At 42.5% G+C, this 288,358-nt stretch overlaps 1 protein-coding gene across 1 annotated transcript; it reads right to left on the bottom strand.

Moving 5' to 3' along the window:
- Window positions 1–56,825: 56,825 nt before the first annotated feature.
- On the bottom strand, window positions 56,826–210,126 carry LOC126267054 (hematopoietically-expressed homeobox protein HHEX). Its single transcript, XM_049971893.1, has 4 exons — window positions 209,677–210,126; window positions 93,615–93,841; window positions 78,215–78,265; window positions 56,826–57,835 (listed from the first exon to the last, which is right to left on the bottom strand). The coding sequence occupies exons 1-4, from the start codon at window positions 210,119–210,121 to the stop codon at window positions 57,713–57,715; spliced, it is 846 nt and encodes a 281-aa protein (XP_049827850.1). The 5' UTR covers window positions 210,122–210,126; the 3' UTR covers window positions 56,826–57,712.
- Between the last annotated feature and the right edge of the window lie 78,232 nt (window positions 210,127–288,358).

Here is a 288,358-nt window from a genome sequence, read left to right on the forward strand (position 1 = left end):
GACAAAGAAATACGACAGTGTAATACTGGCCTCAACATAGGAATCACTACTGCTGAGTGCTAACTGCCTTTGAGGAATGACCATATTTGTGCTACCAAGGACACCCGTTACCCTATGTTACTAGGGATTGGGTAGTACATGATAACCATGTAGTAAATTATGCTAAGGACAAACACACACACACATCCATGCACGAGGGAGGACTCGAACCTCCACCGGGAGCAGCCGCACAGCCCATGACTGCAGCGCCTTCAGACCGCGCGGTAACCATATAGTACTGACGGAGCAGTTTGCCAAGGTTACATCATGTCTGCCACTCAGCTGTGAACTTACAAATCTTTATTGGTTATCATTTTGGTTTAAGACCCATTAGAGTTCTGCGAGGGGCAAGCTCCCACTACCTAGCTCCACCGTCAGTTATAGGTTAGGGCTCCGGTAAACTCCCCATTACGGAGGGCTGGGAGGGATGGGGGAGGAGATCTTCGAAGGAAAAGTACACACTGTCACTGGTTGAAGCTGTGCCCACAGTCCGTGGTGTCCCTAGTAGCATTTGTGCTCCTCAGCTGAATCATTTAGCCCCATCGTCTGTACTGTGGGTAACGATACTGCGGTCCCATAGACAGCTGCGATGTATTAGGCAGCCACCCCTATTATAGAAGGGTCTCCGCTGTCGAACCCAGGTACTTCCAGGCTCACCAGAGTTTTCCCGTCTGCACCTGAGTTAACCACGTGGTTCTTAGCCACTGACCGAGTCCCAGACGGTTTATACTTCAAATGCGTACTACTCGTGTCAGTGTATTTGGAGTCACCATGTGTAAAGACTGCCCATCTAGGATGTTTAGCAGCAACCTCTGAAACTCAACTTACACTCTGAGAAAACCCGTTACCCTAAACGAGGATAGGGCAGTTTCAGGTACTTTTATGGGTAATCACCATGTATTCTGACTAGCTGCTGCATCTTATCCCTCAAAGAGAACTCAAATAATAGTTATTTCCAAGCTTGGTGCAACACCTCAGACGACTTCTCCAGCAGCTGTACCAAATTTCCCTTCCAAGGAGGAGGGTACACGCGTTGGCAAGATTTGTTTCTTCACCTTTACTGGTCACTGTCAGTGATGCTTCCATATGACTGTACCACACCTCTTGCCGTGTATCGTGGAGTGCCCTTCGTCCAAACCTCTGAGATCGGGTAGTTTTTGATGGTTTTCTTGGTAAACAACGTGAAACATGCCAAGGAATTCGTCATGACGACTAAAATGGTCACAGATATAAATGATTCTACGCCATCGTAAGATATAGAGCTTCAAACGACTGTCCCAATATCACCCCCTTTTCGTATTGTCCCTCGTCATAATAGTACTCGTGTTTGCTAGATTTTTAACAATGTTTTACGGTTAACCACCAATGATTCTTTGGCAACCATCCTCAGACCCTCATACGATGATGGTAGGCGATGGATGTGAATGGAGCGAGTGTTGCGTCTCGACGAACGTCACCTGCTTAAGTGGAGTCACAGCAGCCTCTCCATTTTCCGCCACCACCTGCCACCATGGTACGAGGGTCTGAAGATGGTAAAATATCGACCAAAACCGGTTGCCATCGAAATAAGTGTTTTTGAGATCGAGACTGTTTTTTATTCACTTTTAAATCACTTTTCACCATGCCGCTGTTTCTCCACAAGAAATGTTCTCCAAAATTACTAAACCGATCATCATCGAGCAGAGCCTCCGTTTTCTTTTCCATTCTTTTATATAGTATTCTTGTCAGCAGGTTGAATGCATGAGCTGTTCTGTTGATTGTACGATAATTTTGGCAATTATCTGCCTCGATAGTTTTGCAAAAGTCTGATGGCACATCACCAGTCTCTTAGTTTCGACATATCAACTTGAAAATTCGCTTGGTTGCAACTTCCCCCAAAGATTTTAGAAATTCCAATGGAATGTTGTCTATCCCTTCTGCCCTGTTTGATCTCAAATCTTCGAGACCTTCTCCAAATTCTGACTCTAATGCTGGATCCCCAATATCATTCATACTGACTCCAATTTCTTCCTCAATCAGATCACCAGACAAGTCCCCTCCCTCATAGAGGCCTTCAGTACACTGTTTCCACCTATTCGCTCTCCCTTTTGCGTTTAACAGTGGCTTGCCCAACACACTCTTAATGTTACCACCCTTGCTTTCAGGTTCATCAAGGTAGTTTTGACTTTTTTATATAATGAGTCAGACTTCCTGATCATCATTTCTTTCACTTCTTTTTTTATTTCTACACTTCTTTCCTGCAAACCTGTCACCTTGGCTGCCCTGTACCCGCTATTTATTTCATTCCTAAGTGATTTATGTTGCTATATTTCCGTCTTTCCCTTCTTTCATCGATCAGCTGATTTTTGATCATATTTACGTAGCGTCTGCTCATTCAGTAGTATACCGCTATCACAAGGTGGCCGTAGTCCCAGTCCACGATGTTTATTCTATATATTTTCACAGCCCCAGATTACGGGAGCACTTAGTACGGAATCAGTCGTTTTGACGACAGCACTCTATTACAGAGAGCCTCGGAAAGGACCGCGAACTCGCTTACTCAGGACATTAAGTAGCAGCTCTCTATCACGGGGGCTCTTTTTGGCTGGAAGAGTCTGTGCAGTTTTATTCGGCAGCCAGTTCGTGTTATGGAGGGCCTTCCTTATCAGCCTCCTGGGGATCTGCTCGGCGACACAGTGCTAGTCCCCTGGTACCGACTCGTAAGTAGTTTCTCCAGAGGCTAGGATCTTACAGTCACGAGGTCGGCCACACAGGAGTGAGAGCCTCTCGGACAGTGCAACGAGGTCTGGAGCACCACAGAGACAGGCTGTCAGCGTGGCAACAACTGCCGCAGCTACGCTTGATGCGGTGAAGCGGCACCATAGGGAGGCGGCCGCAGTGGTGCGCCCAGCCAACACTGAACATAGAAGTGGCACGACGGTCACTTCTCACAAGAGTCCGACTCCTCTGCACAGCCTTACGACGGTCGTCTACTGCGCATGGGGGGGGGGGGGGGGGGGGGCTCCGAGGAGAACAAACGTTGACAGGTTGCATTTGACATTGTAATAAGCGTCCGCCATCTGGCGTATTGGGTACACGACACTCTCATCTGGTTTGCCAAGCCGGAAATTTGGACGCAGGCATTGCACTTCTGATTGGTTGAGGGCAGTGCCTGTGACGTATCTTCGAGGTGTAAGTGAAGTTATTTTACAAGATTAGACTGCGTGTTGCCTTTGTTGTCACGATCTACTTCAATACAGCTGGTGATCAACTGGTGTCCTGACCAGAATGTTCTTCTCTTTCACTGACTGAAAATACCTGATCGTGGGTTACTGAGAGATTGGCACTATCCACTACGAGTGATGAAATCTGGCAGAACTGCAGGCGCGTGTAATGGAATATATGTATATGTCCAATTCAGGTCATTAGTGCTGTCAGAAGTCGCCGCTTCATCTACCAAATTTCACACCGACAAACACCATAGAACTGTAATAATGTGTTTTTACTGCTGTATCGATTAAGAAAAATTTTATTTTCATTCCGTTCTGTTTTCTCCTTTTTGTTGGTCAATGGCGTACCTTCACAAATGAGCCATCAACTTAACATGATCGATGGGAAACTACTTGCAAATGTTCCGGTTGTTTAGAGTAATAACTAATGCCCAGGATTATGACTCTAAGGTAATTATTAATGCAATAGACATTTTATTGTTCCAGTTTTAGCTTAGTGTGTGCCAGAAAAATGTTGATTGCCTCCTCATGCCATACAATGGCAACACAACACACAGCATAATTCGACACAGTGATCTATTTGTTTTAAAATTACATTTCAATGATTCTCTCAGTAGTCTGCCACTATAGAGTGTTTCTGAAAGAAAAGGAAAGAAGAAAGAACAGTGTTCACCATCCGGTCAACAGTTAGGTCATTAAAGACGGAGGATAAGCTGGGATTAGAGAAAAAAAGTCACGGGAACCACCCCGGAATTTGATTTACGGAAATCACAGGTAACCTATATCTAAATGGCTCGGTAGTGATTTGAACTGAACTGTCGTCCTTCCGAATGCGAGGCCAGTGTGCCAACAACTGTGCCACCATGCTCGGTAAGGGGCGTTTCAAGACCTCTATGACAAATTTTAAGGAAAGATACATCACAGCCAAAGGATCAGCTTATACCATCAGTTTTCGTTAACATTATAGTTAACCTTTTCTGTGAAAGTAAACACTTTGAACAACTTACGCAAAACACTGTTGAATTTGCAGTTGGATCTAAACTTAATCCTAACAAGCACAGTTGTTTCGTAGTAAGAAAGCCAGAGAAATAAAACGATTTATTAGTTAATTTTAAGCTATTAAATATCAAAAAACTATGAGGTACAATTTCACAGTCATCAGTTTTAGCATTTCTGTGTTCACAAACACAGGAGGAGACAGAACGTCAAAAATCTCGCGCGGCGTGCTTGCGTTTTATATTAGGTGGCTTTTTATACCAGTTTGAGGCTGTTTCCTTGCTTGAATGATCTCAGGTATCTTAAATTTAACTGTTTGTCACGATTACTCCTAAACCACTGTGGTACGTTGTAAACAGTCATCTTTTACGCCCTGTGTATAAGACGGCTATTAATTTTGAAGTCCAGACGTAAACCACTGTGAAAATCAAAAGTGTTATATTTGCAACAAATTTCCTAGATGTTAGCTACTTCTCTATACAGTCACAGCTCCACTTTGACATTTGTCGTCGCTTTACGATAGTCTCCTCACAGAAGACGGCAGCCTGTGCTTTTTCGCCAATTTCCTACGCTGGTCTGCAGCTCAGTATCTGTGCCGAAACTCTGAGCCTCCATGTGACCAAAGAGATGAAAAACAGACGGAGCCAAGTCCGAGCTGTGTGGTAGGTGGGCAAACGCTTCCCGTCGGAAACGATGCAAAATTGTTGTCGTTGCCCCGGCAGTGCGCAGCCGAGAGTTGTTATCAAGAAGGAAACGCATGACACTTATGGTATGTGCGCAGCACGAAATCAGGGGAAGCCCTTCAGCAGGACTTCGTCGTGGTGAGACTATGTTCCTGTCATCTCAACGTAGTAACAATGAGCGCTCAAACTGGAAAGTGCGACGTGGCGTCATCGACGGGCATACTAAAGGTGCTGCACAGCACATCTGCACAAAGCCTGATTCGATTTTCATTGTGATCTGACAAAAATGTCCCGTACATATGGGTTCTAAAATACATCCCTTAAGAGCTACGATCACTTCTTCATATCTGTTTTAATGAAAGACGTCTCTTCGATTGGAAGCTCTTTGCTACTACGAATGGCCTACAGAATGCAGTAAACAAATTTGGATACTTTCCTCTTATATTGATCATGGATACTGAAACGGTAGGCAGCTAAGATATGGGAGTGGTAGGGTGCAGAGCATAAAGTAAAGAATTTTTAAACATCTTTAAATTACAATGAAAAGCAATAGTTATTCGCCACACACGCCAAGTTAAAGGTAATACATACGAACCATTAAACTCAGGAGAATGCCCCAAACAAACTAGCAAAAATTTGCGTAACGGTTTGTATAACAGAGTATAATTACTTTTTTAAATCAAACCCAAACAAATTCTATAAACTTTATGAACAATGGAAAACTGCCCCAGACACATTTACCGAATTAAGCACCTGTTTTACAAGAGACTCAAAATAATAGAATTTATAATTTCTAAAATTACGAATGGGAACTTTGACAATTCATCAAGAATTATAACCGAGCGAGGTGGCGCAGTGGTTAGCACACTGGACTCGCATTCGGGAGGACGACGGTTCAATCCCGTCTCCGGCCATCCTGATTTAGGTTTTCCGTGATTTCCCTAAATCGTTTCAGGCAAATGCCGGGATGGTTCCTTTGAAAGGGCACGGCCGATTTCCTTCCCAATCCTTCCCTAACCCGAGCTTGCGCTGCGTCTCTAATGACCTCATTGTCGACGGGACGTTAAACACTAACCACCACCACCACCACCACCAAGAATTATACATTACTTATAGGACCAACAAGGTTCAAGGCAAGTACAGGGACTGAAGCACATGAATGAGGCAAAACACGGTAACTGGCTCGAGCTCTTCCGGAGCCCCAGACAGATGCTGGATTCAGTACAGGTTCTAAAACATATGCACAGAAAAATACATTAAATTTACATTACACGCATGGTAAATACCACACGGGCCCCAAACATCACAGAGGAAGTGAGGGCAGGCAGCTGTGTCCGTTTACCCACATGTACATGTGGTTAACAGAGCACAATAAATAAGGCACGATCAAAAAGTTTCCGCTTGAGGACGTTGCAGAAGTGTATATGCAGAGTAGCGCAACTCCGATGCAGGAATATAAGCATTGACATATAGGCAATGGATTATAGAGGCATTTGTCATTCCGACCTGGTTGCGGTAAAGGCGGAAACGTGAAGTACGGCAGTGTTACCAGCAAATGCGTCCAAACACGACGAGCGTAGTGTTATTCTTTTCTTCGCTGCCGAAGCACAAACAACGGTAGACATCAATCAGAGAACGCTGAAAATGTGCAGTTAAGTCCGCGAAAACTGCGACAAGGGGTGCTGCTGCTTCGTGATAACACACACTCCCATATCTCAAATTTCGTAATGCAGAATTTACGCCAGTTGAAGTGCGAGGCATTCGAGCACCCGCCCTATAGTCCTGATCTCTCCCCATGCGATGATCACCCCTTCGGTCCCTTAAGAAAAAGGCCTTGAACGGTCGACGATGTCCAGCAAGCAGCTGCGGACTTCTTCATGCAGCAGGACACGAAGTTTTACCAAACGGGTATCTACAACCTGGTGCGTAGGTGGAATGATTGCCTCACATCTCACGCCGATTTTGCCTGATTCGAATACCGATTATAGACAGCACAGTCTTAGAGCGTAAACTTTTTGATCGCCTCGTGTACATAATGACAAAAATTACAGCACAAATATGGACCTTTTTGACCTTAACTGGCGATGAAAAGTGCGAAAAAAAACTTAGACCTGAAGTGCAGGCACCAGCATTTCAGGTAAACATGAAGGTTAACAGGCCACAGAAAAATTGAGAAAAACTGAAAGCTAGGAAACAAAAGCACCCGCAGTGCTCGTAAACATCAGAGGTATTGGAAACAGAACACGGTAAAATGAAACCTCTCTTACAATTGACTAAATCGAGCACGTCCTTATTAACCATTTGTTATGCTAAGGGTTTCGAATGAACAAGGGCTGGCAGTGCAAGTCAAATCAGCACACGGCAAGAATACAAACGAAATTCAATAGCAAAGCAAAGAGTTTTTCAAAAACCGTGGCATACACGGTGCTCACCGTTGTTCCTGCGTCGGGCCCAAGAGAATAAAGGACGATGAATGTGGCGACGTTCACCAACTAAGGCAGTAGGAAACAGGGCTAATTGAACTTCAGCGCCGCGCAGACTGAGGGATGCAGCAACTCTCCAGTAGACGCAGACACGCTATCGAAAGTAAACAAAGCACCAAGCAAATCGAACAAGTGAACCTCTACGGGTAACATGGTGCGCTTGTCATCCAACAAGGCTCCTTCAGAGTTGTTTAACCCCTAGCAGACAGACCACTGTGAGCTGCACGCGCTCTTAAATCCTGCTCGGGGTGCCGCAAGGTGCCACCTGACGATGTGACATAGAAAACGCAGCTGAGCAACGAAACCAAAGAGATTCCACAAGCACAGGTATTCACATGAGTGCGTGCACTGCTCAGTTAAAATGTGCTAGTTTTTAAAACTGTATTCACAATTCTGCCCAAGTGCAGCGCAATCTTTTGTTCTAATGGAACTAGTGTGGGTTATCATGTTTTTTGAGGTGCTTTCACATTGCAGTTTTGTCTTTGCACTTACCAGCAGAAATGGAAGCCTATTACTCCAAATGGGAAATGACAGACAAAATCTTTTGCTGTGATCTGGGAAATGGTTGCAACCAGAACGCAGGGTAGCAAATGCACAATTATTTAGCCACCTTTTCCAGGACTAACAGAGTGTTGCTCTGTAGTTCCATCAAAGGCAGATGGTAGCAAGCATTGCACCATTCATTCTCTTGTTGTGGAGGAGTGAGTTTTCCAACAAATGGAAGGCGGCCCTGGAAGAAGTGTACATAGAATTTTAGCATCTATTGAGGACAGTCAACGTCGAATGTGAGCGATGCTGCATGGACAGTTGCAATACCTTACCACATACAGTGCGATAAAGCCCTTCGGTAGCAAGATCATCCTGCCAGAATGCAATTCTGCTAATGCCTGTTGCTAAGTTGGGGTGAAGATCCTCTTTTGACAACGAGGTGAGGTTGGTTGCACGCGAGATGGGCTGATGAAAATCCACCAGTTGGACTAGCAAGGGTAAATTTCCTTTACGTACCTCTATGGTCGCAAATTTTTGGTCATCAGACAACCGGTTTCTGTCTATAATGACCATCTTCAGATCTATTTTATACAAATATGGCCTCATATGCTGGAGCCATAGTGCATACTACCAAATAGGTTGGCGGGTGCAAGGTACCGACAGTTTCTATCCAATGGCTTGCCTGTCCGGCTAGAGGAGGTACCATCCCGACAACGAGGGGAGATGTGGTTCGTACATTGAGGAGCAGCAGCTCATATTCTCCGGAATGTCCGAGAACACTTCACACAGACATTTAATGAGTAATGGTTTGGTCAACCCGTTTACCCGATCTTAGTCCCCTGGATTTTTTGCTGTGGGGACATTGAAATCTTTGTGTATATAAGCCCCAGTAATGGTGTACAAACTTCAGAGGAACGCTTCTTCTGTACAAGCCGGGTCATCTGTGACCAACCTGGAGTTCATCAGAGTCGGCGTGATACACTAAGACGCCGGAGAGAAACATCTCTCGCTATGAATGGACATTATGTTGTGAATATGGAAGTTAATAGGAACATAAAAAAAGGGAAGGCGGTTTATCTGTTTAGCAAGAGTAATAGAAGGCAGATGTCAGAGTACCTAACAGATCAAAACGAAAATTTCTGTTCCGACACTGACAATGTTGAGTGCTTATGGAAAAAGTTTAAGGCAATTGTAAAATGCGTTTTAGACAGGTACTTGCCGAGTAAAACTGTGGGGGACGGGAAAAACCCACCGTGGTACAACAACAAAGTTAGGAAACTACTGCGAAAGCAAAGAGAGCTTCACCCCAAGTTTAAACGCAACCAAAACCTCTCATACAAACAGTACCTAAACAATGTCAAAGTTAGCGTAAGGAGGGCTATGCGTGAAGCGTTCAGTGAATTCGAAAGTAAAATTCTATGTACCGACTTGACAGAAAATCCTAGGAAGTTCTGGTCTTACGTTTAATCAGTGAGTGGCTCGAAACAGCATATCCAGACATTCCGGGATGATGATGGCATTGAAACAGAGGATGACACGCGTAAAGCTGAAACACTAAACACCTTTTTCCAAAGCTGTTTCACAGAGGATGACCGCACTGCAGTTCCTTCTCTAAATCCTCTCACAAACGAAAAAATTGCTGACATAGAAATAAGTGTCCAAGGAATAGAAAAGCAACTGGAATCACTCAACAGAGGAAAGTCCACTGGACCTGACGGAATACCAATTCGATTCTACACAGAGTACGCGAAAGAACTTGCCCCCCTTCTAACAGCCGTGTACCGCAAGTCTCTAGAGGAACGGAAGCTTCCAAAAGATTGGAAAAGAGCACAGGTAGTCCCAGTCTTCAAGAAGGGTCGTCGAGCAAATGCGCAAAACTATAGACCTATATTTCTGACGTCGATCTGCTGTAGAATTTTAGAACATGTTTTTTGCTCGAGTATCATGTCGTTTTTGGAGACCCAGAATCTACTCTGTGGGAATCAACATGGATTCCGGAAACAGCGATCGTGTGAGACCCAATTCGCTTTATTTGTTCATAAGACCCAGAAAATATTAGATACAGGCTCCCAGGTAGATGCCATTTTCCTTGACTTCCGGAAGGCGTTCGATACAGTTCCGCACTGTCGCCTGATAAACAAAGTAAGAGCCTACGGAATATCAGACCAGCTGTGTGGCTGGATTGAAGAGTTTTCAGTAAACAGAACACAGCATGTTGTTATCAACGGAGAGACGTCTACAGACGTTAAAGTAACCTCTGGCGTGCCACAGGGGAGTGTTATGGGACCATTGCTTTTCACAATATATATAAATGACCTAGTAGATAGTGTCCGAAGTTCCATGTGGTTTTTCGCGGATGATGCTGTAGTATACGGAGAAGTTGCAGCATTAGAAAATTATAGCGAAATGCAGGAAGATCTGCAGCGGATAGGCACTTGGTGCAGGCAGTGGCAACGGACCTTTAACATAGACAAATGTAATGTATTGCGAATACATAGAAAGAAGGATCCTTTATTGTATGATTATATGAAAGCGGAACAAACACTGGTAGCAGTTACTTCTGTAAAATATCTGGGAGTATGCGTGCGAACTATTTGAAGTGGAATGATCATATAAAATTAATTGTTGGTAAGGCGGGTACCAGGTTGAGATTCATTGGGAGAGTCCTTAGAAAATGTAGTCCATCAACAAAGAAGGTGGCTTTCAAAACACTCGTTCGACCTATACTTGAGTATTGCTCATCAGTGTGGGATCCGTACCAGATCGGGTTGACGGAGGAAATAGAGAAGATCCAAAGAAGGGCGGCGCGTTTCGTCACAGGGTTATTTGGTAACCGTGATAGCGTTACGGAGATGTATAGCAAACTCAACTGGCAGACTCTGCAAGAGAGGCGCTCTGCATCGCGGTGTAGCTTGCTCGCCAGGTTTCGAGAGGGTGCGTTTCTGGATAAGGTATCGAATATATTGCTTCCCCCTACATATACCTCCCGAGGAGATCACGAATGTAAAATTAGAGAGATTAGAGCGCGCACGGAGGCTTTCAGACAGTCTTTCTTCCCGCGAACCATACGCGACTGGAACAGGAAGGGGAGGTAATGACAGTGGCTCGTAAAGTGCCTCCGCCACACACGTTGGGTGGCTTGTGGAGTATAAATGTAGATGTAGATGTAGATGTACCAGTAGCTCAGTAGTTCAGGTCTTATGTAATAACAAGCGGATTATATTAGAGGCTCTGCTATTCATAATAACAGAACAGTATCTTCTTATTTGTTCAGTCATTTATTTACTGCATTCTGTAGGTAGTTCGTTACAGCAAAGAGATTCCAGTACAAGAGATGTATTTCACAGTAGCTTTCAAAATATGGAATGCTTTTTTAACACCATATACACATAGCGGATGTCTCTCCTAAGAGTCGTCATATGTATTGCTTTATCTGCAGTTATTATCAATTTTGTTTTCGTAATGTGTAGCTGGAGTCAGCCAAAAGCTTATCAGGAAATTAGAACTATATTAATACAGTCAGCTGCGCACGGGCGTTAATATAGATCAACGGGGACAGGTGAAAATGTGTGCCCCGACCGGGACTCGAACCCCGGATCTCCTGCTTACATGGCAGACGCTCTATCCAGCTCAGCCACCGAGAGTACAGATAATAGTGAGACTGCAGGGACTATCTCGCGCACGCCTCCCGCAAGACTCACATTCTCACCTTGTATATCCACACACTACATTCCTAGTGTCCCACCCCAACACACTCATTACTTGTGGAAATCATTCTTACTAAGCCCCGTAAGAGTTCTGGGAATATGTGTGCTTCCACACACAAGAAGGTCATGGCTGGTATCGCCAGAACTAAATACTTATATGGATATGGTGTCTGTTCTTTCGGACATGTCCGAAAGAACAGGCACCATATCCATATAAGTATAAAAGCTTACCAGGTCGTTCATCCGACCCCCAGTACCAACGGAAAGCGTCGGTTTGTGTCCCGTTAGATTTCTCAAGCGAAATCTGTGTCCATTCTATAGAGTGGTCCCGGGATAGTCTAGTGCAATTTGGTGTCTGTGGTAATACAAGCTGAGAAAGGAATACCGTATTAGACTAAACTGGGACCGCTCTATCGACTGCGAACGTAAAATTCCGCTTCGTTTCTAACGGAAAACAAACCGAAGATTTAGGTTGACAATTTATGTCGCATGAAACATGTGAGGAGCAGTATTTGTTTCGGATGACTGCATCTACACACTGCGAAAACTAAATTGCAAATATCTGCCAGATACACAAGTGGAAATGTGGCTGAATGGTCTTCGGAGAGACATCAAGATGCTTATTACCGCAGGCATTTTATTTGTTGTTGGATTAGTATAGGGAGCACATGCCCGTCATCAGCGACAAATATAGTGATTTCATAGCACATACCAAAGACGTTTGCTGAAAAGATTCACATAATAATCTTATCACACGGCAGTGATGTTTTGTGGATCAGTTCTATTAGGTATCCTTCTTGTAAATGGATGTGTAATTTGCTTCCATTAGCACTTGCAACAGTCTTTGTCTCAGTAATTTGAAGTATATTGTGGTTCAAAGGAAGGGGGGGGGGGGACTAAATCAGATGCAAAATCTGTGTAACATCTGACGTGACTGAATCTTGAATATTTTTTTGAGGCAGTTGTTAACAGCGCAAAATTAATAACAGAAATGTATATTTCTTCATTTTATTGTTCTACCGTGTTTGGTTATAAACCATCATCTGGTACGAAACACGAACAAAAACTCCTACGTATTACGAAAATGGAAACATAGGAATGCAGCTACTGACACATTCATTGACAAAAATACGTAAGTCGAGTTGAAGTTGGAAGGCAGCACCACGGGATATTACAAACCGTCAAGAAGAGCTGCATACTTATAGGTGAAAACAAACAGGTCGACTGCACAGCAGTGTGATTGGATTTGTCAACACAACATGTGACGTTTCTTGGAAACTCTTATAAAAATGAAACTAAACTTATACCAGATGTGTAAATGTGAAGTGTAAAGGAAGTACAGAACTGAGTTTATTTCTGTCGATGAAAACCATAATTAATACGACAGTTAATTACAAAACCTACAACTAGTTAATACGAAATTTTTGTGTTGAAAGTGTTAATGAAATATGTATTTTAGTATCAAAGAATAACTATACAACCGAGCGAGGTGGCGCAGTGGTTAGCACACTCGACTCGCATTCGGGAGGACGACGGTTCAATCCCGTCTCCAGCCATCCTGATTTAGCTTTTCCGTGATTTCCCTAAATCGTTTCAGGCAAATGCCGGGATGGTTCCTTTGAAAGGGCACGGCCGATTTCCTTTCCCATCCTTCCCTAACCCGAGCTTGTGCTCCGTCTCTAATGACCTCGTTGTCGACGGGACGTTAAAAAAAACACTAACCACTAACTAACTATACAATGTAAAGAAATTCTGTGTAACCATGGAAATCCTATCTCATTACCGTTAAAACCACTTGGTTCAAAAATCTAATACTACTTTTGTCTCTGCATTTTAAGAATTAAGTTTCTTAGCTGTTCTTAAGCACTAAGTATTTGAGTTACGTATTTTATTTTACAATATATGGTAAAAAGGGAATTTCTTCTCTTCGTGTTCAAAATATCTCCTTCCCTGTGAAAAGAATTAGGCAAAAATAATTATTTAAAGTGAGTTTTTTAGAGTATTTCCCATCTGGTTATCTTTTGTCGTTATGGCGCGTCGGTGGCAATTACGTGGAGTGTAATTATAATGTTAAATACTGGGCTTCACCCTCAAGTTAACGTAATAAATATTTTCAATGTTGATACTAATTTTCAAGCATTGATATTCGAAAAGTTAATTTTATCTGAATTTTTACGGAATTGCAGTAGGCAATAGACAATGAGATTTAGGTTTGCTTTGCGATATCTTTGAGTTTGCAATTGAATTTATTTCTGTCAAGTAAACTTTAACCAAACTGAAGCTAGTGATATAAATGAAATTATTTATCGTGAATACAAATCCTTTAGGTGGTTATATCGCCTCTCTCTTCGCAACGCAACAATTAATTTAGCAGGCAATAACAATAAAAGTTTCGTGCTACTTTGCTACTTCTTATTATCTTTGAATTAGCCGCGAGTTCGGATATCGTCATTAAACCATTGCAAGCAAAACTGTACCCATTTTTACTAATATTTTTGCCTGCTTAACAACTTTAATTATTGTTAGCTTATATGTAAGCCGCATTTACGAGCGTGCAGAATATACGTGACGCCAACAGTACACTAAATAACCTTAAGTTTTTTCCAAACAATCCCGACAATATACATACATATATATATATAAAAACGTCACATGTTGTATTGACAAATACAATCACACTACTGTGCAGTCGACCTGTTTGTTTTCACACACACAGATATATATATACTCCTGGAAATTGAAATAAGAACACCGTGAATTCATTGTCCCAGGAAGGGGAAACTTTATTGACACATTCCTGGGGTCAGATACATCACATGATCACATTGACAGAACCACAGGCACATAGACACAGGCAACAGAGCATGCACAATGTCGGCACTAGTACAGTGTATATCCACCTTTCGCGGCAATGCAGGCTGCTATTCTCCCATGGAGACGATCGTAGAGATGCTGGATGTAGTCCTGTAGACCGCGTGAGACGACGCTTCATCCAGTCCCAAACATGCTCAATGGGGGACAGATCCGGTGATCTTGCTGGCAAGGGTAGTTGACTTACACCTTCTAGAGCACGTTGGGTGGCACGGGATACATGCGGACGTGCATTGTCCTGTTGGAACAGCAAGTTCCCTTGCCGGTCCAGGAATGGTAGAACGATGGGTTCGATGACGGTTTGGATGTACCGTGCGCTATTCAGTGTCCCCTCGACGATCACCAGAGGTGTACGGCCAGTGTAGGAGATCGCTCCCCACACCATGATGCCGGGTGTTGGCCATGTGTGCCTCGGTCGTATGCAGTCCTGATTGTGGCGCTCACCTGCACGGCGCCAAACACGCATACGACTATCATTGGCACCAAGGCAGAAGCGACCTCATCGCTGAAGACGACACGTCTCCATTCGTCCCTCCATTCACGCCTGTCGCGACACCACTGGAGGCGGGCTGCACGATGTTGGGGCGTGAGCGGAAGACGGCCTAACGGTGTGCGGGACCGTAGCCCAGCTTCATGGAGACGGTTGTGAATGGTCCTCGCCGATACCCCAGGATCAACAGTGTCCCTAATTTGCTGGGAAGTGGCAGTGCGGTCCCCTACGGCACTGCGTAGCATCCTACGGTCTTGGCGTGCATCCGTGTGTCGCTGCGGTCCGGTCCCCAGGTCGACGGGCACGTGCACCTTCCGCCGACCACTGGCGACAACATCGATGTACTGTGGAGACCTCACGCCCCACGTGTTGAGCAATTCGGCGGTACGTCCACCCGTTCTCCCGCATGCCCACTATACGCCCTCGCTCAAAGTCCGTCAACTGCACTTACGGTTCATGTCCACGCTGTCGCGGCATGCTACCAGTGTTGAAGACTGCGATGGAGCTCCGTATGCGACGGCAAACTGACTGACACTGACGGCGGCGGTGCACAAATGCTGCGCAGCTAGCGCCATTCGACTGCCAACACCGCGGTTCCTGGTGTGTCCACTGTGCCGTGCTTGTGATCATTGCTTGTACAGCTCTCTCGCAGTGTCCGGAGCAAGTATGGTGGGTCTGACACACCGGTGTCATTGTGTTCTTTTTTCCATTTCCAGGAGTGTAGATATATAGGTGAAAACAAACAGGTAACACACACACACACACACACACACATACACACACATATATATATCAAACAGGTCGACTGCAGAGCAGTGTGATTGTATTATATATATAAACCTTTATTTTATTGAATTGTATTTTTCTTGAATGTGTAATTAATTGATGAATGTGTCTTTCCACATCTTTGTCACTTGTGCTTCATTGAATAATTAAAATCACAAAACCATCCTTGCATTGAGAGAAATTAATACTGACAAGGAATTCTATACCTGGAGAAGGATACATAACATACAAAGTGGGTCTATCGCTGAATGTAACTAATGTAAGGACACTAATGTATGTTTTCTTTGTTTTTGTGTGCTAAGCATTTTGATACCCCATTGTACATTCGGGTCATTTTCTTGTTGTGTGTTAGGTATTATTTTGTACATGTGTGCCTATATTACAGAAAGACGCCGTATTTGTGTGGGGTTTTAGTTAAGATTTTACTGCATTTAGGGGCGAGTAACGCTCACAGCCGAAATAACAGCTGGGTCAACAACTGACTATTGAGTTGCCAGAAACAGCTAGCACGAAAAGGTCTACAGTTATGTATACTATGCGTCGTGCCACAACTACGTAGACAGCAACCGAGAAAGGAATCACATTCCAATTCTCTTGATTAATATAAAGAACCACATGGTGTAAGTGATCAGTTAACTGAACCCTATCACAAGAAACCATGATAGGATCAGAATCGGAGTAAGTGATACCCAGTGAATCCGATATGAATACCTTGGCTGACGATAATAAATCAGCATCATCGACCTCTGTAGAGGCAATGTCAAACTTTACAGTAATGAAACCATCACCGACAGGAATGCCCAGTAATCATGTCTTTATAATGTTCTTTCAGAAGTTATATGAAAAAGAGAAAGAACGTGATAAATCTATGCTCGAGCAGTTTAATGAACTACTTGAGACCAAAGAAAAAGAGAACGAAAAACAGTTAGCCCGTAAAAAAAAGAAAGCGGACAGTTGGCACTCAAAGAGAAAGAATGGGTGGAGTGACTAGTTCTCAAAGAAAAGTAACATGAAGAGGGTGAAGAGGCCAGAGGGAAAGGATGGGATGAGAACATCACCCGTCAAATAAGTGAAATTCTAACAAAGTATGACGAAGCTCTGTTAACAAACCTAGACGAACAGCTAGAAACTATATACATCTAAATCTACTTGATTACTCTACTATTCACAATAAAGCGCCTGGCAGAGGGTTCAATGAACCACCTTCAAGTTGTCTCTCTACCGTTCCCCTCGGAACGGCGCGCGGGAAAAATGAGCACTTAATTTTTTCTGTGCGAGCTCTGATTTATCTCATTTTATCGTGATGATCATTTCTCCCATATAGGTGGGTGCCAACAGAATGTTTTCCCAATCGGAGGAGAAAACTGGTGATTGAAATTTCATGACAAGATCCCGTGGCAACGAAGAAAGCCTTTGTTTTAATGATTGTCACTCCAATTCACGTATCATGTCTGTGGCACTATTTGCCCTATACAGCGATAATACAAAACGAGCTGCCATTCTTTGAACTTTTTCGATGTCATCCGTCAGTCCCACCTGACACCTATCGCACACTGCACAGCAATACTCCAGAACAGGGCGGACAAGCGTAGTGCAAGCAGTCTCTTTAGTAGACATGTTGCACCTTCTAAGTGTTCTGCCAACGAATCGCAGTCTTTGGTTTGCTGTAGCCCCAACTTTATCTACGTGATCGTTCGAATTTAGGTTATTTATAATTGTAATATCTAAGTACGTAGTTGGATCTACAGCCTTCAGATTTGCGTAATCGAAATTTAGTGGATTTCTGTTAGCACTCATGTGAATAACTACACACTTTTCTTTATTCGGGGTCAATTACCACTTTCGCAGCATACAAAAGTGGTTCAAACGGGCCGGCCGCGGTGGTCTAGCGGTTCAGGCGCTCAGTCCGGAACCGCGCGATTGCTACGGTCGCTGGTTCGAATCTTGCCTCGGGCATGGATGTGTGTGATGTCCTTAGGTTAGTTAGGTTTAATTAGTTCTAAGTTCTAGGGGACTGATGACCACAGATGTTAAGTTCCATAGTGCTCAGAGCCATTTGAACCATTTTTTTTTTTTTGGTTCAAATGGCTCTGAGCACTATGGGACTTATCTTCTCAGGTCAACAGTCCCCTAGAACATAGATCTACTGAAACCTAACTAACTTAAGGACATCTTACACATCCATGCCCGAGGCAGGATTCGAACCTGCGACCGTAGCAGTCGCGCGGTTCCAGACTGTAGCGCCTAGAACCGCTCGGCCACTCCGGCCGGCCGCACCATACAGATATCTTATCTTAATCGTTCTGCAATTCGTTTTGGTCATCTGAGGACTTTACAAGACGGTAAATGACAGCACCTGCAAACCATCTAAGACGGCCGTTCAGATTGTCTCCTATGTCTTTCAAGTAGATCAAGAACAAAAGATGGGCTATAACATTTCCTTGGGGAGCGCCGGATATTACTTCTGTTTTACTCTATGACTTACCGTCTATTACTACGAACTGTGAGCTTTCTGACAGGAAATCACGAAACCAGTCGCACAAAGGAGGCAACGTTCCATAGGCATGCAGTTTGGTTAGAAGACGCTTGTGAGCAACGGTGTCGAAAGCGTTATGGAAATCTAAAAATGTAGAATCAATTTGACATTCCCTGCAGATGGCAGTCATTACTTCAGGAGCATAAAGAGCTAGTTGTGTTTCACAAGAACGAGATTTTGCTGAATCCGTGCTGACTATGTGTCAATAAATCGTTTTCTTCGTGGTACTTCATGATGTTCTAAAACACTGCTGCAAATCGACGTTAGTGATATGGGCCTGTAATTCAGCGGATTACCCCAACTTCCCTGTTTGGGTATTGGTGTGACTTGAGCAATTTTCCATTCTTTAGGTACGGATCTTTCTATGAGTGAGCGGTTGCATATAATTGCTAAATATGGAGCTATTGTATCAATATACTCTGAAAGGAACCTGACTGGCATATAATCTGGACCAGAGGCCTTGTCTTTATTAAGTGATTTAAGCTGCTTTGCGACACCGAGGACATCTACTTCCAGGTTTCTCATCTTGGCAGTTGTTCTTGATTGGAATTCAGGAATATTTACTTCGTCTCCTTTGGTGCAGGAGTTTCGGAAAACCGTGTTAAATAACTCTGCTTTACTGGCACTGTCATCAGTGACTTCACCGTTTTTATCGTACAGTGAAGGTACTGATCGCGTCTTGCCACTGGTGTGTTTTATGTATGACCAGAATTTTTTGGGGTTTTCTGCCAGTTTGCGAGACAGTGTCTACATCTACATGACTACTCTGCAATTCACATTTAAGTGCTTGGCAGAGGGTTCATCGAACCACAATCATACTATCTCTCTACTATTCCACTCCCGAACAGCGAGCGGGAAAAACGAACACCTAAACCTTTCTGTTCGGGCTCTGATTTCTCTTATTTTATTTTGATGATCATTCCTACCTATGTAGGTTGGGCTCAACAAAATATTTTCGCATTCGGAAGAGAAAGTTGGTGACTGAAATTTCGTAAAAAGGTCTCGCCGCGACGAAAAACGTCTATGCTGTAATGACTTCCATCCCAACTCGTGTATCATATCTGCCGCACTCTCTCCCCTATAACGCGATAATACAAAACGAGCTGCCCTTCTTTGCACCCTCTCGATGTCCTCCGTCAATCCCACCTGGTAAGGATCCCACACCGCGCAGCAATATTCTAACAGAGGACGAACGAGTGTAGTGTAAGCAGTCTCTTTAGTGGACTTGTTGCATCTTCTAAGTGTCCTGCCAATGAAACGCAACCTTTGGCTCGCCTTCCCGACAATATTATCTATGTGGTACTTCCAACTGAAGTTGTTCGTAATTTTAACACCCAGGTACTTAGTTGAATTGACAGCCTTGAGAATTGTACTATTTATCGAGTAATCGAATTCCAACGGATTTCTTTTGGAACTCATGTGGATCATCTCACACTTTTCGTTATTTAGCGTCAACTGCCACCTGACACACCATACAGCAATCTTTTCTAAATCGCTTTGCAGCTGATACTGGTCTTCGGATGACCTTACTAGACGGTAAATTACAGCATCATCTGCGAACAGTCTAAGAGAACTGCTCAGATTGTCACCCAGGTCATTTATATAGATCAGGAACAGTAGAGGTCCCAGGACGCTTCCCTGGGGAACACCTGATATCACTTCAGTTTTACTCGATGATTTGCCGTCTATTACTACGAACTGCGACCTTCCTGACAGGAAATCACGAATCCAGTCGCACAACTGAGACGATACCCCATAGCTCCGCAGCTTGATTAGAAGTCGCTTGTGAGGAACGGTGTCAAAAGCTTTCCGGAAATCTAGAAATACGTAATCAACTTGAGATCCCCTGTCGATAGCGGCCATTACTTCGTGCGAATATAGAGCTAGCTGCGTTGCACAAGAGCGGTGTTTTCTGAAGCCATGCTGATTACGTGTCAATAGATCGTTCCCTTCGAGGTGATTCATAATGTTTGAATACAGTATATGCTCCAAAACCCTACTGCAAACCGACGTCAATGATATAGGTCTGTAGTTAAATGGATTACTCCTACTACCCTTCTTGAACACTGGTGCGACCTGCGCAATTTTCCAATCTGTAGGTACAGATCTATCGGTGAGCGAGCGGTTGTATATGAGTGCTAAGTAGGGAGCTATAGTATCAGCGTAATCTGAAAGGAACCTAATCGGTATACAATCTGGACCTGAAGACTTGCCCGTATCAAGCGATTTGAGTTGCTTCGCAACCCCTAAGGTATCTACTTCTAAGAAACTCATGCTAGCAGATGTTCGTGTTTCAAATTCTGGAATATTCCATTCGTCTTCCCTGGTGAAGGAATTTCGGAAAACTGCGTTCAATAACTCCGCTTTAGCGGCACAGTCGTCGATAACAGTACCATCGGCACTGCGCAGCGAAGGTATTGACTGCGTCTTGCCGCTTGTGTACTTTACATACGACCAGAATTTCTTCGGATTTTCTACCAAATTTCGAGACAATGTTTCGTTGTGGAACCTGTTAAAGGCATCTCGCATCGAAGTACGTGCCAAATTTCGCGCGTCTGTAAATTTTAGCCCATCTTCGGGATTTCGCGTTCTTCTGAACTTCGCATGCTTTTTCCGTTGCCTCTGCAACAGCGTTCGGACCTTTTTTGTGTACCACGGGGGATCCGTTCCATCTCTTACCAATTTATGAGGTATGAATATCTCAATTGCTGTTGCTACTATATCTTTGAATTTGAGCCACATCTCGTCTACAATTCGCATAGTCAGTTCGGAAGGAATGGAAATTGTCTTTTAGGAAGGCTTCTAGTGGCACTTTATCCGCTTTTCGAAATTATAAAAAGCATCTCGCATTGAAGTACGATCTACATTTCGAACTTCTGCAAAACTTTGCCAGTCTTGGGGATTTTGGGTTCTTTTAAATTTGGCATGCTTTTTTCGTTGCTTGTGCAACAACGATCTGACACTTTATGTCTACCATGGGGGATCAGTACGATCACTTTTTAGTATATGTGGTATATATCTCTCAATTACCGTCGATAGTATCTGTCTGAAACTATTCCACATCTTTTCTACGCTTACATGATGAGTTTGAAGGAGTGAAGATTATCTCTTAAAAAGGCGTTAAGAACATTTTTATCGGCTTTTTTAAATAGATATACTTTGCGTTTCTTTTTGATGGTTGTAGGTGTTACGGTATTGAGCCTAGCAGCAACTGCCTTGTGGTCGCTAATTCCTGTTTTCGTCATGATACTCACTATTTGTCCACCATCGATTGGGCTTATGAACAGATTGTTCAAGATAAGTTTCTGAGAAAGTGTTCAGTAAAATTTCGGATGACGTTTTATGCCTGCCGCCGTCTTGAAACGTATAATTTTTACAGCATATCAAGGGTAGATTGAAGTCGCCGCCGACTATAATCGTATAAGTGGGGTACCTATTTGAAATGAGACTGTAAGTTTTCTTTGAACTGTTCAGCAACTATATCTTCTGAGTCGGGGGTCGGTAACACGATCCAGTTAATAGCTTAGTCCGATTGTCAAGTATAACCTCTCCCATACTATTTCACAGGAACTATCTACTTCAATTTCACTATAAGGTAAACTACTTCTGACCACACTAAATACTCCACCACCAACTGTATTTAATCTATCCTTTCTGAACACTGTTAAATCGTTTGAAAAAATTTCGGCTGAAGTTACTTCTGGCGTGGCCAGCGTTCTGTATCTATAACTATTTGAGGTTCAGTCCTTTCTGTTAATGCCGAAATCCCTGTTATGAAAGAAGTATACAGTGGCTTACCTGAAGCAATATCTGAGATTACAAATGTTTTAAGAAGTGCCAGAATGCATAAAACGCCCTGGGCACCAAAGTAACGGAAATGACAAAAATAACAGACCTGCTTTCATTAGAATTAACTGAGCAGGTCGAAGAGCACTTGAAGACGCAATCGGAAAATACTGAAACCGAAATAAATCAGTGGATGGAGCAAAGGGATGTCGAGATTAAGAAATACGTGACCACCGGGCTGCAAAATCTGGTACAAAAAGTCACAAACGAAGCCGCATTAGGTAGTGGCGAACGCGCAAATAAACCGCGAAACTTACTAAGCCAGATTCAACAAACCTTGGTGGGGAAACATTCTTAGTGGCAAAGAGAAATGCACGATAGAACTGCACTGCTAGAACTTAGTGAGTCTAGCGTGCAAGATACAGAGCGGAATCTGAATCAAGATCGTAGGCGTCACGGAAATGAAAGTTGTAATCGGTCAACAACTTTCCCTGATCGAAATGTTTACAGTCTTGCTCCAAAGAGGATAGCAGCGGTAACTGACGAACTAAAGCCGGCTTGGCTGAGATTAAACTGCAAGAAAGCCTCATAAGACACAGGCACTTTCAAACATTTTCTGCAGAGAAGAAGACCATTCATCTCTTCATTTTCATTAAAAGATTTAGAGACTCTCTTCCCAACGTTTGGACCTAGTAACAAAAAATAAAGTTTGTGACTTCACATATTACAAGTGAGGCCGCACTATGAGCAACAGAGGCAGCGGACAGCTGCCAAACGTTCGAAGAATTCAATTCGAGACAACTTTCATAGCAGAATACTCTAGCTGTATCCAAGAACGTCATAGGCACGAGGTGTACAATTCTACCACGCACCACCTGAAGTTAGGTAGCATGAGAAAATACTTAGAGAATTATATTTGTAAAATTCATTACTTGGACGAACCCATGGCAACGAGACAGGTGTTAACAATATTAAAACCGAATTTACCTATTCTAGTCAGAGAGCAGTTAGTTAACGGCTCTGAAGATAACTTGGAAATACTTCTAGCCATCTTAGATTCACTAGATTTGATCCACGAAGATAGAAGAAGGGTTAGCCCCAGTAACGATAGCTCCCTCCGCAGGACGACGGAAATAATAATACTAAAAACGGCAGTGGTAACGGAAACAGAAAAAGAAATGATTAATATAACAACAGTGACCATAATAATTGCGGTTATAGGCAACCATAACAGAAAGAGACGTACACGAACTTAAATTGAAGAGGGTACGTCAATAATCCGCAAGGAAATAATACTAAGACAAGCAGAGTGGTTATGGGACACATCATCCCAACTCCCAACAGCCTACAACTAGTCGACAGGTGGGCTAACAATTCGGCGGCTCACCCGAGTCAGAATTGGGGACCACCTGACGTAAACATTCAATACAGAAGTAATGTGCAGGAACAAAACAGTCGTATGATGCAGCAGCATCAAGACCAACGAGTTGTGACAGGAGAGGCTGTGGACGAAAGCCAGCCTGGCCCTTCCATGCCTTTAAACTAAAGTCGACCACTCCATGCCTTCGCATAGTGCTGAAGGAGAAACGTGAAGGCACCTCAACACTCTGTAAACATGTTACGCTACAATGACGGTAGGATATGCGTAGAGAAATATAACATTGACCATCTAGCTTTCTTTTGTCGTAATGACACACAGATGGCCAATAAGTGGACTTAAAATAAAATATTAAATATTGGACTTCACCCTCAAGTTAACGTAACAAATACTTTGAATACTGATAATAATATTCAAGCATTAATGTCTGCAGAGTTCATTTCATCAGAATTTTTACGGAATTGCAATAGGTAGTAGGCAACAAGGCTTAAGCTTGTTTCGCGATATCTTTGAGTTTGCAATTAAATTTATTTCCGTCAAGTAAACCTTAACAAAACTGGAACCAGTAATCTAAATGAAATTATTTATCGTGAGTAAAAATCCTTAAGCTACGTAGGTGGTTATATCGCCTCTTTCTTCGCAACGCAACAATTAATTTACCAGGCAATAACAATAATGGTTTGTGCTATTTCTGATTATCTTTGAGCTATCCGCGAGTTCGGATAATTTCAGTAACCCGTTGTATCAAAACTGTACCCTTTTTACTAATATTTTTGCCTGCGTAGCAACTTTGACTATCGTCAGCTTATATGTAAGCAGCAGTTACGAGCGTGCAGGATATACACGACGCCAACAGTATATTAAATAACCTTAACTTTTTTCAAACAATCCGGACTACATCTTAGATTAATATCAAAACGCTTTAATATCAAAGAAGAGAGAGAGAGAGAGAGAGAGAGAGAGAGAGAGAGAAACGATGTAAAAACTAATATCTACTTCATGTAGTGATGCGTGAATTGAATTGGTTCAGAACTTCTGCATCCTCCTTTGTAAAATCATACGTCAAAACGCAGAGAAATATTTGTGCTTTTTTCATTCGTAATATTTGATGAAAGCTTATTTGGATTTAGTGAGGCGATGTCGGTAAGATTCAGGTGCTGCAGTCGTTGAGCACTTCATGCGTTTTTCTTTCGACAGTCAAACGCTTTTCATTTATACTAAAGCGCCAATGAAGCTGGTATAGGCACGCGTATATAAGAACAGAGATACGAAACAGGCAGCGTACTGCGCTGCGGTCGCCAATGCCTGTGTAAAGCCTAGTTTACACGACGACATTGGGTTGTGCCACTCGATGTGTGGAATGAGTTGCACGCAAGTGGTTTCATATGACTGTAGACACGGTGACAGCAGTGTACTCTTCAGTTTCGTCATTTTGTTGGCCCCTGAGTTGTGTCTGAAATGAAAGTTTTGGCAGCTGCACGTCGCACGAGTTGTAATGGAGTTAAAGCTTATTGTGTGGAATCACTGCATAAGAAAAAAATAAGAAACGTGTTTCGATTCGTGACTGGATGAAGAAAAGACGTCAGCTCGACTGCTCAGCATCCTTGCTGAAATAATTTATAACGTAAGGTCCAAGAAGTTCTTTTAATTGTCTAAGGATCTCACCAGAACTGTTCACGTTTCTTCTAAATAGATTTAAGTATGGAATAAGGAATTAAGGTACTGTAATGCACGAAGCGCTGTTGCCAGAACTGAAATTACATATCATATTGCGTGCATTACAATCGAGAACACTCGGCATGCTATATGATACGGTTTTAGTTGGTGATGGCGCTTTTTCGTTTACACCAATAATTATTAACATTAACAGTAATAATTATTAACATTAGCAACAATAGTTATTCGAAGCAGGCCGCATTAAGAACAGAATGGTTGCAGACTACTCTCCTGAAGAAGGACCTGTACAGTGGCAACATTTCAAAATTCTGACGTATGTGAATGGGGAGTACTGCAGCGACGTTTTAAATAGATGAATATTGAATAAAGAATGCAGCTTCTTCAATCTGTATAGCCTTCCCTCCTGTCAACAATATTCACTAACAGAGAGTTGGTCAAATTGTAGTCTTGTAGACGAGAGCATGGCCACAGGTAGAATTACACTTGCTTGTATTTTTCTTAATTCATTTGTGTATGTGCTCCTAACTCAATAAATTTTGCCCTGCAGCTCAGGTATTGTCAAACCATGTATGTTATGATCGCACATGATGGTCTTAGTGGCAGCAATATGTTGCTTATTTTTGTAGTCAGGATCACTGAAATCCCACAAACACCTATGCAAAGCATAGATATCAAAAAATGGTGCAAATGGCTCCGAGCACTGTGGGACTTAACATCTTAGGTCATCAGTCCCCTAGAACTTGGAACTACTAACCTACCGACATTACACACATCCATGCCCGAGGCAGAATTCGAACCTGCGACCGTAGCAGCCACGCGGTCCGAGACTGTAGCGCCTAGAACCACTCGGCCACACCGGCCGGCCATAGATATCCAAAAAGCTAATATTATTCTCCGTTCCCCACATCATATTTCAGTTTGTCTACTCTCTACGAACACACATAACCTCAAAACTCATGCAACTAGTGTCACCAAAGTTGGAACACGCCGAAAGTGTTTCGTTTGACAAACGAGATGTGCAAAAGGGCGGCGGGCATGCGCAGCGGCCAGTAGCGCAGTTGCCTGCAACCTAGTGTCGTCGGGTAAACTAGGCCCAAGGCAACTGTCTGGCGCAATTGTTAGATCGGTTGCTGGTGCTAAAATGGCAGGTTGTCAAGATTGAAGTGAGTTTGAACGTGATGTTGTTGTCGGCGCATGATCGGTGGGACACAGCACCTCCGTGGTAGCAATGAAGTGGGGATTTTCCCGTACGACCACCTCACGAGTGTATCGCGAATATCAGGAATCCAGTAAAACATCAAATCTCCAAGATCGCTGCGGACAGAAAAAGATCCTGCAAGACCGGGACCAACGACGACTGAATAGAATCGTTAAACGTGGCGGAAGTGCAGCCTTTCTGCAACTTGCTGCAGATTTCAGTGGTGGGAAATCAAAAAATTTCATCGTGCGAACTATTCAACGAATCATCATCGATATGGGCTTTCGGAACCGAATGCCCACACATGTACTCTTGATGACTGCACGACACAAAGCTTTACGCCTCGCTTGGGCCAGTCAACACCGACAGTGGACTGTTGATGACTGGAAACTTGTTGCCTGGTCGGACGAGCCTCCTTTCAAATTGTATCGAGTGGATGGAGACAACGTCATGAATCCATGGACCCTGCATGTCAGCAGGGGACTTTTCAAGCTGTTGGAGGCTCTGTAATTGTGTGACCGAGCGAGGTGGCGCAGTGGTTAGCACACTGGACTTGCATTCGGGAGGACGACGGTTCAATCCCGTCTCCGGTCATCCTGATTTAGGTTTTCCGTGATTTCCCTAAATCGCTTCAGGCAAATGCTGGGATGGTCCCTTTGAAAGGGCACGGCCGATTTCCTCCCCCGTCCTTCCCTCACCCGAGCTTGCGCTCCGTCTGTAATGACCTCGTTGTCGACGGGACGTTAAACATCAATCTCCTCCTCCTCCTCCTCCTCCTGTAAAGGTGTGGGCCGTATGCACTTAGTTATATGGGACCCTGATACTTCTAGATACGACTCTGACAGGTGACACGTGTGTAAGCATCCTTTCTGATCACCTGCATCATTCATGTCCATTGTGTATTCCGATGGAATTCCAGCAGGCCAATGCGACATCCCACACGTCCATAACTACTACAAAATGGCTCCAGGAACACTCTTCTGAGTTTATACACATCCGCTAGCCACCATCTCAATCATACATAAACATTATTGAGTATATCTGGGATGCCTTGCAAGGTGCTGTTTAGAAGAGTTTTCCAACCCCTCGTACCCTAACGGATTTATGGACAGTCCTGCAGGATCCATGGTGTCAGTTCTCTCCAGCACAACTTTATACATTAGTAGAGAGTCCACTGTACTTTGTGTTGCGGCACTTCTGCGTGCTCGCCGGGGCCCTCCAACATATTAGGCGGGTGTATGCCTTTTCTTGGCTCTTCAGTGTAAAATTATGTATCTGTAGGTCTTTGATTTACATCTTTCGTGCAGGAGTCATCGTTTCTTCAGAACTTACTTCCCACAGAGTGTATTACAAGGAGGGTTCTTAGCAGTTGTGAACTTTCCGGGTTCGTATCTATCAAACGCTTGACCAATTGTTCTTCTAAACTTCTTCTAAACATCTACAAGACCCTGTTGCGATCTGAAAGTTTCTAGTTCAAATGGTTCAAATGGCTCTGAGCACTATGGGACTTAACATCTGAGGTCATCAGTCCCCTAGAACTTAGAACTACTTAAACCTAACTAACCTAAGGACATCACACACATCCATGCCCGAGGCAGGATTCGAACCTGCGACCGTAGCGGTTGCGCGGTTCCAGACTGAAGCGCCTAGAACCGCTTGGCCACACCGGCCAGCACCCAAATTGTCAACAAGGCACTGTGCAAGCCGGTGATGGGTCGATAATGGTGTGGGCTATGTTTATGTGGAATGCACTGGGTCCTCTGATCCAAATAAACCGATCATTGTCTGGAAATGTTTCTGTACGGCTTCTTGGAGACCATTTGCAGCCATTCATGGACTTAATTTGTATAGATGACAATACGCCATGTCGCCAGGCCACAATTGTTCGCGATTGGTTTGGAAAGCATTCTGGACAGCTCGAGTGAATGTTTTGGCCATCCAGATTGCCTGACATGAATCCCATCGGACATTTATGGGACATAATCGAGAGGTCAGTTTGTGCACAAAATCCTGCACCGCTATTACTTCCGTAATTATGGACGGCTGGAAAGACTCAGTGTTTCTGCAGGGATCTTCCAACGACTTGTTGAGGCCACACCACACTACGGCGGGCAAAAAGAAGTCTGAAACGACATTAGGAGGTATCCCATGACTTTTGTCATTTCAGTGTACATCGCAGATAACAAATGAACAGATTGATCTTGAGTTATCTTATCAGTCACATATACTTTAGTTTGTGGGAGATTGTAAAGATCTAATGTATTGCTGTTTGCTGAAAATAATTACGCTATCAGTTACACATAGAAGCGTTTAATTATTTCCAAACTTTTTACCTACTTTATTTCCTGAATGTAATTTTATTTTAATTTTTTCGTATCGTACGTTTGATGTATAAGAGAAGCATTATTCGGTTTTCTTGTTAATTTTTCGTTAATTGAAGACAGAACTCCACTGAGATTAACTAAGCGACTTCTTTCTTAATCTTGTTTATTATTTTTATTTTTTATTTTTTGGGGTAAGAATTGAACAATGACATCACCCAACATGCTCACTGGCCTGATACGGCTCCACTTTCTTTTCCATTCATGATAGCATATGCGAAAGTTAATGAATCCAAATTTACAAATTATCAACTTATTTACGTGAAACAGATCGCCTGGAAAAGGAATTTTTTGTCATCGACATTGAGATGTGCATTCTTTTCGAGATAGTTAATTTACGCGGACTTTCGTATCATTGACAATATTTTGCGTCGTCGCTTATTGAGACACGTTTCACTGAGGTATCTCAGTATACAAGGCCCGTTTCACGTTGTCGACACTTGCTTGGGTGGAGCACATACAAATGAGAAATCATTCTAGCCGTGATTGGACCGAGGGACAATGGAAAGGCGTCACCGCGTCGGAGGAATCGCGTTTCTTGTTACAGCAGGTTGATAAGCCGTCATCCAAACAAATTATTTCATAAAACAGGTACCGCAGTAAGGCCGGAGGCTGGCGGGTTCAGTATTATGCTGTTGACAATATTCACTGGACTTCCATGGAATCTTTCGTAGTAATCAAAAGCCTCATGCCGGTTCTGGAATACGTGAAAATTTTTGTGGCCTTCCTGGATCCTTGCCTGTAGATACCTGGTGCCACACACCCTGGAAACGTACCAAAGACTTGTCGAATCCATGGCAATCTTTTGGCACTCTAAAGGTGGATCATAATACTATGAAACAGATAGTCATAAACGTATTCTCTCGTCAGTGTAAATAGCAAAAATTTCCAAAGAAAATAATGGGAGATTCTCATTGTAGTATAGATGTGTGGTTTCGTTCACAACGACACAGTTTTCTATGAGGTGGTAACTAAAATTTCCCGAAATATGAATTTTGCGTACAGATGATTACCAGTACACTAAAGTACCGCGACGATTCTTCTCTTACGTCTTTCTCAAATCAGCAGTGAAAATGCTGCTATCTGAGTGATTTGGTTAGTTTTTAAGGAGCATATTTCTGTTGCAGTCTTTGCGTAAGTTTGTGGTTTTGTGATGGCTGACAGGAAACAGCTGTCTGTCCGGATACGATTTTGTTTGAAACTTTTGAATAACGCTGCAGAAACACACCAAACGTTGAAACAAAGTTTTAGAGGCAGTGCTTTACGTCAGGCACAGACGGTTGGCGCAAACGTTTCAAAACTGAGCTAACGTCAACTGATGGTGTCTACCGTTAAGGTCCGCCGTCAATTGGGATTACGCTAGAAAGTGATCAGAACGTGAGGGATCTGATCATGCGACTTCATATACAGAAAAAAGGAAGACATTTGCAACGTGTTTCGACATAAAAATTCAACATCAGAAGAGTACGGCAGTGTTTTTCCCACGACTGCTTCGATGCGATCTGTAGTACAATCTTCTGGAAGACCGCAAGAAACTTAAGTGACTGCTTCAAGACGATCCAAACTTTCTTGTGGTAAAATGTCGATACCAAAAGCATGAAGCAAAATACAGGCTTATACATGGTCTGTAACCTGGCAGGAACATGAGCTAACTTCTTTCTTGACCATTAAAAAATAAGCTTTTCAAAGAACAACCAACGTCAGTTGGCAAGTTAACATATTATAGACATGTTGTACAAGACCCAGTTATTATGTTCACTGGGCAAAAGATGATGTATCCACACTTCATCAGAAATTCTGTGAGCTTCACGTAAGCGTACTGTTCAATTTTGAGAACAAAAAAAGAAAAGCGGTAAACTCTACCCACATTGGAAATGGGACTAATTCATTTAATGTTTTCCGAAAACCAATCACGTCTAATGAGATAATCCACAAGACTTAATATCGTCCCAGGACACATTACGTACAAAGATGGGGTGCTATTCCAGTGTCGGAGAGCGTCGGAAATACTGACGAGTTAAGAAGAGGAAAATCAAGGTGGGCTGAGGTGTGAATTGAAGTTTGTGTTTGGGGGGGGGGGGGGAGGGGGGTATTGGACTATGGTAATACGGTAATACGCTCAGCTGCGTTAGCCACAATGCCAGGGTGAAGTAATGGATATGATATATGTCTAGTACGCAGGAGACACAGGTCCAGCGGCCGGCCTTGCCACAAATTTTAATTCATTACTTCAGCTCCCTTCTTTCTCAAACATAAAATAGCCTTTTTTATGCTTTGGCAGAAAGAATAACACGCTTACTGCTATTTGATAAGAACACTGAAATATAGCTAAATGCATTTGGCCATATAACAACCATACAAATTGATATAATTAGTTACTATAATCAACAGAGACAAGAAGAAGAAGAAGTATAAGATAAGTAGCAGAGAAAGAAACGTAATATACTAAGAGAAAAAACAGAAACCAAAAGATGAAGTCTTACCACACATCGCACAAATATCTGTCAAAATTAACTACATGTTTCACAAAATTGGAATAAAAATTGGTTTTCGACCTGGTAATACAATCTGAACCGATAGCCCACTACCAACAAGACATATATAAAATACAGTATGATTATTTCAATATCTTTACTTAAGACGAACCAAGAAAAATATATTCAGATATAAAGAACATTGTAGCTCTGATAAAAGCAATCTATTGACGTTTGCTACACATTCAAAGGATGAAAAACATGTAGGAGACAAAATTGAAAACAATGTTACTGTTCTACACAAAGCAGAGAAAGACAGAAATGTGGGTCTCATGGAAAAGATAGATATTTTTCACATTGCACTAAAGAGCCAATTTCATTCGGTATGAACGACTCGAAGTGAAAAACGGAAAAAGTAGCACTCAAAATTGTAGTGACATTTTATTACAAAGATAATACTGGTCGTGATAGCAACTCTGTGCCGTCTTATTTTAGATATTCTTTGGATAGCTGTGTAAACGACACTGCATGCATCTACCTTTCCTATACAAAACATTATTTATATTACATTATATTTCGACATTTGTTTTATGATCTATACATATAACATCTCATGTTAGCAAACAATTGCAAATATTCCTTGTATTTTATTGTAACTTTCAAACCATTTCTGCACGAACATTCTGCTGTATCGTTAACGTTGTACAACATATTACAGTATATCATTTATAAGATATATCGAAGCTGTGGAACACAATCAACAAACCGTATTGTGGTATATAAACGTTTTCTCATAGAGTGTTTGATGGTGAAAGTTAGGTTTATGGCTGTGACCCTGAAACTAAGCAGCAATTATCGTTATGGAAGAATCCTTCTTCACTTCGGCTAAATACAAGCTCGATAACTCATGGGTAACATTAAATCTTTGTTAATATTTTTTTTTATATTGAGTGTTCATAAGAGGTTGTCCCCACAGGCCAGACTGTAACTGAAGAATTCCGTCTCGACACTCTAAGACGGATTCGGAAGGACACCAAGAGAAAACGGTCGCAGAATAGGCGCACGAACGACTGGGTACTCCAGCAAGACAATACACATAGAGAGAGGTGGTGCAGTAGTTAATACACTGGACTCGCATTCGGGAGTACGACGATTCACACCCGCGTCCCGCCATCCGGATTTACGTTTCCCGTGATTTCTCTAAATCACTCCAGGGAAATACCGGGATGGTTCTTCTGAAAAGGCACGGACGACTTCGTTCCCCAACCTTGGCATAACAAGAGCTTGTGCTCCGTCTCTAATGACCTCGACGTCGACAGGACTGTAAACCCAATCTTTCTTCCTTCTTCCTTACTTGACAGTACACGACATCGTGAAGCAGACTTTGTTCAGTAACTTATGACTAAAAACGAGATGACATTTGATCCCAACGGGCCTTACATAGCTACACGTAACTTATTCTTCGTCCCCAAGATGAAAATGTAATTAATGGGACAAGATTCGTTACAGTGTGTGATGGCACATTTAGTTACTCACGTAAAGATACATTTAAGACAGACACTTTCAAAATATAAAGACATAGCATAATTTTTGTTGATATTTTTGTTCACTTCAGTTGATGATTGAGCCTGAGGTATTCTGATGTATGCGCCGATGTTCCGCAAACGTTACAAATAAGGCCACCTATAAGCAGCGTAGAGAATTATTTGCACACATGTTGTCATTTTTCAGACTGAATACACTTGTAATTGTAGATACTTTTATTTGTGTAGTCCACTGTTGAAAAGTTAAACAGTCAGAAGTAACTAATTAAAACCTTGAATACACAGTGTTAATGTTAAACGATAATATTTATTTTGTAGTTCGTTATGTGAAGAGAGAATTGACAGCAAACAATCTTTGTACAGCTATAAACTCTCGTTGATGTTATGTGCACTATCTGTTTACTATTATGTTATCTCTAAGAAGCCGAAATCAGGTTCGTAGCGGAAAAAAGTAAAGTTTGTCCGATGCACTACCTCTAAACGTTTTTTTATGCATAGAAGAAATAGCACAGTATGTGGCTTGGTTTATTGAAGCGAAGTCAGACACCCACGTTCAGAGAAATTTCAGAAGGCGATACGGGAAACCACAATCCTCTGAGCCATCCATAAGAAAATGGCACAGGAAAGTCACGGAAACAGTGTGGATTTGAAGGACCATCGTGACTGCTACGGTCGCAGGTTCGAATCCTGCCTCGGGCATGGATGTGTGTGATGTCCTTAGGCTAGTTAGGTTTAAATAGTTCTAAGTTCTACGCGACTGATGACCTCAGATGTTAAGTCCCATAGTGCTCAGAGCCATTTGAACCATTTTTTGAAGGATCATGCAGGTAGGCCAAGGAGAAGTGACGAAGATACTACAAGAGGCGACTGTTGGGAAGGTGTAGGTAGAGTTGGTTCTGTGTCAGGAGGCACTGTCCAAGTACGCTCCTGGTCCGTTTCCCTCGGAATGATGGCAGTGACCTATGCTTACTGGTACGCCCAGTCAAATACGATTCAAAATTAGTTATTTATTTCCATAAAAATACAGGTAGCGTGCTGACCCGTGGTTGGAATCATCTGTCAATGCTAAGGAATCGTGTCGTAAGGTACCTTCAGCCCGCTCGACGCAGGGTGACGTCAGCACAGGTCATTCCGGCCTGCCGCTGCACTGGCGACTCGCCGCTTGCGGTGGTCCGGCTCTATCTGTACCGTGACATTGCGGCAGTGAGTGACGACGACGCACGTATTGAACTTAACACACATCGACTTGTCAGGTGCTCTGTTCCTTCTTCCCTCCGCTCACCAACGTTCTTCGTCGTCCAACGTATCGCGATGACAGTTGCCGTGCAGCCGTGCAGTTCGACGATACTGGCCAGCTATCCAGGTAGCCCCTATTCATTCCGCCGGAATAGCAGGAACGCTGGTGTCCTGATCCTGGTGGGAAGGAAATACCTCCAGCTCCTCCCATCAGAGACAGAGATAGACTGCGGTGTTGAACTCTGCGACTGGTGCGTATGGCGAGTAGCCATCCCTCCCAGTAGTGGCCGTTGTCTGTTGCGTGCAGGAAATCTACAAGAGACTTGCGCGACACGTTACTTCGCTGCAAACAGGGAATCAAGTGCGAACGTCATGCACGGAATCGATCCGTCTGACCGACTGCCTTACGAGCAAAACTGCTTGGGTATTTAGCCGGCCGGTGTGGCCGAGCGGTTCTAGGCGCTTCAGTCTGGAACCGGGGACCGCTACGGTCGCAGACTCGAATCCTGACTCGGGCATGGATGTTTGTCATGTCCTCAGGTTAGTTATGTTTAAGTAGTTCTAAGTTCTAGGGGACTGATGACCTCAGATGTTAAGTCCCATAGTGCTCAGAGCCATTTGAACCATTTTTTGCTAGGGTATTTATGGAGCGAAGTAGTGGCTAATGTTTGCTCTGCGTCATTCATCATGACCGCGTAGGGCTTGCTATTACGAAGGTTTCAGCGGTTTTTCGTCTGTTGTGCTGTTGCGAAGCATAGAACTGGTTCGTAGGAGCTCCTGGTATAGTTTACTGCATTCGCCTTAGCCTTTTTTTCGTCACATAACGAAGGTGACGCGACGCTGTTTGGCTACTCCGACCCACTACATTCTACTGAAGTCTGCTGCCTGGTTCGCCATAAGTGCCAAAGTTGTGTTTTGCCCTGACCCAGTCTCGGTGGCGAAATGTTTTCATTGCGGCCGCCTTGCGTCGACATTGCCGTAATGTAGAGAGTTAGCTTCGCTCTCGCACTTTGCAAATTTTACCCGTTTTACTGCCCTATAGAAGGTTGACATGCAACAATACGGAGAGTATTCAGAAGGTTTGCCAGCGTTCACCACAAAAGTCTGGTCGTAAGGCGGCAAAAGAACTACGAATCCCTCGTACGACAGCGCAGGGTACTCCGAAAGCGTCTTCATCTGTTTCTCTGAACTTCAGTGTATGACATCGTTTTAATAAACCAAGCCATACACTGTGTCTTTTTCCTGTGCAGACTACATTTTTCGATTCAGTTATGGTGCTCCGGGCACCGTGCAACAACAAAGAAAAAATTTTTTCAGTTACATTGCTTTTGTCACCTGGAAACGCAAAACATTTGTTCACTATCTTATAGAAAAAAATTTGGTTTAGTGCATCGGACAAACTTTGCATTTTTCTCTAAGTTAATTACAAGTTGATTTTGTGACACTGAAGTTGTAGCGTCCATTTTGGAGCACCCTGAACATAGTTTGAAGTGCAGTAGAGTGAAAACGTTTTTTCTGGAAGAAAAGCATGGCTTGTTATAATTACAGAGGAGATATATTAAAGAGGTAAGAAGAGATTTTTTGCCTAGATGACGAGGTATAAAGACGTCATGGAAATGCCCTTAAAAACGCAACGTCCGCATCGACACTTCAGCTAAGTTCGACATTTTTTTGTAAAATGTAGCTTCTCGATGGCTTCTTTTCTTTGTGTTTTGAACCTTGAAAACTAGTACAGTGAAAAGAACTTGCTTCTTTTATTGACTGCGTTATAATACATCATCAGCAAGTTATACTGGTTATCAGTTGAAGCTTTTTACTAAAATGTAAAATCGCTTCAGAAACATTCACAGTATCACTTGGATTAATTTCAGTGCTGTTTAGTGTATGATTAGTAGTGTAGTTGCGTGAATGGGTATGAATGATTTTTTCATTGTTATTATTATTATTATTATTATTATTATTGTTGTTGTTGTTGTTATGTCATAATATTGTATGATTCAATGCTGCAGTGTATCACATCATTAGACCTATGTCAAGCCTGTATTACATCATTAGACCTACGTCAAGCCCCCAAATATCGTCAATGTTTTCTTTCTTTCTATTTTCAAGTTTTCAGTAAGTTTCACGTAAAAGTAAAATATTATTATCGCGTCTACTGAAAATTTTCTATATAGCGCTGCGTTGGGTAGTCCTATGCATTCATGGTAACTTTTCTTAACAATGCAGAATAATTAAATAATGAATCCTAACGGCTGAGTTATAAGAGGAGGAGATTCATGCATCCTAACAAAGAAATACTTCCAGGATGCATTGCAAAAGCGGTTGAATGGCCAGGACAGGTGTATTCGCTCCCAACGGGACTACATTGATAGTTATGGTGCAGAACAATACCTGTGCAAGAAGCAAAATTTTAATTAATACATTTCGGGAACTTCTGGATACTGCCGAAACAGCTTTTTTAGAATCGACCCTACAGGCGACCATTCACCGATTTAGCAGACTTTAAAAAGGACGCCGCTTTTTAATAAGTAGAAGCACCTGCCGAATAGTCGGGAAGACACAATAGCTTTAATACCGCGCTCGTCTGTCTGAAAGCGGCTCCATAAGAGGCCTGCGTCCCTGAAAACAATTAATCGGGCGCACAAAGAGAGGCAATTGTCTTAGGAGCTTCCTGTCGGCCAGTTCTGGCAGCCATTCAGCGCTCGCTGCGGCGGCTGTTGACTTCTGGGAAGCACGGTACTCGGAGGAGGTCGCGCATGATGGCTCTGGCGAGTGCCTCCGCTGATATGGGTTTAGCGACCTCTCCAGAGGTCGGCCTCTCCCTGCACCCTTTGTGTTGCCCCGCTGCAATACTTGCGCGCTCTCCTCCTATCTCCTAGATACTGCGACTAGGCACGCGCTCGTTCCTCAACGCTTGCGGAAGCTTTTTATTAGTCTGCCGCCAAGGTTCGTTTTACGAGACTAGATTAAGTGGGATAGCGGTGAGTGTTTCTCGATAACTTTACGAATCAGGGTCGGCTGCAGAATAATCTCTCTGAGTGTCGCATCTATGTGGGATGTTTCGAGTGCAGCTTCATAGTTGCGAAGACGGTGTCACAATGCACCACCTAAACTTTGTTAGCTTGGCTCACTTTTTCGTCAGAGGGATCGGTCCTGTATTGTCGCTTTTAAGCCCAAGAATATGACAGAAATAGTCCTCAACAAATTAACTAGTAAATACAAAAATGAATGAGAACTGCATATTTATATATACATATATACACTGACGGAGAAAAAGTCGCAACACTAAAAAATAATATAGAGAAATGAATTTTCGGAAATACATTTTCTTAGGTAAAATATTTAAGTGATTAACACTGCAAGACCACAGGTTAGTGTTGTGAGCGTGTGGGTGCTATTCTGTCATTCTGCGCGACGGATTAATCTGAGATGTACCCTTTACCCTATGGCTCCTGCAAGATGCAATTTCCACCCCCACACTACTACAGAAGTCAGACAGACGCTCCTAACGTTCTAAAGAGAAATGCCTGAAAAACTTTCTGGAGTCGTCCGCTGTAAGGAAATGACACAAAAATTCACAAAATTTCTTACGTAACTAGTGGGATAGTTGGGTACTGGAGTAGTGCTAGTTAGTGTAAGAAAAACATGAAACTAACGAAAATTATTTTTTTTTTGCAAAAATTCTGAGAAATCACATTGGCACTTTTAATTATGAACTGACCAAGTTATTTCTGGGTTCTTTTCGGAATGTGAAGTTACCTCTCAAGGATAGGATTCGCTAATGAAATTTATATACATAGTTTAAGATTGTTATTGACTTGTCAGAATGGCTGAGAGCCGCTCCTACTCAACTTGGATAATTATCTGTTAGAATGTTGCTAGGTACGATCGAGGCTGTCACGTGTGAAATGCAGTGAAGTGTACTGTTGTGGGGGAAATATGGGGCTCGTAAGAGCTGTAGCACACAGCTTACATACCGTAAGCTGCAATGACTGCTCGCTGCTGACAAATAAGATAACTCTCGTTCTATCTGGATTGACCTTCGCCAATCAAACTCTCCCTATGCCTTGAAGAAGTCAAGGGCTCCTATTCACCCCTAGTCTAATTATTGGCGTGTTACACCGGTCATATAACCAGTCCACCGCGAACCCACTCAAACATTCGCTCACAGGCGTTTAACTATAACTCTGTCCGTTCACACCGCACAATAAGTGTGGCGGCCAGCACAGTGAACAATGCTTAATTGCAAGGACTCAATATAGAGTCGCACTCCGATTGGCTCTCGACAGAGGTGCTCTCCCAGTGAAGTACTGACGAGAGACTTGTTCCTCGCTCTTTGAGTACAGGTACAAGCACACATGCACTCGTTACGTGTTCTCGCTCCAAGAGCGACAACGGAATGGCCCCTCACCATGCCAGACGTGAAGCGGTATATTTTTCGGTCTCTTCCATTACTCCTTCAGCTCAAGGCGTCAGGAATATCGTCTGCCAATCAGCATTGCTCCTCTAAAACAGGAGAATGACGTTTCATTTAAGGCGACCAATCCGGAAACCTGTAGTATCGGCGTTTGGCGTTTCCTGTCTCCCTGTGGAAACCTCTGAAACTGTGTGCTATGCTTGTAAAGAATGTATATGATGGACGCTCCCACACAATGTAGCAGAATTTGCTTTTAAGCCAAACACGGGGTCGTTCTCTCTTTCACTCGGGCAAACGCTGTCTGCTCTACAGGCGGTCGCCGGCCGAAGTAGATAGGTTGACTCGTCCTCTGAGTGGACCGGCCTCCTGGTGTCCAGTTTGCCTCTACCGAACTAAAAGCTTTTTTTGACCGTCATGTCTTGAATGTGTGTGTGTGTGTGTGTGTGTGTGTGTGTGTGTGTAGGCCACCCTCGAGTATTTCAATCTCGGTGCGCACTTGCGATTTACTTGTTATTGGCATATCGTTTACATGAATTCATACAACACTGACTTTATCTTATCGATTTTGGATTCGAATGAAGCGCCTTGATGTGCAGAATATGATTGTGAGGGCGGAATGTGTAAACAATGAAGGACAGGAGACCACGACGTCTTACAATGTAAGTGTGAGATAAGCCATTGCAAATGTAAAATGCTGGTACATTAATAATCGGTGTAAAAGCCAGAATGTTAGATGCAAGTATGCAAACGTGGATGCATTGTGTTATATGGGCGCCAGATGTCATTCGTGCGATGGAGTTCATGCCTGTTGTATTTGGTCGGTCAATACAGGGACGGTTAGTTCTTTTCATGGATGATGCTGTAGTTGTGGTCCAATGACGTCCCATATGTGGTCGACTGGAGAGTGGTCTGGTGATCGAGCACGCCAATGCAGCAATTCGACACTCTGTAGAGCATGTTGGTTTATAGTACCGGTACGTGGGCGGGAGTTATCCCATTAGAAAACACCCCCTGGAATGCTGTTCAAAAATGGCAGTATAATAGGTAGAATAACCAGATTGGCGTACAAATTTGCAATCAGGGTGCGTGGGACAACCTCGAGAGTGCTTCAGCTGTCATATGAAATCACGTCCCAGACCGTAACTCCACGTACAGGTCCAGTGTGTGTAGCACACTGACAGGTTGGTTGCAGATCATCAACTGGCCTCCTTTTGACCAACACCCTGCCATCACTGGCACCGACGTAGATCCAACGTTCATCAGAAAACACGTCAGACCTCCACCGTGCTCTCCAGTGATCTCCCCCTTAGTACCAGTGAAGTCGCAAATGGCGGAGGTCTGGGGTCAGTTTAATGCACGCTACAGGGCGTCTGGCTCGGAGATATCCTTGAAGCAATCGATTTGAACAGTTCGTTGTGACACTATGGTGCCAACTGCTGCCCAAATTGCAGTGGCAGATGCAGTGCGATGCCCCAGAGCCATACGCCAAACGCGATGGTCTTTGTTATCAGTAGTGCCAAGTGGCCTTCCGGAACCCTCTCTTCTCGCGAGCGTACGTTCTGATGACCACTGCTACCAGCACTCACGTAGAGTGGCTACATTCCTCCCAAGTATTTCTGCAACATCGCAGAAGGAACATTCAGCTTCTCGGATCCCTATTACACGAGCTCACTCAAACTCAGGGAGGTGTTGATAATTGAGTCTTTGTCGCCTTAAAAGTATTCTTGATTAACATTAACTCACCAGGCCAATCTCAACGTTAACCAACACTGGGGTCCGTTGCAGTGTGTTTTTAAAGCAAACCTGATTTTCATCATAGAAGTGGCGCTACAGGCTTCACTCTTATGCGAATGGATGGAAATTTGACCAGAGATCATCTTTCAGATGTAGAAACACACATACCAACTTTCGTTTATGTCGCGCAGCTCCTTCTTGGTGTTACGATTTTTTTTCCGGGGTAAAGTCCCTCAGAGTAAACTAGACAGCTGTAGCTCGAATCAAAGAATGTTTATTGAATAGAGTTTGGAGAAATATGTGCTGGTGGCCTACGGAATATTTGCTATTTCAAATGAAAAGAAATCATTTAAGCAATAATAAACTATGCAGTGTAAATTATGTAGTTGTGTAGTGCGACCGGAATGTTGAACACCGTACCATGCGCAAATACAGGTCATATAATAGCAAAGTAAACCTCGAAGTTAGCAATGCATACTCAAAGTTCGATAGCACCGTTACCAACTTACAATCGCTATGTAAAGTACGTTGTTCTCAGTAGCTGCAGCGAAAATATCCAACAGGTTCCTCAAGCACGAATTTAAATGATAACTGCAGCGAAAATCACGGATTACAACTGCCTTAAAGCCCGTAAAACAATTTAAAGATCGAGTCGCCACAAAAAAAAAAAAAAAAAAAAAAAAAATGCTGGAACTCACACAAATAGTTCTAAGTCCCATAAGAAAGTCTGGAATCACCGCTCACTAAATTATTACAACTCGTGTGAAATTTTAAAATATCCAGCTTGCACGAGTGTGCATGCTCGCTGTTTTAAAATTTTTCAAAGTCCAAAGAACGATAATCTAAGCCAAGAGGTAGCTTGGCCGCACAGTTCACCCACCTATCCAAGCTAAGTATTTAAAGAATCACCACCATTGGCAATTACTGTTAAGTACACATACATACAATTCACTGGAACTGGTACTGGAACGTAAAGAAAATTCTTAAGGTCAGTATGCGGCCTCTTATTTAAATGTCAACTCACAAGGAGACAACTTTGTAACTTTTTATATTTATGGTATGTGAAGTTCAGAGCTCAAATGTACCTCTCCCAAAACAGTTAGATGCAGCTCCCAAAAATACGCGAAAATTGACTTTTTAGTTTTCCTACCATTTTTAATATGCTAAACTAAGGCGGTGCTTTTCACACGTAGCGTGGCCATGTGAATAGTGTACAGATGGGGAACCTGGGTTCGAATTCTGGTGGAATCAAAGTTTTAAACAACGTGCATGTTTTATAAGCATTTACGGGAAGCATAAAACACGAAAGATAGAAAAAAAATATTTTGTAAATTTTTAGAATTATGTGGTCTTGATTAACAATCTTTTGTAAACGATCGATTGTTAACTATTTTTGTATACAATAAAAACCGGATTTTTTATGAAATTCTTAATTAGAAATAAGAATTTTCATGTATTTGATGTATTTTATATTTAAATGACGTAAATATTCCAAATAGACGGAAAACGAAAAAATAATTGAATTGGAGTCAATCTAGCGATTACCGCTTGATGTGCTCTACGCCAGAGTATTTGATTCCTAATGCAACTGTACCACGCGCCCCACACTGCAAGCGACCACTGTACCACACAGCCACACTGTTCGTCCAGAAATATGAACCTTACTTTAGAATACCAAACATGTTGAGAAAGCTTAAAAGTCGATTTTCTCAAGAATTTTTGAGAGTTGCATCAACCCCTTTATGAGACATATATTTGAGTTCTGAATGTCACGTACCATAAATAAAAACAATCACAAAAATCCTATTGCCATGTGGTCCCCTTGTTAGTATTAAATACACTATGAATAAAGTTCATCCCTGCGTCATGCCCTGAAAAGTCTTCTGAAAACTCAACTTAAAAATACAACTACGTCTTAAATAACAAGATTATGGCTGCTCAGCCACACAGTATATTAGATGATGATCTGAGACACTCATGCTGCTTTCATGTTACGTATATCAGTGAAGAACTTGCAGTACTTGTACAGTTTGCATATTAATTTATCAAAATTGTTAATAAACTTCTGATTCTAAGAGTATCACGCTGTTTTGTTTACTGAATGTCGTCAGCTATCATATGTTGCATCATACCCACATGTTTCATCGTCTCATTTGTTTTAAATTTTAATAACTATTATAATTGAAACAATTATAATTTTCAAAACACTTTATCTCTCATCGCTGCGATTTCTCTGCTGTATTTAGCTTTTCTTTCGTAGCATGTTTGTATGGTATGTTACACATTTGTTGTGTCCTGGAGGAGAGCAGAGACTCTTTTCTGCCGTCTGGGAAATTTCTACGAATCCGCCGCTTATGACCACCGACCACCCTCGTCTTCGCGCCTCGCTCTGGCCAGCCCTGCCTAGCTTGCTTGCCTTTCTGGGATGCGACTCTACCAGATGTCAAATGCACACCACAGCCTTCCGCTCCTTGAACCAGCCTCTCCTCATGTCGTAATAGGCTTGGCAGTCGTGTTGCTTATCACAGGGCGATGCAGCCGGAAATTAGTGCGGCGTCTTGCAATGACTGCGGGTTGCAGTGACTGCTATCTGCTTCAGAAAATGGAAAGCGGAGGCTTTGACCAACTCCCGCACTTGTCATCGAATTATTTGCTGTAAGAAAATGGTCCGTAGGGGCAGTAAATATTCATTTCTGATAATTCTACGTAAAATACAGGGCGATTATAATTAACATTTCGCTACTTGAGCTAGTGTAGATAGAAAACTATTTACCGTGTGAGTACCCAACTTTGTAGGAATTATGTTCCGACTGTGTGCTGCTGGATTTACGTTGCTAGTAATATATCATGACTTGCCGTTAGGCAACGTACGAGGAACGCTGACCTGAAGGAGCAAGGACACGCAGTGTGAAAGACACACATTTCTGTAATCTGCTTCGCCAACATGTGATTCTTGCTCTACAGGAGAGAGGTGCTTTGGTCTCAGCTGTTTTAATGCACGATGGAGCTCCACCTCACGCTGCTCGTGAGATCACTTGCTTATTGCGTAAAAGATTTGGAGAAACCTGAGTAACGGGGAGATCGTTCCAAACTGCGTTGCTGTCAAGATCTCCAGATTTAAACCCTTGTGATTTCTGGCCGTTTTGTTACCTGTAGGAGAGGGTTTATCCACGGGACAATAACACACGTCGGAAGTTGAAGATGGGCATAGCAAAGGAAATAGCCAATATCCCACATGAGGTGCTTTGGGCAGCAGTAAAACAATCTCCAGTGCGCTTCGAGATTATCGTGGATGCATATGTGCAACGACTGCAACCGGAAACGTGAACATGGTACGCAGTAAAAAAAAAAAATGTTACTCTCTAATGTACAGTAGAAATTAAAATGCGTTTCTTTTACTGGTTTTATTCGTTATTTCTCTTCTGCGTGTACTTACAAATCTTTTCACAAAGTTTCTTTATCCTGCGATCACTCGTTTTTCATGGAAGTCCTCGCGAATAGCAAAAATTTAGCTATAACAACCCTGTATAAGGGTGGCCACAGCTGAAAGTTTGGTTTGAACATCAGAGTGATTTACTAGGCGTGATCCTATTGGGGGCGGTATGGCAGTGCCTTCCTCTCGGCCCTGAATGACCTAACCATATACAGGGGACTCTGAACCATAGTGCTGCTTTGCATTTTTTTTACAAATACAAATCATTTCCAGGTTTTGGCGTTATTAGGGTATGACAGGAGGGGCTGGAGCCCTGGTCACCTTTTCCTTGGGTGTACAGTCTTGGGAAGGCGGAAAAAGTGAGAAATGACAAACGAAAAGAGGAAGAGCGAGGGAGTAGTAAGAGGGGAACAAGAAGGAAAAGTGTAAGGGAATGGATTGGAGGATACTAAAATGGGAAGGAGGCGAAGATACATAAAGAAGGTCTTGAGGAGATTCAGATTGGACTGGGCTTAACAACAATTTCCTAACATCTTCCTCCCTGGTACAGAGGCGCTTGTTTTCAGCTATTAGGTGGAGCCACTCTCGTTATGCTAAATCAGGTAACGAAACGGAGGTGTAACGGAGGTAGACTACGTTTGTTGTTTCATTTGCTACGGCGTTGCGTTGATCGGGAATTGTATCATACAAATAAAATTCTTCTAACATGTATCTTTTACCTCGTTGATTCCTAACTGGGGACTGATCCTCGAGTGTTTAGACAAGAAGACTGGCACTCGCACATCACGTGAGATGCGGTTATGTGACTTGAGTAGAAAAAGGAACGATGAAGTTGTATTATTATCTGAGTAGAAGGTCAGAGAAAATTCACTAGAGTCAGTCAAAATGGTTAGATGTTAAACGGCACCCGATCGAAGAGACCTGCGATTGAACGAACACAGAAATACAATTACTGGGAAAGGAAATATATTCTCTAGAAGAATTCTGAGGCGCTACTAATTTACGAAACGTGTTGCATACCTGTGTCTCATTTTTTGCATTAATGAATCGTGTTCTTATGTTCAGAATCCTTCCCAAGTTGGAATGCGAAGGTTCAAAGAATAGCTGAATCAACCCTTATGGAATCTTTGATTCAGTACAAGGGCGTTACATGCATTTCCACTAAAATCCCGTGGGAGACGTTACAAGAACGTGTATTAGTTCCTATAAAATAGTAACAAATTACAAATACGTGAATAACTTGAGGAGTTGAAACAACCAACTTGAAAGTTGAATAAGATGTTGCAAATGTACTGGTACACGAAATATCACGCGTAAAAGATCGTGTCTACAGTTAGGTTATGTCATCTTGTGAGACTACAGCGCAGTATGTGACGCCATTATGCGCCATTACTGTTGAAATATTTAATTTTATTCTTTTCACGAAAGTGTTATTTTTTATTTTTTGTTACGTATCATCATTTTCACTTATTTGTAAACGTAATGAACTGAACTTGAGAAATGAATTTGCTGTAGATGGATTATCATCTGAAACCGTTCAAAACAATTTCGTAACGTACAATTTCGTAACATCTGTACAGTAGACATACTGGTAATGTCAGGAACTTTAAATTATGTCATGTCACTGAAAATGTATGATTGGAGTACAAACTGTCCCTGACACAGCATCAGCAGATGGTAATAGGGCTCCCTGTAGCTTAGAGTGAGAAACGACCCAAGTGTGAGAGGATCCCAGCGCAGCGAATTTGTGTGCAGCAGTTTCTTGAGGTTGCGAGAGGCCTTGTAATCTCCAAGGCCCACAGTGTATTAGTGGCTTAAAATTATATTTCAACAGTAAAAAAAGGAAGAGTAATGTTTGGCTACGGTACGTATATGGAATATTATTTTGTATCTGGAGATGAGACACTATCGTTGCCGCTCAGTTCCTACTTTGCACCTGATCGAATCAATTCAGACTTTCCAGTATTGTGAGTGATTTGGGAAATATATTTTTGTATGAATGTAATTACAGTTCAATAGTCGTCACTGCCCCAGCTGATTGTTTCCTGGAACAGGATTCACATCCTTTTATTCTATGTTCTAAGTGTCACATTGTGAATGATTATTTGTTTAATCTGGGGGACAATAACTTACTAGAAAGTAAAACTAAATTTTTCTTGAGTTGAAAGTTCATATGGTTGCTAATTAATGACATGAATTATGTAACATTACCCACAATAACGACAAACTTTTGAGGTTAATAGAGCGTTTTAAAGTAATGTTGAAACCATTGAATCTGGAAGATAACAGTAAATTTCAATTCTAACTTAGCTATACTAATTAATTTCATGTGCTTTAGGTAATTTTATGTATCGATTTCTTGGATGTCGTATTCTGGCATTATCTTCGTCTTTTACTACTGCTTTGAAATAACTAACGTTCAATGGAAGTAATGTTGAGTGAATTTTAAGTATGTCTAAAAATTTGTCTACCAAAATTCGTTAAGTAAAGATTTTAGTAAGGATACACCTCATCATTGTTATCACACATCACATTGCTTACTTCTGTAATCCATGGAGAAGACGGCTGTAACTGTTTTATGGTTTAAATAACGATAGTCATAACAAAACTTGTATGTTTTTCTGCCATTTGAAGATTTATTTGAAAAAATGATGCTGGATGCGGAAAAGTTTTCATTTTGCCTATCATTATTTTAAGTAATCTGTAAGTTCTAAGTATGAATTTTGAGTTACCTATATATTTTTAACTTACGTACACATTTTTTGATCTCCTGAATTTGAGAATTTACTTCCATGCAAGTAATGTTCAAAGTCATCCCTACATCTGTTATTGATCGTTACGCGAACTAAAGTCTGATAATAACCGTTTGTTTTCAGAAATAAATTGTACGCTTTAGGACTAGAAACTAAAACATCTTGCTGCATGATTAAAATTTCACAGAAAATACAAGTTTTAATTAATGACCGATGCGATTACCAATATAAACTGAACAGTGGAAATAAATTGCTCCATATATTGATGATAGCATTTCTTCATAGTTGAATAATTTTTTCTGCCATACTGAGTGAGCTGCCTCATTGGATAAGCTGACAGATGTTCTTGCCTGTTTACTCCTTGGCTTCAGATGTACCACAAGATAAAATTATTAGCATTACATGATAGTATATATTGCTTTCAGTAATCCACAAAAGCGAGAACTCGACTAGATGTCAACAAGTTTTCGAGATTTCCAAGTTTCATAGTCTGGCGATTATTGAAACTTAAGTCCTTTTTTCACTAACTGTGTGGGGGTTATTGCATTTTTTCCGAATTGGGAATAAATTTTCCGTAAAAATTAGCTATGCCTAGATATGGTTAAACTTCCTTTTCTGTAGTGGTCGTCAGAAATTTTTTTGCAGCGTCAGAAGGTCGCAGATTGGTGCATATACCATTCAAGCAGATAGTATGATCGAAGTAACGAACTTCCTGCGACACTGAAATTCTCCAAGCTGTGGGTAAATGCATTATATGATCCTGGATATTCTTGGAGAACAGACTGACATTGCCTAGATAGACCATGCACTGCTCCAGTTTTAATCATCGCAGTGCACCATCTAACAGGTATTAGAAAGTTTCTGGTACGTATTTTAACTCAAAAGGTATGTAATGATACGTTTAACGACTAGACAGAATTGAATTTTTTTTTGGGTGATCTTCAGGCGCTCTAATTGGTGGTACCAAGTTCATAAGTCTGAATTTGTAAAATAAAGACAACGGCCTAGATTATCTAAGGTCTCCCTGTCATATTAGGCGTATGACAGGCGGCTGTAATGGTTTTCTGGTTTAAATAACGGAAGTCATTACAAAACAGCTGTAGTTTACAGTCATCTGAGGATTTATTTGAAAAACTGATGATGAGTGCGGGCCAAGTGCCGTTACTCAGATCTGTAAACTGTTCCTTGAATCATAAGTTTCTTATGGAAAGGTTACTAATTCCCAGTGGGAATAAGATATTTGGCTGGTGACAGGAAGGCAGTTGCCCAGGAGGATCAAATAAGGTAGTATATTCTTCCAACAATCTTTCGACGTCCTCTTTATTCTGTCTCTCTAGATGTTTGACTTTCCTCTTCAATGCAGGTAAACTGACTGACTGTCCAGCGCTGCGCAGACCAGAGTGCCATTCCTATCTATGTCATCCTTGCCAGTACTTCCAAGCTCTCTACCAGAATACCACGTGCTACCTTTACCTGTTTGGAACTGAAGTTATCAGTGCTGACAGGCATAAATCTGCTTCCATCAACTTTCTGTATGTAGGACAAACTGCATTCTATAAGGCATTTTTTTTCTAATTCTTCATTCCCAGACATAGGCTCAATACTACACGAATGGTTAAATGGCTGATCAGCTCCTATGTCAACCCATATTAATTTTCCAGAACCTTTCGGTATGATGTCTCAGGAGCTGCCTTTAAGGGACTTGGAACGCAGTTTGGTGGCTACCTCAGGTCTAGGGCAATCCTTGTGGCAGTAATGATTTTCTGCCCATAAAATTGAAATGAGACCGTGTTCTATCAAGGTCTCTTGTATTCTGTTCCTAGGCAATTTGTGTAGGATGCGCAACCGGGATGTCTAAGCCGAGTATGACTTCCTAGCCACTGCCAAGCTTAGAGAGAAGTTCTGCGCTAATACGTAATTTACTTCCCCCACTCAGAATCCTACCTCCGCTGAACCGAGTGAATCAGCCTGAGCCCCGCCTATGCTGCTAAATCTACAGAATGGCAGATCCATTTCTAGTTTACACAGTATATTTCTGTTTGCCATAGATACTTGAGTCTACCACAGATTTCACGTAGAGCTGACAGATTTCAGCCTTCGCTGGGAGCATTGTACATTGGATATGTTATAGTGGAAGGGGAAGATAGGGAAGGTAACCTTCCCTAGTTGATGCACACCATCATTAAAATGATTAGTGAGAGATTAAATACTATGTGTATGATGAAGAATTGTATGATATTCTGCATGATACTCATGTGATGACTGGACGCGATCGAATGATGAAATGGTTGAAGTCAAAGTTCTGTGATATAACATATAGAGATATCCAAATGTATCTTAGCTTGTGTGAGCCTTGTTTACAAATGCAAAAACGTCCGAAAAAAGTAATAGTAGTGAAGCCAATGCTGTTCAAGGAGCTAAATTCCAGATGTGAAGCTGATCTCATCGACTTCCAAGCACAGTCAGATGGAGATTACAAATTCGTAGTGGTTTACGAGGACCATCACACTAAATTTGTTGTTCTAAGGCCACTGGCGTTCAAAACAGCTGAAGAGGTATGAGCTACCACTACTGATATTTTTACGTTCTTAGGGGCTCCACCAGTATTGCTGTCTAACAATGGCAGAGAGTTCGTTAGCAAACCAATGAGCAGCTTAACTGAACTATGACCCAATTTTAAAATTGTCCACGGTAAACCTAGACACAGTCAGAGCCAAGGCAGCGTAGAGTGAGCAAATCCAGACACAGAGAATGTGCTAACTACATGGATGCAGGAGCACTGCACCGTGGAGTGGAGCCGTGCATTAAGATTTGTGCAGTTAATGAAGAACAGCGCTGTACATTTTGGAATTAAAAGATCTCCGTACGAAGCGATGTTTGGCTGCCCTCCTAAACATGGTTTGCCTTTAACAAGTTTACCTCTTGAGGCATTGATGAATGTTCACTCTGTGGACGACTTTGAAAATACACTCCTGGAAATGGAAAAAAGAACACATTGACACCGGTGTTTCAGACCCACCATACTTGCTCCGGACACTGCGAGAGGGCTGTACAAGCAATGATCACACGCACGGCACAGCGGACACACCAGGAACCGCGGTGTTGGCCGTCGAATGGCGCTAGCTGCGCAACATTTGTGCACCGCCGCCGTCAGTGTCAGCCAGTTTGCGGTGGCATACGGAGCTCCATCGCAGTCTTTAACACTGGTAGCATACCGCGACAGCGTGGACGTGAACCGTATGTGCAGCTGACGGACTTTGAGCGAGGGCTTATAGTGGGCATGCGGGAGGCCGGGTGGACGTACCGCCGAATTGCTCAACACGTGGGGCGTGAGGTCTCCACAGTACATCGATGTTGTCGCCAGTGGTCGGCGGAAGGTGCACGTGCCCGTCGACCTGGGACCGGACTGCAGCGACGCACAGATGCACGCCAAGACCGTAGGATCCTACGCAGTGCCGTAGGGGACCGCACCGCCACTTCCCAGCAAATTAGGGACATTGTTGCTCCTGGGGTATCGGCGAGGACCATTCGCAAGCGTCTCCATGGAGCTGGGCTACGGTCCCGCACACCGTTAGGCCGTTTTCCGCTCACGCCCCAACATCGTGCAGCCCGCCTCCAGTGGTGTCGCGACAGGCGTGAATGGAGGGACGAATGGAGACATGTCGTCTTCAGCGATGAGAGTCGCTTCTGCCTTGGTGCCAATGATGGTCGTATGCGTGTTTGGCGCCGTGCAGGTGAGCGCCACAATCAGGACTGCATACGACCGAGGCACACAGGGCCAACACCCAGCATCATGGTGTGGGGAGCGATCTCCTACACTGGCCGTACACCTCTGGTGATCGTCGAGGGGACACTGAATAGTGCACGGTACATCCAAACCGTCATCGAACCCATCGTTCTACCATTCCTGGACCGGCAAGAAACAATGCACGTCCGCATGTATCCCGTGCCACCCAACGTGCTCTAGAAGGTGTAAGTCAACTACCCTTGCCAGCAAGATCACCGGATCTGTCCCCCATTGAGCATGTTTGGGACTGGATGAAGCGTCGTCTCACGCGGTCTGCACGTCCAGCACGAACGCTGGTCCAACTGAGGCGCCAGGTGTAAATGGCATGGCAAGCCGTTCCACAGGACTACATCCAGCATCTCTACGATCGTCTCCATGGGAGAATAGCAGCCTGCATTGCTGCGAAAGGTGGATATACACTGTACTACTGCCGACATTGTGCATGCTCTGTTGCCTGTGTCTATGTGCCTGTGGTTCTGTCAGTGTGATCATGTGATGTATCTGACCCCAGGAATGTGTCAATAAAGTTTCTCGTTCCTGCGACAATGAATTCACGGTGTTCTTATTTCAATTTCCATGAGTGTATAATTAATGAAGTAAGTGTTAGCAGTGAGACAGGGACTGAAACGTTGCACGATAATGATTGCGGCAAATCTCCATTGCTAGAGGATAACATTCCTACAGGAATAGAGGTTGAGAACAGAGAGAAAGAAAGTATTCCTGACAATGGCTACTGTCTGGCTGTTTTATACAAGTCAACTCGTGCTATTATAAACACAGAACTGAAGCGTACGAGTGCTTAGAAGAACAAGCGCAAAGAATTAGGCAGTGTTCAGATCGCTGCTTTCCAACAGTGGAAAAGGTCTGTAATGTGAGAGTTCCAGTTCCCGACTTCGATAGAGAAAGAGGAGATGCTAGGTTGATCTTGGGTGCCGTCCACGAGACAACGGCCGGTGGCTTCTACCGAATCAGGACGAGAGATGGTGTGCTGAGCCAACTATATGTACGGTAATAAATTGTTTGTTTTTAAATAATTATCGAAGGGACGATATGATATGCCTCTGCGGCTACAACTGCAACATTTTGTTTCAGGTCCCAGTTCAGTACTTGCCCTCTAAGAAATAATCTCAGAGGAGGAAGTTACAGTCGATGGCAAGCGGCCAGGGATTCTTCAAACGCAATTGCCAGCAAAAATGTCACTCTGAGACGCTTTTGCAAAAACAAAAATGTGTTGTGTAGCTCAAAGTGGCATAGTGCAAGTTCTTGCTGCAGTAAATGGGTTTTATATAATATGAGTATGTTTCCAAACTACAGGTGATAAATGCATCATTTGATGTGTGACTGTTTCGTTATTTCAGTCATGGTTCACATTCCTTACCTCTTGGTCATGAACATATACATTCACTAGTGATGTTTACTATCCTTAGTCAATGTGTATTATTTGACAGAACTGGAATTGGCAATCCACTATCACTAAACAGGCCAGTGAAGGTGCACTATCACCAGTGATGGTATATTTTCCCTGAAACTTCGACTTCCACTATTACAGATACACCGGCGGCTTTCGCGATCCATTCTGTGGTCACCTTCCCTGTCTGAGAATTTTTGTTCATACAGTTCCGCTCAGAACGTTCTAAGCGTTCACATGCCTGATACTGTTCTTCCCTACAATTACGCTTCATATGACCTATACAGCCCTCTCAAACACATTTAATATCTATATTAAACAACGATTTCTTTTTCCATGGCTAGGAGACCACACCAATTACAGCTAGTGCTGCCTCTATGTCAACTGCTTCATTCAGAGACTTTAGTAAAGCCACACGAAACCCTTGTGACATTTCTGGCGGCAAACGCTGTACAAACGCATCAAGCGTAGTTTCTGTTCATTTTCTTGTAATTCGGCCTTGTAACATTATAATAATCAGTGAGGTCATGTGTATTGGAATTAATTTTGTGGATACGTCTGCAAAATTCTCTGGCCGTGTTTCTGAAACATACCTTCAAACCTCTCACGGTAACAAGTCGTTTTTTTAAGTGTTGGTAAGAACGAACAATAGACGAAACAATGTTGCTCAAGAATGCGTTCGTCTATGCTAAAAATAACTTGATAGTTCATCTGCTTATTGTAATTGTCATGTCATTTACTACTCCTAACGTTTACCTGACATTATTCGCGCATTCCAAGCTGACACGCGGTGTGTTGGTTGGTGGGAGTGATAGTAAATGGGAGATGCTTTAAGGTCGCTCGCACTAGCCACAGTGCATTCAGCTTGCAGTGTTCTACCAATAATTGTACTGAACCAAAAGTATCGATGTTTTGTATCGATGTTTTATCAAACATTATGTCCATTTGTGAAATATCGATATACTTGTGTTGATTTCTTAGATTAGTTTTTGAAACTAAAGGAAAATATTAAAGTGCACTCCCCACTCTTTCAGGGAATGTAGAAAGATTTTGTAATTATAAGCACGATTTGCCTGACAACAGACGTTCTTTCATTTTCGGGAACGTCTGCATGCTGACTGATACACTGCAATAGCTCACAGGCGCTTATAATACAATTTTCGTACGTCTTCAAAGATGAGATTACTTAAAGAAAAACAATTCTTTTCAGTTAACTATCGTTTCTGTAATCTCAGTACCAAATTCCTATAAAATATTTCACTAGACTACTTCATTTCTAACTCAGTTTATGTATGTTCTATACAATTTTCTATCGATATTTTCATGTTATTTTAGTGGCAATTCTCCAGGTATTTCAGGTAATAAGATCTAGGCTCTGCGGTTATAGGTCTTTTCGTATTCTTAAACTAAATGAATTCTCACTATAGTTGAAAAAAGCGTCTTCTATGCGAATAGATGTGTAAGATAGTTCTTATTTATTGTACCACCTCAGTTGCACACTTTTTTAATTCGATTAAATGTTTTGATCACTCCGGATCATTTTCAGTTCTGAGTAACTGCATCAGCAACCCGTCTTTTTTTCTACTCAGAACAACATATCATAGTTCTGCGACAGTACTCTAACAAGTTGTTTCGAGTCAACAAGACGGGTATCGTTCCTAAGTGACAGTTCTGTAGTCCTGAATTTTCTTGAACACTTTCATTTCTTCAACGTTTGTAGTCTTTTCGTCCTCAGTTGCTTCTAATGTTACAGTAATTTGATAATTTTTACTTTTGGGCAGTCTAATTACAATGAACGGAACAAAAGTTTCGTGCAATACGCGTTTCGCCTTTATTCGCTGCAAGGAATGTTCAGTGGCCTGGAATATGTATAATTTTACTATTTATTTTACATTTTGTGGCAATTTATCTTTAGGTTATAAATAGGTCTGGTGGTTCGTTTCTTCCTATGACGTAGTAATGTTTTAAATTCTGCTTAAAGGTTGCGTGGACGATATTCTCCCATGTTATGTTTCTCTTCCATTTTTGGTTCTGTTCCTCTTTAATACTTGCTACTTGGGGTTTTGTTTTCCACATATCACAGCACTAGGAACTGAACACTTGTTCTGATGCAATGTGTTGGTTTGTGTTGCAGACTGTCAGATGTTATCGCCAAAGAACGTTTTTCTGAGATATCTTTGATCTGTTCATATATATATATATATATATATATATTATATATATATATATATAGAGAGAGAGAGAGAGAGAGAGGGTGGAATAGAGAGAGAAATATATGTATGTGCTTATTTATTTATTTATGTTTTGTGGTTGCATGTGAGAGACGGATGATTATTTTATCATGTCTTTTATTAAGTGTAGTGGGGAATATGTACTAATGTGTGTCAGCTCATTTTTCGCACGCTTGTTTTCAGAGATGGTTTTTGGATGTGGAAGTTTTCTTGCATTTGTGTAAGGTATTTGTCGTGGTTGTTTATTGTGTTTCATTCAGTTGTAGTTACATGGTTCAAAAGTAAAAATTACCAATATACCGGAATTTTTTACTTCTTTCTTTTGTCGATAACGTGAAGCCTTTCTTTTGTTACACAAGGTTTATTCGCAGTTCCCTGTACCTATGTTTGACTGTCCAGCTTCTGTGACAGCCCTTTTTAGAGATGTCCATTTCTCTTCAACTAAACTGCCTACTGTGATATTCACTATTGCAATATTTATAGCTTCAAACGCATCTCATCATTCCTCAGTACTTCAGTACCCTCCATTCTTTTCAATTTGATTCTTTGGAATCATTTTCTTAAACTTCAGTCAGCTCTTCGCCATTACTTAATTGTGAACTCCTTCTCCAAGTGTACCTCCTCATCTTCTGATTTTCGAACAATATATTCGCTATTAATAGTTGAAATTTATTGCAGAACTCAATGAGTCTTTTTTCCTCTCTCATTCCTACAACCATGCCCATATTCTCCCGTAACTCTTTCCTCTTTTCTTTCCCTCGCTATTGGTTCTGAATCCCTCATTGTTATTAGCTTATCAGACTACTGGATGTCCACTAATAAGTTATCCATTATCCACTTGCTGATGCTATTAACTAATTCACAGTACCAAAATAATGCATGTACACAATGATACTTGTACGGTCTGTTAAGAGAAAATGTTTGTACTCATCTGTAACGTTTGCTGGCATACCATTGATATACATCAGCAAAACCAATAGATCCGAAACAGAACCCTGTTACAAACCCTCAAAACTCCAATGTTTTCATATCTGTTGACACTGGAGGACAACCCCCTGTTTCCTACTTTCCATAAGTGAAGGGAACCATTGTTCAACATTTCTATAATCCCTTAGTGTCCCTACTTGCGCAAACATGTCGCACAATATTACTATTGACGTCCAGAGCATAGCTCTTGTTCTGCCTAAACGTTTCGGATTGGCTTTTGTTGTCAGATGAATTACTGACAACTATGTAGGTAAAAGCAATACTCTAGTCTTCATTTCCATTAAGTGATTTTGAGTCTCATGTATGGGTTAAATTCTTCACTTAAGAAAATATTATTGAAAAAGAATATAGAAATTTTATTTTTGGGTTTGCATACATAGGTTTTCTCAGTCTTTCAATGTTTGCCAACGTTATCAGTTTCAGAATAAATGTACTATTTGATGAAAATTATTGTCATCAGTCCGTTCCAGTTTGTGAATGGTAGTCAATTCTACGAAAATAGTACTAGATCAAAATTCAAATTTAATGGACTCTGTATAATGACAATATTATTAATAACATTCAAAATGCTCACTTGTTGAGAACATTATCCTTCAAAATTGACTGATCTAAATCATCAGTTGGTCATATTATACAATATGCAAGTCAGAAGACTCAAGTTGTTAACCCTCAAACCAAGAGCTCCTTTACCAAATGAAACATAACTTGCCATGAGCTCTATTTTATTGTCAGTTAAGATATATTCTCAGCTTAAGACTGTTGTTTACACTTGTAAAAATAACAAAAAGATTATATACCAGTAAGGTCACTGAGAGTGAACTATTGAAAATCATCTCATGTAATTATATTTTTCTGGAGAGATACTGAGTCTCAATTTTGTCTTAAATGAAGATAGAGAAGCTGAAGCAATGAATTAAAACTTTTACACAGGCCAGAACTTGAACCCAGGTCTTCTGCTTACTATGCCTACGGTACAGACAAGATTTACCCATTGTGTATGAAGCTAAGGTGCTACTCCAACATCAGGGAGCGACACTGATACTATTTAAGATGGAGAAAATAAAGATGTGTTGAGATGTGAACTAAATTTTATGTTATGGAGGACATTGAAGTAGAGTGTTCCATGCAGCTGTGTTAGTCACAGTGCCAGGGTGTTGTAGATGACAGCACATCTGCCTAGTTACCAGGAGACCTGGGTTCAAGTCCAAGCCTTTGCGTAAATTTTAATTCATTGCTTCAGCTTCTATGCTGATCAAAGTATTTAAAATGCATTGTAAACATATAAAGTAATTGTGTAGTTTGTAAGCACATCAAAGAATTATGTAGATGGTTGAATATCTTGGATGTTAGAGGTCATGTAAGAAACAGTAATGTCACTAATAGGAAATATGATTTATACTGTCAGCTAGTGAATGTAAGTTTCAGCTAAAAACGTCTCAAGAACACAATGTAACTGAATATGGGTGCGAATTAAAGTTGTTTTTCGAAGGGAGCTCCATTCCTGACCAGGAATCGGGAGTCATATCCTTATTCTTAAATTATCATAGTTCAGCCACGTAGGCTTCAGTTTAATAGAAATATGTAGCTGTAATATGAAGACAAATTACTCACTGCACAAAATTACTTGCTTCATGTGTTCCACTTATGGCTCAGATAGTTAATTTACAGGTACTGTACCCAACTCCTCTTGTATATAAATCTACTACTTAGCTCAGGAAGGGCTTACAACGCTACAACTAAATCATAGTCTGTCACTCATACCTAGAATAATGTCGCATAAATTCTTATGTTTTCAATAAATAATTTTTTCTTGTTTCACAAGGTTGAGGTGATAAGTATACATAAAAAAGTAGCAATTAATTTTCTTTGGAGACCAGTTACTTTCTGGCTACTTTATGATAGTACAATATCGTTTTAAATTCAATATCTAGTTCATTTATTCTTTATTTAAAAATTTACAAAAAAGAGAGAAGTTGAAGTGATTAGTACTCACATTATTTTTTCAGTATCTGACCTATATCTATTTAGTTCTCACCAGTTCTGACACTGATGAGGTATCACAGGGCTTTAATCATGCAACCAATGAAGAATAAATAAATAACTCATAAACACTATCTTAAAACTTTTTATATTTACAAATGAATGAGACATTGAAATTTAAGCTCTCATATGTATACATACTGCATGCTCAGTTGGTCTTAATTAGTAGTGCACCTATAGATGCTGTAGTTGTAAGAGCAATGTGGTGACAACATACTGTGAATGGTGAAGATATAGATGTGAGGCTTACATGAAACTTAATGATAACACATAAACTGTTCTAAACCAACAAACTGTATTAAAGTACCAAAAATATGAATAACATATATTACAACATTTATTACTGTATTTTATTTTTCATTTACATTGTTCGAGTAGTTTCAGTCTTTCTAATGTCACTTAGAAAACAGCAATCTTATTTTTTTTTATGAGTGTATTCCCACAATGCACATTATCAACAGTTCATGGGGCTGTAACAGCACCCAATTTGCATGCTACTACACTGTCCCAGATCATGTAAGACAAGTTCTCACTTTGTGAAATATCTATGTTTAGGAGAATACAGTAGTTGTTGAAAGACAGCAACAGTAGTCTCCATGGTATACAAAACACAAAAAGTAAACACACATAAAGGCACATGAGGATCCTCAAAAATTCAATGTAGTATGATGTATGTGTATGTACATTTAGGAGAGTTAACTCCATGGACGGAAAAGAACTTAATAATGTCATGGTATTCCATCAAACGTTTCAGAGGAAGTCTGTGCACAAATTATCCACTGTCCATGTGCAGTTTCTTTATCTCAGCTGAGGAGTTGGTGGGGTCTCCTAGAAGTGATCAGTCAGGGAGGATAACAGACACAGCATGTGACTGCAACCACATCCACTAGCAGATGGCTGTGCCCCCAGCTGAACACCCAAACTGAGGAGTTATTCATCACCAAGGCTGGAAGGAGAACTCACGTCCTGATGCTGGCCATGGTGCTGCCAGCAGGCACAGTTGCTGGCTTTGAGTCTTCTGGAAGTCCAGGTGACATATTGCTCTTTGCTCCACTTGTCGCTGCTCCATTGCAGTCCGAGGCCTGCAGCCAGAGAAAACTGACTTTAATATAATGCAAAATGAACTTTCGGAAAGTACAGGCCCAGTGGCGAAAAGTAGTTTAATTTGCGCCACAAAGTCGTCTAGGAATCCGTAACGACTCTAACAATACTGAGCTCATCTTCATCGCCACTTTATGGCCACTATAACAACAGTTCCCTTGTTATTGAAACTTTATTTGTTTATGTGTTTTGGGCATAGTGCATCATTATAATATCAGATAAATGAACTTGATACAGAGTACAGTTTCCAGTAGTTTCAGTTCTAACATCGGTCCTGAAATGAGTAAATAAATTAAGTGTTAACAATAAGTGAACTGTTGTTATTGGCAGCTGAAAAGCTGTGATGTCGAAATTCTTATTGGCAGATTTCTATCATGAAGTCAGATGATAGAAATCTGCCAAGGACAGTACTTCTACTTATGACATGTATTGGTCAGAAAAATACACCGATGATGACATAGTTGAAATCGATTTGCAAGTTCCATAAATTATGTTTCTGTGACTGGTTGCTAAAGTCTTTATAATTTTACATCAAAAATAGCATATCAGCATCTGTACACAAATAAAAGACTTGGTTACAATTTTGTTTATTGTTCTATGTTTTATCTCTACTTTTACATGTACTTATAAATGAAAACCACGGTATTGTGTATGTTCTGCAGAATTAATTTTGTTTATTAACAGATTTTGACTCATTACAAGGAATTAGGCAAACCTGATTTCCACTTGTTTGTTAAAACGATGTCTTCTTGATAATTTATGAGGTCTGGCCTGCCCCCTGACTTTTAAAGAGTCACAATAATTTGCATGCAAAAAAGATATCATAATAATTAGTCTACTAATTATGGATTGGAATGAATGACTTAATGACAAATCAGCTATCCATTAATAAATTCTAGAGTTTTACTTTTGAATCAGTAGGCTTAAAATTTTCTATAGGAGGTGGAAATCCTATTGTTAAATTGACAATAAATACTATTGTTAAATTAAGATCCTCACAATATGCATGAAAAGTAGTGTTAATGTATTTCATCTGAATATTAGAGGATTCAGTAGTAAGGTAGAAGAGCCTATTATCGGTTTGGAAACTTTAGAAGCTCTGAAGAGGACATTTTGTTCCATTCTGAGCACCATATTACTATAGGGTTAGATAAGTTAAATATAAAAGGTGAAACTATACCATCTTACTCTCTAGAGGTAGTAAGAAAAAAGGAGTGGTAACATACGCTAAGAGAGAAAACAAGTTCAAAAACATTGAGACAATACTAAAGTAGTGATCAGTAAACAGAAGTGCATGATTGTGAGTTAATACTGAAAAATATTTCACTTTTAATATAAAATCCCAATGAGAAATTTAGATATGTTTATGAGGAATTTCAGTTCCATACTATGCAATCTGCCAAACAGCAGCAAACAGTTAAACAGTCTGTGGTGATATCATTGCAGATTTTCTAAATAATTCTGATAGGAAAAATGATCTGGAAACCTTATTTGGACCCTTCAATTTAATCTCAGTAATTAACTTTCCAACATGAATGGATAAAGACAGTGTACCCTAATTGTTTTCTTTGATGAAGCTTAATGGACGGAAATGACTACATACTCAATAATAAACGAGCTCTCTGAAATTTATGCACTACTAGCTAGGATAAATAAGATAGTGCCTTATAATACTGATACCCCTCAGTGGAAATCATTTAGAATAATTCATGATGCTAGAACAAATGTTTTTAAGAATAGTGTATTATCTAGGATAAAATTTATAATTAACCAAATGCTGACATAAAATTTAATCTTTTCCATGCCAAAATCTTTTCATTGCTTGAAAATATCTTTCTGAATAAGCTAATCAGAAAAGTGATCAATTAGCCACGTAAAAAAACCACAGATGCCTAGACTGATTCAAGTATTTTGTGAAAGGAAAAGAGAAATATACCTGCTGGCAAGAAAAAATAGAGATCCTGCAGTAGCTGCACACCTCAAAAACTACTCAAAATTACTAAGATTAGCTATTAAAATATCAAGGGAAATGCTCATTATATCAGAAATCGGTCATCCTAATGAAAGATTTAAGGTTATAAAGAATTAAGTGAAATAAAGGACCGGACAGCTGGCCAAAGAACAAGATAACATCACAATTGAATTCAATGGAAGGAAAGTAAATGATAAGCCATAGGTAGCAAAGGTGTTTGGTAATCATTATTTAAATATTGAAGGGAAATATAGGGAAAACAGTTTAAGATTAAACACAACAATATGTTCAAAAAGAAACTCAAATAAAATTGTAGCTTATGAATGTATCACCAACCACTCACTCTGAGATTAAGAGCTGGCCAAAGTGGCTGAGCAGTTCTAGGTGCTACAGTTTGGACCCGCGCGACCACTATGGTCAAAGGTTCGAATCCTGCCTCGGGCATGGATGTGAGTGATGTCCTTAGGTTAGTTAGGTTTAAGTAGTTCTAAGTTCTAGGGGACTCATGACCACAGCAGTTAAGTCCCATAGTGGTCAGAGCCATTTCAACCATTTTTTCTGAGATCAAGCAAATGATCTGTTCTCTCAAAAATAGAAGCTTATCTGGATTTTATGGTATTTGCCATAGAGTATTACAGATTTGTTCTCATGTAACGAGTCTTGTCTTATCTGAAAGCTGTAATGTATCCCTAACTTAAGGGATTTCTCCAGGGAGACTGATATCACACTATAATAAAACTGATAGGAACGATCTCTATAATAATCCAGCCTATTTCACTACTGACATTACTTTCGAAAATTTTTGATAAGGTGATGTATTCTAGAATAGTATCGAATGGCTCTGAGCACTATGGGACTTAACATCTGAGGTCATCAGTCCCCTAGAAATAGGGTCGTCATTATCCTCAGAAAACCACAGTTTTGATTTCTGACCAGCTACTCTATTCAGAATGCCAGTTACATGTTCATTCAACAAATTTTACAAGTATTCAATAACGAAATCACAAGATTCTTCTAGACAAAATGCTGTTTTTATGGAATTGATGTTATAGACAACAATGTATAGTGTCATATCTAACCAAAAGAATGCAGATAGTTGTACTTAGTGATTCAACCAATGTAATCACTGGAGATGCTTCTGACTGGGGAGAAATGGTATATGGGTTCACTGAGGCTCAATCTTAGGTATGTTTTGTATTCTCATAAATGTAACTATTTCTGTGTAATATACAACAGCATAATTAGTTCCTTTTGTTGGAAACACTAGTACAGTAATTAGTCTAAGCATACATACAGCTACAGAAGAAATGATAATAATGTTCTTATATGATTGACAAGTTTTCTGTGAATGGCCTCATGTTCAGTTTCAAAAAGATACAACATATCCACTTCTGTACATCTGTATGACCAGTGACAGGTGCAACACATGGTGGGGGAAAAACGAATTGGGTGGAAACTTCAAAAATTTTAGATGACCATATTAATGAGAATCTAAACTGGGAAAATCATGTTTTGGAACTTCCAAACAATTTAGTTTAGCCACTTTTGCACTTAGAATCCCTTCAGATCTTGGGGAAGAGTAATTAATAAGTTGAAATGCTTTGAATATGTTCATTAATGTCATATGGAATAATTTTCTGGCAGAAATCATGTTGAAAAATGAAAATCTGTATTACTCAAAAACATGCTATAAGCATAATATGTGGTGCTCAGTAACAGTTACCTTGTAAATATCTATTTAAGGTGTTGGACATTTTGATTACTTTTCACATTATATTTATCCGCTCATGAAGTTTGAAGCAAATAATTTATTGAAATTCAATGGGAACAATGATGTACATAATTACAATACTGAAAGAAAAAGAGATTCATTACTTCACATTAATGGTGTCTATAGCATGAAAAGTGGTGCAAAATGTTGCAGCTAAAACGTTTGATTACTTACACAGTGCTATAAGGTGTGTGGCAGTCAGCAAAGGTAAATTTGAAATCAAAGTGACAAAGTTATTCCTCGATATCTCCTATCCTGCAGAAGAATTTCTATTATTGTAATATGTAAAAGCTCTGAATCAATAACTCACATCTGTATATTAAAAAAATACGTTTGTAATGCTCAGCATGTAGCCATATTTACATAAGTGATATGTACATAAAAGACTCATTCCACATCAGTAGAATTTATCATGCCAATAATCCATGTGACACAAAGCTAACTAAAAGTATCGCTAGAGCTTTAAATTTAATTTTTATATTTTTTGGTAGTCTTTCTGCACATAAATGATAATGTTTTGTTGGGTGGCGTGAATAATACATGAAATACATTAATGAATGATTAATTTATGTTCATCATGAGCCATAAATTATGATCATATAAGTATGTTATCCTAAGTATAACAGCTTCAATATTTTTGAGAAATATTGACAAAGCAGACAGTGACCTCGATATTAAATTAAAAAATGTTAGGCGCCAGTGTCCAGTATCTGTTTTTGACTTTTAAATTCTTACATGATCTGAGTTCAGCCTGGAGTGAGCGAAGTCAGTTTCTGTCCTATGTTGTATGCACTGACATCAGTAGGAAAGCATCATTGGTAAAATAATTTTTACATTGTTGACTAGAATTAAGTAATTACTATTCTGACAGAGCAATATTTTGAATTTAGAATTAATTTATGTAGATTTTTATGCAGCTTGAATTGATTCTTTGTCATTACATACATTTATTTAACATTTTCTTATTTGTATTTTAACTACTGTAACTTTTTAAAATTTGCTAGCGTCAAAGCTCATAAATTAAATTCAAATTGCAAGACACCTAATAGTGAAGGTTTTGTTGGCGTCCCTCAAACTTCCGTGATGCAATTTGTAAGAGGTCCATGATTAAGGAATTTGCTGCTAGTGCACTCGAGCAGATGGTTTCCTCAATTTGGTTTTTATACAGTAATAATTTCTGGTTGGTAACTAAATTCAGACTGTTTTTTATTATATTCTTTATGCTCTGTTGCAGAAACTATTTCATATGAAGTTAGAATGGCTTTAAAACCAGCTAATACAATAAATTAATTCGTTCGAACATACACAATATTATGCTTTTCATTTATAATTGCAGTTCCCTGCCAATGGGCTATGGTAGAATCAGTTAACAAGCTCTACATTTGTACACTGTGTACAATGTGTGGCAGAGGGTTTGTAGCATTGTTCCGCATGTTAGGGTTCCTTCCTGTTCTGACATCACAGGTACCATAGAAAGAATGATAGCAAAAATGCCCATGTGTCAGCTGTAATTAATCTGATCTTGTCTTTGGGTACGTATGGGAAAGTTTTTATGGAGGTGTCATTTATTCCATTAAGTGGTATAAATATAGGGGGTGCCATTTATCCCTTATAGAACCTATGTTGAAATGTCTGCCAGTTCAGGTTTTGTAGCATTTCCATGATGCCCTTCTGTGGGTCAAAATGACCTGTGACAATTTGCGCTGTCCTCATTGTATACATTCAATGTACTGTTAGCTGCATCTGGTATAGCTCGCATAAACTACAGCAGTATTCTAGGATTGGTAGCATGAGGGTTTTGTAAGCTGTCTCCTTTTTTAAAACTGATTAAATATCACCACTAGCTTGCCAATAAACCGAAATCTGTGACCTTCCTTACTTACAAGTCAGCTTATTTTGTGAAGTGCAAAATTCTACTTTCTCTCCTCATGTAAAGCAAGCTCTCGGCCTTTGCAACACATTGGCATCTTATGTAGATCTGACTGAATATCAGGTTGGGGGGAGGGGGGATGTATGGGTGACTGAATATCACTGCAGTTTTCTTTCAGACAGTTCTTATTTACAGATAAATATATTATCTGTGAAAATCCTTAGGTTACTATAAACCTTCAGGTCTGTACTGTAACACGTGAACAGTAAGAATCTCATCACAATTCCCTAGGGTATGCCCGAGGCTACTTTTACATCTGTAACTGACTCTCCATCTGAGATAACATGCTGTCTCCTGCCTAACAACAAATGCTTAATTTAGCCAGAAATTTTTTTGATATCCCTATATGATGGGGAAAAAAATAAGGCTGTATATTTGGCCGTGAATCAGGTACTTGACGTGAAGAGCTGAACACTAGGACCATATAGAGGAACAGTTATATGTGTGTATAAACTGCAGGTCCTACATGAAAACAGAACATCGAAGCACTGGTATATTCCTTACAAGGCAATCTGTTTGACTCCACTGTAGTTTGAGTCCCCTACTCATCCGACAAAGACAGGTAGCGGCAAAGATAGTAACACATTAAACGCATTCAGTTGACACACTGACTTCCTCCAATGAATTCATGGTAGTAGGCTCTAGAGAACAAAATCTCCAATACAATATAACGACATTTTGGTGGAGTTGAGGGAATTAGAAAATGAGATTGCGGTTGTGGTCTTCAGTCGGAAGACTGGTTTGGTGCAACTCTCCACTTGCAATGCCAACACTTCCGTTAAGAGTATCATCTGAAAGTACTGTAACGAATCACGTTTATTACATTACTCTTCCCAACACAAATTTCGGAAGATTATACCTCCATCATCAGGTACATTTATGTGAATTAATAAGGTATGGATGTCGTTTACGTATGAGGTTTGGAAAATCTGTGGCAGCTACCAATAGTCGCAGGCTCCTTTGATAGCCTATCTGTGTTACGTACTGTACACTGAACTTAGAGTTTCTATATTTCTACCAAATTTTCGCAGTAACACTCAATAAACCTAAAACGGAAACAATCAATAAAGATACTAATTCAGACGTATTATCATCGTTGTCTTAGGTCAACTGTAATCTGAGTGGAGATACTTTATCGTCCTTCTCAGTGAAATGTATTTTTCAAGGTACTGATGTACTCAAAACAGCTAGAAACCTTTCCTATTCATTGTTACATGTGGCATTGTGTTCTGTTTTAGAAGGTATGCCGACAGCATTTGTGTTACGTAACTTAGAAAGTGTATTGTAGGCAATAGAAGTCGTCTGTACATTTCGGGGTTTTAACTTGGAAATTTCAGTCGAGATAAGTGCACAGCGCCATCTTCGAGGAAGGAAGAGACGGAGCCCACTGATAGAAAGGGCGTGGTATTCTCTGATAGGAGGTAATAGCTTTCGACAACTGCAAAGCAGCAGACAGGGCAACTATCTTATCTTTTGTGGCAAAAGGACGTTTTATCTTTCCTGTAGAGAGTCGAATGACTTGTTTCCTAGCTCACATGTCGTGAAAAATATATTTTTGCATGGAGACGATACGAACATGTTCGCAGAGCAGTATATTGCTACATGTTTGATCAGAGGAAACAGTAAACATTCCACAAACAGTTGAGGCAACTGAAATGCACAATCACTAACACAAACCAGAATATTATGGGCAGATTTTCCTAGTCCTCAGTTCAAGACGTATTAATTTCGATAAATTGTGTATTATTGTGAGGGATGTCTTTGTTGGGCATTTACACTATAGTTACCATCGCTGAAACTGGAAGTAATCCAGAGAACTACTCATTTACGGCAACTGTAAAGAGCACTATTGGTTACCTCAGAGTACCCTGTAACTGTAAGTACTCGAGGTAACTAAATTTTGTTTAAACAGTTGTAAAGAGCAGTCTTGATTGTCCTAGCGTAGAGATTCGTGAATTTGCTTTTGAATTATTTCTTCCTCTTGTTCTTCTTGTTTACTACGTTATATGGACAGATTCGATGGTAGTTACAAGTAATTGCCAAATTCTCGATTTTCTGATGCCACACGGTGTGTCCTGTCTTCAGATTACCTTTATTAATCAGCGGGAGTCATCGATTTCGTTTCTCCCCAGTTCCATCCATTACCTTGTTATTAGCTGTCAAATATACTCACTGACGTTTTTCAAAAATGGTTCAAATGGCTCTGAGCAATAACTTAACTACTGTGGTCATCAGTCCCCTAGAACTTAGAACTACTTAAACCTAACCAACCTAAGGACATCACACACATCCATGCCTGAGGCAGAATTCGAACCTGAGACCGTAGCAGTCGCACAGTTCCGGACTGCGCGCCTAGAACCGCGAGACCACCGCGGCCGGCTGACGTTTTTCACAGCCTTTTCAATCTATTGGGTGCTTTATATATGCACTTGTAGGGCAAAGGCAAATAGTGTCAAAATTCTATGTGGACTAAAATTGAACATAATATTTTAAATCAGTAGTCGCATGTGAGTTGTCTGTGCAGCATATAAATACATCCATTCATTTTATTGAAAGTGGATACGATTGTATATCGGTTATAAAACGAAAAGCATTGTGATGCTACTGTAAGAATTTTTTAACTTGTTGAAAAATGCATCGGTCTGTTTACAATGGCTCACAGGGAAGGCAGTCATGTAACTTGATTTCTGTCGACATCTAACAAATGTTGACCCGTGAGTTGCGTGCTCTATCTGTTATGAAGTATTGACTACCATTTGACTGTTTTTGACAATATGTTGCGTAAAGTTGGCAACTTCTTTCTCGGACACTAAGAGAGGGCACGTATTATGCAATGCTGAGCTCCCTGTCCGCCCCCCCCTCGTCCCAGCTCCCCCCTCCAATTCCTCGCCCCCACTCCCCGCCCACACATACGCACACAGCAATATCAGTATGAGTAATGGCTTACACTATCTTTTTTGGACGGCAGTTTTCACGTGTCATATAAGGTAAAATTTTGTGCCAAGAAGGACAAGGAACATCTGGATTTCCGCACAAAACAACTGATGGAAGAAATCTCTCATTAAGCTTGTATTGGAACAAATACCAAGGAGGTAAGGGAAGGTGTTAGGGAGATATTAATTAATTATTACTCTGTGGGTAGGATACAAAGCGTCGTGGTCCAAAACAGATTAATGAAAATGTGAAATGTAAAATTATGTTGCTGTGGGGGCATTGATGATGATTGTCCAATAAATTAAAACAAAACAGAGTCGAAACCCAACAGATGTACCCTGGTTAAAAGATTTTTTTTTCCTTTTTTGTACAGCGAAAAGCACTGTTGCTTGATTCGCGACGTGCAACTGATTTCCTTCAGTCTGAGCACTCAATGGTACAACAAAGGGTCAGTTCGCAACATGTCATTTCGTGATGAGGAGGGGAGCAACTGTCGTAATTATGCGATGCTGAGCTTTCAGATTACATCACAAGTGATTCTCAGTGTATTTCGTCTAGTTAGCTTCCATTACGTGTTTTGGCTTTCTTCAAACTGATAATGAATTGATACCGTCTACGTGTTTGGCGTAATTTGATTTTGAACTGCCAAGGCTATTTTCTTTCCTTTTCCATGGTGCGTGAGGGGGTCGGGGGGGGGGGGGGGGAGCCAAAAGAGGGGGAGGTGCCATCTCTTCTCATCGCCCTGGGTACGCCCGTCAGTTTGGCTCAAATGGCTCTGAGCACTATGGGACTCAACTGCTGTGGTCATTAGTCCCCTAGAACTTAAAATTACTTAAACCTAACTAACCTAAGGACATCACACACATCCATGCCCGAGGCAGGATTCGAACCTGCGACCGTAGCAGTCGCACGGTTCCGGACTGCGCGCCTAGAACCGCGAGAGCACCGCGGCCGGCCCGTCAGTTTGCAATGTCGATTAACGCGTTGTATTATGTGCAGTCATAAAGCATCGACTGCGCACCGCCTCGCGCACCGCAGCGAAACGACATCAAGAAGGCCCCGACCCGCTCGCCAATGGAAGGAGCGGGCGCCGCAACACTTCCAGGAAGACAGAGTTCAGCGTCCCCTGTTAACGCTGATTAACCAGCCGCCCATCGCTGGTCGGTTCACTTCGGCAGCACACTTACAGAGCATCAGTACTGCTTAATAGGAAGACCGCACTGCGTGTAGTAATAGTGGATAAATGTACTTGCATGTGGGAGGCACAGGAAGCAAGTAAAGCTATGTTTTTCTTTTCAGAAATAAAGTGTCCTGTTAATTAAAAAGTTTAATGTACAGATCATTCTGAGTCCCAGCCACCGGCCATCGCAACTTCCCTCCTTCCTTGCTTGTGTCGGTGCTGACTCCCTCAGTAGCCAACATAACATACTACATATCTGTTTCGCTTCCAACGATGTGTGGCTCTGAGCATTATTGGTCATCAGCCCCCTAGAACTTAGAACTAATAAACCTAACTAACCTAACGACGTCACACACATCCATGCCCGAGGCAGGATTCGAACCTGCGACCGTAGCGGTCGCGCGGTTCCAGACTGAAGCGCCTAGAACCGCTCGGCCACGCCGGCCGTCAACGATGTGTGAACGCAAACTATTTTAGAGCAGTGTACCCCCTTGCGCCTCGTTCTGAAGAATCTCAGTTTCAAACACATTTCAGGCGATAAAGTGCTGGTATGAAATGAAATGTGTGACGAGAGCCTCCCGTCGGGTAGACCGCTCGCCTGGTGCAAGTCTTTCGATTTGACGTCACTTCGGTGACTTGCGCGTCGATGGGGATGAAATGATGATGATTAGGACAACACAGCACCCAGTCCCTGAGAATCGAACCCGGGCCCTTAGGATTGACAGTCTGTCGCGCTGACCACTCAGCTACCGGAGTTCTTCCTACTAGGAGTGAAAGACGATAATTTCGAGGATATAATCTCTGTTAAACATATTGCGGGCCTATAGTCAGCACGGGACACACGAGATCACTCGTAACTTAATTTCCGTCCTCATAGTGACCGTGAATAATAGTTCAGCAGTAGATTACGCAGACTGCTGACTGCAGATTCCTCGTATCATTGTACATCACGATGTTATGTTTAGGCTATGACCTGGGTTTATCTCAGTGAGATCAATATTAACGTTTCCGTAAGGTGAGGTTCAAAAGCCCTAAAGTATTTTTTAAAAAGCGTTTTAACAGTCAGTTGGTTATTTGTCCCATTAGTTATCTACCGATTTCGGTTATCAACCATCATCCAGGACATGGGGTACAACAGAATAGTTAAGAGCATCCCATATTATTTTCGAGATTGGTCAGCTTAAAAAGAATGTGGGATGCTTTTAACTGATCTGTAGTACCCTACATTCTGGATAATGGTTAATAACCGAAACCGGTACAAATAAATAGCTGACGGTTAAAATGCGTTTTATGAAAAGATCGATATTAAGCTGGAAGGATTGCTCACAGGTATCTCTGCCGGGAAAACGGTGACGGTTAGGGGTACTTCTAAGATGTCAGCAGTGCTTCTGACTTTCTAGTGACACTTTCTTATGTAGTTGAAACCGAATGGTCAAGGGTGGGGTATCAAACGGATGCAGTAATGAATAGATGAAGGAAGCGGCGTTCGGTTGCACAATTTACTTGTACACGCTGTGTTACTGACAGAAAACGACGAGTGGAAAACACAAATATGTGAAAAATCTTTATAGATTTCCTGAGTCGCGGCGCCAGAATTTCTCAAGAAATGAATAGAGACTGTCCGCAGTGAACATTTGGCACTGGTGAAATGTAGTGTCATTTGTCGCCATCATTTTGCAAAGGACTCCACTAGTTGTAGATACACCGTTACTGAAAGGCGACAGGGCACTAAGTTTATCCATATTTGTTAACCGTTTATAATATAAAATCAGTCACACAAGCTCATTAAATTTACCAGTGTTTCGCATGTTTTGTAAATAGTCAAGTATTGCAATGAAACAAAAATGTAAATACAGAAAGAAAATGTGTTATAGGTTATGTTACAGATTCTAAAGTGACATTTTTTCCGAACATTCTCGTCTGTGAACTGTTAACGCAATTTTCCCGTAAAGTGAAGCGTCGCAATGATGAAAATTGTTTTCTATTTTTGTATGTTATTTGTATTTATATTGATAGTGACGGATAAAGGAAGCAATTGGTGAAAACGTTTGTGGCCTTATGACATCTACAGTTACACCCCTTCCCCCGTTACGTATGGAGAGACAAATGTTTCCATCAAATGTAACTAGCAGGATCCAAATGTGGCTACGTAAAAACTGGTTTATTGCCTGAATGGTCACTATACATCTGGTGAAATATATAAAAATAAGTTAAAATTTCTTCCATTCCATCGCTGCGGCTGGTACAATAACCAGTGTAAGATCTTAGATATAAATAAGTTTTCACGTCAATTCTGGGTCGACACATGGTCTCATCTATCAGTTCGTTAGATAAATGAAATGAAAACATAACATCTGTTGTACAGAAATTACATTTTTAAGAAGTTTGATTTCGGTAGATCTTTTGCGACGACATATAAATTTCATATGTAAATAGACAGGATAGTTGCTACGTGTAGTATCAGTGAGCAGTAATTGCGTTTATACAGTCAAGCAGAAGAATCTGAGGATTTGCCCTGACTATCGTGATGTCATGCGCCACAGCTGACTTCACTGTGTGCAGTGTCTGTATTTTAGTAAGGTAAATGTTACTGAACATGTTGTTCGTTTGCTACTCATTCATTGGTTACTTAAAACCACCTACCGAAACAGTTGTTGCTTCCAGAATGAGATTTTCACTCTCCAGCGGAGTGTGCGCTGATATGAAACTTCCTGGCAGATTAAAACTGTGTGCCGGACCGAGACTCGAACTCGGGACCTTTGCCTTTCGCGAGCAAGTGTTCTACCAACTGAGCTACCCAAGTACTATCACACCCGGTCTTCACAACCTTACTTCTGCCAGTACGTCGTCTCCTACATTCCAAACTTTACAGAAGCTCTCCTGCGGACCTTGCAGAAGGAAGGTAGCAGACGAGGTACTGGCAGAAGTAAAGCTGTGAGGACGGGGCGTGAGTCGTGCTTGGATAGCTCAGTTGGTAGAGCACTTTCCCGGTGAAAGGCAAAGGTCCCGAGTTCGGGTCTCGGTCCGGCACACTGTTTTAATCTGCCAGGAATTTCAGTACGTTGCTTTCCCATCACACCTCACGGCGTATGGATCAAACATTGCTCCAGGGAACACGAAAGTAACTCACATAAGCGAGTAATAGCCGACAGGGGATGTAGCAGCACTGAAGCGTCACATGACAGAGTTAGTTACAGTCGGACGGAGTGGCCGAGCGGTTCTAGGCGCTTTAGTCTGGAACCGCGCGACCGATACTGTGACAGGTTCGAATTTTGGCTCGGGCATGGATGTGTGTGATGTCCTTAGGTTAGTTAGGTTTATGTAGTTCTAAGTTCTAGGGAACTGATGACCTCAGATGTTAAGTCTCATAGTGCTCAGAGCCACTTGAACCATTTTTGAACTTAGTTACAAATTTACTTACGAATTAATTTAAGACAGGCCCAGTAGCACAGTAATTCGTACGAACAACAAATTTTAGTATAGATAAAATACACATTCTTGGCCATACATACTTAGCTAGCGTACTGTTATCAGGCTGCCTGCTTCATATTCTCGGAAGCTTGAGATTGCATAGGTATGGCAGTGTGAATGAGATCGGGCGCGTTAGCCAATGGGTGTGCAAGGATGTGGGCAGGCAAGCAGGCGGAGGATACAGCGGCTTCCTGGCCTCGAGGTTACGAAACGGGGCATCGGAAAACGGAGCCCAGCTCGCTGCGATAACTGCCCGCTAAGCTCTTTAGCCATCAATTGCGGCCGTGTCGCAAGCAGCGCCCTTCCTGCGCAGTTCCTCCTATTACTTCCTCTGCCTTTCGCAAGACGACGAACAATTTGGGTAGTGAATACAGAGCAATGTCCTAGACTCTGAAATTCAAGCTCTACCAAAAAGTTAAAATTATTTTTAGTGAACTTGCAGGTGATTGGATCTCGTCTCTTTCAAAGTACTTCGGCAGCCTATTTATCCTTTTGTCCTAGGGTTATTTCCGCTCCGTCAGGCCGGCATGGAAAGCTTAATTTGGAATGCCCTTCATTGACTGTGTGTGGTTGTCCATAAAGTCATCAGTAGTGTCATTAGTGCATCCTTTCAGAAGAGGATTTAATTTTGATAGCAATAAAAAGTCACATGGAAGAAGACAGGGAATACCTTAAATTCTGGTCAGCCAGTGAGACATACTGCGACAGCGTGCCTGGAAGAGCAACGTCCGAGGTATCACACATCTGGATGTGAATTCTGATCCATTACGTGGTTTAAACTAGCCACAAACGTTAGTCGGAGCGTGTAGTACAGTGAAGTTTTCGAATTTGGCATATTAGTACATTGTAAAAGTTTTACCTGACGCACACAGTAACGGCACATCAAAAACCGCCAACTATTTCCATCTTCCTGTTCTCTCTCTCTCTTTTTTATTGCTGAATCGCATTACAGGAAATTGGTGAGAAAATGGAAAGGAATTAGTAAGACTTCAAATGTCGCTTCGGTTAAATTGACCTAAAGCACGTAACTAATAATAAACGATGTGTATTACAATAAAACATTTAAAAAGATGTAACACACGAGCGATAGTCACAAGGATTAAATTGTCAGAACAAAAAAATAATTTACAGAATGAGATTTTCAATCTGCAGCGGAGTGTGCGCTGATATGAAACTTCCTGGCAGATTAAAACTGTGTGCCCGACCGAGACTCGAACTCGGGGCCTTTGCCTTTCGCGGGCAAGTGCTCTACCATCTTTTTTTTTTTTTTTAATCTCATTTTGTTCGTTGTAATTGTTCGTAGCGGACGTCCCCTGACGGCCGTTGAAGTTTATTATTGATCCAGTCACTCAGTTTTTTTTTATTACAGAAGGCAGTTAACCCTCTGACCGAACACGCTGAGCTACCGTGCCTTTGCCTTTCGCGAAAGGCAAAGGTCCCGAGTTCGAGTCTCGGTCGGGCACACAGTTTAAATCTGCCAGGAAGTTTCATATGAGCGCACACTCCGCTGCAGAGTGAAAATCTCATTCTGGAAACATCCCCCAGGCTGTGGCTAAGCCATGTCTCCGCAATATCCTTTCTTTCAGGAGTGCTAGTTCTGCATGTTTCGCAGGAGAGCTTCTGTAAAGTTTGGAAGGTAGGAGACGGATACTGGCAGAAGTAAAGCTGTGAGTACCGGGCGTGAGTCGTGCTTCGGTAGCTCAGATGGAAGAGCACTTGCCCGCGAAAGGCAAAGGTCACGAGTTCGAGTCTCGGTCGGGCACACAGTTTTAATCTGCCAGGAAATTTCAACAAAAATTTAGTTACTTAAACATTTTTTGTTTGTTTGTAGGTACACGGTGGCAATTCTGCTAGGCGAGAACCGGGTATTGTGGCCGTAGCGGGCAAAGTGGTGGTTTTCGTGGTTGAACATTTCCTAAGCATTTCCTGAACAGCTAAAATCCTGACTTCCGCAGATAAGGTAGTCGAAAAATCATCCAATATTGGGAAAATATGTCGTACTGAAGAACTACAATGGGGGGACAGCTAATACCATCACCACATTACCGGGTGAAAGTACGATTTTTTTCGAGTTGATAATTAAAACTTCATCTGTACGCTTCGTAAAGATAGGTGAAAGGAAACTAAATTAATGTAATCTAATTGTCTTCCAGTAAGTAATTTGTTACTACAGATAATTAATAGCACTCCGTGTTCAGGCCACAAGTGGCCCATCGGGACCATTCGACCGCCGTGTCATCCTCAGATGAGTATGCGGATAGGAGGGGCGTGTGGTCAGCATACCGCTCTCCCGGTCGTTATGATGGTTTTCTGTGGCCGGAGCCGCTGCTATTCGGTCGAGTAGCTCCTCAATTCGCATCACGAGGCTCAGTGCACCCCGAAAAATGGCAACAGCCATGCGGTCCGGACAGTCGCCCATCCCAGTGCCAGCCACGCCCAACAGCGCTTAACTTCGGTGAGCTGACGGGAACCGGTGTATCTACTGCGGCAAGGCCATTGCCCTATTAGAAATAATTAGCAAGAGTATTCCATTATGATTAAGCTATCGGAAATATAGGCTGTGGCCAAGCTTAGGAGGTTGTTGTTAATACTGAGAGCGTATTTGTTATTAGTGGTGTGCGCATAAATTAAACTCTTAACGCATAAAAAAGAAGACATTGGTCCACAGACGGTGTGATCCAGTTGAGTGAAACACTTTCCTCTCTACAAATTGCCAATTTCAAGCTCATGATCTTTAGCAAGAGGTTGAAATTTTGATAAATAAAATATTTCATTAAAATACGAGGGCGTGCTGAAAAGTAATGCCTCCGAATTTGTATGTAAAATATCCTATAGCTTTTTAAATAAAACAAACGTTATTAACATTCTACATTTTTATTCTTCATGTCTGCATATTTTTTTCTCAACTTGCTGACTCTGGTGATGAACAAATTTCTCCTAACGAGATATCAGTTTGTTGATACCGTCACTGTAGAATGATTTGCGCAACATCTCTGCTTGCACCGCTTCATCGTTATCCAAGGGAAGTCCTCGAAGGTGTCCTTTAAGTTTTGGAAGCAGGTGAAAATCAGATGGGGACAACTCGGGACTGAAAATCTGATCTATGAAGGATGATCAATGACAGTGAACTCTTTGAATTCTAAACTCGATATCTGCACACTGTTCCTCACGCACCGACTAGTTCCCCTACACACATCCAAGTTACACATTACTATTCGGACCCTTCCAGCGGGAGGGGGCTGCAAATACATAGAAATGAAGAATAAAGATGCAGGACGTTAACAAGATTTGTTTTAAGACTTCTCACATAAAAAATTCACAGCCATTACTTTCCAGTACGCCTTCATATAACACAGCGTCTGTGGAACCAAATTTTCTTTTAATTGGTGTCTGGCGGCTGTGGTGTTGAGCATAAGAAAAACGGTCTCAGAATGTACTAGCGAAATGTCATCTCGGAAGAACAGATCGAGCAAATTAACAGATTCAGACCTGCGAAGTGCACCAAAACCTAATCAGATGTAGCTGGCCGCTGTGGCCGAGCGGTTCTAGGAGCTTCAGTCCGGAACAGCGCTGCTGCTGCGGTCGCAGGTTCGAATCCTGCCTCGGGCATGGATGTGTGTGATGTCCTTAGGTTAGTTAGGTTTAAATAGTTGTAAGTCTAGGGGAATGGTGACCTCAGATATTAAGTCTCATAGTGGTCAGAGCCATTTGAACCAAGGTGGGGTAAACAAAAGTAACCCCGAAAACAGATTTCTGGGATACATAGAAACACAGCAGAGGGAAAGAAATATAGCACTAACCTGACTGTAGCAGATGTTGAAAGTGACCGCCATTCATCTCTTGGCATTTTTGGGCCCTGTTCAGTAAGTTGCTGAAGGCGGATCGAAGCTGGACTGCTGGAATTATATATAAATTTAAGGTGGAGAGGGGAAGACAGGAAATGAAATAAAAGGGAAAGAAAACTGCTGGAATTACTGCAGTCTCATCCTAAATGTTCTGCTGCAGTTCTTGGAGACTGTAAGGGTTGTTGCGATACGCTTCAGTTTCGAGGGCTGCCCACACAAAGTAACAGACAGATCAGGTGGCCTGTGTGGCCAGCAGGACCGTGACCAGACTGACTGCTAACAATTCTGACAGACGTGAAGACTGTGTAAATGTGCTCCAAAGAACAGGTGTAGATCACATGGCAGGCGTACACATGGGGTGCGCGTCACGGGGTGTGGATATATGCATACATTCACGTTCAGTCGTATTCACCTGTCCGGGCCACTTTTATTTGACGCATCCTGTACTATCGCAATATTGGCATTCGACTGTTAGATGACAGTGCTTAACTGACTGTATATCAGATAATTATCATTGTCATACATGGGATCTTGCCTATTACCAATGACGGATCAGATTAACAAATGTTTCCCGAAGTGAAAATAGTCTGTACAAACACTGCATTTATTGTATTGACAGTTCAAGTCAATAGCAATACTGTCTCTAATGGTCTGAACGTTGATGGGACGTTAAATCTTAATCATTTTCCTTTCTGCAACAGCAGTTGTTTATAACACTCTAACTGTTTAATTTTTATCACAGTTCTCCTTTCATTCTGGTATAAGCCACGTCACTATATAGTAATTTCCAAATTATAAGTCAGGTTCTAGTCCCCCTCTCATGACTCTTAGCAAGTAACTATTTATCGTCTGTAACCTAGGCCAATAACTAAATGTCCTAGTTTGCTCACACGTGCGGTATATCAGACATACTATTTTCCATCATTCACAACTCCTATCATTTACATCTCTGGACCCTCAGGCATTAATCTTCATTGCAATGTATGACTAAATACAATATTTCGCAAATATGTCGGTCAATACATTTCTTTGCTCCCATATACTCCATAAACGACGCTCCACGACAGTCGATGGCAGGTAACACCATGCGTTGTAGAAAGCATTCTACAGTGTCCTGTTTAAGAAGGACACGTAACCCACCGAAGATCCTCCCAGGAATGTACAACACTAAACAAGCCAACCTACCCAGCATAAAGTAATAATCGTTTGACTATGTATGTGACTCTTTCAACACTTGCAATGGATTGACAGTGTAGTATATAATATAGATCATTGAGTATCTATGGCTTCAGTCAGAAACCGCGCGACCGCTACGGTCGCAGGTTCGAATCCTGCCTCAGGCATGGGTGTATGTGATGTCCTTAGGTTAGTTAGGTTTAAGTAGTTCTAAGTTCTAGGGGACTGATGACCTCAGAAGTTAAGTCCACTAGTGCTCAGAACCATTGGAACCATTTTGAGTATCTATGCTTTGTTAAGTGTCTAAGTATTGTCACAGGCGAGCGTCATTTACTAGTTAGAAAAATACTTAAAACCAATCCCGAATCCAAATTTCTTTAGTTCTAACAATCTGCGTAACTGCGTAACTGGGTAATTTGATGTGAGACAGGAAGGTAAGCTAGATCTAGATCGAATCTGTGCGACAAATTCATGACCATTTGCGCATTTTAGAGGGTTATCCACGTCCATTTAAGCTGATCGTGAATCTCCATGCAGCTACAATATTATAGCAAATACGACAAAATTTATCCGACTCACAGGCAGATGGAGCACACGATTTACCATACTTGACTGGCTACTGTGATGACAGGATATACATCCGGCATCAGTGTCAAAATGAAAATAATAAATTCGCCTAATTACCTTAACGCTGGGCCCCGTCCGACTGGAAAACACTAGGAAAAACAGAGAGGGATTAAAAAATTCTCAGAGAAAAATTTCTTAGGCTCTTCTTAAATACATGGGAGTTATATGAATACCTGGCCGTCGAAAGCTTTCCTGACATGACCGTTTTTATTGTATTAATACGAAGGCACTGTGTGAAAGGTGGAATTTATTGTCTATACGTGTGATTCGTGGCCTTTGTATTAAGAAATGAGAGTCTAAAGGAATACAGTAATACATGTTCCACCAGTTCACAGATTTGCTGTGGAGTAGTCTTCTGTTCCCCGAACGAATCTTTCTCTCTGCAGCGGAGTGCACGCAGTTTTGCAACTTCCTGTCGGATTAAAGCTTCTTGCCAAATCTCGAGCAACCTCGAGCCGAACGGCAAGGTTCCGGGTTCTTGTCACGACCGGGCACACAGTTCAAATCTGCCAGGATGTTTCTGCACGGTGTGTGTCTGCTATGAGGGGCATTCAAATGAAAACCCGCCACAACGTGGCCATGTAATAGTTCGTTCAAAAGTAATCATCAAATGGGTTAGGATATTTATCCCACTGGGAGACGACATGATCAATTCCTGTTTCGCAGAAAGTGCTCGGCCGCTGGTGGACTCATTCTTGCATTTCCTCGTCCAGCAGAATCCGATGCCTATGCATGTTCTTATGCAGGTCGCCAAAGTTGTGATAATCACACGGTGAAAGATCCAGGCATTACAAAGGATGATGCCATGTTAGGCTGTTCACGCAAGTTCCGACAAGGTTATGACAACCTTCATCTGCAGGGGCCCTCTCTGGTCAAGTTCCTAGAAGGTGGAACCATAATCATTGTGCAGTGCTATAAAGACACGCTGCAGAAAGTGCATCGCACCATAAAGTCAAAAGATGCAGGAGTGGTGTCGGACAGAATCATCCTGTTGCACGGTAACGTCCACCTCCACAGTGCCATCGCTGCTTCAGTGATTGTGTTTCGAAACACTGTAACATCCTCCTTAGAGCCCTGATCTTTCGCCGTGTGATTTTCATACCTCTGACGACCTGAAGAAAGACATCGTAGACGTCGGTTTCAGTAGGACAAGGAAATGCAAGAGTGTGTCTAAACAGGTATTGATCGTCTCGTCTCACATTGGGATGAAAGTCTTACAACCTGTGGGGATTACTTTTCAACGGAACCGTTTCATGGTCTTGTTGTGTGTGCCCTTTATAAATCAGCAATAACTCAATGAAAATCAAGATATTAGGCTAGTATATCCGTCCTAATGATTTCTAATTTTACTTTGAAGTAAAATAGAATATAAAATGTTAATACTACTAGAGTACTATACTTCTCAATTTGTATAGTTGCAAATGTTGGACTAATGACTTAAATACTATACTTACTTGGCTTGCTCTCCTCCATTTCGCCCTCCTATTCTGGAACCATGTCTTCACCTGAAACGAAATAACTACAATTAATCTATGGAGTTGATATTGTCGTACAGAAGTAGCTTATGGTTTCCCAAGTATATCAATGGCATTTTGCACGCTCAGTGTGGAAATAAACTGTATCCCTTTTCTGTGTGGAACAGAAGTATGGCTCCTTATCACTTGTGAAACGTTTTAGTCTCCATCCTTTGCTTTTTTCTTCGATTATGATCAATAGTTATGTTCTTTTCCGTGTCGTGGAAAGTTGTGGATAAAGAAGCCGCAGTCGTTGCTATTTCACTGAACTAGATTTAAACACAGAAAGACAGATGCAATCGTGGCGGAGTAACGTGGTATGGAGTACGGTGATTCCGCTTGAGATGATCGCTGGGAGCCAGTAACGGGTTAGTGGAACGTGTTCTCTGTTTGACTGCCAGAACAGAAAATTGGATAACGATATTAGACCACGGAGACGGCGAAATAGTAGACGAAAATTAGACAAACTGAATAGGTACTCTACTATCTTGGAAACAATATAACATTTGGTGGACGAAGCAAGAACGACATAAAAAGAAGACTAGTATAGGCGAAGAGAGAATTTCTGACCAAAAGGATTCTACTGCTATCAAACATTGGCCTTAATCTGAGGTACGAATTTTTGAAAATGTACTTTTGCAGCACATCAATGTATTGAAGTGTACCATGGACTGTAGCAAACATTGAAAGAAGGAAATCGAAGCGTTTGGTATATGGTGCTACAGAGAGATGCAGAATATCAGGTAAACTGATGTGGTAAGAAATGAAGTTCTCCACAGAATTGGTGAGGAGAGGCTCATTTGTATAACATTGATAAGAAAACTGGATTGGCTAATACTGTGTGTGCTATCAAGGAATATTTTGCATGATATTAAAAGTATAATTAAAATCGTAGAATGTTTATAGGACATGAGACGAAACAAATTTTTATGTAACAAAAATGTCAGAGAAGCACCCTTTCTCCGCTAAGGTTTCAAGAAAATTGTGGCGCTAATGATGTTCAGAGGCGGTGTTCAAACAGCCCTCTGACGAATATTGCTTTAGAGATTCTGTGGGAACTGTCTGTTTGGATTAATGAACAACTAGTATCTGCGTGCTAACGATTGTCTATGACGCTGAGAACGACCAGCTGTTTCACCAACAATGACTGCAACTTCAGCCAGACGGGCAACCTGTTCTTCGGCATCTCGTATACAAACGTTCACCTCCAGAAGAAATCCATTGGAGTTCAGCAGCATCTCTAATACAATATCCATCACTTTTTTTTTTTTTTTTTTGCACCCTATTCATCCAAGATGTAACTGAGAACATTGGGTATAACTGATGCGCTGAAATGAAGAGATTTTCACATTGAACCTGTGACAAATGTTGTGGGGAAGGCGAACCAAAGACTGCTTTTATTGGCAGAACACTTACAAGATACAACAAGTCTACTAAAGGGACTGTCTTCACTACGCCGGTCCTTCTCCTTTTGGAGTAATGCTGAGCCGCATGGGATCCTTACCAGATAGGGTTAGCGGAGTACATCGACAAAGTTCAAAGAATTGCAGCACGTTTTGTACTATCGAGAAATATGGGAGAGAGTTTCACATACATGGTACACGAAATGGGGTGGAAATCAATAAAACAAAGGCGTTTTTCGTTGCGGCGGGATCTCCTCACGAAATTTCAATCACCAACTTTCTCCTCCGAATACGAAAATATTTTTCTGTCATCGATCTGGATAAGCAGAAACGAACATCATAATAACATGAGGGAAATAAAAGCTCACATGCGGGTTTCTCGCGCACTGTTCCGAGATTGAAATAACAGAATTATTGTGAATGTGGTTCGATGAACCCTCTGCCAAGCACTTAAGTGTGATTTGCAGAGTATCCATGTAGGCGTAGAACTAGAAGTAGGCGAAGTCAAGAAAATTTGTACGAATTGCATTCAAGATGACAACACGTTTGACTGCCTCGATATACATATATGAATTAACAGATCCCTTATTATTGTTCAAAAGTACTGCACTACACCATAATATTCATCTCGTTCCCCACATGCAAATAAAGCTGTTTTCACACAATGAGCACTAAATCTGCGAGAGATAACAAACGAAGTGGTACATACGTTCCCGAGGCCACATCAACCCCTCCTCAGGATTAAGTACACCTAAGTACCGGGTGGTTTCAATTAAAGTTCAGTAACTCACGGACGTCAAATGTTGGCTGTAAGCATCGTATGGCAGCGGAACATGGTAGATATTCTATGCATTAACGCGAAACCGATTTGCGCTAGAAAAAAATTAGTTTCAGTTTCGGCTACGAGCTGGAAATCTGGCGCTGTACACTGTATGTATGACATTGTCACATACACGTTGTCATGGCGAAAACCATAACATCAATGAACAGTATGGCTGTCTAGAAGGGAGACTATGTGCTGTTAGTGAAACTGTTTTATGTGAACGGCTGCAGTTACAGTACTGGACTGAGAGAATATCACCGACTGAAAGGTCGGAGGAGAAGGCCATTGTCATTAAATGGTTTCAAGAACATGATAACGGTATTCAAAAACACGGGAGAGCTTGGTGTCGCACTTGGAAGTTATTGACGAAATTGCTGTTGCTGTAACTGACCATGATGCATATGCCCCAGGCAGTGCTTGTGCTAGGGGCCAGGGATTCTCTCTGCCTCGTGATGACTGCGTGTTGTGTGCTGTCCTTAGGTTCTACATCTACATGACTACTCTGCAATTCACATTTAAGTGCTTGGCAGAGGGTTCATCGAACCACAATCATACTATCTCTCTACTATTCCACTCCCGAACAGCGAGCGGGAAAAACGAACACCTAAACCTTTCTGTTCGAGCTCTGATTTCTCTTATTTTATTTTGATGATCATTCCTACCTATGTAGGTTGGGCTCAACAAAATATTTTCGCATTCGGAAGAGAAAGTTGGTGACTGAAATTTCGTAAAAAGGTCTCGCCGCGACGAAAAACGTCTATGCTGTAATGACTTCCATCCCAACTCGTGTATCATATCTGCCACACTCTCTCCCCTATAACGCGATAATACAAAACGAGCCGCCCTTCTTTGCACCCTCTCGATGTCCTCCGTCAATCCCACCTGGTAAGGATCCCACACCGCGCAGCAATATTCTAACAGAGGACGAACGAGTGTAGTGTAAGCTGTCTCTTTAGTGGACTTGTTGCATCTTGTTTAGGTTTAGGGGACTGATGACCATAGATGACCATAGATGTTAAGTCCCATAGTGCTCAGAGCCATCTGAACCATTAGTGCCAGTGCTCGGGCAGTGTCACGAGAATGGTTCATCCCATGGTCAACAGTACGAAAAATTTTGTGGTCTGTACAAGATAAAGGCGGTGCAACAACTGAAATATTTTGATCCCCAGAAGCGTTCTAAATTTGCCCTTCGGTTTCTGCTACAGATAGAAATTAGTGACATGTGACAGGTCAGTACTTTATTGGGGAGTGACGAGGTTCGTTTTCGCTACAGGGTGCACTGAATACACGGAACTGCCGAATTTAGGGTAATGTTAAACCGTGTGTTGTGCACGAAGAGCCACCATATTCGCCAAGTCTGATTGTGTGATGTGGGTTCACAAGCACCTTTACTGTCGGCCCATTCCTCTTTGAAGAGAGTGTGAGAGGTTCCATGCCCTCTTTTGCATGTCTCCTCTAATTTTCATCAATTTTATTAATGTCCTATGTCATTGAAATGTTCAAGTGTGTGTGAAGTCTTATGGCACTTAAATGCTAAGGTCATGAGTCCCTAAGCTTACACACTACTTAACCTAAATTAACCTGAGGACAAACACACACACCCATGCCCGAGGGAGGACTCGAACCTCCACCGGGACCAGCCGCACAGTCCACGACTGCAGCGCCTAAGTCCGCTCGGCTAATCCCGCGCGGCTAATTCTATGTCATTGCACGGTATTAACAGACCGAATGAGGTTATTGTAATGAGAGTATTTGTACTGAGAGCTCAAAAACTAGTTTTCACTTGATTCCCATGCATGTTGTTTTAGTTCCTTGGGTAGCCTGTGCGAGGCAAGCATCGGAGGACGCGACACACTGCGTTGCCGGTTGGGGGCTGCACTTCCCTGGATTCTGTGGGGATCGTACAATAGGCTTAAGCCCCTGGCGGAACGACTGACGTTGGTCGAGTTTTGCCTGTTGTATGCAGGGCGAAGCGACCTGCGAGACGTCTGAGTGTTGCCGCATTTGATGTGTTTGCCGTTCCAGCGCGTCCGGAACGAAGATTCCTGGCACCCATTGACTGCATTTTGCTCTTGATTCTGAAAATGCTTGACGACTGTGCCCTGCTGGGTGTGACTGTCTGGTGCAGGGTGGCAGGTGGTCTAGGCAGGTTGTTTTCGTAGCCGGTCAAATGGAAAGTTCAGTGCCCTCAGCTGAATAGCAGAGACATGACTGGTCAACTTAAATTGAGGCTAGTTGACGTAATAAAAGCCCAGTTCGAAATTGGGGGGAACGGTTGGTATTGGAGCGAATGGTGCTCTGACAGAGTGTGGGGGAAATTTTGAATCAGAACTGAATGCTGATTCGCAGTTTTCGAGGAGAGTAAGAAGTTGATCTGTGCTGGCTTCGCTGCTTTCATCGCATCACAAAGGGGATTCGGGATATGATCATCCTCAGAGTCGGACAGTCTTGCGACTTGGTCGCTCGTTTTCGGAAGAACTTAGAATTCTCGGACAGCCTTCGCGGCCAGGGGTTGACAGAATTACTGCACGGTAGAAGTCGGTGCCTACATCATCAGGACGCTGCCTACCGACGACGTGCTGCAGATTTCAGTACTGGCACAGTATTTTGCGGCTCCGGCATTGTAGGACCTTACCTATTTTATACTAAATCCTTCAGCAGCACGTGCGCTCGCTTTGCTACAAGTCCACCTTGCTAGTTTCTCCATTTGATCCCATTTGAGCTCTCACTACTAATTGCGATACTGCTATATAGTCGGGAGATTAATATTTGATTCATTAGGACCTCCAGTCACTATCGTGAATCTCCTGCACCACAGAGAGTAGGAGCCCTCTGTTCTCGAGTCAGCTCTTATTCTCATAATATTTCAGTATACCCTATCCTTTAACCTACTGTGTGTGTTGACAATCATATGCATTTATGTTCTGATATATAATAAATCTCATTGTAATATTTAATCCACATATCATTTCGTAGATATAGGCAGAATCCCATTTCCTGTTGTTTATTATGATAAAGTTCTCTTTTTTGAGTAGATTACGATTTTTATTAAATTATTGTGAGTGCACACTCCTTATTTTACCAACTAGCAGTGTCCACCATCATTCCCTTCCGTTACCGTTGTGCATATAATTAATTAGCTGGTAGATAAGGAGGGGGTCGAGTGTATGTCTCGTTCTCGTGCGAGATTCGTCTGAATTAAAGAGGTACAAACTCCTCTCCACCCCGGCACCTCGCAAGCGCACTCATGGGTCCTGTCAGGCGTACCGTGGCGTCTGCGCGCTATCGACACGACCTCCTTGTACTCTATGTGATTCCTGCTTTGGATGAGCGCAGCAGTGTAGGAACTACTGTTTTTATTAAATATGGGCAACACGTCTTGTCATCCACCCAGTGAAAAATCTGCTTAATGCAACCTTCCACGAACGTATGATCTCCGGAATTTTTCTAAATACATGGGCTGCAGAATCACCTAATCTGAATCCACGTGACTTTTGGCTCTTTGGAATATCTTAAGGAATGTGTTTACCATGGACACGTTCGGTCTCTATCTGACCTGAAGGCCAGTATACAGGAAAGCGTTGCTCGGATTTCACCAGAGCTGCTGCGTCCTTTCAAGGATGCACCATCTCGTCGGCGCCGCCGGTGGCCATGCTGAACAACTTGTGTGAGCAGTGGTTAATAATAAAAACAACATTATGCCTTTCTCACTCGTCTAACCTTTTCTGCCCACGTCCCGTTCTTAATCCATTACACGCGAAAACATTTCTGTACGTTCCTCTTGCATTCACAATGCCAGATTTGCACGAGGTCACCAAAACTGGAACAAATTTTTTCCCAGCGTAAATTATTCTCGCATTAATGCATTAGAGAAACTACCAATTGCCGGCAGCGGTGGTCTCGCGATTAAGTCGCTCAGTCCGGAACCGCGTGACTGCTACGGTCGCAGGTTCGAATCCTGCCTCGGGCATGGATGTGTGTGATGTCCTTAGGTTAGTTAGGTTTAAGTAGTTCTAAGTTTAGGGGACTTATGACCACAGCAGTTGAGTCCCATAGTGCTCAGAGCCATTTGAACCATTTTTTTGAACTACCAATTTTCGATGTCATACGATAGTAACACCACATACTGGACCTCTGTGAGTAGCTGTACTTCATGTGTGGCGCATTGAGCACAAAAATTCTACGATTTCGTCACTACAGCCTACAGGTAAAGTGGTAGATTGTTACATAACCGACAAATAGAAATAATCCGTAGCACAGCTTTTAAGAACGTAAACTAAAAGTATGAATCTCCAAGCAAGCCGCCCGCAGCTAGTCGTCTAGTGGTTAGCGTTGCTGCCTCAGGATCACGGGGTCTTGGGTTCGATTGCCGATCGGGTCGGAGATTTTCACCGCTCGGCAACTGGGTTCTTGTGTTGTCCTCATCATTTCATTGTCATCTAGGAATGTGGCGAGACGGGACACTGAAAAGATTAGGAATGTGTAGAGACGCTGATAACCACGCAGTTGAGCGCCCCAAAAACCAAATGTCATCATCTTCATACAAGCAAGTCGCTCGAGAGTACTCCCCTACTTTTCCCAAGAGCTATGCTTACCTAATGCTTGGTCGATAGATTCTCTGTCAGCAGTTCGGAGAACAAATGGTTCCCTCGGGACATAGGCCACAATTACTTGAATAAATTACATGGTATTAGGAATGTTTTGAAATTGCCAAAATTGTACTACCTGTCTTCTTCGTTAACTGGCTCTTCCATATGCATCATGACAATGAGAGAAGCCCAAAATGTTAAATAAGCCAGTGCTGGTCTACGTGCTCATCAGTATAAAGAAAATATCGTCCAGTCAAAATGTTGAAGCGTTTCAAAAGTGAGCCTGAGGATGACTTGATCGGCTTTAAGCTACCGCATTAAACGGGATTACATAAGGTGGCAGTTGTTTAATTCCTGTGAATCAACTGAGCATGTGAAGGTTATTTAGGCCCCTGTGCCCCTCCTACGCGTCTTATCGATGGGCGCTGCTTGGAAGCCGTGCCCAAAAAACCTGATTGCTTCACGCTGGCTGTTTATCTTAATCCGTAGTACGGTCGGAACGAGGGAATAACATCTCTGACAATGACGCCAAGATTTACGGCCGGGGCTTCACAAAGGCTGCCGATCAACGTTATCTGCTCGACCATCGCCGCAATAACACAACGACGAAAGAGCCAGAGAGATCGCCTTAATTGCGCTTGTCAACATAATCCCTGGTCTGAAGGGTGTCTCAGCGGCGGCGCCGCCGCAGCGAGTGTTGCGGTCGCGTGATTCGGACTACACAGCTGATTCTCAGAACGCGTAGTAACGCGAAGGATGGCTGTGTCAACGATTGTACTGACAATACTCACGATACGCAACTTTTGTGATCTGACGTGTACGTGATATTGAAATACTTCACCAGGAAACACTGTATGTCAGAGTATGAGGAGGTATGATGCAATATGACTGGGTCGTTGCACGTATTCGATACTTCAAGCAATAGTCAATGCTGCACCATACACTGCTGAGTTGGTGGTGTGGGCGTAGATGGAACACCTGGTGATTAAAGGAAGAAAGTAAAAAATTATATCTCTAACGATGACGGATGGGCCATGCCCGATTAATGGTTTTCTTGATTCTCCGAACACTTGGCACTTACTAGCCTGATCTCTTATTATACCTACCTAGAACATCTTTGTTACAAAGAATGTGAATGCTGTTCTTTACTAGGTCATGGGTGCTTACTTCTGAAGTGAAACCGGTTTTTGTAACACGTTAGCCTCTATTAGAATCCTTCAGAACGCTGCACGTAGCTTACTAGCCGACAAACACGACATAGTATCCATTTTGACATTTTTCTATTAGGAACGAAAACAAAAACTGAACTGTGTTTGAATACAGTTTAATATCGAAAAAATTCATTTTCACGTCTTCGTGAAAATACCTCTGAACTTATGAAACAGTCGTACTAAGAAATAGGCGTAATGTGCAAATGTATAAGTGCAGTATCCAAATTAAGAAACACAGCATGCAAAATACAAATGCTCTGTAATGATTATTTCTGTATGCAGAGCGTAGCTGCTTCACGTGTCTACAACACGATTTTGTAAGCATCTCTGTAGCGACTTTAGGAGTGTCTTAGTAGTAAAGAATAAATGTATCAAAACTTCATGCACGATGCAGAATTTTTTCACGCATCTCACTGTTTATGACGTCATATCTTTTGAAATGAATGTCGTACAATGATTGAAGTACATTCAGATGCATGAAAATCTGTCACTTCAATTTATTTCTTGTTTGCTACTAACTTTATTCGCAACATATTTTGAAGACGGTAATAAATTTTAACGCCATACATGTGACAGATTTACATGCATCTCAGTCTTTATGATGTCATATCCAGATATTTGTGTCATACAATGGTATAAATTCGTAGATACATTCAGCGGCGTATGTGGATACTGGGTGCAAAATATGTTACGAACGGAATTAGTAACAAAGAAGTAATAAGTTTTAACGTCTTGCACAAGGCGAAAGTTTTTCACGGATCTCAGTGTTTATGATCTACTGAATGATATGTGATAACACGATATAATTTTGTGGTGGCATTTAGCGGCATATATGGATATTGTCTGAGAAATTTATTTCGAATAGAGTGAGTAGCAGAAAAGTAATAAATTTAGATGTCATCGATAATGCCCTAGTTCTTCACGCATATATTTGGTTTTGACCCCATATCGTCTGAACTATGATAGGCAGGTGGTTCTTAACCCTCAGCGATTGTTGCCTGAGAGTAAGTGAGATGTGTGCTGCGCTTGGTAGAAATCTTTCCAGTACATAAATCCATTTTCACTATTTGTATGGATTCTCATGTGGTTTAACTTAAATATTCTGCAGATTTAATTGTTGAAAATAATCAAATCATGTGCAGTTTAGAAACCTACCTCGAGGAAATAAAGGTTGTTTGACTGCTCTACCTCGTATCATTGTTTGAATGTGTAGAATAGTGTTGTGGTTGTATTGCTTGCGTACCAGCGATAAAAAAAGAAAAAAATAGTTGTAAAGAAGCTCTATGAACTGTTTTGGATGTAAGTTAGCGAACAGGACAAGAATTATCTCCCAAGAGATGTTGTAAGCCACGTGCTACACTCCTAAAATGACTGGCTAAAAGGATCAAGTCTCATGACCTTCCCCGTTCCCATGATCCCGGACCACTCAATAGACAGTTATTTTCGTCTGTGAAACATAGCTGTAATAATGTCGAAAACAAGTAAAACTTACCATCTCCTATAAGCCCTGCGTGTCACAGTGTCACAGTGAAGAATTACTCATGGCAGTGCCTCTTGAGATAGTGACAATGAGTGAAAACGAATGGAGTGACGAACACAGAAAAGCAAGTGAAGCTTGTACTCATGCCGTCCTAACATTTCGTTGACACTCTGAATCAAATGAGCCAGACTTTTGGTCTCTAGTGGATCTCAAGCATTTCGGTTCGTGATTCGAATTTCCCGAAACAGCAGCCTCAACTTTAGCCTTCGCAGTTAAATGAATGAAAAAGTTCTTCTACGCAGTGACCGTTCATCGTGACCAACATGGTATTTTTTTCTGAACATTTCTCCAACGAGCGCAACATGTATTTTTGTCCTGAAATAGTCTATTATGTAGACTCTTGATTTTTATTTCAGTATTCACAGGTTCTAGCAAAGGTAGTCTGAGGGCAGTACTTCTCCGCAATTGGAAGAAATATCCTTCTGTGTTATTTGATCACGTAGTTAATCTGAAGGAAGCCAACAAGAATTTCAAATTGCTGTTCATGCTTACACAGTACGAGAAATACATATGGTGTAGCTGTTGTGATCTCAGAGTACTTGCAGCTTTTCTGGTACGTAGCTCGGGCACACGAAACACTCCTACATTCTGTGAGAGTAAAACAGTAGGGTCGGAAGAAAACGCCACAGCTTGGACAAAACATTGTGGGGAACACCACTTCTATTGATCCCAAAAATGTGTATCCATCTCCGCTGCACATCAAACTGGGTTCTCTTCAAACACTTTGTGAAAGTCATAATTCATGTACTTGCGACAGAAATTTCCAACGATCAGTGAACTAAAAATTGAGGGGTATTTTTAGCTCCGCAAATTACGGAATTAATATGTGATGCAAATGATTTGCTCAGCGACGTCGCAAGAACTGTATGACTACCTTTCATTGCTGTCTTCAAGAACATTTTAAGCAACTATCACGCTATAGGACAAGAATTACTGACGTCATACCGCCTTACGCGAGATAAAATGTCACTTAAACTACATTTCTTGAACGATCACTTCGACTTGTTCCATGATAACCCTGGCAACGTTAGTGACGAACGAGGACAATGGTTTCCTCTCGTTATCTGTGAAACTGAAGAGAGTTATGAAACGAGAACGCGTACGGCAGTCTTGTCCGACTATAGTTCGTCCTCACAAAGTGACATTATGAGACAAAATATCGCAGGAATTTGCAAAGGAAATATTTTTCGGTACGATTCTTTACTTTTATTTACTCTTATGTTACTCACTCCTTTGATTCTTGTATACCCTGACAGATTTTTTTTTTTCCCGGTTGTTCCAAGAGCATGTCATTTTGCCAGATACATGTAATTCGTAGGCTGCCTTAAGCATTTATGAAAATCGTCATTCAATGAAACTTACGTCAGGTACATAAATTCTGAAATTTTACCTATATTCGAGAGGGAATTATCTTCCAGAAACAGTTAAATTCTTCTCGTAACGGAAAAAAATTTTGTTTATCAAAATTCACAGAGTTAAGGTACCGATCGCGTTCCTGCAAGCTAGGGCAATTTGCATTTACGTGTTAGTACATTTACTAACTGTTAAGTGTTGTATTCTCGAAAATGAATTTCATAAACAACTAACCTATGCAGTCCTGTGCATGTTAGAAGTATTTTTTTCTAATGCTTGTTCATGGCTTCATATTTTTCTTCAGTTTCCTGCCAGATGTTATAACCATGTTGACATAATTCATTGCTAGACATTAGAATTGCAGAACCATAAAAACTACATGAAGTAAGCGTCATATTCGTATGAAGTGTATTTACCTGTTTGGATATGCTGATTATTAATAGTTCAACGCAACAGCACAAAATATGAGGACAGCCAAATGAAAGCTGAGCACCCGCCATAATGGGACCATGGAACGGTTCTAATTAAAGTAATCACCGCGCTCATTACGGTATTTATCCCACTAGGAGACGAGACAATCAGTTCCTTGTTTCGTAGAACGCTATCGGCTGCTGAGATTCACAACCGCATCCGTGCTTGCACTTCATAGTTCGATTGAAAAGGTCACCAAAAATGAGAAAATCACACAGTGGAGGACCCGGGCTGTACGGAGGATGTTGCAATGTTTCCCAGCCAAATAGCTGAAGCATACTCTTCATCCAGTTGGCCGTGTGGAGGTGGGTATTATCGTGCAAGAGGAAGATTCCGTCGGATGGCATTCCTGGATGTTTTAACTTTTGGTGTGTCACAGTTCACTTATTCCATTGTCCCGTTGAAGCGGGTTTCCGGTTTTCATTCGGCCAATCGTTACCTTTAGGACTCGGAGGAATTCCATCTACATTGTTTTTTGTGGAGATCGCAATACGCTGAGAGTAAGAAGGAGAAACGCTTACCGCCATATGTTCGACATCGTGTAGAGACTGATTTATCGTTGCTCGCGTTGGTTGGGTTTGCCATACAAATATGGAATCGGTAAGTTCAGGTCGGCCACACTGAACTGAAGGCAGGATTCCAGCGGCTGCACACAGCTTGTGCGTCTGGATCACTACGAGCTCTAGGCTCGGTGATTGCTGGTATGGATTCCCGTGACGTGGCAGCAAAGAGATGCGTCGCAACAATGGTGAGCCCAAACAACGACACTGGATACAAGAGTGACAGTACGTCGTCTTTTGAGACGAGTCGATCATCGCAGTACGCGGAGACTTCGAAGAAAACGAACGCTGCCAGACTGCAGTTGCCATCGCCATAATGGGCCTAGCATCTGGTGTAATAATAAGGAATGGTATCCGATAAGGAACACAGTCATCAACGATTCGTATACCCATCATTTTTGACGAATTAAGGTAGGTGGTTGCACGCTACCTTCGAGGTCCCCTCAATGTTATGTTTCAACTAACAATAAGTAATGGAAGGACACGCGCTGCCCTTATGAACCTTGTTACTGAGAGTGTTCGACTTGCGAGAGCGTTCTCCAGATGTTTCACGTTTTGAAAACATCTGGTCATGGCTTTCCGAGACATTAGCTGCCACCATTCGCCAGCCACCAGAATTAATGAAATCTGGCACAAAAGTGAAGTGCCGGGTGGTTATAATTAAAGTGCAGTTAGTCCAGTATGGGCTGTAACTATCGTATGACAGCGAAACTTGGTAGATATTGTAATGCGCTAACGCTGAACTGATTTACACTGAAAGAAGAATTAGTACCAGTTATGGCCACCAGGTCCAAATCTGCCGCTGTGCACTCTTTGTATGACGGTGTGACATCTACACTGTCATCTGGCAAACCGAACCGTGAATGAACACTACGGCTATCCAGAAGAGAGACTGTGCGGTGATAATGAAACTTTTTATGTGAACAACAGCAATTACAGCTCTGCATTGAGACAGAACTGCCAACAGAAAAGTCTGTGGCGAGGCCTGATATCATTAAATGGCTTAAAGAAGATGGTTATGAAATTGGAAAATACTGCTAAGCTTGGTGTGGCACCTGGAAGAGGAAGGGGTTCTGTCCCGATGAAAGCTATTGACGAGGTTGTTGTTGTAACCGACCACATAGCATGAACCCTGGGAAGCGCTAGTGCTCATCCATTGTCAACACTAAAGGAAGTTTTGCGGATTATTTTACACCGGTACCTCTATAAGATCCAGAAGTTGCAGCAACTGAAACCTCATAATCTGCAGCAACGTTCTGAATTCGGTCTTCGGTTTCTGGGGTGGGTCGAACTTGATGACATGTGACTGGTCAATATTCTATAGAGAGATAAGGCACGTTTTACGCTACAGGGTTCAGTGAATACACAGCACTTCCGAATTTGGAGTTGTGCTAAATTGCGTGTTGTGCACGAAGAGCCACTGCACTCGCTGCATGAGAGTGTGTGGTGTGGATTCACAAGCACCTTTATTCTCTGTTCGTTCTTCTTTGAAGAGAATACACCCAGAGGGCCCGACAGGTGACCCTTGACGCCTGCTCCTCGCTGTACACCATGGGATTCCTGCTATCGAAGAGCGTAACTGTGTCGAAACTACTGTGTTCCTGAAAAATTGGGAAATACCTGCCGTCTCTCACCCAATGATAGATCTGCTCAGTGCAATATTCCACAGACGCATTACCTCCAGAGGTTTTCTTGATACATGGCTTGTACGAGGGTTGCCCAGAAAGTAATGCGCAACAATTTTTTCTTCAACAATTCTTTATTGAACATAATGAGAATTACACACACGAAAGAATGGTTATTTATCTACATTCTCTATTTTTCCATGTAATCTCCATCCCATTCTATGGCCTTCCTCCAGCGCGAAAGAAGGGTGTGTACGCCCTATCGGTACCAATCGTTGTCCTGGTGACCAGGGCTTCATTGCGTAAACTTCGTTTGCTGTTAGACAGATGCAGCACCAATTGCCGAGTAGTAATGCGTCTGTCCTCGCGAATAACATCAGCTCGCTGCAATGTGTCTGGTGTGAGAGCCGTGGACGGTCTCTCTGACCGCTGCAAATCGTGGAGCTCCGCTGAACTGCCTTCTGATGATCTCACCCTCGGTGCCCACCAACTAGCAGTACTTCTCGACAGATGTTCCTTAGACTTTACATAAGCGGTTGTTAATATTCCCCACAGTTTCTTTCTTTGCAGTGAGAAATTCAATGACGGCAAGTTGCTTGTAACGTACTTCGCCTACAGCCACCTTTTTGAAACTGTCCTGCAGCTACGCTATCTGTTGAAAGTGACGGAAACTTGGCGCGTTCACTCAGGAGACTTCAAATCACACATACGCAAAGATTCGCATTCGTAGCATTGTTTTCGACCGAAATAAAAAATGCGGTGCATTACTTCTGGGCAACCCTCGTAGGGTCAATTTATCTGAATGCGTTAGTTTTGGTTCCGGGGATGTCTAGAAGAACGCGTTTACCAGGAACGCATTCCATCTCTACCGTACACAGGAGTACGTTGCTCAGACTCCACCAGAGCTGCTGCGAGCAACAGTTGATCACGTCTTTTCACGGCTGCAGCATCTAGTCGAGGTCTCCGGTGGTCATATAGAACGAACTGTGTAAGCGGCGGTTTGTAATAAAATCAAAAATATGCCTTTCGTACTTGTTTGAGCTTTTCTGCCCACGTCCTGTTCCTCGTCCATTACATATGGGAATATTTCTTTACGTCTTTCTTGCATTCACAGCGCCAGATTTGTTCGTGGTGACCAAAATTGGAACTAATTATTTTCAAGAGTAGGCAACGGCCTTGCCGCAGTGGCTACACCGGTTCCCGTGAGATCACCGAAGTTAAGCGGTCGGCATGGATGGGTGACCATCCAGGCCGCCATGCGCTGTTGCCATTTTTCGGGGTGCACTCGACCTCGTGATGCCAACTGAGGAGCTACTCGACCGAATAGTAGCGGCTTGGCTCCAGAATACCTTCATAACGACCGGGAGAGCGGTTTGCTGACCCCATACCCCTCCTATCCGCATCCTCCTCGGAGGATGACACGGCGGTCGGATGGTCCCGATGGGCCACTTGTGGCCTGTAGACGTAGTTGTGTTTTTCCCAGAGTAAATCGGTTCCGCATTAACGCATTAGAGTTTTTGATGCCATATAACTACATCCCGCATTGGACATCTGCGAGTATCTGCACTTTAATTATAACCACCCAGTAGCATGGAACGACTTACCGGTGGCTGTCATCCAAGCTGAGTTCGACTCTGCCCTTATATAACTCCAGATAACTTACAGATTTAACTGAGTGTTTCCCATTGTAACGTATCCGCACAATAAATAAAAGTTCTCTGCCACCCTTGCTCGCTGGTGCTGCCAGCTGTGCGGGTGAGCTGACCTGCCTGTCGGAGAGGCTGAGCTGCGCCGCGAGCACCCGCCGCTCCTCGGGACTGAGGTACTTGTGCCCGCAGAACCTGCGCTCCAGCGCCGCCGTCTGCTCCGTGGTGAAGCGCACCTGGCCGCCCTTGCGCTTGGCGTTCACGTGCTGGTGGTGGTGGTGCCTGGACAGCAGCCCGCCCAGGTGGCAGCTGGCGCCCACTGGGCTCCAGAAGCGGCCGCCGGCGTCTGCAACAGGCGTCCACACTCAGGCGCTACGCTGCATCACTACGTCTACAGTTACGAAGGTGATTTGGTAAGTCTGACACTTTACGCCAAAGAACGCAAAATTGAACCTTCATGGTTGGTAAGCTTGTTCCTATGAAGAATTTTAACAATGCACTGCGCGCAACTCGTTGTTGACAGCCATCTGTATTAGTGTGTCAACTGCGACTGCAAATGGAGAGACGGCCGCAGTGGCCGAGCCGTTCTAGGCGCTACAGTCTGGAACCGCGTGACCGCTACGGTCGCAGGTTCCAATCCTGCCTCGATCATGGATGTGTGTGAAGTCCTTAGGTTAGTTAGGTTTATCTAGTTTCAAATTATAGGGGACCGATGACCTCAGTAGTTCAGTCCCATAGTGCTCAGACCCATTTGAACCATTTTGCAAATGGAGAAAACAGAGTTTCCTACTATTATGAACCATTTTTATTTGAAGGGGTGGTCTGCCACCCAAATCAAAACGGAGCTGTATGAAGTTAACACGGACTCTGCAACATCATTGAGGACCATTTACTTTCGGATTAATAAATTTTAACGTGGTCGGGCAAGTACCGATGACGAAGCGCGCTCCGGCCGTCCCAGTGAAGTCACTACAAAGGAAAATACTGACAAAATCCCTGATACCCTAATGCAAGATCGTCGAATTAAAATTCGTGGATTGATGAGGCGGTAGACATCTCAGCTGAATGAGTGCAGAATATCCGGCATGCAGAGCAGCCTATGAATAAGCTGTGTGTGAGGTACTGCTTACAGCCGATCAAAACCACGCAGCACAACATTTCAAAACAATGTTTACCGTGTTTAATCGCAGCACATAATACTTTCTGCGGCGATTTGTGACTGTTGATGAAAACTGGATCCATCATTACATACCAGAGTGAAAACAGCACTGAAAACTATGGATAAAGGTTGGTGAAAAACACCGAGAAGGCAAAGATCATTTTGTCAGTTGGTAAGATGGTGGGCACTATTCTCCGGATTCCCATAGAATATTTCTCATAGATTATCTGGAAAAACGCGGAATCATAACTGGACCCTACTATGCGTCATTGTTGGATGATTTGAAACTTGGGTTGGCTGAAAAAAAACGCTAAAGTTGGCATGGAAAAAGTGTTCTTTCTCCAGGATAATGCACCAAGCCGCGCATCAGCGACAATAATGGCGAAAGTGCATGAATTAAACTTTGGATTGGTTCCTGTCTACCTTACTCACCAGACATAGCCCAAAGCGACTTCTTCCTGTTCCCTAATTTGAAACTTTGGCCTGTTGGAAAAAAATTTCATCAAATTAGAAACTGATAGTAGCCAATGATCTCCGGAAAAGAAAATCACGATAACAGTTCATCGTAAACAGGAAAAAAGACAGGCACAAAAACACCACACTCAAATTCCCACTGAAGCAATTCTAGTTTGTCACTAAGTTCGCTTGCTTTGTTGAACCTACCTCTAGCTAACTGTTGGATGCATGATCTGATAAAAGGCCTCTTTCTGCCTAAGTCCGACGTGCACACTTACTAAATCGCCCCACTCGCCCAGAAAGTCGGAAGAGCCTCGATCAGAATTCCAATTTGGTTGGTCAATAACTATGACTGAATACCCACTTCTAAAGCACACTTGGAGACACCGTCTCCACCCGAGATGGAAGAAGACCAGCCTACTACAACTGACGAGCACTGTTGACCAACTACTTGACTCGTGAGCAAACAAGTACTCACTGCGTAAACAACGTATATTTAGTTATCACTACCCGAAGATGCAAGTGGTGCACAGTACTGGGGCACTGGTTACAGGAGGTGAGGGTTGGGGGCAACGCTGAGTAGGCGACCTATCATTAAGCTAATGATATCTGCAAGTATGGCAATAAGTGAAGATTTTACGAAATGAAACTTTTTGCAAACCCTGAAACAAAATGAACATCCCAATGAAGTTTTGAAGAGCAGGACGGTTTGGCTAGTCACCCTAATTTCAACATCAATTGGGGGCAAAAAAGTACCGCTCCCACCCAGAAGATGGATAGATGTACACTCTTGAAAATGGAAAAAAGAACACATTGACACTGGTGCGTCAGACCCACCATACTTGCTCCGGACACTGCGAGAGGGCTGTACAAGCAATGATCACATGCACGGCACAGCGGACACACCAGGAACCGCGGTGTTGGCCGTCGAATGGCGCTAGCTGCGCAGCATTTGTGCACCGCCGCCGTCAGTGTCAGCCAGTTTGCCGTGCCATACGGAGCTCCATCGCAGTCTTTAACACTGGTAGCATGCCGCGACAGCGTGGACGTGAACCGTATGTGCAGTTGACGGACTTTGAGCGAGGGCGTATAGTGGGCATGCGGGAGGCCGGGTGGACGTACCGCCGAATTGCTCAACACGTGGGGCGTGAGATCTCCACAGTACATCGATGTTGTCGCCAGTGGTCGGCGGAAGGTGCACGTGCCCGTCGACCTGGGACCGGACCGCATCGACGCACGGATGCACGCCAAGACCGTAGGATCCTACGCAGTGCCGTAGGAGACCGGACCGCCACTTCCCAGCTAATTAGGGACACTGTTGCTCCTGGGGTATCGGCGAGGACCATTCGCAACGGTCTCCATGAAACTGGGCTACGGTCCCGCACACCGTTAGGCCGTCTTCCACTCACGCCCCGACATCGTGCAGCCCGCCTCCAGTGGTGTCGCGACAGGCGTGAATGGAGGGACGAATGGAGACGTGTCGTCTTCAGCGATGAGAGTCGCTTCTGCCTTGGTGCCAATGATGGTCGTATGCGTGTTTGGCGCCGTGCAGGTGAGCGCCACAATCAGGACTGCATACGACCGAGGCACACAGGGCCAACACCCGGCATCATGGTGTGGGGAGCGATCTCCTACACTGGCCGTACACCTCTGGTGATCGTCGAGGGGACACTGAATAGTGCACGGTACATCCAAACCGTCATCGAACCCATCGTTCTACCATTCCTAGACCGGCAAGGGAACTTGCTGTTCCAACAGGACAATGCACGTCCGCATGTATCCCGTGCCACCTAACGTGCTCTAGAAGGTGTAAGTCAACTACCCTGGCCAGCAAGATCTCCGGATCTGTCCCCCATTGAGCATGTTTGGGACTGGATGAAGCGTCGTCTCACGCATTCTGCACGTCCAGCACGATCGCTGGTCCAACTGAGGCGCCAGGTGGAAATGGCATGGCAAGCCGTTCCACAGGACTACATCCAGCATCTCTACGATCGTCTCCATGGGTGAATAGCAGCCTGCATTGCTGCGAAAGGTGGACATACACTGTACTAGTGCCGACATTGTGCATGCTCTGTTGCCTGTGTCTATGTGCCTGTGGTTCTGTCAGTGTGATCATGTGATGTATCTGACCCCAGGAATGTGTCAATAAAGTGTCAATGAATTCACGGTGTTCTTATTTCAATTTCCAGGAGTGCATATCATATTCGATGTTAACATATTTCTTAGAGGAATTGTGATTTTCTGCTCTTCGCTCTTGTAATAGTTTTACAGGGGGAGATGACGCAGTGTTTCAGCCATTGAACTTGCAATTGGAAGGAGCAGATCTCAAGACCCCGTCGCTCCATCTAGATTTAGGTGAAGTCATTCACATGTTACCGGTGGATCTTGTTGTGATGATCGTCTCCGCAGTGCACGGTAACTGCTCCCTGACTGACACACATTTTTTTCCGTTCCTTCAACCGCATCAGGTCGTGGTGCCAGTCCCGTTTGTCACTAAAGTCACCCTAATGTCACGCCACGTGACGTCCAACTCTCTATGCAGGACTGGGAGACCTCTGGCAACGTCCTCTCGCACTTTCATTATTTCCACCAAGTACTTAACATGTTATGCTATTTTATCTGGCTCGTCCTGTAAGTTTTGCAGAGTAGTGTATATATAGAAGATACAGCCCTGGCTGCCCAGTTCTAAGAGGATTCCGAAACCGTTGCCATAGTGCGCGCAAAATGTCGTGGCTGCTGGGTGTGCAGTCGGTTGGGGAAGGGTGGGCGGAGCGACTGTGGTTGGGGGATCGCTCAAAGCGCTGTAGGGGAAACGCCGGGCTCTGGTGGGCAAAGCGCCGTTCTAAATTAAAGCCTACGCTCACATTTTTTGTGAAGATTAAGTGGGACCCCTCCACTCTCACACTTGCGTGGTGATCATTCAAAAATACCTACTGTCACCACTGCTTTCGCTGTTAACCAAAAAGAATTCGGCCAAAAATGCAGTTGTTTGTTTTCGCCTGGTCTGTTAACCATTTGAAACGTACAGAGAAGCATCATGAGTGGCGAAGTTTTAGTAAAGCCTACTCATTTCTCTGGTTGCCATGTCAAAATTTGCTTCTTTTGCCAAAATACAGGGGAGTTTACACTTTTCTCACCTCACTAGTATGTTGTGCAGACACAGTTGATAGATAATTCTGAAAACAGTGGTTTATTAAGTTCGTTAAGTGAGAAATTGAGAAAATGTGAAGTCAGTAGCTTATGAAAAAGCACATCCTCGGTGCAAAAAAACTTGTACGTTGTTCCAAAACCCATAGCATTTCTCCTTTCACCAGCTATAATTGGTCCTTAAAAATTATATTCTTTCACCGAAAAAGTCTGTAGTTATTGGAATAACACGGTAGAAAACGAAATTTTACATAATAACGATATGGTAAAATACTTTCCTCTTTGCGTGCTATCATTTGCCAAAATCTCGTTTCGATCTCTGAAATTGCTTATGAAATATGAGAAATGTCGTGGGTATTTCACTCTGGCTTTATCGCTGCCGCTGCGCAATCGCAAATGAATGTACTATAAAAATGGCTCTGAGCACTATGGGACTTAACATCTGTGGTCATCAGTCCCCTAGAACTTAGAACTAATTAAACCTAACTAACCTAAGGACATCACACACATCCATGCCCGAGGCAGGATTCGAACCTGCGACCGTAGCAGTCGCACGGTTCCCGACTGACCGCCTAGAACCGCGAGACCACCGCGGCCGGCAATGAATGTACTACATCAGATCAGTTTTCTCGAGACTGGTGACAGATAGATACCTCTACCCAAGTCTAAAGAAAAATTCAATATGTTAGCAACATTTCATACACAGCAACATATTATGTAATATGCACCAAAAGCAAAATCATAGCGACATCTATTTTTCATTGTACACTTTTCCGAGGTTCTCGCAGTGTCTTACTTTAACGTAAATAACTATGACCTTTAATGAAATGATGAGCACATCATCCTGAACCTGACGTATACCGGGTGGTCCATTGATACTGACCGGGCCAAATATCTCACGAAATAAGCATCAAACGAAAAAACTACAAAGAACGAAACTCATCTAGCTTTAAAAAAAATAGGAACCAGCATTTTTATTACTTATTCGTGTAGTACTTAAAGAAATATGAATGTTTTAGATGGACTACTATTTTCGCTTTGTGATAGATGACGCTGTAACAGTCACAAACGTATAAGTACGTGGTATCACGTAACATTCCGCCAGTGTGGACGGTATTTGTTTCGTGATACATACCCGTGTAAAAATGGACCGTTTACCAATTTCGGAAAAGGTCGATATCGTGTGGAGGCATGGCTATTGTGATCAAAATGCCTAGCGGGCGTGTGCTGTGTATGCTGCTCGGTATCCTGGACGATATCATCCAAGTGTCCGGACCGTTCGCCGGATAGTTACGTTATTTAAGGAAACAGGAAGTGTTCAGCCACATGCGAAACGTCAACCACGACCTGGAACAAATTATGATGCCCAAGTAGGTGTTTTAGCTGCTGTCGCGGCTAATCTGCACATCAGCAGCAGACAAAATGCGCGAGAATCGGGAATCTCAAAAACGTAGGTGTTGAGAATGCTACATCGACATCGATTGCACCCGTACCATATTGCTATGCACCAGGAATTGCATGGCGACGAGTTTGAACGTCGTGTACAGTTCTGCCACTGGGCGCAAAAGAAATGACGGGACGATGACAGATTTTTTGCACTCGTTCTATTTAGCGACGAAGCGTCATTCACCAACAGCGGTAACGTAAACCGGCATAATACGCACTATTGGGCAACGGAAAATCCACGATGGCTGCGACAAGTGGAACATCAGCGACCTTGGCGGGTTAATGTATGGTGCGGCATTATGGGAGGAAGGATAATTGGCCCCCATTTTATCGATGGCAATCTAACTTGTGGAATGTATGCTGATTTCCTATTAATGTTCTACCGATGTTACTACAAGATGTTTCACTGCACGACAGAATGGCGATGTAGTTCCAACATGATGGATGTCCGGCACAAAGCTCGCGTGCGGTTGAAACGGTATTGAATAGCGTATTTCATGACAGGTGGATTGGTCGTCGAAGCTTCATACCATTGCACGCACGTTCACCGGATCTGATGTCCCAGAATTTCTTTGTGTAGGAAAAGTTGAAGGATATTTGCTATCGTGATCCACCGACAACGCTTGACAACATGCGTCAGCGCATTGTCAATGCATGTGCGAACATTACGGAAGGCGAACTACTCGCTGTTGAGAGGAATGTCGTTACACGTATTGCCAAATGCACTGAGGTTGACGGACATCATTCTGAGCATTTATTGCATTATTGTGGTATTTACAGGTAATCACGCTGTAACAGCAGGGGTTCTCAGAAATGATAAGTTTACAAAGGTACGTGTATCACGTTGGGACAACCGAAATAAAATGTTCAAACGTACCTACGTTCTGTATTTTAATTTAAAAAGCTACCTGTTACCAGCTGTTCGTCTAAAATTGTGAGCCATATGTTTGAGACTATCACAAAGCGAAAAGAGTGATCCAAGTAAAATATTCATATTTCTTTACGTACTACACGAATATGTAATAAAAAATGGGGGTTCCTATTTAAAGAAGGCAGTTGATATCCGTTTGAGGTATAGCAGCGCCATCTAGGGGGCCAACCATCAGTTTTCCTCCTTCCAACTAGACAAGTTTCGCTCTTTGTAGTTTTTTCGTTTCACGCTTATTTCGTGAGATATTTGGCCCGATCACCATCAATAAACTACCCAGTATAGCTATAAGTAAAACAAAAATGATTTTTTTTTTCCGAATAGTTTCTGTAAAATCGTTTGAGAAAGACTGCAGACGCACGCCTCGATTCTGTCATCGCTGTCCGGCCGAAAGGTGGAAAACACATTTGGGCTCTCCTTCCGAACAAATGAATGAACTCGCCCAGCGCTTTGGACGAAAACTGGCCATCGCTTTTTGACCATTGAATCCTGCGCGAGCTATACCTCCCTATTTTCTGGTGTTATTAATACATGAATTGTTAATTTTAGTCGTTAGTTAAGTATTTTTAAGATTCTTGGGTTTTAAATATGACAACTTTGTTAAAACTTCGTTACAATATTGAGAAACCAAGTAAGCTTAATTTTATGTGCAGTGTAATATTGTGAAAGTAAAACCTGTCTTAGTCACTAGGTGCGATGTCACATGTAAATGGCTCCCAAAGACAGTGCGTGCGGTGGTCCCTCGGCAGGTTGCAGTGTACAGGCAAACGCGTCTCGAGAGAGTGTCTGCTTAAACACGGGCGCGCGCAGACCCGGCCGGGCAGGAAGCGAGTCCACTGCTTGTGAGCGCCGCCGCAATTGCTTCCTGCGTCCGCCCCTCCAAACCGCCGGCCACCGTTTGCGCAAGTGTACTGTCGAGCTGGGGATGGGAAGCGAGTGAGCGGTGACAGGACTGCGAATGACACAGTTTGCATCCACATCTGTGCAGTGCGAACCCTAAGTCCACCCATAAAATTTCGGAGGTTGTCCAGGGATATTTTCCTAATAGTATGATAAAAGGAACCCGGGGTCTTTGGTGCCTCGTTACAAGGGACCTGCATTTCGTTTGATTTCTTACCCCCCTCCCCCCTTTTCTCACTGTATCCATACTGCACTGACGAAAGTAGTGCAACATTGCAAATGTCGATGGTATGCTCCGTGCGTCTTATTTGAAAACAGGCTTGTTCCTTTCAACAGATGCTGCTTGCTGCTGAAAACAGTAATGGCGAATTTATTCTTCACTCTCATTCAGGTATTCAGTTCTCCAAGGTTCTGTCTTGGATTTGTTTTTCTGGCAGTGTTACCTGTACATTAACAATGATAAACAATGATAGCAGTAAGGATATGGCCGTGCGGTATGGCTGCGCGGTTTGAGGCGCCATGTCACGGATCGCGCGTCCCTTCCCGCTGGAGAGTCGAGTCCTCCCTCGGACATGGATGAGTGTGTTGTTCGTAGCATAATGTAGTTTAAGTACTGTGTAAGTCTAGGAACAGATGACCTCAGCAGTTTGGTCCCTGAGGAATTCACGCACATTTGAACATTTTTTTCCAGTTTATTTGTGATGTGTTGGCTGATATTCACCTCATGTACGGATTCACTGAAATTGACGCTAGAGCACTAAAGGGGGGAGGGTGGTTCAAATGGTTCAAATGGCTCTGAGCACTATGGAACTCAACTGCTATGGTCATCAGTCCCCTAGAACTTAGAACTACTTAAACCTAAATAACTTAAGGACATCTAAACCATTGTAAATTTCACTACTCAAAAGTTTGTTCAAAGGAAGTTATAATTTATAGGTTGCGCACGAGTAAATTACAATCATTATTAGAATTTGAGGGCTACGTTACATACAAAATGAGTATATAATGTCCTGTTTTATTCTTAGTAATGTCAATTTCAAAGCATAAAATTTTATGGGAAAACAACTCATTTATGCTATGCAATAGCTCCAAATTATTATAGTTATTATGACTCCGAGACTAATTCACGCAAAAAATCAGTGGAGAGTTTTCTGCTTCTCTCCACGATCACCCTCAGATTCTTGATCCGATTCATTTCCTGCTTCAACGTGTTCGTTTACATTACTTTTTTCTGTGTACGCGACATGAAAATCTCCCTCTTCATCAAATTCTCCACTGTCTGTGTTTCAATCAATTTCTTGAGATAAATCACGCAGTATGTTAGTGTTAAAATCAAACTCAGGACCACCCAATATGACGGTAATTTCAGCTGCAGAAGACGAGATTTCTATTGAAGAAGGGCAATGAGGTACAAGCTAACTCTCTTCCAACTGTTACTGCTTACGATACCACAATGAGAAATTCTGAGCTATAAAACAGCTATGCCGATTATTAGAAAAAAGGCACAGAATCACTAACATTCCTAATATTTACGTAAAACTCTGCTTTTCATTAGAATTTTCTAGTTTTGACACTTACCTACAACCGCTTATTTTCTATTTATTTGCTTTCAGAGTCCAACGATATTTTACAAATGACAACAGAACCATCCATGAATTGCCCAATAGAGCTTGGGACGTTGTTCACTGGATCATTTGTGTACAATGCGAACAGCAATGGCTCTACAGGGGGTTTCAGAAACAGTCTGAAAATCTTGCAAGAATGTTGCAAGGTAGGCTGTGCTGGGAAATAGTTGTTAAGAATAAAAATTTGTTTTTCCCCATAAAGATAGTCATAAAATTACATGAAGCACTAGGGATACTAAATCTGTAACAGATTATTTTATTACAAATGGGAAGGACATTCCATTAATAGAGGACACCATAGTCTACAGAGGATATGATGTTAGCACTGACCATTTTCTTGTAACATGAAAACTAGAATCCCACGGTATATCAGTAAAAACACTAAAAAGCAAACATAAATAGAAGTTTATAAAACAAACGCTTTTAGATGAAATACTAAAAGACGTACAACTAAAACAAAACATTAATGAACAGTGGAATGTAATACAAGAATAATACAAAAAGCTGCTGATGTACCTTTAAGGAAAATAATGAAATATAAAAAATAAAGGACACTCCGTACCTGGAATATGGAATTAGCAGCCATCACAAAATATAAGAAAAAAAGCATATCTGAAACATCTGCACTCAAGCAAACAATAAGACTACAACCAGCCTTAGCGGCACACAGCAGCGCTCAGAGGAGAGACCAAGCAGGGAAACTTCTCTGAGTGTAATGGAGCATCATATATAAGGACAACAAACTAAAGCCTACAAGTTGTTGAAACAATTTAATAAAGACGAAAATGATTGGTTAGATCTTTTCCGATGTTTATTTGAAGGTGATGATTGAAATCTGGAAATTAAAGCTAGTGATGAGAATGTTGTTGCTGTTGTCTTCAGTCCTGACACTGGTTTGATGCAGCTCTCCATGCTACTCTATCCTGTGCAAAGTTCTTCATCTCCCAGTACTTACTGAAACCTACATCCTTCTGAATCTGCTTAGTGTATTCGTCTCTTGGTCTCCCTCTACGATTTTTTCCCTCCACCGCTGCTCTCCAATGCTAAATTTGTGATTCCTTAATGCCTCATAACATGTCCTACCAACCGGTACCTTCTTCTTGTCAAGTTGTGCCACAAACTATTCTTTTCCCCAATCCTATTCAATACCTCCTCATTAGTTATGTGATGTACCCATCTATTCTACAGCATTCTTCTGTAGCACCACATTTCGAAAGCTTCTATTTTCTTCTTGTCCAAACTATTTATCGTCCATGTTTCACTTCCATACGTGGCTATACTCCATACAAATACTTTCAGAAACGACTTCCTCACACTTAAATCTATACTCGATGTTAACACATTTCTCTTATTCAGAAACGCTTTCCTTGCCATTGCCAGTCTACATTTTATATCCTCTCTACTTCGACCATCATCAGTTATTTTGCTCCCTATTTTGCTCCCCAAATAGCAAAACTCCTTTACTACTTTAAGTTTCTCATTTTCTAATCTAATTCCCTCGGCATCACCCGACTTAACTCGACTACATTCCATTATCCTCGTTTTACTTTTGTTGATGTTCATCTTATATCCTCCTTCCAAGACACTGTCCATTCCGTTCAACAGCTCTTCTAAGTCCTTTGATGTCTCTGACAGAATTACAATATCATCGGCGAACCTCAACATTTTTATTTCTTCTCCATGGACTTTAATACCTACTCCGAATTTTTCTTTTGTTTCCTTTACTGCTTGCTCAATATACAGATTGAATAACATCGGGGTCAGGCGACAACCCTGTCTCACTCCCTTCCCAACCGCTGCTTCCCTTCCATGCCCCTCGACTCTTATAACTGCCATCTGGTTTCTGTACAAATTGTAAATAGCCTTTCGCTCCCTGTATTTTACGCCTGCCACCTTTAGAATTTGAAAGAGAGTATTCCAGTCAACATTGTCAAAAGCTTTCCCTAAGTCTACAACTGCTAGAAATGTAAGTTTGCCTTTCTTTAATCTTTCTAAGATAAGTCGTAAAGTCAGTATTGCCTCACGTGTTCCAACATTTCTGCGGAATCCAAACTGATCTTCGCCGAGGTCGGTTTCTACCAGTTTTTCCGTTCGTCTGTAAAGAATTCGCGTTAGTATTTTGCAGCTGTGACTTATTAAACTGATAGTTCGGTAATTTTCACATCTGTCAATACCTGTTTTCTTTGGGATTGGAATGATTATATTCGTCTTGAAGTCTGAGGCATTTCGCCTGTCTCATACGTCTTGCTCACCAGATGGTAGAGTTCTGTCAGGACTGGCTCTCCCAAGGCCGTCAGTAGTTCTAATGGAATGTTGTCTACTCCTGGGGCCTTGTTTCGACTCAGGTCTTTCAGTGCTCTATCAAACTCTTCACGCAGTATCGTATCTCCCATTTCATCTTCATCTACATCCTCTTCCATTTCCATAATATTGTCCTCAAGTACAATGCCCTCAAGTACAAGACCATCTATATACTCCTTCCACCTTTCTGCTTTCCCTTCTTTGCTTAGAACTGGGTTTCCATCTGAGCTCTTGATATTTGTACAAGTGGTTCTCCTTTCTCCAAAGATCTCTTTAATTTTCCTGTAGGCAGTATCTATCTTGCCCCTAGTGAGATAAGCCTCTACATCCGTACATTTGTCCTCTAACCATCCCTGCTCAGTCATTTCGCTCTTCTTGTCGATCTCATTTTTGAGACGTCTGTATTCTTTTTTGCCTGCTTCATTTACTGCATTTTTATATTTTCTCCTCTCATCAATTAAATTCAATATATCCTCTGTTATCCAAGTATTTCTACTAGCTCTCGTCTTTTTACCTACTTGATTCTCTTCTGCCTTTACTACTTCATCCCTCAGAGCTACCCATTCCTCTTCTACTGTATTTCTTTTCCCCATTCCTGTCAATTGTTCACTTATGCTCTCCCCGAAACTCTGTACAACCTCTGGTTTAGTCAGTTTATCCCGGTCCCATCTCCTTAAATTCCCACCTTGTTGCAGTTTCTTCAGTTTTAATCTACAGGTCATAACCAATAGATTTTGGTCAGAGTCCACATCTGCCGCTGGAAATGTCTTATAATTTAAAACCTGGTTCCTAAATCTCTGTCTTACCATTATATAATCTATCTGACACCTTCTAGTATCTCCAGAATTCTTCCATGTATACAACCTACTTTTATGATTCTTGAACCAAGTGTTAACTATGATTCAGTTATGCTCTATGCAAAATTCTACCAGACGGCTTCCTCTTTCATTTCTCTCCCCCAATCCATATTCACCCACTATGTTTTCTTCTCTCCCTTTTCCTACTGTCGAATTCCAGTCACCCATGACTATTAAATTTTCGTCCCCCTTCACTACCTAAATAATTTCTTTTGTCTCATCATACATTTCATCAATTTCTTCATCGTCGGCAGAGCTAGTTGGCATATAAACTTGTACTACTGTAGTAGGTATGGGTTTCTTGTCTATCTTGGCCACAATAATGCGTTTACTACGCTATTTGTAGTAGCTTACCCGCGCTCCTATTTTTTTATTCATTATTAAACCTACTCCTGCATTACCCCTGTTTGATTTGGTATTTATAACCCTGACATTCCACGTTCCGATCCGCAGAATGCCAGTTTTATTTCGCCTGATAACGACGTCGTCTTGAGTAGTCCCCGCCCGAAGATCCGAATGGGGGACTATTTTACCTCCGGAATATTGTACCCAAGAGGACGCCATCATCATTTCACCATACAGTAAAGCTGCATGCCCTCGGGAAAAATGAGTATGTTGGTCTTACATTAATGGAATATTTAAAAGTTATGTTGAAGACATTCGAAACAGAATATCCCCAGGGAAAGACAGTCTCACTGTGGAATTATTAAAATAAGCTTTTGGCTCATTACTCTTAAACCTATTAAATTTTGTGAATACTTCTTGGAAATACAGTACCAGAAGATTGGCAAACTACATTTATTATCCAATTATTTGTTAAAGGGAACCGCATAATGTGTGACAATTATCAAGATATTAATCCTTTGAAGACTGTATGTAAAATACATGCGAAACTAATAACAACTAGACTAAAGATACTTTCAGAAATATTTCTTACAGAACAAAAGAATGTGTTTTGCATGGGAAGATCTTGCTTAGTTTAGTGTTTTTTCAATCCATCAAATAATTTAAAAACACAGAGAATATAATCTTCCCACATACACAGCCTTTATTTCCTATAAGAAAGCTTTTGATAAAGATAACAGACTTGAATTACTAGAAATTTTAGAAAAGTAGGCTATACCTCAGTATCTAAGAAGTGTATTTCAAAATATACAGGAACAGCAAAATCCCACTACAACAAGGAAGTCAGTTTGCGAAAACCACCCCTCAAGGAGTGAGATACAGGTATCCTTACTCACCTATATTATGTAATATGTACAAAAACGACGTCGTAAATACTTGGCAGAAAAAGAAGTGTACCATAGGTTAAGAATAAAGTTATATGTACACTCTTCTCTGCAGATGATCAAATAATCTTAGCGAACTCTGAAGATAAATTACGGAGACCAATTTCTTCCTTGCAAAGGTAGCATATAATTGAAATGTGACACTATCTAACGATAGACCTATGAGTGGCATTGCATAGGAAGGAGGCTTTAAGAGCAAAGATCATAACTAACGATAAATCGTTACCTGGGAAGTAATATTATACACAATGATCAAGAATACAAATTGCAAAAAATTAATATTTTGAAGGCACCGTAAGTAACTTTCTCATCACAGTTAGGAAAGAGACAGTAGTAAAATTTTATGTAATGGCAGTAGCAGTTCTAACGTATGGGTCAGAGACTTGTACTCTCGCCACTAGTCGACGATGAAGGATTGAAACTGCAGAGATGAGGCTCGTAAGACCATTCACTGATTCCAGTGCCTTGGATCAGATAAAGAACAGTGAAATCAGAAATGAACTGGACGTCAAAAACATACTTCAGAAACTAGAGGAGTACAGAAAGAAATGGCATGTACACATACAAAGGAGGTCAGATGCATGAATACCTAAATTAGTGTAAGAATGTACAACTCAGGGCAAAGAAATGTCTGAAAGATTTCTATCTGAAATTGGAACAGGCAAGAACGCTTAAACCAAAACTAGATATGATGATGACTGTACATAATGATGTCTATCTTAGTCGAAAGAACGGTTAATCACTGGTAGATTACAGATTTACAGGATATGTTTCTGACACAGTTGCGCACATGCAGCAGTAATACCTTCCTTTCTACTGACTCACAAGTTCTGTTGCTGATGCATTCATTATTACTTCTGCAGTGTGAGTCGCTAACTGTTGTCACCTAGAACAGGTCCGAGAAGTTTGTGGGCAAATGTTGCATGGGACAACGGGGCCATAACACGACGTTGATTTTCTATTGCTAGGTGGGGTAGCGTCAGACATATGAAGGTCAGCTTGGTTTTTTTTAATGGGGTGCTATAGTTTGGTACTTATTATCTGATAGCGGCTATCGAGACGACTCCAATGATGTGTAACAGTAAGGTCTTTGAAGGTCAACGAAAGTCAAAACGGTGGCATGAACGTCCATTTGCAAAAGGTGTTCGAAGTGATGACCATTGGTATCACTGCAGTGCTGCAATCTTCTTATCATGGATTGAGTGGTATTCCTTATCACTTCGGCACATATCGGAGCACATGCTCTGTCAATTCTCTCTCGTATATCGTACAAATAGTAAATATTCCCAGAATACGGAGTATCCATCTGACGTACCACTGACATGTAAACAGCATTCGACGGTTAGGCAATACAACACAATAGGAACGCTAAGACTAGTATCGTCGAATCAAGCGAATGTGAATGATGTACTCCTTCGAAGAACCACATTGCAACATTGACTTGGCTTCAAGTAGAGCAGTACATGACCTCAGTTCATGCCTTGTAGAAAATAAACTCACGTTAAATCACAGTAAGACTCAGTTTTTACAGTTCCTAACACACAATTCAACAAAACATGACGTTTTAATCTCACAGAACGGGCATATGATTAGTGAAACTGAACAGTTCAAATTCCTAGGTGTTCAGATAGATACTAAGCTGTCGTGGAAAGCCCACGTTCAGGATTTTGTTCGAAGACTTAATACTGCCATTTTCACTATTCGAACGGTATCGAAAGTGAGTGATATTTCGACACGTAAATTAGTCTACTTTGCTTATTTTCATTCTCTTATGTCGAATGGTGTTTTGTTTTGGGGTAACTCTTCCCATTCTAGAAGGAAATTTTTGGCTCAGAAACAGGCGGTTCGGGCAATAAGTGGTGTGAGTTCACGAACCTCTTGTCGACCTATTTTCACGAGTCTGGGTATTTTGACATTGGCCTCTCAATATGTATATTCCTTAATGTCGTTTCTTGTTACCAATATTAGTTTATTTCCAACAATAATCAGCTTTCACTCGGTTAATACTCGGCAGAAACCAAACCTCCATTTGGATCGGACTTCCTTAACTCTTGTGCAAAAAGGTGTGCAGTATACTGCTGCACCCATTTTCAATAAGCTGCCACTAGAATTCAAAAATCTTAGCAGTAATCCACGTTCTTTCAAATTGAAACAGAAGAGTTTCCTCATGGGTCACTCCTTCTATTCTGTCGAGGAGTTCCTTGAAAAATTAAGATGTTTCTCATTTTATTGCTGATAGCGTTTGCTTAAACTTATGGACTGATTTTCTTTCAGGTTCATGAACATTTATTTTTATCTGTTATTATTTTTTATGTTGTAAGTTCATGTACTGACACGTTCCATGACCTGGAGATTTGCTACTCAATTTGGTCCTACGGAACTAGACATTTAAATAAATAAAACAAATCGATATGCTTCTCATTTACGGAGAATTCCAACGAAATTCAGTAAGAGCTAGAGACCTATACGCTGAAAGATATCGTCAACGTACTTACCCTAAATGTCGTACATTTAAATATGTCTACGATAAATTGAGAACAGCTGGACCTTTAACGCATCGGAAACATATCAGGAAAAGGCAAGTTACTAACGAGGAAACGGAAATTGTTACTCTTACCTCTGTGTTTCGAGATGCTTGTGTTAGTTCGCATCAAATATCAAGGGAATCTAGCATGAGTCAGAGTAGTGTTGGTTTTGTTTTGCGTCGCCATAAATATCATCCTTACCATATCAGTATCAACCAAACATTAACTGGTGCGGTTCGGATGCGCCGCATGGAATTCTGCCGATGGGCTCGACTTCAGATTCAGAGGGATGACACATTTATTAATTTGATTTTATTTACGACGAGCCTACATTCACGAACTATGGAAATGTTGATTTGCATAACGTGCATTATTTGGCAACTGAAAATCCATGTTGGCTGCGGCCAGTTGCACACCAAAAACAGTTGTCGGTGAATGTATGGTGTTGGATTCTGTAGGACAGATTTATATGCCCCTACTTCATAGAAGGAAATCTTAATGGTAGGAAGGACACCACATTCCTGCAAGAAACATTAGGTCTGTTATTGGGAGAAATACATTTAGGAACAAGGAACAGAATGTGGAATGAACACGATGAGTGTACGGCACATTTTTCGCTGAAGGCTAGAAATGAGTTGCAGAGACAATTCCCAAATCGTACGAACGACTGATGTGGATAGGTTTGACAGTGTCTAGCAAGAAAATTAGGATTGTGTCAGTATATTCGCATTGTGAAGGGACAGATCAAGATAAGATGGATAGTTTTTATGAGGCACTCAGTGATGTACTTGTTAGAGTAAAGGATAAGGATAGTGTTCTGCTCATGGGTGATTTTAATGCCAGGATTGGAAATCGAACAGAAGGTTATGAAAAGGTTATGGGTAAATTTGGAGAGGATATGGAGGCCAACAGGAACGGGAAACTACTCTTGGATTTCTGTGCCACTATGGGCTTAGTAATCACAAACTCCTTTTTTAAACATAAGAACATTCACCGGTATACTTGGGAAGGCAGGGGAACCAGATCTGTCATTGACTATATAATAACAGATAAGGAATTCAGGAAGGCTGTGAAGGACACACGTGTATTCAGGGGATTCTTTGATGACACTGATCATTATTTAATCTGCAGTGAAATTGGGATTGTGAGGCCGAAAGTGCTGGAGGTCAGGTCCATATGTAGGAGGATAAGAGTGGAGAAACTTCAGGATAAGGAAATCAGGCACAAGTACATAACAGCGATCTCAGAAAGGTACCAGTTAGTTGAATGTAGTCAATTACAGTCATTGGAAAAGGAATGGACAAGGTACAGGGACACAGTACTAGAAATGGCTAAAGAATGTCTTGGAACGGTAGTGTGTAAAAGTAGGATGAAGCAAACAGCTTGGTGGAATGACACAGTCAAGGCAGTCTGTAAAAAGAAAAAGAAGGCGAATCAAAAATGGCTAGATACTAGACCTCAGGTAGACAGAGAAAGTTATGTTGAAGAAAGAAACCCAAGCAAATAAATAATTGCAGCATCCAAGAAGAAATCTTGGGAAGACTTTGGAAACAGGTTGGAGACTATGGGTCAAGCTGCTGGAAAACCATTCTGGATTGTAATTAGCAGTCTTCGAAAGGGAGGTAAGAAGGAAATGACAAGTATTTTGGACAGGTCAGGAAAAGTGCTGGTGAATCCTGTGGATGCCTTGGGCAGATGGAGGGAATATTTTGAAGAGTTGCTCAATGTAGGTGAAAATACGATCAGCAATGTTTCATATTTCGAGGTAGAATGGGATAGGAATGATGATGGAAATAGGATCACATTTGAGGAAGTGGAGAAAATGGTCAATAGATAGCAGTGCAATAAAGCAGCGGGGGTGGATGAAATTAAGTCGGAACTCATCAAGTACAGTGGAATGACGGGTCTTAAATGGTTACACAGGATAACTGAAATGGCCTGGGAGTCGGGTCAGGTTCCATCAGACTGGACAAAAGCAGTAATCCCACCAATCTTTAAACACGGAAACAGAAAAGATTGTAACAACTCCAGAGGTATCTCTTTAATCAACGTTGTGGGTAAAATCTTCTCAAGTATTGTTGAAAGGAAAGTGCGAGTATTAGTTGAGGACCAATTGGATGTAAATCAGTTTGGGTTTAGGCCTCTTACAGGTTGTCAGGACCAGATCTTTAGCTTGTGGTAAATAATGGAGAAGTGTTATGAGTGGAACAGGGAATTGTATCTATGCTTTATAGATCTAGAAAAGGCATATGACCGGGTTCCTAGGAGGAAGTTATTGTCTGTTCTACGAGATTATGGAATAGGAGGCAAAATTCTGCAAGCAATTAAAGGTCTTTACATGGATAGTCAGGCAGCAGTTAGAGTTGACGGTAAATTGAGTTCATGGTTCAGAGTAGTTTCAGGGGTAAGACAAGGCTGCAACCAGTCTCCACTGTTGTTCATATTATTTATGGATCATATGTTGAAAACAATAGACTGGCTGGGTGAGATTATTATATGTGAACACAAAATAACCAGTCTTGCATATGCCGATGACTTAGTTGTGGTGGCAGATTCCATTGAAAGTTTGCAAAGTAATATTTCAGAGCTAGATCAGAAATGTAAGGACTATGGTATGAAGATTAGCATCTCCAAAACAAAAGTAATGTCAGTGGGAAAGAAATATAAACGGATTGAGTGCCAAATAGGACGAACAAAGTTAGAACAGGTGGACAGTTTCAAGTACATAGGATACATATTTTCACAGGATGGCAACATAGTGAAAGAACTGGAAGCGAGGTGTAGCAAAGCTAATGCAGTGAGCGCTCAGCTACGATCTACTCTCTTCTGCAAGAAGGAAGTCAGTACCAAGACTAAGCTATCTGTGCACCGTTCAATCTTTCGACCAACTTTGTTGTATGGGAGCGAAAGCTGGGTGGATTCAGGTTACCTTATAAACAAGGTTGACGTTACGGATATGAAAGTAGCTAGGATGATTGCAGGTATTAGTAGATGGGAACAATGGCAGGAGGGTGTCCACAATGAGGAAATCAAAGAAAAACTGGGAATGAACTCTATAGATGTAGCAGTCAGGGCGAACAGGCTTAGATGGTGGGGTCATGTTACACGCATGGGAGAAGTGTGGTTACCCAAGAGACTCATGGGTTCAGCAGTAAAGGGTAGGAGGAGTCGGGGCAGACGAAGGAGAAGGTACCTGGATTCGATAAAGAATGATTTTGAAGTAATAGGTTTAACATCAGAAGAGGCACCAATGTTAGCACTGAATAGGGGATCTTGGAGGAATATTATAAGGGGGCTATGCTCCAGACTGAACGCTGAAAGGCATAATCAGTCTTAAATGATGATGATGATGATGGTGTTGTTTGATTGAGCTTTTCATTTTAGGTATTTAGTGAACGCATTGCTTACATTTGAAAATTAACTGTTATTTGGCGGAGAGTAAAATATAAAACATGAGAACGTGGTTGAGAAAAGTGCCAAATAGTTACAAATGCAGATCGACTGCTCGACCTACAAACCTGTTTCTCTCGCGTCACGCACCAAGATCAGCTATAAAATGGATTATGTCTCTGGTTTGGTTATTGGAAGTAGGTTTATTCTCTCGAGAGAGCTTGTAAGCGGCGTAGTTCTGTAGGTAATGTCTGCTGCGTCAACACAGGTGCTTCCGCCATGGACTTGTTTCGACGCAGATACACACTATCGAAACGACAAACAAATCAGTCTGGCATCAAGTGCAGGATTTAAAACTGGATAACCTTTTCTTCGGAAAGTATGCGTCAAACATACTGTGGTGATAAGGTGCATTCCTACCCTCTCGGTGCAAGATTGATGGAGCAGTGTAATCCCGATAAAATGAAGCATCTGCTTGCATTCCGTCAAAATCCGCATGATGGACGAGCTTCGTGCGCGCAGAAGTCACGTACACACAGGGCAAGCACTCGCTCTATTTTTAGCGCTTAGTATTCAGGCTATTTGTGGATAGTGAAGGGTGACACAGGGCTTCTGAACTCTCGTTTACCCTTGCTCTTTTCCTCCGGGTAGTTGTGAGTTTAGAAATTAATTTTGAAAGTGTCATTTTATATGTATACGTCTTTTGTTAATCTCACAACAGTTTTCTTCAGGACCTTCATATTTCTGCCGTCAACAATTCTCAAACAATTTGCCTCTCTTTTTGACCACATGACCTACGGCGGGCTGCCTTAGTTCACCTCACACCAACCTCCCCATTTGGTGCTATCCTACATCGTGTTTTAGTGTGGTTAAGACTAATCCAACGGTATTGACTAATTACCAATATACTGAAATTTATCACTACAGTTATTTGGTCTTCATGCGCATGTTTTGACATACACATCTGCTCATTTTTGTTTGGCGTTCATTTCCCTCGTATTTTGAAGCGAATTTTTCGATTACTATCCTGATCATATCAGTTCATCCTGTACATAAAAGTTACTTTCATAATATTACTGCGGTGGCGTAGCGAAAGACATATTTTCCCCTCATTTAATTTGACTCTAATTTTAACCAATTTTTCACTCGTTACAGATTCTTTGGTTTCTGTCCGTACGTTAATTTGTATTTACAAAATTTAACGTTGCTAGTAGAAAACATGTCTCTCTAGAATTTAAATTGGCATTTACCTGAAATGTGCTCTGTTATGTTTTGTATTTTCCTACTGAAGATAATAGATGATCATTACAGAGACAATAGATGATTATTAAGACTGTGGGACACTTTCCCACCCCGAAACTTGGGCAGAACGAAGGTTGGTGTATTCTGCGACAACTGCAAAGGTGTAAGTGCAAAAATAATTATGCAAGCAATGCAATAAACTGCAGTACCTTGGCCGTATCCTTGCTGATTGTTTTATTCCGACAATCATATACTTCTTTCTCTCCTCTCTTATTTCTCCCTACTACTCATCTGTTCATACGCAAATTTTAATTACCGTTAATTTGTTGCGCACACGATCACTAAGGGTGTTCGTAGTTGAAATTATGTTTCACAAACGACAAATGCAAGTGTAAAAATCATAAATCCGTCTATGTCTGATTTGCTATTGTTTAGGAAGAAAACAGCAACTCTGAACTGGAGAAATCACTGAAATATTAACATTAACGCAAGGAAAAGAGAGAGAAAAATTTTTGAGGGGAGGGTTTTGTCTTTTTGTAGGTACAACTGTTTAAGTTCATTGCCTTTGTGACTCTGATGGATAATGGATAACAAAGTATTTATGAAAAACCTTTATATTTGTCTACTGGCCACAAAGAGGCTGGTGTATTTTTTCTGGTCAGCGAACAGTCACTTCTCAGTGAACGAAGACCATATCGACCTCTAAACATCCCTCGCAACTTAGAAACCTCCTTACTGAGTGCTCCTGTATTCCATACTTTCGGTGTTTCCTTTCTCTGTTGATAGCATTATCTCAGAATTACAGAAATATTGCAATAGATTCGCAGATAGTGAACGTGAAAAGGGACAATGTTAAAATGTCTTACGGTATGAGACGTTTGTTTATTGTCATATAGGGCCTCCACAACAGTTACTCATTTCTAGACGCTGCAGACAGGACACAGCAGATAATATTTTACCTTCTCTGGAAACGATGCGTTAGAATGCTTCACTGAAACGAAATTGATTATTCCCTACTGTTGAACTAATGTTCACATTTCTTAAGTACTGCGGAAACATGTCTGTGACACAAATGGAACATGCTCAGTAAGGTGTAACGCAATGCGTCAAAAAAATCTGCTGGACTGAAATTTGCGTGTACGTAACAACACGAACAAGTTGAAACTTTATGACGACACGCTTTATAGCTTATTGATCCTTGTTTGGAATGAAAGGCACCAGCGACTCTGCGTGGCGTGGATTCGATGTGTTCTTGATAGGTTTCCGGATGTATGTGGCACCAGACGTTTATCGTCAAGTCAAGCAGTTCGTTAGATCACGGACCAGTGGCGCCCGATAGCGTCTCAGATGTGTTACATCGGGTTCAGCGCGATTCTAACCTTTTAATACGGACAGCTATCCTTTTCGAAGATGCCATCGTCGTCGGGGAAGACATTGAGCAATAAAGGGACGCAGGTGGTTTGCAGGAGTATTGACTTGCACCACCAGATGTCATAGTGCTTTCGATACAAGGTCCAACGGAAGCCCACGTGAATGTCGCTCCTAGTACAATACGTTTTCCACTGATCTGTGTCCGTGGCGTGTTGAATGCTTCGAGCAGACGTTCTCTTGGATGACGGCGTAAATGACCACGACCATAAACACGGTCTAACAAGAAATATAATTCATCGGACCCGGCGATACGTTTTCAATGGTGTACGGTCCAATCTCGATGACACGGTGGCCATTGCTATCGCAACTGACGATGCTGTCGGGTCAGCAGGAGAACACATACGGATCGTCAGCTGCGAAGCAACCGAGCGAGATGGCACAGTGGTTAGCACATTGGATCCGCATTCGGAAGGACGACGGTTCAAAGCTGCGTCCGGCCATTCTGATTGAGGTATTCCATGATTTCCCTAAGTCGGTTAAGGCAAATGCAGGGACGTTTCCTTTCAGAGGGTATGACCGATTTCCTTCTCGTATTTAATGACCTCGTTCTCGACTGGACATTAAACACTAATCTCCTCCCCTTGCAGCTGCGAAGCGTTATTTCAACAATATTCTGTGAAGGGTGTGCTCCACACACTTGAGGCTGTACCAGTATTGCACCCTGTCGTCAGATCTGCCACAGACCGTCGCCTAGCCTTCAACAAAATCTTTTCGGTATGCAAATCGCGTCATATCGAACACTCGAGCTTTCGATGGCTGTCTCCACCGTCGCCATCAGGAGTTGAATCAGTGATTTCAATTGCTGATGACGATGACGGAGACAGCTATCGAAATGAAACAACTTATAAACCGAGAAAATTTTATTGAAGCATGCCATCACGAAAGACTCCGAGGACATGTCACCTATTCTGCGTAACAAGCCTCCAAACTTGAGGTTTTGCGATGAGGCCTGAAGACACCTTGTCACGTACTTGTGGTTTGACCGATCTTCAGCCACTTTCCATAGATGCTCTCGACAGTAGTACGATAACAACAGACGAGCTTCGTCGTTTCGGAGATGGTCGTTCGCAGATGCCGACCGTAACGATTTGACCTTTGTCAGTGTTGGTTATGACGGTGTATGTATTTCTCCATTTCTGCCGGTATTATCGGTAGAACTTCGTCATTAGTCCCTACTTCACTTATACAATTGGCATAAATGAGGATATTTCTGTCGGTGACAGAGGACGGTGTACTAAACAACATTACATCAGTATTTACCTTTTTTCAGACTAATAACTACAGCTTTTAGGAGTAGTGTGTTTTTAGGTTTGTCACTGCCTCCAAGAATATGTAGCCAGAGCAAGTCATTAACGCTTATTTTCCCTGGGCAGCAGATCAGGTGGTAAAATGTGGACGCAAAGCGACTAGTCTACACAGACAGGAGTAGTCCACCTAGTATTGCAATTACGACCGTGCAGAAAACCTGAGAAGTAAATTACGTGACTTGTTCGTAGGAAGACTGTTCAACGCAGAAAAAGACACTGAGGTGGCTACATATTGAGATACCACATATAAAAGTATCTGCACTTACATCCATTACAGCCAGCATTCTTTCTTTATCGTGACATATGCTCACAACGCCAGCAGGAGACTTTCAGTGCAGTGGTCGAGACTGTTCTCAATATTTTGGCTTACCAGTTACTGCTCGGGAGTATCGGAGGAATTCGATGTAGCCATTTTCGTCTCACTGTGTTTTAATACTGGGCGACAGAAAAAAAATGACGATCTCAGTTCGTCGACTAACGTCTCCAAACTCACTAATCGAGGCATACGACGATAACAGGGAAACAATCTCACATTCCCCGAATACCAGTTCATATAACGGGATTTGGTGACGAGAACCACTTCTCTTTCCACCAAAGGTTCCCATTCAAGTTTCCGTGGCATCACTGTTATAGTTTGTTCAAATGTGTGCGAAATCTTATGCTATGATCATCAGTCCCTAAGCTTATGCACTACTTAACTTAAATTATCCTAAGGACAAACACACACACCCATGCCCGTGGGAGGACTCGAACCTCCGCCGGGACCAGTCACACAGTCCATGACTGCAGCGCCTAAGACCGCTCGGCTAATCCCGCGCGGCTGTTGTAGTTTCAGAAGGGCTACAACGTGCTGCGACAGTAATCCTAGCAGCGCGTCTATGAATGCTGCCTCTGTTGCCTACTTCATATGAACTCCAGACGCTGGAAAAATGCTGTATAATTGGTCGCACTACTGCTATAAGACGCACTTCACCTTCGCAGAAGCCTTCCAAGAAATTTGTCTTCAATTCGCCTTACCTACACTAATTTATTATTACTGTCCATTTTCATATGGTCTCTTAATATTAACCACAAGTAAGGATGTGAAGTATCTGGTAATCGGATGCTCCTGTATTCTTCCTATTCGTTATGTACAGTTTTTGCCTTATGCACATTTAAAGAGAGCTGCCATTCATTGCACTAAGAGGAAATTTCTTCCACCTGTTTCTGCATTTCGCTACTATTGTCAGAAGATGATACATTCTTGTAGGCAACCGCATTGCCAACGAGCTATCTCCTGCTGCTTCTGACAATATATAATAAATAGTTTATGTATATTGACCATACTGGGGATCCTGTTCGCTTCTTTGCGGCAAACCTGATGCTACTTTGGTTCCGATGAACTACCGCCGTCCAGTATAACGCACTGTTTTCTGACTAAAACTGAGCGAGACAGTTTCATACAAAAGAATTACGAAGTGAATCGTATATCAAAAATCCATCGAGCCAACCGCATTTGTGTAAAGATATTCCCTGCGAGCATACCTTTGGTTGTTATTTGACTACTTTCTCAAGTGCAGCAAATGTATTTCCAACGTGAAATCTTAAGGAGTGAACTACATAATCCTTGGCAGCCAAAGATATTGTCTGTCTCGACCTATCCAATTGCCCCGAAAGTGGCGTCAAGGTGTTTCCGGAGGGAAATTGCAAAACGATCAGCCACGCCGTCGTGTGAGACATTACGTGGCATCGGGTGATCGTATCAAGCTAGCTTTCGGTGTAGACAGCCCGTCATACAGGAAAACTAGGTGAGGTTCATGAACATTAGCTCGAGAGATAAAGATATGGCTCGATACTGTTTTCCTTGTACCGAGAAAATGAATCTTTTCTAACGTATGTTTATGTGTCAAATTTTATCTTGTAAAACCTTCTACAATCGCTATCTGGTTGTCTGCGGTTTTCCTCTCAACTGGATGGATTGGGGTGGGGGAATAATAATGACAGCTGAAATAAGAAATGCAATCAGGAATGTTCCTTAAAATCATCTACCATTCGTCACCACAAAATTTGTACACTCACTGTATATACTGCCTAGAAGAGATACAACTACCGTGGGTGAACACCACATATTACTCGTACTATTCGCTTTTGCGCAGCTAGTACTTTCTTTCTAAGTGATGAGTTATCCAGAAAATTATTCCAGAAGATTTTATTGAATGGAAATATGCCAAACATGCCACGAAATTGAGTCGAGTTTCGAAGATCAGATACGAAGGGCAAAATTACGTGAACGTATTGGTTTGAAAAGCTCAGTGATATGCTACTTCCTGTCCAACTTTTCATCGATATGTACACCCAAAATTTTAGAGCATTCCCATTTAATGAAATGTGCTCATGTGCTACATCAATAGTTCTGTTGCACAGAACTGAATATAGTGGTTTTTTTTCAAAATTTAGGGAGAGTGTATGTCCTGAGACTCATTTTATAATTCTTTGAAAATATAATTTACCGTCTCTTCTATTACCTTCTCTCTAGTAGGATTTATTATGCCACTAGTATCTTCTGCAAAAGTCCACACATTTTCTGTGTCAAACCATTAGTCTCGTGTACCCCCAGTGTATGTATACATGGTGTTCCGAAACTATTCGTTCAAATTAATACGGGAGGTAGAGAACATCGAAATAAATATATTTCGAGAAGGAGCACACAGTCGCTGAAGTCGGCTTATAATGTTAGGGAACATTTTGTTAGTGGCGCTGACGTAAGCTGTTGCGTCTGTGTCGCTGACTGGGAATGTGTACTGACATTTAAATGTACTCTGTGTATGGATTACTGGCTGTACTGGGTGGAGGTACCTCTCAATGCCGAACAGCACATGTACTTCCAGATGGATGGGGCGCCAGTCCATTTCAGAATTGATGTGAGTAATCATCTGAGAGCCGCCTTCTGGAATCGATGGATCGGCCGAGGTACCCCTGTGACGTGGCCACTCCGGTCACCTGACCTCATGTGTCTAGGTTCCTGTCTCTGGGGCACATGAAACAGCTGGTATCTGAAGCCGTTGTGGAAATAGAAGAAGATACGTCGTTAGAATTGCCGTTTCTGTTGGTTGTACCATTTCGGACATCCAGAAATCTTCGAACGGACACAACAATCAATTGACGATGTACTTTATGCATAAGTTACAGGCCAAAGGTCGCGCATTCGATCAGTTCCTGTGAAAGCTATTGCTGTAGTTAGCATGTAAAACTACTTTCTGTGCAAATCGTCCCTAGCAGCAGAAACTACCGTCAGAGACCATATGTCCTTTAACTAAATATATTTATTTTGACGTTCTCTACCTCCTGTATTAATTTGACCGAATAGTTTCGGAACAACCTGTATACACAAGCACGTTGTAGGTAATACAGCAAATGCATCACAATCATTGGTGTTTACGGCTTCTGCGATATCAATAAGGCAGATGATATTTATCAGTAGCTAGGAAACTGAGATTTTTGTAAATTCAGTTGCCTTCGGAGGTGTTAATGGGACTTAAAATAGATTGTACTGACGAGTTTTTTTACACTTTCCTCGAGAGGTATGGGGGGGGGGGGGGGGAGGGGCTTTGCGACTGCAGCAGACTCACAACAGGGTTCTGGAGGAATTATTGGTGTTCTGTAAAGGCACGTTTTCGATCCTTTAACTGCTTTTGTGTGCATGGGTGATGAGTGGTAGAGGTAGAAGGAAGAACTTTTATTACGAATGTAAATACTTATAACATCGGGTCCCTCTAGAAGTAAGAATCCATTCTCTCCTTTCTTGTAGAAACTATGCCTCAGGTGAGTGAGTATAGAGGTCAAGAGGAAAGTGGTGTTTTGGCAGGTATCTGCAGTTTACTAGGACACCCCTTCGGCAGTAAACGTGGCTGTGTACGCTGACGGACCGTAGGTGGAATGTCTGGCTATGTTGATTGTTACTCAGTGATTGCGACTGAGTGTCACGATCGCTAGTGGAGGTGAAGGAGCTAGTTGTTACAAAGAAAGGCTTTGACCCCTGTGAATGTGATGCTCTGATGGACGACGTTTCCCCTCTACAACTCCTCAAAGTTCATAGCAACATTTCTGAAACACCCTGTATAATGATCTGTAATATAACACCTAACTGATGGTAACAGTTTAGCAAACCTATAAAACCTTTCTGTGGTTTATTTCAGCGATCTGACGGAGCGACATGGCGCAGCTGGGAGAAAATGGACTCATGTTCCGGAGGACGACGGTTCGAATCCTTCGCATCCCAATCTGATAATCCACATTCATGTTTCCCTAAATCGCTTAAGGTGAGTAGTAGGGCGGTTCCTTCGAAAAATTCACCTCCGCTTTTCTTCTACCTCCTTCCCCTTCTTCCCAACTTGCCATGAAATCTATAGCGGAGCGAGTTCTGACTGCAGTAGGTAACAACAGTTAAGAGTCCGTTATTGACAGCGTTACTAACAGTTAGTGCCTGAATGTAATATTAATAGTGGAAATTCAAATCAAAATCCAAAATTGCACTTATAACTCTTGCTGGGAGAGGAATAAGGGATTTTCAGCTAAGGTACTGTTAATGCAAGAAAAATATTGTCCACTACGCCATTAATTTAAGTGAATTACTTGCACGTGACATAAATCAGTGGGTCTAAAGTATGCATACAGGAAAAAATAGGGTTTTTTCTGGAGGAAAGCTTTCGAATTGGGATCGACGACCTGAGATTCATCACTAACATCCACAAAATCTTGTGAAGGGTTACTGGAATTTAATGTTGGTGTATACTACACACTTTATTGAGTGCTAGTTAAGGATTAGCTTGATCTCTCCGACTTCTATTGAGTGGACTCTTCCGTTATCGCTTAAAAACATTTGCGTTTCAACAACAGCTCTCGTACGCGAGTGACTGTACTGTGGTGCCGATGTAGAAAACTCAACTTTATTGAATACTGCCACGTGAATTTCGGATACATCGCTACTGGGCTAAAGGCATTCTTTGTTACTGAACTGAGCCGACCAAGCGAGGTGGCGGAATGGTTAGCACAGTGGGCTTGCATTCGCCGCGGACGACGGTTCAAACCCGTTTCCGGCCAACCTGATTTAGGTTTTCCGTGATTTCCCTAAATCGCATAGTGCCACGATGGTTCCTTTGAAAGGACATGACTGATTTCCTTCACCATCCTTCCCTAATCCGAGCTTGTGCTCCGTCTCTAAGGACATCGTTGTCGATGGAACATTAAGACTAATCTCTTCCCCCTCCTCCCCCCCTCCTTCCTCCTCCTCCTTTTCCTCCTGAATCTAGCCACCCAAAATAGTGTCCCATGTGACATAAAGGGATGCAAATACACCGTACGAAATGAACAAGTTTCAGGATATACACTATGAACAATTTTCTAATGATCAAGAAAATTCCTTAGCATTTCTGAAGGGTTATGAAATGTATTCAGGAATTGCGAATGCGAGTGTACAGTGGCTATACGATTTACTAGTAACATATGAAAAATAGCATGCATGTCCGAAGGAACATTGAATCGAACAGTACAGATACTGTATAAAGTACAGACAGTGTTGAATACAGACACTGTAAAATACAGGCACTTTTCTACTGTACATCTGAAGGAGTTTGTGAATATGTGCCATCTACGAGAGGTCATTATCTATACTCACACCCACAAATGTGATGCCTTCTGTCTTGTGTAATTGTGTGGCCATTGTGCCAATGTTGAGTGTCAATGAGACCAGAATAATCTAGAGTCAGAGACTGGATGTGCTGACATTCACTGCAATCAAGAATGACTTTATTAGATGTCATTCAAGTGTTGCTACTCTGCAGGACACATTCTGCTACATTATCAGTTCTTGATCTCAGTCTGTAAACGTCCGCCCCCGGTAGCTGAGTGGTCAGCGCGACAGAATGTCAATCCTAAGTGCCCGGGCTCGGTTCCCGGCTGGGTCGGAGACTTTCTCCGCTCAGGGACTGGCTGTTCTGTTGTCCTAATCATCATCATTTCATCCCCATCGACGAGCAAGTCACCGAAGTGGTGTCAAATCGAAGGACTTGCACCCGGCGAACGGTCTACCCGACGGGAGGCGCTAGTCACACGACATTTGCATTTAGTCTGTAAAGGGCATGTATCCATTATCCGCAAACGAAAGAGACTTAGTTGTATGCTGTAAACGAAGGAAAGTTGTTGATGTGCGATGTAAATTCAGATATTCACTTTCTTTGGTTTTGTAAATCCAGTTGACATGAGGTTTCTCGTTGTGCCGCAAGTGATGATGGAGTTGCTACTGTTGGGCAAGGCGAAGAGGTACAAAAATACGTCATTTCTGATTCTGCTGGAGGGCAAATGTAGATAAAATTGCAATATTCTTGTCTTGGCGTCGGCAAGAGAGTGCAAAGAATAGGATAATGATGGAAGCTATATTAAATATAGAGCCGTGTTTACCGAAGTTAAAGAGGAATGGCATATGAAGACGACATTGTGATTTTACTGGTAAAGGAAAAACGTGGGTGTCGTTATTATGGTTAAGGATACAAAAAGAGTAGGAAGGAAGTCAATAAGGCGAATTTAATCTTTCGATACAAAACAAAAGAAGCTGCTCTCATTACTCAGAACGAATTTGTCGAGGATACTGATTGTGTGGCTGTTTTACGACCTTATTAATTGGGTCCCTCTCTTTTTTTCTTTTCTTTTTAACGTAGACGAATGGAGAATCATTCTAGCGACGATACGGGAAACTAATGGGGAAATCCAGTGACATATGTGACGTTGACAAAGGGTGGATTGCTATGGTTTGGCGCCTCCGAACGAACGTTCCCGAAATGCCGAGACTTGGTTTCCTGTCCACCTGTGCTCTCCTCATCATCTTTGAAAAGCGACGGATGAACAGTGAAACCACAAGTGGGCGATAATGTGATGCACGCCCACGCTGCGTCACAAAATGTGGTGGTCGGAGGCTTGCCCACTTTGAGGTCTTCCCAAAAGTTGATAAGTGTTTGTGAAGTAATTGTTGCAACAATATCGTTTCTGAAGTCGGGTAGATCAGCTGGTAGCGGAGACGCATGACCATGAGCCTTTATAAGTCTCCAGAATTAACGTGGAAATGATCCAAAACAAGTTTTGTCATTTGTCCCCTTGCTGCCAGTACACCGGTCGGAAACATCGTCGTTTAACCTATAGAATCCTGAACTATGCCAGGGAGGTGGCGCATCAGTTTCCTTCCAAAAAAAAATTTGTGGTTCAGCTTCTTCCAGTTGAGAACAGAGCCATAGTTGTAGCAAATCGAGATAAGAAACACCAGTTACTGTTGCTTCGCCAAAAAGGACCCGTACACTTTCCGGTGGGATATGGCACAAAAACATTCAACTTATGGGAGTCTCACTACAGCTGCCCCATGTTGAGGGGGATTTGCTGCCCTCCCAGATGGGGATATTGTGTGTTCGGATTTCCATTTAGGTGAAATGTCGTTCATCACTGAAAACGATACGATCCAGAAAAATCTTCATTGTCATGAAGCAACATTTAGTTTGCAAAGTTGACACGTAATCAAATGCTTAGCTGTAAGCGTCTTCTTAAAAGTCTCCACACAGAGTTCAAAACCAGCCTTCGGAAATAATTTCTTTGGGCTATACGACCTTCATCACTCTTGGTCGTTCCATACTCTTCCCTTACCGCATAGGTATGTAAACAAAAACTGTTTGAGCTGTTCATTTGATGTATTTGTAACTTGAATGTAGTAAACGCTACAAAACCTTAAAATCTATATATTCATTTTGAAACACTGTTTTGGAATTGCTGATGCACACAATTTGCAGCCACAGCGCAGCTCAAAGGAAAACGAGATGAAGCAGTCTTCTGCCTGCTGCAGGGATGGATGCAGATTTTTATGGAGGCAAACATTACTGTGAAGGCAATCGCACTGATTGAATGTCTTTGTTAAGGACACAGATTTGTAGCGTAGGTTTCTTTCCCTCTGCGCCAACCCCTCTCACGACAGCGAAATTACCGTTGCAGTAAACACTAATACGATGTAAAAATAGTACCATAGTAATGAGACAGCATCAACGATCGTTTTGTCGAAGTGTACCTACGTGACTGTGAGTCTAAATAGAAGGTAGGACTGAGTTGACATCTGTCCGGTGTGGACGTCAGGATAAGAAACTGAAGCTAGAGGAAGCGGAAACAACGTCTAATATCTGTGAGGGTGTAGTACATATTGCAAAGATTACGCACAGTTTGAATAATTTACGAGTGACCCCAAGTTGCGAGCCATACTTTGTATTTAGCGGCCGTCGGCGGTGAGAAACAATGTTATAGATGTTCCATGGACTGTGACGAGCAATGTCAAAAAGGCTCTTCTTAGAGATTCTGTTTGGAGAGGGGCCTGGATAGATGACTTGTATTGTTAAGAGACGTCATTAGAACAATATTCTAATTGTGAAGCTCTTGTGTGAGGTTTGAGGTTTGGATAAGATTGAGTATTGGTGTTTTACTCAGAGTACAGTAAAGTGTTTCCGATCTATGAGGATAAAACTCAAATACGTTAAAATATAATTTAGAAGTGGTATACTCTATGATTCTGTGTTCAGTCGTACTATCGGCGTTTTGTGGATTGAAGAAATCAGTGGAAAGTGGGCTCGTGGAACGGTCTTGCACTTTGGAGCCAGCCTTGTTGGGAAAATTTTCGGATTATCTTCAACATACAATACGGCAGTTGCGATCCGTTAGTCACAGAGAGTGCCATTCCTGCACAATGTGTGATATTCCTTCCGTCCGTAAACTGTAAACAGCTTCCAAGCGTAAACTTTACATAGCTAAAGAAGTGACATTTACTACGAGACATTGTTGGAGCTTGGAAGAAATCCACCTTTGTCCGACCCCTTTCAAATAGAGTACGTAAAATAATAGTTAGAACAATTAGTCACACCCAAATCTTACTCTCAAAGAGCAATAACCCCTATTAAACACTAATCATAACCCAAATACCCCTGTGCACGTAAATTCAGTACTGCTCAGTTTTCTCTGATTTTCCTATTCAGTGACTGTAAAAAGGTTCTGCATTATCCGTAAAACCTAAGTTATACTGCTCGCTATTAAAACTTCGACATTAGAAAGGTTATCAAATAACGAATTTTGTTGTGTACGAAAGCATAGTACGAGTGCAGGGTTAAATTTTACGTGAATCTTGGGTACACAAGATGCGATATTTAGTACACGGTGGTACCACCTCTAACGTCAACAATAGCTGTAGCATTGCTGGGATTCGATGATAGATTCGGTTATGTAATTTCGTCCAGCTTCAATTCTGTGGCTAAGTTCATCAGTCGTAATGGCTTGCAAATGGTGGCGCGCCATTCCGTCGGAAATTCATGACCAAATGTTTTCAGTAGTAGATCTAGATAATGTTGCGGCCTTGGCAGCTGTCGAATATCCTCTGTATCGAAGGAGGTCAGGACGGCAAGGGCAACGTAGGGGTTTGCGCTGTGTTGTTGAAAGGTAACGTCACCGAGAGCTCAAAGACAGAACAAAGCCACCGACCGTAACGCATTAGAGATGTAGCTGCTCAAAATACTGGCTATGCGAGTCGGAAGTAAACGTTTGGTTGTGTTCCCAAAGGCAACCCATATCTTCGTACTAGGTACTGATCGGGCTGACGTGGCGTAACGTTCGTTCTCCTCAGAACCTCCACACATCCACACACGTATACGAGTGTATCCACCGTGATGCTCTGCCAGTATGAAGACTCGTCTGAGAAGACGACATGGTGCCATTCCTGCATCCAGATTCCACATGCATGATGCGGTTGTTTCTCACTCATCTTATTGTTTATGACGTCATATCTCATGAATTTGTCTCATACAATGATATATTTTTGTGGGTACTTTCAGCGTCATACATGATAATGTCTACGAAATGTGACGCCAATACAGCGAATAGCAAAGACCTGACAAGTTTAAACGTCAAAAATTAAGCGTCAGTTTTTTTTACGCAGCTCAGTGTGTATGTCGTCATATCTCCTGAACTTTGTGTCGTATTTATATAATTTTGCTGGTACGTTCAGTGGCATATGTGAATACCGTCTTAAAAATGTGTTACGAACTCAGTTGGAAGTAAAGAAGTAAAAAATTAAAACGTCATTCTTTATGCAGTTGTTTTAATGCATGATCAGCGAAAATGTAGTAAGCGATAACCTTTTTCCTTTTATCATTTTGTGGGCGTTGCCAGCGGGACTTTTCGTAAAAGCTTGAAATTACGAGTAAAATTTGTTGCAATTCACTAGGTGCTCTCATTCTCATATACTGGGTGGATAAAACATGGGTTTTTGATAGGTGATTCTAGCCTCCACAGCGATTCATACCAGACAGTAGGATATATGTATACCGAGTTAGGTTGAAATTGGTCCTGTGGGTTTGGAGGAGATTGAAAAATAGATGAATACATATAGACAGGTACTGCTCAGCCAGAACATTATGACCATCGACCTACAATTGATCTGAGCCCGTCCAGGCGATAGCACTGTCACATGACAGCTGTGGACTAACTGCTAGTCAGACACACGCACGTTACGTGTAGAATCAGTGAAGGTGCTGTCCGTGTGTAGAACGAGGAAAGCCGCTATCTCTCTGAGTTTGACTGAGAGTGGATTGTTATGCCCCAGAGGCTCGGCACGAGCATTTTGGAAACTGCACGGAATGTCGGGTGCTCGAGGAGTGTTGTGGTGAGCGTCTTCAACACGTGGCCAAACCAAGGTGAAACCACGTCCATTACAAAAGTCGGACATCATAGCCTGGGTAGATTATTAAGCCAGGACAGGCGGCGAGCTGTGCGGAACTAACATCAGATTTAATGCTGGGCGGAGTATAAGTATGTCTGAACATACAGTGCACCGAACACTCCTACCGATGGGCCTCGGCAGCTGACGAACCATCCACGCGCCATTGTTAACACCACGACACCTGCAACTAAGACTGAAATGGGCACGTGACCATCGGCACTGGATGTTGGTGTGGTGGCAGAACGTTGCACGGTCTGATGAAATCCGATACCTTAATCATTCCGACTGGAGGTAGCGAATCCGTTTTCTTCCAGGGCAACAGGTCCTTGGCACCTGTACTGCAGGACGAAGCAACCAGCGGCTGCCTCATTATGCTCTGGGAAACATTCACGTGTGCATTCGGGACCTAGTGGAGCTCTTACAATGCTGCATGACGGCCAAGTAGTATCGTACACGCCTGAGACGATCATGTTTTCCGGCGGCAGTGGCATTTTTCAACCAGATAGTGCGCCATGTCACAAAGCCAGGAGTGTGGTGGAGTGGTTCGAGGAACACAGTGGCGTTTTACAGCTGGTCACATCTGAACCCCATCGAACACATCTGGGATGTGATTAAACTTTGCGTCAAAGCTCATCGCCACCTTCTCCGGAATTTGCGGGAATTAGGTGGCTTATGTGTACAGATGTGGTGCCAACTGCCTCCAGATACCCACTAAGGTCACATTGCTTCCATGACACGACTCATTGCTGCTGTTATCCTGTGCCAAGTGTATTAGGTAAGTGTTCATAGTGTATGGCTGATAAGTGTACAAGCAGGCGTAAGATGGCTTTGCTCGACTTTGTGTCGTTGAGTTTAACGCTAAGCATCCGCATATCCAAGCATATAGTACACCTATTCCATCATCTTTCAGGTGTGCATTCGAGATGGTATTAAATGGTTCAAATGGCTCTGAGCACTATGGGACTTAGCATCTGAGGACATCAGTCCCCTAGACTTAGAAACTACTTAAAACTAACTATCCTAAGGGCGTCACACACATCCATGCCCGAGACAGGATTCGAACCTGCGACCGTAGCGGTCGCGCGGCTCCGGAGTGTAGCGCCTAGAACCGCTCGGCCACCCCCGGAGAGATGGTATTACTTATTCAAGAATCAAATGAAATACTCTTCATGTCAATTTGGCGTTTGCCGAATCCTGTCTTCACTTTGTTGCTAATTTAATGGACAGCAGAGTAAAAGGTAAGCCTGAATTGACACGTACGTAATGTGAAGTCACGATAAAAGGTGAAACGTGTGGAAAAGAAAGTGAGGTTTAAAATTATGCAGGTTCTGTGTAATAACTATAAGACCAAAATTAGTTATCGATGACACTTTACAGCTAGGACTGTAGTCATCGTCGTCCAAGACGTCTTATATGGTCGTTACTATCCCCATCCATTCCTAATTCAAGAAACGACAGGAAAAATTATCCAACAGCTGTTAACTCTGAGAGAAATATTGAGTAATGGCTTAACGGAACCCGTGTTTGGAATCTAGTAGATGTGCTAAGTACACAGCTCGGACGCGGGAAGTCGTGATGGGCTATTTTCGCGGACTACTTCCTGCAGGATGCGGCCAACACTGGCGGATGAGGTTCGCCGTTCTGCGGTACTTTCAGGGAAGTGGAAATAGCGCGTACACACGTTTCTGCGCTACCGGAATGTTTAAGGCTCTCGTTAACTCAAACATTAAAATTTCAACTGTCCTCCTGAACAGGAAATCGCGGTAAACTGTAAACTGAGAATCAGTAGCAAAAACAGACAGTAAAATTCTTCTTAATCGGGACGCTTTCAGGCCAAGAACAAAGAGAACACCTCCTGATTCGTCTGATCCTGTCCTTCTGTTTAATCTGTTCCCTGATGTACTGACCCCTTCACCTCTACAGCTTTACTGAAATCGACTAACTACTTATTTGCTTTACCTAGAAATTGTTCCTGTATTTACAAAGTATCTTTGTTTTCATTGTCTTAGGACACATCTCACCAGTCTTTCACTTCTTCTCGTTTCCCGTACACTTGTTCATCTCATTCTTAATTTGTGTCCCTAATCTTAATATCCACGTAACATTGTACTTCAAGTACTGCACTTTGTTTCCTCTGTTTTGTCATCATCCCAGTTTCACTTGTACATATTCCTAGGTTACAAACTATTTCCTTTCTTTTCTTTCTATTTCGTGTCGTCATACGTCACAGACCACCTTGCCTTGCTGCTCTGTACCCATTACCGGCATAACACCTGTTCGTAGCCGACTGAAAAATCAAAAAAATGGCTCTGAGCACTATGGGACTTAACATCTGTGGTCATCGGTCCCCTAGAACTTAGAACTACTTAAACCTAACTAACCTAAAGACATCACACACATCCATGCCCGAGGCAGGACTCGAACCTGCGACAGTAGTAGTCACGCGGTTCCGGACTGAGCGCCTTAACCGCGAGACCACCGCGGCCGCGGACTGAAAATTCTTCACGTGATACACAGAAGTTCAATGCTAATAGGCTGACCCTCTCGAAGTGTGTATCAGCTTCGAGGGTCCACCCGAAGCTGACTCATGAGTGTACTCTGATTTTAGTAGTCATGGTACACCGAATCCACTCCACCTACACCCTGGTAGCTGCACGGTCGGCGCGACGGTTTACTGTTCGGAGGGGTCCGACTGTGATTTCCGCCTAATCTGAGATTTTTTCCGCTCGAGGACTGGGCGTTTTGTTGTCCTTACATTCGTGTCATCGTAATTGATTAGAAACTCGTCTCCAGTGCGCTATGGCATCATCTTTCCATTACTGAGATGACTGAATATGCACGACCCGAAAAAAAACACTGTACAAGACACTCCTTTTGTCAAAGAACTATCCTCACTGTGTTCATGAGCTGCTTGTCACACTCCTGGAAATGGAAAAAAGAACACATTGACACCGGTGTGTCAGACCCACCATACTTGCTCCGGACACTGCGAGAGGGCTGTACAAGCAATGATCACACGCACGGCACAGCGGACACACCAGCAACCGCGGTGTTGGCCGTCGAATGGCCAGTTTGCCGTGGCATACGGAGCTCCATCGCAGTCTTTAACATTGGTAGCATGCCGCGACAGCGTGGACGTGAACCGTATGTGCAGTTGACGGACTTTGAGCGAGGGCGTATAGTGGGCATGCGGGAGGCCGGGTGGACGTACCGCCGAATTGCTCAAAACGTGGGGCGTGAGATCTCCACAGTACATCGATGTTGTCGCCAGTGTCGCCAGTGGTCGGCGGAAGGTGCACGTGCCCGTCGACCTGGGACCGGACCGCAGCGACGCACGGATGCACGCCAAGACCGTAGGATCCTACGCAGTGCCGTAGGGGACCGCACCGCCACTTCCCAGCAAATTAGGGACAATGTTGCTCCTGGGGTATCGGCAAGGACCATTCGCAACCGTCTCCATGAAACTGGACTACGGTCCCGCACACCGTTAGGCCGTCTTCCGCTCACGCCCCAACATCGTGCAGCCCGCCTCCAGTGGTGTCGCGACAGGTGTGAATGGAGGGACGAATGGAGACGTGTCGTCTTCAGCGATGAGAGTCGCTTCTGCCTTGATGCCAATGATGGTCGTATGCGTGTTTGGCGCCGTGCAGGTGAGCGCCACAATCAGGACTGCATACGACCGAGGCACACAGGGCCAACACCCGGCATCGTGGTGTGGGGAGAGATCTCCTACACTGGCCGTACACCTCTGGTGATCGACGAGGGGACACTGAACAGTGCACGGTACATCCAAACCGTCATCGAACCCATCGTTCTACCATTCCTAGACCAGCAAGGGAACTTGCTGTTCCAACAGGACAATGCACGTCCGCATGTATCCCGTGCCACCCAACGTGCTCTAGAAGGTGTAAGTCAACTACCCTGGCAGCAAGATCTCCGGATCTGTCCCCCATTGAGCATGTTTGGGACTGGATGAAGCGTCGTCTCACGCGGTCTGCACGTCCAGCACGAACGCTGGTCCAACTGAGGCGCCAGGTGGAAATGGCATGGCAAGCCGTTCCACAGGACTACATTCAGCATCTCTACGATCGTCTCCATGGGGGAATAGCAGCGTGCATTGCTGCGAAAGGTGGATATACACTGTACTAGTGCCGACATTGTGCATGCTCTGTTGCCTGTGTCTATGTGCCTGTGGTTCTGTCAGTGTGATCATGTGATGTATCTGACCCCAGGAATGTGTCAATAAAGTTCCCCCTTCCTGGGACAATGAATTCACGGTGTTCTTATTTCAATTTCCAGGAGTGTATATTTATGGAGCAGTAGAACCTGCCGCTTTATATAGCTTGTCCAAACGTATTTCTTCCATGAAGCCAGTCACTATCACTACGCGGCATCTTGCATTAAAGATTACATCAATTTGTTTCGTGTTCCATAAAGCGAGGACGTATTCAGCTGCCAAGAAACGGAAGCCATTATCAGTTTAGAAATTCCGTCCATAACGCTACGGCAATATTTGACACAACAATATCTGTTGAAGAATGCTTTCTTCAAAATTCTGGTGACATTTTTCTCAGTTCACTGATCTTGTGTGATGGTTCCCTAAGCTAAGAAAGCTTTCAACTTGGTACATTAGTTGGTGGATGGAGCAGCGTCATCTGCCAGTGACTTCACTGTATGAATAAGATTTTTCTTTTCTGCTGTTCATTTGGTAATTCATTCGATGTACGAGTTATATGATCTCATTCATAGTCACCCTATTGCGAAATTGTCCTCCACGAAGCCCCATCAAACTATCACTGTTCAATCCATTCGAGACTACCAGCTGAGCCGAAGTTTTAAGGTTAGACTACTGGCGTATTGATATATGCTTTCGGAGGTGGAAGTCGAGATTTTGCATAAATTGATGAAGCAGTCGCCGGGACAGGCACTTGATGATCTCCAGTTAGATACATTTGCAGCTCTACAGTGAAAAATATGATAAGTTGTACAGCTGAAAGCCCATGTTTCATACAATAAAATAAAAAAATCTTTCACTCTTTCTACTTTTACTTTTTCAATTACGATTCTTGTTATTCTGCTTTATGTTAGTTCACTTAATCTTGTCTTCGTTTTAACCTCAAACACAAGTTAACCAGGTCTTCTTTGCCGTTGGTTGATATGTAATTGTCTTTCATCTTTAGACATATTCTAAATTTTTACTTCTGTTCCTGAATTAATTCTTATATATTTAAGTTAAATAGCAAATATTCAAGGCACCCTTCCTTTACGAGAAATTTCCCTGCTACGATTCAACTTATATGAAAGCAGATACAGGACAAAATTATTGAACTATAAGGAAAAACACGTAAATATAATTACAAACTACGTCGTGCTCACACTTTATGCAACACGTAAACGCCACTACAGATATTCAGATTTAGGTTATGTCATGTTCTATATGCCTGCCATCATTGGCGATGATGTGGCGCAGACGAGTAGCGAAGTGTCAGAACATCGGAACATCAATACTGTCGATGACCTCCTGAATGGCTGTTTTCAGCTCAGCAATGGTTTTGAGATTATTTCTGTACACCTTGTCTTTAATTTAGCCCCACGAAAAGGAGTCGCACGTGTTCAGATTTGGAGAATATGGCGGCCAATCGGGTCCATGTCAGTGAGTTCCGGGTACCCCAGAGTCAGGATACGTTCGCCAATGTGCTCCTCCAGGACATCAAACACTGTCCTGCTTCGATGGGGTCGAACTTCGTCTTGCTTGAATCACATCTTATGGAAATCAGGGTCACTTTGGATAATGGGGATGAAATCATCTTCCAAACCTTCACGTACTTTTCGGTAGTCACCGAGCCGTCAAGGAATATCACACCGATTATTACGTGAGTGGACATTGCACACCACACAGTCACCCATTGAAGATGAAGAAATTTCTCGACCGTGAAATGTGATTCCCTGTCCCCCCACATGCGCCAATTTTGCTTATTGATGAACCCATCCAAATGAAAGTGGGCTTCATCGGTAAACCAAATGACGCATGCGCATACTATTTTCTCACGCTCCGCGGCCAATCATGCAGTTTGAACGTTCTGACTCAAACCGTCCAGAAGTTATGACGATTTTATTTCATATAGTTCCATAATTCTCACCTTGAACATGACAAGCTTATTTTCTGCTGGGACAATCGGAGAATCGGTAAACCATGGAAGTAGTTTGAGCTTGTCTAAAAATGGCTCTGAGCACTATGGGACTTAACATCTGAGGTCATCAGTCCCCTAGAACTTAGAACTACTTAAACCTAACTAACCTAAGGACGTCACACACATCCATGCCCGAGGCAGGATTCGAACCTGCGACTGTAGCGGTCGCGCGGTTCCAGACTGAAGCGCCTAGAACCGCTCGGTCACAGCGGCCGGCTTGAGCTTGTTTGCTGTGTTGTACATTTCCTTAGTGCGGTCCCTGTAAGACGAAGTATTATGGCTCGGTTTCAAGCACCAAATAGGGTGTACGAATTAGTAACGAAGTATTAGTATTGTATTGTGCCCTTGCAGTCTTTCGCGGCATCGTGCCTGAATAATATTTTTTTTGGTTTTGAAGATCGAGCTTTCGATGGCTATTTCCGCCATCGTCATAAGGAGTAAGATCACTGACTGCCGGGGATGGCACGGTTCCCTGCTAATATAGCCGAAGAACCACTGGGGAACTGAAAATTTCACGTGTTCCCTGGGAAGTAATAAAAGTTAGTAGTACGGTTCAGTGAAAGCAGAGTGACCTAGATTCGTACTAACCAATCTCGCAACAGTCTGTCAGTACACTTCGTTTCGTAACTGACTCATTTAACTCTTAAGTTCTCATTATATTAGAGACAGCATTTGACACTGCATAATGCTGTCTGAGGTTGATGTATGTGTTACAGCTACTACACGTAGCCTACGTGCGCCTCAATTACAGAAGCGGAGCAGTCGTTCCCATCGACTAACAAAGAAAAGTAACCAGCGGTGGGATCGACTTTTTGAAACCATCTATACGGTGACTGTAAGTTCCAGGTACGTCACTCCGCAGTCGTTCAGCTTGGTCAACCCTCATTTGCAAGTACTCAAAAAAAAATTGGAATTTTGCTTGTCGATTAATAGCTTGGAAAAGGTGTATAGAATTGGCCGGTTGCATAGCGTAATGGATACAGTAAAAGGAAAGGCATTACATACAGAAAATTGTGGGTACGATCCTCGTCGGGTGCTTTGAATTTTGTAAAATTTTTAGTCTTTGTCGAAAGGACTTTGCTCATTATTATTGCCCAATTAATTGGTCTAAATGTAATATTTTAGTTTTCATTTTTTTCCTATCGTTCTTTTTCCGCTTGGAATCTTAGTTCAAGTCATTTTAATTACTTTTATGTATTATTTTCGATTTAATTTCTTTCATTTGTTATCATACATTTTCGTCCATGTTACTGAATTCATTATTATTATTCCTCATTATGCACGAATTTCGTTTTACTTATAATCCTTTCTTTCGTTTAAATTTTCATCATTATTATTTTGTCCATAGTGGAACAGCAATTTATGATTTAAATATTTGTATAACTATTACCATCCAAAACATGCATATCCTATAACGAAAAATACATTTCTAACGCCATTGCACAGTCAATATAAGTAGATTATTTCGTCTTTTGTTTTTTAACCTTTAGCTCAGGATTTACAGATGTTTTAATTTAATAACAGATAAATACATATAATTAAATTCACATTAACAGAAATTCCAATTGGAACAAGAAAGACAGGAAGAAACATGAGAGAAAACAAAAAAGTCGACACGATAATTGAAATGATGTGACAAAGGAAAATAAATAAATAATTACATTTAATTCAATTAATTGAAATTTAATGTATAGGGTGAGATTTGAACCGACAACCTTCTGAATCTATGGTCATTACCCTAGCTATTACGCTACGGAATCAACGTACACTGTATTTTTCATTTAAGACGGTTAAGGGTCAAGTGAAATTCTTAAACTTTTTTTTCGTCGATTTGTACCGAAAGAGGACCCACCAGGGTGAATGGCTGCAGGGCGTGATACCTGGAACCTTACAGTAGATCACCGTACAGATTGTTCCCACTGCTGGGGACCTCTCCTTGTAAGTCGTTAGAGAGGTGCCGTCTGCCAGCCTGGCCGCACTGCAACTCAAGTACACCGCACTGTGCTGTGCCGTCGCCGCCAGTAGATCCCGGATTAGAACACGGCTTCCCGCACACAGATCTTATCTATACAACACACGCTATCGGCCGCAATTAAACCGCCCGTAATCTATTTACCTCTCAAAGAGCCGATGCGAGACTTGATTGATCGTTGGCGAGTTAATAACGCGGGCTCAGGCGTTTGATACGTGAGATTCCTTTGAGGTCGCGCGCTGAGACGTGGGACTGGAGACACACCCACGCACGGCGCCCGCCGCTTAGGCAACCCTCGCAGCTTCCCTGCTGCTCCTGGTGCCCAACAGCCAGTAGCGAAACGTTTCCTCCGGCGTGATGAAGCAGAAATACGCTTACGGGGAGGGGGGGGGGGGGGGAATCAGCCTGAAAACATTATCCGAATGGGACACAAATCGGCATATGTGATGCACAGGCATCATAAAAAATGGATGATTTATTCAAGGGAAAGAGCTGCACAAATGGAGCAAGTCAGTAACGCGTTGGTCCTACTCTGGCCCTTAGGCAAACAGTTATTTGACTTGGCATTGATTGATAGGGTAGTTGATATCCTCCTGAGGAATGGCGTGCCAAATTATCTTCAACTGGCTAATTAGATCGTCGAGTTTGTCAAGCACGAAGACAAGCAGGAGAAACTCTCGCCACGTGCGTATGGGATGCTGAATTGTAAGCCCAGGATGGATAGTCACCATGACCAACAAAATGAGACGTAGAATATCGTCGACGTACCGCTGTAGTGTAAGGGTGCCACGGATCACAGCCAAAGCTGTCTTGCTATGAAAAGAAATCGCACCTCAGACCATCACTCCTGGCCGTTGGGGCGTATAGCGGGCAACGGTCAAGTTGGTATTCCACTGCTGCACGGGGCACCTCCAGGCTCATCTTCGGCCTGGAATCTCTCTGACTGTAGTAGAATTGTCTTCACTGATGAGTCTCGCTTCGAACTGAGCACCGATGACAAGTGAAGATGTGTCTGGAGAAACTCTGGACAGAAGCTCTCACTGTCGTCCGCCATACGCCCAGACAGTTGGGAGTGATGTTCTGGGGTGTAATTCCTTTTCACAGAAGGCATTCTTACAGCACACCAGAAAACATGAGTTCAGTCTTACTGCAAACATTTTCCGGTCCAGTTTTATTTTGTCCAAGTTGTACATGTCGCACCTGCGTCGCTGAGTCACTAAAGAAAGAATTTAGAAAGAATATGTGATGGTTGTTTCTCAAACAACACTTGAGTAATGGATGAGACAAATTGTTTGAGGTAAAACAGGAGCTACAAAGACGTGTTTAGAAGTATTAGAGAAACTGCTAGAAGGTGGGTCACCTCTTAAACGTAATGTAGATTGATCAGTGTATACAATTTATTTTGCGAACACGGTACATAAACGGCAGGATAGTGTTTTCCGTACTTGTCTAGTTCTAAAGACGAGTAGAAGTAGTTAGAAACGGATCGCAAATCAAGAAGTTTGAAGTATTACACACACACACACACACACACACACACACACACACACACACACACACAAACACAGACACAGACACACACACGCAGACATACACATTCAGACACACACAGACACACGCCTAGAGAAGTACGGAAAACACTATCTTGCCATTTATACTAGAAAGAAAAACATTGGCTAAATTAAAGTGAACTCGGTTATGCCACTCTTATTTTGTAGTTCTCAGTGGTGAAGTGATTCCGACCACTAAATCCACAACAACTGCAAAGAAACGTAAATGTTTCAGGAAGACGTATTTCTCACGATTCCAAACAAGATCTTTCTACCAACAAAAGGCAAACAAAGTCTTGTTGGTTTAGTCGACAGGAGTTCTTTCCACCATTCTGATGCCTGTGTAAAGGCACCAATAGCTTGAAACGCATCTTTGACAAATGAATATGAAGATAACTGGTTGAAATTTTGCCTGATCTAGAACTTACACATACCTAAAAGCATAGTCACCTTCCTCATTGCACAAACAATGTAAAAGAAATATTACTAGGACGATCTTACTCATGCCGGGTTTTATGTGAGTTTTGTGGTGTTGATAAAATTACGCTTTAATTGCGTAAAAACTTGACCTTAAATTTATTATTTTATAGAAGCGTCTGATATTTTCAAAACTAAAATACGAAGTCGTGCCAAGTGATGCAAAGTTTGCGACGTTGACGTACATTCGGTAGGAGCGTAGTTCAAGATCCTGCCAGGCCACTCAAATACAGTTTTTTCGTGGGCGTCCGAAGTCGCTCTAAATGAACGCCAGGACTCTTCCTTTGAAAAGGACGCCACCGAGTCTTCCCCATCCCCACCCAATCACACTTCAAGATCTGCCGCTAATGAGCTTATCGTTGACATGACACTGAGTGTCTTAAATGATCCTCACTGTCTTTATTTTTAAATACAGAGGCTGCGGCACTTCACTATAACATCGTCATTATTTCACTTATGGTACACTGAATTAGAACACAAATTTCGGCAAATCACAGTACAAACCGACATTACTGGTCTCGCTCAAACACGTTCGCTTAGAGAGAAATTTCCACTCGATCTAATCGGATTGGTTATCGATTTATGGCAGTATCTCCATAACGGTTAGCCTCCGACCTATGGCTGTTCGGAAACTTTTGCTCGATTTGACTTCCCGTACCCAGTACATGCTCGGTTGTTTTCAGTCAATTATCAGGCGAACTGGTGGTGAAGATGAGAGCTTCCCGTTGGGAATAAATGGAAGGGGAAAAACAGTTTTGGAACTTGACTAATACCAAGAAAATCCTCCCGAAAACCTTCGTTAGGACTGGGAATGGAATTACTTTTCATTTGTTTCCGGAACGATATTATCATCCCAAATTAAAAGAAATGTGCGTCAGCGTACTTTTTTTTTTTTTTTTTTTTTTTAACACGTGTCAGTGACATACATGACGTAATGATCATACGAGGTGAAGACATCTCGTTTCAGCTCTTTTTCTGCCCCAAGCATTTAATCCTCAACGAACTGTTTACTTTTTGAGAATTAGTCATGACAGTAATTCGTCCATGGAATGTGACAAGAGAGCCGGGCGGCATCACTTCACCCGACAACCGAAATCGACATCACGCGATGGCCGAAACGAGAGTCTCAAGGAAGTAATCGGAGGTTGTCCTGCCACGATTGTCGTCAGTGACACTGTGGAAATCGACGATGCGTAAAACAGTCAGCGATAGCACTACGACATCGATAACGGTGATCTGCCTCAGTTTTAGAATTACAAGTGTCGCTACTCGATACGCCGATCTTATCAGAAGACTTGCTAGGCTTGACCTGTAGATACAAATGAATTCACTGAGCATTTGGCGATGTAATGTCACGAATCAATTATCGTATCAGAACTGCCACATGTACCACCCCTGCTACTACTGTTCCTCCCTTCCAGCAGCCTTATTAAATTCAAATGACGAAATAACAACTATAAGAAAAATACGACGCCACTCGTACATTCTCGTCACAGGGAGACTTTTTCTTGCAGTTATGTTTATCCTCCCGACAATAAATCTTTTCATATGAAACGATCAAGGTGGCACTGTGGTTAGAACATTGGACCACTTTGTCTAAAAAAAACGGTCAAATTTCAGTGTTGCCGTCTACATTTAGTTTTACTGTGAATCTCTAAAATCATATCTTCCAAATTCCGGGATGCTGGAGGATGGGAGAAGGTGGGGGGGGGGGGGGGAGGGCGAGGAGGAATGAGGCTTTGTAAAGACCATCCCCGGATGACTTCATTTTGCCTCTCTCTTACTGTCCAGGCTTTTGTACTCTCTGTAATAACGACGATGTCTTTCTTCCTTTTCTTTTTAACGCGAATTTATAGATGTAAGACACAAGACAAGTAGACAGCCCTAAAAAAAATAAGCAGCTCCAAGAAGATTGCATTATCTTTCGTAGTACTTGGGAAAAGATAGCTTCGTTGTTCAGACATCTGCTAAATGACAGAGTTGTGATAAGAGTATAGCTGTTGCAATATAACACGGCCATAAAACACAATAAGATACCGCCATCAGTCACGATTACAGCTTTTTTATTTACCCTGTGTCATTCTGCACAGTTATCTTCTCTTACTCAAACGGAATTTTGTGATGTTTGCCCATCAGATGGGAGGGCACTTAGTAAATCTCAACTTTTTGGCAAGCAAAACAGCGTGCGCTCAGTTACAGACGGGAAACTATGCACAGCGGACAATATTCCTTTCCAGGAGGTGTCACACTAAAGGCTTCTAATACCGCCTCTATTCTTTATAATCGCCCAATCCGGCAGTCTCGTCCACTAGCATCTTCAGGTACGTCATATCCATCTGAAGCCACTTCAGTGGAGCTTCCAGATTACAGGAATGTTGCTTGCTGAGAATGTTGAAATAAACATCCTGGTTTATGTTCACGTTAACCTGAGTAAGTGGGCCCAAATTCTTGTACAAAACAATCTCAAAACAATACAGTCATCCCCACGCATATTGAGGGGGAACTTTTATGAAAGACGCACACTATACCCACAATTTTGAAGACATGGCAAGGAAAGTTTGTACCATGCATATATACTTTTTTATGCAATTCAAAAATTTTATTTTAAAAAAATAATATGTGTCTTTTTCTCAGAAACTATTCAAGAGACTTCTACAAAAATTTCTGTTCATTCTCTTTGCAGGTAGTAAGCTCCTCTCATGAAGTTTTTTTGAATATATCAACTAGAAGAATTTTTTTATAATTTTTTAATTACAACCTGGAAGTATAATACAAAAGTAATAAAAAGTTCCAAGCACTTTGCCCCATATGTCAGCCTGCAGTTAGAATTTCAAAATTTATTTTGAGACAATATCTATTGGGATTATAGAAATAAGAGTACAAAATTTAGTAATTCTAGCCTTCATAGATCCTAAGAAAAAGTTAGATAAACTAAAAAAATATATAATTCTCAGTAAATGCAATTTAAACTTCAAACTAACATTTTTCCTTATGCCACCTTTTCAGAAGGACCCAGATTTTTATCCAGGGTCCTCTTCCATTTCAAAGATTCTCTTCTAGTTGTTGTTTTTTGCCTTCTTGCCTTTACGAGGTCTTCAGTTGACTTTTCAACTGCAGAGAGACGCTATAGATCTATTTTTCTTAAGATGTCCAAAGTGAAATTTCCTATCTTAAAGCCTGTTCTCTGTAATACCTTCATCCTCCCTATGTTCTCATTAAATGCAAGAACTGCATTATCAGTTGCAATTCTGACAACTGTAGCAGTTGGAAATGTTTTATGACATCGTTTCCATATGAGTGAATTCAGACTCATTTGAATTGTGAGGTTTTGCCCCGAACACATCGTTTTAGAACAAACCTGTATGTGTTCTTGACGACATCCTGGACACAATTTGGAACCTTCTTCTTGTGAATTTAGGGGTTGTTATCCCTCAGAACCTGTAGATATTTACACTAGCTAATGTGGTACAGATGATAAAAGGGATATTCATTTGTTGACACTACACAAAAATATGTAGTCCATGCTGCACTTTTCGTGTCACTTACACTGGATAGTTTCTATCTGACAGTCTTGCCATAATACGCATGAAGAGTATGAGTTATCTTATTTTTAGAGTCTGTCATGTTCGCCAGTGCCCTTTCCACCTTCCAACATTTTGCCCTTTATGTCACTGACAGGTTTCCTCAGTCTAAAGCACATTCTCTTCTGGATGCGTCCAATGCATTCAAGTTTCTCAGCTGAAGTTCTCCATGAGGTTGCTCTCATTCACAGTTTCAATTCCTGGGACTCGCTTGTCTTGACAGACATCTTAAGAATGATTGCATATCAGCTCACTCTATTCCCCCATTGGAACCAGAAAATGTTTGACTGCAATTATGGCTTTTTACCTCTCCTTCACTTTTTCCACCAAGTGCACAGTGCAAAGAACAAAATCGACAGATGTAAATGTAAACTGGAGAACACCCCCAAGGAAGCGTGGTAGGACCATTACTGTTTACAGTGCCTACAAATAATATATCTGGTAGAAAGTGTCAGAAGCTGTGTAAGGCTGTTTGCAAATGATACGGTTGTCAATCAGAAAATAGCAGCGCCAAAAGACAGTATCGTTTTGCATAATGACCTACAGAGAACTGATGAATGGTGCAGCCCGAGAAATTAGAGCTAACACAGAGGCTAACCGACACTCACTCTTCCCACGTGCTACTCGCGAGTGGGACAGAGAAGGGGGGGGGGGGCGAGGGAGGGAGAGAATCAGTAATGGTACCATAAAATCCTGCGCCACACACTGTTAGGTGGCTTGTGGAGTATGATGTAGACGTACAGCACCGCAGGGCAACCACTGTGCTCTTTTAACTGGCCTGAATAATATTTCGTTCTTTGAGCTTACCTACCTGATCTAAACTGCATTGTCCCGAATCTTCTGTCCTGGCTCTTGGCACAGTACTGGACACAAGCATAAGTAATTTGTTAGTAATGCCACTTGCGGCCCAATACAATGACATAGATTTCTAAGCACAAAGTAAGTAGACTGAAGCTGTTTGGTTAACTCAGCTACGTGTTGGTAAAAAACTCAATTTGTGTGCATTTGATGCCTATGTCACATGCGGAGTTTCATTTAGTTTGTGCCTGATGGTCCATCTTTGGCATCAGTAAAGAAATTATTTTACTTTATATTTTTTTACTCTAACACTGTTAAATAACACACTTATAAAGAGATTCCCAGTCTGCTTAGCAACTTTCTCAAAAACTGTTACAGCTACATGTTACATCATTTCGGCTCAAGATTGCGACAGGAGGGATTTATTGTATATCATTTTTACCTTGTTTCTTTTCTTGCTTGTTTGAGCTGGGTATGCACGTGCATCTTAAGAGATACTTCGCGACTTACTAAGTGGGAAGCAAGAGTTGTATATTGTTTTGTACAGATTAATACGGTAGTTAAAAGGAGACTAATGTGTACATTGCAATCAAGAAATTAAAGCAATATTGCGATAAGGCATATCAATATTTCAATCAAATCATAATGACTTCACTATGTGTCTTGTGAAGTGGTTTGACAACTCTTAAAGTTCGATATCATTTGTACGTGGAGTGGCATCCGATATCCAGTGGTGCGACTGATGCAATCGAGCTATTTCAGGAATAAAGATACAAGGTTCATGAAATGTTTCCGACGAGTTTAATTTTCCAAATGAGTCACAACATACTTCATTTCCCGACGCATTCGTCTCGAATCTCAACGCTCTCCTAGCATAGTGGAATGCAGGATTGTAACTTTTCGCGGCGAAATTCCTCAACAAAATTCTCGCAGTTTTCTTGGCGCGATAGGTTTAAATGGTGTCTCAAGTGTTAGAGAGCTCCTTCCGACGTCGTATTCAGGAGAGGATTAGCGTCGCTGACGCTATACTGGTATTTTGTAAGTAACATACGGCTGAATTACATGATGGTGTCATGCAAAGAGGAACAAAATTTACGTGTTTACTGAAATTGACGCACCAGTCGCCAGTTATGCTGCAGTTTTATTTACACAACCGGTTTCGACTCAAATATTTCCAAGTGTCTTAAGACAAGCAATTAACTGTTGAGGAAGATCTCCAGGAATGGCAAACGTTTCCTCATGGAAAAAGCGGAATCCAGGTTGCCCAGCCACGTAAGAGAAGTTTACCACCAATCAAAAGGCACTTGATTCATTTCAGTAGCTCCTTAGCAGTTCATGATGGCTTCCGGGAGTCACACGGAAGAAAGTGTTTTGTTATGTAAACGATTACACACTTCCTTAGGCTGAACTTGATCGATGCTGATTATTCATACGGCATGCATGATTTCAGAACACAAATTCGATCATGAGAGGTATGTCCGAAAGCAGGTCCATCTACATTCGGTATTGTGCCATTACACTTTGACACATAGGTGAAATCGCGTTAAAATGCGCTTAACATTCTGCTCTATTACATAACACATGTCGTTCCCAAACTGACTGAAGAGCATAATACCAGAAGAAACGCAAGCTGCGGCATGGTCGCGAACTGAACAGTGGTCCGAATACAGAATAAATTTCCTTTAGTTCACTTCTGTGGTCACAAATTTTTTGTCATCAGACTACTGGTTTCGGTCTATAATGTATAGTGAAATGTGTATAAATAATAGTAAATACAAAAAGTCGTCTAGTCAGCAGCACCCAGTGAGCGTAAAATGTAGTCGTCTAGCTTTAGGTTTGCCTGTTTGTGGGAGGCCAGCTGCAGAAAAGCACGAAGATTAAAGTTGCCAGTTAAGGCTCTATATTACTTTTTAAGAAGATTAATTGGTAGCTAATAGTGCAATAGTAAGTGAATGGTATTTGAAAACCTATCATCTAAACAGTTATCCTACCATTATGTTCAAAACCCCACATTTAGTATGTGCCTATTTGAACACAAAAAATGAAAAGTTTGATAATTTAGCTCTACCACTGTGAAAAGTCCGAAAAAGAGCATAAATGACTAATAAACAGCAAAATATCGTTAGTATCCGCCGACAGTTTTATGTTGCTGGACAATAAGTTTACAAGATTGCGCAGCCTGAAGGGAAGCTTTCCTCAACATGTCGTTTGATATTTACTATAGACAGTTCTGAGTTTTTCAAGGCACGCGATCAGAAAGATAGTTATTAGCGACTTTCTTGCTGACTTTCATCTATAGAAAGATTTGAGAACATACCTGCAAAAAGAATACGCAACTGTGTGTAGCCTAGACTCTGAAGTTATCGCATGACCTGCTTAATAGACAAACCGATTTCCAGTTACCATATTCCTTTTGTATGGCACACGTGGTTGTAATATACGGATCAATCTGAGAAGAAAGCAATTTTTCGAGCGTTGCATCGTCTGATGATTTCCTTCTGTTCACACCAAGAGAATATTTCGTCATAAAATATTTTGTTATAACGATATGGTCCGAGGATGTCATGACAGCTTTTACCCGGCAGACTTCAGTTGCCTGGTACCTGAAGTCTTAACAATTACAAAGATTGTCTAATACAGGCACCCAAATCACATGAAAGTGACAGCTGAGGAATTTGTATTTTCGCACCAGTCATTATCATAACACTGCAGAAATCTGCTATTTGGAGAATGCGTGGGCAAGTGCCTAACGGTCCAAAATAACAGGCAGATTCTATACTCACTATTTCTTTGGCTTTAACATAAGGGTCAAACATTAAGCAGCGGGTCTAATCGTTATTCAAATCTGTATTGTTTCCAGAATTAGCCTTTAGATGTGACTGAAATGGAAAGTGTCCAGTTTCGACCTGTGGCAGTGCAATAAGAAATTTTAATGGATAAACCAATAAAAAAAACCGGGGGAATGATCAACAATCAGTGCAAAAATGCATTCAAGCAATTGCTGGGGGAGACGGGAAAGCAAGTAAGTGGTCCAGGCAGCAGACGTGAGTGGAAGACGTAGTTACGACTATAATGAAAATGAAATGGCCATATAACAAGATAAATGGATGCTACATGGACGAAGTAAGTTCTCTGCTGGTTTTCAAAAGATAAGAAAACACCGACACGATGACCTAATGAAATGTGGGTAGGTGACATTAGAAAACATACAGGAGCAATACGAATTGGCATATCGGAAAACTGTAACGACTGAAACAGTCTAGAAGAGATCTTCGTCCAGTAGTGGATGTCAAGTGATTGATGATGTTGACTATGGCCGGATGTTCCGAATCATAGGCGAAAGAAAGGAAGAAGTTTCCCTATGGAACGGTGGGAAAAAGTATCTCCGCGATCAGGTCCAGTTTCCCATGCGATTCCAAGGACGATATCACGGGGCATTAAACCACACATCAGTATACTGCCAGCTCTCCCGGTCAACATTCCGTACAGATTGAGGGAAAGAAACTGAGGTCGGCGACCACTGAAGGAACCGGTCTTCAAGACGTTTCACCACCTTAGTGTAAGTGTTTGCCGGCCGGTGTGGCCGAGCGGTTCTAGGCGCTTCAGTCTGGAACCGCGCGACCGCTACGGTCGCAGGTTCGAATCCTGCCTCGGTCATGGATGTGTGTGATATCCTTAGGTTAGTTAGGTTTAAGTAGTTCTAAGTTCTAGGGGACTGATGACCTCAGATGTTAAGTCCCATAGTGCTCAGAGCCATTTGAACCATTTTTTGTAAGTTTTTACGCAAAAGTGGATCTTAGAAAGTTATAGAAAATCGTGGAAACGCTGTTGACGTGATGCTGTACGCTCAAGGAACACAACAGACAACGTATGTTGACGAGGATAGTTTGAGGGCGAGTGCACAAGCAAAAACAACCTTCTTTAATTTAGATCTATTAGTTCCGAAAGGAAACAATGAGGATGACCCTAGTGAATGAACAAAATCTAAATCTACGTCTGCATCAACATCTACCACCTTACGGTGTGTGGTAGAGGGAACTTCATATGGTACTGCCATCTCTCCCATTTTCTTTGTTGTTCCAGACACGAATGGTGCGGGAAGAATTGCTGTTGATAAACGCCCGTATGAGACCTAATTTTTTTGTGGTTTTCATGTCGTGGTCATTTCGGGGAAGAATGTTGATAAAGTAATATGTTTCTCAACTCTTCTTGGGCGGACTGCCTTGGAACTCTAGCAGAAAACTTCTCCATGATTCACAACGCCCCTCTTCAATGTCTGAGTCTGGAGGATTGCTGCGCGTCTCCCTAAATTATCCTACTCAGTAATCGATCCCATGACCAATCGCTGTGGTTTTCGTTCGATCTTATCTATTATCCCATTCTCGTAAATGTCCCACATTCATAAGCATTATTCAAGAATAGGACGAACGAGGGTTTCTTAAGCACTTCTTTCGTGGATGAATTAAATTATCTTAACCTTCTTCGAAAGACTTTCAGCCTTGCATGTGCTTTTCCTATAGTTAGTTTTGTGTGGTCATTCCATTACAGACCGATCCGGAAAGTACTGTTAAGTATTTTACAACTATTTCCCTCAATTTTTCGCCACTGGCATAATTGAACAGTAATGGATGCCTTCTCCAGTTTATACGCAGTACCTTACATTTATTTAAGATCAGGGTCAATTTCAAGCCCGTCTGTCATATGTCGATCAGCTGTAGGTTTTCGAACGTTTATTTAAAGGCTTATGGCGTGGCAACCTTCCTATAGGTAACAGCAACTTCAACGATCGCATCACTAAGCTACCGACATTACGTACTAGATCATTTATATAAACAGGGTGTAGCAGAAATTCACCGGATACCTTTTAGAGGGTTTGGTTCTGGCAAAGGCAAGAAAAAATATGATGTAAAAACAAATCTGTTACGTTCCGTCATACATTACAAATGCAGGTGTGTTATAAACCATTTATTGCACTGCTGTAATCTGTGCACACAATGAGTTTGAAAATTTTCCATTTCCTGTTTTGTTAAGAACATTGTCCCTTATAATGTAGGTAATGGTTCGAGTATGAGCGAATATGTTCAAAACTAGTCAGTAATTAAAATATTATATGCAACTGCGATGCAAACTTTGATGAATAAATTACAAGGAAAAAATCTAAAAACTATGGGCTCTAGAACACATACCTTAAGAATTATGAGTACTTGTTTATCTGCAAGCTCTTCGCTTTCGATACTTTCATAGGAGGTAAAATGGAGCTAAACCAGGAAAAAATGAGCAGCAAACATGGGCTACGAAATGGATACCTTGAGAATCATGAACACTTATTCAGCAGGAGATGTGTTTCACAATAAAAAAAATGTTTCAAATGGCTCTGAGCACTATGGGACTTATCATCTGAGGTCATCAGTCCCCCACACTTAGAACTACTTAAACCTAACTAACCTAAGGACATCACACACATCCACTCCCGAGGCAGGATTCGAACCTGCGACCGTAGCGGTCGCGCGGTTCCAGACTGTAGCGCCTAGAACCGCTCGGCCACTCTGGCCGACGTTTGACAATAGCGAAAATGAACAAGTGCTCCTAGCTCTTAAGGTATGCACTCGAGATCCCATGTTTACTCAACTTTTTTTGTTTTGTTTTGGTCCACGCTACCACCACCGAAATTTTGTAGGTATTCTGATTCCCTTTGTATTACCTTTACATGTGTCGATTTCGTCTTATAAAGAACAACGTGTTGAGTTCTGCCCCAAGTGACGTCCTGAAACTTATCATAAAATGGTCCGATTCTTGGTAAGCTGGGATTTTGTTCAGTGCTGACAGGTTCGTGTTTAACCCAGATTATTTGTTTGTAATGTGGGGATCAGAAATTCTATGTAGGCATATCTTCTTTCAGTCATGATTCAAAGAGAAATAATTCCTGGTGCGATCACCATAAAAATATTCCGCATCGATGGCCTCTGGATCACCATGTGACTAAGCGAGTTTCGATACAGAGAGAGCGTTTTGTCACTTCAGAATCTTAAACCAATCCTACGTCTCGGTATCGATGTCATTAAAATTATCGGTACAATAAAGTATGTTCATTTATGTCTGGGGAGGGCACAGTGAGCATACGAAGTTGGATGGGCGCAGAGCCTCTATGCAAAGCTCCGTTGGTTGCGTCCTTAATTTCAGCGCATCTTGTGGTGCCAGAAGAGAACCGGAATGTTTAACTTCCGTAGTGCGCGGCGGTAATTGTGTTTAGCCTGCGCCTACAGCCGTATCTGATACTCTCCACGATACGAGGTTTGTACCTGCAGTTCGTTCAACCCGCGCGCTACAGTAATAGCTAGATATAAACGAGATAAACATTTACGATTGTGCGTGAGTGACAGTTTGATGGCACAACACGGGTGCAGTTAGTGGCCGCTGCACAATCGTCCGCCTGCCTTATAAGTTTCATTCAAAGAGGATGCTTAGCCATACGCCCGAAATGTGTTCCGTTCTCTTTTCAATTAACTGGAACGTTCAAAAGTACGACAATCAGAACTATTCCCTTTGGAAACAGAAATTATTTGTCATCATTGACATCAATAATATTATCACCAACATCTATTAACCCATTATTTATTCGATCTAGTCTCAGGAGTCATGGTATATATCGTATAAGGAAAATTTGGAGGACTACCAGCCGCCAGCCGCGGTGGTCTCGCGTTTCTAGGCGCTCAGTCCGGAACCGCGCGACTGCTACGGTCTCAGGTTCGAATCCTGCCTCGGGCAAGGATGTGTGTGATGTCCTTAGGTTAGTTAGGTTTAAGTAGTTCTAAGTTCTAGTGGGCTGATGACCACAGATGTTAAGTCCCATAGTGCTCAGAGCCATTTGAACCATTTGACTGCCGGACGAAGATAATTTCAGCTTCAAAGAAGATAAAGAAACAGGAGAAACATTTCGAAGCATGTGTTTACTAATAAATGGAAGATCCGAAACTAACTGTCAATAATGAAATTTGATGTAACATGTACGAAAGCTTGAAATGAGCAGGAATCAGACAGACAGCCACGTGGGATTCGCCGAGCGGTCTTAGGCGCTGCAGTCATGGACTGTGCGGCTGGTCCCGACGGAGGTTCGAGTCCTCCCTCGGGCATGGATGTGTGTGTGTTTGTCCTTAGAATAATTTAAGTAGTGTGTAAGCTAAGGGTCTGATGACCTTATCAGTTAAGTCCCAGAAGATGTCACACACATATGAACATTTTTTTTTCAGACAGACATGTAGACTAATAGCCCTCAGTATGTAGCACAATTCAGAAGAATTACTGAAGGTAAGAAAGACAAGGAAGACAAGGTCGAGTTAAATATAAGAATGATATATTTGTAGTTTATAGCCACTGCTGTTTGATTTCTGCATCGAAAAATCAAGCAGAGAGCTTCTTTAGAGTGCAACATAAGTATAGTTCTAAAGGAGAAAGACATCGAAGTGTGGACCGTAGCATAAATACAGGTTTTTTCTGAAGGCAGCCGGCCGCTGTGGCCGAGCGGTTCTAGGCGCTCGAGTCCGGAACCGTGTTGCTGCTACGGTCCCAGGTTCGAATCCGGCCTCGGGCATGGATGTGTGTGATGTCCTTAGGTTGGTTAGGTTTAAGTAGTTCTAAGTCTAGGGGACTGGTGACCTCAGATGTTAAGTCCCATAGTGCTCAGAGCCATTTTTTTTTGTCTGAAGTTAGAGAAGAAATTTTGCTTTGTGGTACACATGAAACAAAAACTCAGACAAAACCGGCCAGAAGAATAGCAAACATATGAACTGGATAAAGGACAGCATAATAGAAACTAGAGTTCTCGCAACAGCAGTTCGAGGTAATTTCAAGAAAAAACGCTCACCTCTACAGAAGGCCCTGTCCTCGGCACTTGTTACTGAATACAATTTTAGTTTATAGCGGAACGGAAATGTACAAGTTTTCTGAAGCATTGCCGCGCGGGATAGCCGCGCGGTCTTGGGCGTCTTGCCGCGGTTCGCGCGGCTCTCCCCGTCGGAGGTTCGAGTCCTCCCTCGAGCATGGGTAGGAATGTTGTCCTTAGCGTAAGTTAGTTTAAGCTAGATTAAGTAGTTTTTAACCCTTGGGACAGATGACCTCAGCAGTTTGGTTCCACTGGAACTTACCACAAATTTCCAAATTCTCTGAAGCATTCTGTCAGCTCAACCCCTGTCGCTCGTTATTACCGACCCACATTCGACGCTCCAATTCTTCCGGACTATTTTACATTCAGGATCTGTAACATGCTCCCGGGTTCGATTCCCGGCCAGGTTGGAGATTTACTCTGCCTGGGTACTGGGTGTTTGTGTTGTTCTCATCATTTCATCATCATCATTCATGACAGAGACTGGAGGATTGTAAAAGAAATTGGGCTGTGTAAAAACGGAACTTCGTACGGACGCTGATGACCGCGCAGTTGAGCTCCCTCCAAACTAAAACATTATCGTGTAACATGCTCCCTAGCTATTATCGAATTTCCTATTTTTTCGATATACGTATTACAATCGATACCCAAGATTTTGCCAACATTCACTTCTGGTTTCAGCTAGAATTCTGTATCTTATTCTGCGTTAACATGACAAGTCTCAAACAGAACCATCGTTCAGAGGTGTATAACGATAAGCCTATATTCTTAATAATAGTCTGTTTCAGGAAAGACGTCCAGAACGGTGGAGTAAGAACATGAAACTAAATGTAGGAATAACAGATGCTAAACTCAGAATAGTTGAGGGGCTAAAAATAAATTACGTGAGTTGTAGTTCCTAAGATCTTAGGAGATGGAAAGAAATTGGTGTTGTTGATGTAATCAAGGAATAGAAAATCTTCAAGTAATTGGTAATAAATTACATGCATATTCCTGTGGATCCAATATGGACAAATAAGTAGTTGCCACATTTATAAGAAAGATATATAAATACACTAACAAAAAATAAATAAATAAATAAAAATCGCAGCACCAAACAGGAGTTGTTCAACGGAAATGAAAGTTAGTATGCGTGTTCACACTCTAAACGATGATGTATATTAAAATTTCGCACCATTCGCTTAAGAATGGCACTAGTAACGCCACTGTGAGGGAGTGAATGAGATTTGCTTTAAATGCACCCTGTAACGGTCGTGAGAGTTCATTACCTTTTCTTGGACGTGGTGACTTGATGTTAGTCAATAATGCCTTTCAAGGGCCAAGACACCGTTATCAATAACTCAATTTGAACGAGGTCCTGTAATAGGACTACAGTAAGCTGGATGTTCCATCTACGATATTTCGGAAAGACTTGGCAGAAATATAGTCCCTATACATGAGGCAGCGGAGGGCACGGGAATGAACGGTCGCAAGAAGACCGGGCTCCGGACGGCCATTTGGTGGTCCCATGAGGGAAGACCATCGTCTTCGGGGAATGGCTCATGTGCGTCGTACTGCTCCTGCAACAGTAACTAGAGCAGCAGTTGGTACCACTGTTACTCCAAGGACAGTTCCGAGGCTCACACCATATAACGTGCATTCCGCTGATCTCAGACCATCGTCATGAGCCAATTCAGTGGTCGAGGGAGAGCTCACTGGAAGGCATGTAGCTGTCTGTTGTGTTTTCTGATGAAATCTAGTTCTGCTCCGTGCCAGTGATGGACATGTATTGGTTAGAAGGAGGCCAGTTGATAGAAAAAAAAAAAAAAAAACGCTCGGCCACACCGGCCGACACTTGATTGCAAACTCGACCTGTTTGGTTGCTAGACACACTGGGTGTACACCTGGAGTTAGTAAGGCAGTCAAGTGATTATACCTGCTGAGCTGCTATTCATGAACGGAATTCCAGGGGCGTTTTCCAACTGTACAACGTTCGCCTACATGCCGCTGTTGTAAGCCAACATGCTCTGCAGAGTGTCGACATATCGCCTTGGCCTGCTGCATCACCAGATCTGTCTTCAGTCGAGAACACATGGGACATAATCGGACGACAACTCCAGCTTCTTACACAAACGGCATTAACAGTTCCTGTATTGACCGACCAAGTCTTACAGGCATGAAATGGTTCAGATGGCTCTGAGCACTATGGGACTTAAATACTGAGGTCATCAGTCCCCTAGAACTTAGAACTACTTAAACATGACTAACCCAAGGACACCACGCACATCCATGCCCGAGGCAGGATTCGAACCTGCGACTGTAGCGGTCGCGCGGTTCCCGACTGTAGCGCGTAGAACCTCTCGGCCACCCGGGTCGGCTACAGGCATGAAGCTCCACTCCACAAACTGACACCCGGCACCTGTGCAACACAATGCATGCACGTTTACATGCTTGCATTCAACATTCCTAAGGTCACACTGGTTATTAATGTACCAGCATTCCACGTTTCAAATGGTTTATCTCGCGCTTGTATTAACCTGTGATCTTGTAATGTTGGTCAATTTGTTACTTAGACAAATGTATTCCCGAAATTTCATTACTCTACATTATCTTTTGGTATTGCGTTTTTTTCCCTTAGTATACAAAAATGGAGACAAATAAATTCTGTATAGATCAAGATACAAATGATGTGCTTGTAAGCTAGTATCGGGAAATTAATGTTTATGATTGTTAGAGTGCACAGGTCTTAACAATGTAATTGCGAAATTTTCATGAAAAATTTTGTTGGCTTATTGCGTCATCAGACAGAGAAATGGGAGAGATTGTTAATTTGTGGCGATTTCAGTGCAAATTTCTTGAAGGAATTTGACAAAAAAAAGTGATCAATAGGTGGTGTTAGCCACTTATAATTTAGTGTGTCATAAACTTCCCTTGTAGGTGATGTATTCGTACAACTAGCGGAGGATCGAGCGAAGCATGAACGGTTCGTCACATTATGTAATATAGCTCTACGTAGCGTTCAGACACATTTGAAGAAACGGTGAGGCTTGTTAATGACAAAACTACTGAAGATTGTAAAGGAAACTGAAAAGTGATGGCTGGGACGAAATTTAAAATGAACCTAATGATTGACGATTTGTATACATTTTTGGAAATAGTTCTCCAAAAAAGATAATTAAATGAAAGTAATTAAAGAAATCTAACTACTGGTCTCAGACTTTCTTCAGAAAGAAAAAACGACTTGTAAGAAGTAGGACATATTACAGACTTACTGAAACATATTAAGAAAAGTCATAAAAAAGTCCTGTAATGCGCACATCTTGTCTGAAATTGACAGCTCGGACAATAAAATCAAATCAAAATGGGATATCGTTGAAACAGAGACAGGGAAAGAAGCCATTTTGCTATAGAGAACGAGGGCATAAAAAGACGGTTTCTTTGCAGCAGATACTTTTCATAATTACTGTTTAAAAAACGGGAGGAAAATCAGTGCAAGGATTTCAGAAGAGAGAGCGAAACGGTGTACCAAAGAAGCAGCGCAGAAGGTATTTATTGAAGTAATAACTAATCTCACATACCCATCTGAAATAACGAAGGTTATCGTGACTCTAAAAAGCAAAAGAGCAAATGAAGTGGATGATAGCTCCAACAAAATACTAAAAACTTTTGAGCCTGTAGCGTGCAGTGTCCTCAGTCACTTAGGTAATGCAAGATTAATACAGGGTGCTTCCTAAACAAATTAAATAGTTTCGTTGTTAGGCAGCCCTTTAAGAAGAGTGGCCCCACACATGTTGAACTACACCTTGTTTAACTGCACTATATGAATACATGTGTATTATGAAATTGGTCTGTCTTACCATGTGACCGTCTATCAAGTGTATATTAACTATTTGTGTATCGATTGTCGCCTGATAAAGCAGTATTAATGCAGCTTTAATAGACCTGGGTGGAAATGAACTTTGTAGTTCGAAAATAGTCACCGGCATAATGAAACGCAACTATAACGGAATTATTATAACTTATAACCTGTACATTAAAACTGAAGAAACTGCAAAAATGTGGGAATTTAAGGAGATGGGACCTGGATAAACTAAAAGAACCAGAGGTTGTACGGAGTTTCAAGGAGAGCATAAGGGAGCAATTGACAGGAATGGGGGAAAGAAATACAATAGATGAAGAATGGGTAGCTTTGAGGGATGAAGTAGTGAAGGCAGCAGAGGATCAAGTACGTAAAAAGACGAGGGCTAGTAGAAATCCTTGGGTAACAGAAGAAATATTGAATTTAATTGATGAAAGGAGAAAATATAAAAATGCAGTAAATGAAGCAGGCAAAAAGGAGTACAAACGTCTCAAAAATGACATCGACAGGAAGTGCAAAATGGCTAAGCAGGGATGGCTAGAGGACAAATGTAAGTATGTAGAGGCTTATCTCACTAGGGGTAAGATAGATACTGCCTACAGGAAAATTAAAGAGACCTTTGGAGAAAAGAGGACCACTTGTATGAATATTAAGAGCTCAGATGGAAACCCAGTTCTAACCAAAGAAGGGAAAGCAGAAAGGTGGAAGGAGTATATAGAGGGTCTATACAAGGGCGATGTACTTGAGGACAATATTATGGAAATGGAAGAGGATGTAGATGAAGATGAAATGGGAGATACGATACCGCTTGATCAGTTTCACAGCGCACTGAAAGACCTGAGTCGAAACAAGGCCCCCGGATTCGACAACATTCCATTGGAACTACTGACGGCCTTGGGAGAGCCAGTCCTGACAAACCTCTACCATCTGGTGAGCAAGATGTATGAGACAGGCGAAATACCCTCAGACTTCAAGAAGAATATAATAATTCCAATCCCAAAGAAAGCAGTTGTTGACAGATGTGAAAATTACCGAACTATCAGTTTAATAAGTCACAGCTGCAAAATTCTAACGCGAGTTCGTTACAGACGAATGGAAAAACTAGTAGAAGCCGACCTCGGGGAAGATCAGTTTGGATTCCGTAGAAATGTTGGAACACGTGAGGCAATACTGACCCAACGACTTATCTTAGAAGCTAGATTAAGGAAGGGTAAACCTACGTTTCTAGCATTTGTAGACTTAGAGAAAGCTTTTGACAATGTTGACTGGAATACTCTCTTTCAAATTCTGAAGGTGGCAGGGGTAAAATACAGGGAGCGAAAGGCTATTTACAATTTGTACCGAAACCAGATGGCAGTTATAAGAGTCGAGGGACATGAAAGGGAAGCAGTGGTGGGGAAGGGAGTGAGCAGGGCTGTAGTCTATCCCCGATGTTATTCAATCTGTATATTGAGCAAGCAGTGAAGGAAACAAAAGAAAAATTCGGAGTAGGTATTAAAGTCCATGGAGAAGACATAAAAACTTTGAGGTTCTCCGATGACATCGTAATTCTGTCAGAGACAACAAAGGACTTTGAAGAGCAGTTGAACGGAATGGATAGTGTCTTGAAAGGAGGATATAAGATGACCATCAACAAAAGCAAAACGATCATAATGGAATGTAGCCGAATTAAGTCGGGTTATGCTGAGGGAATTAGGTTAGGAAGTGAGACACTTAAAGTAGTAAAGGAGTTTTGCTATTTGGGGAGCAAAATAACTGATGATGGACGAAGTAGAGAGGATATAAAATGTAGACTGGCAATGGCCAGAAAAGCGTTTCTGAAGAAGAGAAGTTTGTTAACATCGAGTATAAATTTAAGTGTCAGGAAGTCGTTTCTGGAAGTATTTGTATGGAGTGTAGCCATGTATGGAAGTGAATCATGGACGATAACTAGTTTGGACAAGAAGAGAATAGAAGATTTTGAAATGTGGTGCTACAGGAGAATGCTTTAGATTAGATGGGTAGATCACATAACTAATGAGGAAGTATTGAATCGGATTGGGGAGAAGTTTGTGGCACAACTTGACCAGAAGAAGGGATCGGTTGGTAGGACATGTTCTGAGGCATCAAGGGATCACCAATTTAGTATTGGAGGGCAGCGCGGAGGGTAAAAATCGAAGAGGGAGACCAAGAGATGACTACACTAAGCAAATTCAGAAGGATGTAGGTTGCAGTAGGTACTGGGAGATGAATAAGCTTGCACAGGATAGAGTAGCATGGAGAGCTGCATCAAACCAGTTTCAGGACTGAAGACCACAACAACAACAACATGTTACCCAAGTTGGTGCTCCAGTACTGACTTCGTATTGGAAATACCTAAATAATGCAATCTATTGCTCCTCGGTACTGCTGTTAGCTTTAGAATTGTATATTAATACCTTCAGCTGCTGACGGGCGTTGATATATATTAACGGGGACAGGTGAAAATGTGTGCCCCGACCGGGACTAGAACCCGAGATCTCCTGCTTATAGGGCAGATGCTCTATCCATCTGAGCCACCGAAGGCACAGAGGATAGTGCGACTGCAGGGAATCCCGTGAAACCCACATTCTCACCTTATATGTCCACACACTACATTCAGTGTCCCTACCCAACACACTCATTACTCGTGAAAGACATTCTTACATAGTACCGGTAGAATTCGGGTAATATGTGTGCATCCGCACAGAAGAGGAAGCTCATGACCGGTATTGCCAGAACTATATACTTAATATATAAGTATATGCTGTTACCATTGTTCGGGATTCCACGGCCGCCATGAGCATATGGAATCTATGGTTCAGGAGAGCCATACACATTGACTTGAAGGATCTAATTGGCTCCCGACAATTAGCGAACTAGAGGACAGACATTTTATTCCTTCTGCCGTGCAGGATCGTACGGCCTCTAGTCAGTAAACGAGATTGTTTGTAGAAAGATAAGTATCCACTTGGACATTGCGACTGTGTCTGGAGCGCCACAAAGCGTCAGTTCGCGACTATTCTTGTTTCTAGCCTCGACACAGCAGTAGAGACAGGCGCGCCGACGGTGTTGCGCTTAAGCTGGTACTTTTTGCCGATGATACAATTATAGCTATCACACCCAACAGACAAGAATTAACTGGTGACACTGTAAACGATGTTTTTCAGAAAATCATTAAGTGATTGTCTGCAAATGGGCTCACATTAAACTTTGACAAAGCACAGTATATACAGTTCCGCACTATAAATGGAATGACACCACTTATAAATATAGACTTCGATCAGAAATCTGTAGCTAAGGAAGAACATTCAAAATTTCTACGTGTATGCATTGATGAGGGGTTTAACTGGAAAAAGACACTGAAACATCTGCTGAAACGTTTGAGTTTAGCTACTTATGCTATTAGGGTCATTGCAAATTTTGGCGATATACATCTGAGTAAATTAGCTTACCACGCTTATTTTCATTCTCTGCTTTCGTATGGAATCATATTCTGGGGTAACTCATCATTGAGTAAAAGAGTGTTCATTGCACAAAAGCATGTACCAGAATAATTACTGGAGCTCATCCAAGATCATCCTGCAGACACTTATTTAAAGAGCTAGATACCTTTATTGTAGCCTCGCAATATATATATTCACTTATGAAATTGTTTATTAACAATCCGAACGAATTCAAAAGTAATAGCATTGTATATGGCTACAACACTAGGAGAAAGGATGATCTTCGCTACTCAAGGTTAAATCTAATTTTGGCTCAGAAGGGGGTAAATTATGCTGCCATAAAAGTCTTTAGTCACTTACCTAATAGCATCAAAAGTCTGACAGGTAGCCATATAGCATTTAAAAGGAAATTAAAAGAATTTCTTAATGGTAACTCCTTCTACTCATTAGATGAATTTTTGGATATAGTAAGTGGGTAATTTCCCCAACTCCCACAAAAAAATATTAAGTGTCATTTAATATTTTGTGTAATGTAATATCTTGTATAGACACCTTTTACTAACCTGACACGATCCACATCATTACGAAGTGTCGTATTCATGATCTATGGAAGAAGTACTAATCTAATCTTAACAACGCTGAAAACATGGGCACGAGGTCTTTTAAGGAGACTCCTGGATCTGCGTACACCATCACAATGGAAGATTCGCCTGTGTAGACGCCGTGGCGAACGAATGTTGCCAGACTGTATTCGCCATCGTCATACGGGCTCAGCAATAGGCGTGGTGGTATGGGGTGTCATTGGATACACAACTCTATACACTCTGGAGCACATAGCTGGAAATTTTGACAGCATGCATTACGTTAATGACGTATAAATTTCAGTGGCTGTGACATATCTTTGACGTTTCTGTGAAATTATATTTCAACAAAATAACGTAAGACCGGTTGTTGCCCGTAGCGTCCTGTTCTTCCTCTGCAAAGAACGTGTTCAGCTATGGCTGTGGCTGGAGTGTCCTCCAGATGTCACACACAGTGAAAGCAGCTGGTTATGGCTTACTTAGAGAATGGCACGCTACGACTTGCCAGCTACTAAGAGTAATTAACTCTGTCACAGAATCGAAGCATCATAGAATGATGTACCCTCACCATCGATATTCATCCGAATTAGAGCCAAGTTTTTTGCAAGAGGTGGCAGCTTTGTGTACTAAGTTTCGCCTACTGTACACACCCAAAACACCCACAAGTTAACCATGTACTCTTTCCACTTTACTACAGATGCACAATAAGTAATATTACGTTATTTGCTATCCTTCCTGGATTTGTAATTATAATGGACAACAGTGCAATTTGTACACAAGAGAAGTAAATAGATACTAGTATTAAACTTTAGCTAGTTTACAGTATTGATTAAGAGAAGGACTAGGAAGACGATCATGTTGTTGATCATCGAACTCTTCTGCCAGGTGCTTCTAGAGAGGCTCTGGATATCATGGAGTGGCTTACTTCTAAAATTGCAAGAATACTTAAGGAACACGTATTTTTACCCACACACACATCTCGCGAAATGACTACGGTTATAAAATCAGAGAAATTCGAATTCATATGGACGCCTGTTCTTCCCACTCACCAGTTATGAACGAAACATTAAAGGAGACAGTTGATAGTGGGACGTAAAATAAAATTGTTTGCACAGTATAGATGTAGGTGTAAATTATCTGTTTTGCATAGATTTACACCACTTACCAATTCTCTGTTCCAAAGGGGTCACTAACAGTGAGCGATAGTATTTCATTTTCTCCCACTATTGCGTAGTTATTATACATTTTGTGAGAACTTGGTCTGTGCTCGGGAGAAAAGCAGTTTTCGACCTGGAATGTGCACTTCGAGTGTGTTCTCACGGTCAAGCAGTCAGTGAATCTCATTAGGAAAATCAAGTCTTCCCAGGGACGCAGGCAATTTTCGTGGAAGTGGGACTGCTGCGCCTCGCCACCACTGCCACCCTTACAGAATAACTGAGTACTTGTCACTTCTGAATAAATATCAAAGGCCGAGGTGCTAGGGCCAGAATGAGAAAGACGGTTGCGTTTGTTGGAAGACTTTGGTTATTCCATCGAAATAAGTGACCCTACCACTGCGCTTGACTGAGAGATCCCAATCAACGGAAGAGACACTGCTCCAGGGTGGTACCAATCTTGCGTTTGATAATGTGTGCTTTGTACCCAAGAGTTCCTGCTTGTCCCCTACTTTTTCGTGAAATAAGCGATATTATCATCCACCAGAATGGCGAGAACATTGATTAGTCCTGTCCATGTGTAGTGGATGGTCGAGGGCTGTGGACGCAGATTCAAGGTCATTCATCTCCGGGCAGCTGTCTGGTGCTGATTGGCGCATACTAGATGATTTGGGGAAACGTAAGCGTCGCAGACTGGTGTAGCGCGATACGTGCCTTGAGCAGCTCGTTAGTTCCTTGCTGTACCACACAACTTGTGTTGCTTAATCGGTTACGATTTGTGGCCTCTTCTTGACTCGTTTACAGTAAATTCGCGAGCTGTCCAGGTGAGAAAAAAAAATGTGTGTGAAATCTTACAGGACTTAACTGCTAAGGTCATCAGTCCCTAAGCTTACACACTACTTAGCCTAAACTATCCTAAGGACAAACACACACACCAATGCCCGAGGGAGGGCTCGAACCTACGCCGGGACCAGCCGCACAGTCCATGACTGTAGCGTCTAAGACCGCACGGCTAATCCCGCGCGGATGCCAAGGTGAGATATTGTTGTGTTTTCTCCATGTAGTTTTACGTATAATTTGGTACCTCCTCACAGTTTTAGCGTCATTTCGTAATTTCATTTGAGGTTTTCGAAAACTTCGTTCTCTTTTAATGTGAATTTTGTCAATCTTTAAGTGCAAAAATATCTCTTAGTATCAGTCTTGACTTAGATTTCTAGAGCACTCGCTACCCAACAGCTTTTCCGTGTTAGGCAACATACAAATAACAAATATAACCTTTTGTATACCCAAGTTATTTTTCTCATTGTGGTAGTTTTTCGCTGTGTGTAGTGGCCGAACTCAACTGTTAGTTATATTGAAAATTCATGGAAAAGAACGAGCTTGCCACTCGCTTGTCTTTTGTGATCAAAGATTTGTCTTATAGCAATAATTGAGCCGGCCGTTGTGGCCGTGCGGTTCTAGGCGCTTCAGTCTGGGACCGCGTGACCGCTACGGTCGCAGGTTCGAATCCTGCCTCGGGCATGGATGTGTGTGATGTACTTAGGTTAGTTAGGTTTAAGTAGTTCTAAATTCTAGGGGACTGATGAGCACAGATGTTAAGTACCATAGTGCTCAGAGCCATATTGCGAGAATTGCACTCACTCGTCTTACCAGATCTCTCTCTCTCTCACACACACACACACACAGGGGTGATGATGAAGTCCCATACTCCTTGACAGAGAGTAGGGGAACAATGTGGGAGACCTGCACCACTGTACTAGGCAAGGTCCCACTGGAGGTAGTTTGCCATTGCCTTCCTCCGATCGTAATGGGGATGAATGATGAAGACGACACAACAACACCCAGTCATCAGGAGGCAAGTAAAAATCCTTGACACCGCCGGGAATCGAACCCGGGACCCCGTGCTCGGGAAGCGAGAACCTTACCGCGAGACCACAAGCTGACACACACACACACACACACACACACACACACACACACAGAGGAGTTTCCAATGAATACGGAGCGAAGACTGTGGTGGTATCATACAGCCCTGGGTTACCTCTCTGTCCGTTAATGGTACACCCGTGGCACTATACCGCCAAGTATGTCGTGAAGAGCACTTGGAAGCGCAGGTGCTGTCGCTGTGCGGCCAGAGAACTGCTCTCCTTAGATACGTGGGGACATGAAGAGTGCAGATCGCTCGCCGCAGTTGCGGCAGGAATTGGCCATGCTGCTCTGGCCCGAGCACCGCTTTACTGCCGCCGTAAAGCCGGCCCAACAGCCGATTGGCGTGCTTGTTCTCAACTTAATGACCGTTATAAAGAGCGATCTCCGTGGCTGGCAGAGGGTGCTCTCCGCTTTGCTTAAGAAAGTGAAGTAGGAGCAGCAGAGCACAGGCGACCCTTGTTACTTGTCTGTTATTTCACGGCCTCCGCTGAAAAGAGTTCGCTCGCCATTCTCTCGTCCGACGTTGAGAAGGTTTATGTGGGTGAACACAAAGCTCTCTATGACCGGGACAAGTGTGAATGTGTCTGTTGCCATCAAGGCTTACGTAGTCAACAACCTGGTTCGAAAACTCAGCTTCAGCGGCGGCGACACCTACAACGTGCCGACGTGAGGAAAGTTTCCAACCGATTTCTCATACAGAAACAGCAGTTGACCGGCGTTGCCTGGTGAAACGTTACTGTGATGCCTCGTGTAAGGAGGAGAAATGCATACCATCACGTTTCCGACTTTGATAAAGGTCGGAATGTAGCCTATCGCGATTGCGGTTTATTGTATCGCGACATTGCTACTCGCGTTGGTCGAGATCCAATAACTGTTAGCAGAATATGGAATCGGTGGGTTCCGGAGGGTAATACGGAACGCCGTGCTAGATCCCAACGGCCTCGTATTACTAGCAGTCGAGATGACGGGCATCTTATCAGCATGGCTGTAAGGGATCGTGCAGCCACGCGAGTCGGCCGGAGTTGCCGAGCGGTTCTAGGCGCTACAGTCGCAGGTTTGAATCCTGCCTCGGGCATGGATGTGTGTGATGTCCTTAGGTTAGTTAGGTTTAAGTAGTTCTAAGTTCCAAGGGACTGATGACCTTAGAAGTTAAGTCCCATAAAGCTCAGAGCCATTTAAACCATTTAAAAAAAAATATTTTATTTTTGCAGCCACATCTCGATCCCTGAGTCAACAGATGGGGACGTTTGCAAGACAACAACCATCTGCACGAACAGTTATACGACGTTTGCAGCAGCGTGGACAATCAGCTCGGAGACCATGGCAGCGGTTACCCTTGACGCTGCATCACAGACAGGAGCGCTTGCGATGGTGTACTCAACGACGAACCTAGGTGCACGAATGGTAAAAAGTCATTTTTTCGGATGAATCCAGGTTCTTTTTACAGCATCATGATGGTCGCATCCGTGTTTGGCGACATAGCGGTGAACGCACATTGGAAGCGTGTCTTCGTCATCGCCATACTGGCGTATCGCCCGGCGTGATGGTATGGGGTGCCATTGGTTACACGTCTCGGTCACCTCTTGTTCACACTGACGGCACTTTGAACAGTGGGAGTTACATTTCAGATGTGTTACGACCCGTAGCTCCACCCTTCATTTGATCCCTGCGAAACCCTACATTTCGTCAGGGTAATGCACGGCCTTTCTGGATTCAGAGAATGTTCGACTGCTGCCCTGGCCAGCACATTCTCCCGATCTCTCACCAATTGAAAACGTCTGGTCAATGGTGGCCGTGCAACTGGCTCGTCACAATACGCCAGTCACTACTCTTGATGAACTGTGGTGTCGTGTTGAAGGTGCATAGGTAGCTGTACCTGTACACACCACCAAGCTCTGTTTGACTCATTGCCCAGGCATATGAAGGCCGTTATTACGGCCAGAGGCGGTTGTTCTCGGTACTGATTTCTCAGGATCTATGCACCCAAATTGCGTGAAAATGTAATGACATGTCAGTTCTAGTATAATATATTTGTCCAATGAATACCCGTTTATCATCTGCATTTCTTCTTGGTGTGGCAATTTTAATGGCCAGTAGTGTATATTTATATGTTCTTACATCGCGTAAAACAACATTATGAGATGCAGCAGGCATAAAATTAGACGTTAATTTAGCTACATCCTCACGTACATTGAATTCATATAATTAATTATACCAATTAGATTCCTTTCGGAGTCTGCTGAAGTAATAGCTCCACACTTAGCAATCATATACAATACCGTTCGCTAGACGAAAGATCCGTACCTGAAGACTGGAAAGCTGTATAGGTCACACTAATACTCAAGAATAGAAATAGGAGTATTCCGCTGAATTAGCCCATGTAACTGAAGCAGGTTTTCAGAGGTATTTTGGAAAATATATTGTCCATTATGAATTACTTGTGAGTACTCGATCTATTGACTCATAGCTCGAATTCAGAAAACATCATTCTTGTGCAGCACATCTGACTCCTCATTCTCATGAAGTAACGAGTGCTATCGATAGGAGATCTCAAACTGATTCCATATTTCCATATTTTGAGAAGAATTTTGATACCGCTCATCACAAGCGGCATCTAATATAATTCCGAGCCTGTGGAGTATCGTCTCAGTTATGCAACTGGATTCGAGATTTCCTGTCAGAAATAATACAGTTCGTAATAACTGACAGGAAGTCATTGAGTAAAAGAGATGTCTTATCTGACGTTCCCCGAATAAAATGGCTCTGAGCACTGTGGGACTTACCTGCTGAGGTCATCAGTCTCCTAGAACTTAGAACTACTTAAACCTAACCAACCTAAGGACGTCACACACATCCATGCCCGAGGCAGGATTCGAACCTGTGACAATAGCGGTCGAGCGGTTCCAGACTGTAGCCCCTAGAACCGCTCGGCCACCCCGACTGGCGATGTTCCCGGACAAAAATGTTGTAACCCCTTTGCTGTTTCTAATGTATGTAATCGATTTGGAGACAAGCTGATCAGCCATTTTAGATGATGAAGATGCTGTCATTTACAATCTAGTTAAGTCATCACAAGATCAAAGGAAATTGCAAAATGATTTAGAAAAAATATCTGTAGGGCGTGAGAAGTGGTGATTGACCACAAATTATGAAAAGTGTGAGGTAATCCACGTCAGTACTAAAAGGTGTGCGCCAAATTTGGGTTACACAATGAATCACACAAATATAAATGCTTCCAATAAAACTAAATACCTAGGGATAACGATTATGAACAACTTGAATTGGAACCATTAACAGAAAATGTTGTGAGGGAAGGCGAACCAAAAACTGAGTTTTATGGTAGGACACGTAGAAAATGCAAGAAATCCAGTAAAGACACTGCCTACACTGTGCTTGTCCACCCCCTGGTAAATTAATTGATAAGTTCAAAGTAGGTCGGCTCGTATCGTGTTATCTCGAAGTAGGGCAGACAGCGTTACGGAAAAGTGAACTGGTATGCGATCATTAAAACAAAGACATTTTTCGCCGCGGCGAGATACATTCACTAAATTTCGTACTACAAATTTCTCCAGAGAAAGTGAAAATACTTTTTTGGGGACCACCTACACAGGGAGAACAGACCATCGTAATAATACAAGAGAGATCAGAGCTCCCATCGGAAGATTTAAGTGTTCATTTTTTCCGCACGCTGTTCGAGAGCGGAACGGTAGAAAAATAGAGTGAAAGTAGGCGGATGAAGCTTCTGTCAGGCGCTTACGTGTTAATTACCGAGTACTTACGTGCATGTAGAAGCGTTCCAGTCAATTCAGACACTTCTTGAATAACTTTGGCAACGTTTCGTCAAGAATGCCACAGCTGATTATGAAAATTAAGTAATCAAATATACAAGAACTCCTTAAGTGGAAAAACCATTAACATATGCAAGGCCTGTACATCTCGGCGTAATGCAAAATACATTTTACACAGTTGTTATAAAAAAAAACACGCACTGCCTGTAGAGCATCACTAGTTTTTAAGAAGGTGTAGACCATGTACGGCATGTATAAATGGTGCAACTGCATATAGCATAGAAGTTCAAAACTATAACGCGGTTGCGGTAAATAACATAATTAACATACACGGCACTCCGAATAATAACTAGTGTGGACCTCTGGTGCTGCGATGATCGCAGCTATGAGATTATCACCACCACCATTATCGTGACCATCTACATCCTTCAATGTGCAACCCTTTACGAACTTACCTACAGCTTACTGCTGGTACCATTAAGAAGAAGCGGTGTGCAAACGTTCCTTTAGTCATTCATATTTAATTTTTGCAAAGTTTTGCTGATGCGCTTAAGGAAAAAGCTGCGTCATTTCTGCTGAAACAGAGAAGAGGAATTTTTCACCCCATACATGCATTGTCTAACTTCGATTTCCGTCTCTAATGACCTTGTCGTCAACGGTGCATTTCGCCTTAACTTTCCTTCCCACTGATGGGATGTCCAACTTCTGTTTGATTCGGCAGTCATGCACAGGCTTCTACACACGTATCTTCGTTTCCACTTACGTCCCCTTAGTCGCCTTTAAAGCTGACCAACGAAATAGTGTTTCCGAGAATTACAGATACATCCTACTTTATTCCTTATGCAAAAGTATCGATGATTCAAACCTACTTATGCCTCATTCTAACGCCACAGTATTTTTCCACTTACGCAGCCTGCCGCAACTTCCTCTGGGGTGCCAGCCTCTTCATTTCAGAGTAGCACACACAACGTCCTCAGTTATATGTAGGAAGTATTCCCGTTTCTGTCGTACTATGTAAGTTTAGTCGTAGACGGCTCCCTATAGTAGTTACTTGAAAGTTATTCGCTGATGCTTTGAAACTATCCTATCATTCTGTCCCTTCTACTAGTGAGTGTTTCCCATATTTCCAGTTCTTCGCCAATCCTGGGGATACCCGCATTTTCTACCATATCAGTCTTCTTAATTTTCAGCATCCTTCTGCAACACCACATTTAAAACGCTTAGATACATTTCTTTTCTGCTTTCCCAAAATTACCGATTCATTCCACACAATGCTATGTTCGAGACGAACATTTTCAAACTCTTCTTTCTCAAATTAAGGCCTATATTTTGGTGATGACGCCGTGGTGTACGGTAAGGTGTCGCAGTTGAATGACTGTAGGAAGATACAAGATGATTTAGACAAAATTTTCAATTGGTGTGATGAGTGGCAGCTAGCCCTAAATGTGGATAAATGTAAGCTGATGTGGACGTGTAGGAAGATCAAACTGGTAATGTTCCTACTTGTCGCAGTCAAGCTGTTTAAATATCTGGGCGTAACGTTGCAAACCGATATGAGATGAAAAGGGCACGTTAGAAGTGCAGTGGGGAAGGTCTATAGTCGACTACAGTTAATTGGGAGAACTTTAGGAATGAGTGGTTCTCCTGTAAAGGAAGCCACATATACGACGCTGGTGTGACATCTTCATGAGTACTTCTCGAGTGTTTAGGATCCGTACCAGCTCGGATTGAAGGAAGACATCGAATAAGTTCAGAGTGGGGTTGCTAGGTTTATTACCAAGTAGTTACGAATAAAGTGTTAATGGAGATTGTTCGGGAACACAAATGGAAATACTCGAAGGGAAAGTGACGTTCTTTTCGAGAAACATTATTGAGAAAATTTAGATAACCGGCATTTGAAGCTGAGTGCAGAACGATTCTACTGCCGCCAACATACCATGCGCGTAAGAACCACGAAGATAACATACGAGAAATGAGAGCTCATACGGCGACATACAGGAAATCGTTTTCCCTCGCTCTGTTTGCGAGTGGAACAGGAAAAGGAATGACAAGTAGTGGTACGGATTACCCTCCGCCACGCACTGTACGGTGGCTTGCGGAGTATCTGTTTAGATGTAGATGTAGATGCCCGTAGACGCCTTTTAGCCATGAGTTCTCCCTTTGCCTATACTAGTCTGATACAGTATGATACTCATCTGATACGAGGTCTTCAATTTTGATGTTAAGTTAAACGTTAATCTCATTCATGATCAGCGTAATAATCTGACTCTTGAGCGTTTCTTATATTTCCCACATTTCGATTTCGATATACAGGTCGTTCGGCAGTGGAGGAAGACTGTCTTACGTTCTGTTCGATCCAAGCACTGGCTTTCCATTCTTAGTGCTCTCACTTGACTATTACGCATGTTATATAATATCCATCTTTCCCTACAGCTCATACTTTTACGATAATATAGAACGTCTTTCACAGTATTACTTTATCAAATTTAGATCATCAAATTCTATGAAGCTGTATTGCTTTTTCTTGAGACTTGCCTCTGTTATCAAGCACAACTTCAGAAATGCGTTTCCTAAAATACTCATCTAGTTGATCCTCAGTTATTCTTTTCCATTCTTCTGTCGCATTTTTCTTGTCACCAGCTTGGATGCATGAACTAATTGTTGGGTAGTTCTTTATGCCTTTACTGTAATTGGGATTTTGTGAATGGTGTTCTTACGGTTCCGATGGTGTTGTATGCAGCGTCATAGATCTTAAACATTTACCTGAATATTCTTTAGTTTGACATTTTCCTCACTGATGTTAGAACTTCCGAAGAAATGTTATCTTTCCATTCTGCCACATTTGGTTGCAAGTCTTCCAAAACTCTGTTAAACTCTTGGTACTTGATCCTCTACGTCTTCCATAACAACTCTAATTTTTCTTCTGTCGCTTTATTAGACAGTTCCTCCCCCTCGTAGAGGCCTTCAAGTACTTTTTCCACCTACCCATTCTCTCATTTGCATTTAACAATGAGATTCCTTTCGCTTTTAATTTCATCGAGAGTAATTTTCGTTTTCTATGTGCTGAATCTGTTCTTCTGACGACCGTTCACACCTTTCCTGCAGCCATTTCGTTTTGGCTTGCTTGCGCTTCCCACTGATATTCTTTTGACTTGTATTGCTGTACTTCTTTCTTTTCCTGAAAATTTTTGTGTTTTCTTCGTTTACCGATTAACTGAAGTGTTTTTACCCAATTTTTTCGCTGCTATCTTCTTTGTACCTGTATTTGTCTGTCCAACTTGTATGAACTTTTTTTTAGGTATGTCCACTAGGCTCTTAAACTGAACAATTTACTGTTATATGCACTATTGTAGCGTCTACAGTCTCAGTTATCTTAATAGCACAGAATCATTTCTCAGTACTTCGTTATCTCAGTGGTACAGGTTTGCAAAAGTTCAGAATACTTTACTTTCCTTACATATTTCTTTGAGCTCTTCTTACTATACTTTATGTTTTTATAATTTATTTCTTTGTTTAGATGTTTAATAGTAATTTTCCGAGTGCTGGGTGAGCAATCAAGGGGCCAAATATTTTCAGCTCTGTAATGTATTAACTGATCACGAGCAACTTTGATCTAATTGGAGAGCAGCAGCTGCATTCCATGGATTGCATTTCATTCAGCGAAATATCAAAATTTTACTAGTCTTAACAACGACAGCAATTTTCGGCTGGAGCATTCCTGTAAGGAGGTTTCTTCTTTTTTTCCCTAAGAGACAACTTAGGAAAAAAATAAGAAACCTCCTTACAGGAATGCTCCAGCCGAAAATTGCTGTCGTTGTTAAGACTGTAAAACGAACAACATAGGAAAACTGATAGTGTAGGACATATTTACCCTATGCCCACGTTGATGCATTCCAAAATAGTTTCTGTTGGTATTTTCTTTTCATTACATGACTGACTGCCGTAACAAGCCTTCAGAATACCAGGTATGAGGATATCCTTGTTGTATTCGTGATCTCTCAGAACTTGGTTGTAAATACTGTATTAACTGTTCTGAGATTGAGCACGATTGAAATTTGCCGCTGTTCCATTTTCTTATATATTTCCTTTTTGATGAAAATGTTCGCGTCCCAGGATCTTTCTCTGCAGAATTAACTCTTGTCTTTGAGAGATATAATGCCACAACTCGGCGGTGACGGCAGACGGGCAAAATGTATAAAACTTCTTACCTCAGATATGGCACCCTGATTCGTCCTTACTTTCTGGGACTTGCCACTTCTGTTTTCTGATCTTGTAAACTATAAGTTTTTGCTTTACTTTTAGTAGCGACTGAGTATTTCTTGCAGCCTTCTTCCTTCTTCAGGCACTAATTAGTTTATTTCAGGGGCGTACCCAACAAACGATAGAGGAGGCGACCTTTCCCCCCCCCACCCCTCCTCCTCCCTTCCCAGGAGATAAATTATGATCTTCACAAACCGGCAGACATCTAAGTTCAATATCTGTTTCTGGCTTTTTTTAGAGCTATTTGTTGCGAATTTTCTGAACTATATCGTCTTTAGGCGCTATTCTTCTTTGAACTGAAAATCCCAGGTGATTCTAGGACATAAAAGCTTCAAGTAAAGTTGTATCTTCAACTCGTAATGGTTCTTCAATTTTTTTTTTTTTGGTAGTATCTATTGATGCCAAAAACTATGTGCGAGTACAGTACTCCTATGACTGACATCAAAATAATATACATAAATATCATATAAATTATACTCTCTGTGTTAAATATATTTTACATACCTGTTATAAAATGGCGGTTTAGCACGTTAGGAGATTATTAAACACAGTTTTCCGTATATTTCCTCCATTTCTTACCCTTCCACGAAACTAGCTTCAGCCACCTCGCCGGCCGCGGTGGTCGTGCGGTTCTAGCGCTGCAGTCCGGAACCGCGGGACTGCTACGGCCGCAGGTTCGAATCCTGCCTCGGGCATGGATGTGTGTGATGTCCTTAGGTTAGTTAGGTTTAAGTAGTTCTAAGTTCTAGGGGACTGATGACCTAAGCTGTTAAGTCCCGTAGTGCTCAGAGCCATTTGAACCATTTTTCAGCCGCCTCTTTCCATCCTCGTCCCCCACCATCTACTCTATTGGATCCGGACAAGTACGGTCTTCACCTATTATCCGATTTATATGTCGTAGAAGTTTTTTGTTACAGTCCCTCACCGTCATTATTTTCGATATTTGGCAGTCCAGAGACCTGCAACTTAACCGTCCATTGAAACAATGGCCCTATTTGCAGTGCCTATCTTACTCTCTAGTTTAGGATATTGTGTAGACGATTTTGTTCTGCGTACGATATCTCCTGGATTATAGATGAGTAATGTGTTTCGTGATCTCTATGGGATATCTACGCAGTTACAGCGCCTCATAAAACTATTTCATAACTTTAAGTGGAATATCGCTGTAAACAATATGCGTATTAAATGTTTTAATGTTAAATGAAATGAAAAATATATAGAAGTCCGCTCCATATCAGTCACAGTACTTGAGGAACTTCAGCTTCTCTCGTATTAGCGACCGTTTGGTGTGATTTTGTGTGAGTATGAACAACAGATGACTTGTAGGTAGCTTTCCCTGTCAAAATTATCCGTAACAGAAGTTTTCAGGTATGTTATATTCTGGCTTTGGAGTATTTCTTTTTCTTAATTGTAGGACAGTTTCTGGCCTAGACAAATCACCATTTAATCAAAGCTGCACGGAACATCACAGCGAAACGTTTAAAACTAATAATTGTGAAGTGAACTACGCCGATACAAATAATTACATATGGAGCTACTGCGCATAGAAGTCGGGATAGTCGTATAATATGAAGCTGGCCGTAGCAAAACGGATTTTTTAAAGTGGTGTGAAGGGATTATGTACTAACTGTGTAGTTATTTTATTTGTATAGCAGTTAGGCTATGCTATGGATTTACAACTCCCTGCTGATGCGTGCTTAAGAGATCAAAGCTTCTTTATTATCATTTTAGGTAACATGAGGACGGACTGTTCTTACGAGTCTGGACACTGATTCGCGAAGACATCAGATCGTATCTCCATCTGATCATCCAGCGTTAGGGTTTCCGTGGTTTCCCTAAATCGCTTAAAGTAATTGCTGGGATGATCTCGGATGATTGCTTTGACAAGGACACACCCGATTCCCTTCGCTATTGTTCCCTAGTCCAAGTTTGCGCTTTGTCCATGATGATCTCTTTGTCGACAGAATGTTAAACAGTAATCTTTTTTACATCATTCAGAACTGGGTGATTCCAACGTATTATTAGAAATAATTAATGTGCGGCTCGTAAATATTTTTCATAGGTGGTGGGTGTTGAGGGATAATGTGTATTTTATGAAGGCGAGAGACACGTGCCATTTATCTCCATCCACTACTGTAGATGTCGCCAGTGTGACATACTTCTAAGAAACACTTGGCCAATTATTATTCTCTCATGACTAACGCTTCTTTGGTCCGAAGACATCGATGAGATCAGGTGATGATAAGACGGTACACGTTTCCACTTCATCTATATTTCTGGAAGCCTCGGATGGTGTCACTTGTCATAATCAGAATAATTCTGCTGTACGAGGAAATGCCAGTTGTGGGCTTAAAGCAGGCTATGAATCGATCTCTGTCACCATTCTCCTATTCATTAGAGCTGCCGTTGCATCAACACGTTTTGATAGGCGAGCTACGGAAACAAAGGATCGGCGGAGCTTTTGATGCACAATACGGTCGTCCGCTTGTGACGAGGTCACTCTTTGGTCCTCGAGCACAAATGGGGTGTAGCGGAACATGCGACGCAGCTCTGCGAGTATCGGAGTGTGTCTGGCTTTCTCTTACCATGTAATCTTCTTCACGAATTTATAGATTTCAAAGGGTAGCATGTACACTCATCACCGTGTTATTACAAACTTTGTGATCCTATATTCAATCTGGGTATTAACGTAGAGAATTATCCCTTTTTACATTGTGTTTTCTGTAATCGGTCCAATAAATTTTTTTTCACTTTTATTCAGATTTGTCATGCATATTTGACATTCGATATTGAGTAGATTACAGCTTATAATAATGAAGATCAGAGAATTATCCCGAATTTCACAACGAATATTGTGTATACGAATAATAACAGTCCACACCGAGCCACGGGAGAAACAGTGAATTGTATGTAGTGTAAGTTGTTGTGTAAACGTTCCACAAAGAAGTACGCATGGATTTTCAGTGTCACCGGAAAATACTTGAGGCAATGACATGGATGGCTTCTTCAGTGAATTCACAGCCCGGTCTCCCTACTTGCAGGTATACAGAAAAGGATCACTGTATTTTCGTCCATGGAAGGGCCTGCCTTTAGAAGCGGATATAATTCAACGGATCCTTGCAAGTCTCGAAGGAACGCTCAGAACGGAGCAATGAGCATGAATTATCACTAGGTTGAAACCATTTGGTATTAACATTTTAGATATATATCACATATGTCTGTCGTTCTAAACCGGTATATGAAACATAAAAATCTTATAACGAAGATAGGCACACTCAATAGGCGTAATGACGTAACATAACTATAGTAAATATAATCGATCCGTAGTGTAAGGTCACCTTGACAGTACGCTGATGGTAGATTATGTTAATTTATTATAATTGTATTATATCATTACATCTGCTGAGGGTACCTATCTTTTCTGTATTTTTTATGTTTTATTTATTACCCGATGATGATTGTAAAGACTGAAAAGAACGAGGCTGCAAACAAGGAGAGTTCTGACTACTGTGCCCTCCAGTGTGATGAAAGTAACATTACAGCGAATTACGTTAATGTGCAGAAGAGTATATGAGTTCAGGCTGCAGCTTCCATTGCTCATCAGTAAGTTAGAAACTTAGAATTAAAAGAGGAATCAGGGAGATTTAATGTGAAAAATCTATTCTCAGCATTTATACAGGAGCTTTGAACTGGAAAATCTCAGAAGAACTACATATTAGTGACACATAACTAAGGCGCATCCCGTTTTCTGGTAGAACTGTACTGTTTGCCTCTGCTGCAGACACATTTCAACAACCAGTGGAGGACCTTAGGGGTAGAACGAAAATGTGCTTGAAAATCAATTACAGTAAGACTAAAATAACGCACAGTGTGACCCAGAAACCTAGCAGCAAATTTTGGAGGTTCTTCACGGGTCGTTTCTGAGTGTTTTGGAATAAGGGATCCGTGGAGACCTGTGGTCTACAGCGGCTCCTTCCATAGTAATAATATAATTACGATTTATTCGATTTGTTATCCCGGTTACTTTTGATTATGCGAAAATACCGTGGAAGGAGTGAGAGAGCCTACAACATAAAACATATAATAATGCAGCAGCCCTAGTATGCACCACATTAGATCGTTGTAGCGCCTTTTTAGTGTTTTCAGTAAAGCGAGACACGATGTTCATATCGGCCAAATTCTTTATCAGTCATTGTCAACGAACAATCGACACTGTCGGAAAAACAGGCTCTAGAGAGAACTGAGCAGTACTGAGCGCAAGTTCTGGAATATAATGCAAGATGTTTGTTACACACAAGACACAGAACATACCGTCAACATTTGCACTGATGTTTAAATATTTTCAGTGCAATACAGACACAAAAATGAATGGGGGTAAGAAATCAGACGAAACGCAATTTCTCCGTAACGAGCCACTGGATGCCAACAGTCTCCTTTCCTTCTCAGTTCTCAAATGTGCAATGCTCACAAAAATCGACGTCGAACACTTAAAAATTATGAAAACAACGCCACTGAAATGTGAAAATTGCGGGACAGCAGACCAAGTGCTACTTCAAAACAAATACATTGCTTATTGTTTCGATGAAATGAACAATCACTTATCCGATAGCGGAGTGTATTTGAAGTTCACCGGCCACATACTGGATGTTTGGGGTATAAGAACTGATATTTTTATTTGTGACTAAGGGCAGTGTACTGAACAATATTACATCAGCATTTACGTCTTTTTTTAGCTATTACGAGTCGTTAGTTTTTAGGTTGGAGAGTACCTCCAAGTACGTCGCAAGAGTAAGCCGTTATTACTTCATTTTCTCCTGGGCAGCAGGTCAGGTGTTGAAGTAAGGACACATGGACGCAAACGGTTAGTCTATATTGACAGGCGTAGTCCCCTCTGGGGTACAGTTACGACCGTAGAGAAAACATTAGGTCTAAAAATTTGTAACATGTTTATGTGAAGAATGTTAGAGGCACGGAGAAAACGACCAACACATTGATCTGTGTACGTATTAAGGTACCACATATAAAAATATCTGCACGTATAGCCATTGCACCTTGCATACTACGAGGGTCATGGAAACTACGGTATAATGCGACAAGATGAGAATACCACGATCCGCATTGAACAGTCACGGCAGTTTGTCTCTGACTGCCAAGATAAAGTAGAGGTCCATGATAGGATGTTACTGGAAAGGTTGAAATGAATCACTAGCGTTTCAGCTCCGTGTAAAGTTATTGTGCACGAGTAAATATGGAACAGAAATGAATCAGACTCAACTACTATGCTTCAGAATAGTCCCCCAGTGGGTCGCAGGTTCGAATCCTGCTTCGGGCATGGATGTGTGTGATGTCCTTAGGTTAGTTAGGTTTAACTAGTTCTAAGTTCTAGGGGACTAATGACCTCAGAAGTTGAGTCCCATGGTGCTCAGAGCCATTTGAACCATTTGAACCCCCAGTGCACACACATAGCGTTGCCAACATTTGGGAAGGCATTGCCATCAACGTGTGCCACCTGTCATCGAAACGACCTGTTTGCAAAGCGCAATCCACGTAGCGATTCCCTCAGTTGTGGAATGAGGCCGAAGTCCCATAGACTATGTCTTGTGAGTACAGGGATGGAGAAGGATCCATCTTGTGGTACAGCCAACCTCATACTGAATGTTCCAGGCTATGTTAACGAGCCATCCATGCATGCGATCGCAATCTGTCGGTTGATTTTGGTAATGTTTGGTACGGGCTTTCGAATGTATTTACTGGTATTACGGTTATGCCATACGTTAGCTGCGATGACTTATGGAATGACATACTGTATATGGGAACTGAGCAGCTTATACGGAAATTGTTAGAAAATATTCCTGTGCAATCTCCAATACTGTATCAGTGGAGTTCGGTTTCACTCTGTACAGGGAAGACGTCGACAAGAAAGTAGTATTAAATTAAAAACGGAATGACAGAGCTTCTTGATGAGTTTCTGTATTTAGCGCAGGTGAAGACTACGACCGGGTTAACAGAAGACGAGGTTAACAAGAGTCCCAATGGGCTGCAGTGCTTTCGGTACACTAAATAGCGATTTGAAAACAAAGCTTCCAATGAGGCTGAAAAGGGAAGGTTGTAACCATTATAGTCAGTGTTGATGGTTGATTTAGGGTAGGGGCCTTACCAGCGAGGTCATCGGTCCCATCGGATTAGGGAAGGGAGAAGATGGCAGTCGACAGAGCCCTTTCAAAGGAATCACTCCGGTATTTACCTGAAGCGATTTAGGAAAATCACAGAAGACCTAAATTAGGACAACCGGACGCGGCTTTGAAACGTCTAATTCCCTAATGGGAGTCCAGTGTGCCACCCACTGCGCCACCTCGCTCGGTTATGATCAAGTTGGACTTACGGCAGACACAAATTTGAAAAGCGAGAATTGTTCATAAATGAGGTTTTTCCAGCGCCTAATGGAGAGATACAAGTTGGGAAGTACGGCGAGAGACAGGGAAACAAACAAATGAATAAAGTACCAGACTGTATTGGGAGACGTAACTGAGAATTTAATGGAAAAAAATGGGAGTGGATGAGTCGTGTAGCCAGGCTAATCGATGGTAGATGGGCCTCGGAAGTTCTTTGCTGGATTCAGAGAGATCAAATGGAGAAGATGACGTAATGGAATGTAGACGTCATTAGAAAGCCTGCAGGGGAATTAAGAATCGTATAGCTGAAAACCAAATTCAAAGAAGAGTCTCGATGAGGCCTTTATAGACCAAAGAACGTATGACACCTGCTACTAATGCTATGATGACCTGTACCGTAGAATTAATGATTTGTCCCCATAGAAGTCGATGTCGACAGGCTTTATTTTAGAAGTAACGGTGTACTTTTTAACTAAATAGCGTTTCACAAACAAAGCTTCCTATGAGGCTGAAAAGGGAAGGTTGTAAGCACTACTATCAATGTTCGTTGGTTGGTTCGCTTGATCCACGTAGGGACAGATGATTTATTTCTCAAATACATATACTGTCTTACAAAAATGTGAAACGCTCATAAGACATGGATAGATATCAATGTGATATCGATTATGTATACACCATCAATAGATAAGTAAACGATTAGAGATGCAATTATCTGTGAATGTTAGAATAGCCACAAGAGTTCATTAGTGTTGTTCGCTTTAAATGTTGTGACCAGGCCTGGTAGGGTATATAAGGGATGTGAAAAGCTTGGGATGTTGAGTGAAAGACATGCCATGTACTCGTGTCAGACAGCATTATCTGCACGCGGCAGTATTTTAAAGGGTCCTCATTGTGAGTCCCCATTTGGCCAGCTGATTGACTGGTGCAATATCCAGATTTGTGGGACATTTGGATATGACTGTGGTCAGTTTCCAGACTGCAGAGGAACGTGAACCACGAAGGTTCTGGGCGAACACGTCTTGCCACCATACGTGATGATCGCCGCAGTACGCACCAAGACCATTGTAATCCCTTCGTTATCGGCAGCTGCCATCCGGGAAAAGGTAACCGACTCCCTGGAACATTCTGTGTCGTCCCACGCCATTAGTCGCATGAGTAGGTTGCCGTTAACACAACACAGACGGCTGCATTTGAAGTGGTGCCGTGGCCAGGATGCACGGACTGTTGATGAATGACGTCACACTTGGTTCAGCGATGCATCACGGTTATCTGCTATCCTGGATGACCATCGTCGCCGAGTGGGGCTGCGACCTGGGGAGAGGTCCCGTTCTTCCGAGAGGCTTGGCGGTGTTACTTCTGGCATGATGGTGTGGGGAACCAATGGGTATGACTTCAGGTCAGGCTTGGTACTGATTCAAAGAACTCTTAAGCCACACCGGTGCGTCACAGATGTTTCGCCCCCCCCCCCACCCCCCCCCCCCCCCCGTGCGTTACCTCTCTTGCGACAGCATCATGGCGCAATTTTACAACAGGGCAATGCTTATATCTCTACGAACTGGCTGTGTGATGTTGAGGTATTCTCGTGGGCAATAGCATCCACATACGACCCAGACTTAACAACTTTGCTGCCAGCTCAGACGTGAACTCCGTCCTAGTGTCAGTGTCCAGAATATCAAGGATGTGCGACAGCTTGCCTGACTCAGGGATCAAACGTCTTTATGACACCCTTCCCAAACAAATCAGTGCAGCCATCCAGGCCAGAGGTGCATACTGCCAAGATGTTTGTAAATATTACTCGATTTTGTAATGACTGAAATAACATTACATACCCTCTGAGCCAGTAAAATTTCATTTGGTTCACTCTTCACCTTCTGGGTGCTTCACATTTTTTGTCATATACTGTATTTTACAAGTACAGTATTCGTAAATTGATTCAACAGGCGGGCGACGAAAGCAGAAACTCTATGAGAGGCGATAATAAACTACGGATGCTTAAAATTGCATTGTGCTCTTCGTTTGGCCGGCATCCGCCAGCCGATAGTTTATTCATTCCTCTCTAGGCTCCTTTACACAGTGTTTATTTTGTTGGAGATCAGATGACTGTTTCCTGTTTTTTTTTCTCCTTTTTCCTGTCTTCTCGCAGCAATAATGGAATAGGCTAGTTAATATTGCGCAAGTGCCAGAGGGACGATCGCGGAATTGAATTTCAGACAGACAATGCGTCTAGTGGAGCTTCGGGTAAACAAAGTTAACGGCAGCTTTGTTTTAATGCAATGTTTTGATTAATTTCTGCGCTGCAGTGGGTTCTGCATGTGAATGTTTCAAGAAACGGACCACAACCATCTCTCTGCACTGTTTGGCAGCGGTAATTCGCTGTTGTGGAACAAACCGTTGAAACCGAGACGACGATATTATATTCGCTTTACTATTTCTTTTTCCTCTTCAAAATCTCTCCCCCTTTTCGTCGGAAGTGGCTGCCAGTCCAATCAGTATTTCCATACTTGAACATAACGTAACACTGTCATCACAGTACGGTATGCGATGTCTGGCACATTTTCGCGAGGAATGCGGTTCAAACCCTCGTCCGGAAATCCAGATTTAGATTTTATATCTTTAGCCTCAATCGATTATGCGGAATGCTAGGATGATTCCTTCGGAGCATTACGTCTGATTTCTTTTCCCGTACTGTTCCCATACTTTTCTGCTCCAATCGGCGATGACGGTATACCTTGTTCTTCCCTCATTATTCATTTGTGATTTTAACTAACAACGATAAACTGGTAGAAGTTCGTACATATTCATCTGCTGGTATCAACTGACCGATGATCACTGGCGATATCGACTAGAAAAGCTGCACTGTCGCGAAAACTCGTCCATCTGCGAGCACCGCCTCGGAAGAAAATTAAACACCTCTAGGACTGATAGGTACTTTGAACGTATGTACGGGTAAATACACTAGATTAATCTACAGAAAAGTTGCCTGCTGTCGAAAACAGCTTCTGTAATTACTATCAGAGGAAATTTTTCAGGCAGGAATGGTATCGTGATAAGAGCGTCACCTCACCAATGAGATTTCCGAGGAGACTGTAAAACACTAAAATTTAGAATCCTCCACCAAAGCTCACATAGCTGAAGAGCAGATTGTCATTTTTTATCTTCTAGGACAAATTGTAGCCATCTTAATGAAAAATAATGAGGGTTGTACGGTACAGGAAGTTCTACGCAACTGAGGTTAGTATTTCACAATCTACGAAGAACACCTACATGGTCCAGTCTCGTTAACGTCACCACCGCCTATTTTCTACGTCGACGTGCAGTAACCACTCACAGACGGGACGTGGCAGCATTAGTGGTGGAAGGTCTTGGGATGCGGAAAACAGTTCAGTAGTATTGAAAGTCTCTTCGGGTTTGCTGCTGGATCCTAAAATCAACTTGACTCGATATTTCGGCGATCCAACTGTTCGCCATCTTCAGGAAATGCTGCTTTTGCTGATGAGTCCCGCTGAGAACTGACGCAAGATTGCAATTCGACGTCCTATATAGGCCACCGTTCAGTACACGGCGCATGCGCCACCCATCACGGTTTCTGCCTTCCAAAACAGGGAGGAGGCGCCGCCTTTAGTAAAACACTGCTGGCAACGATATATCGCAATAAAGGCCGCACCGAAGAACGTTCAGTTTTGATGTGAGATAATACAGGATTCCACGTTTTGCTAAGAGGAAATCCCTTGTCTCTGTTGATTAAATTATCAGCCAACCTGGTCTGCCTAAGTTGCATAAGGAAGGGGTTCCTCTACGCCCTATTGTTAGTAATTTGGCTGCACCCTCTTATAACCTGGCAAAGTATTTATCATCTGCAGTCAGTCCATTTTTTGGCAAGTGTGAACACCATATATCCAGTTCGGTGGATTTTATTTGACTATTGGGATCTTTGGAGTTGAGTCCTTCAGATCTGTTAGTAAGTTTCGATGTGGTATCCCTATTTACACGAGTTTCTATGGAAGAGTCCCTCAGTTTGATCAGTGAAAAACTGGATGAAGAGTTGGTGAAGCTTGTGTACCCCCCCCCCCCCCCTCCCCTTACCCTCCATCTCTACACCCTTCATCTCCTTCCCAAGGTGGCTTCCATGAACTCCCCCTCCCAGATGATGCCCTCTCTCCATTGATCTCTCCTATAAACTCTGATCCTCATCTTCCCCTCCTTTTCCTCTGTCCTTTCCCTGGGCTCCCTCCCCCCTTCCATCTTCTTTTTTCCCCACCCAGCCTCTCTGCCCCCCTTCTCTCCCTGAGCCCTTTTGCATTTCCCTCCTCTGCCTTTTCCCATTCCCTCTCGAGTCTGCCCTGCCCCCCCCCCCCCCTTATGAGTCCTCTACCTCCTTCGGTCCCCCCTTTCGTTTTTCCTCTCCTCCCTCCTTGTTTTCCTCCTCATCTGTCCAGCCCCCCCCCCCCCCCCCCCCAAATCTGCCCTTGGCTATGGTGTGTCATCTTTGTGCTGACATTTTAGTGCAGTGCCTGTAGTGAGTGTTCTGTGTTGTGTGTCTCTTCTGAAGTGTTGCAAACGGACATCATACTGTCGCTGGGTGTGATTTTTATATCTCTTGCGAACAGAAACCAGACTGTCGCCATGTTTTTTTAATTGTCTGTCTACTATGTTGCCTGTCTGCTTCCTGTGTATTTTATTAGCACTGCCAACCCTTTGTTTTTTATCACCTGCTTATATTGTTTCTTATCTTCTTCTTCTGTTTTAAAACGTCTGTAGGCTGCAGAGCAACGTACTAAGCTGGTACCAGCCCGCCCCCTTAGGGGGGAATCGAAATTCAATAAAGGAAAAAAAAAAGATTTATCTTACGTCGAAAAGGCATCATCATCAGCTTTCGGGCCATGGGTGGAAGCATTTTTGAAACGGCTAAGTTTGTAAAATGCTCGCATGCCGCAGATTTTAAAATAGAAAGTGTGTGGTAAAATGGCAGTAACGATAACCATCGCCGAGGCAACTGTGGTATACCACGGGCCAGCGATGACACGAGAGAACGACGGCTGTGGGTATGTATACGGGCAAATACACGTGAAATTGTAGAGCAACCGACCGTCCAGATGAACTGAGGGGCTGCCAACAGTGTGTTCTCAACGACCGTTCAGCGAACGTTGCCGAGCATGGGACTGTGCAGCAGGCGCCTCGTTCATGCATCCATGCTGACAGCTGTTCACCGGCGACGAAGGGTGGAATTTGCACGCCGTTACCGCAACTGGACTTCCACAGAGTAGCTAAGGTAACCTTTCCAGATGAATCGCGTTGTATGCTCCAACAGACAGATGCCTTTGGCGGGTACAGCCTTCAACAACCGTCTGAAGAGTCCATACCGAAATAGCGAGCGTCATGATGTGGGAAATGTTTTCTTGGCATTTCTTAGGTGATCCCGTACTCAGTGATGCAATTGATCAAGACAAGCATGCATATATTTTGGGGCAGTCTGTCCTCCCTGCATGCAGATTGTTTTCCTGGGCACTGTGGCATCTACCAGCAGGACAATGCAACGCAGTTTCCTTGCGTGGTTCGAACAGCACCAGGATGAGTTTAGCTACTCCCCTGGCCACCAGCCCCCCTGAAATTAAACCCAATCGAGAATCTGTGGGACCACTTCAGTCGAGGTACCCGATCATGGATCCCCAACCGAGAAACCTAGCGCACCTGGCCATGAACTGAGTCAGCATGGCTCCAAATCCCTGTCGATACCTTAGAAAACATCACTGATTCTCTTCCTGAGCGTCCGCGCTTCAAAAGGATGTACGGGCTTTTGGCAGTGACAGTGATAGTGACTGAACCATGTAGGTGTAATGGGTTTTGCCTTTGAGAAACGAAACGGAAAGTGGATAATGGGCAACGTTTTATGTACTGAATTTTCAAAAGGACAATCAAGTGTATATCTTACATAAAATCATGTACTTTATTTGAAATAATCTGTGCAACAATTTGTAAACCGTACAGAAACAAAGACAGTAGATGTGGGTTGAAATTCTGAATTCTGTCGCTGAAGAAAACTGTAGGAGTATTCACAACTGTTAATCGTGTTACAGACACGATAATACTAAATAGGGTGGATAGTGTATGAAGAGTTTAAATTCCTTCAAGTCATTCGACAACGGCAAATCCAACAGGCCTCACGGCGCATATATCAGATTTTATATTCATTAGACTGTCTTACAAGTTAGAGTTGCACAAAAGCTCTCGGTGGTATGGGAGGATACCATGTAACTGTGAAGAGAAGCAGTTCATTGCAGTTAACAAGAAGTGCTTGAACAGAACTACAGAAATACGTCGCTGACGTCGATGTCATTTTTGATGGTTTGTCTCTTGCTCCCGTTAATTTCACGATCATGAAAATATTAATGTTATTCTCTGGCTAGAAGAGTAGAATTTAAAAAAAAATTATGCATTGTGCTTGCAAGACATATTCAAAAAACATCGAAAGATTGGAGAATAAAATGGTAGTTTTATAGAAGCCGTTTCCCGAGCTGTTTGCAGGAAAAGATAGAGGTAATCTGTAATTTTATTACTGTCCCATTAATTCTACGTGCTTCCAATTAATACTCACGATAACAAGGAATGGCATTCAAGTAGTGTATATTCTATGATTATGCAGTACCTTTCCACATCGAACGTAGCTTTCCTAATCCTCGGTTGACTAACGCTGAGCTGTTGATCTGTGCGGTATTGTAATAGCTCGTCAGGGATCGGGTGATTAATGTTTTCGTAGTACCGTCTGGATAAAAAGCAAGATTAATAACAGTTAGAAACCTTTCAGCGTGATGAAAATTATTTAAAAAGTTGTAGAACTGTCGTTTAATCTATAATGAATGTATTTGTCCCTTGCAAACTCGTATTACTGTGCAAACGAAATTTTTAATCAGGAAGTTGTAGGACATGGACAGTAATGGATAGAAACGTTATCAGTTCTTCAGTACAGATTGACTGGTGTATGTTGGCAACTTGCAACGGCAGTAAGTTAGAGACGAATGCAGAAAGAGCTGTACACGATGGACTCGAACGCAGTTGACCCTCAATATAGATAAGAGTAACGTTTTACGAATAAATTTGTGGAAATACCAAATGCTGTTCAACTACACAATTCCAATCAGTTATTGGAAACATAAGCAACCACAGGCTTTCTAGGAATGTGCATATGAAGGTACCTAAAAATGGGATTATCAACCAAAACTAGTTACTTGTGGACTAAATGCCAAACTGGAATTCATTAGAAGTAGGAGCAGCTTAGAAAGCCATCGTTTGAGTACTGCTAGTTATTCTCGGGCCGTTACAGGAAACTAACAATGGATGAAATACGTCAGTTGCAAAGAAGAACGCCACACGAGAAAGAGTTGTATTTCTTTTTATATAAAAAAACTATGCCGAAATGTTATATACTCAGCCAACAGAGATAAGCCATCTGATGCTGACACATGTGCATACCTGATAGCTTCAAACTTTAACATTTGCTAAAGCATGACGGTTTCGTTGTGATCTTCTTGGAAGTGGCTGAAACCCGAAATTAAGGTACTGAATTTTAAAAATATGTAATTTTTAACTGCAGGTGCGATTACGACGTCTATTCGACTGCGAATCTCACCTAAAAAAATACTGCAAATTATCTGTGGATATTTCACTAAGTTAACTAATTCATTTGACCTCTTTTTAGAACTGAATTGAATATACAAAGATCGGAGCACGTCCATTTATGTTTATCCTCTTGTTGAAGTACACAATAAATTACTTTGCCAGGTTTTTCTCTGGCATATGTTCGTTTGATTTAACAATAACAGTTCTATCTCATCACTAGGTACTAACAACGAGTATGATTCAATGGTCATAAAACACAATTGTCTTGTAAGTTAGATAGAGCTCCTTGCGATGCTGCGCTGTGTGGTCCACAGAGTTTTTCGCAAAATCTTTGTCGCTGCTGCAGAAAAAAAGTGATTTTTAAACAAAGAGAGTGGCTGTCAGTGGCTTCGTACCATTATCTATTTGTGTACAGCATTAGCTTTATTTTCTGGGCTACGTGATGACATAAGTCATGAGCGTCTGTTGAACTAGTTTCACTTGCGAACAATGATAAATCAATCAATTAAAAGCTGACATTTCAAATCAATCCAAAGTTTTGTGTTTTCAGTGATGGGCCATTGTCGTCCAGACCCCATCAGCATATGTGCTTCGTGTCCTAAAAGGTGGCTAAAAATATGACAAGAGGAAGTATTTCATTATTTCATATACATCCAGACTACTAAATGTCTTGCAAACAAGCGACCATAAAAGTGGTAATCTTTTGCAAATGCAAGCTTCTGCTGGCGTGCTCAGAACCAATAAAACTTTCAGTATACGTGATCGCGTCGTCATGTTTTTATACAGATTGAGGCGGCCAAGAAAGACCACCCCAAATATATCCAGCATGAATAAGCATATCGAGGTGCGGTTTTCGCCAAGCTACCCAAGTTACAGCGGACAGTGTGGCGTATTTCCCGTCTTCCCCAAGTATCTTTTATCCTTTATAGTCGCCGAGTTACGACACCGACATGTTTTTATTTTTTCTAGAGGAATTAAATATTTTTTCTGTGAGATTTGAAAAAAAACTTCTAAGGGAACTTCAGCGACATAACAAATATTATCAAAACAGCAGCACTGCAAACCACTGTCCCGCCCTCCGCTCTATTATACCAAACGCAAGAAAACACGAAACGCAGGTGCGGTTTGTGCGTTTATTATCACGGCTGTCATACAAAGTGCCCAAAATGTTGACCTTGAGCATTGCTACGCGCTGTAGAGTTATTCTGTCGAATTTCATATTGAGTTAACGACAGCACAGACTCGTCTTAAAAGACATTTAATGCCTTCGGGAGTCGTCAGTGTTTCCTAACAGGCTTCTTGTTTTAATTTTCGACACAGGCAAAAGGACAGAAGTGTCAAGTTTAGTGAATGGGCAGACCATTTTGCATTTTCTGTACGACCTTTACGATTCTCTCCAAATATTCTCTTAAGAGGATATGTCATTACTTATGAGGAATGGAAGGAATATCCTTCTTGTTGGTACCACATTGACTGCCTTATATTCAGTGAGGTCTTCCCAATATCCGCGGCAGCGTCTTGCGAATTCGAGATATTTGAGTGCATTTGGATTCTCATCTATAAAACAGAGACCAATGATTCGGGTCTTCAAAAACACGCACCAAACGTTGATAGACCAAGAGCGTTGATTTTATGCACTTCTTTGAGTCAGCGTGGATTTTCAGTTGACGATTAGTGCTTATTGCGGAGGTTGACTTCCTCATAGTTTATAAACGATGCTTCTTCCTTAATTTTTTTGTTTTTTGTAGTGGTACTCCGCGTCGCTTTGCACTTTTCGTAGACAACACTTAGAGAACTGTAACCAATTTGGAAGTCATTGCCGGAAAGCTGTAGATGCAGCGAAACGTGAAGAGGTCGAAATGCGATAGTTTGTAGTGTTGGCAGAACACTTGCTTGGTTGATCGCTGTAATGCTTACGAGATGCATCTTACAGTTAATGTAGTCTCTTCACTTCCAGTTTGTAGAACTGTTTTTTTTAATGTCTGGAAAGACAGATTGTGAGTGCTTGGCTCGATATGGATACTCTTCAGCGTACAACTGCACCACTGCTCTAACAGTTTGGCGACGTTCGCCATAAACGGTATTCACTTTTTTGACTGTCGTATATGCTGAAAGTCTAAGTAGCTTTACTAGCAAGTAATGTGATTACATCAGCAGAGCACTGACTGATAGGCGACAAGTGCTCAGGTAAACTCAAGTATCATGCCTGAGTTACGTGTTTGCTTACATGCGGCTAACGGTGGGCCTGTGTTTTGCGGCGCTGTTATCTTGACACTATTTGGTCAAGTTCCATACATATTATATTGTTAAAGTTCTCTTAAAAGTTTATTTCAGCTGCCACAGGAAAAGTGTATAGTTCTAGTAGGAACAAACAAAGTCGGTGACGTAATTCAGCGACTAAAAACGATAAAAATTACTTGAGAACGTCAGAGTATTCGTTATATTGTCCGCTGCAATTTCGCGAAAATGCCATCACGGTACTTTTTCATTAACGATATATCCGGGGAGGGCTGTCTTAACTGCCTCATCCTGTACAGGCCAACGGTTCGGCATCTGTTTACAAGTGACAATCATCAGGTTAGTGTAATGAAGCAGGGACACTTCAGCGATGATGTTTCATCCAGCTCCTACATTAGTTATCATGAACGTTATAAAATCCGAATTAGGATTGATTTACAAGACTGTCCTTTATTGACAGTGCTTTTATTATTCCAGGTGTATCTAACGGGATAATGTACATATTCGATTTTTTGTGTAACTAAGAACTTACTTTGTTGGGAAGAACAGTTTTCTGACTGGTTTACACGGCCCTCCTTGATTTCCTCTCCCTTCAGCTCAGAGTAGTAGTTAGGCCAAACTTCCTTAATTGTTTGTTGGAGATATTCCAATTTCTGTGTTCTCCTACGGTTTGTAGCTTCTACAGCTTCCTCCAGTACCATGGAAGTTATTTCGTGATTTCTTAATACGTCTCTCACCTCAGTCCTTCTTCTCGCAGTGTTTTCCACATAGTCCTTTCGTAACCGAATCTCGTGCACCCGTGGTGTAGGGGTATCCCCTAGAACTTAGAACTACTTAAACCTAACTAACCTAAAGACAACACACAACACCCAGCCATCACGAGGCAGAGAAAATTCCTGACCCCGCCGGGAATCGAACCCGAGAACCCAGGAGCGGGAAGCGAGAACGCTACCGCACGACCACGAGATGCGGGCGATTAGTAATCAAAACGTCCTCGGTTCCGGGTTCGAACACTGGCACCCCTTAAGTTTTCAATAAAACTCATCAGTAAAGCCGACCTCAGACTTCCGGCATAAGAAATCACCATCATTTCGCCAACGCCATTGTCCGAGAGGGCGGAGGAGCGGACAAAAATTCAGGGCTCTCCTTGTCCTTGGGGTGGGAATCTGCCCCTTAAAGGCGGAAGAATCAGCAATGATCAACAGGACGAAGATGCAGAAGGCAATGGAAACCATTGCATTAAAGACACATAACATGTATCGACAGGACACGTGGTCTCTAATTGAAAAAGCGTCATGATGATCTCTCCATTGGCAAAAGATTCCGGAATAGTCCCCCATTCGGATCTCCGGGAAGGAACTCCCAAGGGGGAGGTGAAAATGAGAAAAAGATTGAATAATCAACGAAAGGATAACGTTCTACGAGCCGTTTTGTGGAAATTCAGAAGATTGGATGTGGTAGGAAACTAGAAACTCTGAAAAGGGAAATTCAAAGGCTCAATTTAGAAATATTAGGTGTCAGTGATGTTAAATGGAAAGACAAGGATTTGTGGTCAGATGAGTATAGGGTAACATCAACAGAAGGAGAAAATGTTATAACGAGTGTAGGATTTATTATGAATGGGAAGGTAGAGCAGAGAGTGTGTAACAGTGAACAGTTAAGTGATAGGGTAGTTCTTGCCAGAATCGACAGCAAGATGAAGATATAGAGAAAATATATGAAGATATTGAATGGGTAACTCAGTACGTAAGGGAAGATGAAAATCTAATAATCATGGCAGACTGGAAATGCGGCTCTTTGGGAAATGGTAACGGGACAATAAGGGCTGGGTAATATAAATGAAAAAGGAGAAAGACTAATTGAGTTTTACAATAAATTTAAGCAAGTAATAGCGAATACCTTGTTCATGAATCAGAAGAGGTGAAGGTATATTAGAGACAGTTGAGAGATATGGGAAGATTGAGTTATGTTACATCATGGTCAGGCAGAGATTCCGGAATCAGATTCTGGATTGTAAGGCGTACCCAGGAGCAGATATAGACTCAGACTGCAATTTAAAAATGATAAGGAGTAGGTTGAAGTTTAACAGACTAGTCAGAAAGAATCAATGTCCAAAGAAATGAGATATGGAAGAATGAAGAGATGTGCTTGAAGTTCTCTGAAGCTATAGATACTACGATAAGGAATAATAGTTCAATTGAAGAGTTATGGACATTTCTGAAAAGGGCAGTCGCAGAAGATCGAAAGAAAAACATAGTTACAAACAAGGTAACTGCGGAGAAACTGCGGGTAAGAGAAGAAATACTTCAGTTGATCGATGAAAGAAGGAAGTACAAAAATATTCAGGGAAATTCACGTAATACACAAATGCAAGTCACTTAAGCATGAAATAAGTAGGAAGTACTTGGAAGCTAAGACGAAATGGTTGCATGAACAATGTGAAGAAATCGAAAAAGAAATGATTGTCGGAAGCACTGACTCAGCATACAGAAAAGTCAAAACAACCTTCGCTAAAATTAAAAGAAGGAACATTAAGAGTGCAATAGGCATTCCACAGTCAAATGCAGAGGAAAGAGCTGATAGCTGGAAAGAGTACATTGAAGGCCTCTATGAGGGGGAAGATTTGTCGGATGTCAAAGAAGATGAAAGAGGACTCGATTTAGAAGAGATTGGAGATCCAATATTAGAATCAGAACTCAAGAGAGCTTTGGAGGATTTAAGATCACATAAGGCAGAAGGTATAGATAACACTCCATATTTTTTTTAAATAATTGTGGAAAGTGGAAAAAAAATCAGACTACTTAGGTTTGTGTGTAGAATATATGAGTCCAGCGATATACCATTTACTTTCGGAAAAACGTTATCGACACTGTTCCGAAGACTGCAAGAGCCGCGCCGAATTGGTCAGCTTAGCCGTTCTCCTGTTTGTAAGAGTAACGGTGATTGGTTGACTGGACGGCCAGAGTGGCCGAGAGGTTCTAGGCGCTACAGTCTGGAACCGCACGACTGCTACAGTCGCAGGTTCGAATCCTGCCTCGGGTATGGATGTGTGTGATACCGTTAGGTTAGTTAGGTTTAAGTAGTTCTAAGTTCTAGGGGACTGATGACAACAGATGTTAAGTCCCACAGTGCTCAGAGCCATTTTTGCAAGAGCCGACAAGTGCTGGAAGTGCACGATCAGCTTAACAGCTCCGGAGTGTGTCAGATGACGTTCAGTTTGCCTTTAGGAAAGGCTAAAGCACCAGAGAGGCAGTTCTGACATTGCGGTTGATAATGGAAGCAAGAATAAAGAAAAATTAAGGCACCTTCATAGGATTTTTCGATCTGGAAAGTGCGTTCGACAGTGTCAGATGGTGCAAGATGTTCGAAATTCCGAGAAAAGTGGACGTAAGCAAACATAACCTAAGCTAACCTGACCTAACCTAAAAAGACTAGTAATATACAATATGCAAAAGATTCAAGAAGGGACAACAACAGACGAAGACTAAGAACGAAGTACTTGGATTAACAGGGTGTAAGACAAGAATGTAATCATTTTCCCCTTTGTCCAGTCTATACATCGAAGAACCAACGGCGGATATAAAAGGAAGCGATCATTAGTGGAATTAAAATTCATGGTGAAAGGATATCAGTGATAATTTTTGGTGATGACATTGCTATCCTCAGTGAAAGTGAAGAAGAATTATAGGATCTGCTGAATGGAATGAACAGTCTATTGACTACATGGTATGGATTGAGAGTAAACTGAAGAAAGACCAAATTAATGAGAAATAGCAGAAATGAGAAAAGTGAGAAGCTTCTCATCAGGATTGATGATCACGAAGTAGATGTAGTTGAAGGATTCTGCTAGCTACGGAGCAAAATAACCAATGACGGACGGTGTGAGAAGGGTGTAAGAAGAAGATGAAAAGCAGACTAGCCCTGGCAAAGAGGGAATTCCTGGCCAACACAAGTCTACTGGTATCAAACATAAACTTAGTTTGGAGTACAGCATTCTATGGTAATGGTACATGGACTGTGAGCAAACAAAAGAGCATCAAAGCATTTGAGGTGTGGCGCTAGAGAAGAATGTTGAAAATTAGACGGAATGGTAAGGTAAGGAATGAGCAGGTTCTCCAGAGAAACGGCGAGGAAAATAATATATGGAAAACACTGATATGAAGAAATGTGTGTGAAATCTTATGGGACTTAACCGCTAAGGTCATCAGTCCCTAAGCTTACACACTACTTAACCGAAATTATCCTAAGGACAAACACACACACCCATGCCCGACTGCAGCGCCCGAGACCGCTCGGCTAATCCAGCGCGGCTGATAAGAAGAAAATGACAGGATGATACGACATCTGTTAAGAAATGAGGGAATGACTTCCATGGTACCTGAGGGAACTGTAGCGGTTACAACCTATAGAGGAAGACTGGAATACACCCAGCAAACAACTGAAGACGTGGGTTGCAATTGGTGCTCGCAGATGATGAGGTTGGCACAGGTGTGGCATTCGTGACAGGCCGCATAAAATCAGTCAGAAGAGTGAGGACCCAAATGAAAAATAAAACTTTGTCTGTTTTACATATTTTGAAACGCGGAAGGAACATGCTTTAATTCCTGAGTTGCCTCCATCCTAAATCCAAACGTAGCTCATCTACACCTGTGTGGATGTGTGTGAGCGAAGTTTCCACTTTTGTGCCAAATGGCGCCCACACTTCCAGATTGTCCCACATTCAGCTTTATCTTCTCTCCCGGCACCTTGTTAGAAAGCTCTTTCTTTCGGCTTGAGCCATATTGATAGTAGTAGTCGACTGCCATCTCTGGTAATTACCCAGCAACGGGATCGGCCGCTTCCCGTGAGAGGGAGCCAACTGTGCGCTTGCAAGTGTCCTTCAGACCTCATCGCGCAGGCTGCGATTCATTTTCGTTTGGCGTTCGGACTGGAGCGGACGGGCAAGAGAGCGGAAGCGCTGTGCAGATTCTCCAGAGGAACCGGACGTGCTCGCAGGACTGTATTCTACGAAAATATGTGGTACTCTGAGGGCACCGATTAGTAACCGGCAGAGCATAAAGGGAATGTGGAACCTTCTGCTGCCGACTCCAACTCAGCTGTCGACCGGCGGCACCAGGGCAGGTAAAATTGGTTAGCACGTTTCTGAACATTTACTTGCGACGTTTCTGCCTTTTTCGAACTGTGCCTGTTTACATCCTGGCCGGCCGGCCGCGGTGGTCTCACGGTTCTAGGCGCGCAGTCCGGAACCGTGCGACTGCTACGGTCGCAGGTTCGAATCCTGCCTCGGGCATGGATGTGTGTGATGTCCTTAGGTTAGTTAGGTTTAATTAGTTCTAAGTTCTAGGCGACTGATGACCTCAGAAGTTGAGTCGCATAGTGCTCAGAGCCATTTGAACCATTTTTACATCCTGGCCAGTCTGGTTTAGGATGTCAAGCTTCGTCAATTGCTGCTATAACTGTTTCTGATATTGTATTATGTGCCTGGGACTGTCGTGCTTGTGGATATAGCACAAGCCTATGAATTTGGGTTAATTGATATCCATTCAGTGATTTGAAGCTTGAGAAACGAATTAACTTTATCTTGTGTTTTCCTAGGGTTTAAAATTATTACTTCATTAATTTTGCTGCGTATTTTTCAACTTCACAAACCGATTGATCATAATTTGTGTTTCACTAAAACAGAAACTGTAATCTCATTTGTTTTGCCGGGTATTTCCTGCCGGTTAATCACTCTATAGATTACATTAATTAAGATAAAGCACTTTTATTAATGTTTATTGATGTTACATTAATTTTTAAATACTTCAGTGTCTTTAGAGTTCATGAAGGAGGTTGCACTGTTTGTTTTTTGTTAAAGTATTAAGTCTAGATTTTAAGTTTTTTTATTATTCTGATGTTACAGTACGACAGTCTTCTGTGGGGCTTAGCCAGGGAGTCGGGTACAGCGCACGTCCAGTACTTGACGAATGGAGTCGGATCGTCTTCTGTGGATTATTCAAGCTGTTCTAAAAGTATTTGATGTCTCTTTGTAACTGTTAATTATCCTTATTTCGTTAATTCAGTGATGGTCCGAGAAAATAAAAATTTGGTCTCTTTTCGGGAATGGTGTTTCTTTTTGGCCTCTCAACTTCCGCTCCTAGCTCCTCGCTTCCTACTTTTCATGCTCTGTCCCCCATTGTGTCATACAAGCAACTTTCCACTCGTCAACGTGCTGAATTGTGTTGATATTGTGCAGATGAGGCAGTGTAGCCAGGAATGGCTCTGTGTCAAGCTACCTGCCGTTAATCAGCCTGGACAGATGTGACGTCATTACTGAGTATCGCCTTATGTGGGAAAAAAATGCTTAGTGAATGGCACTATCTCCCACCCGCAAGTGCATGCGAATGGAGGAGGAACTGGTCACGGAATTGGGGCGAAGTATCCGTTCTGGTGATCGAGTCGAGTGATTGGCCAGACGGCAAAACCTAATTCAGAGTTTTCTAAGTTCTCTTAAAAAAGAAGGGTAAAGTCAATAATGCGTTGGTCTACCTCTAGCCCCTAGGCAAGCATTGGTTGATATTGCTGAATATCCTCCTGAGGTATTTCATGCCAAATTATGGGCAGTTGGAGCGTTCGAGGGCACTTTCCGCAGTGCTCCAAACGATCTCAGTTTGAGAGAGATTCGGTGACCTGGCTGGCAAAATTAGGATTTGGCAAGCGCGAAGACAAGCAGTAGTAACTGTCGCCGTGTGTGAGCGGCCAGGATGGGTTGTTACGAAAGGCAACGAAATGGTGCATGGAATATCGCCGACTTACAGCTGTGCTCTATGGGTGTCGCGTGTGACAATCAAAGGGGTCCCTGCTGTGCAATGGAAAGGCACTCTAGACCATGACTCCTGGTTGTCGGGCCGTATGGCGGGTGACAGTGAGTTTGGTATCCCTACCACTGTCCAGGGCGTCTCCAGACATGTCTCCGCTGGTCATAAAGGATCAGTTCGATACAGGACTCATCACTGAAGACAATTACACTCCATCCAATGAGATTCCATACACTGATGACTAGCGGAGAATTGTGTGGAGACGCCCTCGACAGTGGTGTGATACCAAACTGACTGACGCCCATCATATGGTGGTGATCCCGGCGCCGTTTCATTTCATATCAGGACCATTTTGAGTATCATCCGCGGTACCCTTGCAGCACAGCAGTACGTCGATGATATTCTATGCCCCGTTTTTATTGCACTACCTTGGCCAACAAGGTCACGGATCTGTCCCCAAATAAGGTCCGTCTCGGACATCGATCAACTCTGTCTATCACTGCTAAGCTAATAACGGCTTGCATAAGGGCCAGAGGTGGACCAACTCGTTATTGACTCACTCAACTTGTGAAGCTCTCTCTTTATTGAATAAATCTTCCAATTTTTCTGACATTGTAATCGTTTGTTGGTCTGTAGATTTTCATCACATCTACCGATTTCCGTCCCAGTAGGATAATTCCTTCGTGGTACGTCGCTTTTTTTTTGTTTTATATCAGCTTACAGTCGCCTCTGAAATATAGAGGAGGAATGTTGATAAAGATTACCGAATGAAAAAAAAAATCGTTTCAAATGAAATCTTTGCCACCATTAGAAACTGGTTTTGACAATTAAATGGAATTTGATCGATTGTAGACGTACTTCTAACCTTTTTCTTTTCTCTAAGGAAAAAACAAAGAAACCATAGCTGAGTAGTTACAATCACAAATGACACCAGAGACGACCGTTTCATGACGAGAAAAGTGATTGATTGATTGATTGGGGGAGTATGGGACTAAACGGCGAGGTCATCAGTCTCGCGATTGCAGAGTTACACACGGTAGAGAGAGGGGCTGCTAAAAGTCGAGAGGAGTCAAACAATAAAATGAGGAAGTTAAAACACACACAGTAAAAGGTATAAACGGGTAGTCCAAATCCAAAAACTGGGAAAACAGACGCATAAAAGAATGGGGGAGTGGTCATCGGTCCCAGACTGAAGACAGGCCTCAACTACCTGCCCCGGCTACAGGAGTAAAGTAAAACCTTATATCTGATAATAAAAACCACTTTCATGGAGGAAACTGAGGAGAAGTTCAACCATCCATGCATCATCTACCAATATTAAATTTAAGGAATCTGGATGAGGATACTTAGGACGAAGAGCCAAATGAAGGGGATACCATCAGCGTCACTCCACAACCGCATTGTGGGGGTGACTCGTTACGCAAGAGGAAACAATGAGTGAGCCTGGTATGACTAATGCGGAGACAACATAAGACATGAGACAAGTAGACTCCATGATTGTGCGGAGTTTATTACTGCAAGCAGCAGCGCACCACATTTCATTCTATTTTTGGGCAAAGAGACATTTTGCCTATATCTGCAGATGGAATCATGAAAGGGAATGGGAGTAAGTATCTGTTTCTCTCGCCAAATGGTCAGCCAATATATTCCCTGGGATGCCCACATGATTGGGACCTACAGAAAGATAACTAAGCAGGCGGCACGGCCAAGGGCTGAGAAGAGGTCCTGTGTAGCGTTGGTCTATAGCCTGCAGGCTGCTCATTGAGTCGGTACAAATTAAAACACTGTCGAAGGAGGCCTCTGAAACAAAAAAGATTGTGAATGGTCAGGATCTCTGCTGTGAACACACGACATGATCCCGGCAATAGATGGTATTCTAAACCAGTAGGAGATGTCGTCTTAGAACCATCAGCGTAGAAGACTGTGGTAACATGGAACTGTAACTGTGCAAGGATGGCAAGTACTAGATATTAAAAACCATAGAGGCGACAGAGACGCTAAGACCATGGAATAGATCGGTCCTAAACCGTGGACTAGACTCCATCCAAGGGGTGTGTGTGGGAGGAAATACAGAAGGGGGGGGGGGGCATTCCAGTGAGTGGAAATGGAGATACTGACAGAAGGAAGTGAGATGAATTTCAACTGGCAATCCCACCCATGGGCGGTTATTAGGATAAAGACATCCCTCATTTTCAAAGAGGACAGGGTACACAGGATGATCAGGGAATTGGCGAATGGCGATTGCATAAGAAACCAGGAGTTTGCTCCGCCGTATTTGTAGAGGGCGAATCCGCACTTCTGCGAGGAGATGGTCAATGGGACAGGCACCAATAGCCAGGTAACATCCCACAATGGTGAAGAGGGAGCCACTGAGCCATAAACCTGACTACCATAATCTAGATTGGACAAGACCAGAGCATGGCAGAGATGAAGATTGACACGGTGTGCACCCCAAGATCTGTGGGCCACGACGTGGACAGCATTAAGCTTCTGCACATGTAGTCTTTAAGTGGCGGATACAGGGTAGCCACGTCAGCTTTTTATAAAAAATAAGGCCCATGGATCGGGATTGATCTACAACATCGAGGAGCTGGTCGCCTAAATAAAGTTCTGGATCGGGGTGTAGTGTGAGTCGATGACAAAAACGCACAACACGCGTTTTGGAGGGCGAAAACTGTAAGCCGTGGAAGATAACCCACGCAGAGACTTGATGGATGGCGCTTTGGAGCTGGCATTCAGCAGATACTATCGAGTGGGAGCTGCACTGGATACAAAAATCGTCGATAAATGTCGGAAGGGGGCCACTGAAGCCCCGGTCATGGACGGTAACTACAATGTGACGGCGCCAGGCATACAACACTGTATGCTTTATATTGGTCAAAGGAGACCAAGACAAGCTGCTGGCAGTTAGTAAAATCTTGTCAGATTGCTGTTTCCAGTCTGAGTAAAGGGTCAATTGGAGGTCGTCCTTCCCAGAAGCCACATTGATACAGGGACAGAAGGCCCCAATATTCGAGTACCCAACTCTGAAGCAAACCATCCTCTCGAGCGGTTTACAAATTACATTCGTCAGGCTAATGGGGCGGTAGCTGTGAAGAAACGTTGGATCAAGGACAGGGATAACAAAACTGTCCCACCAATGCACTGGGAAAGCACCTGTGAGCCAAATATGGTAAAGACCCTGAGAAGATGTTGCCTCTGGGTAATGTCCAAGTGTTGGATCATCTGATCATGGATGGAATCTGGGCCTGCGGATGTGTCACATGAAGAGGTAAGAGCCTGCAAGAATGCCCATTCAGTGAAGGGTTCATTATAGGATTCAGCATGGTGTGGGTTGAAACAGAAAGGGGGCCTGTTCAACTCAGCTTTTCTACTGGGGAAAGGTTGTGGGATAGGAAGATGATTCTCATGCCATCGCAAAGTGTGTCCCAAGGTGTTCTGCTAGGCCCAATGGATCAGTGCACAGAACATCTTGGAGGTTAAGATCCTGAACAGTTGACTGTCGCTGGCGGCCCAGAAGGTTATGGAGGTAGGGCAAAACCTGTGACGGAGAGGCGTACATCCCCAGGGAGGAAACATAGCGCTCCCAGCATTCCTTTTTACTCTGCTTAATAGAGTAATGAGCCGTAACAAGGAGAAGCTTAAAAGCGTGGAGGTTGGTCTGTGAAGGGTGTCGCTTAAATCGCTGCAGCGCCTGCTGGTGATCCTGGACAGCGACTGCTACATCCTTGCTTCACCACAGTACCAGTCAATGACGAGGGGGACCTATGGATAGGAGGACAGCAATACCAGCAGCGTGAAGAATAGTGGCAGAGTTGCATGACCACATTAGTGCAATTGGAGAGGAGGTGTCGAAGTACACAAGAGATGTATATAAAGGCCAATTTCCCTGCAGAATGCTCAACGTGGGGGCCTGTCTGCCTGGCAGAAGTGGGGAAACGATATAATCACCGGAAAGTGCAGAGATCATCATGGGAAGCCACGAGAGCAGGAGAGGGGATAGCGAGATAGATAGCAGTAAAAGTGCCATGAGCGGCACTGAGGTGGGTAGGTGAACTGTCATTCATGAGACACAAATAGAAGTTTGTAATAAGCTGGTCAATTTGGAGAGCACCACCTCCTGAAGTGGCGTTCCCCTCACAGTTGGTGGTGGGCATTGAAGCATCCAAGGAGGAGAAACAGGGGCGGAAGTTGCTGTATTAAGGTAGACAGTTCAACATAAGGAAGTGGCCTACTTGGAGGGACGTAGACATAGCCAGATTCGCTTGGCACCCTAGCCACTATTGCCTCCAGGTTGGAATGCAGGAAGATCTAGCCACTAACGAGACACTGGAGCGAACTAAAGTGCAGACCCCGCTAAATGCTACACCAGGGCTGGTACGGTTCTGACAGAATGCCTGATAACCACGGAACGTTTGGAGAGTGGTCGTCATACAAGTGCATTTCTTGAAGAGTATGACTGCGGAATAGAAGGAAACAAGACGTCGTATTTCCACATATTTCCAGCAGGTGTCGATAGTACCCGTTACAATTCTACTGGATGACCCTGTGGCGAGAGTCCAGGTTAGACATAAAGGACTCACTCAGTCAGTGCTTGTCACCGACAAAGGTGGGGTGACATCCATCAATAAGATGTCAGGCTCAAATTGTGAGGGGGGGGGGGAGGGGAATGGCACCTGTGGGGGCACCTCTGGTACGCCTTGGGACTTAAGTTTCTTCTCTTTTGAAGGTGGAAGAGGGCAGGGACAGATGTAGTACAGGCATCTGCAAGATCTAGAACCGAAAGAGAGAGGGCGACCTCAGGTACACACATGATCCATCTCATGGACGATTTGTGGTAGCAGACCTCCGGTCTGGGGTCGCCAGGCCAGGGAAAGGGGTCCCAGGTGGAGGGGAGGGGAGCCCCTTCAGGGTGGCAAGTGCCAAAGAAGGGGGGGGGCGTCTCTTGGAGAGGAGGTCATGGGAGTTGAAGGGCAGGAGGAGGGGAGGGGGGATGGGGCTGGAGTAAGGAAGAGAGGTACGAGGGGGAAGGATGTAACAGAGGCCAAAGGTGAAGAAAGTAACACTAGATGGAGTCGCTCATATTTTTGGGGAGCCTAAGCATAAGACAAGCGATCCAGGGACTTGTACTCTTGGATTTTCTCTTCTCTCTTGTAAACTGAGCAATCCGGCGAGCGAGGGGAGTGACAGTCATGACAACTGATACAAACAGGTGGCAGAACGCAGTGGCTTCCCTCATGGAGTGGGTGTCCACAGTCACCACACAGAGGGTCTGCCATACAACGAAAAGACATGCTCAAAACGCAAGCACCGATGCCACATCTGTGGCATACAACCTTGATCTCTGTGATGGTATCCTCCTCAAAAGCCAGAATGTAGGCGCTGGTATTGGTGCGGTTGTCTTTGTGAGCCTTCTACACATGTCGAAAGAAATGAACGCGATTCGCTCCAGATTAGCCTGGAGTTTCTCATCAGTGTGCAGCATGAGGCCCCTATGAAAGATCACTCGCTGGACTGTGTTTATTGGTGAGGGGTAACAGATACTTGGACATTGCCAAGACGATCAAAAGAACGAAGAGCTGCACATTGGGCGGCAGAAGCGTTGCTCAACAGGGAGCTTGGCCGCATCTTACTGAGAGACTTCACTTCACCAAACTTGTCCTCGATATTCTCCACAAAAAACGGCTTTGTGGAGGTGAATGTGTCCCTTTTCCGTCCTAGTACAGACGACGTAGTGGGAAAAGTGTTTCATCCCAAGTTGGCGAGCCTGGCCCACCTCCCATCGCTGACAACGACCAGATTTTTGCAGTTTGATACGCTTCATGCGCTAAGCATTCGCCCTGATACCACCCACTCCTATCACAGGCTTTTCCCATGGCACCACCAGGCACAGCGAGGACCACCTGGCATAGCGGCCATTTCTGACAACCAACCAATCCTCGGCATACATGGGGAGGGAACAGTTCAGGTGTCAGTAGTGTGATCCCTGTGTTGTCAGGGGCTCAGCCAGATGGATACATAACAGCCCCACCACAGGGATGGCTACATGTGCTGGTGACCTAGCAGGGTGGAGTGGGGCTACAGCGGGGAAGGAAGACGGGAAGGAGGGAGTTCTTCCCCAAATGGCTCACACTAAAAACAGAAAATTTGGAAGTGGAGGTCAAATCTCAAACAGGGACCTAAACACCAAAAAGGAGAAAGAGAATAGGCAGAAGGAACAACGGTGTAAGCAATATAAATCAGAACACCAACAGAGGGGAAGGAGAGTGCAACACAGAAAGAGCGAGAAGAGGGAAGGAGGGGCGGGGTGAAGGAAATGCAGCCAGGAAAGAAAGAATGGGCTGCAATAGCTCGGGGCTACGTGTGTGCCACGCACAAACTCATGGAAGAACCATGAGCCTCCTGGGGGGCGAGAAAAGTGGAAGAATGGAACATAAACTGAAGTTCGGCCTTGAGAACAAAGTACATTTATTTGCAGAAGATGGAGGAAAACTATGGTTTCTTAAGCGAATATATTTGCGAAAATAAAGAGTGCAAGATGTACATTTACTAAATGAAAGGTGTATGAAAAAGATGTAAGACGTCGAGTTAATCAAGGACGAAGTGCAGCACAACTATTAAAAAGTGTTTGCTAGAGCAAATTACGCAGAGATAACAATAAGGATAGAGCACATGATAATTAAGGAAGTTGTGCTGTATGACACTAAAATTTGCGTGGATAACTGGAAAAAATAGTTTTAGAGAGAGGGGCGGTAAGAAGACTTGGCAGGCAGCGAAATTAGAACACATGCTCAACATGTTTAGAAGAGAAAACGATGGGGATTGTTGAAAGTGTCACAGAAATACGCAGGTTGAGCATTCTGGCAATCTTAAAATTGTGACTGACGAAATGCTATCGTTGAAACATGGAAGTGGTTTCCCAAGGAAAGGCTAAAAGGAACATATGGAAAATATAGGAACAACCTGGCCACAGAGTTGTAGAGGACAGGCAAACCATTGACAATCGTGTCCGAAACAAACAGATCTGAACGAGAATAATGGCGAAGGACGTAAAAAAAATTGTCCAAATGAGAAATAAAAATAGTGTTGTATCAATGACTCAAAATACCTCAGATTTTTTCAGAAGAAGAAATAATTTTATTTCAAAACCATTTTAGTTCATCTCATGGTAACACGATTGACTTTAGAGTACTCTGTTTTATTTCTTATTTTATGCAAAAATGACCTTATATGCGAAGTTTGTATTAATTCGTGTATTTTATTCGAGTATATAATTACTTTTGTTCTAGTAACTTCCTTGTGCAGTTTAAGGACAGATTTCTGTCTTTACCATTTAGTATTGCATTAGCGACATTATGAATAGTTTTCTCTACGTTGGATTCCACAGGCTCTAAGAATTTGTTGAAGGTGTCCCAAAGTGACAGGTAACAGTCGGCCAAACTTTAAAAAAAATTATTAACTTCGAGTACAGATCTTTAGCGGCTTGTCATGTGGTAGTAGAGTATAACTGTGATTCAACAACATTTCTGCATGACCAGGTTTTCATTCTGGTATCAACAGCCATCACAGGCACACGTACATTGGTAGACATGCATAACAAGAAGTCTATATGGTCAATCTCTAACATAGTAAACCGTATGTATTCTAAATGAGGTGACAAATGAACTAAATAAGATTTAAACTGAAGGAGAAACAGCAATTAATTGCAAAATCCAGAATTTACTGCCGATCTATATTTCGGCTGAAGCATAGCCACCATCGGTGCTAAAACACAAAACTCGTAGAAACAAGAACAGGGTACAGAACATGTATACAACATAGATACAGGAATCCATATAAGTGGGAACACACCATTACGATAGAGTCATAATGGTCCCAAGGTGTCATAGCATAACATATGACAAAATGACATTAGCCTTTGGATGGCAGACACAAAACTGATGCCGTTGCTTAATTCCAACACAAACGGCATGCATATACGTTATCTAAGACCGAAAGTGCCCCCTGATGGAGTATACAATCAAAAAAATTATTTTTTAGTAGAATGTTAATCGGTAAATGGAACTTATAATAAGATGTGTCTGGGATATGGAAATTACGCAGAGACTATATAGTTTCATAAGAACTAGTAGCAGAATTTAAATGTAAGTAAGGTCGCAAAGCAGGGCCCACTCGCTTAGCCGGGCGGTGTGACGTACTGCTTTCCTGGTGGGAAGGGCTGCCGGTCCCCGGCACGAATCCACCCGGTGGATTAGTGTCGAGGTCTCGTGTGCCGGCCAGTCTGTGAATGGTTTTTATGGCGGTTTTCCATGTGCCTCGGCGAATGCGGGCTGGTTCCCCCTAGTCTGCCTCAGTTACACTACGTCGGACGGTCCACTGGGGGCTGAACCGCACAATAATCCTGGGTTCGGTGTGGGGCGGCGATGGGGTGAGTGGACTGCTGTGGCCTGTTGTGGGGTTGTGAACCACTGAGGACTCTCCGTCGTTTCTAGGTCCCCAGTTCAATGCAATACAAGACCGTAAAGAACACGTGCAGTTATATTGCGACAAACCACAGAGAATTTAACAATAAGACGATTGGATTAAACCCCGTTTACAAAGGATTCATACAACATTCTTTGACTTAATGTATGTCGAAAGGAACAAAACATTGTAAGACATAAAAAACGTAGAGCGAAGTAAAACAGCATTAAAATCGTGCCATGAAGGTCATGAAGCGGCTTCTCTGGGTTAGCATTTAAGCGAGGAGGTAATCTGGAGAGCGTCATACTAGAACACCAAAAATATTATGACAAATATACAGTATAGCCTCTCACATTCCTGTCACAAAAATAACTTTTTTATTTCTTTAAGAATATTTGAAGAACAATATGGTAGTGTGACAAGGTGTAAATCATTCTAGTGTCATTTTATTATGTGTTACGCTCTGACACATTGGAACCTTTGGAAATGGTATATTATTGGGAAGTTCTCACTCTTATGGATTTTTGTTTCTGTGGAACATATATACATTCCTGGAAATGGAAAAAAGAACACATTGACACCGGTGTGTCAGACCCACCATACTTGCTCCGCACACTGCGAGAGGGCTGTACAAGCAATGATCACACGCACGGCACAGCGGACACACCAGGAACCGCGGTGTTGGCCGTCGAATGGCGCTAGCTGCGCAGCATTTGTGCACCGGCGCCGTCAGTGTCAGCCAGTTTGCCGTGGCATACGGAGCTCCATCGCAGTCTTTAACACTGGTAGCATGCCGCGACAGCGTGGACGTGAACCGTATGTGCAGTTGACGGACTTTGAGCGAGGGCGTATAGTGGGCATGCAGGAGGCCGGGTGGACGTACCGCCGAATTGCTCAACACGTGGGGCGTGAGGTCTCCACAGTACATCGATGTTGTCGCTAGTGGTCGTCGGAAGGTGCACGTGCCCGTCGACCTGGGACCGGACCGCAGCGACGCACGGATTCACGCCAAGACCGTAGGATCCTACGCAGTGCCGTAGGGGACCGCACCGCCACTTCCCAGCAAATTAGGGACACTGTTGCCCCTAGGGTATCGGCGAGGACCATTCGCAACCGTCTCCATGAAGCTGGGCTACTGTCCCGCACACCGTCGGGCCGTCTTCCGCTCACGCCCCAACATTGTACAGCCCGCCTCCAGTGGTGTCGCGACAGGCGTGAATGGAGGGACGAATGGAGACGTGTCGTCTTCAGCGATGAGAGTCGCTTCTGCCTTGGTGCCAATGATGGTCGTATGCGTGTTTGGCGCCGTGCAGGTGAGCGCCACAATCAGGACTGCATACGACCGAGGCACACAGGGCCAACACCCGGCATCATGGTGTGGGGAGCAATCTCCTACACTGGCCGTACACCTCTGGTGATCGTCGAGGGGACACTGAATAGTACATCCAAACCGTCATCGAACCCATCGTTCTACCATTCCTACACCGGGAAGGGAACTTGCTGTTCCAACAGGACAATGCACGTCCGCATGTATCCCGTGCTACCCAACGTGCTCTAGAAGGTGTAAGTCAGCTACCCTGGCCAGCAAGATCTCCGGATCTGTCCCCCATTGAGCATGTTTGGGACTGGATGAAGCGTCGTCTCACGCGGTCTGCACGTCCAGCACGAACGCTGGTCCAACTGAGGCGCCAGGTGGAAATGGCATGGCAAGCCGTTCCACAGGACTACATCCAGCATCTCTACGATCGTCTCCATGGGAGAATAGCAGCCTGCATTGCTGCGAAAGGTGGATATACACGGTACTAGTGCCGACATTGTGCATGCTCTGTTGCCTGTGTCTATGTGCCTGTGGTTCTGTCAGTGTGATCATGTGATGTATCTGACCCCAGGAATGTGTCAATAAAGTTTCCCCTTCCTGGGACAATGAATTCACGGTGTTCTTATTTCAATTTCCAGGAGTGTATTTTGTACCTGTCTTTGATTCTATCTGTTTTGTATTTTAGAGCCGAGCATGACTATGTTTTCGTCTAAATATAGATTGCAATAAATTTTTGATTTTGCGACCTACCGCTGTCCTTCCTTGATGTTTAACAGTCGCTGCGTGCACAGGCATCCAATGGATTCCGACTTCGTTAAATAAGTTTTGTCACTTTATGTCGCAGCAAAAAAATAAAAATAAAAATAAAAATAAAAAATTAAAAAAATATGAGGTAGGTGTGCCCAACACCTATCGACTAGCGGCTTCATCGTCATTGCACTATTTTTCACAGACAGTGTTGATGGCGACCCTATACATTCAACAAGATTGGCCGTTTCTACAGTCGAGTGAGCTGTCGAACTGATTACGTCATTGGGTTCGCTTTTGGGAGAAAAGTGATACAGATCTCCATCCGGCTGTTCAGTTTTTGGGTTACCTTGCTCAGTAGATCTATTGATACAAGTATAGGTACAGTTTTTTTGAAGGAACATGGCTGATACCACTCCTATCTTTGTTGTCTCTGAGGTTGAGCAAGATCTTCAATGACGTCTTCGTTCACTGAACACAACTCACTAATCTTCCTTCACTCCGCGTCTACGATACCTGTTAGCACACCCTGGATAGCAAAGTAATTTCACTGAGATTAACATCTGGCTTCAGCTAGGTTTCCATCGCTAGTGGTATGTGAGCATTGTTATTGATTGTAAGAAATTTATTATTCTTTTTTTCACTAGATGATCCGCATACTGCTGATTTGGCGATAGAGTGCGCCAGAGCGGAAAACAGCACAATGTTCCGGTCTGAGGAAACGCCATTTGCGGAACCGCAGTAGGGGAAAATGTTACAGTTCGATGGATCTTGGTCTCACCAGTAACACCGGATATGGCATTCACGTACCTGATAGGGATAACCTCAAACAAGATGACAAAGTGGAGCCGTGTCACAACTACTCTGGTTTACACGCATGCCTTTCGTGTTATCACTACCGTTATGAGATATGACATCGCACTTGCTACAGAGGAGCTGCTTTTGATGATTGTACCGTGTTTGCTTTTTGATGCAGTTTTATACTGTTCAGATGAATTGTTTGCAAATTGTATGCTTCTGGCCATTAACCCCCAACACCCTGTTTTTGAACATAACGTCAGCAGTGAAACATGTCATTAATTATTGATACCATTCTTATCACCTTTGTTATACAGTACTTTCATTTAATCTCTCAGGAAAAAGTCTAATGATACACTACATTTTTCAAATAGGAATACACTTCCTACGTGACAACAGCTCTTTAGAATTTTGCTCAAAGTACTACTGAGTCCGCATCAGCTTATATTTTTGAGAGAGATTATAACTTTCCTTATTTTATTCGGGGAAGTGGATGGGATTACCATTTCACTAAATTTACCTGGTACGCCATCTAGCGAGGCCTGCGCGTCTTGGACTCAGGAGAGTCTCTGTGAACTGTGCCTGTTAAGTGGCTCTACGATGTTTCAGGTGTCTCCTGGAATCCATCTGACGCGTTGTTATCTGGAAGACAGGGTGTGGTTCACGACAGTCAATACTTGTGTCTAACTTTATTGCTTGTCACTGTAAGTAAATCAGATAGTGAGGACTGCTTTCGAATGAGAAGTAATTGTGAGAAAAAATAACCAAAATGTTTTTGATAACAAAGTTTATTCTCAATGAGTACTAATCTTATATGCGGTGTGATACAGACTTTCTGACAACCGTTGTGTAATGGGTAATCAGCAGACACAAATTCGCTCGCTGCAGAAAAAGGCGTCACTGCGTTCAGAATTTAGTGCGATTAATCGGCTCCTCGTACGTTCGTGGAAGCAGAAAGCTGTGCTGTGAGTCAGAGCGTCTGCTCGCTGGGATGACGCACGCTTCATTGGGCGTTCGCCGTAAAACGTGGCAAGCGGGTGGGCTTACCGCTCTCTGCTTACACCGCAGCTGTGGCTCACTGCTCGCGGCGCAGACTCCACCTTGCGTCTCAGCGACACAACTCCATTGCAAAATTTTTACAGCACCCTTCTTAAATTAATTAAGCGGGAGCACTGACAACCGCACTGTTGAACGTCTAAAACCCATCACCACCACTAACCATCGTCATCATCATCATGATCATTATCGACGTCATCACCTTCATCATCGTCATTTTCATCACAATCGAGACAAAGTTCCCTAGACACAATAAATTTCGTGAGAATCGCTTTATCCGTCTAGAAGTCTGAATCTTGGGAACACGAAAGCTATTAAGTTTTGGCAGAAGCTTTTTATCCTTCATAGTACAGTAGAAATTGTCAACTATTAACAGATTTGTACATATCATCAACGAAAAACTGATTGAGGACACTTTACTTCTACATATTTAGTGCTAAATATTCCAATGCTATTTATTTCATAATTATCACACCTTGTAAGTTAGGTCGCCATATTGACCAAGATAAGCTGCCAATTGAGTGTAAAAAAGTACTAACAGTGTCGACCACACAGAAAATCGTAAGGTATAAGATGTCACTTGATAGAAAACCATACCCATACTGCCAAAGAAGAGACTAAAGTGGAGAGCTACCTCAAACCAGTCTTAGAACTGAAGATTATAGAAACAAAAATACCGAGTTCAAATTTTAAAATATTGTATGTACGATTTTATTACAGTGGTGACAAAAAAAGTCAATGGCCAAGGTCACATGTTATGCACGCCGGAACTCATTCACAGTTTGTGACAGATGAAACTGGTAGCAGTTTTTGTTGTTGTTCAATGAGTAGCTTAGCTAAATGTTCAAATGTGTGTGAAACATTATGGGACTTAACTGCTAAGGTCATCAGTCCCTAAGCTTACACACTACTTAACCTAAATTATCCTAAGGACAAAAACACACACCCATGCCCAAGGGAGGACTCGAACCTCAGCCGACAGCATACAAGCATGTACAATCATGGACTTAAATGAGCGAGTCCCATTTCTTCCTCCGTCGGTCCTGACGCACTGTTTTCCTTTTCTCCGTCGCTAAATCCAATGACTTTAAAAGGGGGCCATCAATCGTGTTCACTAAGACGGTTCGCCGGGGATTGCTTTCCTGCTTGCACTCCGAGATACGTGACGCATGTCTTCGAACTCAAAAATATCTCATTTAAATCCTTTAATCACGTTAGTTACAGCCACTACCAAAACATCTGTCGAGATTAGACATAATTTGTTTCATCATCATGAGATGGAATGTACTGTTCTAAAACGTGTTGTATGGGCAGTGGATAATCATTGTATATTTATTAAGCTCTTTCCCATTTTAGCATACCTCAGCACAAAAACATAATGCATTCGCGATTCTACTCTGATCTTAACACTTCGTTTTACTGGTACTTATGGTGATAAGTCCACTTTCATCAGCGACATTTTTTTCTTAATCTTGTAAGTACATAAAATATGGGGATGCGCTGTTGTGATTAATTGCATGCTGATGTTCCAGTAGTACTACCTTTCGCTGTTCCGTCATCTTACATGTCATAATACTGTGTGAATTTACGACGTTATGTTACGACAACCTCTTGAACTCGCTGTTTCCTAATACAAATTTTATTTCAGGTTAAAAATAAATTACGCCTGCAATAGGAGCTCTTGTTGCACACGACATACTGCACGAGGAAGGGAAACATAAAAGGTATCTAACTGGAACATGAGGATACAACTAATCGCAGTAACATTTAAAATTTACGGAATTGTGCTGTGTGATAAACTACGTCTCGTCTTTTCTTTGGAATCAAGAGAAATCCACTGATGATGGCGAAATTTTCACTGAAACTATCTTGGGGATAAAACAGCAGAAAAACAGATTGCGATTTGTGAGTCTACCCCGATATAAACAATTTGCTATTAACAGTTATTTAGGGCGATAAGTTCACTTTGATCACAAATCACATATCAGGCTCTACACTCCGTACGGTGAAAACGGGGCCCAACAGGTGGCAGAGCAAAACGTTACTGGCGATACCGAAACAGCGTGATTTAAAACAACTGAAAAGTGGTAATGCCAAACGTATTAAATGCCATTTTTTCACAAAACGAGTTTTCAGTGCTATTGTGTATACGGCAGTCTGTTGTAACTGCCTACGCCTGTTACAGGTGCTGTATCACGCATAAAATGTTTCACACAGTCACTGTTAGATGGCGCGTGGTGTTTGTGCTAAGCAACGTTTCCCATTGGAGTTCCCAGCGCCATGCGTCAAGGTCCCCTCCGTTTAAATGGTGAGCAGTTTATGTAGTAAGCAGAGTGCATGTAAACTTTAGTTTGTGTAAATGAAACATCTTTGTAATGGAAGAACATAATTTGGGTATCAAAAGCAGAAAAAAGTAAAAAACGATATGGTCAAAATGTTTCATACTCATCTATCTCAAATAGCTATTAAAGATTAAGGACAATGGAAAAAGATAAATATTGCAAAAAGAAGAAACATCATAGCTGACATATGCAACGGCTAACTTAATCTAAAGAGCTGTCATTTTTATCAGTTTCAAAACAGAAAGACTCGTTGATGATGCTGTCATTTTTACCTCAAGAACAAGCGAATTCTACAATTTTGCTACTTCTTATCTCAAGTATGGAGTTGTGGGAGGAACAGAAGTCAATATTGAAAGATTTTCCCCTTGTATTTAATTCTGTTATTTTCTATTAAAAGTTTAAAAATATATGAGAAATGGCTTTTGTTGACTGGAGTTCTGCTGCTTAAAATGTTACTGCTGTATTAGGATAATTGCATTACCAAAAATAAAACGTAGTGTCTCAGTATTAATGACTGTTGAAAGACAAACTTGCTAATTGGTGCTTAGAAACAGTGAGTTTCCTGTAGTTGCACTAGGAACGTTCTTAATAAATTATTTATTTTCTAATTTGTGTCACTTTTCTGCAGCAATAGGATGAGTAACACAATACTGTGGTATCAGAACACCTTCTAAATATGTGGATAGATATAAGTTACGTGCAAAGAGAGGCTGATTCTCCTGACACAGGTGAGATTTGGCACTTACAAGGGGGAGCGTACGAAATCCCCGCCACCGATTTGATTCGTATCGACAGGCTGCGTTGGGCACTGCTAGGACCCCGACAGGTTTGTGAGTGGGAAGACGCAACTGTCGAACGTTTTCGGGAAAATAAAGTTTGAACATTTTACACGTGCTTAGCATACTTCGTATTTCGCTTTGATCAAGGATTCCGCAGCCAACCGAGTAAGCGCTTAGTTTCTTGAGCGCAAGGTCTGTGGCTCGAAACACGCTTCAAATACCATTTTTTTTAAACTTCATTCCCACGTATTTCTAACAACAGACGTGCCTGGTACGCCTCGAAATCTTTTGATGACCGAGCGTCGCTTACGAATGTAGCGCAAGTTTGTTTTGTAATAGACGCACTGAAAAATTCATGCACAGGCAAAAGTTCGGCGTGTATTACAAGTGTTGTGTGTCGCAGTAATTATTGCTTTCCATGTTTCTATGATCAATATTATCGTTCATCGTACAGTGTTGCATAGGTTACGCGTTATACTTGCCACATACGTAGACAAAATGATAATAAAATGAATATTCTGATTTGGTTGAAGGTACGATGTAATAATTTTATTGCAATCTCATTGCGAAAACTGTTTTCTCTGGTTTTTTTTCAGGATAAAGCCTATGAAAATAATAAATAAATCATTCAATAATGACAGCTTGTAAGGCAAGGATATTAGATCCGTAGACCTTGGGCTGCTGTAACCACCCGTTAACACGCTGGACTGGGAAGATGTCTGGCTTGTGGGGCGCTCAAATGCGCAGTCCTCAGCGCCCGTCAAAGTCACAATTTTTACACAGTCCAATTTGTACTCGATCCAGTCAAGCCACTGTAACGAATGGTCATTAAATGATGACGACAACACAAACACCAAGTCCCTGGGCAGAGAAAATCCCCAACACGGCCGGGGATCATCGAACCCGAGGCCCCGTGAGCCAGAGGCAGCAACGCTAGCCACTACACCACGAGCTCCGAACACACGCTGCGCTACGGATCATCTAAAATATATAAATATGTGTAAAACTTTCCAACTGTATTTCGTCGGAAACGGTCGAGAGTTGTGTCCTCCAGTTGAAGTTGCAGTCGTGCCCTGCACGTCCAGTCAATGTGAATCAAACTTGGGAGGGGGAGAGGGGGGGGGGGGAGGGGGTCGTACGGTCTCCTCGTTAGAAGGTGTGAAACGTCCACTCTTCAGTTGTAGACAGAGTTGGAAACAGTGAAGCTTTGCCATTGAGAAGTATACAAAATTGCGTTCCCTGACTACTACGTTCGACGCCCGAACTAGACGCTCAAGTCCATTTTAACTGTCGCGACTTTTCTTCCCCGTAGAGACTAGAGATGCTGATAAGGGCAAGCTTTACCTTTGAGTGTAGATCGTGTCTTGGGTGTGAAATAGTTCTCGATGCGGTATTGGTGAAGAGTGGGCGCGCAGCAGTTGAACATACCTTTATAGACAGCAGCGGCCGCTGCAGCAGCTGCGGCAGCTGCAGCCGTTGGGTCCAACAGGTGGGCGGCGGCGGCGTACGGGAGGCAGTAGCTGTGCGCGGGGGCGTACACGTGCGGGGGCGGCGCCCCGGCGGCCGGCGGCGGCTGGGGATGGCGGTAGAGCGGCAGCGGCCTCTCCGGCCAGCAGCTGCCGTACCTCTGCAGCGCGGAGGCGGGGACGGGAGGGGGCAGCGCCTGCCGCAGGTCGCACGGCGACGGGGACGGCGACGCCGACGCCGACGCGGACGCCGCCGAGTCGACGGAGACGACGTCGAGGCGTTCGCCGTCGGCGTCCGCGGAGTCGTCGTCGCCGCAGGAGTCGGCGGCGGGCGAGCGCGTCTGCAGGATGTCGTCGATGAGGAAGGAGGCCTTGGCCCGCGGGCCGCTGCACACGCCGCCCGCCATCGTCGCACTGCGAGATGAGGACGCGGCGTGGAGCGGTGCGGCGTTTCCCCGCCGCGGCGCAGACCGGCCGGCTGGCCGATAAGATACGCCAAAACATCATCGCCGCCTTTTGATAGCGCATTCCTCGCGGAGATGCGGACCGCCTCCCCGCCGCCGTGGTGGGGGAAGTCCCGCGGCTCCGAGCCGGTGCCCGGCCGGTAGGGCCTACTGCCGCCGCAGCTGCCGCTACTCGCTCCTCCCGTCGCCGCGTTGCCGGAGCGCGGACGCGACAGGTGTTCGTCAGCGATCTAACCAGCTAACGACAAGCGGAACAGGGAACAGTTTTCCAAACCAAAATAAATCCCATAACTTACAGGGGTACAATATTACTCGTTAATATACGTGCCAACTGTACTCTCTCGTACAATTATCAGGTACGAGGGGTAATCATAAAGAATTAACTGGCACACACGGTTGGAGAAGTGAAAACAATAGAGTAGGACCTGCGACATGCGGTCGTGCATTATCCTGCTGAAATGCAGAGTTTCGCAGGGATCGAATGAAGGGAAGAGCCACGGGTCGTAACACATCTGAAATGTAACGTCCACTGTTCAAAGTGCCGTCCATGCGAACAAGAGGTGACCGAGACGTGTAACCAAAGGCACCCCATACCATCACGATGGGTGATACGCCAGTATGGCGACGACGAATACACACATCCAATGTGCGTTCACCACGATGTCGCCAAACACGGATGCGACCATCATTATGCTGTAAACAGAACCTGGTTCAAAAATGGTTCAAATGTCTCTGAGCACTATAGAACTTAACATCTGAGGTCATCAGTCCCCTAGAACTTAAAGCTACTTAAACCTAACTAACCGAAGGACATCACACACATCCATGCCCGAGGAAGGATTCGAACCTGCGACCGTAGCAGTCGCTGGATTCAAGGATGAAGCGCCTAGAACCGCTCGATCACTTCGGCCAGCAAACAGAACCTGGATTCTTCCGAAAAAATGACGTTTTGCCATTCGTGCACCCAGGTTCTTCGTTGAGTACACCACCGCAGGCGCTCCTGTCAGTGATGCAGCGTCAAGTATAACCGCAGCCAAGGTCTCAGAGCTGATAATCCATGCTGCTGCAAACGTCGTCGAACTGTTCGTGCAGATGGTTGTTGTCTTCCAAAACGTCCCCATCTATTGACTCAGGGAGCGAGACGTGGCTACACGATCTGTTACAGCCGTGCGGATAAGATGCCTGTCATCTCGACTGCTAGTGATACGAGGCCACTGGGATCCAGCACGGCGTTCTTTATTACCCTCCTGAACCCACCGACTCCATATTCCGCTAGCAGTCATTGGATCTCCAGAAACGCGAGCAGCAATGTGGCGATATTATAAACCGCAATCGCTATAGGCTACAATCCGACCTTTATCAAAGTCGGAAACGTGATGGTACGCATTTCTCCTCCTTACACGAGGCATCACAACACTTTTCACCAGGCAACGCTGGTCAACTGGTGTTTCTATATGAGAAATCGGTTGGAAACTTTCCTCATGTCAAAATACATTAGAGATGTCGCCATCGGCGCCAACCTTGTGTGAATGCTCTGAAAACCTAATCATTTGCGTATCACAGCATCTTCTTCCTGTCGGTTAAATTTCGCGTCTGTAGCACGTCACCTTCTTTGTGTCGCAATTTTAATGGCCAGTAGTGTATAATTTTATGACTGCCCCAAGTATAAGGTGACGACCTTCAATTACCGCTAAGTGCAGTTCCAAATCACTGATGAATTATCCTTCCAGTATGTAATCACTGATTTACTTGTCCCATAGTAAAGGTCACAAAATATACGTAGTACGGAACTTAATCAGTCTAAAATGCAAGTAATTTTAAGCGTCCACAAATGATTTATTACCTGTCAGACAATCTCTGAGTTTTATCCACTCTTCGAATGTCATTGTGAAATACCAATTCTTATGTTTTATCCTGGTAGCTTTCGATGACTTGAACAATACTTAATACAGTTCCACAACGTGCTGACACCTTAAGGAGCTGAATCGCTTTCCGGCCAAATGTTCTTTTACCCAGGGAACAGGTGATAGTCACTAGGGGCCAAGTCAGGACTATAGGTGAGTGGGTGATTATGTTCCACTGAAACTGTTGCAGGAGAGGACCGGTTTGTCGAGCGATGAGTGGGCCAGCGTTGTCATGGAGAATGTGTACGCCCTTGCTCAGCATTCCTCTTCTCCGGTTCTGAAATGCCCATTTGAGTTTTTCAGAGTCTCACACTACCTGTCAGTGTTAATTGTGGTCCCAGCGATTCAACTCCGACAACGAGGTGAAAAAAGAGGTTCATAGCTCTCTGAGCAGCATGGCGGCGAGCTGGTATGACATGGGCATACAAAAACTGCCACAGCGACTACAAAAATGCATCGACAGAAATGGTAATTATGTCGAAAAATAGCTAAATGTTCAAGCTATAAACTGATGCACACCATTGTAGAAATAAAATGGGCTATGTACGTATACAAAAATAGGAGAGCTTACTTTTGGGATTACCCTCGTATTTGTGTTAAGTACGATTAAAATCGTTGAAGGAACGAGTGTCTTAATCCACACTGCGCTACCATCCATGATAGTTAGCAGAACCAGAACCGGATGGAATCCGAGCGGTGGATCAACGACCATTGGTAGCCTGAGCGTACTTTTTAGTCGGTTTTCCACGATTGTGTAGTCATACACAGTCCATCCTGTTGCGCCGGACGAAAATACAGTCGCCATTCCAACGGTGCGTCGTTTGGTTTTCCACAGGAGGAAACTGAGCGGAAAATATCAGTTCACTTAATTACAAAATACAAGAAGCCAAAGAAACTGGTACACTTTCCTAATATGGTGTAGGTGCCGCAATAAGGCATGGCATGGAACGATAGTAACTCTATGCCACACTGACGAACGAGCCATGCTGGCGCAGTGACGCTTCCTACAGCTTCGCTACGTCACTGCAGTCGAAGATCTACTTACGGCTGACCAGAGGAAATGCTCGGCCCTTTCGTAGTCACTGATGAACATGCCAATATTTTCTTAGATTGCCCACCATTTTATTAAATGTCTTAGGCAGAACTTACTGTGAACATTACGGCAATTATAACTCAAGTGAAAAGTCCCATTAATTTTGTCTGAATCAAATTATAGTTTAATGCTCAGAGACAGCTGTAAATACTCAAAACATTTCTGTGGCAGAAGACTGTACAAAGTTATTTAAATCTTCATCCCTACACTGAAGTGCCAAAGGCACTAGTACAGGCATGCGTATTCAAATACAGAGACATGTAAACTGGCCGAATACGGAGCTGTGGCCGGCAACACCTATAAAAGTCAAGTGTGTGACACAGTTGTTAGATCGGTTACTGCTGCTACAATGGCAGGTTATCAAGATTTATGTGACTTTGAACGTGCTGTTATAGTCGGTGCACGAGCGATGAGACACAGCATCTCCGAGGTAGTGATGAGGTAGGGATTTTCCCGTACGACGATTTCATGAGTGTACCATGATTATCAGGAATCCGGTAAAACACCTGAGGTGTAAACCTCGCGTTGGCATCCCACTCTTCGGACGACACCAGACGTCCAAACATTTTTAATCCTGAAGTATAAGCGCCATCACTGCAGTAACAAATGTGACAGCTTCAACTAACATATGTAAACAACAGGTGTGTATTCGACTAATCAGCTGTGAACAGCCAGTTTTAAGAAGTGGACGTGCGGCTGTTGTTGTGTAACAAAAGCAATGGAGCAACATATCTAGATTAGGTGTCCAAGACATTCTCCACAATGTTTCCAAGAAGAAGGAATTGTGTGCAAAATTTGTCCCGCAAACCTTGACATCCGGCAAAAACAACGGCGTGCAGCACCATACCGCCACTTCATTGAAATAAAAAACGCGGACAATTATTTTCTGGAACATTTGATAACAAAACGGCAAAATGGAGAACTGATTTATGATGGTCCACCAGAACCTAAGATGGTGCGAATATGAACTTTCGTCTGTTTTTTGTTAACTCTGTTTCTCAAAATTTTCGTCGGACTCGGAAAATATGATACAAAAACACTTAAAACACCATTACGCTACAAGAACATTTACAGGATTCGAAATGGAATGGTGCACACGAATGCGCTTGCTGAAGTTTACTGACAACTGTAGTGAAAGAAAGGACATCGAGGCACAAAGATAAAAGAAAATAAATTTGCCAAATCATAAAAATAGCGGACCAGCTTGGACGAGTAACATGCTTCGAAAGAGAGCCTTCTGAAAGTTTCTTCCACCGCTAATCCTGAACGGTAGAGAAATAACTTTTCCCTCCTCCTCACGTATCTTTGGGATGACGCCGTACCATGATCCCACTGAAACACAACTGTAAACATACTGTAATAGGAGGTCAGCGTCTCTCCATTTACTAAAGAAAGATAAGAAAAGTATTTTCTCTTGAGCTTAAATTCCAGGTTATGGTAAGAGTATCTTACAAGGACTTTCATATGAGAGTTCATTCCGAATAGAGCTGTTATATAGCCTGAGAATCCTAAACCAAATGCTGATATTATTACTCTGAATACTGTTGCATTGAGTATTGTTAATCACTTTCTTTATTTTCGTTGGCACATAAAATTATCCTCAATAGTAGCTCAGGAATGTACATAACTAAACCACGGTTGAGAAATGTGGTAAAACAAGTTTAACTTTTGGTTTGTATAGTTCTTATACCAGTGCAAGATGTAACTGCTTTAAAACGGACTTTTTGCCAGTTTTATGACAGCCTTAGGGGGTCGACGTATGCATATATTGTGGACAGCGATGTACTCCGAGGAAACCTATCACGCTTTAAAAAGTCATCTAAATGCTTTTAACAAAAAGATAATGTACAGATCTAGAGGTGAGACAATGGACATCGCTAATCAACGTGGGCCATATAAACTGGTTTCTCCTTCCCCGTGAACCATGGACCTTGCCGTTGGTGGGGAGGCTTGCGTGCCTCAGCGATACAGATGGCCGTACCGTAGGTGCAACCACAACGGATGGTTAGGACAGACAAACGTGTGGTTCCTGAAGAGGGGCAGCTGCCTTTTCAGTATTTGCAGGGGCAACAGTCTGGTTGATTGACTGTCCTGGCCTTGCAACATTAACCAAAACGGCCTTGCTGTGCTGGTACTGCGAACGGCTGAAAGCAAGGGGAAACTACGGCCGTAATTTTTCCGGAGGGCATGCAGCTTTCTGTATGGATAAATGATGATGGCGTCCTCTTGGGTAAAATATTCCTGAGGTAAAATAGTTCCCCATTCGGATCTCCGGGCGATGACTACTCAAGAGGACGTCGTTATCAGGAAAAAGAAAACTGGCGTTCTGCGGAGCGGAGAGTGGAATGTCAGATACCTTAAACGGCCAGGTAGATTAGAAAATTTTCAAAAGGGAAATGGATAGGTTAAAGTCAGATATAGTGGGAATTAGTGAAGTTCGGTGGCAGGAGGAACAAGACTTTTGGTCAGGTGAATACAGGGTTATAAACACAACATCAAATAGGGGTAATGCAGGAGTAGGTTTAATAATGGATAAAAAAATAGGAGCGCGGCTAAGCTACTACAAACAGAATAGTGAACGCATTATTGTGGCCAAGATAGACACGAAGTCCATGCCTACTACAGTAGTACAAGTTTATATGCCAACTAGCTCTGCAGATGATGAAGAAATTGAAGAAATGTATGGTGAGATAAAAGAAATTATTCAGGTAGTGAAGGGAGACGAAAATTTAATAGTCATGGGTGACTGGAATTCGAGAGTAGGAAAAGGGAGAGAAGGAAACATAGTAGGTGAATATGGATTGGGGCTAAGAAATGAAAGAGGAAGCCGCCTTGTAGAGTTTTGCACAGAGCATAACTTAATCATAGCTATCACTTGGTTCAAGAATCATGAGAGAAGGTTGTATACTTGGAAGAATCCTGGAGATACTAAAAAGTTTCAGATAGATTATATAATGGAAAGACGGAGATTTAGGAAACAGATTTTAAATAGAAAGACATTTCCAGGGGCAGATGTGGACTCTGGTTATGAACTGGTTATGAAATGTAGATTAAAACTGAAGAAACTGCAAAAAGGTGGGAATTTAAGAAGATGGGACCTGGGTAAACTGCAAGAACCAGAGGTTGTATAGAGTTTCAGGGAGAGCATAGGGGAACAATTGACAGGAATGAGGGAAAGAAGTACAGTAGAAGAAGAATGGGTAGCTCTGAAGGATGAAGTGGTGAAGGCAGCAGAGGAACAAGCAGGTAAAAATCCTTGGGTAACAGAAGAAATATTGAACTTAATTGATGAAAGGAGAAAATATAAAAATTCAGTAAGTGAAGCAGACAAAAAGAACTACACACGTCTCAAATAGGAGATCGACAGGAAGTGCAAAATGGCTAAGCAGGGATGGCTAGAGGACAAATGTAAGGATGCAGAGGCTTATCTCACTAGGGGTAAGATAGATACTGCCTACAGGAAAATTAAAGAGACCTTTGGAGAAAAGAGAACCAGTTGTATTAATATCAAGAGCTCAGATGGAAACCCAGTTCTAAGCAAAGAAGGGAAAGCAGAAAGGTGGAAGGAGTATATAGAGGGTCTATACAAGGGCGATGTACTTGAGGACAACATTATGGCTTGGAAGAGGATGTAGATGAAGACGAAATGGGAGATAAGGTACTGCGTCAAGAGTTTGACAGAGCACTGAAAGACCTGACTCGAAGCAAAGACCCGGGAGTACACAACATTCCATTAGAACTACTGACGGCTTTGGGAGAGCCAGTAATGACAAAACTCTACCATCTGGTGAGCAAGATGTATGAGACAGGTGAAATATCCTCAGATTTCAAGAAGAAAATAATAATTCCAATCCCAAAGAAAGCAGGTGTTGACAGATGTGAAAATTGCCGAACTATCAGTTTAATAAGTCACATCTGCAAAATACTAACATGAATTCTTTACAGACGAATGGAAAAATTGGTAGAAGCCGACCTTGGGGAAGATCAGTTTGGATTCTGTAGAAATATTGGAACACGTGAGGCAATACTGCCCTTACGACTTATCTTAGAAGAAAGATTGAGGAAAGGTAATCCTACGTTTGTAGCATTTGTAGACTTAGAGAAAGCTTTTGACAATGTTGACTGGAATACTCTCTTTCAAATTCTAAAGGTGGCAGGGGTAAAATACAGGGAGCGAAAGGCTATTTATAATTTGTACACAAACCAGATGGCAGTTATAAGAGTCGAGGGGCATGAAAGGGAAGCAGTGGTTGGGAAGGGAGTGAGACAGGGGTGTAGCCTCTCCCCGACGTTATTCAATCTGTATATTGAGCAAGCAATAAAGGAAACAAAAGAAAAATGTGGAGTAGGAATTAAAATCCATGGAGAAGAAATAAAAACTTTGAGGTTCGCCGATGACATTGTAATTCTGTCAGAAACAGCAAAGGACTTGGAAGAGCAGTTGAACGGAATGGACAGTGTCTTGAAAGGAGGGTATAAGATGAACATCAACAAAAGTAAAACGAGGATAATGGAATGTAGTCGAATTAAGTCGGGTGATGCTGAGGGAATTAGATTACGAAATGAGACACTTAAAGTAGTAAAGGAGATTTGCTATTTGGGTGGCAAAAGAACTTATGATGGTCGAAGTAGAGAGGATATAAAATGTGGACTGGCAATGGCAAGGAAAGCGTTTCTGAAGAAGAGAAATTTGTTAACATCAAGTATAGATTTAAGTGTCAGATAGTCGTTTCTGAAAGTATTTGTATGGAGTGTAGCCATGTATGGAAGTGAAACATGGACGATAAATAATTTGGACAAGAAGAGAATCGAAGCTTTCGAAATGTGGTGCTACAGAAGAATGCTGAAGATTAGATAGGTAGATCACGTAACTAATGAGGAGGTATTGAATAGAATTGGGGAGAAGAGGAGTATGTGGCACAACTTGACAAAGAGAAGGGACCGGTTAGTAGGACATGTTCTGAGGCATCAAGGGATCACAAATTTAGCATTGGAGGTCAGCGTGGAGGGTAAAAATCGTAGAGGGAGACCAACAGATGAATACACTAAGCAGATTCAGAAGGATGTGGGTTGCGGTAAGTACTGGGAGATGAAGAAGCTTGCACAGGATACAGTAACATGGAGATCTGCATCAAACCAGTCTCTGGACTGAAGACCACAACAACAACATACCTGCAAGACGTCTTACCCGAAGTTTATTCAGTTTAAAACTTCTCTGCCGTCTCTGACAGAATTACCATGTTGCCGATTGTCACTGATAAGTTTTATAGCTTTTGTTTGTTTCTCTCTGAACTTTAACCTCTTTCCACTTTTTCGTTAGTTTTCTTTTACCGTTTATGCAATCTAGGGCGTACAAACTGAATAGCATGGGATATGAGTTACAACCCTGTAATTCACGCTTAGCACAGTATTTGTTTTTGAATTTTTCTATATTATTCCTTGGTCATACATTTATATGTTCAAAGTTTTCTTGTAAGGGCAGATTAAATGAAATAATGTGAAATGATATTCTAGCAATCTACCAGAAAGCGGTTTAGTAGATGTTACAAAGTAGGCAACGCTGTTAATTTCATGGACTTTGAACTATATAGCTTCCAAAGATATAATCTGAATGGCACTAACATCTGATGGTACGAAAGGGAGCGATTTGGTAGTCGACAGTGAACAGAGGAGGCCATACACGATGCGAGTGCGAAGTAGAACGCAGATAAGGGTACACAAAGGGGTTGGTGCGGTTACGGTGTATCTAGCTTTTACGAATGAGTTATGAAGACGACAATTTCTTTCGTTTCTATTTCCCTTGCTAGTAGCCAATCGGATGATAACATACGATAGCCAATGAGAATTCGGGATTTTAATGATTTCATTTCGTTTCTACCACGGACAACAAAATAAGGGTAGTTATCACGACGTCAAAAATTTGAATCCGACGTCTGCCATATTAATTGCCCAAAAACATTACATTCAATTGTTTTGATTTTTCGAATCGTCGAAGTTATTTCATTAAAAATGCCAGCTGGCGTCCTTCACGGGTGTAGTGCTCGTTCTGATCGTAGTCTGAAGTGTTTCGTCGTATGTGTAAAATGCAAATGTCTTAGGAGAAAGCTAACAAATATTGGATAATAAAATGATAGCTCGTTAGTATACTTAGTTGGTGGAATATAAGGAAGCGGAAGATTCTTCTGGTAATGCTTTGTCGAGTAAAACTTGCCTGCTTTCCTCTTCCGTAGTCCATTTTAAGTACTTGGATGTTGTTTCTGCTTGTTCAGAGTTTGTAACTGAGTTTTCATTCATCTCGTCGTTCGTCTGTGCATCAAATTTAGACCAGTCTAAATTGGTCACACACTGAACGTCAGCCAGTTCTGGGGTACCCAAAACTTATTTTGTAGTTAGTCTCAATAATCAGTCGATATTGGTCTTATGACACAGAAATGGAGGATTTTTCTCTCATTATAATAAGAATAACTTTCAAATATTAAGTTCTTCTGGTAAACATAAGCGTCTGCTGTCCTGAATGCTATAATGTGTTTTACGGCCTCTCAGTGATTGTTTAAGTTGATGCAATTTGGATATGGTTTCTCCTTTAAGTTCGTTTGGTCTACTATTACGTTTTTCCTCTGATCTCCACATGTGCTTTCCCTAAAGTAGGCAATGCGTTTTTTATGAGTAATAAGACGTCTGCTGGTGATGTAATGCAGTGTCAAGAATGTTGGTTGTTATATGGTATCCTAACAGCCTATATTTGTTTATCTCTATTAAGACGCACCTTATATGCACAGGAAAAATCGTCATTTGCAGCTTCATCTAGAATTGTCCTTTGGTCTTCTTTGTATCACAGATTTTAGCCTGATAATTCCAGTCAGGTGAGTTCTGTGTATTGTAGGAAGCCATTTGATTGAATAACTTCATTAATCTATTCATTTCAATGAATTGAACATTCTGAAAACATCTCAGTCGTAAGCACTTGGACAGTCGTCACTCGCAACGTGACTCATGGTCTGTAATCTTTCTGAAGAACCAGAAATACGTCCCAAAACTTTTCTGTTCCTTGTGCTTCTGTTTTGTACAGGACTGGAACGTTCATCTGCACTGACATTTGTGATGCCCTCATTTCACTTAAGTGATACTTCCCGCACAGTCTCGCTAACAATAACACAACAGTTTTCTGCTCAAATTACAGAGAAAACTCCTTATACAGCTTAGTTTGGGTGCACAATGTGATGCAATTTTATATCGGTCTTTCCTTTCTTACTAAACAATGCAACAGTTCCAGTTTCGTTTATAATGTGTGAGTAACAGGCCAGTAACATGAAGCTAGAGCATTGTGAGATAAAACATAAAAGGAGAAGAAGAAAGCTCTAAGTGGATAAAGGCTCTTGATCACTCTTTCTCAGCATCGAGTGGACTTTGATTGTTTGTCTCAAGTACGTTAAACTTAAGCACAGATTTTCAACCTTGTTGATCGATTTTACAAAAACCAAATCTTGCCTCATCATAGTACCTCCATTCCTCTTATAAGGTGGCATTATGAACGAAATGTTAAATTTTTATGGACTCTGATGATCGTTACTCACATGTATGCTTAATATATACGTACTATTTATTATTATTCACACATGTTCATGATTGTACCTAACACGTACATTGTAGATAATGTGACCTTCCGTATGATAGATGAATGAATAAAGAAAATCAGTTGTTACATGGCATTTTAGTGTCATTATTGGTTTATCACAAAGCTTGATGTAGGCTTAGGGTCTATGTATTTTGAAACTATCAAAGCGAAATTCAGAAGTATAATCAGGCAGGTTATTCCTGAAAAACAGGCACAGGGAGGTCTTCGCAAGAAATATTCTTGGAAATTACACAGATACGCTAGTGTGAAAACGAGGCAGTAATTTGGTGTGAAAACCAAGTGTGAAACTACATGCTAGGCATTAAATGTTAATTAAAATATATATAAAACACCTATTTAACAAGCATTTACTTGTTACGGAGGTTATTTAAGCATTACTAAAAAATTGAGTTGCACATTTGTTGAGGCGAAGTACTCATTTACAGGGTCCAGCCTACTGAGACTATCCCTTCATTCACAATGCAGTCATTTGCACTAATTTATAGGAAGTATTAGGTTGAATGCTCATTAATATCGTCTGAACTATCTTCTGGTGACATTTTATGAATTACAAATTGCTGGAACATGCTTTCAAAAATGAATTTATACTTTTTTCTATTACTTTGTCACACATTGAATGACACTTCATAAGTAAGATTTCAAAGTGAGAAGATGTGTAAACTACAATGACACTGATGCACTGACAGTCCAACAACACAAGAACTCAATTCTGCATGGAGGTATATCTCCATGCTGCTCTATTCCTTCGATATTTCAAGAATTTATCACTTTGTTGGCATCCACAAGTCATGATAGCATGCCTTACTCATTTCTTTCGTCATTATACGCATTTATGGGCTAACTAGGAAAACGTAGGTATGTTTCTCTACAAAAGTGAACATTAAACTTGTGCATATGATTTGAAAATTGAGCATTTAACGAATACGAATCAGCGCCATAAGCAAACAAGCATTGTTTTCTGGGTTTTAGCTCCATATCGATCGACGCAAATACAGTAACAGAGGATTTAAATGTACTACGAAAGCATCCTTTTCATGTCACATTCTTCTATTCTTGAAATATATAAACAAAAAACATGTTAGTACATTTACGAGGGTAAGTGTTTCATGTTATTACATCAAATACGCATTTAACACCAGAAAAAATTTGGAAATGCCTTTCTGACACTATTTAACTAGCGAAACACTGTAATATTTAAAACAGCTGTCACGGGCACACGACAGTAATTACGAACAATAGGCAATCGTAATCGTCTCCTTGTAAACAGTAGTCTGCTAGTGTTTTGTAGTGTCTGCCATGGCGGTGACGGTTTCAAAATAACGTACAGCGTAAGTCTGTAACACCATCTCCCCTTATTTTTGTCTTCGCGGTTTCTGCGCAAGAAGCTGTTTGGTTACTGGTGTCAGTATGTGGGTGTTATATTGACGAGTTGTGCAACGGACTGATCTGACAAGTACCCTTTGGCTCCTGCAAGAAGCAATTACCACTCCACACTGCTACAGAAGTCAGGCAGACGCTCTTAACGTACTAACTTTCAGCAATAAATATCTTCTGGAGTCGTCCGCTATGGGGAAAAGACACAAAAATATTCTATTTTCTTATGTAACTAGTGGGATACTTGGGTACTGGAGTATTGGTAGTTAGTGTAGGAAAAACATTAAACGAACGGAAAATATTATTTATTGCAAAATTAAAAAAAAATCGAATGAAACTTTTATTTATAAATTGATACATAAATTTCGGGGCTCTTTTCGGAATAGGAGGTTACCTCTTATGGATAGGAATCCTGTTAACAACATTTATATGCAAAGTGTGAGAAAGCTCTTTTATCCCTTTTCGTTGAGAATGTTATTTACTCGGCAGAATGGCTAAGAGCCGCGCCTACTCAACTTGAATAATTATCTGACTGACTTTTTCTAAGTACGGTCGAGGCTGTCGCGTGAGAAATGTAGTGAAGTGACGTGAATGAAGTATGTTATTTCTAATGAAGGAAAGATTGAGCTCACCTACGCTCTAGCGCGCAATACCGTGAGCTGCGACGACTGGTGCCTGCGTCGTTCGCCGCTGAAAAATAACAAAACTATCTCTTTCTATCTGGATTGAACTTCGCCAATCGAACTCCCACTACGCCTTGATGAAGTCAACGACTCCTATCTGCCCCTAGTCGAACTTTTGGTGTGGTACACCAGTCAGATAACCAGTCCACAGCGATGTCACTCAATGTTCGCTCGCTCTCTCTGTGTTCACACACAGTGAACAAACGGTTAATCGCAAGCGACTCAGTATAGAGTATCACTCCAATTCGCTAGTGACAGAGATGTTCTCTCAGTGCAGTACTGAGTAGAGACTTTGCTCCTCACTCTTTGCGTACACGCACGAACGCACTCGCTCCCGCTACGTGTTCCCACTACAAGAACATCACCGGAACGACTGCCCTCCACTCAAAAAGTGAAAGGGTATGTCAGAGACTGTCTTTCCCTATCTCCTCTGGCTCATTCCGTCAGAAATAGTCCAAAAATCAAAAATGGTTCAAATGGCTCTGAGCACTGTGGGACTTAACTCATCAGTCACCTAAACTTAGAACTACTCAAACATAATTAACCTAAGGACATCACACACATCCATGTCCGAGGCAGGATTGGAACCTGCGAACGTAGCGGTCGAGTGGTTCCAGACTGTAGCGCCTAGAACCGCTCGGCCACTCCGGCCGGCCGGTCAACCAATCAACGTACTCTTACAAACAGGAGAATGCCTAAGCTGACCAATCCGGAAATATACAGCATCTGCGTTAGGCGTTTACTGTCCACTTGTGAGAACTATGAAACTGCGCACTAGGTCTGTCAAAAAATTGCGTATGCTGGGACTCTCCCAAACAATACAGCGGGTTTTGCATTTAAGGTGAGCACGATGGCCATTATCTCTTTTCTCTGGCAAAAACTGTTTTGGTCCATGGGCGGTCGGCCAGCCTGCGCATCTGCATGCTAACCCACTCTCCTATGGACTTCCCAGCGGGCTGGTTGTCTCCAGCGAACAAAAACTCCTGTGGCCATCGTGTCTTGAATGTTCGTGTACGCCAGCCTCGACTTTTTCATCTCGGTGCGCACTTGCGATTTATTTATTAGATTTGCATATCGATTAAATGGAAGTATGTAAATTGACTCTGCCCTATAGAGTCTGGGCTCGAATGAAACGCCTTGATATGCAGAATACGATAGTGAGGTCGGAGTATGTAAGAACTGAAGGTCAGGAGACCACGCCAGCTTACACCGGTTTCGTACTGTTTTTGCACAAGAAGCAATTTCGTATTTTCTGGTTTTGTAAGAAGAGTCTCGTAATAATTTTGCAGGTTGTACGTTTATTGAAATACTGTGAGATTACTTGATACATTGTTTCGTATTTCAAAGTGGCAGTTATAGGGTGATGTAGTGAGATGGTGCATGGATTGTGGACTCATTGCTAAATGTCTCGGCCAAGGACGACTGCGGCCCAAAAAAACAGAATTGATGGACTGCAGTGGTTACGCAAGCAGACTTCACACATTTTTCAAGTCGTTAGTTGGTTTGTGGGAAGTAGAGTAAGCATGGGAAACAATTTGAAAGTGACGTATTTGAAACTTCCTGGCAGACCAACACTGTGTGCCGGACTGAAACCCCAACTCCAGAACTTTGCCTATCGTGAGGAGGTGCTCTACCAACTAAACTAGCCAAGCACAACTCACGGCCTGTCCTCAAAGTTTCAATTCTGTCAGTAACTCGTCCCCTACCTTCCCAACTTCACAGAAGCGCTCCTGCGAACCTTCGAGAACTAGCACTAGGAAGAAAGGATATTACAGAAATACGGCTTAGCCAGAGAATGTTTCCAGAATGACATTTTCGTTCTGCAGCGGAGTGTGCACTGATATGAAACTTCCTAGCAGACTAAAACTGTGTGCTGGATCGAGACTCGAACTCGGGACCTTTGCTTTTCGCGGTCAGCACGAGGGTTTCTGTGAGATTTGAAAAGTAGGAGACGAGGTACTGCCAGAACTGAAGCTGTGGGGACTGCTCGTGAGTCATGGTTGGGTAGCTAAACTGGTAGAGCACCAGCTCGCGGAAATCAAAGGTCTCGAGTTCGAGTCTCATAACGGAATACAATTTTAGTCCGCCAGTAAGTGTCATATCAGTGCATACTGCGCTAGAGAGTGCAAATTTCATTCTGGATTGATGCATCTGTTGGTAGTAAAATGTTCTACCGTATTTATTGTTGAAGGGCTGCATTTGTCTAATTGTACCATCGTGGGCTGGCGCAGCTTCTGCTGTGAAGTACATGTTGTGGAATGTGCAAGGAATGGGGACAACTTTGGAGGTGCTGAGACGGTCATAGAAATAGATGATTCAATGTTTGCGAAGAAGTAGTACGGAAGAGGCGGTAAACTTGTTTGATGGAGTGGATAGAGGAACCACAATCTATTTTGTTTGAAGACGTTGACATGAGAACGAAACGTGCTTTCTTGAATTTCATAATAGTAATGAATTACCTGACACTACAATAATATCTGATCTTTTCGGTCCTACAAGTGCCACTCTGATAGGAGCGTTTCGTCCACTTGAAAGTGAATCATGCGATAACATTCAAATACCTAGAAACCAGAGGGAATCCAATACGACAGAAGGGACATGGGCCGCTATAAAGCATTCGCTTCATGGGATGAACCAACACAGAAGTTTGTTTAATCCATTTTAATACATACGGAGGAGGGAATGGAACCATGAGACTGATTTTTTCATATACTCGTAGTTCATTGAAGTGGTTTCTAAAATTTACAATTCTGAATAAAGCAATCATGTTTAGTCTTATTTATAACAATACCATTCTGAGTATGTAGCTAGGCACCATTCTAACATACAATTCCAATTACTATGAGTGAAACGAGCAGCAATCATATTCATAGAATTATTTCTTAAAATTCTTTTCCTCTTGTTTTTTTTTTTTTTTTTTTTTTCTTGCGAATCAAACGGCTTTCGAGTATGTGGTTAGGCAGAAAATCTAACGTTGCTGCTTAAATTATTGCGAGTGAAACAAGCAGTAATTTAAAATACTCTTTCTAAAAAATTTTGGGTGTTCAGCAAGACTGTCACGATTTTCGATTGTAGAATCCTATTTAAGTACAGTTTGTGAAAATTATTTTCTTGTATTTTACAAATACAGTATGTCACTCTTAGGGAGAACATGGTTAGGAAGGAACATTATAGTATCGGTACCATTAAATCTTCCAGAAAAAATGAAGCAGTCATATTTACAATCCAAGTTCCTAAAATTTGTTCTGTCTGAGTAAGTCACGACTTTGGAATTTTGGTTAGGCAGAAGCTTAAGAATACAGCTAATATCGGTGCAAAACAGTTCGCTTGCGATATTTCACATCATGAGGCCACACCAATTGTGTCCTCAATACAAAAGACTTTTACGACTGCCCCCATTTAGATCTTCTCGTTTATTGTAGGTTACTGCGGCATCACAGACCTACTGATATTCTGTATTCTTTTTGCTGCAAACATTTTCGTAAATCAACTACATTCATTTCCCTTACATATTACATTACAAATGTACAATATCATTGACTACGGACGTCCAACTCGTGATTAGCCGTCTTCATTTCCTTTCATTCATCGCAGATGCCAACTTAACAACGCAACATAACAGCTATGTACAGTGTAACTGCGTTTTTGCCAAAGTATATATAAAACAATGCATTAATGCACGAGGATACTGTCTTACTACCGCCGAACAGACTCGGAAATGGGAAACAGAGACGTTAGTACAACCGGTACTGAAAAACAAGTAACACTACATAAAGTGAACAAAGCACCAGGTCCTGACGGAATTGTACTTAGATTTTACATCGTAGCTCAAATGTATCGAAAATTTCCCGTCCAGCGAATATTCCCACGTTACTAGAACAGAGTGCAAATCGTAACGTCTCTTTATGAACCTTTAATATGTACTAGTTTTTACTTGTAAGTTATTGAACTGCATTAAGCTTTCCTATTGCGTAATGCTAACCTGTTTTCAGTGTATTTTTACAGTAACTGAAAAGCGTGATATTTCACTGCCTTTAGCTCACTTTTTATGAAAAGCTTATGTTCTATTTCAGTTAGTGGATACTCAAAAATCCTGATAACAGTTAACATAAACGTGAGCTGTTAGCATTTATAAGATGTATCTAGTAAAATATCGTTTCTACATTACACTTTACACTTGATACACATAAACTCGAGATTTACACGTTACTTAGTTTCTGTACTTTGTTCAAAAGGACATTAATACTTCCACAATTAATAGGGAATCGATTCATATGTTCCCATTATTACAGTAACTGTAAACTACGTGCTTCATATTACGAAGTTTCAGTGTGATCTAACCGTGGCCTATCAGTACTAGTTTTTACTCAATGGAAGGCTGTCACATTCCAAACATTTATCGAAGCACCTCACTTTTTTAGAAACTTCCTACATGCAAACGATTCCACTCAGGACTTTACATAGCTTAAATGCAGCGCAGCACATATATTGCGGACAGAAGACAGTACAGTTACCGTTAGATATTCCACATGAAAATCCTGTCTTAGCCGGACAAGAAAAGAATCTTTGAACTTTTGAAGACCCTACAGCATTTGACTAGAAATACGGAATCTTGTCTTAAACGTCTAGCAAATAAGGTTCCAATAAGTAAGAAAAAGCACCCTGAAGTTTTTGTGAACGTTTACTATACAGACTCGTTATAGTTTGAATTCACATTCCAAGTCGTACAGAAGAATAAAGCATGGCAGAAGTCCTACGAAAGTTATATTAACTCAACTGCTCATGACTAACATAGTTTTAAACTCATGCTCCGACACTAATAGTATGAAGCAGCAATAATGTTTTTTACTGCGACATTCTTGACTTGCAAACAAATTATCTCACTTGAATTAACAGCATGTAATATGAAATAGTATGAAATTGAAATCAGGATCGTCTTTAACACAAGTAAACATAGTTAAAATTAAACTTGATCGTCGTCATATTACAATATTTAGGTGAATTAATTAAATGTTCTTTCCGTTAGATGCAGCCAGATGCAACATACAGCTTCTTTTCGTCAGTGACCAAAAATAATTTGCAAAAGGAAACAGCGTAGGCCTCGCTCAGTCGTTCTTCTTGCATTCAGTAACCATTTCATGAATCGGATCCTCAAAAGACCTGTTCTCGTCACAATTCGTCCAACCGAGGCCACTGAAAGTTATTTTGAGTAGATTTACCTCCAGCTTTCGCTATTCAAGAAATGCCTCATTGGTGTTCGGACTCGCACATAACAGCTGTCTAATTCAGACTTTCGTCAAGCACAGCCAGTGCCAGATTGTTCTTTCTATGCGTGCGCCTTCGTAACAGGTAGTTCCCCTTCTTGTGGTACAAATCCATGATGAGATATATTCAGAACAGTAGACTAATCAGTGAGAGATCACCAAATTTAGAACTCTTCCAATATCTTTCACATAGTTATTGAACTTGATACACTTTAACAGTTACATCTTGAATAAGCACAAACAATACAACAATATTAATACACAAAAATATCAATGAAAATCATAGAACGCATAATTCAGATACAAATATCTGAAACACTCTTGTAAACGAATTTTGCAATGTTTCCTGTTTACGCGGGTCTTAGTGCAGTTACGTATGTTAGAAGTTTACTTCTGTTTGCAAAAAGGGTGGTAGATAGCATGCTGAGAATTTCAGACCAATACTGTCCGTTGCAGGATCTCGTGGAATATTCTGAATTCAAACGTAATGATGTTCCTTGAGGAAATCTGTGCTAAAAGGTTTGCATGGATTCAAGGAAAGTCACTCAAGTAAAATGCAGCTTGCAACATATGTACACAACCACTTAAATACAACAGATGCAGGTGGACAGCTAGATTGTACCTTCCTAGATTCCTAGAAAACGTTCGACTCTGTACCACGTCGTCGCCCATAACCAAGGTACAGTGAACCGGCGTCCCTAAGCATTTACAGTATATAACAGAATTGACAATTATTTGACAGGAACCATTACATCAGGGAAGTATTTCTGCCCAAGAAACTTCCAGATTAGTGATCGCCCACAAATGGCAGGTGCAAATTTTCTTCGAAGAACAACGAATACCATTGCTTCTCGGACAAAACGTTCGTCACACATATCGCTCATAGGTCATCGTGTGCGTATGATTGATGAAATTATACTGCCTGAAAAAAAAGTAGACCACCCAGAAGACATGCGGGATGTGAACGTAAATTCCTAAATTCCTATGGATATGCACATCAGTGGTTATGTAAATGATTCTAATTACAATTACCTGTGACAGTTAGGAGGGCCACCACATTGTTGTTGTCTTCAGTCCTGAGACTGGTTTGATGCAGCTCTCCATGCTACCCTATCCTGTTCAAGCTTCTTCATCTCCCACTACTTACTGCAACCTACATCCTTCTGAATCTGCTAAGTGTATTCATCTCTTGGTCTCCCTCTAGGATTTTTACCCTCCATGCTGCTAAATTTGTGATCCCTTGATGCCTCAGAACATGTCCTACTAACAGGTCCCTTCTTCTTGTCAAGTTATGCCACTTACTCCTCTTATCCCCAATTATATTCAATACTTCATCATTCGTTATGTGGTCTACCCATCTAATTTTCAGCATTACAGTAGTGTTATTCGTGCTATTATTGGTCCTGATAGCATATATAAGAAGTAGCGACAACTGTTGAGTAAAAAAAAAGTCTTGTGGTTAGGGCCTCCCGTCGGGTAGACCTGTCGCCTGGTGCAAGTCTTTTTAGGTGAAGCCACTTAGGCTACTTTCGCATCGATGGGGGTGATATGATGATGAAGACAACACAACACCCAGTCCCTGAGCGGAGAAAATCATCGATACAGCCGGGAATCGAACCCGGGCCCCTTTGCATGGCGTTCCGTGTCGCTGCCCACTCAGCTATCGGGGCGGGCAGTCATAACCGTGAAGGACCATTATCAACACTTAACAGAGTTAGAATATATAGTCATTGTGGATCTCCATTTGGATAGCTTGTCCAGTTGTGCAATAATCGTATTTGCAGGGCATTCAGCTGTTGCTGTGACCCGATGTTGGACTGTATGAGAACATTAGGGCAGACACATCCGTTGTCAAGTTTCCAGTCGACCACGCCTGACGCACAAACTGAGGATCACCGTATTGTGCACTAAACACACTGTAGTTGCTTTACTTATTTGTCTGCCATCCTAGAACAAGAAATGGATTCCGGGCAACGTTTTGTGTCATCCTGTACTACTGGTCAGGCTGGTAGCACCCAGAGTAGGGAATTACCGTCACATAAGAAGGCTGCCATTAACACCACAACACAGTCGGCTGTCTTTGGGTTGGTGCCATGTCTGGGAAGCATGGACCGTTGATGAACGGCATCACATTGTGTTCAACGATGAATCATAGTTCTGCACTGCCATCATCGGGCAGTATGGCAGCAACCTGGGGAGAAGTCTCATTCCTCCAATGCTTTGGAGAGGCACAGCGGCCTAAGAACTCCGGCATAAGAAGTCAGCCTCATTCCGTCAAAGGCTTTGTCAAAGAGGGCGGATGAGCGTACAGAGGTTCAGGGCACTCTCTTGTCATTGGGGTGGGAAACTGCCCCTGAAGGCGGAAGAATGAGCAGTGACCAGTGGCATGAGGATACAGAAGGCAATGGAATCCACTGCATGAAGGACACACATTGTGTATCCACAGACAGGTGGGCTGTAGTTGTAGAAGTCTCATGATTATCTCTATATTGGCTAAAGATTCCTGAGTAGTCCCGAATCGGATCTGCGGGAGAGGGCTGCCAAGAGGGAGCTGACCATGAATAACCAACGAACGGATAACGTTCGACGAGTCGGGGTGTGGATTGTCAGAAGTTGTAACGTGGTAGGAAAGCTAGAAAATCTGTAAAGGAAAACGCATACGCTCAATCGAGATATGTTGGGGAAGGGGAGAGGGGGGGGGAGTGTCTCATAAAAGTGAAAAAGTAAGAAGGCAAGGATTTCTAGTTAGATAAGTGTATGGTAATACCTACAGCAGCAGAAAATGATATAACGGGAGTAGGATTCGTTATGAACAGGATGGAGGGACAGACAGGTCCTTACTGTGAACACTTCAATGACACGGCTGTTCTCATCGGAACCGATAGCAAATCAACACCGACAACGATGATTCAGTTATAGATGCCAACGTCGCAAGCTGAAGATGAAGAGACAGGGGAACTACGTGTGGATACTGAACAGATAATTCAGTATGTAAAGGGAGATGAAAATCTGATTGCGATGGAGGACTGGAATGCGATTGTAGGATGGTAGGAAAATGGCTCTGAGCACTATGGGACTCAACTGCTGTGGTCATTAGTCCCCTAGAACTACTTAAACCTAACTAACCTAAGGACATCACACACATCAGTGCCCGAGGCAGGATTCGAACCTGCGACCGTAGCAGTCGCACGGTTCCGGAGTGCGCGGCTAGAACCGCGAGACCACCGCGGCCGGCAGGATGGAAGGAGAATGCGGGCTTGGTACTAGGAATGAGAGAGGAGAAAGACTTATTGACTTCTGTACTAAACTTCGTCTAGCAGCAGCGAGTACCCTGTTCAAGAATCACAAGAGGTGGAGGTATACTTGGAAAAGGCCGGGAAATACGGGAAGATCTAAGTTAGATTACATCATGGTCAGACAGAGATTCCGAAATCAGATACTGTATTGTAAGGAGTGCCCAGAAGCAAATACAGACTGTGATCATAATTTAATACTGATGAGGAGTAGGTTGAAGTTTAAGAAACTTGTCAGGAAGAATCAATACGGAATGAAGTGGGATACGAAGTACTAAGGAATGAGCAGATACGTTAGAAGTTATCTAAAGCTATAGATGGTGCAATAACGAAAACCTCGGTAGGCAGTTCAGCTGAACAGGAATGAACATCGCTAAAAAGGACAATAGCAGTACTTTGAAAGAAAAACATAAGTACAAGGAAGGTAACTGTAAAGAAACCATGGGTAACAGAAGAAATCAATTGATCGATGGAAAAAAGAAGTATAAAAATGTTAAGGGAAATTCAAAAATAGAGAAATACAAGAAGCTGAGGAATGAAATAAAATACGGAGAACACGGAAACTAAGACGTAATGGCTGCACGAGAAATTTGAAGAAATCGAAAAAGAAATGATTGTCGGAAGGACTGACTTAGCATATATAACACTGAAATCAACCTTCGGTGATATTAAAACAAAGAGGGGTAACATTAAAAGTACGTTGGTAATTCTACTGTTAAATGCAGAGGAGAGAGCGTATAGGTGGAAAGATAAACATATGGCGTCTATATTGAAGAGGACGTACCTGATGACATGATAGAAGAAGAAAGAGGAATCCATAATGGAGAGATAGGGGATCTGGTATGTGAATCAGGACATAAAGTAGCTTTGGAAGACTTCAGATCAAATAAGGCAGAAAGGATGCAGAACATTCCATAACAATTTCTAAAATCACTGTGTGGGGGGGGGGGGGGGGGGGGGGACCTACTATTTAAGTTGGCGTGTAGAATGCATGAGTTTGGAGATATACTACCTGACTTTCGGAAAATCATCGTCCATACTGTTTCGAAGACCGCACGAGGCGACGTGCGAGAATTATCGCACAATCAGCTAAGCAGCTCGTACATCCAACTTACTGACAAGAATAATGCACATAAGAACAGAAAAGAAAATTGAGGATGTGTTGCCGGCCGGTGTGGCCGAGCGGTTCTAGGCGCTTCAGTCTGGAACCGCGCGACCGCTACGGTCGCAGGTTCGAATCCTGCCTCGGGCATTGATGTGTGTGATGTCCTTAGGTTAGTTAGGTTTAAGTTGTTCTAAGTTCTAGAGGACTGACGACCTCAGCTGTTAAGCCCCATAGTACTCAGAGCCATTTCTTGAGGATGTGTTAGATGATAATCAGTTTGGTTTAGGAAAGGTAAATGCACTAGAGAGGTAGCTCTGAGTTTGCGGTTGATAATCAAAGCAAAACTAAAAAAGAAATCAAGTCACGTTCACAAGACTTGCTGACCTGGAAAAAAAAGCTCTCGACAATGTCCGATGGTGCAGGATGTCTGAAATTTTGAGAAAAATAGGGGTAAGCTGTATCGAAAGAAGGGTAATATACAATACATACGAGAGCCAAGGGGGAGAATAAGAGTGGTAGACTAAGAACGAAATGCTCGGATTAAAAAGGGTGTAAGACGGGGATGTAGTCTTTCGTCCCTACTGTTCAATTTGCGCATCGAAGTAGCAATGATAAACATCGAAGAAGCAATGACGAAAATGAAGAAAGGTTCAAGAGTAAAATTAAAATTCTAGGTAAATGGATATCAACGATAAGAGTCGCAAATGATATTGCTATCCTCAGTGGAAATGAAGAATTATTACAGGATCTGCTGAAGAGACTGAACAGTCTAATTAATACAGAGTGTGCACTGAGAGTAACCTGAAGAAAGATTAAAATGATGAGAACTAGCAGAAATGAGATCAGCGAGAAATTCAACATGAGTATTGACGCTCATGAAGTAGTTGATGGTCATGAAGTAATGGAATTCTGCTAGCTAGGCAGCAAGATTATGCATTACGGACCGAGCAAGAAGGACGTAAAAAGCAGACTGCCACTGGGAAAAAGTACGTTTCTGGTCAAGAGAAGTCGACTAGTATCAAATATGTAATTTGAGGAAGAAATTTCTGAGAATGTACGTTTGGAGCACAGCATTGTAAGGAAGAGAGATATGGACTGTGGGAAAACTGGAACAGAAGAGCATCGAATATTGGAAATTAGGGTGACCAATCTAGTAAGGAATAAAGAGGTTCACCGTAGAATGGGCAAGGAAAGGAACATACTGAAAATACTCACAAGGGGAAGGGACAGGATGGTAGGACATCTGTTAATACATCACGGAATAACTTCCATGATATTAGAGGGAATTATAGAGGGTAGATCTGTATAGGAAGTTGGAGGGGTAATAGTGTAGGCGATTGATCGGGGGCAACAGTCTAGATGATTGAGTGATCTGACCCTGTAATACCAACCGAAACGGCCTTGCTGTGCTGGTACTGCGAACGGATGAATACAGGGTAAAATTACACCTGTAATTACAGCTGTAATTACAGACTAGGGCATACGGCTTTACTGTATGGTTAAATTATGATGTCTTCCTCTTGGGTAAAGTGTTCCGGTGATAAAATAGTCCCCTTTTTGGATCTCCAGGGAAATAGGTAAGTTTAAGGTAGATATAGTGAGAATTAGTACAGTTCGGTGGCAGAAGGAGTAGAATTTCTGCTCATATGAGTAAAGGACTATAAATACAAAATCCTCTATGGGAAATACAGGAGTGTGTTTAATGATGAAGGAAATAAGCTACTGTGAATATAGTGAAGGCAGTATCGTATCCAAGACAGACTCAAAGCCGTATCCCCCACATTGGTACAAATTTATAAGCCAACTAGCTCCACAGATGATGGAGAGATTGACGAAATGTATGATGACATAAAATAAATTATTCAGATAGTTAATGAACACTAAAATTTAATTGTGATGTGGGGAGTGGAATTTGATAGTAGAAAAAGGAAGAAAAGTAGAAATAGTTGGTGAATATCGTCTGGGGAAAAGAAATGAAAGATGAAGCCTCCTGATAGAATTTTGGAAAGATAATAACTTAATCATCGATAGCGCTTTGTTTAAGAATCATAAAAGAAGGCTATATACGTGGAAGAGGTCTGGAGACACCGGAAGGTTTCAGATTGATTACATAATGATCGGACATAGATTTCAGAACCATATTTTAAACTGAAAGAAATCCCCGAAGGTAAATAAGGACTCTGACCTCAGTTTTTTGGTTATGAACTAAGAATTAAAACTGAAGAAATTGTAAGAAGCTTGGAAAGTAACAAGATGGTACCTGGATAAGTTGAAAGAACCAAAGGTTGCTGAGAGTTTCAGGGGAGCATTAGCAAACAGAAAGGCAAGGTTACCGGAATCGGCTATTGTGGTGTTAACACAGCCAAGTGGACGTCTCGTGAGAGGCTCCGTCGTTATATGCAGTAAGAAGATGGACCCCCCCCCCCCCCCCCCCCCCCCACGGCGATAAGGGTACATGGTAAGCTACAGTTGTTATAACTATTTGCTTACTTCAGTAATATCAGAAGGCGCTTAGGACAAATATTTCCAACGTGCTTATGTATCCGTATGTAAGTGGACAGTTTTTGTGGGAACAAGAAAAGAGTCGAAAGTCGCGTAAGAGAGCTCCACTCGACAGTGTCTTCAACGCAGTAGCCGATTCCAGCCGCTTTTCCTTACAATTGTTGCTCATTTCACGGTTATTATTTCGAAAAAGTTCAACACTAACGCTAACAGCAGTCACATCACTGTTGGAGTGGACAAAGGCGCGGGTCACCCTTTTGCTGTGTGAATAGGAGACCACCCATAAAAGTCAGAAGAATCAGAAACTTTCAGTGACGTGAGAATGCAGAAGGCAATGGAAAGAAGTGCATTAAAGAGACATAATGTGTATCAACAGACATAGGGCGTGTAATTCAAAACGTTACTTGATGACCTCCCCACTGGCAAAAGGTTCCGGGTTACTAACCAGTCAGATATGAAGGAAGGGACTACCAAGTGGGAGACGAGGACGAGAAAGGGATTGCATAATAGATGAGGTGGAAAACGGAATGTCAGAATTCTGAATGTAATAGGGAAACAAGAAAATTCGAGAAAGGTAACGCAAAGGCTGAGCGTAGATATAGTGTGTGTCATTTATGTGAAATGGAAGGTAAATAAGGATTTCTGTTTAAAATAATTTGGGATGATATGAACAACAGCAGAAAATGATGTAATGGGTGTCGAATTCCACAAGAAGGGAAAGCAGCGCTGAAATTGATTTACATGATTATTTTCATCAGAATCGACAGCAAACGAACGCCAACAACCTAAGTCCATACCGACGTAAGAAGGGAAGGATGAATAGATAAAGAAAGTATATGAGGGTATTGAAGGTGTAATTCAGCACGTAAAGGGAGATAAAAACGTAATAATCACTTGTAATTTGAATGCTGCTTTAGGAACAGGAATAGATGGCACACTTTCGAGAGAATATGGCTTAGGTAGCAGGAATGAAAGAATAGAAAGATTAATCGATTTCTATAATAATTTTCAGCTATTAGTAAAAAAATAGACAGTTGCAAACTAATAAGTGGAAGAGGTATAAATCAGAAAGGGTGAAAGATAAGGCCAGAGTCAGGATGGATTGTGTAACAGTAGACAGTGAATACGAAATCAAATACAGGGTTGTAAGGCGTACGCAGGAGCGGGTACAGGCTCAGATTAGAATTTAGTAATGAAGTGTAAACTGAAGTTTAAAAGAATTGCGCGAAAGAATCACGGTGTAAAGCAATCAGATACTGACAGTGAGGCATTGACGAGTGATAAGGTGCTTTTCGAGTTCGCTTAAGTTGTAGTTACTGCGATAATGAATACTGCAGTATATAGTTCATTTAAAGAGAAAGGCGATCTCTGAAAATGGCAATGACAGAAGACGGAAAGTTAAACGTAGATACAAGGAATTAACTGCGATAAAACCCTGTGTAACAGGAGAAATACTCCATCTGATTGACGAAAGTAGGGAACGCAAGAACACTTAGGAAAAGAGAGGAGTATAGAATGCTAAGTCACTTACGAATGAAGGAAGTGTAAGGACGGCAAGGCAAGATGGCTGCAGGAAAAATGTGAAGAAATGGAAACAACAATGGTCGTCAGCAGGACTAGTTCAGCGTATAGAAAAGTCAGAATGTCCTTCGGTGAAATCAAAAGCAAAGGCATCAACGTTAAGAGAACGATGAGGTCTTTCGCCTCTACTGTTCAATGTATACACTGAAGAAGCAATAATGCAATAAAAGAAAAACTCATAAGTGGGATCAGAAATCGATGTGAAAAAATATGAATAATAAGATTCGCTTAAGGCAAAGTGAAAGCGAGGAAAAAATGAAGGTCCTGTTGTTGGGAAGAGCTCATGTTATGGACTGAGAGTACACCGAAAAATCGGCGAGAGTAATGAGGAATGGTATAAATGAGATTGGTGGTGCATATAATGTCGAAACTATGAACCAAAAAAGCGACGAATTGAAGGTATTCTGCTACCTCTAAAGCAAAATAACCAATACCGGACGAAGCAAGGAGAACATATATAGCAGACTTGCACAGGCAAATAGACAAATATCGGTCAAAAGATGTTTCCCAGTATCAAACATTTGCATATATTTCAGAATGAAATTTCTAAGACTGTACCTTTGGAGCTCAGTGTTATACGAAAGTGAATCAGGGACTGTTGCACAACTGGAAAAGAATAGAATGCAGAGCTGTATAAGGATGTTTATACCTACATGGACGGATAAGACAAGAAATGAGGTTTCCAGCAACTGCTAGGAGAGGAACTTGTGGAAAACATAACAAAAATAGGGTGCGGGATGATAGGACATGAGTTAAGACATTAAGGAATAACTTCCATATTACTTGAGGGAGATGCAGACCGTAAAAACTGTAAGAGGGGACAGAGATTGGGCTATATCAAATAAATGACTCAGGCCGTTGGCTGCAAGAGACATGAAGAGGTTGGCACAGGAGAAGAATTCGTGGCGGGCGTGTAAAACCAATCAGAAAAAGAGGTTTCTAATGACGTCAAAAAGTATACCTTTGCATTTATTTATTTATCGTATGGCAAATACATCTACAAATATTACAACATTTATTTATTTATCGTATGGCAAATACATCTACAAATATTACAAAATTACTATACGTGAACATTTAAGCACAGCACTCCAGCATAAAATAACACAAATAACAACAGCTATAGATGGATATCAAGGTATTTTATGTATTTTGTAACATCACTCGTAGGTGTAAGGAAATCATCGAAAGGACCCTTGGAGGAACGTGAGGGGACATGTCAATACAGCATGAGCAACTGTCTGCAGTTCCGCACCACAGTCACATGATGGTAATCATCAAGATTTGCCCCATTTGTACAGAATGTCTGCACATCGTCCATGGCCCATTTGGATGCGGTTTAGAGTAGTCCAAATTTCCCGAGGCTAGTCGAATCCAGGGGGTTTCTTCTGTATGCAAGGCAGCTTCAGGCATCGTGGGGAACAGACTTGTTGCCAGCAGCGTTCCCAATCATCGATGGAATTGAATTTAGTTTCCATGAGAGTCTTAGCTGTGATGAGAATGGGATGTCAGTCTTTTTTGCTCTGCAGGGAATGCGTCGTCCACGATCGGAAGGTCTGTGTTATTAGCAATCTTCTGGTACTCACGCAGTAGCGTGCACTTCCGTCTGATATCAGGAGGTGGAACGTGGCCCAAGCTAGGTAGCTGTTATGTGGGAGTACATCGTATTGAACACCTAACAATTCGCATGGCTTCGTTAAGTTGCACGTGTACCTTTCTTACGTGCCAACTATTAAGCCAGACAGCCTCACAGTACTCTACTGCTGAGTATACCAGTGCTGCTACCTGGAGAGTGTCTGCTGACGAACCCCAACAAGAGCCGCATAGTTTATGGAAAATGTTGTTTCTGGTTTTAAGATTAGCAGAAGTTCGTGTCATGCGCTCCTTAAAAGAAAGTGCCATGTGTAATGTGATCCCAAAGTATTTTGGGTGTATATTATGACGAAGTCTGTCTTCTTCAAAACAGACACTGAGGTCTCTGTGTGCCAGATGAAAACATGAAACTTCTATTTTATTTGAGCTTGGTTGTAACCTACATTAGCGAATATAGTGGCTTAAGATATGTAAATCAGAAGTCAGGAGTTCTTCAGTTCTTTCAAAAGTTTTGTGATGGGTAGTTATTACCCAATCGTCTGCATAGCCAGACTTTCTGGATTGAGTTGGAGGAATATCAGATATATATTCATTAAACAAGAGAGGAGCAACGATGAATCTCTGTGACAAGCCGTTATTCAATACTTTTGGGCAGCTAATTTTTTTTTTTCTATAGTTACAGTAAATGTCTTTCCAGTTAACGTGTTGTCAATGTTTTGTTGTCCGTTTGTAGGGAACAAATTGCAGTAATTTATAAAGCAGTCCTTGCCTCCAAACTGTGCCATATGCTTAGAGCAACTGATGTTTCTGCTTTGTTCAGCATTCTGCTTCAATAAACCTTGTAAAGATAAGACTTAATCAGCGCAGCTCCGTTGTGGACGGAATCGAGCTTGCTCAAAAGGAAGACTCTGAAGCATTACTGGACTAATCCGATTGTGTAGAATTCTTTCAAGAAATTTATACAAATTGCTCAATAGTGCGACTGCGCTGTAGTTCTTAGGCTAGTCTGGTGCCTTGCCGAGCTTGATTTCTGATTGCTTCATTTTTTTGTGGGACTGAACCAGATATCATAATGTGCCTTTTCCGGTTTTAGAGTTTTAAGAGCAGCAAAAATTTCAGGCATAGAGAATGTTCTTAAGAAGTCAGAGTGTTCCTTCGTGTTCCTTTTGAGCAATGTAATGTTGCGTCTGATGTATCTTGTATGAGTCTTATCCTTCGGTGCTCCTGATGTAGACAGTAGATGTGATGCAATCCTATTAGCTGATATATGAGTGTTGTTCCTTACTTTAACTTTGTTTCCATCCAACTTCCTTAGTAATGACCACACTTTTCTAATTGATTTTTGAAAATTAATTGACTCGGCAGGCTCTGTCCACCTAACTCGTTTGGCTGTATTGAATTTATGAAGCTGTTTACGAGTATCCTGTATTTCCGGGTTCCCGCATTTTAGAAATTCAACATATTGATTCTCAGTAATTCCATTCCAACCTGGAGTATATTGGTTCCGGTAGCCGCTAGGGATTGCCTTCTTTGTTGCACTTACCATAGCTCCAAAATTCCTCTCATAGATTTTTGCTTTTGGGAAATCCAACCAAGACATTTATTCAGATTTTTAGCAAATACATCCTACTTTGCTTTTTTGAACTTCCATCTGGGTCGCGGAAAGGATGAAACGAGCGGGATATATATCCCTATTTCAATTAAGATAGGACGGTATTGACTGTGTGGAAAGTCTTGTAAATGCGAACCGTGAACTCTGGAGAGGTGATTTATTTCATTAGTGAAACTTCCTGGCAGATTAAAACTGTGTGCCTGACCGAGACTCGAACTCGGGACCTTTGCCTTTCGCGGGCAAGTGCTCTACCAACTGAGCTACCGAAGCACGACTCACGTCCGCTACTCACAGCTTTACTTCTGCCAGTAGCCGTCTCCTACCTTCCAAACATTACAGAAGCTCTTCTGCGAACCTTGCAGAACTAGCACTCCTGAAAGAAACGATACTGCGGAGACATGGCTTAGCCACAGCCTGGGGGATGTTTCCAGAATGAGATTTTCACTCTGCAGCGGAGTGTGCGCTGATATGAAACTTCCTGGCAGATTAAAACTGTGTGCCCGACCGAGTATCCTTTCTTTCAGGAGTGCTAGTTCTGCAAGGTTCGCAGAAGAGCTTCTGTAAAGTTTGGAAGGTAGGAGACGGATACTGGCAGAAGTAAAACTGTGAGTACCGGACGTGAGTCGTGCTTCGGTAGCTCAGTTGGTAGAGCACTTGCCAGCGAAAAGCAAAGGTCCCGAGTTCGAGTCTCGGTCGGGCACACAGTTTTAATCTCCCAGGAAGTTTCATATCAGCGCACACTCCGCTGAAGAGTGAAAATCTCATTCTGGAAACATCCCCCAGGCTGTGGCTAAGCCATGTCTCCGCAGTATCCTTTCTTTCAGGAGTGCTAGTTCTGCAAGGTTCGCAGAAGAGCTTCTGTAAAGTTTGGAAGGTAGGAGACGAATACTGGCAGAAGTAAAGCTGTGAGCACCGGACGTGAGTCGTGCTTCGGTAGCTCAGTTGGTAGATCACTTGGCCGCGAAAGGCAAAGGTCCCGAGTTCGAGTCTCGGTCGGGCACACAGTTTTAATCTGCCAGGAAGTTTCATATCAGCGCACATTCCGCTGCAGAGTGAAAATCTCATTCTGGATATTTCATTAGTTATTACACAGCATAGACCGGGATTATACTCCTGTCTCCAAGCTGCTGATAAGAACGTTCCTTTATCCTTTTCGTCAAACACCAAATATAAGCTATTGTCTTCTGCACAGTTTACACCGGCTTCACCATTTCCAGCACTTTCTTTATGCTTCCATTGAGTATGACGGCTGTTAAAATCTCCGAGGTATATGTCGGGGTGTTGTGATACGGGATGACCCGTGGATGTTTGTATACATTAATTACTGTTAGTTCTCCTATTTATACGGTAACTTCGTGGATGTCATTGAGATCAGATACAGAGCATATATGTGCATTCTTGATTGAAGGTCGTACGTATGTTACCACTGCATAAGCACGGTGGTACATAGCTCCTAGTGATTAAAAGCGAGGAATTTTTCCTCTGATACATTTGCTCTTCATTTTCGGTATGAGTTTCCTGAACAGCAACAACATTGATGTTATATTTTGATCAAATGTTCTGTAAGACATGGCATTTGGATTTACTTATGCGTTCATTGTTGGTTTGACATGTCCTGACGATCGGTCTCAAGTTTATAGCTGGAGGTTCCTAAGAAGAACTGTGTGAGTCCATGTCTTGTGATAAATTCATTTTAGCCAAGAGATCTTTGAGATTATCTGGCTTCCTCTGCTTCTTGGCTATAGAAATTTGTTTTTAGGTGACTGCTCTTTAGCATCACCTAGAGGATACGTGTGACTTACGGTATATCACGGACGTAAACAGTCATTGCATTAAAAAAAGTACTTAATACTATACCCCAGTTTATGGGAAATTTAAGTCGGATAAACGAGCAACAAAATTACTTACTCTTCTGCGTACTGTCTCATACTGGAAATGTCGTCCTATTTCTTTAACGGCTTACGAAATATAAGGAGCGATCAAGAAGTTTCCGTCTGAGGGCGTTGCTGTAGCGCATAGGCAACGTAGTGGGACTCCGATGCGGGTGTATAAGCACCGACATGTAGGCAAGGGATTATTGTGGCATTCGTGTCTTGCCGACAGGCGGGCGGTAAATGCGAAAACGTGAACTACGGTGACGTTATTACCAAATGCGTCCAAACTGGACCAATGTGCTGTTCTTCCTCTCTTGGCTGCCGAAGGGCGAAATCTGTCTGAGAATAAAGAAAGTGTATGGGGAAGCATGTCTGCCAAAAACGGCCGTTGTACAACGGTGCAACAATACGTCCTGCTCCTTCATAATAACGCACGTCCCCATATCGCAGCTGTCCTCACGCAGAAGTTACACCAACTCAGGTGGAAGACACTCGAGTACCCGCCCTATAGTCCTTCGACCGTTAAAAAAGGCCCTGAAGGGTCGACGATTCGTGTCGAACGAGGATGTGCAGTGGGCAGGTATGGGCAGCTACTGACTCCTTCACGCAGCAGCGCACAGTGCTTTACCAAACGGGTGTCTTTATTCTGATACGTCGGTAGGATGATTGTCTCAACGCTCACGACGAATTTGCCTGAATTGCATACCGATACTCGACTGTACAGCATTCTAACGGAAACTTGTTGATCGCTCTCGTATAAGGTGTACAATTATACGATGATTCCCCGGTAGTTTAGAAATTATACGATGATTCCCCCGGTAGTTAAGAAACTTTTATGAGCTCAGATCGCTCTAGGTGATTAAATCGTCACTCGCTGAGTGACATACGTATACAATATGATTACTCAGCTCATCACGCGATATTACAATTCACAATCTATTTCATTTGTTTTGTCGTAGAATGATCGTAAAGTTCGTGTGTCAAGGACCTACTTGCTAAACATTATCTCCAGTAGTATTCTTCTGGGCGACCTCACTCCTTCACTGGCAGTTGAAGAATAAACAGCCTTATGTCATTCGATAATTTTATACCGATGATACTTGGAGAAGAGTTCACCATATCTGTTCCGCCTCAGTGGTGTCCAGTGCGAGTAATACTATAAGCGCGGTGGCATCTCGCGAGACAGGTTGGTGGGCAACAGTGGAGCCGGGCTCACACTGTGCGTCAGTGAGCACCGGGCTGGCGCGCGGCTCAGTCAGGATGTGGCTTTTGGCCGGTTTTCCACATCCGTTGAAGCTAGTGCCGAACGAGTTCCTCATATTCCTGCCAAACACGCAACACAAGAACGATTAAAATTTGATAGCATGCGGCATACTAGATTCCCTGACGCAAATCTAAACGATTCTCGCTATCGTCACTTAGCATGAACACACAAATGTGATGAAAGTAACACACATATATGCGTTTCGGAATCATATTGCCATCATCTGGCTGGCTGCCTTCAACCCTTCGAACACATGCACTTAAAATGCATGAAGTAGCAATAAAATTAAAACATAATGAAATATTCAGGCACAAATTGCACGTATTACTTCAAAATTGAGAACAAATGAGTCTCTATTTCGCGTCTCCATCGCACCGCCGATTTACCGAAGTGTTTCTTTCCTGTTCTGCGAATATCTGCCACATTTGCTTTATGTGCACTGTCTATATCTGTAAAGAACGGCTCCATCTGACTGCACTGAGCAATCAATTCTTCCATAGTAATCCAAAGAGGTTACAGAGGACACGAAGAAGCAACACACAAATAGTTACATTTGCTATCTGATCATATATATAGTACTACTGCTAACCTCAGAAAAGACCAATAAACCCGCTGAAGAAAGCGTTACCACTCTCTTCCACTTATAAGTACGTTATGCATCTTATCGATTCTGTCTCTGTGAACTATTCCGGATTCAAGTAGGTCTAGCTTTCTTCCTTTCTCCGCTACGTGCATCTCCTCTAAAGCTCCTTCTACCCCCTTTAGCGGCCGACCTGTCTCATATGTTTGCCTACCACCGTTTCACAGTAATTTTCCAGTCTAAAAGCGTCTGTGTGCTATTTATTCCTTGTCGAAAATTCTCTCCCCGTCTGTCCTACATATTTCGTTTCACGTGGTGCACATTGAATCTTGTTCCAGTTTGTTTATCCTGATCCCAACATCATGCCTTAAAATATATTGGCCTCGAATGCCAACCGGACTTTATATGACTTAAATATGTTCTACATGAAACGTATTCGCAGTTGCAAATGCAAGGAAATAACGACAATGAAAATTTGTGCCGGAATGGGAGTCGAGCTCGAATTTTCCACTTTACGTGAGCGATCGCCTTAACCACTTTGGCTATCCGTGCAGAACTCACGGCCACGTGCAAACTTCCGTATGTTGTCGTTCTTGCGCTAAAGCCTGTACTTCTAGTGACGTATTATAATTTCCGTACTTGGGAGAACATTTACAATTGAAAGTCGTTGCCTGGTATGGGTGGATAAATACGGCATTTCATTGCCTGTGTTCTTCGAAAGAACGATGCACTGTTCCTTCGGACATGCGCACATGCGTGTCCAACGCTACGTTTCATCGTTATTTCTAACAATACAGCGACTGAAATATCATGTAAAATATTTATGCCAGTTTCTCTGATATTTTCTCAAATACGGCACAATAACGTTCTTTTTATCCTTGGCAACTTCCTCTTTCTTTTTCCTTTCCCCCCTGTGCATTCCTTTTTATGACTACCTCGTGCATTTTAAGTGCATTTATATAAAGGTTTGAACGCAGATAGCCATCCTATGGGAGTTTACTTCCGAAACGCGCAGCTATGGATTACACTTCTCATATTTCTATGTTCTATGCTAAAAAAGGTAACGATTATCTTCACAGGCACTCCTTCAGTCCTTAAAACTGACAGTGTCGTAATTCACTTAAGCGTCGGTGAGAGTAAATCTTTTCTTTAGCTTGTGTTTTCTCTGGCCATTCTTTTAACGATAACATGTTGGATGTCCTACACTATATTTCTTTCTTTTCATGTATTTTTTGCTCGCAATGGCACTAGACTTCTGAGTTTTTCTTTTTCCAAAAAGTCTCTTCAAACTGGTTTACTAGCTCCAGCTATCGACTGTTGCAGTATAAATCGTTGCTTTTTTTAACTAGTATGGTTATTACGGTCTATCTTGAGGCTTTTGTTATTGTACCGTTACAGCTTTGCCGTATGTCCTTGTAGCGAAGCCCATGCGGGGATTCTAGAGAATGGTTCTTCACGTACAGCTGACATGAATGATAGGGGGTGTGGTGGAGACGAGGTAAAACGCAGTACCTACTCCAGCTTTCGCATGTATTTTTCTCTTTATCACAGACAGAGACCTGGTAATTTATTTAATACATCATGTTCACCTTCACGTAGTTCTCGCTTATTGGAGAATTTAACGGTTATACTCTTGTAAATCAGTCGTAATTGTTTAGCGTATTGCCTTCTAATCATATTGCTGAATAATGTAGCCACAATTATATGTCAACAGCTTTAGTCTTCAAACCACTGCGAAGTGCATGGTAAAGGATTCTTCCTACTGTGTCGCTTCTTAGAGCTTCTTCTCGTTCCGAACGATTGTTTAAGCGTCTCGGTGGGCGCTGTAATTAGCCTAATCTTGTTCTCGCGATCCCTATGTTACAAAAACAGAGAGTTCCAGTGTATTCCTGAGTTCCTCTCTTAAAGCTGGTTCCTTCAATTTTGTAAGTATTCTTTAACGGGACACTTTGCGCATATCTGTAGGCGCCTTTATGTTCCGGTTTTTCAGCATCTGCGTGATGGTTTCCACAAATTTGTGACCATTACTGATGTCCATCATCAGATACTTTCAATATTCCGTTTTAACTATATAGTGCGGCTCCTTAGCTACTGAGAAATATTGTAGAATCGGATTCATGAGTGTTTTGTAAGCAATCTCATTTGAGATCTGATTTCATTTTCCCAGTATCCTGCCGACCGTTGTGGCCGAGTGGTTCTATGCGCTTCAGTCCTGGACTGCACTGCTGCTACGGTCGCAGGTTCGAATCCTACCTCGGGCATCGATGTGTGTGATCCCCTTAGGTCAGTTAGGTGTAAGTAGTTCTAAGTCTCGGGGACTGGTGACCTCAGATGTCTAGTCCCATAGTGCTCAGTGCCATTTTGAACCCATATCCTACCAATGAACAGAGTTCTGCCAAGTGCCTTACCTACGTCTGAGTCTTTCTGATTGTTTCATTTCGTATCTGTAAAACCTGTTGCACTGAGGCATTAGTATTAGTTGATGTAGTCCAGTTGTGAGATATTGATGTTATAGTATTAGGATACTACGGTTATCCATTTAATGAAGTGCGTAATTTTACATTTATAAATACTGGATGTTCGAAAAAGGTGTCGAATGGCTTCGTTCAATTGGCTCTGAGCACTGTGCGACTTAACTTCTGAGGTCATCAGTCGCCTAGAACTTAGAACTAATTAAACCTAACTAACCTAAGGACAGAACACACATCCATGCCGAGGCAGGATTCAAACCTGCGACCGTAGCGGTCGCTTGGCTCTAGACTGTAGCGTCTAGAACCGCACGGCCACTCCGGCCGCCGAGATGTCGAATACTTTGAGAGATGGTAGCATTCATCGAAAAAAGAAAAATAAGCCCAATAAACATGGATCCGGAAACGCATACTTTCCAAGATAACAGGTGTTTATAGGAAGGGCTACGCGACACTTAGTTGCAGATATTAGCACAGTCGTTGCATTGGCGCTCCGTCAAATGTATCGGCAAGGCATCATGATATCTTAGTCGTAGTACTCCACCTACCATTAGGTGGTCTGCAATCAGTTGTGTGGTTCGATTCATATTGTACATTACGTTAGTTTTCCTCGTCTTTGGGTGCCTTTAGTACTGTCAACCATGGATACGTATTACGGTGTTTTATATTCTCCCAAACCTGGATTCAGTTATGTGTTTAATGCTATTGCACTGTTTGTACTTACAAATGGAGTAGCACATTTACAATTTCTTTCTTCCACCACTTGTTAGGAATGGAAGCCTTCTACTCGACAAGTGAAATGGGGGATATACACTACTGGCCTTAAAATTGCTACACCACGATGATGTACTACAGACGCGAAATTTAACCGACAGGAAGAAGATGCTGTGATATGCAGATGATTAGCTTTTCAGAGCATTCACACAAGGTTGGCGCCGGTGGCGACACCTACAACGTGCTGACATGAGGAAAGTTTCCAACCGATTTCTCGTACACAAACAGCAGTTGACCGGCGTTGCCTGCTGAAACGTTGTTGTGACGCCTCGGGTAAGGAGGAGAGATGCATACCATCACGTATCCGACTTCGATAAAGGTCAGATTGTAGCCTATCGCGATTGCGGTTTATCGTATCGTGACATTGCTCCTCGCGTTGGTCGAGATCCAGTGACTGTTAGCAAAATATGGAATCGGTGGGTTCAGGAAGGTAATAAAGAACGCCGTGCTGGATCCCAAAGGGCTCGTATCACTAGCAGTCGAGATGACAGGCATCATATCCGCATGGCTGTAACGGATCGTGCAGCGACGTCTCGATTCCTGAGTCAACAGATGGGGACGTTTGCAAGACAACAACCATCTGCACGAACAGTTCAACGACGTTTGCAGCAGCGTGGAATATCGGCTCGGAGACCATGGCTGCGGTTACTATTGACGCTGCATCACAGACAGGAGCGCCTGCGATGGTGTACTCAACGACGAACCCAGGAGTACGAATGGCAAAACGTCATTTTTTTCGGATGAATCCAAGTTCTGATTACAGGATCATGATGGTCGCATCCGTGTTTGGCGACATCGCTGTGAACGCACATTAAAAGCGTGTATTCGTCATCGCCATACTGGCGTATCACCCGGCGTGATTGTATGGGGATGCCATTGGTTACACGTGTCGGTCACCTCTTCTTCGCACTGACGGCACTTTGAACAGTGGACGTTACATTTCTAATGAGTTACGACCGGTGGCTCTACCCTTCATTCGATCCATGCGAAACCCTACATTTCAGCAGGATAATGCACGACCGCATGTTGCAGGTCCTGTACGGGCCTTTCTGGATACAGAAAATGTTCGACTGCTGCCCTGGCCAGCATATTCTCCAGATCTCTCACCAATTGAAAACGTCTGGTGAATGGTGGCCGAGCAACTGGCTCGTCACAATACGCCAGTCACTACTCTTGACGAACTGTGGTATCGTGTTGAAGCTGCATGGGTAGCTGTACCTGTACACGCCATCCAAGCTCTGTTTGACTCAATAAGCAGGCGTATCAAGGCCGTTAATACGACCAGAGGTAGTTCTGGGTACTGATTTCTCAGGATCTATGCACCCAAATTGCGTGAAAATGTAATCATATGTTAGTTCGAGTATAATATATTTGTCCGATGAATACCAGCTTATCATCGACATTTCTTCTGGGTGTAGTAATTTGAATGGCCAGGAGTGTAATATACAGCTGTGGTTTAGCAAATGGACGTAGCCTCCAAGCTCGTGCCCTCTGCGCTGAAAAATATCCACGAGTGCAGAGTGCCCTTTGGTAAGCTGCTCGGCACACTTTTCCACCGTCGGAAGTCCGACAATGAAAGGCCCAGTAAGGTGCGCAAGCCTGACATGTTTGACGGAGAGTGAGTGTTTGCTAGCTACATTCGGTGGAAGAAACCCCTGCGACCAGTGTGCAACAACTAGCAGCAGCAGAAGGCGTGTCTCACTCTCTTATCTGGTGGAGGGAGGGGGACAGGGGGGAAGGGGGCGGCGGGGAGGGGTACTTCATGCACTGTTGCTGTACCCATGTTATCTGGTACACGTTCAGGCCCTAACACCACAGGATCATCGTGGCAGCCGGCTGGAGTGGCCGAGCGGTTCTTGGCCCTTCATTTCGGAACCGCGAGACTGCTATGGTCGCAGGTTCGAGTCCTGCCTCGGGCATGGATGTATTTGATGTCCTTAGGTTAGTTAGGTTTAAGTAGTTCTAAGTTCCAGGCGACTGAAGACCTCTGAATTTATGTCCAATAGTACTCAGAGCCATCATCGTGGCAGACGGCAGTTCTGCTCTGTTAATGGTTCTTTCGGGAGCGTGCCGCAGATCCACTGTTCACATCCAAGATTTTATTTACCGGTAAGGCATGGTTCACAAGAGACTGTGTTGTGAATTCTCATAACCAGAACGTATGGTCAGATGTAACTCCCCAACAGTTCAGAAAAGAGGGCATCAACAACGATTCTCAGTCAGATTATGGGCAGGTGTACATGGCAATAGATTAATATGGCCATACGTGCCACCACAACCCATACCTCAATCCCCTTCACTTTTGGTTATGGGGACAGTTGAAGGAATAGGTCTACACCACGCCAATCAACGACGTGTGGACACTACGGGGTCGCTTCTTCAGTGAATGCCAACAGGTACAACAACAAACAAATGTACTTCAAAGGGAGCGTCATTCCTTACGCCGGAGGACAGAGGTGTGCATTGTCATAAATGGACGCCACGTTGAACACTTTCTGTAAACACTTGTCTAGCGCAAAAAGTACGCATTTCCGGACCCATGTTGACTTACTTTTCTTGTTTCGATGAGTACTACCATCTCTCATAGTATTTTGTGAACTTAGTATATTTAAAGCAAATTACATATCTTTGTGCAACAGTTATTACTCATCTAGGTCAACTTAATATTTGTGAAAGTTTGATTCCAAGTGGAAAACTTTGAAACTTTTTTCAGACAGTATTTTTTTGAATAATTGCGGCATAGCCACTTATGTATCCTATGTTACGTGGTGGCTTGTTCTGTCTACAGAGTAGCTTGTGTGGGAAGCTGTTGTATGGGTTCTCCAATACTACAGTGAGCGTTGTCAACAATGCATACTTAACAGGAATATTCGTTATTGCTTTATGGGACATTACATGTGTGCTCACCTAGGCCTCCATGCTTGACCATTTCAGATCTCATAGAAATTTTATGTGAACATTTGGACATGTCCAAAATGAATATTGGTTAAGTTTAATGCTCATCGAAGCAATACTGACTGAAATATAGTCACTTATTTGAGTCGATGAGCGACTTTGTGTAGAGCGACTGTTAATTTCTATCGTCTTTGAACTGCTATATGTAAAACAATATGTTTTTGAAGGAATTGAACTGTGCCAGTCTTGCACAGCTCTATACTATACTAAGAATAGCCGGAAAACGTAATACAAAATCGCTCGAGAAAATAGGCGACCGAAAAACTGTAATAGTTATATCTCAGGGACTAAAGGTATGACTAACATAAAACGTAGAGTCTTAGTAACCGATTCTCAAATATAAAGTTTCATTTCCGTACCACCATTCAGTTCTGAATTGTTTAAGTCCAGAGCTGGAGAGGCTGTAAAAGGGTAAAAAAATGCGGTACTTTCGACCTGATTTTGCAAATAAACTGTGTTCTATAAAATCGTCCAAACTGGGCTCATTAGAAAGACAACGGTATTAAAGGCAAAACAAAATGTATTTGATTACCCAACGCTGGCTAACAATTCTAGATGATTTGAGTCGAAATTGGGTGCGAAAATCGAGGAATGAAAAAGATATAAACTTCGTATTCTTAGATCTCGTAGAGTAAAAACATGAAACCTAATATCCAATAGCTCTGTAGCATATGGGTGTGGAACATAAAATTTTATTCGCTTACTGTATACTAATAATCTACAAATTCGTAGAAAAAATGATGATTTTGGTGAAAAGGCAAAAATAGGGTATGTTCACACTTCGTTTATTAATGCCGTTTTCAATTAAAGCTTCAAAACCACTCTCATTCGAAGCAACATGTTTTAAGCCGCCCCCGAAATAGTGGGTTGAATTTCCAACAAGGGCTAACAATGCTGCATAAACTGACGCAAAGTACCCGGTAAATTGAGCTGTGAATAAATTTTTAAGTTTTGTTTCTCGTATCTCGTGATTAAAAGCATGACAGACATGAAACTTAGGACACAACTTAGCAACACAAGGTTTTTCAATATGACTCATCATTCACAACTGCTTTCCGAGTGTCTACAGAATAAGTTCAGAATTGATTTTCGTAAAAATTTCAAAAAAGAATGACAACTAATTTGCTTTGAGTAAATTTTTTGAACTACTCTCAGTTGGAAACAGCATGACTCCACACACAAAGAAAATCACGTGTGGTTTTCCAATGCGCACAACCAATGACGGACAAATCTGAGGGGATGGACCACTGCAACAGGCTACTGCGCAGCAACCAGTAGCCCTCGTTTCGTTGCATGTGGTTTTTATTTTTAAATTGGCAAGTGATATTGCTTTGTATATGGTGACATTGTAGCTACCGGCATCCCCATCGCCATAGGGGTCAAGCAATACCAGGCACGGTGTGGTTCTTCATCCAGGTTTTCAAGCCTTTAGACTTTTTAATTTAGGTCCTAAAGCCTTATGGTGGTATTTGTGTGCTTACAAAGCCATTTGCGAAGTTCCTTTTCTGCGGGTCTCAAATCTGTTTGAATATGTTACATGGGTGGCAAGCAAAAAGTAATATCAGTCTTTATTTTAAACGTCTAACATTGCAGTTTATCGAAATTGTTCAGTGACTTTCTACAGCCCATTTTCTATAAACAGATATTGTCGGCCAGATTATGATATTGAAAGAATGGAGAGCGTGATAATGAGGTGATTTTCTGGTACTCGTCAGGAATCCTGTCTATCGGGCCAATAAAACGACGGGACATGGCTTTGAAGATGCATAAATTTTATTAGAGTATCATTATTTTCCGTGTACATGTCAGTAATGTTGACGACTCGCTATTCATTATCATAATTACAGGCGATGTAACGATCGAGTAACAACTCCAAAATTTCAGACTTAACATGGCCGCGCTAGATACTATGTCAACAAAATTTATTGTGTCTTTAGAAACTTTCCTGACGAATCGAACTCGAGTGAAATGGTACAAATTAATGATGTTGTTTCATTCTGGAAACCGCGCTTTTTGCTTTCTTTGATTTCTTGTTTTGTATTATACACTCATATTTGATGCCAAGCATGTTTCGGTCGCAGAAACTGAATAGATCTTTCAGCGTCAATATTTAATTTGTTGATAGCTTTTCAGGCTTGCGTGAGCAGCCAGTCGCTTGGTTGTGCCACCGACTCATCATTCGGAGATTCTCCGCGGCCATTGCCAAAAGAGTTCCATTCTGTGTCGATGCTGAAGTCATTTATCTAACTACACAGATTCACAAAATTATTATACTTTTTACGTTGTGGAGATAAGACGTCACTCAAATAACATATTTTGGAGATCTTAGTTTGAGTCGATAAAAGTCGACCAATTTTCAAAATAAACAATTGTATAGCATCATGCTGCAAGTGATCTGGAATAATGCAACAACTAACAGTTTGAAACATGCCCTCGTTGACAGAATAGCCTACAAAAGGATGTATGTACACACATCAAAAAACGTTTTGCCATCACCCCGGTTCTCAGAACTCCTGAAGGCAGACGTTGACTGTGCATATTGTGTCACAATCACCACAGTCACTTTGACTGGTCAGAGATGTCACTAAACCAGCCCAAAGATGTAAACAACCAACCATGAGCAGCGCCTGTTAGACGGAGAGGGTCCGACACCTGATCAGTTAGAGTCATTCCACAAGGAAGGAGGTACACGGCTCGTGTTGTCTGTAGTTTAACCATGCCTAGACGGTCGATACCGCGTTTCGATAGCGTCCACATTGTTACTTTGTGCCAGGAAGGGCTGTCAACAAGGGAAGCGTCCAGGCATCTCGGAGTGAACCAAAGCGATGTTGTTCGGATATGGAGGAGATACAGACAGACAGGAACTGTCGATGACTTGCCTCACTCAGGCCGCCGAGCCGGAGGCTGTGGCCGAGCGGTTCTAGGCGCTTCGGTTTGGAACCGCGCGCCCGCTACGGTCGCAGGTTCGAATCCTGCCCCGGGCATGGGTGTGTGTGACGTCCTTAGGTTAGTTACGTTTAAGTTGTTCTTAGTTCTAGGGGACTGATGACCTCAGAAGTTAAGTCCTTTAGTACTCAGAGCCATTTTTTCAGGCCGCCGAGGGACTACTATTGCACTGCATCACCGCTACCTATGGATTATGGCTCGGAGGAACCCTGACAGCAACGTTACCATGTTGAATAATGCTTTTCTGCAGCCACGGGACGTCGTGTTACGGCTCAAACTGTGCGCAATAGGCTGCATGATGCCCAACTTCACTCCCGACGTCCATGGCAAGGTCCATCTTTGCAATAACGACACCATGCAGCACGGTACAAAAGGGCCGAACAACATGCCGAATGGACCGCTCAGAATTGGCATCACGTTCTCTTCACCGATGAGTGACGCATATGCCTTCAACCAGACAATCGTCGGAGACGTGTCGGGAGTCAACCCGGTCTGGCTGAACGCCTTAGATACACTGTCCAGCGAGTGCAGCGAGGAGGAGTTTCCCTGGTGCTTTGGGACGGCATTATGTGGGACCGACGTACGCCGCTGGTGGTCATAGGCTGTGCGATACGTGAATGCCATCTTCCGACCGATATTGCAACCATATCGGCAGCATATTTGCGGGGCATTCGTCTTCATGGACGAATATGCGCACCCCCACCGTGCCCATCTTGTGAATTACTGCCTTCAGGATAATGACATCGCTCGACTAAAGTGGCGAGCATGTTCTCCAGACATGAAGCCTGTCGAAGTAGGTTACAGTACGCTTGTTCGCCCAATGCTTGAATACTGCTCAGCAGTGTGGGATCCGCACCAGGTAGGGTTTATAGAAGAGATAGAGAAGATCCAACGGAGAGCAGCGCGCTTCGTTACAGGATCATTTAGTAATTGCGAAAGCGTTACGGAGATGATAGATAAACTCCAGTGGAAGACTCTGCTGGAGAGACGCTCAGTAGCTCGTTACGGGCTTTTGTTAAAGTTTCGAGAACATACCTTTACCGAAGAGTCAAGCAGTATATTGCTCCCTCCTACGTATATCTCGCGAAGAGACCATGAGGATAAAATCAGAGAGATTAGAGCCCACACAGAAGCATACCGACAATCCTTCTTTCCACGTACAATACGAGACAGGAATAGAAGGGAGAACCGATAGAGGTACTCAGGGTACCCTCCGCCACACACCGTCAGGTGGCTTGCGGAGTATGGATGTAGACGTAGATGTAGATGTAGAACATAACAGGGATAGATTGAAAAGGGCTGTTTATGGTCGACGTGACTCACCAATCACTCTGAGGGATCTATACTGTTGAGCAGTGCGACAATTTGGACCAACAATGTCTTGATGAACTTGCGGATAGTATGCCACAACGAATACAGGCATGCATCAACGCAAGAGGACGTGCTACTGGGCATTAGAGGTACCGGTGTGTACAGCAATCTGGACCACCACCTCTCAAGGTCTCCCTATATGGTGGTACAACAAGAAATTTGTGGTTTTCATGAGCAATAAAAATGGCGGAAATGATGTTTAAGTTGATCACTATACCAATTTTCTGTGCAGGTTCCGGAACTCTCTGAACCGAGATGATGCAAAACTTTTTTTGATGCGTGTAGTTGCAAATTTCCCCAATGAAATCCCCGAGCTGCAACTTGAACGATAAACTAAACATTTTCACGAAAGTCTTTAGAACTTAATTAAGAAACCAAATTACAGGCTTCGGAACCTGGATTAAGAAACCCTCCAGTTCTTGGTATTGCGTGAGCTACTCGCGCAACCCTACAAAGGCCATCAACAGACCATATATTGATGCCGAAATATCTGTTCGGCTTCTGCGAGCAAAGTAGGCACGGCATCAAATGCCAGTATTGCTAAACAAGAAATCTAAGTAAGCAAAAAGTATCAAGAAATAAAATAGCGAGAAGGAAACACGGTTGCTGGAATGAAACAACGCCGTTTGTACCACTACAGTCGAGATCGGTTCATCTTAGCAATTTTCCTAATTAGCCAATAAATTTTGCTGGCATAGTATCTAGCGCGCCCAAGCAAGTCTGAAATGATGGAGTGGTTACCTGGCCGTTACAATGCCTATATGTATGATAACGAGTAGCGGATCGTCAACATTACAGACATATCAACGGAAAATAATGATGGTCTGTCAGAATTTATGCATCTTTAAGGCGCGGTTCAACCATTTTATTGGCTCGAAATGCAGGTAGCTTGTTGGGTATCGGAACACCAACTTATTTCCAGGCTCTCTTTTACTTCAGTACCATCATCTGGCCCACGGTATCACTGCAGAAAGTGGATGAAAAATCCCGAAATTACAACGTTGAGAAGTTTAAAATAAAAATGAATCTTCCTTTTTGCTTGCCACCTGTTCATCTGTGTAAGACACTCCTAAAGATTTGAGACTCACAGATAAGACTTATCAAACACTTAGTACGCAGACAAGTACCACCACAAGGGTGTGGAAGCTAAATTAAGAAACAAAATTACAGGCTGGTATTGTATGACCCCTATAGTGATGGGAATTTGGGTTCATGTTCTTGAAGCGGTAGTGGCAATATCACCAAGGACTAATGCAATTCTGGATGCGTGAAATCATGCTCATTCTAATTGTGATTAGTTCGAAATAAATTACGGAAACAAACTTCCTAAAAGCAAATTGAAAGTGATTTTTCTTTGTAAATTTTACGATAGTCAAATCTGAATTGAATTTGTTGAAATTTGGAAGGCAATACGTAAATGATATGCTCTATTGGAAAACTTTGTTGCTATGTTTTGTATCCTTACTTTGCCTCAGTTTATACAACATTGGAAATGAAACCTACTGTTCTGGGGGGACTTAAAAGATTTTGATTCTTATGAGACTGGTTTTGAAGCTTTAATAGAAATCGGTATTTATAAACGAAGTGTCGAAAATACATTATTTTCACCTTGCCACAAAAATTATCTATCCGACGAAATTGTGGGTTATTGAAAAATAGTAGGTGAATGAAATTTTGTGTTCCGTATCCTTGTACTAGCGGGCAGTTGTGTATTAAGTTTCTTGTTCAGTATGTATGTACTCTGCAGTATATAGGAACAAGAAATTTATACTTCTTTTGTGCCGCATTTTTCGCGCCCAATTTCACATCAAATTATCTAGGATTGTTATCTAGCGTTAGATAATCAGATAAACGTTGTTCTACGTTTCATACCATTGTCTTTATAATGACTCCAGTTTGGAGAGTTTTGCAATACACAGTTTTAAAACAATCAGGTCTAATGTACTGTATTTCTTTCCCGTTTACAAAATCTACAACTTTGTACTCAATCCATTCAGTATTGGAAAGGGGTACGTAAATCAAACTTTATATTTGAGAAACTCATGTTGTTTGGTTATTACACGCTAAGTTTCACATTCGTCCTACCTTTAGCCCCTGAGATGTAAGAAGGCAAACTTTGAAAGTTTTCGGGCGTCAGTTTTTTCGGGAGATTTTGCCAAACTTTTTCTGACTGTACATCGCTGGTAAAATTCTTTTCTTTGTTATTCTTTAGAAAAAGCATAAAGCTGTACAAGAGTGGCAAACTTCATTTCCTTCAACAAAATATTGCCCAGATGTAAGAGCTCTTCGCCAGAAATGGAAACAAAAGAAGTGACTATCTCATCAAGTATTGCTTCATTGAGTACATGTGCGAATATTTCCATAAAATGTCATCTAAATTCGTGATAGCCGGGCAGAAAAATGTCCCGAAATTAGGCAATTTGACTTGTAATGACACATTCACTTCAGTGCCAGCAGTTGAGAAGCAGGCTATAGCTAGAAGGCAGCTTCTAACTTTCCCAATTGTAAACGGAGGCAGTGCGCTGGCAGGGGCAGTAACCTCGCTAGTTCTTCCTGTCATTTTAGTGCTGTAAGGCAGGCGAAACGGCAGAGTACAACTGGTGTTACGTGTTGTCGGTGGGAAGTACGCAGGCCCCGTGTCGAACACAGAACCCTTGGAAACTGCAGTGCCAGGAGACGGCATCTATGCGACTGATTCACTTCGGCAGATCCACTTTGAAGCTGGAAACAGTCAGGGGCTGTGGATCAGCGGCGTTGCCTACTTATTGACACTGCTTTTTGAGGGTGGAGTTGCTTAGCTGTGCAGTTGACCGGTGACTTGTACAGAGACTGAACCAGTCGAATGCATGACGCTGAACAAATCTGCGACCGGTACTGCTGGGAGCATTGACATTGAGATGACGAAAGTAATCGGATACCTCCTAATGTCGGATGGTGTTCCGCAAGACCTGGGTGTCGGACCTGGTCTGCACCAACCATTCCACACATTGTGTCAATTGTTGGAGGGTGACCAGTCAATAACAATCACGGGAAAATAAGAAAAAAATCAGCTTTAGGTGTGTGTGAACATTACACCGTAAACCACACATTTCTGTCTATTACCGTTATTAAAATATACGTGATCACAGTTGTAAAGATTTTGGAGCATACTGTATGTGTGTAGGAGAGCGTCTATGCCTACTTGTCGCTGTCTTTTTAAGAGATTAACTGAAGAAACTACTATGGTTCGGTCTTCCTTTAATGAATGTTAACAAAGGTTTACTACAATGTAACCTACTTCCGGTATATCATATTTATACAGACATCAAGAAAGGTCCAGGTTTACCTCGGACAGTTGTATAAAAATCCCTCTATCACGCCTGTGGGCGCTCTCAAAATTAGGACCAATCGGGGAAATTCGTACTGCAGCCCTAACTGGGGATGCAAAGATGAGCGCAATGGTTGCCTTAATGACATATGAAAAAGAAAGGAATCTTGTCTCGTTTTAGCGAGTCTTGGCATTACGTTTTACAGGCAATGTGTGATGATGACCACTAATGCAAAATCATTTGAATAATCAGCCACTTGTGTGGAAGGTAAATATTTTGTACAGAAAATTACGTCCAGCTACATATGTGGCCAGAACGCTTTCTGTTTTACAGGTAGTCTCATAGTTATTAAAAATTCACACGTAGAAATTTTCAGGACTATCTGCATGACGTCAGAAACCTGTATGTGGCTAGGAGAGATTATTTAATATTTGTTAGTCTGTTTTAAAATTATTTTGTACTAAAAGGTTTCTATATTGAAATATTTATTTTCTGTTATTTAGTCGTGTGTGTGTGAAATTTAGCAACTGATTTAAAACATTTTGATGGGATTACAACAGAGACATGTGGTGAACTTCAGATAATTTAAGTTTCTCTTCATCTGAGTCAATCAACGTATTGCTTCCTCATAGGCGAAAACACCACGAATGTAAAAATGAGAGAATCTAGCTCACAGGGAAGCTGAGCAGCAATCGTTCTTAACTGCTAAACATTCGCGACCGGAACAAGAAAACAGGGAAATGGCAGTGGTACACCAAGTTCCAACTCTCTGCCACATACCAAAAGAAAAGTGAGTTTATGTTTCATTGCCATGCAATTCTAAGTTGAAAGTTCAAAATCTACAGTTTATCGGGAAGTTAGTTTGAAATCAATTGCAAATTTTGTACTGAACAGACAAGCCGAAAAACAAAGTACCCTTCGCCACAGACCAGACTCCAAAGCCAGTCAATATTACAGGGTCATCCAGTCCTGAGCTATGTTGAAAGTTTCAAGTCTCCAGCATGTTTAAAATCAATTGCAAATTTGTTCCGTAAAAACATACAAGAATCCGACCTAATAAAAATGCGTTAAAAAGTGAGTGTTCATTTATATAAACACAAATCTACAGTGCAGCTTCGGATATTAAACTTTTGAAACCAACAAAAATTTTATATTTAATGCGAGAAGTATGAAAACTCGTATTTTATTATGCAAATACATACATTTTCAATATACTCTATTTTTAGAAATATGCCTTTCATTTACATCTCCTTGAATGAAGATACTTTATTTGTCTCTAAGTAAGTTACACCCTAGTCATGGTTCATGTATAACATGAAAGGCTGAGAAATATGTAAGTAAAATCAGTCAAATACGGGGAGTGAGTGAAAATATTCATATAACGGTCGAAACTGACGGAGATTAGTTTCAATCTGTTGTCTCGTGTTTAGTGTAACCACTCAGACCTGATCAGTAAGTGAAAATATTCATACAACGGCCGGAACTGGCGAAGACTTGTTTCAGTCGGTTGTCTCACACTGAGTAAAACAACTCAAATACGATGACAGAATGAAAACATTTATGTAGTTAACGTGGACGAAGAGACTACTTTCATTCGGTTGTGTAATTCGACTGAAAAAAAAAAACTGAACGGAAAAACAATCGACTGACCAATCGATTGTTCCAGCACTATGATTAGCACGCTGACAGGTTGTGTGTAAGCCCTCAGCTGGCCTCCTTCTAATCTACACAAGGAAATTGCTAGCATTGAAACAGAACCAAATTTCATCAGAGAATGCAAAAATCCTCCATCCTGCCCTCAAATTGGTTCCCGTTTGACACAACTGAAGCTTCAAATGGCGTTGGTTTGGAGTCAGTGGAATACAAGCTGTTGTGGTTGGCAGGAGAGCCAACACCGAGTTACTAGAGGAAGCCGAAAGGAACGCGTTTTAGCTAACGCAGGCTGGCGTGAGGTCTGGAACAGGACAAGGAAATTAGACTTCAGAAAAACGGACGTAGCTGGTGGAATACTTAACTTTAATCCATTAACGGTGAACGTCGCTCTTGACACTACATGATTCACAGTATCAATAGTAACTGATAATGGCGCCTTGCTAGGTCGTAGCAAATGACGTAGCTGAAGGCTATGCTAACTATCGTCTCGGCAAATGAGAGCGTATTTAGTCAGTTAACCATCGCTAGCAAAGTCGGCTGTACAACTGGGGCGAGTGCTAGAGTCTCTCTAGACCTGCCGTGTGGCGACGCTCGGTCTGCAATCGCAGATAGTGGCGACACGTGGGTCCGACGTATACTACCGGACCGCGGCCGATTTAAAGGCTACCACCTATCAAGTGTGGTGTCTAGCGGTGACACCACACAAGCTACAGTACGTCAGGCTCGGTGCTGTCCTCGAAGTCGATTTGTAACATTTCAGTGTGTCACCGTGCTGCCAACTGCTGCTAAAATTACTGCAGCAGATGCAGTACGATGCGCCAGAGCCATACGCTGAACACGATAGTGTTCCCTCTCAGAGTAGTGTCACATGGCCGTCCGCAATCCAATCTTCTTGCGACCGTACATTCTCGTGACTATCGCTGCCAACAATCATGTACAGTGGCTACGTTCCTGTCAGATCTTGCTGCAGTATCGCCACTCTTATGCGACTGGCGCAACATTTGAATAAACGTCATCTTTGAGATGTGGAAACACGCCTAACAACTTTTGTTTATGCCGCGCAGCTCCTTCTTTTCTGTGTTTTTTTATCTCTACTGAATGGCTTGATTAGATGCCTGCAAAATGTTCTTTTAGCAACCTCATGTGTTAACCAAATCGTTCGTTTTTAAAGCTTCAAAAGTTTTCAACTCTTGCAGCTTTTCTCCAGAAGACTATATCATAGGAGAATACAGACTGGAAATACTCAAAACTTGACAATAGCATTATTATTTTGTAAAAAAAAGTATGGTTTCGTTGATTTTCTGATTTTTAGTAGCAATTTCATGAAGTTGAGGTTCATTTGCTTCTTAAGTGCTTAATACTAGTTTCTGAAAAGCTTAGGGCCCCACTGTTTACTGTGAACCGTGTGTATATTTCGTTACTGTCTGTGTGGACTGTATCTTTCATTGTAGAGTTGGGCCTTCTGATCATAACACTTCTGTCTTCAGGAAACATAATTATTATTGGACCGTTAATAACTGCATTTGGGAGGAAATTCATGTAGTTCAAGAAAATCAGTGGCTCAATGATCGAGTCCTGGTGGAATTGGTAGTTTATATTTTACCAGTGAGACTGTTAAGCTACTGCCTCCTTTACGACACTGTTTGTTTGTTGTTGTTGTCGTGGTCTTCAGTCATAGACTGGTTTGATGCAGCTCTCCATGCCAATCTATCCTGTGCAAGCTCCTTCATCTCCCAGTACCTACTGCAACCAACATCCTTCTGAATCTGATTAGTGTATTCATTTCTTGGTCTCCCTCTACAATTTTTACCCTCCCCGCTGCCCTCAAATGCTAAATTTGTGATCCCTTGAGGCCTCAGAAAATGTCCTACCAACCGATCCCTTCTTCTAGTCAAGTTGTGCCACAAACTTCTCCCCAATCCTATTCAATACCTCCTCATTAGTTACGTGATCTACCCACCCAATCTTCAACATTCGTCTGTAGCACCACATTTCGAAAGCTTCTCTTCTCTTCTTGTCCAAACTATTTACTGTCCATGTTTCACTTCCATACATGGATACATTCCATACAAATACTTTCAGAAACGACTTCCTGACACTTAAATGTATACTCGATGTTAACAAATTTCTCTTCTTCAGAAACGATTTCCCTGCCATTGCCAGTCTACATTTTATATCCTCTCTACTTCGACCATCATCAGTTATTTTGCTCCCCAAATAGCAAAACTCCTTTACTACTTTAAGTGTCTCATTTCCTAATCTAATTCCCTCAGCATCGCCCAACTTAATTCACTACATTCCATTATCCTCGTTTTGCTTTTATTGATGATCATCTTATATCCTCCTTTCAAGACACTGTCTATTCCATTCAACTGCTCTTCCAACTTCTTTGCTGTCTCTGACAGAATTACAATGTCATCGGCGAACCTCAAAAGTTTTTATTTCTTCTCTCTGGATTTTAATACTTACTCCAAATTTTTCCTTTGCTTCCTTTACTGCTTGCTCAATATACAGATTGAATAACATCGGGGAGAGGCTACAACCCTGTCTCACTCCTTTCCCAACCACTGCTACCCTTTCATGTCCCTCGACTCTTATAACTAGCATCTGGTTTCTGTACAAATTGTAAATAGCCTTTCGCTCCCTGTATTTTACCCCTGCCACCTCTAGAATTTGAAAGAGAGTATTCCACTCAACATTGACAAAAGCTTTGTCCAAGTCTACAAATGCTACAAACGTAGGTTTGATTTTCCTTAATCTTCCTTCTAAGATAAGTCTTAAGGTCAGTATTGCCTCACGTGTTCCAACATTTCTACGCAATCCAAACTGATCTTCCCCGAGGTCGGCTGCTACCATTTTTTCCATTCGTCTGTAAATAATTCGTGTTAGTATTTTGCAGCTGTGACTTATTAAACTGATAGTTCGATAATTTTCACATCTGTCAACATCTGCTTTCTTTGGCATTGGAATTATTATATTCTTCTTGAAGTCTGAGGGTATTTCGCCTGTCTCGTACATCTTCCTCACCAAATGGTAGAGTTTTGTCAGGACTGGCTCTCCCGAGGCCGTCAGTAGTTCCAATGGAATGTCTACTCCGGGGGTCTTGTTTCGACTCAGGTCTTTCAGTGCTCTGTCAAACTCTTCACAGTATCGTATCTCCCATGTCATCTTCATCTACATCCTCTTCAATTTCCATAATATTATCCTCAACTACATCGCCCTTGTATAGACCCTCTATATACTCCTTCCACATTTCTGCTTTCCTCTCTTTGCTTAGAACTTTGATACCATCTGAGCTCTTGATATTCATACAAGTGTCTCTCTTTTCTCTAAAGGTCTCTTTAATTTTCCTGTAGGCTGTATATATCTTAGCCCTAGTGAGATAAGCCTCCACATCCTTACAGTTGTCCTCTAGCTATGCCCGCTTAGCCATTTTGCATTTCTTGTCTATCTCATTTTTGAGACGTTTGTATTCCTTTTTGCCTGCTTCATTTACTGCATTTTTATATTTTCTTCTTTCATCAATTAAATTCAATATTTCTTCTGTTACCCAAAGATTTCTAATAGCTCTCGTGTTTTTACCTACTTGATCCTCTGCTGCCTTCACTACTTCATCCCTCAGAGCTACCCATTCTTCTTCTACTAAATTTCTTTCCCCCATTCCTGTCAATTGTTCCCTTATGATCTCCCTGAAACTCTGTATAACCTCTGGTTTAGTCAGTTTATCCAGCTCCCATCTCCTTAAATTCCCACCTTTTTGCAATTTCTTCATTTTTAATCTACAATCCATAACCAATAGATTGTGGTCAGAGTACACATCTGCCGCTGGAAATGTCTTACAATTTAAAACCTGGTTCCTAAATCTCTGTCTTACCATTATATAATCTATCTGATACCTTTTAGTATCTCCAGGATTCTTCCATGTATACAACCTTTTTTTATAATTCTTTAACCAAGTGTTAGCTATGATTAAGTTATGCTCTGTGCAAAATTCTAACAGACGGCTTCCTCTTTCATTTCTTAGCCCCAATCCATATTCACTTACTATGTTTCCTTCTCTCCCTTTTCCTACTCTAGAATTCCAGTCACCCATGACTATTAAATTTTCGTCTCCCTTCACTACCTTAATAATTTCATCTCATCATTCATTTCTTCAATTTACTCGTCATCTGTAGAGCTAGTTGGCATATAAACTTGTACTACTGTAGTAGGCATGGGCTTCGTGTCTATCTTGGCCACTATAATACTTTTACTATGCTGTCTGTAGTAGCTTACCCGCACTCCTATTTTTTTATTCATTATTAAACCTACTCCAGCATTACCCCTATTTGATTTTGTATTTACAACCCTGTATTCATCTGACCAGAAGTCTTGTTCCTCCTGCCACCGAACTTCACTAATTCCCACTATATCTAACTTTAACCTATCCATTTCCCTTTTTAAATTTTCTAGCCTACCTGCCTGATTAAGGGATCTGACATTACACGCTCCGATCCGTAGAATGCCAGTTTTCTTTCTCCTGATAACTGTTTGTTTACCCATGCGTAATGAAGATTTTAACGAAACCAGATTGGCTTATTTTCAACCCCGTAGTGTGATAGCTTTTTAATTAAAGTATCGAATGCCGTAACAATATAGAATTTCATGTGTTTTACTACATATGGAGAAGCTCTTACGAAAGTACAACTGTGGAGATGACACTGAGCAGTTTTATGTAGTGGGACTATAAATCCTATCATATGGAGTTATTTGATATTCCATATCATACAGTGTCAGTGTATCCACGTTGATTGGCAATTAACTGCGTGTGAACTTTTCATTGGAATAAAGCACTGGCCCCATGAATTCCGACGTTTCATCTTTCCGTAAAAGTGTAATGTCAACTCTCTTCACGACTGTGAGCTGTCCTCTGCAAATGACCGCTAGTTTAGTTTGAGATATTGTAAAACCATATCCTGCAGATACAGCTTTTTTTCTCAGTGCTAGTTCAGCTCTGTTCAACATAAGATAAGAAGTTTCTCAGTGCAAAGATTTATCTTCATTGTTCAAAGTGTGGAAGGAACTGCTGCTTTGTAGTACAATGATAGACATTCTCTACGGAATAATAACTGTGAGCACTAATCGTGTCTGATTCCCCCTAGCATCGTTTCCCTCCCACCATTTTTTGTGCTTTACTAGCTTAATTTCTTGTAATATTTTTGACGAACGTCGTCTCTCCTCCATAAGCAATGTCGCCCGTTTCTGCAGTCGTCACCAATGAATTAATAGTGTTAGTGCTATACCGTCACGGCCGACCGCGAAAATGTTTTATGACACCACTATCTACTTTTGCACTACGAGGTAACTATGCAAACTTGAGTGTGACGGTATATACTCACGACAGCAGATTACTTACCACTGTGATACCGTTATCAGTGGTGGCACAAGAAATTCTTGTATCAAGCGAATTATGACCGTGTCGGAGATACAGGTATGAAGGCCCTCAGAACGTTGGCTCAATGTCTGTCTTGTTTACTGGGCGCAGATAACGCTAAGTCAAATATTTGTGTTCTCCAAAGAATCGTTCCTCATATGTTTGCACTTCTATCCTCACCTATCAGATACGGTCTTGGAGAAGAGATTTGGCGTAAAACGGGCTCGACGATCAAACTGCGAATGTAGGAAATGTACGTGATGAACATGCAGTCCACCGAGAAAATATCTGAGATTGTCCACGGATATTTTCTGATATTTTGGTATAATGGATCAGCGGCCTCCGGTGGCTTGTTACCGAGTCAAAATTTAGTTATGATTTTGTAATGCCAAATATCTAAGGTTGCGTGAAAATACTTTCAAAGCAGCGAAAAATAACGTAATATGCCATCGCCCAAACACACGATACAAGACACAGACGGACGAAACGTGTACGACAACCGCCGATATTTGTGCCTTGAAAATGACAGGGTGCGCACCTGTCGAAGTATCGGCACTGGCGAAAATGTAGCCGCATTCCCGTACGTTACTTGAACGTACACGTTGAGGTTGCCATCACTGCCGAAATAGTTCTGCATTACGTTGTTGTGCCGTTTTTCCATTGCATTCAGTGAACCCATACACGAGGTACATGAAGGCCATCTCTTCGTCAGTAAACGTATCTATGCTGCAATATATCATTATTAACATACAATTAACAATGGCGGAGAAACAAAACCAGGACCGAACCGAGCATTCGCTTGCAAAATTGGGGGATGAGCAATAAGCAGCCGTTACTTTTGTCAACCGCAAGTAGCGTAACAGCAGATTTCAGACATGACAGATGTTTGACCTCTGCTTAAGACAGTATTACTACTCAGGGAACATATTGGTTAATAGCACTGATGATGGCCGTTAATCAGTTGAAATCGATTTGAAAGAGTGAATAAATGAAACATGATTTTGCGTCTGATTGCTGCATATTTGGTATTTGTATGTAATACTGTTCGTGACAGCTTGCAGACTACAGCAGAAATCCCTCTGTGCCCTACCAGCAATATGAATAACGACCCGCCACTAATTCCTCTTCTGTGCAGACCTCTTCATCTGAGAGTAGCTCTTGCAAACCTACATCCTCAATTATTTGCTGGCTGTATTCCAATCTCTGTCTTCCTCTACAGTTTTTTCCCTCTACACGTCCCTCTACTACCATGGACGTAATTCCCTGATGTCTTAACAGATGTCCTGTTATACCATCCCATCTTCTTGTCAGTGTTTTCCACATACTCCTTTCCTCTCCGATTCTTCGAAGAACCTCCTCATTCCTTACCTTCTCAGTTCACCTGATTTTCAGCATTCGTCTGTAGCAACACATCTCAAATGCTTCAATTCTCTTCTGTTCCGGTTTCTCACAGTTCTTGTTTCACTACCATACAATTCTGTGTTTCAAACGTACATTCCCAGAAATTTGTTCCTGAAATTAAGGCCTATGTTTGATACTAATAGACTTCTCTTGCTCAGGAATACCCTTCTGCCAATCCTAGTTCGTTTTAATGTCCTTCTTGCTACATCCGTCAATGGTTATTTTGCTGCCAAGGTAGCATCAATCCTAACGTTAAGTTTCTCGCTGTTCTTACACCTAAAACGTCTCATTACTTTCGTCTTCGTTTTATTTACTCTCAGTCCATATCCTGTACTCATTAGATTGTTCATTCCACTCAGCAGATCCTGTGATTCTTCTTCACTTTCACTGAGGGTAGCAATGGTATTAGTGGATCTTATGACTGGAATTGTTTCACGTTGAATTTTAATTCCACTGTTGAATCTTTCTGTTATTTCCGTCATTGCTTCCTCGATGTGTAGATGGAATAGTAGGGGCGAAAGACTATATCGCTGTCCTACATCCTTTTTAATCCGAGCACTTCTCTCTTGGTCTTCACTCTTGGCTCTTGTGCTAGCTGTATATTACTCATCTCTTCCTGCTGCGTAGCCGTATTTTTCTCAGAATTCCAACATCTTGCACAATTTTACATTGTCAAACTTTTTTGCAGATCGACAAATCCTATAGACATGTCGTGATTTTTCTTCAGTCTCGTTTCCATTATCAACCACAACGTCAGAACTGCCTCTCTGGTGCCTTTACCTTTCCTGAAGCCAAATTGATCGTCATCTAACACATCCCCAATTTTATTTTCCTTCCTCTGCATATTATACTTGTCAGCAAATTGGATGCATGAGTTGTTAAGCAAAACGTACGAAAATTCACACACTTACCGGTTCTTGCAGTCTTCGAAATTGTGTGGCTGATATTTTTCTGGAAGTCAGATGGTGTACTGCCAGTCTCATACTTACTACGCATTAACGCGAATGATCGTTTTGTTGCCACTTTTCCCAATGATTTTAGAAATTCTGAAGTTATCGTGTCCATCCCTTCTGCATGATTGGGTATATAGTCTTCCAAAGCTCTTTTACATTCTGATAGTAATATTGGATTCCCTATCTCTTCTATATCGACTCCTGTACTTACTTATGTCACATTAGCCAAACCTCCCATTCATAGAAGGCTTCAGTGTACACTTCCCACACATCCGCTCTCTCCTTTGCATTTAATAGTGGAATTCTCTTTGCACTCTTTATGTTACCACCTTTGCTTTTTATTTAATCAAAAGTTGTTTTGACTTTTCTATATACTGAGTCAGCCCTTCCGAAAATCATTCCCTTTTCGATTTCTTCACGTTTTTCATGCAGCCATTTCGTTTTAGCTTCCTTGAACGTTTTTTGTATTCCCTTGTCTCAACAATCAACTCATGCATTTCTTCTATTACCCATAGTTTCTTCCCAGTTACCTTCTTTGTACCTATGTTTTTCTTTCCAACTTCTGTGATTGCTCTTTTTAGAGATATCCATTCCTCTTCAACTGAAATACCTACTCAACTGTTGTTAACTGCAGTATAATAGCCTTAGAGAAATTTAAAGATGTCTCTTCATTCCTTAATACTTCAGTATCCCTCTTCTTTGCATATTGATCCTTTCCGAGTAGCTAATATCTTAAATTTCAGACTATTCTTCAACTCTACTACATTGTGATCTGACTCTAAATCTGCTCCTGGATACGCCTTACAAGCAGTATCTGATTTCGGAATCGCTGTCTGACCATGATACAACCTAACTGAAATCTTTCCGTTATCTCTCGGACTTTTTCTAGTACACCTCCTCCTCTTTGATTTTTGAACAGAGTATTCCCAATTGCTACCTGAAATTTATTACAGAACTCAATCAGCCTTTCCCCTAACTCTTTCCTAGTACCAAGTCGATATTCGCCAGTGACCGTTCTTTTACTCCTTCCCTATAACTCCATTCCAGTCCCCCATCACTACTAGATTTTCGTCTCCCTTCACATACTTAATTACCTGTTAAATATCCTGATATACTTCCTTTATCTCTTCATCTTAAGCTCGCGACGTCGGCTTCTGTAAATCGGCATGTATACCTGAAATGTCGTCAGTATTGGTTTCCTGTCGTTTCTGATGAGAACAACCTTTCGACTGAATTGATCACAATAACTCACTCTTTGCCCTTCCTTAGAATTCATAATAATTCCTATTTCCATTATATCATTCTCTGCTACTGTCGATATTGCCGTACAGTCACCTGACAAGAATGCCTTGTCGTCTTTCCATTTCGCTTCACTGACGCTCACTACATGAAGATTGAGCAGTTGCAATTCCATTTTGAGATTTTATAACTTCCCTATCACGTTCAAACTTCTGACATTCCACGACCCAGATCGTAGAGCAATATCCTTTCGCTAGTTATTCGGTCTTTTTCTCATAGTCACCTCCTCCTTGACAGTCCCCTCCCAGAGATCCGAACTGGGGACTATTCCGGAATATTTTGGGAATGGAGAGATCGTCTTGACACTTTTTCAGTTACAGGCCACGTTTCGTTTGGATACACGTTATGTGTCTTTAATTCAGTGCTTTCCATTGCCTTCTGCATCCTCACGCCGTTGATCATTCTTGATTTTTTCCACCGTTAGGGACAGTTTTTCACCCCAAAGTCAAGAGAGTGCCCGAACCTCTGTCCTCTCCTCCACCCTTTTTGAGGAGGCTATTGGCTAAATGAGGGCGAATTGTTATGCCGGAAGTCTTTGGTTACCAACGCTAATGATTTTTATTCAAAATCTAAGCGGTGCGGTGTTCGAACTCGGAACTTAAGACGTTTTAATTACTAATCAAAGACGCCACTTTCTTTTATTGTCATCTTACCACGACATCCCTTTTCTTAATTTTATTTTTTTTTCCACGAAAGAGAGCGGTTAACTTCGAGCCGGTGGAGACAGGTTGGGCAGGGGGCGAAACTCGAGGCCTGATCACGATGCCTCCTACTCCTTCCCGTTCCTGGATTGCTACCCTCAATTTTTTAATTTTTTTACTATTTATTTATTTAAAAAAGAAACGGTTTAAGTGAACAAAACATCTTTATTTGTATAAGCATAAATACAATAGAAGAGCCATCCTTATGGCTGAACCAACATGAGACATTACACTCGAACAAGGCGTGCAAATGTCTTTAATAACAAGCTCTGAGAAAAAAATAACAATAACGCTGAAACTGAGCTAAGAGGGGTGGGCCATAGACAATGAGTGAAGAACGGACAGGGGTATGGTAGAACTTATAGGCATTCCTCTGCTCGGAAAATGGGCCGTGAGGAAGAGTGGGCAGAGATCAACATGTAGGGCCTGGCCACCGTGTCTCGGGCTCTATTACCGCGAAAAAGCACCTGAAATGAGGGCAGAAGCAAAGGATGAGGGGACAGTAGAGTTAGGGGAATGACCAGCATGTTCTGGTATAGTGCAGCGTAGGGGAATCCAGAGATCACGCGAAGGTAACTGGCGGAGAAGGCGCGGTAGCCCAGACGGTACGCGACTTCGTTATGGGTGGTTCGTAAGTACTGCCTGAAGTCAACACGTGAGTTATCGCCATCAGTATACAGGTAAGTGATCGTCCATCCCTTGACCCATACAATCGCATGATTTTTGGTGGCGGGAAAATAAGTATCCTCAGGACGGATAAAAGTCCATGGTCAGTCGAGTCCGCCGGAAAGCTGAGGTAACAGGCAACAAACAGTCGACCCAGTTTCCAGACGTCACTGGGGCAACCCATCTCATGTGGTGGGCATCGTCATCTAAGAGGCGGAAAACTGAACAAAGCGGAGTGTCCGACAGTCCGATTGCGTGAAGACGCTGATTTGTGGCGAATTTTCTACATGCGACATGGTAACATGTCGCCCGAACGTTGGACATGACGCCAAACCGTGGGTTACAGCATCGATGTATGTTTGATCTCGTCTTTGTTATTGGATATGGAACGAAGCAATGGTGTGCACAAATCTTTGGTTCGAGAAAGGCGCGTTTCTGTGAGCACAGAAGGGGTGCTAAGTTGTCATCCAGGGGTCATCGCCGAAGATTCAGTCACATTCATGTTACTGTCCGCTGTAGTTCCATGCTTTGATGTCAAATCAAGTACCATCTGTGTTTCAATCCGTGAGCGGACTAAGAGGAGGAGGTCGTCCAAATAAGCACGACACCGAAAAATGTGCTGTCGCAGAGTGAGACCAGAAAGACGGGTCGTCAGGCTCCAGATGAGTGGCTCCAGCGTTAGGGTATAGAATAGTGTCGAAAGTGGGCAACCCAGCTTATGGAGTGGGGGATGGTCACTGGTTCCCCCACACGGCCATTAACCTGAATCAAGGATTCGGGGCTGTCGTACAGGTGACGGTGATACATGGTACTTACTGGAATTAAGAGAAACGTGGAAGGGAGGACTCACCAATTTAACTTCCTCTTCACACAACCTGTTTATTTAACAATATATAACCATAACACTTTCTTAAACAAAATGAACAAATTTACAAAAGTATTTTACCTTAATCTTTAAGTTGAATAAGTTTTTGCAAAAGAAAGCTGAAATGCTGTATTGCAAAACAGCAAACAATGTGACAATGATTACAAGAGTGTCGGACCTGCAGCCCTCCCGTTATCGGGTGAAACAGAGGTATCAACTACCGCGCTGGGCACAGTCTGTCGTATTAAATGCCCTTCTGCAACACATGAAAGCTATATAAGCACCATTGATGAGAGGAGTGATTAAATTACTCAAAACTGATGACGTAACATTTAAGTTGAGAGCTGTTCGTGGTTCGTGGTTAAGATGCACCCATGTGCTTAAAGGCTAAACAGATTAGGAAATAATATGACAATGATAAGGCTTACTTCAACCTCATCATTTCAATCGGCAACCAAGTTGTGACTGGATCCCATCCTCTCCCTCCTGACAATTTTATTTTGACTAAATCCCTGATGAGAGTTGTCTCTTAATATTTTCAAAGTTAAACTGATTGTCAGTTGTTAAGACTGCTCTGAAGGAACGCCTTTAAACATTACTTGTGAACACTTATTACAAGAGAAGTGACTAGAAGGAACCATAAGATCCAGCTAAAATATACAAATAATGACCTGGTCATTAAAACACAAAAACGAACAGCCCAGTACAACAGGTTGTTCAGATTATAACTAACGACTGAGAAATGCAACTACAATCAAAGAACTAATCCTTTTAACGTTTAAATCTAACCACAAGGTCCCTCTTTTGTTTAATGACAACCTGTGGCTTACTACAATTGTTCCGGCTGTATTTACTACCATGAGGTGATTCATTAGAACATTAATGATAGGGTACAAACCAGAAACGAAAGGCAATATAATAGTGGGACAATTTTTCAAATGACAACTAGTGTCTTAGTGCAATACTAGGCCCTACATTTACGACCAAAGAAACCGACCGAGTAAAACTCTCAGGATCGGCTACAAAACAGAAAATAATATGGAGGGCAGGTGGACAATGACACAAATCACCATGAGGATCACAGAATGTTACTCCCGTTTATCAGCAAGTAGTTCCATGGATCCATGGATCCATGTTGCATCGCAGTGGATACTGAGTGGTGGTGCCAATGAAAGTGAGGTAGAAGAGGGCAGCCAGGCAACGAACGGTTGTATAACACAAATGTTGCCAACCAACCAACGGTTGTCGGCCTGCTGCTGGTAGTCAATGCTGACCCCAGTGAAGTACTCTGGTATCTTCACTGTGCACAGGCCCTCCTTGCGCAGCTCATGGCTCCGTCAGCCTGGACCTCATGATCACCTCTTGTCGCAATGCTACCACCAATCACCAAACTTCGTGCCTCTGTCTTGGGCCAGCGAACCCCATATATAGATCAGCAAGCAAAGACCTTCTAAGACAGGAAATCATCATAGGCCGCACCACTCCTTCTGTCTCCATGATTTCTACCTCACCATTTATGGTTGCCCCATCCAGCTCACTCCCAACCTGAGATACCTTGTTGATGCAATAATTTACCAACAGCCGTATGTCATAATGGATCAACAAAGATGAGATACCTTAGCCTCACCCTCGACTGTCACCTCACCTGAACCCCTCAGCTCCTGACCATCCAGCAGAAAGCCCATTCCTGCCTCCAACTCCTGGAACTCCTGTCTGGCCAGACATGGGTATTGCATCCTTCCACAACCTCCACAACTACAAATCCCCCATCCTCCCCTACCCTCTGTAATGCGAGCATTGCCTGGATTTCCGCCCCCTCCCCCCTCGCTTTTATGAGGCTTTCCAAATGCTTGAACGCCACATGCTATGCCTTGCCTTCTGTATCTGCCTTCCTTCCCTCAAACGACTCCTGTGTGACCTCATCCCCTTCCCCCACCTCCTCCGTTTTCTCCAACATCTCTGCATCTTTTAGACTATCCGCAGGCTTCATTCCCCCCCCCCCCCCCCACCTCCCTGGTTTACTCCTTCCTCTCCAACCCCCCGCCCATTGCTGGGCCTCTATTGCCGTATCCCTCCATCTCTCCATCTCCACACCCTCCATCTCCTTCATCAGGGCAATTTCCAGCACCTCCCCCACCTGTTTGTCGAGCTTCACAGTGGCACCTACCATTTCCTACCTACTATAGCCTGGTCTTGTTCCCCACCGCCTCCCCAGGGCTCCCTCTTTTCCTCTCCACTCCTCCCAGAGCAGATGTCCCTCCTTACCCCTGAGTCCCTGCACCCCCTCCTCGGCTGTGTTCCTCTCCCATCCCTTGGCTCCCCAGCCCTCCTTCAGTGCCCTTCTTCCCCTCCACCTCATCCCCCTTTCTCTCCCCTTGTTCTCGCCTCCTTTTCTCTTCTCCCCCCCCCCCCCCCCAGAAGATACTACCAGGTTTTCATTCACTATCAACTATGCTGCGTTTGTGTTGTGTTTGGTGCCATTATACAGTCTCATCAAGTAATGTGGTTTTAATTGTTTGCTCCACCAGTATATAGTCCATGATTGCCCATCATAGACAGTTTATGAAACATTTTCTGTGCGGCTGGTCCCGGCGGAGGTTCGAGTCCTCCCTCGGGCATTGGTGTGCGTGTTTGTCGTTAGGATAATTTAGGTTAAGTAGTGTGTAAACTTAGGGACTGATGACCTTAATAGTTAAGTTCCATAAGATTTCACACACATTTGAACATTTTTGAAACATTTTCGTACACTGTGACGCCGTTAGCGGAAGGAAGACACGATAAAATTTCGTCAGCAATCCTTCGACGCTAGGTGACTTACTCAAATCACATTTGTTAACTGCATCGTGGGCTCGGTCAGACGTTACCGGCTCCGTCAGGTCATCCGCTTCGTCGCCAGTGAGGGCATTAGTGACGTGTGGTAATACAAACTCCTCAGAGCGGTTGTTGATAGTCTCCTCCTGGCACATTGTGCGGTAGTGACCTAGAAAGACACTGACGATTTCGGCCTGGCAAGTGACGTGCTGCGCGCGATGACTCGTTGTCGTCGAGGTTTTCTTTCAGAGGCGAAATGAAACATGGTAGGGTGTTCCTGTTCCGCCAAATCGTGACGCCGAGTCCGCACCACATTCTACGGCGTGTCTGCGTTACGATCTGTGCGTTAATCTTGCTGCGTTCCTTCTGGGTTTCAGGCGTGGGTGGCTGGGCGTACAGATCGTAGAGAACGGCTTATAAATAGTAGGTAGTGTGCCGGCGCCGTGCAACCACTGCCTTGCCGTACTGAATCAAAGTATGCCGAATGGCAAGTTTAGTACATTCCAGCCAGCGAACCAAAGTTGTGCAGTACTTGGGTAAGTGACATTTTCAGGTGTTCCATGTCTCGGTAACGCATTGAGACAGGAGGAGGTGGGAGGTATTTAGCTCCCACAGTTCACGCGCACTCCAGGTGTAGATCTAGTGTGTCTAGCACACAGATAGGTTGCGTGCAGGCCCTAACCCAGCCTCCTCCTAATCAACACACGGCCATCACTGGCACCGAGCCGAAGTAACTTTCATCAGAAAACACAACTGACCTCCACCCTGCCCGCCAGTGAACTTTCGTTTGACACCACTGAAGTCGCAGGCGGCGGTGGTTTAGGATCAGTGGAATGTACGCTGCAGGTCGTCTGGCTTTGGACTGACCTTGAAGTAACCGATTGCAACAGCTTCTTGTGTCACTGAGGTGCCAACCGCAGCAGATGCAGTTCGATGCGCCAGAACCATACACCTAACACGTTGCTCTCCCGTCTCGATAGTATCACGGGGCCATCCGGAGTTTGGTCTTCTTGCGACCGTATACTGCTGTGACTACTGCTGCCAACAGTCATGTACAGTGACTACATTCCTGCCAAGTGTTTCTGCAATATCGCAGAAGGAAATCCAGCTTCTCGTAACCACACTACACGACCTCGTTAAAACACAGTGAAGTATTGATAATAGCGTCGTTGACGCTTTAAATGCATTCTTGACTAACATCAACTCACCAAGTCCAATCTCGAAAGTAATTAACGCCCATGACCGTTACAACGTGTATTTAAAGCAAACGCAAATTGCATCCTGATAGTGGGGCTACAAGCGCCACTCTTATGCGGACTGTCATAAAATTTGAATAGACGTTTATCTTTCAAATGCAGAAACATGCCTACCAACTTTCACTTATGTCGCAGAACTCCTTCCCAGTGTTGTAGTTTTTTACCATCAGTGTATATTTCACATGCATATGTACTCATATTTCACGTGTATGTCTAACAAATTTCGCCTTACAGTTTCATTTTCACGCAGCTTCATGTTTATGACGTCGTATCTCCTGAACTATACGCTGTACAATGATACAATATTGTAGGTACATTCCGTAGTATATGTACCTATTGAATGCGAAATGTGTTGTGAATAGAGTTAGTAGTAAGGAGGTAATAAGTTAAAACATCAAGCTTGATGAGGCAGTTCCTCACGCATTTCAGTGTTTACGATGTCATATTTCCTGAAGTAAGTGTTGTAAAATGATATATTTTCTAGATACATTCAGTGGCAGTTATGGATACTGTACGCAGAAATTGTTGTGCATAAAGCTAACAACAACGAGGTAATAAATTTAAAGGTCTCACATGATGTAGTGGTTTTTAATGCATTCAATGCTTTATGGCGTACTATTTCCTAAACTAAGTGTCGCACAATGATACCATTTTTCTGGTACATTCAGTGGTATATGTGAGTACTGTCTGCAGACTGTGACACCAGTAGAGTTAGAAGTAAAGAAGTCATAAACTAAAATTTCATGCATGATGTGGCAGTTTTACTGCATGAACAGCAAAAACGTAGTAGCCAAACTTTTTTCCTTTCATCATTTTGTGAGGGTTGTCAGCGAGAAAAGACTCTTAAAGGTTAGAAATTACATATGGAGTTTGTTGAAAGCCTGTAAGTGCTCTCATTTTCAAATACTGGATGACTAAACTATGGGTATTCTCACTGTGTAGGATACGCTGCTTTTTCGATCTCCTTGTTTTTCTTTATTGTCATTTCATTCCCCTGCACAATATGGGCAGGGGAGGGCTGGCAGTGGCACAGTCCACCGCTCTTCAGCCACTTTTTCAATGTCTTTTTTTTTCTTTAATGTCATTTTATACCTTATACAAGGTAGGCTTGCAGCCGCAAAACTACTCCACCCTTTGGCCACAGACATTTCAATTAGGACACATGAAGATATAGAAAAGCAAAACAAAGTGATGGAGAAAAAACAATAGGCACACAAAGTAAAACACATGCAGCCGTTCACAGGCATAGCGAAAATAAAAAATGCTCAGCACTGATACACGAATATAGATGACAGACACGACACACGTGAATGAGAAGCATGGATGGTAAAACACTAAGGCACTAACACGATGTCACACAACAAAAACCAATGGCGATTATCTCCGGACCGCGAATGTTCACTGGTCGTGTACGACTCCGGGGACCTACCAAGGGGGAAATGATGGGGGAGGAGGGAGAGGGGAGGGTGTAGATGCCAGTGGCAGAGGAGAGGGGAGGAGGAGGAAAGAAGGTCGAAGGTGTACGGGAAGCCTGGGGGAGAGGAGGGAGGGAGGGAGGGAGGAAGGGAGGAGGAAGTGAAAGGAGAGAGGGTGCTCTTGGGAAAAAACACAGGGAGGGGAGGATCAAAGTTGGTAGGATGGGTAGATGGAGAGGACGAGGCCATCATCAGGGAGAGGGAGTTGGTGGAAACCACCTTGGGCAATGGTATGTAGAGTGGAGAGATGGAGAGCACGTGGTAATATGGGTGCACCAGTGGATGGGGGTGGGAGAGGATGGGAGAGACAAGCGGGCGAGTGGGATCAAGTTTGCGGAAGGTGTAGAAGATATGTATCCATTCGAGGAAAAGGTGGTGTGGGAATGGAATGAGGTCATACAGGATCCATGTGGGGGAGGGGAGGCGGATATGATAGGCGAGGCAGAGCGCATGGCGTTCTAGGATTTGAAGGGGTTTGTAAAAGGTAGGAGGGGCAGAGATCCAGGAACAATGGGCGTAGTAGAGGATGGGGCAGATGAGAGATTTATAGATGTGGAGGATGATGGAAGGGTGCGCCTTGGCTTGGATAGTCCGGAGATGGTGGGTCAAGGAGAGGCGACGGTCAGGGGTGACGCCAAGGTACTTGAGGGTCTGGGTGAGGGTGATAGGACTGCCATAAATAGTGATGTAGAAGTCGAAGAGACGAAAGGGAGAGGTGGTTTGGCCTACAATGATCACCTGGGTCTTGGAAGGATTGACCTTGAGCAATCACTGGTCACACCAAGCGGTGAACCGATCAAGATGGGATTGTAGAAGGTGTTGGGAGACTTGCAGGGTGGGGGCGAGGGCAAGGAAGGCGATGTCATCGGCGTACTGGAGAAGGTGGATGGGGGCTGAAGGCGGCGGCATGTCATCCGTATACGGAAGGTAAAGAAGAGGGGAGAGGACGGAACCTTGGGGCACATTGGCAGAGGGATAGATGGTGCAGGAATCCGTTTATGGATGGCGACATAGGAAGGACATTGGGAAAGAAATGACCCAATCAGACGAATGTAGTTGATAGGAAGCGCGAAGGTTTGGAGCTTGAAGAGGAGACCGGAATGCCATACACAGTCGTAGGCACGTTCAAGATCGAGGGAGAGGAAGACGGCGGATCGACGGCAGGTGAGCTGTTCGTAGAGGAGATGAGTGAGGTGAAGGAGAAGGTCATCAGCAGAGAAGGACGGTCGAAAGCCACACTGGATAGCGGACTTTTTCAATCCAACTGTCACCCTTTTTATAGATGGGTGGCTCTTAAACCCACAGTGATTTTATCTAGATAGCAAATGTTTGAATACGATCCAAAGCTTTAGGATTTGTGGAACATTCTTACGTACATATGTACGAGGGGAGCTCAACAAGTAATACAACACATTTCTTTTCCTCGGGTAGTTTCGGTTGACAAAATGAGGAAAGACGCAATGGAGACGCAATTGTGAGACGCAATGGAATATTCTTGCTTCAGTCTCTATAATTTTATAAGTTCCAATACGAGATGGTGCCGCTATACATAGCCTTCAAAATGACGCCTGTAACGGGGGTGCCTCCCCAGCAGAGAGCTGTCATTGAGTTTGTTTTGGCGGAAAACCAGAGCGTAGATATTCACAGGCACTTGCATAATGTCTACTGAGATCTGGATGTGGACAAAGGCACGGTGAGGCAGTGGTTGAGGCTCCCAGATCTCGCACCTTCCAACTTCCATCTGTTTGGCGCAATGAAGGTTGCACTCCACAGAAAGCAGCAAGTGGATGATGGGGAACAGGTCTTGCACAAAAGAAAGTACAGTGCTTGACACCATCTACAACCAGTAATGGAGGAATTTATCAATCAGCAGCTAAATGACGGAATTAAGGAAGAAATCTCTAGTTCTTAGGATACACCTCCCTCCATCATTCCCAGAAAGTCCTCGGATGATGGTAGAGGTTACAGGGTTTCCCTGCAATTAATGACATTCAAATCAATGGACAGTTAAGGATGGTTACCCAGTGCCTTACAATAAAGAAACCTTGGATAATCTGGGGCAATGCCACTATTTTAGCACCATGGCTTTGCAACGTGAGTATCGTGGAGATTCAGGCAGCACTGGGAGACTGACTAAAGACACCTTTGCACCCCCTTTTGTTCACTAGCAGTACCAATGCTGTCATTCAGTTGGAAAAATACACCAGCTACTTTCAAACGCCTGTTACATGTGGTATACAGGGTCGGAAACTGAAACATTGTCTGGTATACCTACATGACGTCACTGCATTTTCCAAGGCTACCAACAGCACATGGTGTGTGTGCGAAATGTCTTTTATCGATTACATACAGCGCAACTAACTCTTAGCTTAGAAAAGTGCCATTTTTTATTGCAGGAGATTCACTATATAACCCATATGACAGGAGTGTACGAACCGAGCCACATCTGTACAAGACATAAAGGATTGCCCAGTCTCTACCCCAGAAAAAGAATTACCGCTATTTCTCTGTGTTGTTAATCTTTATGGGAACTTCATTGAAAAATTTGCAGACGTAGCAAGACCCCAGGCCTGTTTGCTGAAGAAGGAAATAAAATTTCTCTGGACTCCGAATTGCAAAGGAGCCCTCGTGGAATATAAGGATTTATTCACCACAGGTCTCGTCTTTGCTTTCCTGGACTGTCAGTAACAGTTTATGTTATTGTGTGGTGCCAGCAAAAATGTTCTCAGATGTGTGTTGAGCCAAGACGTAGATGGGACAAAATAGTGGATGTTGTGCCACATACCACCGCATTGTAAAAAATTTTTGGTGTAAGATGAGGAACCAAGATGTTGGACGTTACACGAAGAACTTCATTCCTTGCACTCGTCGCAGCTCAGTCGTCAGCGAATCCCATTAAAAGGTTATCTGAGGCAGACAGACCAATTAAAACGACAAATGTGGACATTCTGGGCCTGTTTGCAGAAATACCATGGCGAGTCGCTGTGTATTGAGCATAACTGATCACTTCTGTTATTGTGGCCATGCCAGCTACAGTAAATCAGTTGGTAGAAGTTGTGATACAGGCTATGGTAAACTAATAGATATTGAAGTTCGGAACACCAGAGTTCATGATGACTGACCAAGATAATAACATTAAGTCCGCGTTATTGTAGGAATTGTGTCGTTTTTTACACATAAAGAGGAACACTACACACGCAAACAGATGTGGGGGGGGGGGGGGGGGGGACTGACATGGTACAAAGGACAATAGTAAAAATGCTGAGTTGTTACATAAACAGTCGCCGTAATAATTGTAATGCTCTGCTAACATATTTAGTAGCACTGCATAAGTCGATGGTTCATGAGAATATGGGGTTATTGCCATATGAGGTTGTTTCTGGCCAAAAAATGCGTTACCCTTGCCAATTATACACCTCCAGGAGACGGTATATACTGTGATCGAAATTTTGGTTCAAATGGTTCTAAGCACTATGGAACTTAACATCTGAGGTCATCAGTCCCCCTAGATGTAGAACTAGTTAAACCTAACTAACCTAAGGACATCAGGCACATCCATGCCCGAAGCATGATTCGAACCTGCGACCGTAGCAGCAACGCGTTTCCGGACTGAAGCGCCTAGAACCGCTCGGTCACAACGGCCGGCTGATCGAAATTTTGCCAAGGAATTTGTCAGGTAGTCGAGATGACATCTCCAGATAAATCAAACAGCAATTTCTGACCCGGACCACAGTTGTGTGTGTAGGATGAATTCACCCCTTTCAGGGCATATCAAAGGGAGAAATGAAGTGGTTGGAAAAAAGGAAAAGAAAAGTAAGAACAGGTTAGTGAAAGGAAGGTACGGCAGAGAGTGTGTTACTGTGAACAGTTCCGTTATAGTGTTGGTCTTATCGGAATCAATATCAAACCAACACCGACAACGGTAGTTGACGTATACACGCCGATGTCGCAAGCTGAAGATGATAGAGAAAGTATGTGAGGTTATTGAAAGGAAAATACAGTACATAAAGGGAGACGGAAATCTGATAGTCATGGGGGACAGGAATGCAGTTGTAGGTGATGGAGCAGAAGAAAAGGTTAAAGTAGAATATATGCTTAGGAATAGGAATGAGAGAGGAGAAAGATTGAGTCCTGCAAAAAATTTCAGCTAGTAATAGCGAATACTCTGTTCATGAATCACAAGAGGAGGAGGTATACTTGGAAAAGGCCAGTTGATAGGGGAGGAATACAGTTAGATTACAGCACGTTCAAATAGAGATTCCGAAATTAGATTCTGGATTGTAAGACGTACCCAGGAGCACATATAGACTCAAATCACAATTTAGTAGCGATGAAGAGTAGGCTGAAGTTTAAGACATTAAGAGAGCGGATAGGTGGAAAGAGCACATAGAGGGCCTCTATGAGGAGGAATATTTACCTGATCTGACAGAAGAAGGTACATGATGTAGAAGAGATAGGGGAAACAGAATTACAATCAAAATGTAAAAGTGCGTTGGAAGACCATAGACTCAATCATGCAGGATAGATAGATAAGATTACATCACAAGTCCTAAAATCATAGGGCAAAGAATCAACAAACGACTATTCACGCTAGTGCGTAGAATCTACGGGACTGGCAGTGCGCCATCTGACTTCCGGAAAAATAACTTCCACACAATTTCGAAGACTGCAAGAGCCGATAAGTATGCGTATTTTCGCACGTTTTGCTTACCAGCTCATGCATCCAATTTGCTGACGATAATAATATGCGGAAGAATGAAAAAGAAAATTGAAGGTGTTTTTAGATGACGATCAGTTTGGCTTTAGGAAAGGTAAAGGCACCAGAGAGTCAGTTCTGGCGTTGCGGTTGATAATAAAGACAAGACTAAAAAAAATCAAGACACATTCATAGGACCTGTCGACCTGGAAAAAGAGTTCGACAAGCTGAAATGGTGCGATATGTTCGAAATTCTGAGAAAAATAGGAGGAAGCTGCAGGGAGACAGGAGTAATATACAATATGTACAAGTGTCAAGAGGGAATGGTAAGAGTGGACGACCAAGAACGAAGTGCACAGATTAAAAAGGGTGTAATACAGGGATACAGTCTTTCGCCCCTGCTGTTCAGTCGGTACATCGAAGAAGCAGTGATGGAAATGAAAGAAATGTTCAGGAGTGGGATTAAAATTCAACGTCAAAGATCAATGATACATTCCGCTGATGACATTTCTATCCTGAGTGAAAGTGAAGAAGACTTACGTGATCTGCTGAATGGAACAAACAGTCAGGTGAGTACAGAATAGGGATTGGTAGTAAATCGAAGAAAGATGAAACTAATGAGAAGTAGCAGAAATAAGAAGAGCGAGAAACTCATAACCAGGGTTGACTGTCACATGAAGTTAAGGAATTCTGCTACCTAGGCAGTAAAATAGCCTATGGCGGATGAAGCGACGCGGACATCAAAAGCAGACTAGAACTGGCTAAAAGGGCATTCCTGGGCAAGAAAAGTCTACTAGTATCAAACATAGGAAGATATTTCTGAGTATGTACGTTTGGAACACAGCGTTGTGTGGTAGTGGAACATGGACTGTTGGAAAACCGGAACAGAAGAAAATCGAAGCATTTGAGGTGTGATGCTACAGACGAATGCTGAAAATTAGGTGGACTGAGAAGGTTGGAGAGGAATGGAATATGTGGAAAACACTGACTGAGAGATGGAACAGGATGGCAGGACATCTGTTATGTCACGATCGAATGACTTCCATGGTACTAGAGGGTACTGAAGAGGGTAAAAGCTGCAGAGAAAGACAGAGACTGGAATATATCAAGCAAATAATTGAGGACGGGGAATTCAGGACCTACATTTTGGTTATTTTCCACTGCCGATAGAACCACAACGCTATACATCATCTACTCGCTGACGTCCCTACCAGCCTTATCCTTCGAGATCCTACTCAAGCAAAACCTAATTTACTTCAATGAATCATAAGACTCAGTCTCTCTGACCTTCCTGAAGAGCCTTGGAAAACGTCGCGTGACGATGGAACAGTCGCTCGACAACGTGAAAAAAATATGGGAGAGAGAATTATCACCAAACCATCATCTAGGAGCTACCACGTCAGCAGCCTGCGTAATGTTAGTGGCGAAAGATATTCTTTACTACCCTCTCAAGTACAGAAGTGGCAGGTTTCACCCTTACTATCCCTTAATCTGGAGGTGCATACCAATCATCAGAACGAAATACGCAGTTTCTGGGCACAGCCTCACAGTCAAACATATATTACTATTTGACGAAACAAAAGTTTTGTCTCATACTTCTGTATACTCGGATTGTGTAATTAAAGAGGCTGTACAAATAAGAATGTGTGAGAAGATCTTCAACTATGACAGCAGGTGTAATAATAGCGGTGCGTGGAAGTAAGCTCTCGACGCAGAGATGAGCCACAGATATTCGTCGCAATGTTTACGATACGGCCGGAGCGGTGGTGCCACCAGCTCAGGCGTTGACACTATCTGCGATGGTATTACGCAATTACCGACCAATCATAAGCCGCCTATGGGCTATAAAAGTCTATCACAGCAGAAATTTTATGGTCAGTTGCTCCTGGCGAAGACGAAAGACCGAGGTTTACCGTGAAGTGACGCAACAAGAAGTCCGAGATGGTTTTAAACATGCCATAATAATTACGTCGGTACTAATGAAGAGGTTGCACAGCCTCAAAGAGCAGAAGTGAAGTAATGCGAAACCGTTTGTAGAAATTCCGTGTTTATTGTAGGTGTGAGATAGTGAAAACAGTGTGATACAGAAATGGTGAAGGTTACTCAAAAAATGTTTACTCACGACTCATACAGGAATATGTGAAGTGCAAAAACAATTATAAATGTGTCATCGACTCTGTCGCAGCTGGAACCCATAACAGCAATCTGGTGCGGCAGATTTACCATAGTTGGTAAAAAACGTAACAGCATGGGCCACGGTAATGACCCAGTCTCACAACTAGGGCCTTAGCCACTGCCGGCAGCTGTAGTGAACGACCTGCCGACGCAGCACCCCAGCAGCTGGAGTGGCTTCCTCACACCAACCTCCTCCCGCAAGGCAAAGACCGCCCAAGACACCGACCAGCCCTATGGTAAAGCATCTGTGCTAGCCAAGAGGGTTCATCGACATGGGGGATTGCGGCAGTGGTGTGTCTTTCGCATCGTCAACTTCATGCAGCCGTACTTGTACCCCTGAGGGCCAGCCAGTCGACATCACTACAGCCGGGGTATGCTGTGACTCATCCTCTGGTAATTGATGCTGGACATATGACAGAGCCACCACTACCGTCACCAGGCGCTGAACCTCCATTTGTTGTCGGACCGCCCAGGCACTTGGCAGCCTGCTCTCTACGGCCGCCTGATGGTCCAGGGCATCAAGTGAGATCCTCTCACCTCTGCACAGTGGGAGTCCGCCCCACCCGCCGTAGCTCTGCAGCCTGCCGTTCTGTGTTCATCACCCTGGAAGTTCCGCGATCTTCCACTGAGCTGGCCTGCTGTGTCTCCAGTTACTGATCGCTGAACTGTCCAGCCATCCTGACCAAGCAGCAGTCAAACGTCCCAAAGCAGAGGTAGTCAAGCAGTGCGATACTATTCGTCTCCGCAAGAATTGCTTGTGTCGGCGTATCCGCACGGGCGCGCTTCGGAACGAGGTGCAACACCCTTCGCCGCCTTCCATTTGCCTGCTGCTGACCCTCTGCTCTAAGATTTCTTAATTACTGGAAATAAAAAAACTGCCAGCCATTAGCGCCTGCATCTCCACCCACCTCCAGCATAGATCCATTCACCCACTCCATTAACTCCGACATCCTTTATACCTCGATAATCTACATCTACATTTATACTCCGCAAGCCACCCAGCGGTATGTGGCGGAGGGCACTTTACGTGCCACTGTCATTACCTCCCTTTCCTGTTCCACTCGCGTATGGTTCGCGGGAATAACGACTGCCGGAAAGCCTCTGTGCGCGCTCGAATCTCTCTAATTTTACATTTGTGATCTCCTCGGGAGGTATAAGTAGGGGGAAGAAATATATTCGATACCTCATCCAGAAACACACTCTCTCGAAACCTGGACAGCAAGCTACACCGCGATGCACAGCGTCTCTCTTGAAGAGTCTGCCACTTGAGTTTGCTAAACATCTCCGTAACGCTATCACGCTTACCAAATAACCCTGTGACGAAACGCGCCGCTCTTCTTTGGATCTTCTCTGTATGCTCTGTCAACCCGACCTGGCACGGATCCCACACTGATGAGCAATACTCAAGTATAGGCCGAACGAGTGTACGTATGTAAAAGTCCTGCTGAAGATACTGGTGACCGAAAACTGTTTTACAAGTTGTATGCGCTTGAAGCTTTCACCGAGGCTGAACATCATGAGACTCAGACCTGGTACAAAGCGCTGCCCTGCCGGACCTACTGCTCTGCACAATCAAGTTTCCCACTTACGGCGACTCGCTTGTGGCTTACGGTCTTTACCGCGGTCCGCTGATTGGTGTACTGTTCATTGACTGATAATTGCTGTGTTGTCAAACATGTCACATGTGATGGATGCTTTTCTGCATGCAGCACAATCTCGCTGATCATCGCCCGACAAGCGCCATCATTCATAAAAACTGGGGCGATGTTACATTATCTTTAGTAGACAGCTAATGACATTTTTTTTTTTTTTTTTTTTTTGTAATACACTTCAAACTGAGCCGCCGTGTGTGGAACGGCAACACTGTAATTTTCAATACCAGCAGACAAGTCCGAATTGCAGTGAGGCAGTAGTATCCGACACTTAATAGCTGTTATGGATCTCTATCTCACGATAAAAAAATGCGTTGCTAGGACTTCATCATTGGAGGAGAGGAAGCGGTGAACAATTTAGATCGTCCCTCAACTCGAATGAAACACTTTGGTCTCATTAGAGCGCCAGGAGCAGGGACATTAGGTTCTGTCAGATTGGACCGTTTCTCGGATAGAGATCTTAATCTCATGTTTCCTTTAACAGTCTGATTTAAGATATTTTGCATCTGTTTTTAAGGTCCGAAGTTGCGACTTAGTACGCAGCCAGCCACCGCAATGCACAGCTACCCACTATGATGAAAAATTGCATTCAAATTTAAATCTGCCGCAAAAATCGCCTAAAATGTCTCTAAGCACATCAGACTCCTGCCGTCTGGGTTCAGAGGTCATCCTCAGTTCGTACAGGCGGTTGGCGGAGTTGGTGAAGGCGGAAAGCCTCGCTCGCGGGGTGGAATCAGAGCTAACTATTTGTAGTATCGTTCCCAGAACCGATCGCGGTCCTCTGGTTTGGAGCCGAGTGGAAGGCTTAAACCAGAGGCTCAGACGATTCTGCGGAGAGCTGGGGTGCAAATTTCTCGACCTCCGCTATCGGGTGGAGAAATGTAGGGTCCCCCTGAATAGGTCAGGCGTGCACTACACGCCGGAAGCGGCTACGAGGGTAGCGGAGTACGTGTGGAGTGCACATGGGGTTTTTTTAGGTTAGAGAATTCCCTCCCTAGGCCCGACAAGACGCCTCCTGAGACGCGGCAAGGCAGGAGTAGGCAAAATGCAACAAGGAATAACAATATTAATGTGCTAATAGTAAACTGCAGGAGCGTCTATAGAAAGGTCCCAGAACTGCTCTCATTAATAAACGGTCACAACGCCCATATAGTACTAGGAACAGAAAGTTGGCTGAAACCAGACGTAAACAGTAATGAAATCCTAAACTCTGTTTGGAATGTATACCGCAGAGATAGGCTGGACAGTGAAGGGGGAGGCGTGTTTATAGCGATAAAAAGTGCAATAGTATCGAAGGAAATTGACGGAGATTCGAATTGTGAAATGATTTGGATGAAGGTCACGGTTAAAGCAGGCTCAGACATGGTAATTGGATGTCTCTATAGGCCCCAGGGCTCAGCAGCTGTTGTGGCTCAGCACCTGAAGAATAATTTGGAAAATATTTCGAGTAGATTTCCCCACCATGTTATAGTTCTGGGAGGAGATTTTAATTTGCCGGATATAGACTGGGAGACTCAAAGGTCATAAGGGGTGGCAGGGACAAAGAATCCAATGAAATATTTTTAAGTGCTTTATCTGAAAACTACCTTGAGCAGTTAAACAGAAAACCGACTCGTGGCGATAACATATTAGACCTTCTGGTGACAAATAGACCCGAACTATTTGAATCAGTTAATGCAGAACAGGGAATCAGCGATCATAAAGCTGTTACTGCATCGATGATTTCAGCCGTAAATAGAAATACTAAAAAAGGTAGGAAGATTTTTCTGTTTAGCAAAAATGACAAAAAGCAGATTACAGAGTACCTGACGGCTCAACACACAAGTTTTGTCTCAAGTGTAGATAGTGTTGAGGATCAGTGGACAAAGTTCAAAACCATGGTACAATATGCGTTAGATGAGTATGTGCCAAGCAAGATCGTAAGAGATGGGAAAGAGCCATCGTGGTACAACAACCGAGTTAGAAAACTGCTGCGGAAGCAAAGGGAACTTCACAGCAAACATAAACATAGCCAAAGCCTTGCAGACAAACAAAAATTACGCGAAGCGAAATGTAGTGTGAGGAGGGCTATGCGAGAGGCTTTCAATGAATTCGAAAGTAAAGTTCTATGTACTGACTTGGCAGAAAATCCTAAGAAATTTTGGTCCTATTTCAAAGCGGTAGGTGGATCAAAACAAAATGTCCAGACACTCTGTGACCAAAATGGTACTGAAACAGAGGATGACAGACTAAAGGCCGAAATACTAAATGTCTTCTTCCAAAGCTGTTTCACAGACGAAAACTGCACTGTAGTTCCTTCTCTAGATTGTCGCACAGATGACAAAATGGTAGATATCGAAACAGACGACAGAGGGACAGAAAAACAATTAAAATCACTCAAGAGAGGAAAGGTCGCTGGACCTGATGGGATACCAGTTCTATTTGACACAGAGTACGCGAAGGAACTTGCCCCCTTCTTGCAGCGGTGTACCGTAGGTCTCTAGAAGAGCGAAGCGTTCCAACGGATTTGGAAAAGCGCACAGGTCATCCCCGTTTTCAAGAAGGGACGTCGAACAGATGAGCAGAACTATAGACCTATATCTCTAACGTCGATCAGTTGTAGAATTTTGGAACACGTATTATGTTCGAGTATAATGACTTTTCTGGAGACTATAAATCTACTCTGTAGGAATCAGCATGGGTTTCGAAAAAGACGGTCGTGTGAAACCCAGCTCACGCTATTCGTCCACGAGACTCAGAAGGCCATAGACACGGTTTCACAGGTAGATGCCGTGTTTCTTGACTTCCGCAAGGCTTTTGACACAGTTCCCCACAGTCGTTTAATGAACAAAGTAAGGGCATACGGACTATTAGATCAATTGTGTGATTGGATTGAGGAGTTCCTAGATAACAGAACGCAGCATGTCATTCTCAATGGAGAGAAGTCTTCCGAAGTAAGAGTGATTTCAGGTGTGCCGCAGGGGAGTGTCATAGGACCGTTGCTATTCACAATATACATAAATGACCTGGTGGATGACATCGGAAGATCACTGAGGCTTTTTGCAGATGATGCTGTGGTGTATCGAGAGGTTGCAACAATGGAAAATTGTACTGAAATGCAGGAGGATCTGCAGCGAATTGACGCAAAGTGCACGGAATGGCAATTGAATCTCAATGTAGCGAAGTGTAATGTGATGGGAATACATAGAAAGATAGGTCCCTTATCATTTAGCTACAAAATAGCAGGTCAGCAACTGGAAGCAGTTAATTCCATAAATTATCTGGGAGTACGCATTAGGAGTGATTTAAAATGGAATGATCATATAAAGTTGATCGTCGGTAAAGCAGATGCCAGACTGAGATTCATTGGAAGAATCCTAAGCAAATGCAATCCGACAACAAAGGAAGTAGGTTACAGTACGCTTGTTCGCCCAATGCTTGAATACTGCTCAGCAGTGTGGGATCCGCACCAGGTAGGGTTGATAGAAGAGATAGAGAAGATCCAACGGAGAGCAGCGCGCTTCGTTACAGGATCATTTAGTAATTGCGAAAGCGTTACGGAGATGATAGATAAACTCCAGTGGAAGACTCTGCAGGAGAGACGCTCAGTAGCTCGGTACGGGCTTTTGTTAAAGTTTCGAGAACATACCTTCACCGAAGAGTCAAGCAGTATATTGCTCCCTCCTACGTATATCTCGCGAAGAGACCATGAGGATAAAATCAGAGAGATTAGAGCCCACACAGAAGCATACCGACAATCCTTCTTTCCACGTACAATACGAGACTGGAATAGAAGGGAGAACCGATAGAGGTACTCAGGGTACCCTCCGCCACACACCGTCAGGTGGCTTGCGGAGTACGGATGTAGATGTAGATGTAGATGTAGAAATCTGTTTTTTAACTTTTTAGGGTCAAATTTTCTTTGTTTTCTTTATTTATTAATTTTTTTTTTTTTTTGAATGAAGTAAATTACACCACCGGGGGAGAGGGGGGCAACTTCATCTT

The sequence above is a fragment of the Schistocerca gregaria genome, chromosome 4 (genome assembly GCF_023897955.1).
Source record: "Schistocerca gregaria isolate iqSchGreg1 chromosome 4, iqSchGreg1.2, whole genome shotgun sequence".
In the NCBI taxonomy this organism is placed as follows: Eukaryota; Metazoa; Arthropoda; class Insecta; order Orthoptera; family Acrididae; genus Schistocerca; species Schistocerca gregaria.

Coding starts and splice junctions, on each gene's coding strand:
- LOC126267054 (XM_049971893.1), bottom strand. CDS start 210,121: ATGGCGGGCGGCGTGTGCAGCGGCCCGCGGGCCAAGGCCTCCTTCCTC. Junction 93,842..209,676: donor GGCCGCTGCTGTCTATAAAG/GTATGTTCAACT, acceptor CGCCTGTTGCAG/ACGCCGGCGGCCGCTTCTGG. Junction 78,266..93,614: donor TCAGCCTCTCCGACAGGCAG/GTCAGCTCACCC, acceptor ATTTCGTTTCAG/GTGAAGACATGGTTCCAGAA.